General features: G+C 42.2%; 6 protein-coding genes and 1 pseudogene across 22 annotated transcripts; 2 read left to right on the top strand and 5 right to left on the bottom strand.

Moving 5' to 3' along the window:
• Window positions 1-13,064: 13,064 nt before the first annotated feature.
• Window positions 13,065-80,686, bottom strand: LOC139412298 (protein bicaudal C homolog 1-like). Of its 5 annotated transcripts, none has more exons than XM_071159148.1 (21): window positions 80,243-80,686; window positions 54,964-55,010; window positions 45,711-45,780; window positions 40,822-40,901; window positions 38,464-38,622; window positions 35,311-35,364; window positions 32,606-32,788; window positions 29,319-29,570; window positions 28,424-28,555; window positions 27,135-27,324; window positions 26,228-26,377; window positions 25,899-26,086; window positions 25,551-25,692; window positions 24,433-24,604; window positions 23,941-24,124; window positions 23,790-23,829; window positions 23,510-23,682; window positions 23,120-23,282; window positions 21,876-22,039; window positions 17,845-17,959; window positions 13,065-16,143 (listed from the first exon to the last, which is right to left on the bottom strand). In XM_071159148.1, exons 1-21 carry the CDS (start codon window positions 80,433-80,435, stop codon window positions 16,016-16,018), a joined length of 2,979 nt encoding a protein of 992 aa, XP_071015249.1. In that variant the 5' UTR covers window positions 80,436-80,686; the 3' UTR covers window positions 13,065-16,015. The 5 variants fall into 5 exon arrangements, with proteins under 5 accessions (XP_071015249.1, XP_071015257.1, XP_071015247.1 ...); XM_071159156.1 differs by having other exon boundaries at window positions 17,860-17,959; window positions 80,243-80,662; XM_071159146.1 differs by having other exon boundaries at window positions 38,464-38,625; window positions 80,243-80,626.
• A 3,846-nt stretch (window positions 80,687-84,532) lies between these two features.
• LOC139412288 (ubiquitin-conjugating enzyme E2 D4-like) lies at window positions 84,533-88,736 on the bottom strand. Its single transcript, XM_071159137.1, has 7 exons — window positions 88,585-88,736; window positions 87,420-87,483; window positions 87,208-87,239; window positions 86,775-86,852; window positions 86,552-86,657; window positions 86,242-86,335; window positions 84,533-85,976 (listed from the first exon to the last, which is right to left on the bottom strand). Exons 1-7 carry the CDS (start codon window positions 88,606-88,608, stop codon window positions 85,931-85,933), a joined length of 444 nt encoding a protein of 147 aa, XP_071015238.1. The 5' UTR covers window positions 88,609-88,736; the 3' UTR covers window positions 84,533-85,930.
• Window positions 88,737-92,857: 4,121 nt separating this feature from the next.
• On the top strand, window positions 92,858-151,582 carry LOC139412227 (regulator of G-protein signaling 7). Of its 10 annotated transcripts, none has more exons than XM_071159065.1 (19): window positions 92,858-92,943; window positions 93,932-94,041; window positions 126,203-126,299; window positions 131,323-131,373; window positions 139,106-139,212; window positions 139,710-139,761; window positions 140,227-140,291; window positions 141,252-141,328; window positions 141,565-141,646; window positions 143,500-143,574; window positions 143,681-143,779; window positions 143,954-144,015; window positions 144,411-144,521; window positions 144,750-144,875; window positions 146,074-146,260; window positions 146,442-146,531; window positions 147,240-147,293; window positions 150,415-150,451; window positions 150,884-151,582. In XM_071159065.1, the coding sequence occupies exons 2-18, from the start codon at window positions 93,970-93,972 to the stop codon at window positions 150,433-150,435; spliced, it is 1,428 nt and encodes a 475-aa protein (XP_071015166.1). In that variant the 5' UTR covers window positions 92,858-92,943; window positions 93,932-93,969; the 3' UTR covers window positions 150,436-150,451; window positions 150,884-151,582. The 10 variants fall into 10 exon arrangements, with proteins under 10 accessions (XP_071015166.1, XP_071015174.1, XP_071015158.1 ...); XM_071159125.1 differs by lacking the exons at window positions 92,858-92,943; window positions 93,932-94,041 and adding exons at window positions 113,611-113,697; window positions 138,350-138,409; XM_071159073.1 differs by lacking the exon at window positions 147,240-147,293.
• Window positions 151,583-153,308: 1,726 nt separating this feature from the next.
• Window positions 153,309-159,968, top strand: LOC139417540 (gremlin-2-like). Its single transcript, XM_071166788.1, has 2 exons — window positions 153,309-153,564; window positions 159,017-159,968. Exon 2 carries the CDS (start codon window positions 159,018-159,020, stop codon window positions 159,570-159,572), a length of 555 nt encoding a protein of 184 aa, XP_071022889.1. The 5' UTR covers window positions 153,309-153,564; window position 159,017; the 3' UTR covers window positions 159,573-159,968.
• A 398-nt stretch (window positions 159,969-160,366) lies between these two features.
• On the bottom strand, window positions 160,367-218,456 carry LOC139412201 (formin-2-like). Of its 4 annotated transcripts, none has more exons than XM_071159022.1 (18): window positions 218,326-218,456; window positions 214,711-216,731; window positions 211,760-211,932; window positions 209,006-209,122; window positions 206,629-207,425; window positions 205,319-205,463; window positions 194,516-194,603; window positions 187,883-187,944; window positions 184,475-184,566; window positions 184,250-184,379; window positions 183,732-183,884; window positions 183,297-183,356; window positions 182,645-182,765; window positions 180,914-181,006; window positions 174,582-174,633; window positions 164,881-165,030; window positions 161,818-161,899; window positions 160,367-161,410 (listed from the first exon to the last, which is right to left on the bottom strand). In XM_071159022.1, exons 2-18 carry the CDS (start codon window positions 216,698-216,700, stop codon window positions 161,384-161,386), a joined length of 4,332 nt encoding a protein of 1,443 aa, XP_071015123.1. In that variant the 5' UTR covers window positions 216,701-216,731; window positions 218,326-218,456; the 3' UTR covers window positions 160,367-161,383. The 4 variants fall into 4 exon arrangements, with proteins under 4 accessions (XP_071015123.1, XP_071015139.1, XP_071015131.1 ...); XM_071159038.1 differs by having other exon boundaries at window positions 183,738-183,884; XM_071159030.1 differs by lacking the exon at window positions 218,326-218,456 and having other exon boundaries at window positions 214,711-216,826.
• Window positions 218,457-219,828: 1,372 nt separating this feature from the next.
• Window positions 219,829-222,843, bottom strand: LOC139408527 (myosin heavy chain, fast skeletal muscle-like; annotated as a pseudogene).
• A 3,724-nt stretch (window positions 222,844-226,567) lies between these two features.
• LOC139417529 (muscarinic acetylcholine receptor M3-like) lies at window positions 226,568-228,459 on the bottom strand. The gene has a single exon (XM_071166786.1). The coding sequence runs from the start codon at window positions 228,457-228,459 to the stop codon at window positions 226,588-226,590; it is 1,872 nt and encodes a 623-aa protein (XP_071022887.1). The 3' UTR covers window positions 226,568-226,587.
• Between the last annotated feature and the right edge of the window lie 36,367 nt (window positions 228,460-264,826).

The raw sequence follows: 264,826 nt of genomic DNA, 5'->3' as shown, positions 1-264,826 counted from the left end.
TATCTTTTCAGCAGGCCCGGGCTGCTCTGTCTTCGTCTGCGCCGATACTGATAGGACTACTGAGTCACTCTGCTAAGAAGGCAGAGGAAGTAACTGCAGAGTATATGTAATTTATACACTTGAAAATAGGGAAGCCCTAAACCCCCCTACAGATACACGCAGGCATGCACACAAGGATGCGCGTGTGCTTGTAAACCCACACCGTGTGGAAACACAAAACAACGTCGCATGCCAATTCTTGCAGCATAATCAATGTCAACTGAGGATATATAACTGTTCATAATGTAGGTAACCATGTCTATTATCAATGTGTTTCTTAATTTTGGTCTAATATGAACACTTCTGGAGAGCTTTAAAGGACAAATAGTTTGCCCGCATATTAATGTGCATTCATTTTGAGGAGGATTACTTAGTGGGGTTATGGGCAGGCGAATTAAACATCCATAAACCCATAATCACCATGGCAGTACAAATGCAGCACACTCTGATGAGATTCTAACTGTATACCGCACTCTGATTCAGTAAGGCAAGTCCTCCCTTTTTAGTAGCGAGATTAACTGGTTTAAAACCGACCCAGCGCTAGAATGAATCCGTTGGAGTGCATTTGATTTCCATAGGCGGGTCCGTTTTTTTCACGGGACCTCCTATGTGTCGCGCGCTTGCGCTTTCACAATTTTTTAAATGGGTGTATTGGTAAAGACCATAAGCAGCGCGTGAGTTTGAAGTTTGGGGAAGCTTACAAGTGTTGGCCTGGGGGTAGGTTTATGACAGTCATAAATACCTCTTCCCTTTCCTCTCTCTACCCTACTGATGTTACATTTACAAACAGCTTGGTTAACATAGAGATTCTGGGAACATCAGAAAGTGGGGGGAAAGGAACTATATTCTGGTAATCCGACCAATTGAACATATGCTGTGGTACTTAATGAATATGATGTCAGTTCGGTTGTCATCTGAGACATTCTCATCAATGATAAGATGACAAACTCTACAGTGGAAAGTCTACACGTCAGAGTTATCGGAGTCACATGGAATTGTTGTTCAATTTAAATGTTTGAATATGAAATTATTCGTGATGGGATGAAATGGGATTTTAGCTTCTAAAATGTGAGAATTGGGTTTTTATAAGGTTAGTGCTCTGCTCAATCAGTGGTCCGCCCCTGTGAAGGGACATGGGCTATAAAACTTTTCAAACACGCCCTCCTCTCCCTCCCTATATAAAGTCTTGACGACAATATAACCTCCTGTTCCGAGGATGTGAGGACGACATTCCGATGTCAGAATGGTTCAGATAATAACTACAGAACGAAGCTAACATCAGCGTGAGCTTTGGTTGCGAATGGTATGAACTTTGAACTCTTATTCACTACAGAAGTCATACCTCCTAGCCGTTGAGTTAGCAACAGCAGCTGCAAACACAGGTTAGGAAGGAACAGACAGAGTATCCCATCTATCACACAACGACGTTACTACAACGTATCCAATTGACCACGAGAGACATTCTTCAAAGGACAAAGGACTCGGTTTGGCAACACAGCCTTCCATCTACCACCAACCTACCGAAGCGCAGCTCAGAGTAATTATTTATTGCATTTTCCTTTTCCAAATGGGCGGTAATTTAGAATGCATAAGATACTGTATTTACGATAGCACAGTGTCGCCCTTTGTTCCTCAGTCTTCCCGCTCTTTCACTCAAACCCAGCCCCTTTTCTTTTGTGTAACAAGCTGTCATATCTGTTCCTTCCGCTAGGGACGTTTTCATTTATGACGTAATTTGTAATCAAGTTATGACTAATTATGTGTATGTGTAATTTTGTGTGATTAGTTAGGCAATTAGTAAATAAATAATTAAACCCAATTTTGTATTGCTGATTCAACTTGTTAGCCAGGGTTCGTGAAGATAACCAAGAATTTACAACTTTCAGATGAGACTGAATTAAGGTGACGATTAATATTGACTGCTATTGATGTAAAATATTACTAGGTCTTTAAGAGTTTATTCGGAAGATAACAGCTCCATAAATATTATTTTGTGGTGCCCCGACTCTCTAGTTAATTACATTTACATGATTAGCTCAATCAGGTAATATTAATTACAGAGAAATTATTTTATAGAATAGCATGTCATATCACTTAATCCGGCATAGCCAAAGACACAACACAAGTTATCCTACCATTTATACCGATCTGCGTGCCATTTATGATTATTTTTATATGCAAATTTTCGTGGAACAGTTTCATTTCAATAATAACTTTGTTTCTCAAAATCATTGTCACATGGTTAATCATAAAATCTGAAGTAAAATTATACAGTCTAAAATGTCAAATTAAACTATGGCAAGGACACTAGCCTCTGCCATATGGACACATTGCTACGCTATGATCCATTAGCGGCTAAAGAAATTAGAGCATAGAACTCATGGATAGCTTATAGGCCAATGCCGCAGAAGGCCTATAACTTCCATCATCAACTAAGTCAAATATACTGAACAAAAATATAAATGTAAAGAGTTGGTCCTATGTTTCGTCAGCTGAAATAAAATATCCCAGAAATGTTCCATACTCACAAAAAGCTTAGTTTTCAAATGTTGTGTACAAGTTTGTTTGCATACCTGTTAGTGAGCATTTCTGCTTTGCCAAGATAATCCATCCACACTTGTTAGTGTGGCATATGAAGAAGCCGATCATACACAGGTTTACCTTGTGCTGGGGACAATAAAAGGCCACTCTAAAATGTGCAGTTTTGTCACACAACCGTTGTCACAGATGTCTCAAGTTGAGGGAGCTTGCAATTGGCATGCTGACTGTAGGAATGTCCACCAGAGCTGTTGTCAGAGAATGTAATGTTAATTTCTCAAACGTCATTTTAGAGAATTTGGCAGTATGTCCAACTGACCTCACAACCGCAGACCACGTGTAACCACATCAGCCCAGGACCTCCACATCCGGCTAATTCACCTGCGGGATTGTCTGAGACCAGCCACCCGGACAGCTGATGAAACTGAGGAGTTTAAAACTCATTCTGATTGACTGGGCCAGGCTCCCCAGTGGGTGGGCCTGGCTCCCAAGTGGGTGGGCCTATGGCATTTTCAATTGACTGATTTCCTAATATTAAACTTCTACAGATGCACAATCGAGAGCATCCTGTCGGGCTGTATCACCGCCTGGTACGGCAACTGCTCTGCCCACAACCGTAAGGCTCTCCAGAGGGTAGTGCGGTCTGCACAACGCATCACCGGGGGCAAACTACCTGCCCTCCAGGACACCTACACCACCCGATGTCACAGGAAGGCCATAAAGATCATCAAGGACAACAACCACCCGAGCCACTGCCTGTTCACCCCGCTATCATCCAGAAGGCGTGGTCAGTACAGGTGCATCAAAGCAGAGACCGAGAGACTGAAAAACAGCTTCTATCTCAAGGCCATCAGACTGTTAAACAGCCACCACTGCCTCCCGGGTGGCGCAGTGGTTAAGGGCGCTGTACTGCAGCGCCAGCTGTGCCATCAGAGTCCCTGGGTTCGCGCCCAGGCTCTGTCGTAACCGGCCGCGACCGGGAGGTCCGTGGGGCGACGCACAATTGGCCTAGCGTCGTCCGGGTTAGGGAGGGATTGGTCGGTAGGGATCTCCTTGTCTCATCGCGCACCAGCGACTCCTGTGGCGGGCCGGGCGCAGTGAGCGCTAGCCAAGGTTGCCAGGTGCACGGTGTAGCCTCCGACACATTGGTGCGGCTGGCTTCCGGGTTGGATGCGCGCTGTGTTAAGAAGCAGGCTGGTTGGGTTGTGTATCGGAGGATGCATGACATTCAGCCTTCGTCTCTCCCGAGCCCGTACAGGAGTTGTAGCAATGAGACAAGATAGTAGCTACTACAACAATTGGATACCACGAAATTGGGGAGAAAAAGGGGTAAAATTCCACTCACATTGAGTGGCTGCTGCCAACACACTGACTCAACTCCAGCCACTTTAATAATGGGAATTGATGGAAATTGATGGAAATTGATGTAAAATATATCACTAGCCACTTTAAACAATGCTTACAAATATTATTCATCTCATATGTATATACTGTACTCTATATCATCTACTGCATCTTTATGTAATGCATGTATCACTAGCCACTTTAAACTATGCCACTTTGTTTACATACCCTACATTACTCATCTCATATGTATATACTGTACTCGATACCATCTACTGCATATTGCCTATGCCGTTCTGTACCATCACTCTTACATATCTTTATGTACATATCCCTTTACACTTGTGTGTGTATAAGGTAGTAGATTTGGAATTGTTAGGTTAGATTACTCGTTGGTTATTACTGCATTGTCGGAACTAGAAGCACAAGCATTTGGCTACACTCGCATTAACATCTGCTAACCATGTGTATGTGACAAATACATTTGATTTGATAAGTGTAACTCAATAAAATCATTGAAATTGTTGCATGTTGCGTTTTATATTTTTGTTTCTAGGCCTAAAGCTGAGAGAAAATAACTGAAAATATCCTGATGAAAATTCTGCTTCTTTCTATCTGTCTTGACTTGAGCTGTTGCTGGGGGAGTTCAACATTGTATCAAATTATCACAGAAAGCTGCTTTATGACGTTTCCACTGGATGTAAGGGATCATCAGATCATGATATTTTGCTATTTCACACAGAGACTTGGTGATTATCACGGCCGGGAGTGTTGGAAAGATCTTTCAAATACTGAGAAGTTATCATTCGCAATAGATATTAAAAAACACTGTTGACTTGTGTGAGGCAAATAAGAAAATGGTGGTGTAGCCTACTTGGTGAGTTAAGACAATCAGAAATAAGACATTGACAAATGGGCACTTTCCTACATATGCATGCATTCTGGAGAGACGCACCACATCTTCCCCACACACCCCTCTCCTTCTTCTTGATGCAGCCTTTGATATTATTCTCAAGACAAATATTTGAGACGCTTTTCACTAACAGCCACAACTCAATCAGCTAGACCAGTGATTCCCAAGCTTTTTATAGTCCCATACCCCTTCAAACATTCAACCTCCAGCTGCGTACACCCTCTAGCACCAGGGTCAGCGCACTCTCAATTTGTTTTTGTTTTTGTTGCCATCATTGTAAGCCTGCCACACACACACTATACGATACATTTATTAAGCATATGAGTGAGTTTTTGTCACAACCCGGCTCGTGGGAAGTGACAAAGAGCTCTTATAGGACCAGGGCACAAATAATAATGTAATAATCAATCATTTTGCCCTTTATTTAACCATCTTACAAAAAAAACGTATTTGTTCATCAAAAATTGTGAATAACTCACCACAGGTTAATGAGAAGGATGTGTTTGAAAGGATGCACATAACTCTGCAATGTTGGGTTGTATTGGAGAGAGTCTCAGTCTTAAATAATTTTCCACCGACAGTCTGTGCCTGTATTTAGTTTTCATGCTAGTGAGGGCCGAGAATCCACTCTCGCATAGGTATGTGGTTGCAAAGGGCATCTCTGTCTTAACAGCTTGATTTTCCAAGGCAGGACACTGAGCGCAGCCCTATCCAGAAATCTGTCAGTGGCTTCTGATTAAATTAAATTTTCACAGAACAACTTGTTCAAATTTCGATGAGAATCTCTTGTTCAGATATCGTAAGTGGACTGGAGGCAGGACATGAAAGGGATAAGAATCCAGTTGTTTGTGTCATCCGTTTTGGGAAAGTACATGCGTAATTGCGCACCCAACTCACTCAGGTGCTTCGCTATATCACATTTGACATTGTCCGTAAGCTTGAGTTAATTTGCACACAAAAAATCATACAATGATGGAAAGACCTGTGTGTTGTTCTTGTCAACGTGCTTCTACACCTGCATTGCTTGCTGTTTGGGGTTTTAGGCTGGGTTCCTGTACAGCACTTTGTGACATCAGCTCATGTAAGAAGTGCTTTATTTATTATTATTATTTATTTACATTTGATTGATTAACACAGACAGAGAAGAGCTCCAACTTCTTAATCATAGCCTCAATTTTGTCCCGCACATTGAATATAGTTACGGAGAGTCCCTGTACTCCTAGATTCAGAGAGTCCCTGTAATCCTAAATTCAGAGTGTCTCTGTAACCCTAGATTCAGATCATTCAGGTGAGAAAAAACATCACCCAGACAGGCCAGTCTTGTGAGATCCTCGTCATTATGCAAGCGGTCAGACAAGTGAAAATTATGGTCAGTAAAGAAAACTATAAGCTCCTCTCTCGATTAAAAAATGAGGGGACACGAAAAACAGGTATAGGCCAATCAAAAAGGTTCTTTATTATAAACCAAAACTATTAACTTTAAACAAAGAAAAAGGAATGAGGTGTGAAAGTATCATAATGTAAAGTGTTTGTAAAGTGCAGGGATGTGTGAATCTGTGTGTGTGAATGACTGAGTGAAAACTATGCAAAACTACAAAGGAACAAACAAAACAGGATCATACCTGGAGGAGCAGAGAGAGAGAGACAAGAGTGATTAGTGAAACAGTTTAAATACTTTGAGCCCAGGTGACTCCAATCACTAACGACCCTCCTCTGCCTCCAGGAGGAACCGCCCCTGCACTGCAGAGGGGCCGTGAATGTTGAGTGTAGAAAGTAGTGCAGAAAATACACAAGAGTTCAAGGGTCTTGCTTTAACAAAGTTAACCATTTTCACTGTAGTGTCCAAAAGTCTTTCAAGCTGTCAGGCATTCCCTTGGCAGCAAGAGCCTCTCGGTGGATGCAGCTGTGTACACGTTACCAATCCACTATGTCTCCCTGTCATGGTTTTTGCACCATCAGGACAGATACCAACATGAGCAGCAGCTATGCTTGGCTACATACGGACCTTTAGTCGAATTCCCGCAAGAGAGTAACGGTTAATGTGATTGGATGTTCATTATTTGACCAGGATACCTGTATTTGACATCATGTTGTTATTTTGCTGAACACTAGATGGTTTAATTTTATTTTTGACAGTGAAACGGGGCTACTCAGGCGTGAAAAAAACCTAACGTAAATGTATAGCCCAGTTGGAAAATATCAATGGAATGTTTTATAAATGTGAAGAATATTATTTATTTAATTTTATTTGGCGTACCCCCGACGGCATTACGCATACCCCAGTCTGGGAATAACTGAGCTAGACCTATTGCCACGTGCTGTTTCTCTCGCTCGGATGCTTTAACTGAGATTGATGCGTCTTTCTGTTGGTGCGCATCTCGGTCAAATATATTATTTGGACTGGCAAGGAGGTACGGTAGGTTGGGCCAGGCCCCCTAACACCCGCCCATAACGCCGGCCCTGGCCAAAAATATATCTCATTCAAATTGAAGGTTTTATTGCTCTCTCTACAGCTATTTGTATGAGAAAATTTGCTTGGGCAATACTACTCTCAAACCAAGCTATTAATTCAAATATAACCAAATACATACAGTGTGTGTTATGACATGTGTAAACTGGCACGTCATATCAACTGGAGTCCTACTACACTCGCCTCTTGAGTGTGGTCTAGACAAGTAGTTTCTGTGTGTTTGTCCAGTGTCAGGCCAGTATTTGTGAGACAATTGGTAATGACCCCATGTTGTTTAATTGCAGTGCTTTAATTAACAGAGAAAACAGATTAAGACAGCATCTGTTTCAGATTTGTCTGTTTACATAACAATTCCATGTAATTAACTAACAGTTAAGTCATCTACAGCCAAACAGCCATTATAGCCTCTACTAGCTAAGTTAACTAACATGATTCTCTCGCTCTCACACTCATCTGCTTCTAGAGAGGAGGGAGATGAGGATGAGTGATTCTGCAGCCCTCCCTGCAGCCCCCTTCCCATGCTAACCCCTAGGGGAAGTCATCCTACGTTAGCATCAGATCCTTACGCGGGAGGGGTTTCCGCTGAGCCTTCTACACTGATCTGTGGCCACACCAGTCCGTCCATCTCCTCTCCCTCCCCCTTTCTCCTCATTGCAGAGGCTAAATGCACGCTTGCGTAACACGCTTGTGTGTTTGTGTGTCATATCTTCATACTGTATTGTCATATTGCTCACTCTGTGGCACTTAGATCAGAGCCCACGTGAGACCATGGTGACAGAGAGGAGAGAAACACAAGGGAAAAAAGGAGACTCGCCAAGCCATAGTGTGGCGGCAGGTAGCCTAGTGGTTAGAGCGTTGGGCCAGTAACCGAAAGGTTGATAGATCGAATCCCTGAGTTGCCTAGGTACAAATCTGTTGTTCTGTTAACCCACTGTTCCTAGGCTGTCATTGTAAATAAGAATTTGTTCTTAACTGACTTGCCTAGTCAAATAAAGGTTAAATAAAAATAGTAAAAAATATATGCTAGAGATTGAAGGCTATGTGTGTTGGCTTTAGGCAGCCTGACATGGTTGGTTTAAAGAGGGATTGGGGTGTTGGTATGTGTATCTAAACATGAATGTTTCTATGGACTGCTTTAGCTCCCATCACATCTTGGTCTCATCTGGACCAGAGAGCTAATCTGGTCCTTTCACACACTGTGGAGACTGGCAGGAGCCCAGCAACCGTACTCTAAGGGTGTAACACTTAACTGCCTCCCCTGGGGGTGAACACCGGACATGCAATTGTGTCACAGTCGTATTGTGCTGTGTTGTGACAGGGCCTAACGGTTTACCAACACAGTCCGTCCAAATGGTGGTAATGTGTGAGTGAAATGGAGCTTGTCATCGATTTGCAGTGAGCTCAGTCTGTGCTGTTGGATTAATGGCCAACTGCACAAAGTGAGTTGAGTGGTCATTCCATCCAAGTTAGAAGTGGACATCTAGTAATAAGCAGCTATAAATAAGCAGAGAAAGATAGATGCAAGGAAGATTCCCTGTGAATAAATGCTTTTATCACAATGAGTTGTCGTGACATTGTATTAGTTAATGTGACGACTGTTGTTCATCGAATGATTAAAGTTTCTAATTGCGTGATTAACTGAATCAAGCAATTATTAACTCATTAACCTGGGGCACCATGGGAAAACTAGTTTTTATTGAGTTTCTATTTCCCAAATTAACTCAAAGAATATCAGAATATCTATTTTACAACAGTCGCTAATTAACCAGTTACCTCTACAATCCCGTTCTGAACGTCGTATAGTCCGTGAATCTGCACGGACCCGAGTCTCACCAATGAGTTCATACCACACCAATCATAGTTGAATATTTATTCACTAAAAAGCTAAAATGATAAAAGATACACATAGACAAAACACATTATAGGCTATTGATTAGAACTTAGTATAACGGACCAACACACTGTGGCGCGTGTTATCCACGATGGGGATTTCAATAGAGAGAGAAAAAAGAAAGTACACAAGAGAAACATACATTTGGGTGAATGTGTCAGCTATGCTATTCTAACCCTAGCCTTGCCCCAAACTGCCGCTCTTATGGGTCAGAATATAATGATGTAATTACGTGGGGATGATCTCTGAGGATTCTCTGCGTAGGCCTTCAGCTGTTCGATGACGCACTACTCCGGCGCACCTCTCTGAGAGTCCTCCTGATGTCAGTGTCCTTTTTGGCTTAGGAGGCTGTTCCCTCACCCTTTGCTCTGGAAGGGGTCTTCTGAGGACAGAGAGCTCTGTAGCTCAGAGCTCAAGGAGCATAGGAATGAAACCCTTTAGATACCACGATTCGATGGGAGATGGAGGCTAGGTGGTTCGACTTGAATTCACCCGCTTAGACACAGCTACTCATCCGTAGCTTGGGTAGAAAATTATTTTTTTGTCCTCAAACTTGCGTTCTGGGTTTGTTGACTTTTTAGACCTTGCTGCAGCTGGGGTCACGTAATCCTCCTGTAAATTCTATACTCACAGGTTTTATACCCTTGGGTCAGAAGTGGGCGTAACCGCCTTTGGGCAATTCTCTGGGCGTACTAAGTTAATGAGGCAAGGTCTAGATTTTATTCAAATCCAATTTTAGACAACTAACTTAACATTTCATTTCCCCAAAACATTCTCTTTGATTTTGATATTTTCCATACAACGTACAATGTATAAACATCAAACATCTACTAGGAAAACTCTTCACATTATAATGTTTTCGTAATAAAGTCATCTATTGACCTTTAATAACAAAACAAAAATGACATACATTTTCATATTCCATCTATCGTCATGACCACCATTGTGGCTGACGGAAACCATTGTTCCAAAGTCCCTTTATTTCATGTTTAATGTTCTGAGGCTGGTTCTCCATAGTAACAAGACTAAGGAATTTGTCTGTGGCCTGAGGGGTCATAAAACCCCCCCACATCTTCAGACCCCTAGATCTCTCCCCCTGTGTTGGGGTTGAGAGATAATCTGTAGGGTTGTGGTCTCCTGTAACCTGACCTGATCAGGACAGTCATGACAGAGGGTATGAGTCATTCTCTACCTAGGATTGAATGTGGGAGTAAATTGAAATGACAGCATTTCAAACATGACTATGAATCATAAGGATGGTCTTGGTTTAAATTAAATGTAGACTAAATAAACGTGACCTTGTCTTAGACAAATGTTACCCAACTCCAGTCCACCAGTACCCCCCACTGCACACATTTTTGTTGTAGCCCTGGACAAACTCACCTGAGTCAACTCATTGAGGGCTTGATGATTAGTTGACAAGTTAAATCAGGTGTGCTTGTCCAGGGAAACACTGGCATAGACGCTGAAAGGGCGACTTTGTGAGCCAGAGCTGATTAGGACAGAATCAACGAGCACTGTTGCACAACATACAGTGATTTAACAGTGTTCAGAGCTCTGTGAAGCCAAGTGTGTTTGGGATCTTCTGACTAAACAATCTCATGGCCAAATCTGATTATCTGCTCTAAGAATTCTGGGAATTACATCAAAGGAAAAAGAGTACTGTAACTATAGTATCTAAATGCACTGCATAGCCTAGTATACAGATTACATTGTACTTGAAATGAACACCATCCAAATACCCATCTCCTTTCTGTCTTTCAGAGTAGTGGTCTGGTGTGGGTATGCTACTGTTCTTTAAATAGTAAGAGCCAGGGGATTCATGGAGCGCATAGTTAGATTGTAATTAAAAGAGCTATAAATCTTCATGGTTTCTTCTGTGATGCTAATGTAGGACTAGCAGAAGCAGCTTCTCTTTGGAACAGCATTTCAAATGGACATTTTCACACAAAGAAAATGTTATTGTTCTGCCTGCAGCAAGGCAATTACCTGAAGAGAGTGTGAGAGACTTTTAGTACAACAATGGAATAACTCCCGCAGTCCTGCAGTCCATTATGTAATACCGACTTCAGAGTTAGGATTAGATATTACATTTCATTCATGTGGCAGCTGTCCAAAATAACATATTACTGTTCTAAAAAAAAAAATCTCTCTCAAACGCAATATACTGTCGAGATCAGGGTGTAAGTCAATACCATTTCAATCAATGTATCCTCATAGATGTTGCATAGAACATGCAGAGCATTTCTACAAGTCAGACATTCTGATAGTGAAGCTACTAAAGGTGACAAAAGGTGAGGTGACAACACTGTCTGGAAAGCCTTCTGTCTGTAACCATCCTCAGTGACATTTTGCGAGGGAGAAAGTATTTTTGGATGGCATCTTTTTTTACACTTATTTTTAGATGCCATCACACCATCTTCATTGATGTCTAAATGGCAGCACTGTTTCCAGAACAGATAACTGTTTTCTCATGTTAATGACATTTCAAAGAATAACAATTCCAGGAGAAATTTCTTCCTCCTTACACATCCTCACAGAACAACCATTGGACATTAACTTTACATATAGATTTACATGAAAGGCAGTGATATATTGTTCAGCTTTCTCTCCCCAGCAGGGGATAATGATGCTTTATGAGATAACGAGGGGAATCATAGTCTACGTGCTATGCTTGTTCAGAAAACATTTCAATGAGGCCAGCTGTTTCTGCTGTGAATGGAGAAGGTCCATTTGCTTTGGATGAACGATTTCTACATCACAGAGCGCATACATCTGCTATGGGGAAAGTGGAGGGCAATGAATATGCCTCAGACTGTTTTACAGCCTCAAATTAAAATGAAATAATTCAATAGACTAAGCTAAATGAGATGTACCATAAATAGGACTACATCCAAGAATTTGAAATGCTCACACCAATAAAAGGTTGATTTCCTCTTAGAAGCAATTTTCTGTAAAAGCCTAATAAATTCAAGGAGCATGTTCTAATAATAGCCAGTAAGTAAAGCTGAATGATTCAAATAAATGTTTTTCTGTAATTTAGCTCAATACACCGGTAGGCCTTGTAGAGGAGTTTTGTTGCTGTAGTGCCCCCTGGAGGAGATAAACACATCTAAATATTCAGTCAATAACAGATGGGATTTACATGGTGTTTTTTTCCACCAGGTGCCCAAAGGGCTTTACATTACATGCAGCAGAATCTCCCTGCATCCACCACTAATGTGTAGCACCCACCTGGGTAATGCCATGGCAGCCATTTTGCTCCAGAGAGCTCCTCACACATCAGTTGGAGAAAGACAGATTGTCAAAGTGGTAAAGGGTAGGTATATAGCCAAAACACAATACAGCTGAGAATGTAGTTGTGACCTGACTGGAAGGGTGATGCATTCAGTAGAGAGTAGAACAGCGCACCCACCATTGACCCTAGGGCCACTTAATTACATGGGAATGGATTACATTTGCCAGCTGCTGCTACTCCCTCTCCCTCCTTTCTACAGTGAATCTGAGGAAAGAAAGAGAGAGAAGGGGGCGGAGCGTTACATTGGAGAGACAATACATTCCTTATTTAGTACGGTGGTGATACAGGCAGGATGGTTGGTATGGGTTAGTGTTTCCTAGTGCTCTGTCGATTCACTCTCTGGGATTAGATAGATCCTGCCTCGGGATTAGTGGACATGTCCGTTTTTATCACCAAATCGGACATACCAAGAGTTGGATTATATTCCAGATTATGAGTGGGCCTCACACAGGCTTTCCTCAGCTATGGTTACCATAGTATTGTATCAAATTCACTGTCTTCACACATTGAATATCATTCTTCACTATAACAGTCAAAATGTATGTGCTATGAACAAAAACAAAAGGAAACATTTTACTGCATACATTTATTTCCTTTGTAATAACTCCTCAAACACTTTTCTATCTGTACTATATTTACAGATTTTAACAACAGAGCTAAAACAATGTCCTGCTCAACAATCCTATCAACAAAAGGAAAATAGCTATGGCAAAAGGCAAAATCACTCCTTAAATTCTTTGTGGAATATTTTTGGAACTGTACCTCTCTCTCACAGGAAACTGGAGATATTCTGCTAAAAAACAAGCATGGCTGCACAGGATAGAAACGCAAAGCAATACATACATCAATTCCTTAGTGGTTTACATTCATTATAAATGTTGACCCATTTGATCTATCTCAGTACAAAGTAGACCCCTTCAAATGTATCCCTTTAGGAATAACAAGGACGAAACACAAACATGAAATAACGGTTCTGTAAAGGATGTGGGGAAAGGAGGTCGGCGGTAAACTGATTGCAAATGACTCCCTTCATTAAACTAGATAAAAGGCATCAATAATTCTCACTTTAACATTCACTTGACAGAAAACAATCTCTATTGCCCTCCAAACAGACAAATGACCAGAGGCTTTACAGAGGCGAAAACAAACACTGTCGTCTGCACTGTAGGTACATGGGTCGACATAACTGCACTGACATAAATCAATGCTGAACAGCTTCAATATAGTACCATTATAAAGGGTTAAACAAACCCCATATTTCTTTGTGGAGTAACAAATCCCTTTTTATATCCTGTCTCTTTTTAAAATGTCTAAGAAAATGAACCACTACACTACTGGTCGGAAATGACAACCTTGTCAGAATATGTTATATTATTACAACAACGGCATTGAGAATGGCTCAAATCAGTTAGGAAAGTGGTATAGTGTAAACACATGATAGAACAGAGGGCCAAGAGAGAAAGCATGCAAAACGAAAAACAAATGACTTCTCTCTGTGCGTGATTACAGAACGGTTGATGCTAAGAGTGATGTATGTTGCTGCTGTGCGAAACAACATTTAAGAACAATTTTGACATGCAAGTTGCTTTGAAATGTTCTCTCCATCTACTTCAACACTCTGAACCTAGAATCTAGTTTGAAGATTGAGTGGCCTCTAGACTCACACCTTGGGCTCTACATACAGGTCACTGCATTGTCAGTCAAATGCTGTACCATCTACCAACAAACGGTCTGCACATGAAGATGGTGAGTACTTCACACGAATACTCTGTATATGATAGAATGCAAAAAGACTCAACTTCCAGGCTTAATCTGGGGGTTCAATCGGAAGCAGTTATAGCAAATACACATTCCAGAGTCAGTCAACATTAACAAAAAGGTATGAGTATACTGTGCCATTATATGAACCCAAACATAACACAGCGCTCAGAGTGAGCCCATCCTTTGTTAAGCAGCACCACTGCACACATAATCCTGTTACTTCATCAAATATAGCTTTACAAGATTCCCAGATATCTGATTTCACAACCGATACTGACAATTGTATATTTCCACTATAGTTCATTTAATCTAGAATAAATGTTATGAAGACTTTAGACTCTTCCATGAGGACACAATCTTGGTAAATGTTGAGAAACGTGTCTAGGCTAGGGGCTGTCATATGAAACAAAGTTGAGTTTCCACCGACGGTGTGGTGTACCCCCCCCTAGGTGAGCAGTAGTGTCAGTCCTGTTCAGAAAAATTGCAATATTCTAATAGAAATGATTCCCTGCTGAGCAACTTACTGTAGAGAGAGAAGTAAAGGCATTATATACTGTAGTAGTGTGGAGGCATTCTACATTGAAGTAGGTTCTTGCTCTGTTCGCAGCTCTAAAGGCAGTCCAAGTGAATGGAAAGATAAAAGCACACCGTCTGGGAATAGTGACTGGTCTCCTGAATCAATAGAGGAACACGGTGGGATTCAACATAGAGTAGAGACCACAGAAAGGTTAACAGGAAACATAATGACAAGGACTAAGAAAACCATAGGAGGCCAACAAACAGAATCACTTCTGACAGATTGCGCTCTCTCTATCTGCTGCTGTCTCATGGCACAGCCTGACCGCTCCACAGATTATGGGGCAAAAGTAATTATCAAAGAGACTAATAATATACAAACTATAAACCATAGGAACTCATTCATGACTGTATAAAATAATGAAAATACAAAAAAAATACATGTACACTGATTATCATTAAAACCTCCCCCCCAAAAATGATGATAACAAAAAAAAAAATCATAATGCAAATACAAAATCAATATTGTCTAAATACATATGACCTTGACAGACTGCTGCCCAACTGCTGGTGGATACAACACTGACCTTCGTGGAATGTCCATCAATCAAAACACTGAGGGGTCAAAGGTCATTTCTCTAGGTTCTGTGTTTAGTTGATGATGTCACTTGGGCACTTTTACCTTTGAACTTTAACTTCATTCCCCCATCTCACTAAGTGCTTACATTTGGCTTGGTACAAATACATCTGTGCTTTGAGTTAATACAAAATGCATAGGTATTCCAATATGAGGAATCAGGCTTTCACAGGCAAAATTCTAGTATTGTTAAAGTGCATGTCATTGATACAACAGCATACTACGAATGCAGACGGTATCAATGTAATTATTTCGTACTAATCATTTGGCCTGTTCCCTTCAACAAAAAATGACAACTATTAGACATTACCTGTCCTTCATAACTAGTCAAATACCCTTCATGTGTAGATACTCCACAAAAACATTTTAGCACTATGTGGAGTGAACATTGGACTTTCTATACCGCTGAGATCTCTTTTTTGGCACTTCTGGTTAAACTATGGCTTTTTGTTATGCCCCCCCCAAAAATAATTTAACAGTCATTGTTAAGCATAAGATGGAGGGTGGACAACTGAGACCCAGAGAGGCTGGAGACTGGGCTACAGAAGCCCAGAGAAAGGCACTGAAGGCTGGGTCTCTGTCGTGTTAGGTTCTGGGGGAGTGGAGTTCTACCACCGGCCACTGACACTGGCCATGTCAGCGTGGAACTGACGAGACAGACGCCCGCTGGCGCCCCCTTCCAGGAAGGAGGACCTGATAGGAGGCTCAAACAGCTTCCTTCGGTTCTTGTTCAGTTCTGGAAAAGACAAAAGAACATAATACTGTATAATTGCAATTGTTTCAGATATGTTCAATAACATACTATGTTTATTCATCAAGAGTCCGACAAGTAATTTCAAACTGTAAACAAAATTGGAGGGAAAGTACATCTTTGAACGTCAACAAGACCTCTCTTTGTGACCCATTGGTTTGCCAGGCAGATCACCCATCTACTGAACACAATTATTTAAAAATGTGTCAATAAAATGGTTCAGCATCTTTAAGTGAGGAGAGAAGGGAGTGTGTTCCTGTTTTGGAGCAGAGATTAGAATTGATCTGTGCTTGGCAACGGAGTGCAGCAGTGGAACCAACTCTCGCCTTAAGCATTTCTCAAAACAGAACACAGACCTCCTCCCAAATTCAATGTGACCCCAACTGCATCAATAAGACAGACTACCTCCACCTCCCAAATTCAATGTGATCCATACTGCATCAATAAGACAGACTACCTCCATCTCCCAAATTCAATGTGATCCCTACTGCATCAATAAGACAGACTACCTCCATCTCCCAAATTCAATGTGATCCCTTCTGCATCAATAAGACAGACTACCTCCATCTCCCAAATTCAATGTGATCCCTTCTGCATCAATAAGACAGACTACCTCCATCTCCCAAAGTCAATGTGATCCCTTCTGCATCAATAAGACAGACCACCTCCATCTCCAAACCTCACTGTGACCCCCTACTGCATCAGTAAGACAGACCACCTCCATCTCCAAACCTCAATGTGACCCCCTACTGCATCAATAAGACAGACCACCTCCATCTCCAAACCTCACTGTGACCCCCTACTGCATCAATAAGACAGACCACCTCCATCTCCAAACCTCACTGTGACCCCCTACTGCATCAGTAAGACAGACTACCTCCCTCTACCAACCTCAACTTGACCCCCTACTGCATCAGTAAGACACACTACAAAAATGAGCAGCAAACTTTGATATAGATATGATCCCTTCTCTCTAATACAAAACCATGAAATTATCATACCTGCGATGGTACAAAACATGTTCTAAGTCCTATTCTACAGGAATACATAAATATTCATATATTCAATCAAAATGCCACTTCATTGAATCATGTTCACTCCTGGTGGAGGAAAATGATTACTCCTGTAGTTCAGCATTTATAAACAAGGATTAGTTCATGTCACAACAAACATGTGGGGCTTTCGTTGCCTTGGAACAGTATGAGAGGATCTGAGCTCCTCTCTGTCAGCCAAAAAGAAAAACACGATTTGCACCACTGACTACTGAAACCAATGGATGGCAGTAGAGATTGATTGCAATGAATGTTCAGCTATGGGGCCTGGCTATATTTGTACCACAGCCCATAAGCTCGCTGGCTGTCAGACTGGCTGCCACTCAGGCAAGTGGCAGAGCCAGACAATAGAGGCCTAATGAAAATAGAAGTCAATTTCACACTGCCGCCATCAGGAGAGGTTCTGGCACGGCCCGAAACCCCCCCCCCCTCGACACTTCTGACAGGAGCTATTATCACCACATACAGCCCAGCAGGACCAGCCTGATCACACACGTCATTGGAACTGGGTTCACACACACACACACACACACACACACACACACACACACACACACACACACACACACACACACACACACACACACACACACACACACACACACACACACACACACACACGTTTGTACATTACCATAGTCATTCACACCTGAGATGGCAAGCAGCATTTTCCTGCGTGCTCCAAATGTGGTGATACCCAGCTCTTTTAGGTCCTGGTCTGTCAGAGTGAGGAAGGTCTGGAGATCGATCTGAAAAGAGTGCATGTTCACAGTCAATATCTTTATTATGCCACTTCACACTATACACCAGGGTTCCCCAACTGGCGGTATTAGAAACATTTGGGATTTTATTTGGCCCACCCAAGATTTCTGAGCAAAGAAATAATACTAAAAACACCAGAAAATCATCCACTCAAGAATAAATCGAATTGATGATCCCTGCTATACACTATAATAAATATATATATTTTTTACAATAAAATCCCCCCATTGCAACATAAAATAACTAATGCCCATCCCATATCAAATATTTTCCATGTGCTCTAATATCAATAAAGCTATTAGTTGTATATAAATATAAGTCTAGTCACTAGCCCATGAAGTCCACTGCATAATATGTTGCTAAAAAGCTTAGCCTAGCTGCAATAGGCAGCAAAAAAGCTTAGCCTAGCTGCAATAGGCAGCAAAAACATTGAATAGCACCATAAAAAGGACGGATCCATCCATCAATTCTAGCCAAGGCTTAGGGTAGCATATGTCTACTATACTGTAGTCAGCCAAGCAGGGATGGATGAAGGCTCCTGCTCCTGTGTTAATGTGGTTAACCCATGCTGCATTTTACATTCACATTTTAGTCATTTAGCAGACGCTCTTATCCACAGCGACTCACAGTTAGTGCGTTAATCTTAAAATAGCTAGGTGGGTCAACAACATCACAGTCATAGTAAGTACATGTTTCCTCAATACAGTAACTATCAGCAAAGTCACAGCTAGTATTTTTTATTTAAAGTTGCGGTTTTAACCAATCAGCAATCAGGATTAGACCCACCTGTTAAGCAATAAGGCACGAAGGGGTGTGGTATATGGCCAATATACCACGGCCAAGGGCTGTTCTTAGGCATGATGCATCACGGAGGGCCTGGTTACAGCCCTTAGCCGTGGTATATTTACCAAATACCACAAACCCCAGAGGAGCCTTATTGCTAATATAAACTGGTTACCAATGTAATTAGAGCAGTAAAAATAAATGTTTTGTCATACCCGTGGTTTTCAGTCTGATTTACCATGTCTGTCAGCCAATCAGCATTTTCGAGCCCAGAATGCTGATTGGCTGACAGCGGTGGTATATCAGACTGTATACCACGGGTATGACAAAACACTTATTTGTACTGCTCTAATTACGGGCCTTATTGCTTAAATACACTAGGTATTATAAATGATTTGTGAAGGCTTCAGTTTTTGTTCATTCTAAGTGGGACATACAATTAACTAAATGACAAGTCATTAATGACCATTATGCTACTTCTCAACAACAACAAAAATTATATACAATTTAACCTATATGCAGTGGTGTAAAGTACTACTTAGTAGTTTTCTTGGGTATCTGTATTTGACTATTTATATTTTTGACAATTTTACTTTACTACATTCCCCCCCAAAATATACACTGCTCAAAAAAATAAAGGGAACACTAAAATAACACATCCTAGATTTGAATGAATGAAATATTCTTATTAAATAATTTTTTCCTTTACATAGTTGAATGTGCTGACAACAAAATCACACAAAAATTATCAATGGAAATCAAATTTATCATCAACCCATGGAGGTCTGGATTTGTAGTCACACTCAAAATTAAAGTGGAAAACCACACTACAGGCTGATCCAACTTTGATGTAATGTCCTTAAAACAAGTCAAAATGAGGCTCAGTAGTGTGTGTGGCCTCCACGTGCCTGTATGACCTCCCTATAACGCCTGGGCATGCTCCTGATGAGGTGGCGGATGATCTCCTGAGGGATCTCCTCCCAGACCTGGACTAAAGCATCCGCCAACTCCTGGACAGTCTGTCGTACAACGTGGCGTTGGTGGATGGAGCGAGACATGATGTCCCAGATGTGCTCAATTGGATTCAAGTCTGGGGAACGGGTGGGCCAGTCCATAGCATCAATGCCTTCCTCTTGCAGGAACTGCTGACACACTCCAGCCACATGAGGTCTAGCATTGTCTTGCATTAGGAGGAACCCAGGGCCAACCGCACCAGCATATGGTCAGTCAGGCTACCTCTGGCGAGCACATGGAGGGCTGTTAAAGAAATGCCACCCCACACCATGACTGACCCACCGCCAAACAAACCGGTCATGCTGGAGGATGTTGCAGGCAACATAACGTTCTCCACGGCATCTCCAGACTCTGTCACGTCTGTCACATGTGCTCAGTGTGAACCTGCTTTCATCTGGGCTCCAGTGGCGAATTTGCCAATCTTGGTGTTCTCTGGCAAATGCCAAACGTCCTGCACGGTGTTGGGCTGTAGGCACAACCCCCAGCTGTGGACGTCGGGCCCTCATACCACCCTCATGGAGTCTGTTTCTGACCGTTTGAGCAGACACATGCACATTTGTGGCCTGCTGGAGGTCATTTTGCAGGGCTCTGGCAGTGCTCCTCCTGCTCCTCCTTGCACAAAGGCGGAGGTAGCGGTCCTGCTGCTGGGTTGTTGCCCTCCTACGGCCTCCTCCACGTCTCCTGATGTACTAGCCTGTCTCCTGGTAGCGCCTCCATGCTCTGGACACTACGCTGACAGACACAGCAAACCTTCTTGCCACAGCTCGCATTGATGTGCCATCCTGGATGAGCTGCACTACCTGATCCACTTGTGTGGGTTGTAGACTCTGTCTCATGCTACCACTAGAGTGAAAGCACTGCCAGCATTCAAAAGTGACCAAAACATCAGCCAGGAAGCATAGGAACTGAGAAGTGGTCTGTGGTCACCACCTGCAGAACCACTCCTTTATTGGGGGTGTCTTGCTAATTGCCTATAATTTCCACCTGTTGTCTATTCCATTTGCACAACAGCATGTGAAATGTATTGTCAATCAGTGTTGCTTCCTAAGTGGACAGTTTGATTTCACAGAAGTGTGATTGACTTGGAGTTACATTGTGTTGTTTAAGTGTTCCCTTTATTTTTTTATTATTCCCTTTTATTTATTTATTTTTTGAGCAGTGTATGTACTTTTTACTGACACCCATACATTTTTCATAACACCCAAAAGCACTCATTACATTTTGAATGCTTAGCAGGACAGAAAATGGTCCAATTCACACACTTATCAAGAGAACATCCCTGGTCATCCCTACTGCCTCTGATCTGGTAAATCACTAAACACAAATGCTTTGTTTGTAAATTATGTCAGTGTTAGTGTGCCCCTGGTTATCCGTATATATATATTTTTAAATGGTACCGTCTGGTTCACTTAATATAAGGAATGTACTTTTAATACTTACATACGTTTTAGCAATTACATTTACTTTTGATACTTAAGTATATTTAAAACCAAATACTTTTACTCAAGTACTACTTTACTGGGTGACTTTCTCTTTTACTTGAGCCCTTTTCTATTAAGGTATCTATACTTTTACAAGTATGACATTTGGGCATTTTTTCCACCAATGGCTATGTCAAATCAAATCAGTCCAATTTCCTACCAGTGTGAAAACTTGAAAATAGCCTACTTCACGGTCAACAGTGACAGCGCTGATCGTATCAGACTTCTAACCATTGTTTGATGAAGTAGATTTGGTGAACAAACATGTCTAGCACTTTATCCACATAATTGCTATTATGTAACTTATCAGTTAAAGTTTTTAATTAGAATGAGGTTATAACGTTAGTTAATGAAATACACGTATAAAGGTCACCCAAAGTGCACTATACAATAATTATTTTATAAACGCATTGAGGCTACACCATTTCTAGCCTAGGCAGCTCGAGCACTCTGGGCTTCGTGGGCTACAACATTTCTATACATGCTTATGCTATTAGACAACTTTCAAAATCTATTTTATATTGTAATATGATGTTTCAAATAAGTGTATGTATATCTTAATGTTAGTTCACGAAAAGCATTTTATTTATTATACTTTTTTGCTACGGCGGCTATAGGCCAGTACCTCCTGTTGTTGGAACACGTCAGTGTATTTCCCCAGGCCCAGCTTGCTGAACAGCTCCGGCAGGTCCGACCCTTTGAGAGAGGACTGGAGACTGCACCCGTTGCTCCCGGTGACCGAGGAGATACAGTCCATGTAGTTACTGCTGCTCAGATAGTGCTCCGCAGCTGTCAGTCAGAAGCAGTCACAGGAAGATGAGACAAGTCAATGACGTTTAAAAAAAATAATAATACAAAATAAAAAAAACTTTTACCCCCTTTTCGTGGTATCCAATTGGTAGTTACAGTCTTGTCTCATTGCTGTACGGACTCGGGAGAGGCGAGAGGTCGAGAGCCATGCGTCTTCCGAAACACAACCCAACCAAGCCGCACTGTTTCTTCACACAATGCCAACATCCAGGTTAACACCAATGTGTCAGAGGAAACACCATACACCTGGCAACCGTGTCAGCGTGCATGCACCAGACCCGCCACAGGAGTCGCTAGAGCATGATGGGACCGGCCAAACCCTCCCCTAACCTGGATGACGCTGGGCCAATGGGTCTCCTGGTCGAGGCTGTCTGCGACAGAGCCTGGACTCGAACCAGGTTCTCTAGTGGCACAGCTAGCAACTGCGATGCAGTGCCTTAGACCACTACCCCACTCAGGAGCCCCAGACAGTCAATATTAAAGAAGATTTTAATAGACAGTTATCATTGTAAAAAAAAAAAATATTAATTCAACATAAAATAAACCCTTACGCATCTTGCTGCTGAAACGTTGTTGTGACTGAGACATTTGTATCTATTAAAGCAAAAGTATGCCATTTGATTGTCTTTAATGTGTGCAATACAAGCCAAGATACTGTAGAATAAATGTGTGCTTCTCTACAGCATTACCAGTAATGATTGGCTTTGATGATAACAAATCATTTGATACAAGGGTAAGAACATGAGTTGGAAATGAACAGGCGTATCTGGTCTCTTCAACTTTGCTAAGTGCAGGTGTGTAGGAGGAGGGAACACTTAAACACATCTACTCCCACACACTTATACACATTTTAATGAACAAGGCAATCTTCACACAGCATCTGCTGTTCAAGGTTAGACTTTGTTCCCTTTCTTTCTTACGTCATCATCATAACTTTCTCATCAACACTTTTGAGAGAGTTGACTGAGTGGGTGTGTTGATTTTCTTCCCTTTCTCTTTCTTCTCCTTTTGATTTAAAACAAAAAAAAAGTTCAGACAAATATCTGCTGGGTAGCTCACCAGATTTGTTCTGCTTCCTCTTGGGACTGCTAACAGACGCTGGGAATTCGGCGTGGTTGACAAGACCGTTCCCAACCCCGTTCCTGTCCCTCCAGTTGTCAGAATCACTGCCGTTGCCCACGCCCTCTCTGCTGCCGGAGCGGGACAGGGACAGGGGGGAGCCCTGGGGGAGAGAAGGGGGATATCAGATCCTACTGATAGATACATGGGCTGCAGTTATAAGCTCTCAGTAATGGTTCAATTCAGTTAACTTTTTTTGCTTTACAGATTTATCTTTTTTTATTTGTATTCATTATGATGTTTCATATTAGTCTTCACATAAGCTTTTATATCAGGTATGTTAGTAAAAACACATTCTCTTCAACAGTTGAGTGCTCCATTTGTGTTTACCTCATAGTCAGAGTTTACCTCGTAGGTGGTACTCATTGTGGGTTTGTAAGAAACGTGGTTGGCCCTGCGCAGCTCCTTGATGGTCTCCGCTGGCATGGACTTGGAAAAACCCAGACCACTCCACGTGTTAGTTGGGGTCCGTACCTCAGTCACAACAGGCTTCTTCAACATAGCTGGACACAAGACACAGATAAAACCTCTGTTACCAGAAAGGTCTGAAAAAAATTAACACAGTATCCCTTGAGACTAGACAGGAACTGCCCGAAAGATTGACACTTACCTTTGGTTGCTAACAACTTTTTCTGTTCATATTCAAGCGCCTGAAACGGAGAGGAAGGTCAGTGTCAGTTTTCCTACCTGTCAAATTCACTTGAGCCATCCGCTGATGTGTGAGCGCGTGTATGTGAGAGAGAGAAGTGGAGTTGGAATACCTCTAGTTGTACCTGCATGTTGGCAAAGGAGGAATGTGGAGCCAAGCGGATCCTGTCCCTTTCGTTCTGCTGTGCTGCCCTCTCTGCTGCCCTCTCTGCTGCCCGCTCACTGCCCGGAGCCCTCTTATCCGTCACAGGGCCGTCTGAAGCACTCGACTCTGGGTCTGACAGGAGGCAGTCTGAGCTGTGGGGGGGGGACAACAGAGAGCTACGATCATATTAGAAAAACAGCAAGGTACAAACCCCGTCACAACAGAGAAGCTTTCAGCACAGACAAGACATACAGGACAGTCTATTTACTATTCTTTTCTTACCAACCAAACAAACATATTTTATAAAGCCCTTTGTAGATCAGCAGTTGTCACAAAGTTCTTTAATTTTCTATTCTATGAATGTATGGGAGTCATACCCAGTGAACCGGAATGAGTTCCAGTCGTATTGTCGTACCCTTTAGGCATAGGAATGAAAGAGTGAGGACTTCTATAGTCTTACTGTAGCTCTGGACAGACATACTGGAGATGGGAGTTCTTGGTCCCCTGGAGGAGCTCCACCGCATGCCGTTTCCCTGACGTCTTACAGGAAGCCAGCATCTGTTTTAGCTCGTTCCCATTGGCTGAGTGAGATGGGCTTCTGGGCATGCCCACTTCCACAAAGGTGTCAGAGCCTGGCAGAGAGAAAGTAAAAGAGCATATGTGAAGAAACAGTAACGTGGGATATTATATTCCTTCCTTCGTGAGTTAATGAAGTTAGTCAATAGGCTATATATCTGACTGTATGTGCACTCTTGTGTACTCTTTACATTCTTGTATCATCCCTGTGCTTGACAACCAAGTTTTGGTTCTTCCAAAGCAACCTTTTCTTTCGAGTGCCTTGTTGCTCAGCTTTCCATTGTCTGTCATGTATACATTTCAGTACATTGTTTGCACCTGTAAGTCACTCTGCATGATGGCTTGAGCGTGACTAAATGTAGCTGCTAAAACGTACAGTTGGCCCCGGTGTTAATAAAAAACAGAAGCAGTCTAATGAAGGAGCTTTTCTCTTATTTTCCCACTCTTCCAGGCAGTAACCCGGCCTGCAGAATAGGATCTGTGTGTGTGAGAGTGTAGGCCTCCTCGATATGCTTTTATTCGGTTGTTTCTCCCTGGGCTTGATGGTTATGGGGAGCAGAGCCAGTTGGAACAGGATGCAGAACACAGGAGGAGGTCAGGGAGAGGAAACAGTTACTACTGTGACCAGCCAGGCTGGAGGCGGAGGCTGGGGAGCCCACTGAGCTCCAGTTCCAACAACACGGGAATGTGAGGAGCGTGAGAGCTAGGCTACACTCAAACCACACATGTTAGAGACGCAGGAAATTAGGGACATCAACCACTGGAATACCAGCCATCAATGTCACCCTGCTGCAACCTTAGAAAAGTTGTTTGAGAATAGGGACTGGACCGCATATTGATCTACGTATAAGAACAAGACAAATATATTGTGGTAAAAATTCACTTACAGGTAATAAGGCCAAATACCAAGGCTGTCTTTTGAGTATTATAAACCTTTTTGAAGTATAGCTACAAGAGTTACACATTTCCTTGTTGTCTGTAGGTGCGGTGTGTACGTGTTACCTTCGTCTTGGTTGGACTTGCTGGAGCGGGGTTCTGACTGGTTGTGTACGCTGGCCTCCTGAACTGAGTCACACTGGTTGGGGTTCAGAACTGTGTCTGCCAGAGATGCACTGGACATCCTTCCATAGACTGAGCCAGGGTGCTGCTCTCACACACACACACACACACACACACACACACACACACACACACACACACACACACACACACACACACACACACACACACACACACACACACACACACACACACACACACACAAGCCCTATAAAGAACACTCACTATAGGCAAGGTATACATACATTCAATGTAACAGTTAGTGAATATGTGTCTATAAAAATCCGCCACCTTTACATGTCCATTCATGGTACAGGGGCCTTTGGAGCAGTCAGGGACTCCGTTGGTCTGCTTGTCGATCGGGGCGAGGCCGGGGGGAGGGGAGGGAGTGTTTTGGGTGTACCCCTTGACCCCAGAGAGCAGGATACTGCTCAGAGTGGCCTGGGCTACAGGGTGCATCATCAACTGAGACGAGAAGCCTGGACACACACAAGGGAGGAAATTCCTTGGTGTTATCGTAACACTTTCATCATATCAATCCCTTCTAGCTATTTGTGATCAAGGTGAGACCTCAAGGTGTGAGACCGTGAGCGATTGTGCACCAGCCAACTGTAACTTACCTTGTGTGCTGGTGAGAGAGCTGGGCCACAGTGAGGGGGAGGGAGACGGGGGGTTCTGCAGGGGGCTCATGGAAGAGTTCAGACTGTTGAGGACAGAGTTTGGAGCCGGGGAGCTACTGAGGGAATGGGGCGCTGACGGCCCCAGGAGGCCTGGAGGAGAGAAATACACAGTATAAGACTGTGTCTCATTACAGTATCACTCTACAATTCATTTCTTCCCACACCAGTAATAGATATTATTACATACTACCACCATCACTCATCAAATCCTTTCATATCAGTGGTCAGGATTGAAATAAGAGAGAGACATTTGAGAGAACTGGGCCTTTGACAAATATAACTCAACACAGTCAATAACTTAATGCTAAACTATGCTACTTTCAACCCAAACATATCAAAGCAGACTGAAACAGGTTTGTGGGTTTGACAAACGGCTCATTTGACTCCAGAAATAAGGCTTGGATTTCTCTGGCAGGCTGAGCTGTAATCTGATGGAGAGGGATGTAGTAATTAACTACAGGCCGAGCTGTGGAGGCCCATATCTTTACCCATGGGCCTTTGGGTTCATACTGTACACCCCAGGAAGAGATGGCTTAAGCAGGACAATCATTCACACTGTCAATATGGTCAGTTTCCAGACATAAACCTCCTACACACAACAGTTTATCCCATGATACAGAACTCCTGATTCATTCTGTTGTAAAGGGGTTTGTCTCTTATTTATTATTGTAATTTTGTTTCCTTTCACAAGATAACAATAGAGTTGGATTACATATTACACTCAAGCCTCTTTTTCAATCCCTGATCTATAAACGTGTGTGGAAAAGGGCCTTGGGTTGACCTGGTTCATTTTCTTAAAGAACTCTCATAATGGTGTAAGAGGCTGATGTAAAGAGAACTCCATTACCCAGACTGCTCAGCCCCAGGCCAGCTGAGGCCAGGATGTCCAGGCCGACGGGACAGATGAGAGTGGGGGAGGGGCCGATGGTTGAGGGGGACAGGGCTGATGAAACTCCGTTGCTCTCCAGACCCAGCAGAAACTTCCGGGCCTCGTACATGTTCACTGCATTCCGCTCCACACTCTTTACGATCACAGACTGGGAAAGAGAGAGTGGAAGAAAGAGAGAGACGGAGAGACGGAGGAAAAAATAGAAAACGAAATGGCAGGTTGTTGTCAGCATGAAATGCACTTCAGCAACGTAATTAATTGTTTCTTTAATGGAATGAACAGTGGAATCAAAAAGGGATTAGTAAAATGTCAAAACATAATTTTTTATAAAGTGGTTCATTTCAATTCACGCGTGAGAAAGCTTAAGGGAGTTTGGAAAGGATATTCAACTTTCTCCAGTTCCAGCATTACCATTAAGAGTGCTTAGAAAACAGTGAGGAATAAAGAATGAACATGCACACAAATCATTTCTGTGGCCCTAAACTTGCCAAAGTTGGTCCTGCCAAATCGAGTCCAGTCACGATTTTTCTGTCTCCACACCCTCCTTTATGGAGTAGCCAAATAGCCAGAAGCAAAGCGGTGTTTGGAAGGCCGTTTGGATTAGTAGTGTCACCTCGTTAAAGAAGAGAGGTCTGGGTAGGGCTGCGTTTACACTGGCATCACACCACCGTTCCCCACTGGCCTGTCTGGGTTTGGGCATCATGCCGGGCACACTGAGGAAAGGGCACCTGGCGAAGGTGGTTAGGCTGGGGCCCAGCAAATTTGATCTGCCTACTATATTGTTTGGATTTATGACGCAAGGAGCTTTGTAGTTAGGTAGGGCTGGGAATTGCCAAGGACCTCACGATACGATATTATCACAATACTTAGGTGCCGATACAATATGTATTGTGATTCGTTACGGTGATTTGTTGTTCCAAACATATTGCTCACCATATGTCTGCTTCAGAAAGATGAGAGAGCCATGAGAAAATGAGTTTTGACCAGTCAGGGAAATAAAAGTGCTGAAAACATGTTGGCTCACTATTTAAAAAGAAGATGAGAACAAGCTATAAGATGAAAAATACCGGAGTCTTAGAGTCAAATATCAATATATTGTCCAAAAATATATTTTTCCAGCACTATAGTCAGGGCCAGGAGAAAAACCTTGGATCTTAGCTGTAAGCATTACCCTGGTAAAGTAGCTTCCTGGATTTGTGTTAAGGCCACTGTGTAACATACTAGATGTCCATGTTTTAGTGTGGTACCTTGCTGGGCTGCTTTGGTTTGGGCTTGATGCTGATGAAGACATCCAGCTGCTCCATCAGAGCGGTGATATACTGGGGCTCCACCTCGATGTCCTCTTTAATGTCAAACATCAGCACCAGCGGTAGACAGCCCTGTGGAACACACACATCATCATCATCATCATCACGTTCCATGAAACAGACCCTTGTTACAGAACTAACACTCATAGAATACAACAGGGACATTTTTTTCTGACCAGACATTTCAATTAAGAGAGAAGGCTCAGTTGAAAAACCACTACTTGAGAAATTCCAAAACAATTGACCAAAAAAGCCTGTTTTGCATGATCCCACCACAACCTCATTCCTACGTTATATTCATCTGAGCGATAGAGAGGCCTTCCCATTGTGTGTAATTAAACTAGTTGGGCCAAGCTGGTGGTGACAAGCCGGGGCCGGAGCTGTAATTTACAGTCCGATGGTCTAAACACGGCTCTCTGTGGGGGAGGCTCATCTCCTCGTCAAATGACTCGGTTCTCCCAAGGCAGACCAGAGGGGCCTCTTCTTGTGTGTCCCATGTCCAGACAAAAAAAGTTATGTTTACAAAAAGACAAAACTGCCACAGACAAAGGACATCAACACTAGCATAGCTGCCTTATATTATGATTCATGTTACATTAAGCAGGATGCCAAAATCTTTAAATGTAATGTCTTTGACATCTTGCTCAGCAAATGCTTTTACCCAAAGACAATTAAATGAATAACATTTTACCAAGACACCCACATAGCTGAAAGGGTCTTGGTCAGGGTCAGAACACAATAAAACTCTTATTCAACAGAAATCCATATGCAGGGTCATTCTCCAACAGAAACAAGGCAATTACTTAATCTATACAAACCAAGCATGGACACATACCATGAGGTACTGGCGCGCCACGCAGACAGACTCGATGATTCCCTGGATGTAAACAGTAGATTTCTTCTGGGGGCTGTTGGGGTCGGGGAAGTGGATCTGGGCTCCTGTCCTCTGGGTGATGTGCTTGATGTTGCTGCCGTTGCGGCCCATCATGAAGAGGTGGTGCTGGGGGGCGATGTCCAGGTGGGTACTGACTGAGATGGCACTGGCCAGGCTGCCCGCCAGGTGCTCCAGCAATATGGCAGTGCCTCTCTGGGATGAGATGAAAATCAATCAATAAATATATCAATACAATCAGTCAATCTGCAGAATCTAGCAATATTTAGATGAGTATTTTCTTACAGTGTGCAGACAATAGCAAAGGCTAGCTTTTTCAAACAGAAATTTGCATCCTGTCGCTCTAACTCCAAAAAGTTTTGGGACACTAAAGTCCATTTAGAATAAGAGCACCTCCTCCCAGCAGCCCACTGCACTGAGGCTAGGAAACACTGTCACCATCGATAAATCCACGATAATCGAGAATTTCAATAAGCATTTCTCTACGGCTGGCTATGCTTTCCTCCTGGCTACCCCAACCCCGGCCAACAGCTTCGCACCCCCTGCAGCTACTTGCCCAAGCCTCCCCAGCTTCTCCTACACCCAAATCCAGATAGCAGATGTTCTGAAAGAGCTGCAAAACCTGGACCTGTACAAATCAGCTGAGCTAGACAATCTGGACCCTCTCTAAAAGTATCCGCCGCCATTGTTGCAACCCCTTTTACCAGTCTGTTCAACCTCTCTTTGTATCGTCCAAGATCCCTAAAGATTGAAAAGCTGCCGCGGTCATCCCCCTCTTCAAAGGGGGTGGCACTAGACCCAAACTGTTATAGATCTATATCCATCCTGCCCTGCCTTTCTAAAGTATTCGAAAACCAAGTTAATAAACAGATCACTGACCATTTCGAATCCCACCGTACCTTCTCCGCTGTGCAATCCGGTTTTCGAGCTGGTCACGGGTGCACCTCAGCCACTCTCAGGGTACTAAACGATATCATAACCGCCATCAATAAAAGACAGTACTGTGCAGCTGATCTGGCCAAGGCTTTCACTCTGTCAATCACCACATTCTTATCGGCAGACTCAACAGCCTTGGTTTCTCAAATGACTGCCTCGCCTGGTTCACCAACTACTTCTCAGACAGAGTTCAGTGTGTCAAATCGGAGGGCCTGTTGTCCGGACCTCTGGCAGTCTTTATGGGGGTATCACAGGGTTAAATTCTCGGGCCGACTCTTTTCTCTGTATACATCAACGATGTCGCTCTTGCTGCGGGTGATTCCCTGATCCACCTCTACGCAGACGACACCATTCTGTATACATCTGGCCCTTCTTTGGACACTGTGTTAACTAACCTCCAAACGAGCTTCAATGCCATACAACTCTCCTTCAGTGGCCTCCAACTGCTCTTAAACGCCAAATACCTCCTAGGTGTCTTGCTAGACTGTAAACTCTCCTTCCAGACTCATATTAAACATGTCCAATCCAAAATTAAATCTAGAATCAGCTTCCTATTTCGCAACAATGCCTCCTTCACCCACGCCGCCAAACATACCCTCGTAAAACTGACTATCCTACCGATCCTCGACTTCAGCGATGTCATTTACAAAATAGCTTCCAATACTCTACTCAGCAAACTGGATGCAGTCTATCACAGTGCCATCCGTTTTGTCACCAAAGCCCCTTATACCACCCACCACTGTGACCTGTATGCTCTAGTCGGCTGGCCCTGGGTACATATTCGTCGCCAGACCCACTGGCTCCAGGTCATCTATAAGTCTATGCTAGGTAAAGCTTCACCTTATCTCAGCTCACTGGTCACGATAACACCCACCCGTAGCATGCGCTCCAGCAGGTATATCTCACTGGTCTTCCCAAAGCCAACACCTCTTTGGCCACCTTTCCTTACAGTTCTCTGCTGCCAATGACTGGAACGAATTGCAAAAATCTCTGAAGCTGGAGACTTATATTTCCCTCACTAACTTTAGACATCAGCTATCTGAGTAGCTAACCGATTGCTGCAGCTGTATATAGCCCATCTGTAAATAGCCCACCCAATCTACCTACCTCATCCCCATATTGTTTTTATTTACTTTTCTGCTCTTTTGCCAGTATTTCTACTTGCACATCACCATCTGCTCATCTATCACTCCCGTGTTAATTTGCTAAATTGTAATTACTTCGCTACTATGGCCTATTCATTGCCTTACCTCCTCATGCCATTTGCACACACTGTATAAAGACTTTATTTTTGTCCTATTGTGTTATTGACTGTACGCCTGTTTATTCCATTTGTAACTCTGTGTTGTTGTTTGTCGCACTGCTTTGCCTTATCTTGGCCAGGTCGCAGTTGTAAATGAGAACTTGTTCTCAACCAGCTTACCTGGTTAAATAAAGGTGAAATATATTTTTTTAAATGTCCAGGCACTCTGTTCAAATGAGCTAGCAAAGGTCAGCGACTGTGTGGACAGCACTCCCAACTAAAGTTACCGACTGGGGCAAGGGAAAACACAGTAAAAAAGGAGATTCATTTTGCACATCCAAATATGGCAAAAGTGCAGGAAGAAAAACCAATGAAGAGTGTTCACTCTCAGCTAGTGAACCAACAACATTTCAACCATAGTTTACACCACAGTAAACCACTGTTTTTCAATGCCACCTGGCAGCCAACAGAATGGTCTGATTCTAGGCCTCCGCAAACAATCATTGGATGAATTAGAAGGCCTTCCGATGGAACTCCAGCCTGAGGCCAGCACAGTAATCTACAGTGGCTTTGGCAGACCCCTTTTACAGAGCAAGGTCTCTCACTACATAGCATACATACTCCCCCCAAAACCCCAGCCCCAATCTGGCCAGCATCCCAAGTTAAACTGACCCCGTCCACTAACTCCCCTAGGCTGGGTTGTACTGATGGCCAGAGTGCGGGTGGGTCAGTGTTAGGTGGGGGGTGGGGGGTGTTGGGTTGAGTGGTGAGAAAGGCTCCAGAGCACCAGCCACAGCTCTGAGACCCAGGGGAGAAGGGGAGAGGAAGAGGGAGCTCCAGACAACTTATATTAGACATTTACTTGCTCATGGGCTAGAGAACAGTGCTTGGTTTTAAAGGCAACAGTACTGTAATTCCCACTAGGGAGCTGACCAAGCAACCCTCTGGTCACAGCAGTCCACTTCTCGAACCACTAGGCCCCAACCCCTGCTGTTCACTAAGTACTGTGGTATGTTGGTGGGTAGATGTGAGGGGTGTTGCTGGGCCTCACCTTGACGGCACTAGAGTTGTTCTGGGAGCCGCGGACCACTCCGGTGGTCCCATAGAGACGTGTGGGGGGCTTGAAGGAGACGGTGAGGTTGTATGTCTGGGAGATGTGCTGCACTGTGGGGGAGCCTGGGTCAGGCTGCACGATGGCTGGCAGCTCAAACGACAGAACCAGAGGGAGCAGCTCCTGAGAATGATAAAGATTAATAGACCAAGAGAAAGAGTGTGTGAGAGAAAGGGCGAGAGAGAGCGAAATACATGCAGTCAATGGTGTAAAGTAAATAAGTAAAAATACTACTTTTGTTGTTTTTTGGAGGGATCTGTAGTTTACTATTTATATTTTGGACAACTTTTACCCCACTACATTCCTAAAGAAAATATGCACTTTTTACTCCCATACATTTTCCCTGGCACCAAAAAGTACTAGTTTGGAATGCTCAGGTAGGACAGGGTTGGCATGTACACATCTACACAGACATTACATGTCCCACTTCAGCCGGGAGTGGCCAAACATGGCATAGAAATGTTTTAACTCAATAAAACCACTGACTGCTGTCTATCACAATGGGTTCAACTGTGCCAGTACTCAGTAGGGACCGGAGGCGTTAGGCCCTTCATCACACACATGCTACAGCAGACTTCCATTGGGAGCTGATTAAACATACAGTACAACACTGTAGTAGCAGATCATGTCTGCTCCTAGACAGTCTGTTCATACTCAGACTGTGAATGTTAAGGTAAAGTCACTAAATAATACATCAAGTCAAGCCATCACAGAGAACAGAGACTAAAAGTGGACTCCATCACTCAAATCACAGCAGTCATTCAAAAAGCCTAGATGGAGGCCAGGAGAATTTGCTGACAAGTTCATACATACACATAAGTCTACTCATGTATGTGCACACACACACACACACACACACACACACACACACACACACACACACACACACACACACACACACACACACACACACACACACACACACACACACACACACACACACACACACACACACACACACACACACACACGGCAGACTTATCCAAACACTCAGTCTTGGGCAGTGCGCCATAGCTTAGGCTGCCAGAGAAGGACAAACAGCATGAATTACTCCGACCAAAGAAATGCACCCATGATTAATCCCATATGTTTCTGGGCCTAGTTTTATATCATGTTGCAGGAGTTCCACTGTAAAGTCAGAGCCAATGAGTATGGAAACACAGAGTGGACAAACAGAACGGCCCAACCAGGCGCTCTGAATGAAGAACAGCTTAGATAGAACTACCATAAACTTTTTAAAACAGGTCTTCCAGGCAACTTTAAGCTTAATATGTATTCAATCTGGAGGTGTGAATGAGTCAAGCAGACAAAAGGACAGAAAGGAAGACATTGTTTAAAGACTGTATAACGACTACACAAAGACTAAATACAGACTAAAGCGTTCATTATACACAATCAAGTTTAAGGGTACAACTCAATCTGAGTCTTCCCTTTAAAACAGCCAGAAGACCAACGTTCCGGGACAAACAAGGGATGTTCCACATCTGCACTACAGGGAAGGGAAAACCCATCCAATCCATTCAATCATTGTTTTGGTCCCAGGCAGAGACAGATGAGGCCACCCAGGATCATGTACTGTTAACCAAAACAGCAGAGGCTGCTCCGGAACAAACAAACTATGAAAGGTCGTCTCTAAACCCTGCTGCTAGAGGATAGTGTATATCGAAGTGGCGACGATTCATTTATTTTCCTAAATTTTTTATGGCAGCCAACATCAGTACGAAGCAGAGTAGGGTTTTTATTTGGGTGAAGGGGTGGAGGGTTGTTGGATGTTTGGGTTAAAGGTAGCTGGGTAGGTGTTAATACCGTATGTGGGTTGGCTGTACAGATGTTGTCATATGGTTGGGCAGTATGAAAAGAATATGCCAAAGGGTACAGGTGTGAATAGTTGTACGGAGTGGCAGGGTACAGGTTTGGGTAGTAGCTGGGCTGCTGTTTGGGGCGAGGGGTGCTAAGTGATTGGGTGGACTGGTAGAGTATGGTTGCTAGGTGTTTGGCTTCGGGAGGCGAGGAGTCCTGCTTGGACTGACAGAAGCAGGCAGGATGTCAGAGGAAAGTGGTCTTTGATCCTCCCCACTCATCCGCTGGCTGCGTGTTCTTTGGAGGGTAGAACAGATCATGTGGCTATTACAGCTTATTTTATAAACCCCTTCCTACAACAAGGGTACCCTCAAATGCTACTTCCAAATTCCATTTGTTAACTTTTTTATCAAGGAAGTGCATGAACTGGGTTGCGCCCTGTTGTCTGTGAAAACACACTCTTTCGTGCACTCTCTCGCACTCAGCTTATTTGTCTTGGTCCACTCAAAGAGGGAGCACGTGCGTGCAAAGAATTGTGATGGCGGAGAAACAAGAGGAAGGTCTGGACCGCAGAGGCTCACACGAGTGGAATGGCCCTCCTTCCTCTGAGATGGATCAGGAGCTCTACCAAGCCAGACGCACTGTGTGCTGGGCTTGAACCGGTTGCTCTGTACCCTGTTCCACATGGTTTACGGCCAGAGCATTACCACAGAGTTCACAGGCTCCACAGCTAACACATGCAGTTAAAAGACAACTAAAGGATGACTATAGTGACACATGCTTACAATAACAGTTCTATAGCTCAGACCTCAGAGAGACCTCCATAGAAATGACATCCAACTTACTCTGATTTTGGATCGAGCTGCCTCTACCCCTCCTGGCTGGCCTGCAATGGACACCTGTTCAGATGGACAGACAGAAGTCATTGTTATAGTTTAGCTATTACCGTTACATCAAAACTGGAATCTAAAGCCGTGAAAAGAGAACCTTAGGCAAAATGTCCATTTAGTCCCGTCATTCTCATTTCCTTTACATTTTTGTCATTTAGCAGACGCTCTTATCAGGTGACTTACAGTTAGTCCATTCATCTTAAGATAGCTAGGTGGGACAACCACATATCACAGGCATTGAAAGTAATTTTTTCCTCAGTAATGTAGCTGTCAGTAGAGTCAGAGCTAGAAGGAGGGGGGAGGTCAAGTACAAGTGCTGGCTAGCTGTATAAAAAAAATCCCCCCCCCCCCCTCACAACCCGATCAGAATAACACCATAAAGAGGAAGGTGGTTTGGAGACTCTTACCATCTTTAAGAACCCAGACCCAGCCATTGCCTTTCATCACTTTACATCCTGACTGTGGGCCTGTGATTAAAATAATTATGACATAAATAAAATAAAAAAGATAAAAGCCTTTATTAGATATCCTGCCAGCGGATCGGTAATCTCTCTCCTCCTCTCTCCCTTTTCAAGCCCTTCATCGGTAACTCACCATAACGGCGCAAACCAGGCTTTGGCCGACAGAGCCATCACTCCGGACTAAATTTAATCAGCACTTCTGAACAAATTAAGCCCCAGTCTTTAAGACTAGCTGGTAACTAAAAAAAGAGAAAAATAATAAATGCCCATAGGAAAGAAATCAGAATAACTCGATCTACAGCAATACTTTAAGTGAACCACAAAAAAATATTAAACACACAAGATACTTAATGAGTGACAACAACAATATATGAAAGGTAACTTTATCCCATTCCTTAACAATATCAAAGCAGATGGAATAATCTTCCCATAAATCTTACAGGTAGAATAAACCAATGTTTTCAGACTTATTCTCAGTAATACCAATCACCCCACTGAAGACATTCTTTAAAAAAGTATACTCGGTCATAACAAACTTTATATGGGCAAATAAAAGTCACAGAATAAAAAGGAAAGTGTTCCATCTTCCCAAGTCAGAGGGTGGTTTTAACCTTCCAGACTTAGAATTGTATCAACTCGCCACCCAGAGCTTTAACTTGCGCCATATTGTTAAATGCACTAAAGAGGAACAATGGGGTACATATTGAAGATGCACATGCTGAATTTTTTAACGTCTATCTTCAAAGGATAAAGCTAAGAACATTAACAACCTCAATCCTTGGATAGCTTTTCAGAATTCTCTGATAAATTGGTCCACATGGAAAACTAAAGGCATAGAAACCGGAAATGACTTGGTAACAGGAAATACATTTATTAAAAAGCAATTTTTGACTGACCAATGTAGATATTTTCAAATACATTGCAACATAAAAGTTTAATATCACAACATTTATTTCGAAATCTTTTGTATATCCAAGCAATCTTGAGGGTATCCTATTTGAGTCAGAAAAGGATATTCATATGATAGGTAAGATATACAAAACCTTGCAGAGAGCCTATCCAACTGACAATCTGTTAGAAAACATAAACTATTGGAACAAAGACTTAAAAAGAGCTGATGTTGTTACAAGATGGAGGGAATGTTGTAACATATCTAACCAAATTACAGTTAACAAAAATGTATGCTTAATCCAGTATAAACTACTGTAAAAATTCACAATTTCTACAGCACAACGGCAGACTCACCTCTTAAGTGTAAAACTAACAATGATTCAATAATCCATGCCTTCTGGGAATGTTATAAAGTCCAAAAGTTATGGGCGGAGTTCGAAAGTTGGCCGTCAGAAGTATTACAATGTCAATATACTTATATACTGAATCTGTCTGTCTGCATATTTTTAAAGTCATGGCATATGAGGGGGCAGTGAGATACCCAAGGGGTTGGAAAATACTTTTCTCGAAAATCATCTTGAAAAAACGTTTGCTTAACTGGAAATCAACCAATCCTCCATCGTTAACAAAATGGAAAGGTCAAATGCGTTATTATCTAAATGTTGAAAGTGCTTGAGCGACGGAGAGAAACAAAATGGTGTAGTTTGAGGCAATGCGGGCGCTGAGGGAGTGAGGTGGTGGGTCTGGGCAAGTGTGATTTTGTTGATCTTTGTGAGCGTTTGTATGCTGTCGTTTGTATGTTTTGTATTGTTAAAAAAATGATAATCATACAACAACAAATACATTGGCAGCTTGCCTCCTCCAGAGGTGTATGCAAATCGTAATTACAGCTGGTTCCTACTGCTCGTCTATTCAATCCAGCCCAAACACACTCGCTTCCTATGTTGCAGCCAATCAAAACAGCAAATTACAACGGCTCTCTGCAACATGGCCACTGAATGCCACTCTAGCAACTAGCAAATGGGACATACTCAAAAACAGAACACGTCTCCTTCCTGAGCGGTATGACGGCTGCGTGGTCCCATGGTGTTTATACTTGTGTACTATTGTTTGTACAGATGAACGTGGTACCTTCAGGTATTTGGAAATTGCTCCCAAGGATGAACCAGACTTGTGGATTTCTTGGCTGATTTCTTTTGATTTCCCATGATGTCAAGCAAAGAGGCACAGCGTTTGAAGGTAGGCCTTGAAATACATCCCCAGGTACACCTCCAATTGACTCAAATTATGTCAATCAGAAGCTTATTAAAAGCTTATTACATAATTTTCTGGAATTTTCCAAGCTGTTTAAAAGGTACAGTCAACTTAGTGCATGTAAACTTCTGACCCACTGGAATGGTGATACTGTGAATTATAAGTGAAATATTCTGTCTGTAAACAATTGTTGGAAAATGACTTGTGTCATGTACAAAGTAGATGTCCTAACCGACTTGCCAAAACTATAGTTTGTTAACAAGAAATTTGTGGAGTGGTTGAAAAACAAGTTTTAATGACTCCAACCTAAGTGTATGTAAACTTCTGACTTCAACTGTTCCATGTGGTTAAAAAAAGTAAATACAGCCTGTGCAAACAGAGAAGCCATGACAGTCCCACGCAAATGTGGTTGGTGATGGCACAGCACATTAACTAGTATTCAGTCTATCAGATCCAGTATACATTGTTCATTGTACATATACGGTGGTATCGCTCTCTGTACCTGGTTGCTCTTCTCCGCCTGGTTGTTGCGGTTGGAGTCTGGGAAGTGGATGTGGCAGCCCGTGTCCTCCATCACCTTCTTGATGTTGTTGCCTCCCTTGCCGATGACGTGGGAGTGCTCTGTGTGGGACACGTCCATCTTAAGGGTTACCCTGTTACTCTGCTGGGGAAAGGAAGGAGGCGGAGACACTCTTCTTAAGCATGGCCTGCCAGACAATGTTCACTTAATAGTGAATGATGATAGAAATCTAACATGCGTAAATATTCAATTCTATACCAACATATGACTGTAATCCATGACAATATTGTGAATATTGACACAGCTTAAATATTGGGGCTCCCGAGTGGCACAGTGGTCTAAGGCAATGAATCTCAGTGCTTGAGGCATCACTACAGACACACTGGTTCGAATCCAGGCTGTATCACAACCGGACGTGATTGGGAGTCCCATAGGGCCGCGCACAATTGGCCCAGCGTCGTCCGGGTTTGACAGGTGTAGGCCATAATTGTAATTAATAATTTGTTCTTAACTGACTTGCCTAGTTAAATAAAGGTTAAATAAAAAATTACAAATATATTGACATAGCTTGAATGCTCCTCGGCTAATAAGCTAACGGGCCAGAACAAAACTAGACTATCAGCCTATAATAGTAGAATGACTTTGAAGACAAATATAATGCATCACTTCCACCCACACCCACGGCTCTGGTACAACACCACTGCCAGGCAGATGGGTCCACCACGAGAAGCTAATACCAGTCCCCAATGCTCCACTTAGAGGCATGAGGAATATAACCAATCACATCCAATTACATGGAGCTAAAGCAGATAAGCCTAAAAGTATGTTGTTTACAAATGTTGTTTAAAAAAAGTTTCACTTGACAAATCCATTGATATTAATGCCAGCTAATCATAGTTGTTTCATATTCAACTCATTGGGGTGCAATATGTAAGCCGATCATGTGGTGACCATGTGCTAGAGGTCTTCACGGGTCCTAAAAGTTGGACCTGTTCCGAAACGGACCTGGGGCTTTCTCACCCGGATCCTATACGCATACATTTATTTAAAAAATATAGAGACCCGTTCCGAACAGACCCAAGGACAAGTAGGCCCATTCCTTAAAGACCTGGTTGGATCCAGACCCGGTCCGATCCAAATGAAGGAAGCAGCAGAAAAGTCATTTAAGCTACTTTATTAACCAGAGCTGATACAGAGTGAGAGGAGGGAGGGAGAGGTGCCACTCTTATTTTATTTTTATTTAACCTTTATTTAACCAGGAAGGGCTCATTGAGATTAAAATCTATTTTTCAAGAGCACCCTGGCCAAGATAGGCAGCACCAAGTCATTACAAAAAAATTACAGACAGACAACATGAAAAACTACAAGTAATCTAGTAAAAACCATTGAATTCACAAGAGTATAAAAAAGCAAATTAAAAACATTGACAGGTCAGGGAATCAGGCTCAAAATCCTTCATCAGTGATTTAAAAACACAAATCGGGACAAGTTCTTCCAGTTTAAAATAATTTTGTAAGGTGTTCCAAAACGATGGCGCAGAGGACATAAAAGCCCCTTTTCCAAATTCAGTTCAGACATTTGGTTAGCAGGATCAAGTCCAGCGAACGAAGAGAGTACCCACCACCCAGCTCTAGCTGGCGGGGAGGGGCTGTACTGTAAGCGAGTGACACGGAGCAGAGAGGGAGAGACCGCAACCAACCAAGCTGACTCGCGCTATAGTAGACTAATAACTGCCATGGCTAGGTTATTTATCATCAAATATGATTACGTATTATCGGTCGACTGCATCAAACCAGAAGCTAGTTAAGCTAGCTAACGTTAGCTAGCTAGGCTAATTGAAGCTGCAGTGCATACGCTCTCTCATCCTACAGTTACAAATATTAACTCCACTTAGAATATTCTCCCTCCCTCCCTTCAGGACAAGTCAGTTAAAGTTACACATAACCGTGACTATCAGATCTGACCCAGACGCGATTTGTGAAGCCCTCTACCGTGTGCAGAGAAAATACTTTGGCGTGTTATGATAAAACTCGCCCACAGGGGGTGCTATGGTGTGCCCATTTTGGGATGAGGATGTTTCTTGCCATAGAGACAAGACTTGCACCATGCTAAGCCATTACACACTCAGGAAATTAAGCACTGGCCACCTTGGTGGCAAGTCATATTACAAGTCTGAGATTCTCAAATTGAAGAGGAAGCAAACCAAGGCTTTCTAGAGCATGAAATAAGACACTTATTGGATCCATCTGCGTCTACCATCCTCTAGTTGATCATTTAGGGAGGTCAGTGTTGGTGTTGCCATGACAACAAAACAAAAACCTTTCCATCATTCATACATACCTTTGTGTCGAGGACTGACATGATTCGGTCTTTGGCTTCCCTCACGTTGTCTCTCTTTCCACAAACCTTAATGTGCGGATCTGGAGAGAGAGAGAGAGGGGAGAGGTTCAGAGAGAGAACAAAAAGAAACAAAGAGAAAATGGTGGAGAGATCAAGATCAAGAAGAGACTATTTGAACACCTTTTCCCAAGCCTATGAGTTGATGGGATCCGTTGTGACATTAGATAAAGCACTACCGTAAATGCTCCTTTCAGATGTGATGACTCTCATTATAGGCTCTTACACAGCAATGTTGTATCACTATCAGTCAGACAGTACTGGATACAAAGACAGAATAATGACCCCTTAAATTAGCCCTGAGATAAAGGCAATCCCATGTGTTTCACTTCCTTCCTACAAACCTCATCCAGTCGATCAGTGCCAAAGGCGTAACACTGTTCCTCTGTCTGTCTGGTTAAATAAATTAAATCCTCCTCCAGTTGTCAAACACCAAGGTTGTGTCCTTTGAGTCAAGCTAAACTAAATACTACCTAAACGGCTACACATGTGTCTACTACATCACAACTGTTCAGTTCAAAAACTGCAGAGAAAATGTAAAATATCTGCACATCGTAATAGATTATCTGGGCAAATATGTCAATTATTTGAGTAAACTGCACTTGTAGAGACCCTCTCAGCTCTTGTACAGCAATTCACAACATAAATACACAGTGCTGCTAATGCTTATGGCTGTAGAGTCCACCTGGGCATGCAGCGAGCCAGCTCCTAGGAGCCCCCCCTTTCTTGACTGTACGGAGGGGCAGGATGTCAGTTAAGCGCCTTCCAGGAACCCCCCTCCCCACACACTCAACCCAAATAGCTCCGATTTACTTTGTATACTCCTACAGAAGAAAATATTTATGTTCAGAGTTTGTTTACAGACACTTTATAAAACCCATTGACATTGGTTGGGTTTAGAGATTTTAGAGGTAATGAGCAGGGAAATGCAGGTAAAACCGTATAATGTAGAACAGAAGAGTTCATCCAAATGTAAACTATTAATGAAACCATCATTCAAATAAACAGAACAGTCCGTTATTGTATCCTGTGCTGTATAGGCTGGACACCACATCAAAGCTCCAATTACACAACCAAACAGAAACTCTCCATAGAGTCACAAAACAAAAACTAAGAGGAAAGCACATGAACTGGCCCTGGGCCCTACTGAGGAGAGATCTGGGTTGGCTAGGCTCTGGAATGCTGCTGCAGGGAAGTGTTTAGGAGCCTCAGTGTTCCATTTTTTAAATGGGCCTGGGGAGGGATTGTGGGAGCAGTGGAAGGCCGTGTGGATCTCGTCAGTGCGACATGGGACCGCCGTGGCCTCAACACTGAAGCAAGATCACAGAAGAGTGAAAAGAAAAATGATGTGAGACAAAAAAACGAAACAAAAACAACCCAAATGCCTCAAGTCCACATTGGGTTACATCAAGATAGGAGTGGGCGCAGTCAGACAGAAAAACAAAGGAAAAACACAGCAGTATTAGAGGTGACTGACACAGCTTTGGTTCAAGGAAACGTTCCAAACACACAGCTGTGACAAGAGACTGAAGTCCACATCTACTTCCCCTGGTGGCATCTCACCAGCAGAGGGCGTGTTGGCCTTCCACTGGCCTAACCTGCACATCTGGTACTCATTAGTGGGGCAAAATGAGTTTTGCTATGTGTGACGTTGAACACCCACACATTTTTTAAGTGAGCGGTGTGTACTCATATGATTGACTGTGGAACACCTTAAGTGTTAATTTGGCACACAAAACACCTAGAAAAGCAAAAATATGGCAATACAGCTAAAAAGAAAAGTCTTGGTAGTTGACACTTGACAAAAAAATTAACAATTTGACCCCTCTGCTTACTGGCAAATACTTTTTTCCAACATGGGCTTACACCCTGAAGTATCACACATACGCTCAGAATTAAAGTAAATTTGGATCTAGGTACCTCTTTAAAAACATCTGCAAAATGACTGAAAGACGAAGAAAGATTGGTGAAAGAATGGCGGCTGAACAAACATAAAAAGTTGGAAGTCGAGTTCAGGTTATTGGTCTTGCTGCTGTCCCGATTTCCCGAAAAGCTAAACATTTTCCAAATGATTCCAGCGTGTAAAGAGTACCTGCCTTGACCGAATGCCATGAACTTGGACTACCTGCACAAAAGATAAATACAGTGCCTTCGGAAAGTATTCAGACCCCTTGAATTTTTACACATTTTGCTACGTTACAGCCTTATTCTAAAATTTATTAAATTGTTTTTTTCCCCCCTCAATCTACACACAATACCCATAATGACAAAGCAAAGAAGTTGAGAAATTCGTGCATTTTTTTTTACACATAAAAACTGAAATATTACATTTACATATGTATTCAGACTCTTTACTCAGTACTTTGTTGAAGCACCTTTGGCAGCGATTACAACATCAAGTCTTCTTGGGTATGATGCTACAAGCTTGGCACACCTGTATTTGGGGAGTTTCTCCCATTCTTCTCTGCAGATCCACTCTGTCACCTCTGTCAGGTTGGATGGGGAGCGTTGCTGCACAGCTATTTTCAGGTCTCTCCAGAGATGTTTGATCGGGTTCAAGTCCGAGCTCTGGCTGGACCACTCAAGGACATAAAGAGTCCCGAAGCCACTCCTGCGTTGTCTTGGCCGTGTACTGTTGTAAGGTGAACCTTCACCGCAGTCTGAGGTCCTGAGCACTCTGGAGCAAGTTTTCATCAAGGATCTCTCTGTACTTTGCTCTGTTCATCTTTGCCTCGATCCTGACTAGTCTCCCAGTCCCTGCCGCTGAAAAACATCCCCACAGCATGATGCTGCCACCACCACCATGCTTCACCGTAGGGATGGTGCCTGGTTTCCTCCAGACGTGACGCTTGGCATTCAGGCCAAATAATTCAATCTTGGTTTCAACAGACCAGAGAATCTTGTTTCTCATGGTCTGGGAGTCTTTAGGTGACTTTTGGCAAACTCCAAGCAGGCTGTTATGTGCTAGTGATAAAGACCAAAATGGGGTTCAAAAAAGCCTACCCATGAAGGAAGTCTTCCATTGTCATGCAAGGATGTATTTAATTAACTGATCGGTTACTATATTGCATATTCAGAACAGAAAGTGTATCGGTCAAATGGGAAACAACCAAGTATAAAATAATGTGAAAACCAAACAAACAGTTAAACAATAAAATGCTGTCAATTCAAAACATATCCTAAGATGGATAGTCAGAGCATTTCCTACTGGTCATACATATAAATGTGTAAGGACATTAGCCATTTATTCTCATGGTGACATGTTCTGGTAAAGTGTAATATGAGCCTGCCTGCATCTCAGAGATACTGTTCTGCTATGAATCACCTGACGGTATATTGATGACGGGCTGTTCTAGGGGCCGGACTCTGGTCTTATCACACTGGTGCAGGTGGTAGTGGTGCTGGAGGTGTTAAGGCCTGACACTTTGATGGAGAGGCTGAGGGGACCTGCACGGAGGCCTTGCAAACAACTCTCACATTTGCTCATGACTCACAGGCATTAAGAGGGCAGAGTAAAATACTACAAGCGTCGCTTTTCAGAGACAATGGCGACACATCATGATTACATAAAGTGAGACAAATAGTTTGAGTTTTAGCAACTCCCAATTTGTAAATGATTGACTTTCATAGACAGCTGGTGATGTAAATGGTCATTTAATGTTCCAAATAGCCAAGACATAAGAGAGTGGAGAAGCAGAATGGAAAGGGGATCCAACATTTTGTCTCTAGTAGTTGTGTTGATGGCTAACCTCAGATCAAACTCACAGGTGTAGGCTATCCAGTCATTCTGGGTAGATTACAGGGTTTGATTATAGTACCAAGAAGTACTCTCCCCCCTCTGGTTGTGAAGCACATATGATCACAAATACATGTGTTTTTCTTCCAAAGGCACAAAAATGCAGTGCATGCACTCATGAGATAACTGGAAGACATTAGTGGAAATTGTTCATGCCTCTTCTTGGTTTACGTAATACTAAAAGGCTGACACCCAACAAATCATAGGGCGGAAATTAAATGGACAAACTGGTCTCTCAATGGAAATTAGATTTGTGAATGAACTTGGGAGTATGGGTGGGGCACACTCTAAATCAACTGGGGGTAGAAGAGCTGTTAAAAAGTTTCCAGGAAGTTACATCAAGTTTTGGAATTTTACATTTGGCATGAAGACACACTGGCATTCCCTTGAGGACAACAAAGAGGGCAGGTCAAAACCAACCCTCCCCCGGACAAGCTTTAAATAGCTGTAGTGTTTTATTGGCAACAGAGCAGTGGAACAACAGAGCAGTGGAACAACAGAGCAGTGGAACAACAGAGCAGTGGAACAACAGAGCAGTGGAACAACAGAGCAGTGGACAGTGGAACAACAGAGCAGTGGACAGTGGAACAACAGAGCAGTGGAACAACAGAGCAGTGGACAGTGGAACAACAGAGCAGTGGAACAACAGAGCAGTGGAACAACTCAGCCATTACATGCACATAACTTCTAACTCAAGGGCCCTCAAACAAACTTACACATTGGTGTAAAGTCTGAAATGACTGACCAGAGAGAAGAGTAAGTGGTCAAAATATGAATATACTGCTGTGACCTTTTTCTTGATTAGAAAAATCAGAGGGAAAACAAGCAAGCATATGTTGTCCTTGCAAATAAACTGATTTATACTCTTCCTGTATAGACATAATCAGCATATATCTGTCACAAACAAACCTAAAGACTTACACCCGGAAATGAAAAAGCAACAGTGGAGTGAATTGTAGGGCAGTAAACAGGAGGGATGTTCATTTTTATATAATTACAGCTGATCTGTATCTGTAGAATCAAAACAAACATTCACCTTTTTTGGACTTGGCGCCGATCTTCAGTTTGGAAGGCCACGCTATCTGTGTTTTGGTTTCATCCATGACCTGAAATAGATATTGGTCATATTCAATTAAAGGAAAAAGAAAGTGTTATTACATATCTTAGTTCAATAGTACAGAAATGGAGATCAGCAAACAGATAATTGCGCCATAATTCTCCTTGAGTGCCTATACTGTAGTCTGTTTAGATGACCAATTTTACATGACAGATGTGTACCATGCAGTTATCATTGCTATATACACACACACACACATCTTAACACAGGTGCCATTTTAAACAATCTCGTGTGGGCAGATTTTGCGTGTAGACTGAAGAATCTGCAGGGACTGAATGCGATGCATGAGATAACTAGCATCATTACATTTTTGGGGGTTTTCTTCACTGGTTATTTGGACGCATCAGGATTGGACGAAGGGGGTGCTTCAACTGCTTCAACTCTTGTGCTTTGCGCATTTGTGTGTGTGTGGGGGGGGGGGGGGCTGAGAGTTTCCTTTTGAGAGGGTGGAGACTTCATTTTGCCGGAGCTCACAATTTCTAACATGTACGAACACAAAAAGTTAATCACGCAGCTGATCAAATTATGCAAGATTCTACTTCAGGGTTAAGAGAGATTATTTTCAACATAAGAGATCCAGCCTCACTTCAAATAAACAGTATTAAATGAGGACCACGTTCTAGTCAGCGTTGGCCAGAAACATTCACAATTCTGCTGTTTTAATGGCTGATTGAATGTGGCTTGAAGCTTGTCTAAACTTGGGACAATGCCTCACTGCCTTACACCTCCTCTTACCTCTTGCCGTGCTGACTTGAGAGCACCTACAAAGAGAGGTCTACCATCAACAATTTTCAAAAAAAGCCTTGCACTCTTAAGGAGAGAACGTGCGCGAAAGTCAAACTCAAAAAAGGAAAGTGGAGAAATGAACCAGAACGGTGGAGAAATGGTACGATCGAGCCAAAACGTGCCTTTTGATATAAAAACTTACTGAAACAAATGTTTCCCGGCGGTACTCAGTGACGAAAAAAAGCTGACATCTACATATTTTCTGAAGTGTTGTTGGTTTAGGAAAACGTGAAACGTGTCAGCTGCATTCTGTGAGAGCCTGTTGACTAGCCTACCCATTGTAACCAGGAACATTTGCACGAATGTGAAACAAAAAAGAACCCCCCAAAAAAGAAAGAGCAAAGTCCGAGAGGACAGTATGCTATTCTGAGGTACTACACTCCTCATCCACACGCTCATGAGGCCGCTCACCTTCGCCTAACTTCCTGAACATTGACTGGGGATCACACAGTTAAGCCCTGAGAAACACGAACCATCTGCATCGCCTTATGGAGACCTGCTGACTGGTGGTTCACATTAGAAATGAATATTTCTCAAAACCATTCATCTCCAAAACACAGAGATCTGTCCTTGTCCTCAAATTCCTTGTTTTTACAAAAGGTCCTGTCGTGATTGTTTGCTTTAACGCGTACCGGGGGCTCGTGTTTTTGGATGGAGAAGGAATGAACTGAGACTGGCTTGGACACATGAGCGCCTTATGACTGTTCCCTCATGCAGTATGAAGCTGATCCATGTTTTTCCTGGGCTTCAGTGGTTATGCAAGGACCTCACATGGAAACCCATGCAGAGAGGGACAACATGCTTACTGTAAATGTCCCTGTCTATGGTCAGGATTGTACAGTACTTACTCATTAGAGTAACTGCCACATTGCTGGATCTATGGTCCCTATTTATGTATTGAACTGCATTTCTAAGAAGAATACTAAAGAACAGCCTTCATTCTACAATTTCCTATCTTCATGCAGCACAGTATTCATAGGGGAAATGTCCAAATTCCTCCATATGTTTGGGAAGTGGGCCTGCATGGTATCCTCCAAACACCCTCCAAACTGACTGACAGATTTTCCAGCACCAGTCTCAAACACCAGTAGGGCAGTGCTAGTTGAACGTGTGCATTTTCACTCCGGTATTCCACACTGTTAAAGACCACTGATGGTTGAGCGGACGGCCCTTCAAGCCTCACTGAGTTTCTCAAACATACTATAATCACACAAATATGGAAAGTGAAGTGGAACATAAAGAATGGCTACATAATAACGAAGTAATTGCATGCCTCACAATATTACTTTGAGCTTGCAATAAGATTGACAAAAAAATATTGATCCTTGTTATTGCAGGGCCCCGTGTAAACATGCATAACAATATTGAATTTCAACCATTTCAAATGATCTGGTCAATTCAATTGCAAAGGTAAGAGTTATTGTAAATGTGAAAAAGTAGCCTATACAAAATACAACTCAATATCTGGTAGGAGTTGGGCTTAGTTATTCATTTCCAGTGTTAACAAATCACAGATGGACTGATGTATCCACATAGTTCTTCTATGTAGCATCACTGATTGTGGAGCCTATTCACAATACAAACGCTACAAACTTATGTTTTGGAAGAAAAAAAACCTACTATTTTTATGAAAAGTCTCAATTTAACCTGGTTGTTATGTCTCTGCCTTCTTCATTGAAACCAATAAAAACAAATCCACTACAGTATTGGCAGCCAAAAAAAAGGCTTCCACCATATATATCACATTCCTACAGTATAACAAATGTGTCTTGTTGAGTTGCATTTTTCCCTTTCTCACTAAATACCTTGGCTCATGTTACTGGTCTTGGGTATTATCTTCATCTAATAGCAGGAAAAGCCCCTGCCAAGCTGGAGTTCTCATGAAAGCTCTTGGCTGTGGCACTTCTAACCATTTTACAGGATAATACCAATAAAATAGAGATCCAGGAAGGTAGTCTTTTGGGTGAAGGGAAAATAAACATAATTTTGGATGTATTTCCTTCCTAACGAACAGAATAGAGCAGTTTGTTTTCTGAATTGGGACAGATACTAATTTACCAGATTCTAACATGCTAGGACTTTGTGGAAATAATGTTTTGCTTCCAACCATGAGGACGACATGGTATACAGTTGACCTCTAATAATCGTGGACTAATCGTGGAAAATCTAGCCCCAGGGATATTCAAATCCAAGATTTGCATCAGAGATTTATCTCCGTTTCTCTCCCACATTGTCTTCATCATGATACACAAGTTAGCATCTTATCGTACATTTTATATCAACCCCCCCATATACTTTTCTTCCATAAACACGTGCTCCCACTCAACTGTATAACTAAAACACATCTCTAGAACATTTTGTTCTTCAGGAATTTCGGCTCTGATCCCCTCCCCCATTTGGACCTTTCCCTCCCCAATTGTATCAGTCTCATGAGCCAATAAATGGGGTTTCTGCTTTTTGTCACCGAGGTATTCATCTTAATTCCACAAAATGATTGTCCCGGTGAAGAAACCCAACTCGTATTTTTACTCCATGTGGCACTTTTAAGTTCTTCAGCTACACCAGTACACATGTAATGCATTTCTACCAAAATATTGACATTGGCAAAACTACACACAATCCAGGAATGGCCAGGGAATGAGCTATGATCAGATACTCTATGATATAACATGATAAAATGGATACAGGAATTGTATAATGTCACATAGCAACATGCAAGGCAACACAATAGTTATGAGATGACCACTGCCCGTTGTTGCGTCTAATCAGGAAATGTATGCCTCAGAGTAAAGGCCTGGCATGTTTGGAAAGCCAGCTAATAATACAAAGCAGTGCAGAACCCTATGAAAGTGATGTCAAATGATTGAAATTGTGATGAACCAGACACCCTTGTGTTTATAGAGGTATATGCAATTATATAGTTTCCAAAGTCCAAACTTTACGGCCCATCCAATTTATTTCTCTCTATAGGGTCTTGTTCAGGAACTTTCTTCCTCTTCATAGTTGCTGTTCTTGGCAAGGCCATACAGATGGGAGTGATTTCAGACAGACCACACACCATTTTAAGGGTGGATGGCGTTTATTTTTATGAAGGCGCCAGCAAATACCTTTCAAATGGGTCAGATATTTGCACAAATTAGGTTAACTATACATTTAACGTTCCACTCTTTAGTCTTTCTACTACCACACCCTTTTCAAATAATGCATACATCTAGCGTTATGATCAGTTAACAAGTTATGATGATTGGATCTTGCAGGAGGTGCAGTTACATACTGTAACCCAAATCGAACAGGATGTCATTATGGCAATGTCATAAAAACAGCCACATGTGCTCGGTGCACGTGAGTTTATACATGTGTGTGTGTGTGGCACGATGGCAATCAACATGGATGGAGTGGACTTTCTTCCTGTATCGCATTGGTGCAGCTGTGGATTCCGATTGTGTGTGTATGTGTGTGTGTGTGTGTGTGTGTGTGTGTGTGTGTGTTAGAGTGAGACAGATAGGGTTTAGGAAGGTAAAGCGATGTGGGCGGGAATTGAGAGATCGCTTCTGTTGAAACAGGAGAACTGAGAGCAGAGGATCTTAGTTAGTGATCCATCCACGGTTTTCATCCAATGAGACTGATCGGATGAATTGAACGTGTGCCAACAATCCATGTGCTAACTCTCACAAGCTCCATTATTTTTGGGGAGAAGACATTTACCTTAAGGCACTCAACTAATATGTGCATAGTTTAAAAAATAATAAAAAATTAAGAGCTACTGCACAATATCTTCCACTGTTTCAAACCAGAGATTATACAAATACTCTCGTTAGAGTCATTGAGTTTCAGAGTGTTTGTACTTTAAGTATTTTTCAAAGTAAGTCATTTAACTTTTACTTGAGTTTTGAATGGAGCATTGTATTTCACTACCTTTTTAAAATCATTCGTTACAGAGTACAATTTTGGAGGCTATCCGTAATAGATGATTATGAGGGCATGGACAGATTGCTAGTCCTTTGGAGCCAGAAAAAAAAACTCATTGTTTAATCATTGCCCAATCAAATCCAAATTTCACACATTGTGCCAATACAGGGTCAATCAAATCAAGCTGTGCATACAAACTGAACGATGATGGGTCAAAAGATTTTCAAAAAGTCAGAAAGAACTTAGTTTAGTTTGAGACATATCGTGAAAGGGAGGAAACGTTTTCATTTAATCAGAAGCCACTGCCAGATTTCTGGATTGGGCTGCGCTCAGAGTATCCTGCCTTGGCTAATCACACTGTTAAAACACTGATGCCCTTTGCAACCACGTACCTGTGTAACCGGTGGCAGGGAGTGCGGCTCAACCCCTAAACCTTCAGTCCCGAAGCCCAGCGAGCCAGCGACGGTTCCACAAAAGGATGCTCAAGTGTGCGCTCATAAACCAGGGTCGCTACACTACTACCTTCATGCTAGACCTCACAGGACACAGTCTTGCAGGAGCGCGCTCACCGGTCAAGCACACGCTCTGTCGTGGATGTGAGGTCCGATCACTTCCGACACCAATATATAGTACTGAAACAGGCATGGAGTGCAGCTCGAACCCTCAACCTTCTGGCACCAAACCCAGCGCGCCAACTACTCTGCAACAAAAGCGCTTATAAAATCAGGGTCGCTGCAATACGTTACTGTTAGCCTAGTTGTCTAGCATGCTAACATTAGCAAACTATCCTTGCAGTTAAAGGTAGCTACATGGCTAACCACCATCTGATGATGATAGCCGTTATGGCTAGCACGTCGATATGACTATGTGTGGTGGTGGCTAGCTAGCCATGTAAGTTATCTGGGCTAGCTAACAACATTAGTCTAACATCCATAAGTGACGTAGCGAGCTAGCTAGTTAACGTTGGCTTGCTTGGTCATGACATTCAGTATTTAGAGAATCCTAGGATTTTTTTGCTATGTCCTGTAGCTATTTTGTCTGTGTAAATTAGAATACCGTTCATCTAAAAGCCAGAGACTCAGTAAGTCTAACTGTGCATAATATACCTGTGTGAGTGTACACAGTAGGTACAGCTAGACATGGACTCATCTCAACATTAGACAACTTTTTAGGTCTGAGAAAGTCACTCTAGTCACAGGAACTGGGAATAATAACAACAATGGAAAATCTGTTTGGTCTATTATAATGTCAGTGATATGATTAACTAAGTTGCCACATAAAGCAGAATTTGTTGAAATATTCTGTGTATTTGACACTATACAGATTTGGTCTATCTGAAGCATCATCTTGACACAATGACAGAAGTTGAGACAGAGCAACAGAGGCAGCATTCATCTGATGAAGAAGGTGCCGAGAAGGTCACAAGGTACAGAGGAGCTGGATGGGTACCTTGCATGTGTGTCAGACAAGATGAACATGCTTCATTCCTTTCCATACATAAAGTAGCTGTCCCTCAAACTGAACACAGGCCTGCCTGCCTCTGACGCTTGTGGGTGTCTTTTTAGCTGTGTTGGACTGCTCTTTATTGCAAAGCGAGCCCGGGTAAACTCGATTCACAAAATCAGGCCCTGATAAAACTGAACAGCAAGTTCAGAGAAACGTGACGGCGTTAGAACATAACGCCTGTGTTTTTGCTCAAGGAACACTACATCACCTAAATGTACTCTGTATGTAGCCTATATATAGTTAATCAATCAAATACAATATCTATAGCCCCCAACATCGATAGCCCCTTCTCTACTCCAGGGGGTTTTTCTCAAACATTTATATTTCCATGATGTTCTGTTATTACCTTCAGAGCTAATTTGACATCAAATCCTTTAGGTATGTCCAGTGTGTCCCAGCACTCCCCATTTGGCCTTTGTATGGGTGAGTGAGTGAATGGGGAAGTGAGTGAGTGAAGAGCGTAAATGGGTGATTATTTTGTTTATGTACTTTATTTTGTTCAAATATGAATAGTATTGAAAAATCCAGTTATTTTCTACACAGATTACACCTTGCTGCAACTCAAACAATAAAATGAACTTAGTACATTACTGGTACATTACTTTTCTCTTACTTTTTCAATGTTCCTAGCTCCAACAGTAACAGTACTTCTAGTGGAGTAGGATATTTCAGTTCTCTTTTCACTTGTTACAACATAAAAAGTGATTAGGTATCTACAGAGGAACGAACCAATTTATATGGCTATTGGATTGCTGCAATGGACACCTCACAAAGACATCACTGATTGCTTCACTGCAATGTGATGACTCATTTTCACCTTTTCTCCAATTTCTTCCTCACTCTATCTCTCTAGTTTCTACAAAAATGATCTAAATAGTTTCCTCTCACACTAGCTTAGCAGCACAAAACTACAGGGCTGCGTTGTACTCCTAAACAAATGAAGTAGAATCCTCCTGGCCTCAGATCACAGTGAATCAGTGCTCGTATATCAAGCTGCTGTTGTTTACAGAACCACAGGCGAGGGATAAGGAGGGAGGGACTGGCTCAGCACTGAAAGACATTTGACAAAAGCCTCCACTAAAGTTCTGTGGTCCATAGTCTACCATTCCAACTCTTCACGGTCCGAAATTAGATGGCCTAATAGCCTGTTGAACTGTTCAATGGTCCATGGTCTTTGAGTTAAAATGTCACCCGTCTTTCAGATAGGGAAATCAGTGGTCAGTAAAGATCCCATGGCACTTATCGCAAGAGTAGGGGTGTTAACCCCCGGTGTCCTGGCTAAATATCTAATCTGGCCCTCATACAGTCATGGCCCCCTAATCATCCCCAGTTTCCAATTGGCTCATTTATCCCCCTCTACCATGTAACTATTCCCCTGGTCATTGCTGTAAATGAGAATGTGTTCTCTGTCAACTTACCTGGTAAAATAAATATATTTTTTAAATGCAGTTCCACATTTTATTATAGCTAATCTTGGTTACCCAGAAGTAAAATTCTCACAGTCTGTCAATTCCTGTTTTACACACATAATCTGTCAATGAGAGATTATATAATAGCCTACACATAAAGCATGTTGTCCATCAGTCAAATACACCAAAGATCCATATAACAATACATTACAAATGATTTAATACAGTGATCTGAGTGGGAAACAATGCTTGGACCCAGCATGAGAGGTAGAGAGGGAGGGGGTCTGAGAGCTGGCCTGGACTGAACGGAAGACGAACAGACAGTGAGTAAGAGGGTGATCTACCACAGGCAAATCCCTGCAAGTGTTTAGTTTTTTTCTTTGCAAACTGCTTACCTCAAAAAGACAATGTGTGTGTGTGTGTGTGTAGTGGAGTGGTGAGAGAAAATCATTGTGTGTGACATATGAGGAACTTCATAAATGTGTGTGTGGTGCATGGGTGTGTTTGAGGAAGGAAAGGGTCAAGTTACACTTTACATTTTCATCAACTTCAAGGTAGTCCACACAAACCTCATACATTTTCTTTCAAATAAAGCGATCCAGATCTCTACAATGTTTATTTTACTGACATTAATTGGGTCTCTGTGGTTGTCATGCTATCGGAGGAAAATTACAGACCCATTTGAATGGAAATTCTTCAATAAAAACGTCACTGTCTGTGTTACTAGTCTTTTAACTTCTGACAGGCATCCATTGGAATGGAGAGTTGGCGTAGGGAGGATTGCATGTGAACTGTGAAGACAGGGCCGCGGCTTTGGAAAAGCATGATTGGCAAGCCAAGGCACCACCTACATTTATGTCAGATAAGTTTAATTGAATGAGCTTCATATTTACAGAGACAAAACATGTCTAGAATTTATGGTAAAAAAAATTATGGGATGACGCATGGTTTGCATTCTTGGTTTTGAAATGGCTGTAGGGACAGTTAAATTGCTTCCTGCTTTGACATTTAAATAAACTTGCCTCAAAACCAGACAAAGAATGCCAACTTAGTATGTTAATGGACTTTAATGAACTATGTGGAGGAAGTTCAAACACTTCAGGAAACAGCACTTTAGACAGGAGCAGTGCATTCAAACACTTTTCCATTTTCTTTCAGGCAATTACTTAGGTTCCTATGCAATAGCATAGAGCAGACTAGTACAAACTAAACTGAGTCTTGGAAAAATAGGAAAATATTTCATGCTAACAAAGTATGACAACAAAACAGATAAATGTGTATAGTGTATGAATGCGTATTGCATCCGTCTCTGTCTGTACATTCCCTAATTGTGGAGAGTGGTCCATTTTTGGTCTATCGAGCACATGCCTGACTAGTGCAATGTCCACAATAATATCAGGTACAATAGTTTCAACAAAAAGTAATACTAACTTATCTGAAAGTCTTTGTTCTGTTATCAGGACCCTATTAGGGGAACACCTGACACTTTCTCTAATTTCACCACCTGAAAGGAGTGTTCTCCTCTGGACATCCAAACACAATAATACAGACTCGAGACTTACCTTCTGAAAGAAGTCCTCACCACCATTGACTCTTCCCTCAGTTGCCGCTGTAGAGGAGAGGAAAAAGAAACAATTCATGAAACCACCAACTGTTAAATATACAGTAATGTATAACATTCACAGAGCCAAATCACGCTCGGGTTAACTAATGTTCTGAGAATGTGTGGATAACAGGACTAAATCCCCAAAAGTATCTCATTTTTGGATTTAGAAAGAAGTCAAATTCATTCTTGATAAACCTTCAAATTAGATACAGCTTCCTTCTAACAAATTGCTGAACTTTGTATAAAAGGTCTCAGTGCTATGCTACCATGATGGGAGATCCATCGTTTTGGGATATTCACACAAGTTGACAGACAATGTCTGTGGTGTCATAAGGGTGGCATTAGAAATGTTAGCCACAAGAGAAATGACTGACATATCTGGCGGAGCACACGCTTTTGTAGGGATATCCCTGAGTACAACAACTATTATTTTAAAAGACTTGCAATGAAAAAAATACTCAAGACCTCTGTAAAATATGGCACGGAACAGTTTCCCAACCACAGTGAATACAATACTTTGTTTATGATACAGATACATGTACACATCCATTTGTCTGGCCTGTGGCTTTTCTGTTGATGTAAAATACATAGTTATTCTCCTGAGGGCATTCATATGTTCATCCGTCATTTAAGGCAGTTGATGCAGAGCTGGTAATGATGCGTTTCTCTATTTTCTTGGTAGATTTACCACATTTTCAGAGAAACTGGGTCAGGAGCACCACAGCACTGGTGTACAGTGATACATATTGGCCTTGGTGTAATGACAAGAATGATGTTATGGTTAAGGGTAATTCCACAGTAAAAGAGTGACACAGACTGATTTTTCACTTCAAAATCTTTGTCAAGCAAACCAATGATTGCAAAGTTAAACAAACCATACAATTCTATGCACAAGGACTACTTTTAACAATTCACACTGAACATTTTACAAAACACATTTACTGGAAGAACAGTGCATATGCAAAATCTGGTAAAATAATTTTGGTAAAATCTCCCTCTTTTTTTACAAATAAAATTCTGAAAATAAAGTGGTGATCCTAACTGACCTAAGACAGGGAATTTTTACTAGGATTAAATGTCAGGAATTGTGAAAACTGAGTATTTGGCTAAGGTGTATGTAAACTTCCGACTTCAACACTATGTATGTACAGTGGGGAGAACAAGTATTTGATAACCTGCAAAATCGGCAGTGTTTCCTACTTACAAAGCATGTAGAGGTCTGTAATTTTATCATAGGTACACTTCAACTGTGAGAGACAGAATCTAAAACAAAAATCCAGAAAATCACATTGTATGATTTTTAAGTAATTCATTTGCATTTTATTGCATGACATAAGTATTTGATCACCTATCAACCAGTAAGAATTCCGGCTCTCACAGACCTATTAGTTTTTCTACGTTTGGCATTTGCCAGAGAACACCAAGATTGGCAAATTCGCCACTGGCGCCCTGTGCTCTTCACAGATGAAAGGAAGTTCACACTGAGCACGTGACAGACGTGACAGAGTCTGGAGACGCTGTGGAGACCGGTTGGGCGGTGGGTCAGTCATGGTGTGGGGTGGCATTTCTTTGGGGGGGCCGCACAGCCCTCCATGTGCTCGCCAGAGGTAGCCTGACTGCCATTAGGTACCGAGATGAGATTCTCAGACCCCTGAGACCATATGCTGGTGCGGTTGGCCCTGGGTTCCTCCTAATGCAAGACAATGCTAGACCTCATGTGGCTAGAGTGTGTCAGCAGTTCCTGCAAGAGGAAGGCATTGATGCTATGGACTGGCCCGCCCGTTCCCCAGACCTGAATCCAATTGAGCACATCTGGGACATCATGTCTCGCTCCATCCACCAACAGACTGTTGCACCACAGACTGTCCAGTAGTTGGTGGATGCTTTAGTCCAGATCTGGGAGGAGATCCCTCAGGAGACCATCTGCCACCTCACCAGGAGCATGCCCAGGCGTTGTAGGGAGGTCATACAGGCACGTGGAGGCCACACACACTACTGAGCCTCATTTTGACTTGTTTTAAGGACATTACATCAAAGTTGGATCTGCCTGTAGTGTGGTTTTCCACTTTAATTTTGAGTGTCACTCCAAATCCAGACCTCCATGGGTTGATACATTTGATTTCCATTGATCATTTTTGTGTGATTTTGTTGTCAGCACATTCAACTATGTAAAGAAAAAAGTATTTCATTAGAATATTTCATTCATTCAGATCTAGGATGTGTTATTTTAGTGTTCCTTTTATTTTTCTGAGCAGTATATCTATCTATTACACTTTTTTTTGTTTTGTTTGTAATTTTACCCCCTTTTTCTCCCCAATTTTGTGATATCCAATTGGTAGTTACGATTTTTTTCTCATCGCTGCAACTCCCAACAGGCTCAGGAAAGGCGAAGGTCAAGTCATGCGCCCTTCGAAACATAACCAGCCAAGCCGCACTGCTTTTTAACACCTGCTCGCTTAACCTGGAAGCAAGCCGCACCAATGTGTCGGAGGAAACACCGTTCAATTGACGACTGTAGTCAGCTTGCAGGCACCCGGCCTGCCACAAGGAGTCACTAGAGCATGATGAGCCAAGGAAAGCCCCCCGGCCACACCCTCCCCTAACCCAGACGACGCTAAGCCAATTGTGCGCTGCCCTATGGGACTCCCGGTCACAGCCGGCTGTGACACAGCCTGGGATCAAACCCTAATCTGTAGTGACGCCTCAACACTGACGTAGTGCCTTAGACCGCTGAGCCACACGGAAGGCCACACTATTTACATTTGACAAATGATTTACTTTTTACTCCATACATTTTCCTTGACACCCGAAATGTACTTGTTACATTTTGATTGCTTAGTAAGACAAGAAAATGGTACAATTCACACACTTCATGAGAACATCCCTGGTCATCCCTACTGCCTCTGATCTGGTGGACTCACTAAACACACATGCTTTGTTGGTAAATTATGTTGTCTGAATGTTGGAGTGTGCCCCTGGCTATCCGTAAAAAACTAAACAAGAAAATGGTGTGGTTTGGTTTGCGTAATATAAGGAATATTTTATTATTGATAAATGAGTATATTTTAGCAAATACATTTCAAACCAAATACTTTTACTCAAGAAGTATTTTACTGGGTGACTTTCACTTGAGTCATTTTCTAGGTATCTTTACTTTCACTCAAGCGTGACAATTGGGTACTTTTTCCCACCACTGCTGCTCGGCTATGGAAACCCTTTTCATGAAGCACCTGACAAACAGTTTTTGTGCTGACGTTGCTTCCAGAGGCAGTTTGGAACTCGGTAGCGAGTGTTGCAACCGAGGACAGATGATTTTTACGCGCAACGCGCTTCAGGCCTTGGGTGGTCCCGTTCTGTGAGCTTGTGTGGCCTACCACTTTGCGGCTGAGCCGTTGTTGCTCCTTGACGTTCACTTCATAATAACAGCACTTACAGCTGACCGGGGCAGCTCTAGTAGGGCAGAAATTTGACGAACTGACTTGTTGGAAAGGTGGCATCCTATGATGGTGCCACGTTGAAAGTCACTGAGCTCTTTAGTAAGGCCATTCTACTGCCAATGTTACCCCATGGAGATTGCATGGCTGTGTGCTCGATTTTATACACGTCAGCAACGGGTGTGGCTGAAATAGCCACATACTGTCCACATACTGTTGTATAGTATATCTGCTCCAAATTAAGATTCAAATATGTCTGCAGAAAGAATGGGAACTCAACTAAGGTGTCATGTCAAAAATCAATTTTGGTTACTGAACTATAGTAGGTGAAGTGGATTTACACCCAGTAACAGAATTGCGGTAACGGAATTTCATCATTGGTCCCTGATCTGTACTACACAGAAATGCATATTTATGGATATGAATCCATCATCGTGATGCATCCTGAATAGGTACACAAAAGGTAGAAATATGTAGTACATATTTGGGTATTATTATACACACTGGCTATTATTTTAATGAGTTCCACCACTAAACAAGACCAAATTTGGTTAGTCCCGACCAAATCTGAAACAGGCAGTCTACGGCCATGTTTCACAAGTTGAGATCAAAATACATCACAGTAGAGTACAGTACAGTAAAGTTCAGTACAGTATAGTCAAGTAGAGTAAAGCTCAGTACAAATGCAAAGTTTGGTAAGAGAATAACGGAACAAACAGCACAAACCATCATTCTGTTGCCTTGTGTTTTTGTAACGTTTCAGTGGAAACTATCATTTGCGCATAGAGTTGTATGGTTTGTTTAACTTCCCAATCATTGTTTTTTGTTTGACATACATTTTGAAGTGAAACATCTGAGTCTCAGTGTCACTCTGTTACTGTGGAATTGCCCTTAACCTAGCCCAATGTTCTGTTTAGTATTACCCCTGGAGAGCAATGCATTATCTATAGAATAATTACTGAAAAGGTCAACATTCAGAATGATTAACTGGCTAGAATTGGTCCATGGAAACACGCAGTATGTGTTCTTTGGAAAAAGACTGCAGGACAATGTCATATAGTATGTCACCATGATTTTGCTATTGAAATGAAAGTACTTTTGCTTTCTTGATATCAACACAAATGTAGTTAATGTTGTGGAGGGGTTGACAACATGACAGAATATCAATATATAATGATCCTGAGATTGATCCAGGTTGGTTCCCTACAACCTAGCCACAGTTTCATTAGACTTAAACCTTAATATGCAAACATGTGCAAAGGCACTTCCTTCATTCTCCAGTCAGGATCACAATGAGTTGCATAATGTGTGGTAAAATGCAATACTAGTGTCTTGACATGATTTGAAGGGAAAAATGGATTTTGCTTTCCTTTCTCAACATAACATGTCCTGGGTAAGCACAAATGTAAGCATTAGATAGGGAACAAATGACCCCAACTGGTGGTGTTTTTAATGTCCAGACTAACTGGCCCTTGGCAATGGAGTAATGCCTACAGAAAGTAAGTTTCACACATCCTTGTACTTACTCCCCCGCAAACACGTCTGTAAATGTTTCACAAGAGAGCCTGCTTCACTCAGAAGAATGTGACCCATAAATTTCACATTAAATACTATTTCTACACTCACAGTCCCCGACTAGTCTGAAATTGGAAAACAAATTAGATTACTTACAGGGACCATAATTTAAAAAGAGAATACCAAAAGGTTAATGATGTTTGATGTTTCCACAGAAGTAGGAGCAGGTTGGGGCCAGGGGTCAGGAATCAGGACACCCTGTGGGAGTTACTGGTCATTGTGGATGAGGAATGTGGTGAATCAAACTGTTGAGAGGCGGGAGTATTTCTATTGGAAGCCCAAGGGATGAGGTGGATGAAACAACCTAGTTGGGCCACACGAGGAGATTGGATGATACTGGGCTAGCATGTGTGACTTTGGGAAAGATTAAGCCTCTGGTAGTGGGTGGGTAACAGTACAGAATGATAGCTTTCAGTTGGTTGATTTCTATACTGTCAAAACAATATACACTTTACCAAAATACTAACATTGTCTTAGCTCTGTAGGTTGTTATGGGACAATGGAGACATGCACAGCAGCAGGTGTACTTTAGCCTAGCACTTTGAGATTTAACCTACAGCTCTTCATGACATACAGAAACGAGAAAGAAATAAAGCACACAAAAACACTGTTCTGTCATGTTCTCAATGAGACATTTTGTTAATCAAATCTCAATGTCTACAACATTTTATTTTTTATTCAAGTGGTACAATCAGAATTTACAACAGGGGTCAAAACCCAGGCCCTGGTAGAAGGAAAGCCACTACCTCAGTGACAGTAACTATATTATCATCAAGTTTTCAGACGACACAACAGTAGCAGGCCTGATTACCAACAATGACGAGACAGCCTCTACAGGGAGGAGGTGAGGGCCACGGTGGAGTGGTGTCAGGAAAATAACCTAACGTCAACAAAACTAAGGAGCTGATCGTGGACTTCAGGAAACAGCAGAGGGAGCACGCCCCTATCCACATCAACGGGACCACAGTGGAGAAGGTAGAAATCTTCAAGTTCCTCTGCGTACACATCACTGACGATCTGAAATGGTCCACCCACACAGACAGTGTGGTGAAGAAGGTGCAACAGTGCCTCTTCAACCTCAGGATGCTGAATAAATTTGGCTTGGCCCCTGAGACCCTCACAAACAGATGCACAATTGATGCACAATTGAGTATCAATGCCTGGTACGGCAACTGCACCGCCCGCAACCACAGGGCTCTCCAGAGGGTGGTGCGGTCTGCCCAAAGCATCACCGGGGGTACACTGCCTGCCCTCCAGGACACCTACAGCACCCGATGTCACAGGAAAGCCAAAAAGATTATCAACCACCCGAGCCACGGCCTGTTCACCCCACTATCATCCAAAAGGCGAGGTCAGTACAGGTGCATCAAAGCTGGGAGAGAGACTGAAAAATAGCTTCAATCTCAAGGCCATTAGACTGTTAAATAGCCATCACCACCCGGTGACTCAACCCTGTACTTTATAGAGGCCGCTGCCCTATATACATAGGCATGGAATCACTGGCCACTTTAATAATGGAACACTAGTCACTTTAATAATGTTTACATACTGCTTTACTCATCTCATATGTATACACTATTCTATTCTACTGTATTTTAGTCAATGCCACTGACATTGCTCATCCTAATATTTATACATTTCTTAATTCCATTGTTTTACTTTTAGTTTTGTGTGTATTGTTGTGAATTGTTAGATACTACTGCACTGTTGGAGCTATGAACACAAGCATTTCGCTACACCCACAATAACATCTGCATGTGACCAATAACATTTGATTTGAAACGATGCAAAAACTGCTAAACAGTGTGCAGCAACACTGTTTTCTGAAGATGCTGGCAGGCAAAGATGAACAGATGAAGATGCTTTGACATAAAAGGCCTACCAATCATACAAGTGGGTATGTGTTGCACTTCATCAACTCATTCTCAGTGGATGAATACAAACCAAAGTGTTTTCCTAATAATAACAACATTAACACATGTACTGTATATGGAACGCAAAACAGCATTTCCAGCTAGAGGAACTGAAATGAATCTCTTGGTGGAGTATTTATTTATTTTTTATTTAACTAGGCAAGTCAGTTAAGAAGAAATTCTAATTTACAATGAAGGCCTAGGAACAGTGGGTTAACTGCCTTGTTCAGGGGCAGAAAGACAGATTTTTTACATTTTTCAGTTTGAGGATTCGATATAGCAACCTTTCGGTTACTGGCCCAACACTCTAACCACTAGGCTACCTGCCGCCCCAGTATGAGTGGAGACAGTGGTGTACAGATGTAGGATCTTAATCTTAATTTGACCACCCTGTCGCAGAATAACTTTTCTGCAATGCAGGAAATGTAAAACATGTAGTATATCTGCGGTTTAAAAAGGCTTCTGAAGTTAATCATTTCAGACCTGATCTTCCCCAACAAAAATGTCCATTAATTATAATCCCCATTCCCTGTTGCTGCAGGATTATTTTCCTGCTTTAGCAAACATCTGTAGAAGAGGACATGAGGGCTATGCAAGGAGTGAAAAACATCCTGTCAGCAGATGCATGGCATGAAGACATGCCGTGGGAGAACCAGGCGAGTGACGGGTGGGCGCCCCACGAACCTCTGGGGTTTGTTATGGGGGTGGAGAACATCAGTACTTCAGCTGAGTCTTACATGTCAGAGCTGCCTAAATCAGTTGCTTTAGATTGGCGTTGGCCGTCTTGACGACCTTGGATATGCTGATCTGTTATGGCATACTTGTGACAGCATAAAGTAATATTTTATCATTATATGCCAGCGCGTTACATAATAACAGAACATCTCATGAGTTTCATATTGACATTGGCACCACTATGTACTGCAGCAGGCAAGAAAGGAGGAGGAATCTATGGGTTTCAACATTGAGACCTCGGAGAACAAATGGGATGTTGCAAACAATATGTCTGGGGTGTTTGTGAAATATGGAACAAAATATGAAGTCAATTTATGAGTAGTAATCTATGTTGCCATTTCCCAAAAACCATCAAATAGGATCTAATGAATCAAACCCACACACCCATTAGTTCAAAACTTAGATACTATATACACTTCACCTAATCTTAACCAAGGCATCCATCCTGTCACTATAAAACAGCTCCTGGAAGCAGTATGGAGGATGCAGCCTGGACAGATGCATTAGCCTGGTACGAGACAAGATGGCGCCGATAGAGATGGCAGCTTCGCTTCTAGTCCTTAGGAAACTGTGCAGTATTTAGTTTTTTTTATGTATTATTTCTTACATTGTTAGCCCAGAAAACCTTAAGTGTTATTACATACAGCCGGGAAGAACTATCGGATATCAGAGAGACGTCAACTTAACAGCACAACCAGCACTACGACCAGGAATAATTTTCCAAAGCGGATCCGTTGTCTGCATCTCCCAGGAAATTTGAACTGATTCCAGAAGCCGACCAAAAAAACAACATCGCCGGACGAGAGGGTGCCGGAGCGGTCTTCTAGTGAAGCTTCGGATGCGCGCACAACACCCATCGCTTCCAAATATATTACTCGCTAATGTTCGATCCCTAGTTAACAAAATCTTCGAAATCAGGGCAAGGGTTGCTTTCCAAAGAGATATCTGGGATTATAACATACTCCGTTTCACGGAGACATGGCTAGCTTGGGACATGCTGTCGGGAGTCAGTACAGCCAATGGGATTTTTAGTGCATCGCGCCAATAGGAATAAACATCTCTCCGGTAAGGAGAAGGGCGGGGATTTATGTTTCATGATTAACGACTCATGGTGTAATTGTAACAACATACAGGAACTCAAGTCATTTTGTTCACCTGACCTAGAATTCCCCACAATCAAATGCCGACCGTATTATCTCCCAAGAGAACTCTCCTTGGTTATTGTCACAGCCGCGTATATCCCCCCGCAAGCGGACACCAAGACGGCCATCAAGGAACTTCACTGGACTTCATGCAAACTGAAAACCATATATCCTGAGGATGCATTTATTGTAGCTGGGGATTTAAATTAGCCAAAACTAATTTAAGAACAAGGCTACCTAAATTCTATCAGCATATTGATTGCAGTACACGAGGAAGTAACAAGCTCAACCATTGCTACTCTAACTTCCGTGATGCATACAAGGTCCTACCCCACCCCCCTTTTGGCAAATCTGACCATGACTCCATCTTGTTGCTCCCCTCCTATAGGCAGAAACTAAAACAGGAAGCGCCAGTGCTTAGGTCTATCCAACGCAGGTCTGACCAATCGGATTCCACGCTTCAAGATTGCTTCGATCACGTGGACTGGGATATGTTCCGGGTAGCCTCAGAGAACAACATTGACGTATATACTGACTCGGTGAGCAAGTTCATAAAGAAGTGTATAAGAGATGTTGTACCCACTGTGACTATTAAAACCTTCCCTGACCAGAAACAGTGGATTGATGGCAGCATACGCGATGGCAGGAAATCACGTACCACCGCATTTAATCATGGCAAGGCAACTGGGAATATGGCTGAATACAAACAGTGTAGTTATTCCCTCCATAAGGAAATCAAACAAGCAAAGTATCAGTATAGAGACAAAGTGGAGTTGCAATTCAACAGCTCAAACACAAGACATACAGTATGTGACAGGGTCTACAGACAATCACGGATTACAAAAAGAAAACCAGCCCCGTCGCAGACATCAACGTTTTGCTTCCAGACAAACTAAACAATGTCTTCGTGCGCTTTGAGGATAATACAGTGCCACCGACACGGCCCGCTACCAAAGACTGTGGGCTCTCCTTCTCTGTGGCCGAAGTGAGTAAAATATTTAAGTGTGTTAACCCTCGCAAAGCTGCCGGCCCAGATGGCATCCCTAGCCACATCCTCAGAACATGCACAGACCAGCTGGCTGGTGTATTACGGACATATTCAATCAATCCCTATCCCAGTCTGCTGTCCCCACGTGCTTCAAGATGGCCACCATTGTTCCTGTTCCCAAGAAAACTAAGGTACTGAAAGTAACTGAAATAAATGACTATCGCCCCATAGCACTCACTTCCGTCATCATGAAGTGCTTTGAGAGACTAGTCAAGGATCATATCACCTCCACCCTACCTGTCACCCTACACCCACTTCAATTTGCTTACCGCCCCAATAGGTCCACAGACAATGCAATCGCCATCACACTGCCCCATCCCATCTGGACAAGAGGAATACCTATGTAAGAATGCTGTTCATCGACTATAACTCATCATTCAACACCATAGTACCCTCCAAACTCATCATTAAGCTCGAGTCCCTGGGTCTTGACTATAGGTCGACCGATTAATCGGAATGGCCGATTAATTAGGGCCGATTTCAAGTTTTCATAATCGGAAATCTCTTTTTGGGCGCTGATTTTGCCGATTTTTTAAAATTCAAATTTGTTTTATTTATTACCTTTATTTAACTAGACAAGTCAGTTAAGAACACATTCTTACTTTCAATGATGGCCTAGGAACGGTGTGTTAACTGCCTTGTTCAGGGGCAGAACGACTGATTTTCACCTTGTCAGCTCGGGATCCAATCTTGCAACCCGTACAGTTAACTAGTCCAACGCTCTAACCACCTGCCTCTCATTGAACTCCACGAGGAGCCTGCCTGTTACGTGAATGCAGTAGAAGCCAAGGTAAGTTGCTAGCTAGCATTAAACTTATAAAAAAACAATCTATCAATCATAATCACTAGTTATAACTACACATGGTTGATGATATTACTAGTTTATCTAGCGTGTCCTGCATTGCATATCAATGCAATGCTGGGGGATGATTTAACAAAAGTGCATTTGCGAAAAAAGCACAATCGTTGGACGACTGTACCTAACCATAAACACCAATGCCTTTCTTAAAATAGATACACAGAAGTATATATTTTTAAATCTGCATATTTAGCTAAAAGAAATCCAGGTTAGCAGGCAATATTAACCAGGTGAAATTGTGTAATTTCTCTTGCGTTCATTGCAGAGTCAGGGTATATGCAACAGTTTGGGCAGCCTGGCTCATTGCTAACTAATTTGCCAGAATCTTACGTATGACACATGACATAACATTGAAGGTTGTGCAATGTAACAACAATATTTAGACTTAGGGATGCCACCCGTTAGATAAAATACAGAACGGTGCCGCAGCTTTTGTGGAGCGATGGGTAACGCTGCTTCGAGTGTGGCTGTTGTCGATGTGTTCCTGGTTCGAGCCCAGATAGGGGCGAGGAGAGGGACGGAAGCTATACTGTTACACTGGCAATACTAAATAAAGTGCCTATAAGAACATCCAATAGTAAAGGTATATGAAATACAAATGGTATAGAGAGAAATAGTCCTATAAATACTATATTAACTACAACCTAAAACCTCTTACCTTGGAATATTGAAGTCTCATGTTAAAAGGAACCACCAACTTTCATATGTTCTCATGTTCTGAGCAAGGAACTCAAACATTAGCTTTTTTACATGGCACATATTGCACTTTTACTTCTCCAACACTTTGTTTTTGCATTATTTAAACCAAATTGAACATGTTTCATTATTTACTTGAGGCTAAATGGATTTTTATTGATGCATTATATTAAGTTAAAATAAGTGTTCATTCAGTATTGTTGTAATTGTCATTATTACAAATAAATAAAATCAAAAAATCAGCCGATTAAATCGGTATCGGCATTGAAAAATCATAATCGGTCAACCTCTAGTCTTGACCCTGCCCTGTGCAACTGGGTCCTGGTCTTCCTGACGGGCCACCCCCAGGTCGTGAAGGTAGGAAGCAACATCTCCACTCCGCTGATCCTCAACACTGTGGCCCCACAAGGATGCGTTCTCAACCCTCTCCTGTACTTCCTGTTCACCCACGACTGCGTAGCCATGCACGCCTCGAACACAATCATCAAGTTTGCAGACGATGCAACTGTGGTAGGCTTGATTACCAACAACGACGAGACAGCCTACAGGGAGGAGGTGAGGGCCCTCCTGTGGTGTCAGGAAAATACCCTCTCACCCAATGTCAGCAAAACAAAAGAGATGATCGTGGACTTGAGGAAACAGCAAAGGGAGCACCCCCCTATCCACATCGACGGGACAGCAGTGGAGAAGGTGGAAAGTTAAGTTCCTTGGTGTACCTATCAAAGACAAACTGAAATGGTCCACGCACACGGACAGTGTGGTGAAGAAGGTGCAACTGCGCCTCTTCAAACTCAGGAGGCTGCAAAAATGTGTCTTGTCACCGAAAACCCTCACTAACTTTTACAGGTGCAGAATCGAGAGCATCCTGTTGGCTGTATCACCGCCTGGTACGGCAACTGCACCGCCCACAACTGCAGGGCTCTCCAGAGGGTGGTCTACACAAGGCATCACCAGGGGCAAACTACCTGCCCTCCAGGACACCTACAACACCCAATGTCACAGGAAGGCAAAAAAGATCATCAAGGACAATAACCACCCGAGCCACTGCCTGTTCACCCCACTTCCATCCAGAAGGCGAGGTCAGTACAGGTGCATCAAAGCTGGGACAGAGAGGTAGAAGCTGTTTTTCAATCTCAAGGCCATCAGATTGTGGCACAGAGAGGCGGCTGCCTACCTACAGACTTGATATCATTGGCCACTTCAATAAATGGAACACCTGTCACTTTAATAATGGCACTTTAAGAATGTTTTCATATCTCGCATTACTTATCTCATTTGTATATACTGCACTATCTATTCTATACCTGTTAGATACTGCTGCACTGTCGGATCTAGAAGCATAAGCATTTCGCTACATTCGCAATAACATCTGCTAACCATGTGTATGTGATCAATAAAATGTGATTTGATTATGTGTACAGTGCGAGAGATGATTACATTCCTCTTACCCTCCAAAACAAGTAAATAGTGTTGGAGCTGTAGAATGATGGCCTCATTCGACATATAATGAAATCAAAAACAAATTATCCTCTGTAGCGCCATACGGTCAGATGCCGAGCAGTTGCCATACCAGGCGGTGATGCAACCAATCAGGATCCTCTTAATGGTGCAGCTGTAGAATTTTGAGGATCTGGGGACCCTTGCCAAATCTTTTCAGTCTCCTGAGGGGTAAAAGGTGCTGTCGTGCCCTCTTCACAACTGTCTTGGTATGTTTGGACCATGATAGTTCGTTAGTGATGTGGACACCAAGGACCTTGAAATTCTCAACCCGCTCCACTTCAGCCACATCAACGTTAATGGGGGCCAGTTTGGCCCTCCTTTTCCTATAGTCCACGATCAGCTCCTTTGTCCTGCTCACATTGAGGGAGAGGTTGATGTCCTGGCACCTCACTGCCAGGTGTCTGACCTCCTCCCTGTAGGCTGTCTCATCGTCCATCGGCCTACCACAGTCATGTTCTCTGCAAACTTAATGATGGTGTTGGAGTCGTGCGTGGCCACGCAGTAGTGGGTGAACAGGGAGTACAGAAGGGAACTGAGCACGCAACCCAGAGGGGCGCCTCTGTTGAGGGTCAGCGTGGTGGATGTGCTGTTGCCTACCCTCACCACCTGGGAGTCCAGGATCCAGTTGCAGAGGGAGGTGTTCAGTCCCAGGGTCCTTAGTGCCCTCCAAGCTCATCACTATGGTGTTGAACGTTGAGCTGTAGTCAATGAACAGCATTCTTATGTAGGTGTTCCTTTTGTCCAGGTGGGAAAAGGCATTGTGGACTGCAATAGAAATGGTGTCATCTGTAGATCTGTTGGGGTGGTATGCAAATTGGAATGGGTCCAGGATTTCTGGGATGATGGTGTTGATGTGAGCCATGACCAGCCTTTCCAAGCATTTCATGGCAACAGATGTGAGTGCTATGGGGCAGTAGTCATTTAGGAAGGTTACATTGGCATTCTTGGGCACAGGGACTATGTAGGTATTGCAGACTGGGTCAGGGAGAGGTTGAAAATATCAGTGAAGTCACTTGCCAGCTGGTTAGAGCATGCTCTGATTACCTGTCCTGGTAATCCGTTTGGCCCTGCGGCCTTGTGAATGTTAAAGAAGTTAAAGGTCTTACTCATATCGACTATGGAGAAAGTTATCACACAGTCGTCCAGAACAGCTGGTGCTCTCATGCATAGTTCAGTGTTGCTTGTCTCGAAGTGAGCATAGAAGGCATTTCGCTTGTCTGGTTGGCTTAAGTCACTGGGCAGCTCACGGCTTGGTTTCCCTTTGTAATCAGTGATAGTTTGCAAGCCCTGCCAATACGGATGAGAGTCAGAGCCAATGTAGTAGGATTCAATCTTAGTCCCATATTGATGCTTTGCCTGTTTAATGGTTTGTCCGAGGGTGGAGTGGGATTTCTTATAAGCGTCCGGATTAGTGTCCTGCTCCTTGAAAGCGGAAGCTTTAGCCTTTAGCTCATCGCGGATGTTGTCTGCAATCCATGGCTAGTGGTTGGGATATGTACTGTGCGTACAGTCACTGTGGGTATGACGTCGTTGATGCACTTATTAATAAAGCCAGTGTGGTATACTCCTCAATGCCATTGGATGAATCCCGGAACATATTCCAGTCTGTGCTAGCGAAAAAGTTCTATAGCTTAGCATACGCTTCATCGGACCACTTCCTGTGATAAATAGACAGCTACGAAGAATATAGATGAAAACTCTCTCGTTAGATAGTGTGGTCTACAACTTATGATGAAGTATTCTAACTCAGGTGGGCAAAACCTCAAGACTTCCTTAATATTAGAGATCACACTGCAGAACAGAGGGTAAAGGCCAATTATCGACTCAGCGACAGTCTTGCCAGGCATCTGGCTCTACGACCTCTGCAACGGCGTCTCCTCTGCATGCGAATGACCAAGATTTGGGCCTGGTCCGGGATGAGCAGTATATCCTTCGCGTACGACTTATTAAAGAAAATAAAATCCTTGTCCAGTTCGAGGTGAGTAATCGCTCTTCTGATGTCTAGAACCTTATTATGTACAAAAAAAGTTTAAAACAGCGCAAACAAATCTAAGGATGATGGTTGGAGTTTTTTGGAGCATGAAAAGTGAGGAAAACCCAAAGGCACCATCTAAATCTCTAAATCACAATGCCTGGCGAGACAAATCCTGGTGGGGCAGCAGTAACAGAGTGACTTAAGCACAGAGCTCTTAGGACATTGGGGTGTAGACTCTAGAGCAAGGCTTTGGTACTCACAGTTTGTTTATGGACATTAGAACTAAAGCAGAACACATAAAACTATCTTTGCTCTGACACAAACAGGAAAATATACTCTGACCAGTAATCACTGGTTTAAAACGAGAAAAGAGAAGGACCGTTGTAAATTAATACAAGATAAATGCTTATGGTGGTTAAATTACCAACAGACAATATATCACAGAGACAAGGAAATCACTGTCAGCATATAAAGACCGAGGTGGAACTGCCTAAAGCTGTAGCCAAATTGTTTTTGTTTTGAACCGCTGTCCAAATTTCAGGTTTCCAAAATGTCTGTCCAAACACTCTTGCATGTACTTGTGAAAGTTAGCTGGCTTTAAGTCCTTAGACCAGCTGTGTGAAATAGCCCCTTAGGACAGGTCTGAATGAACTACTACCACTCCCAGATAGAATGGAGTGGAATATAGCGAGAGCAGGATGTTCTTACCATGTTTCTCCACCCACCAGATGCTCTCAAGCAGAACACTATGAGCGTCAGCACCTCTCAGCTGATTCAACATGGAAATGACAGTACACACGGGGGAGTCTTTAAAAAACACACACACACACCATCTGCATGCATGCCCAAACCGCGCACGCACCACTTGAGTTATTGCTTAAGACAAGTTTGGTGAAATCATTCACCATTTAGAACTGTGCTGCACGCAATACTTCGCCTCTTGAATCTTGCCATCCCCATCAATCTCTCTGAGAAATGGTATGACAGTGGGCGGCATTAAGATTGATCTAGCTCTATAAGAGAGGACCACTGGAATGTTTAGACGATAAACAGAAGGATGTGTTTAACACTAACGATTTCTGCCAAAAACATTATTTTTTCATTGACAAGCCTGTTTAAATAAATCAACTCTAAATGAGCAGGATGAAAGCTGTGATGTTTCCATCCAGTATATCACCTTTCAACAGACAAGTTGCTGGCAGCACTTGAGAAAACAGATACGGACAGAGCACTATTGAGTCTTCCTCTATGTGGTCCTCTGGCAAACCATCACACAGGTTAGTATCCATTAACTAAACTTCAGTTCCTGAGTAGCTCTCGACTCCCGCACTATCCACACAATCGTATCTAAATCAGTAAGGACGGAAGGACCCAGGAAGTAGTAGCTACAGCCAGACAAGTTGTCAACAACCTCCGGTCACTGCTGCTGGCCAAATGTTGGAGAGACTCAGAGAAAAACCATTACATCCATGGCCATGCCAATTTCTTTTAAGCCCTCCATATTTGTTATTTCGTCTGCTTTTGTGGGACCTCTTAAATTCGTAATCACTTATGCACTTTGTAAGAAAGGTAACAGCTGTTAGAAAGGCAACAGCTCAAACAACCCTTATTCTTGTGTTCCTGTCCAGAACACAGGCTGCTGTCGTCTCCGAATGACTTCTTTCACAGGAGAAGAAGGCATGTGCAGTTGCCAGGCAACTGTGAAATAATAAATGAATAAACAAACTCCCAGATGTGTAATGTTGCAGTGGAGTTGACAGACTGCCAGTACTGGGCCTGTATTCACAAAGCGCCTCAGGGTAGGAATGCTAATCTAGGATCTGTCCATACCATCTTACTCATTATGATCTAAAAGGCAAAACTGATCCTAGAACAGTACTCCTACTCTGAGATGATTTGTGGATACGGCCCTAGAAAATAAAATATGATACAGAAAGCTTACACAACTCACAATCCATAAACACTAGACAGTTTAAGACATACCACATAAACAGTTAAGTATAAAACACACTTAACAAATTGGTCCTTTTTCTAACTAAAAATACAAGTCAAATAACAAACAAATAGGAGACCCAGACAAACTCATTTACAACCACTGAGTCAATCTGTTGGTTTAATTGCTAAGTAGAGGCATTAGAATGAGGTGCAGGAATGATGCTTTATCACATTGCGGGCGACTACCCATCTCCCCCCATTGGTGAATTGGGGGTGAGTTGTTGCAAACTTGCCAGAAACATTTCACAACCTAAGCATTCCCCTTGTACCTGGTATGTGGCGTAAGCACCTACTCCAGAGGGGCTGGAGAAGTCGGTTTTACTAAAACAGACGGAGACATAGTACCCTAAACACAGCTAATAGCCGACAGTAGATTTCATATACCAAATTCACTCACATAAATAACCAGCTTTCATTACACGTTTTTTTCGTTTGTTATCTGAATGTGTGGGAATTCATTCCTTAATGACTTTGACGAACGGCATCCGCAGTCCACACAGACACATCCAAATCAACAAAGTAACTCAATTAGGGCCTTTTTGAAATGACCACCGTCCAGCCCTCTCCATCAAACTAAACATAACGTTTCTGTTCCCTTTCTTTCCTTTTTCCTTGATCCCATTGAAGAATATTATAGCAACAGCTAGGACCAGGTCCACCAACCGAGAGCACTCTCTCCAATCAGGGCATGTGGAGAAAAAGCAGATTGTACTAAATGTTGAATGAAGTGAAAGAACAACTAACCACGAAGCGAGGTCCTTTTAAGATAAACACAGCACTCAAAGTGGAGAGAGTGGTAGTTCAAAAAAAGTACAATTATAGCAGCCGCAAACCAGCCAGAATGTAAATCTGCACTTTAAGGCTGCAGAAGAAAAAGAGCTCTAGGTGAAGTAAAAAAATATTATTTAAAAATAAAAAAAAGTATTAATTTCACAGTTTCAGAAGCAGAGAAATGGGTCAGAGAGCTCGAGTCAAGTCGGACCGTTGAAACATGATTCCAGGTTTTATTTTCGAGTAATGACATGCAGGTTTTTCCACAAGAAAAGACCTCAATTATATTAGAGCTCCTGAACACTTCATCATGCTTGGGATAAAAGAATTCAATGTGTAAGCAAAGTTCAATATAATTGTTAAATTGTATCAGCATGTTTCAGAAAAGGTTGGAAGAGAGGGGAGCTACAGTATACAGAGAGAGGAGCTACAGTATACAGAGAGGGGAGCTACAGTATACAGAGAGAGGAGCTACAGTATACAGAGAGGGGAGCTACAGTATACAGAGAGGGAAGCTACAGTATACAGAGAGGGGAGCTACAGTATACAGAGAGGGGAGCTACAGTATACAGAGAGGAGAGCTACAGGATACAGAAAGGAGAGCTACAGGATACAGAAAGGATAGCTACATGATACAGAAAGGAGAGCTACAGGATACAGAAAGGAGATCTAGAGGATACAGAAAGGAGAGCTAGAGGATACAGAAAGGAGAGCTAGAGGATACAGAAAGGAGAGCTACAGGATACAGAAAGGAGAGCTACAGTATACAGAAAGGAGAGCTACAGTATACAGAAAGGAGAGCTACAGTATACAGAAAGGAGAGCTACAGTATACAGAAAGGAGAGCTACAGTATACAGAAAGGAGAGCTACAGTATACAGAGAGGAGAGCTAGAGGATACAGAGGAGAGCTAGAGGATACAGAGAGGAGAACTACAGTATACAGAGAGGAGAGCTACAGTATACAGCGAGGAGAGCTAGAGGATACAGAGAGGGGAGCTACAGTATACAGAGAGGAGAGCTACAGTATACAGAGAGGAGAGCTACAGTATACAGAGAGGAGAGCTACAGTATACAGAGAGGAGAGCTACAGTATACAGAGAGGAGAGATAGAGGATACAGAGAGGAGAGCTACAGTATACAGAGAGGAGAGCTACAGTATACAGAGAGGAGAGATAGAGGATACAGAGAGAGGAGCTACAGTATACAAAAGGCACAAACCCTTTATCACATACTGTTTTGGCATAATGTCTGCTTGCCATGATGTTGAGGAGCAGAGTATAGAGTGATGTTAAAGCTCCAATTGAAAAAAACATTTGAGTAACATTATACCGAAGTATATTCAGGTTTACACCACATACTTGACATACTTTGAGCTCCCCCATGATGAGTCCCTGTAATGTCCTCAGTAAACACCACTTAAAACAGCCCATTAGTTTAATAGTATGACTATGGACTGTGGATATGAACCCTTTCATGGTCTAACAGTATGTGGTTCTGGAGGTTGAAACAGTCCTGTGTTCTCCTACAGTAGAGAGTGGTGGCTGCAGCACATTCCCCCACACAACACTCACTTCCTGTCTGAAGCTCTTACTCAGCACCCAGGAGGAAGACGAGGATGGGGGCCTATACCCATACACTATTTCAGGACAGAATGTGGACGTGCCGCAGAGAGAAGACCCTTTTTCTGCTTTTCGACCCAGTTTGTGCTTCTTTCCATACAGGATGAGTTTTACATTGCCTTCAATGTACTCAGTTCCATCCCTACTGGGGGACAGAGTGTATAATGTTGGAAGGCATAGCCTACTTGGTGACATTGTACGGTTAGCAAATGCCGTTTGTTTAGGATGCATGAGAATACTGAAGTAAACCTGTAGGCTACAAGGTAGCAGCAAATCTGCACGTTTACCCTTTGTTTTCGAGGAGCGCTTTTACTCCTCAAGGCCAAGATACAGCTACCCAATAATTGTCAGGTAGAGGTTTAGTGGAGGGAAACAAAATTTTACAATGAAGAAAATTATTAATTTAATTACGGGAGGGGGGGGGGGGTGTAATTAGTCAGCTAACATATGGTCTGTATACTGTAGGCCACCAGAAGTCTATACAAAGATTTCACTTAACTTCAAATTAACAATAAAATGTTGTTAGGAAAAAGGTAACCCCAATAAACAAAGGCCAATTGAGTCTCCAAAACACATGCCAAATACACATGTTTACCTTGCTTGTAACTATGGAAACTACACATACATGGACATATTCACACACATTTGATTTGGAATATATGACTAAGAGGAAATGTTTTCCCACACTTTAGTTAATAAAAATAATAATTTTAATGAGATTGGTAGTTTATGTGACCAGAGAACCATAAAGAAGTTTACACTTCATTCAAGTTTTCCTCCTGCACCAACAACACACAAGAACTTGAGGTATGCAGACAGTTACTGAGATATTTTTTGCAAACATTTACAGACTTAAAATCATTAACTGACTTAAAACTGGTTATCCATTGACTGCCAATTCAAGACATTTCAATTTGACCATGTCATTTAATTTAGAAGTAGGGCACCAAAACAAATTGTGATAATCTGCAACGGAGGCAATGCACGGGGGGGCTTGTATTACCATTTCTATTCAGCTCATTATTTCCATATTGCTCCAGAAAGGAACTGTGCTAAACAAAGTGAGTGTTAGTGGATATAGCCTTCTAATGTGGTGATGAACGGTGGAGACATCATGATGTTTCTAATGTACAACAACCCTTTTCTCCTCCAACTTCAAATCTTACACACTTTCTTCAGCTCAAAGCCTCAAAAACAAACGGCAGGGGAAACAGACAAAACAGAGGACACTGTAAAAGCCATTGTATCCTCAGCCCCACTTACAGTACACGTCATAGGAGATAATGTGTCTGATAGTAAAAACAGACCTTTGACCGATAGAACAGATCTGTGTGAGTGTTGGCGAATATTGACATAAAGTTGAAGATGGAAGTTTACATACAGTACACCTTAGCCAAATACATTTAAACTCAGTTTTCACAATTCCTGACATTTAATCCTAGTAAAAAATCCCTGTCTTAGGTCAGTTAGAATCACCACTTTATTTTAAGAATGTGAAATGTCAGAATAATAGTAGAGAGAGTGATTTATTTCTGCTTTCATTTCTTTCATCACATTCCCAGTGGGTCAGAAGTTTACATACACTCAATTAGTATTTGGTAGAATTGCCTTTAAATTGTTTAACTTGGGTCAAACGTTTTGGGTAGCCTTCCACAAGCTTCCCACAATAAGTTGGGTGAATTTTGGCCCATTCCTCCTGACAGAGCTGGTGTAACTGAGTCAGGTTTGTAGGCCTACTTGCTCACAAATGCTTTTTCAGTTATGCCCACAAATGTTCTATAGGATTGAGGTCAGGGCTTTGTGATGGCCACTCCAATACCTTGACTTTGTTGTCCTGAAGCCATTTTCCCACAACTTTGAAAGTATGCTTGGGGTCATTGTCCATTTGAAGACCCATTTGTGACCAAGCTTTAACTTCCTGACTGATGTCTTGAGATGTTGCTTCAATATATCCACATCATTTTACACCCTCATGATGCCATCTATTCTGTGAAGTGCACCAGTCCCTCCTGCAGCAAAGCAGGACTCATTTTACTGTGGATACAGATACTTTTGTACCCGTTTCCTCCAGCATCTTCACAAGGTCCTTTGCTGTTGTTCTGGGATTGATTTGCACTTTTTGCAGAAAAGTACATTCATCTCTAGGAGACAGAACGCATCTCCTTCCTGAGTGGTATGACGGCTGCGTGGTCCCATGGTATTTATACTTGAACGGGGTACCTTCAGGCGTTGGGAATTGCTCCCAAGGATGAAACAGACTTGTGGAGGTCTACAAAAAGGTCTTGGCTGTTTTCTTTTGATTTTCCCATGATGTCAAGTGAAGAGACACTGAGATTGAAGGTAGGCCTTGAAATACATCCACAGGTACACCTCCAATTGACTCAAATTATGTCAATTAGCCTATCAGAAGCTTCTAAAGCCATGACATCATTTTCTGTTATTTTCCAAGCTGTTTAAAAGGCACAGTCAACTTAGTGTATGTAAACTTCTGACCCACTGGAATGGTGATACTGTGAATTATAAGTGAAATATTCTGTCTGTAAACAATTGTTGGAAAATGACTTGTGTCATGCACAAAGTAGATGTCCTAACCGACTTGCCAAAACTATAGTTTGTTAACAAGAAATTTGTGGAGTGGTTGAAAAACGAGTTTTAATGACTCCAACCTAAGTGTATGTAAACTTCCGACTTCAACTGTGCATGGGAAAGAGATGCTCATCTGTCATACTGTATATTTCAACACCATCCGGATACTGGCTTAATGGATTTTATAGGGAGGCTTGGAAAGAAGTCACACTTCAATGCAAGCCAAGAGGAGGCCTACATTTGGCTATTCAGATAGGACTCATTACTTCACTAAATAAAAGCTTACACACATTCCTAACAGGTGTTTTTTCACTCTAAATGAAGTCTTCCAAAACTTTTCCTCAATAGTGGAAGTTGAGATGGGAGGAAATGTTATTTGAAGCACCTTTTAACATTAGCAAGGCTTTATGCAGGACCTTTCCCTTTTGCATAATGCAGGTTACACAAGTTTCCAAGCATTGGAGGCCAGAGATACAGTCACAGCTGATAAAACCTGGAGTGAAAATATACTGAAGTTCCCACACAATGATTTAACTATAGGCCAAACTCTGGGCTGTGTCCACTTCAGGACACCGAGTCCCACATCAACAAAGTCCTCTCCTCCAATGAAAACAGATTTTACAGCGCTGACGGTAACACGCAATGACCAATCAAAGCATCCTAAACAGGCTTGGAGTTAAATATACGGTATATTGGTTAATTATGCATTAAAAAAAACAACTACACAAGGATGCTCTTACTACTGATGAAGACTGAATGTCTTAAAAAAATGTCTGCAAGCCCTATGGGATAGAGTATGTCCTTCAACTCTTCCAGAATAGAGAAAGTAGATTTTTTTTTAAAAGTCTAATGCTGTTTCATGGTTGAGGTTGCACGATCACTCACTCTGAACCACTGGGAGAATCTTCCAATTGGCTTATTCATCCCCCCTCCGCTCCCTTGTAACTATTCGCCAGGTCATTGCTGTAACTGAGAATGTGTTCTCAGGCAACCTACCTGGTAAAATAAGGGTTCAATTAAATTGAATCTCAATTGGATTTCCTTAATTCCGCATGTCATATACTCCCTCCTCTCCTCACATCCTTTTGAAAAAGGTAAAAGGTAAATCGAGGAGGTGAGGAAAGGTAATGTGGAAATAAATGCGCTTGTATGAAATTGGACTATCCTTCTCCACTAGAATGTCATTAGGCTAATGACGTTTAAAGAACTGGAATCTCCAAGTACCTGTGTAAAGTGGTATAGAATGTTGAGCTAGTTGAGCTAGACATTTTATAGATAAAATGATAAACGTACCCTTTTATTAAATGTGTGCATGCATTTCTCATCTGAGAAAACAACAGTTGTTTCAAAGGGGGTGTGGGGGATTTCAAAACTCTTCCATGGTAGGATAGACCTGAGCATCTTCCCCCAGAAGAGGCAATTGAGGGAGAGGAGCAAACTCCTCTGTTCCTCTATTAACACTCTCCTTCATGGCCACCACTTATAAGTTTACCGGGTCACGGAGGACTCAAGGAGAGAACAGACTTTTGCCCAATTGAGAAAGGCCAACGACTGACCACAGACGAAACAAATAGTAATATTCACTTCATGCCACTGGCTGAATGTTAACATGGAGAAATCCTGCCATGATCATAGAAACTACTAGAAAACAACATGTTAAAGAGATGGTCACTGCCACACACGCGCAGGCACACACACACAGTATGTGCAGAAGACTTCAGTTTAGGGACAGCCTCTGGTTAAGTTGTTTTCCTGGAAAAGGAAGGGATGACATGGAGCTTTAAGGACTGTAGAGTAGCACAGCAGCAACGGGGCCACAACCATGAGGAGCTGGAAGTGTGGGTGAAAGACAGACAGAAAACCTATAACAGTTTTTTTCTTCAACTTCAACTACAGAGCAGGTTTGATAAATGTGCGCCAATTAAACAGGCATTTTTATAATAATGTCCACCCACACAGATCTGGATTATCTTGGGCATACACAGAGGAGAAGTTCGGAACAACATTCATTGGAGGTTAACTTATTATAATCAAAAGAGTACTGTAATGAAAGGAAAGATTATCAAGGGAGAGTAGATCAATCAGTAGCCCACTGAGTAGATATCCAACAGGATGAGAAAGAAGCGTCAAGAGAGACGAAGACATGGGTTGTCTCGTGTCAAGCTGAATAGGAAACCCATTGTTTTGCATGATATCTCAGCTTCCATGGGTTGTTTTCATTGGGTTCATTATCTCCTGTTGTTAATGTTCCCTGTATGGCCTTGTTGGGCTGTTTCTCCAGCTGATGGCAACTCGCGGTCTTCCTGTGGGATTGATAGAGTCTTCAGTTACATAACGCTGGTTTCTTCTTCTACAAGATGCGTTTTGCAATAACTGATGAGAATCTCACCCTTTACATTCCAAGGGACTTATGTCAGTCGTTTAACTATTCACAGACATGACGGTGACAGAGATTGTGCTGGAGTAGCTACGAATGGGAATACAACTTTATCACCATCTGGAAAACAGTGGATGCAAATAGGCTTCGTATCTCAGACAGATCATTGACTCTAGGTTTGTACAGTACTGCGCATAAAGACTACATGAGATATTGACAAAATAGTATTCTTAAACACTTTTAATTAGGTTAAATAACCATAAACAACGTGGGCTTTTGCATCGTTATAGGTTACCAATGACCAGGAAATATTTTCAGGATAGTTTGGTTTCATCGATAGAAGTGTTTTCAGAAATTGAGGTATTAGAACGTAAAACTTCAGCGATGACCATAACACGTGCTCATAGCGACTCCTATTGGTCGAGTCGTGTTCATGCTTCTCAACTGCTGACCATGGCACAAACATTATAGATGCAGGTGAGGTGACCGAGACTTCAGTCAGAATTGAATGACTAGTTTTGAATAAACAATTGTACCGTGTCTAACGTTTGTTTTAATTAATGTAATATTGAGGCAACTTTCTATAGAAGACTATGCCCATTCTAGAAAAATACATGCCATTGATTACATCTCAATACCAACCGAGCAGAGGGAACCACAATGTGTCATTTGCTTTCGGTGATCAAAAGAAACTACAAAGAAATGTTTCAAATTATGGCCACAATCCTTGGAACCGGACAGTCTCCGAAGACATCAAAAACAAGTAAACGAGCGACAAAGTAACATCAGGCCTACACATTCCCGGACAAGGCAGACACAAAATATAGACAAATAATGATAATGGCAAAAAAACTGCAAATACTATATGAAGGGGGAATTTTTTTTTTTGGAAGCATACAGTTGGCATAGTTCCCATTTCCATAACAAAGGAATGTTTTAAAATGTAGTCAAAGTTTTAAAATGTAGCAACACAGAGCACCATATGCCTGTGTTTTTTCTTTAGGCCTACCTAATAACATGATTTCCAGTTTCTTGCGGTCCACTCGAAATCTCTCCTCCGTCCACTCCGGGTCTGGTAAGGCATGGGGTCCGCTCAAGTCATCCTCGGAGCCGGCGACCGGGGAGTCGGTACTGCGCTCGCTGTTCGAGCCCTGGTCGGACTGTTGCAAGTATCCGCTCAAAGAGTCGCACTGAGCAGCCATTGCGCTGCGCAGAAACGTTTCCAGTGGCCACTGCGTTTCGAACTAATTGTAAACTACCAAGTTGTGGATTGTAAAAGCTACTTCCCTACATTTATCACTTCGAGATTGTGTTCAGACTCATTGTTGCGCAGTGACTTATTCCTCGACCATTTCCTCGAGCCCCCTCTGATGTCCTCATAGAGTACCGCTCTAAAAATAGTCTGGTCTACAGTTTATTTTCTGAGTCTAGAGCACAAGTAAAAGTTTCACGTGTCAGGCACAACTCGAAGACGTGGGACTCCTCCCAAATGTAGTTTATTGCATTCCTTCCCATCATTTGTCCAAATGAACCCTTTTCAGATCATCACTATTGACTATAATGTATGAAAAGCATAGGCAGTGGTGGAAAAAGTACCCAATTGTCATACTTGAGTAAAGGTAATGTTCCCTGATAGGAAATTACTCAAGTAAAAGTGAAAGTCAACAAGTAAAATAATACTTGAGTAAAATTCTAAAGTATTTGGTTTTAAATATACTTCATATTTCTTATATTAACCAAACGGCACAATTTTCTTGTTTTTTTTATTCATGGGTATCCAGGGTCCCACCAACAAATAGTTTTTTTCGCTCATCAATCTACACACAATACCCCATAATGACAAAGCAAAAAAAATAATCCACATTTATTAAAAATTTAAAACGGTCATGTCACATTTACATACACTACCGGTCAAAAGTTTTAGAACACCTACTCATTCAAGGGTTTTTCTTTTCTTTTTACTATTTTCTACATTGTAGAATAAAAGTGAAGACATCACAACTATGAAATAACACATATGGAATCATGTAGTAACCAAAAAAGTGTTAAACAAATACAAAATTATTTTATATTTGAAATTCTTCAAATAGCCTTGATGACAGCTTTGGACACTCTTGGCATTCTCTCAACCAGCTTCACCTGGAATGCTTTTCCAACAGTCTTGAAGGAGTTCCCACATATGCTGGCTGCTTTTCCTTCACTCTGCGGTCCGACTCATCCAAAACCATCTCAATTGGGTTGAGGTCGGGGGATTGTAGAGGTCAGGTCACCTCATGCAGCACTCCATCATTATCCTTCTTGGTAAAATAGCTTTTACACAGCCTAGAGGTGTGTTGGGTCATTGTCCTGTTGAAAAACAAATGATAGTCCCACTAAGCCCAAGCCAGATGGGATGGCGTATTGCTGCAGAATGCTGTGGTAGCCATGCTAGTTAAGTGTGCCTTGAATTCTAAATAAATCACAGACAGTGTCACCAGAAAAGCACCCCCACGCCATAACACCTCCTCCTCCATGCTTTACGGTGGGAAATACACATGCAGAGATAGTCCGTTCACCAACACCTCGTCTCACAAAGACATGGTGGTTGGAACCAAAAATCTCCAATTTGGACTCCTGACCAAAGGACAAATTTCAACCAGTCTAATGTCCATTGCTCGTGTTTCTTGGCCCAAGCTAGTCTCTTCTTATTGTCGTGGTTTCTTTGCAGCAATTCGACCATGAGGGCCTGATTCACACAGTCTCCTCTGAACAGTTGATGTTGAGATGTGTCTGTTACTTGAACTCTGTGAAGCATTGATTTGGGCTGCAATTTCTGAGGCTGGTAAATCTAATGAATGTATCCTCTGCAGCAGAGGTAACTCTGGGTCTTCCATTCCTCTGGCAGTCCTCATGAGAGCCAATTTCATCATAGCACTTGATGGTTTTTGCAATTGCATTTGAAGAAACGTTCAAAGTTCTTGACATTTTCTGTATTGACTGACCTTCATGTCTTAAAGCAATGATGGACTGTCATTTCTCTTTGCTTATTTGAGCTGTTCTTGTCATAATATGGGCTTGGTCTTTTACCAAATAGAGCTATATTCTGTATACCACCCTACCTTGTCACAACACAACTGATTGGCTCAAATGCATTAAGAAGGAAAGAAATTCCACAATTTAACTTTTAAGAAGGCACACCTGTTAATTGAAAGGCATTCCAGGTGACTACCTCATGAAGCTGGTTGAGAGAATGCCAAGTTTGCAACACTGTCAAGGCAAAAGGTGGCTACTTTGAAGAATCTCAAATATAATATATGTTTTGATTTGTTTAACACTTTTTTGGTTACTACATGATTCCATATGTGTTATTTCATAGTTTTGATGTATTCACAATTATCCTACATTGTAGAAAATAGTAAAAATAAAGAAAAACCCTTGAATGAGTAGGTGTGTCCAAACTTTTGACCGGTACTGACCCTTTACTCAGTATTTAGTTGAAGCACCTTTGGCAGCAATTACAGCCTCAATTCTTCTTGGGTATGATGCTACAAGCTTTGCACACCTGTATTTGGGGAGTTTCTCCCATTTTTCTCTGCAGATCTTCTCAAGCTTTGTCAGGTTGGCTGGGGAACGTTGCTGCACAGCTATTTTCAGGTCTCTCCAGAAATGTTTGATCGGTCCAGGCTCTGGCTCGGCCACTCAAGGACATTCAAATCAAATCAAATTGTATTTGTCACATGTGCCAGTGAAATGCATACTTACAAGCTCTTAACCAACAATGCTTTAAGAAGTTAAGAAAAATGTGTTAAGTAAAAATAAATAGAAAATAAAAGTAAGAAATAATTAAACAGCAGCAGCAAAATAGCATTAGCGAGGCTATATAAAGGGGTTACCAGTACAGAGTCAATGTGCGGCGGCACTAGTTAGTCGAGGTAATTGAGGTAATATGTACATGTAGGTAGAGTTAATGTGACCATGCATAGATAATAAACAGAGAGTAGCAGCAGTGTAAAAGAGAACTCTGGGTAGCCCTTTAATTAGCTTTTCATGAGTCTCATGGTTTGGGGTTAGAAGCTGTTAAGAAGCCTTTTGGACCTAGACTTGGTGCTCCAGTACCGCATGACATGCAGTAGCAGAGAAAACAGTCTACGATTAGGGTGGCTGGAGTCTTTGACAATTTTTCAGACTTGTCCCGAAGCCACTCCTGCGTTGTCTTGGCTGTGTGTTTAGGGTCATTGTCCTGTTGGAAGGTGAACCTTCACCCCAGTCTGAGGACCTGAGTGCTCTGGAGCAGGTTTTCATCAAGGATTGCAATGTACTTTGCTCTTTCAACTTTCCCTCGATCCTGACTAGTCTGTAAAACATCCCCACAGCATGCTGTTGCCACTACCACCACGATTCACTGTAGGGATGGTGCCAGGTTTCCTCCAAACGTAACACTTGGCATTCAGGCTAAAGAGTTCAATCTTGGTTTCATCAGACCAGAGAATCTTGTTTCTCCTGGTTTGAGTCCTTTAGGTGCCTTTTGGCAAACTCCAAGTGGGCTGTCATGTGCCTTATACAGAGGAGTGCCTTCGGGTCTGGCCACTCTCCCTTAAAGGCCTGATTGGTGGAGTGCTGCACAGATGGTTGTCCTTCTGGAAGGTTCTCCCAGTCTCCACAGAGGAACTCTGGAGCTCTGTCAGAGTGACCATTGGGTTCTTGGTCACCTCCCTGACCAAGGCCCTTCTCCCGATTGCTCATTTTGGCCAGGCAGCCAGCTCTAGGGAGAGTTTTGATGGTTCCAACCTTCTTCCATTTAAGAATGATGGAAGCCACCGTGTTCTTGGGAACCTTACATTTTTTGGTACCCTTCCCCATTGATGTGCCTCGGCACAATCCTGTCTCGGAGCTCTACGGACAATTCCTTCCTGGCTTGGTTTTTGCTCTGACATGCACTGTCAACTGTGGAACCTTATATAGACAGGTGCATGCCGTTCCAAATCATGTCCAATCAGTTGAATTTACCACAGGTGGACTCCAATCACGTTGTAGAAACATCTCAAGGATGATCAATGGAAACAGGATGCTCCCGAGATCAATTTCAAGTCTCATAGCAAAAGGTCTGAATACTTATGTAAATAAGGTATCATTCCTTTAGTTTTAATACATTTGCAAACATTTCTATAAGCCTGTTTTCAATTTGTCATTATGGGGTATTGGGTGTAGATTGAGGAAAATACATAATTTAATCAATTTTAGAATTAGGCTGTAATTTAACAAAATGTGTAAAAAGTCAAGGGGTCTGAATACTTTCCAAATGCACTGTAGGTAGGTTTATTTTATTAATTTGACTAGGTTTAATACATTTACTTAAGTTCATTACTATGTGTATTTTATTTAGGACTCAATTCCATGTCACTCTATGGCACCGATGAGATACAGTAAATTAACCGTAATGTAAGAGAATGGCCAGAGGAAGCATTTGAGTTCTAAGAAACATTGAGGAAGCAATTCACATCCTGAAGAAACAATACAGTAACAACAAAACTACACAATGGCCCAACACCACCCCACAAGAACCACTTCTGTAAGAGTTGATACACTGAGATAAAATGGAGAATTTCAGTTTAGACAGTTGAGTTGCCTCCGTGAAATTGAAACATTTATTCAATATGCTTCATCTCATTTATATGTAGGGCTACAGCGCTATTCCACAGCATACATACAAGGAGACTGAACAAATATTATGCATCTCTTATCATTAGGCTTTACTTCAGATGTTGAAGTTCATAGGGTCAACTTTCATGGATACAGCTTTGGTCAAAATTGAATTTTAGTAGGATAATTAATGTAGAAAGTTACTTCACGTAGCAGGTGTGGAGAATTACTTTGGTAAGGAAAAGGATTACATTTAGCCAAAATACCAACCCCCCCCCCAAAAAAAAATCTGCTTTTGACGTCAATTTGACAAAAGCCCTATTCCATCTAGACATCCCATCTGAAAAGTCAGAACGCACTGTCATAATTAAACCTGATAGTAGCTGAAATTTATATATATATTTTTTTTTAAATGCTATTAACTGTGGAGTTATAGATTTGGGAAAACCAAGGTAACTGTGTAATCCATTTGCGTAACCTGCCAGATTATAGCCCTAATTCGAATTTGCATTCAACTGAGCTGTGTTCCTGTGTAGTAATTGAGAAGTGGTAAATGCTGTCATCTAGTGGTGAAATACAAAATGACATGGGAAGAATTTCTGAATTCTACTGCCCTATTCAAAAGAAATCATAGCCCAAACCTCCAGGCACTTGTGCAGATCTAAAATAAATAGGTCTCCCTAGAATAACAATAAAGACAGCATCTATTTTTTTTGTTTAACTTTTTAATGCAAAATAATAAAAATAGATTCAGTATAGCTTTATACTACACAATAAAAATCTCTAAAAGGAGAAAAAAACTAAGATGGAGGGGGTGGAGTCATAATTGGTCTGTTTTTTGTATGGGTCATCTCAGAAATAACTCAATAATAAGTTATATAACATTGGGAACGTCAAACAAAAGGAAAATAATGACTTCATAGCATAAAAGCAGTTAATTTGGGGATAGAAAGTGCTTCCCATATACAACACTTCTTCTTGAACCAGTGTGGATGAGGGGTGGCAACAGTACGGTTTTCAGAAGTGTCCATGAAGTTAATTTGCTTAAACCTCTTTCGTTGTCTCAAACTTCAGTCCTTTACATTGCATACTTTTGAGTCCAATCTCTTGCTAATCTGTTGTACCTGTAAAAACAAAATAAAATGTAAACCAGGTTTAACAAAGACTTATTGAGCCATTTACAGCCAAATCTTACATTCAGCCAGTCTGTTTTAAGCAGCCATATCATTATACAGTAGATATAGTATTCTTGGAGTGTGTACTTTCAGAAGAGATGTTTATTCTATAATTGACTACATGCTGTACACATGAAAGGAATGTCATGTTCATATATTTTTCCTGCTAAAAGAAGAATGGTGTGCATGTGTGTGAGAGAGCGTGTAAACTTACTTTTCTTTGTCCTGCTTGTAGATGTGTGCTATGTCTGGGACTAGGGGGTCATCTGGGTTTGGGTCACATAGCAAAGAGCATATGGACAATAAAACTGGAAGAACAAAAAGGCAGGGATAACCAGGATGAGTTTATTTCGCAATTACACCAGCAATAATAGTCATTATCAATATTGTCAAGCTTAACAGTTGGAGAACAAATCAGACAAACATTTGAGATGCATTTTTCAACTAACTTCCATGAGGGTACAAAAGATACACAGAAAAACAAGTTGGTTTACAAACCACACATGTAAGCCAGTTTGTCTTACCTTTTGAAACTGTAAGTGCTGGGGACCACTGTGACCTCAGGATGTCCAGACAGATGCTACCATTACTGTTTATGTTTGGGTGATAGATTTTCGTTGTGAAGGCTACCTATGGAAAGAAAATACATGGAGAAAAAGAAAGTCAGGCATACATACTGCATGTGGTTTAGGGTACTCGACACCTAGGGGAATATTGTGTAACAGGAGCTGAAGAGGTGTTTCTAACCTTTGGTGGTTTGAAGGGATAGTCTGTTGGGAAGTGGATGGTGAGGAAGAACACTCCTCCCTGATATGGGCTGTCAGTCTAAAAGAGGGGTGAAAGGTTCCTTGTTAAAACAGTGCTGTGAACCGTAAAGTGACACCCAATACTCCATAGAATGTTAAAGCCCACAGTCAGCCTCCCTTTACTTGTCATTGTTTACAGTAACAGAAGTGTGATGGGGGTTTACTGGAGGTGACACACATCCAAGCAACTCCGTTATAGTAGGCCATATAGTAAGACAAGGAGACTAACACGTGTTCCTTTGGTGCAAGTAGGTTGAGCTTATAACAATGGGACCAAAGCAGAATAAATAGCTTCCATCAGAAATCAACACAATATTGACACACTGTTGTCTACTAAAGATTTAGAAACAATGAGAATCTAGAAAAGGGCTTACAGGTCCCATGATTGTGGCTTGCCAATGAAACACTGTAAAAGAAAGAAGAGACATTAGATCACATCAAATCATATAATTATTGACAATAATAAAATACAAAATGGCACCAAAAGGAATTAATCGACTGAGGTCAATACCCCTTCATTTCCATATGCATCAAATTGTATTTCTGCATTAATTAAGGTGGCCACATAAGCTGTAGTGAAACATACAGTCCTCTCCAACTGGTCCAGCTGAGCATTGAGCAGGAGGGTCCCTTTGCAAGTCATGTAGCTCCTGTAAAATAAAATAAAATGTAGCACAATGAATTATCCACAGGGGGAAAATGCCATACATATAGTGCATTGTCTACCCAACAATGTTAGCTGCTTTGACAAGTCACAGTCTTGTGGTCTATATGGCTTTATACGAATTCAAGTAGCTAGCTAGGTGACATGTTGTGCTGTATGTTTTACATGGTGTAATGTTTATTGACAGCTGCTGCTTTCTTGGCCAGATCTCCCTTGCAAAAGAGACGCCGTGTCTCAATGTTTTTTTTCCTGGTTAAATAAGTAAACAACAAGGTACCTAGTTAGCTACATATATAACTAGGAATTGACCCCCATATATCCATAATTTAGCTACTGCTGAATTTCATGAATTATATAAAGGCGCATTAACGTTAATGTTCTGTTGAAATATACACTGAAAGTAAAACAAGTAAAGATAGCTACAATAGCCCACTCGTGGTGATGAGGATTCCAGAAGCGTTTTTATTCAAGGACAGACAGGAATAACCAGAACATCAACATAACTAGCTTACAAGTTCGAGTAGCTAACAGACCAGTTGGTTAGCTAATTTACGAGTATCTAACTAGCTACTGTAACTAGCTAGTTATGGCGTTGATACAATTCACTTACCTAGCTAACGTTACACCGATAACTAGTTAACTTAGTTAGCTAACGTTATTGATTGACTGATGATTATGCTGGTAGGCCAATAGCCAACAGGTGTAATTAACGTTACTAATATTAGCGAGCTTTGATTTGCCAGCCTGACAAGGTAAAACATTAACAGTTAGCTAACGTTTTATTGTCATTATTGCTGCGATGAAAATGTTGTATTTCGTTGGTGCGGAACAACGGACAAGTTAAACCATTGTTGACAAAGTAGCCAATGGTTTAGGTAGCTAGCGATAGTTACATAGCTACGCAGCTAACGTCCAAAGCTAAAATGAGCTAGCTATAGTATGCTATCGTGGAATTTTGTGACAAAGCTAACGTCCAACGCTAAAATGAGCTAACTAGCTATAGTATGCTATCGTGGAATTTTGTGACAGGACATCGACCAACCGTTTATGAACATGACGACGTTATACAATTAATAGACACACTCACCTTCTGTATTCTTTTCAAAGCCATGTCAGCCCTCCTGAGTTAGGTGTATGGTGTTAACAGTGAAAGCTGTCAGTTGTATGCCTGTATCTCTGCCCAGCTCACCAAAATTTGTTTCTAGAAATTTGCGATTTCTTTTGTTTCCGCTTTTTGTTGGTTTTGACTAGAGAGGATACGGCTTTTGTCAGATTTGACTTTTCGTAACAGGTTAGGAGACCATGTTACGCAGCAGGTTTGGGGAATTAACGTATGCGGTTATGATAATTACATCAAGGTTACGAAATTGGTTAGCTAAAATCCCCCAAATGTTTACTTTTGACGTTCATTTGATAAAATCTGTATCCCTTCTAACCATGACCCTTTTGGCGAGGACTCAAACTACTGTGCATTCTGGGGATTTGAGTTTTTACGTTGAACATCGGCCTGTTAAAGTGACAGTACACTCAAAGATTACGATAATAAATGGTTTATCTGTGGCACATTGCTAATATCTCGTGGACAGATGCACGTAACATAAATTAAAAGGATAGCTACCAAAATGACATTGGTTTCCTTACCCTGTAACCAGTCTATGGACAAGGCATGACCAAATATTTTTATAACTAAATCAAGATAGACCACAGCCTGTCATTTCAAATGAGAATAAATTAGCCTACTGTGTAATGTGTGCTTGTGCAATAACTCAATTTGCCTTTCCACGCCTTTTAAACAACTCAATTGGAAATTTGAACAAAGGGTAAAGTCTACAAAACGTAATCCACTGTTCGTAACAGATTATAGTTTTGGGAGCAGAAAACTGTTTTGAGATCAAAGGTTTCATCAATGAGAAAATTTGCAGAATGTCGGCCAAAATCCATTTTGTTCCATCTTCTCCCACTGTCTGCCACTGGTCTTCCTCTCACTACCATATTTTGTAGTGAGTTGAAAAGCCAAGCGGACGCTTCACATTTATACATTCAGTGAAATATCTGTCTCATTGTTCTGTGGTATGACAGCAATCTATGCTTTAGTTTAGTTTTGCTGGGACTGTTTCCAAATGCTAACGTTTTGTTCAAATCATCTACAAGTGACTTTGTTGACTTTTGCTTCACAATCAATTTGAAATACTTTCGGATGATTTGGACATGACGTGAACAATGCTAATATCGAATACCAAATAGCCAATCATATTTATTTATGCACCATCAACCTACTGGGGTGATGCTTTTCCACACAACTAGAAACAATAATATTGTCATAGATTTTTCCTAACTGAGCTAGCCTACTACATTAGATCTCTGCATTTGTAAGCATCAATCAAATAAGGCATGTTTAGTATTCTAAAACTATGTGTGGTTGTTGTCTAGCAGTAATTTTGATATTGTTGCACTAGTTTGGGCAGTGTTCTGTCTTGAACCACCAGATGGCTCTAATGTTCTTGACTGCGTGACCACTGAACTGTGGATCATCCTCTAAAAAACATAGACATCTTAAATAAAAGTACATAAGTGCGTAAGGGGTGGGGGGCGTCTAAACTGACAGATGGAATTGTTTAAGATGGTCATATGGATCATCTAACTATTTGATTTGTAATTTTAAGACCCCTTTAGGTATAGAAAAAATACATATAAGAAAATGATTTGATAAATTATTGAATTTGGCCTTTACTACTATAGCCCACAGAAATGCACTTAATAACACAATTATAAATTGCAAAAAAATACAAAAAAAGTATAACTCATAAGAAACAAGGTTTTGAAGTGTTTGTCCTATATCTAGGAAATATAAGAAAGCTCAGGATATATATATATATATATATATATATATATATATATATATATATATATATATATATATATATATATATATATATATATTATAGATATATATATATATATATTATAGATATATATATGTATATATTTTTTGAGACATATTTAACCCCTTTTTTTGTTGGCACAAAACTACCTCCATATGTCCATAATGTTTTTAAACCAGTACCTTCAGACAAGTCCCGTGACACATATTCGTTTGTAGCTCAAACGGACTTCAGACGAGTCCCGTGGGGCTTATGGAAGTCATGAATCAAAATAGAGAAGACCATCGTGTTCGTGAGAGTCTCATCTTTCTGTAGAGTGCCATGTTAGTTACGGACATTTTCCTGAGAAGACCGATTTTCAGGTGTCTCCTGGTCTGACAAACAGTGCTGTAGCTTTGCAACTTTCCACTGCAGATAGGGAAGACCGCATAGGTGGATGCGCTGGATTGAGATGCAGCCCATGCAAAAAAAATTAAATCTCTATCTCAGACTGGCAAATGTTATTATGTTACATAGATTGAAGCACGGGTACATCAATATTAATAAGAGGAAGGTAATCCAAAACTAACTGAAAGTAATCAGATTATGTTACTGAGTTTGGGTAATCCAAATGTTACTTTACAGATTACAATTTTGGACAGGAACTGTAACTTGTTACATTTATAAAGTAACCTACCGAACCTAGGTCTTGGTGTAGCACATGTGGATGTGTGAAACTCACTCCTCATTCTGAAGTGCCACCAAATAGCTAACGTTTTGATGTCGCCGACTGGTAAGACGCTTTGTGAAGGCGTTCACGTGTGCTAGCAAGGCAGAGGTCCTGGGTTCGAGCCTCCGTGTGAGCCTCGTCAGGAGGATGTGGTACTTGCTAAGCAAGTAGCGTGATGTCTGTTACATTGACACGTGGGGAAGAAGAAGGCAGGGCATATGACACATATTATACTTGCAGGGTTTTCTCACGGGATGGGCTCCAGTTCTTAGAAGGGACCTAAGGGGCCCTTAGTTGACCCGGCCTGACTTTCTAGTGAATTCTACTGATAAGGTGTTCAATATAGGGAGATCCCCGGTGACATCCAGTCAATACTGCATAGAGACAGTGCTTGACTTGGACAGGAGCTCACCGGAACTGAGTACAGGCACCTCAAATAGATATGGAATTATGGGAGAGGGAGAAAGGGTTATAGAAAACTATTCTGCTTGATGAAAGGAGAAGCCCCTTGATATGATTGTAGACAAACTGTTGGTGGTAGATTGCCAGGTCTAGGTATTCTGTGTTAACTGCATGTATTAAAATTAACATTTATAGTAACTTGCTATCCTGAGAGGACATGTACCATAAACATTTCTATTGAAAAGTAGTAGTGGATTTATGCACGCCAACGAATGTATCATATGGATTGAGAGTCTTCAGGGACCAAGACTCGGTGCCACAAAAAAAACAGCGTATCAGATACTTCTGTTTTTTCAAAATAAATTATGAGCATAAATGTTCAGCCTTTGAAAAAATGTGTTCAAATATTAAAACTGATTCGATGTAAGGTGAGGTTGAGGAGAAATATGAAAGTGAGATGGAAGAACCGGATTTGGGTTGGGATGAGAGTGACACATGAGTCTTGAAGCTCATTTCTTTGCAAATCCTTTGCGCTCTGACAGTGGTGTGCCACCCAGCCAATGATGCTGCATCAAATGAGGTTGTTAATCATTTCTGGATATTCAAGACTGAGTATAATGCATTATTTTACCACAGCAGCAAACAGGACTTGAAAACAAAAAAGAGTTTGGACACAGTGTCACCTAAACCTGAAAGATATGCATACTGTGCATGCATAATGAAGTGAAGGAAGATGTTTTGTACGCTACAGATGAGAATATCATTATTAGCTTTATGACATTGGCCATCCAATTAATGGCCTAAATGCTAATCAGATATCTCTAGGCTATGTCAATATGATTAATATTCTAGCAAGGTAGGCTAAAAAAGACAAATTATAATGACTATTGAATATGCAAAATGTCACAGTGTGTAACAGAAATATGAGCAATACATAAAGATTACACAGATACATTTATTTATAGGTTTTGGTGGATACTCATTACACCATTACATGTAATTGACTAAATGTGTATTCCCAATTCATCATCATCATTATCATCATTATCATCCTCAGTAGTATGCCTGTTTCTCTGCTCAGCTCACCAAAATGTGTTTAAAGAAATGTGTGACCACCATTACTGTTTTATAACAACAACACAGTGCTATTTCAATCTGACGGTCCCCTGTAAATGTGCCAGATAGGGGTTTGGATTCCTTGCACGTGATTGGTCATGGATCGATGCACGTTCACGTTATTCTGTGGGTGCCGCGCGCCCGTGCTTTCAGCATCATTTTGGAGAAGAGGGAAGCGGTAACAACCAAGTCTGCATCGAATGCCTGTCTCTAACAATTGCCAATGAATTATCTTCGAATTCCTATGTCTGCCAGTTGACATAGCCTAACCTATCACACGCACTACACACCAGTTCTGCAAAGAAACAGGATATTCGCAGGCTGTGCGTTTTTTCAGGTAAATCATCAAAGAACGATTGCTTATTTACATATTTTCCTTTTATTCACGATAGATCGAGACAAGTGATCAAGGGAGCGGGGCTTTTTGCTGTAGCTGTCCATGGTACTGAAATTATAGGAGTCTTGGCTTGATGGAGACACTTCATTGGCTATTAGCTATGTGATAATGGGAGCTAAGGGAAGACTATGATATTTACATATGCTATGTATTTTGGAATAATCCTTGAAAGGATGCGGTGGGTGTCGTTTGGGGCGAAGATTAGATACGGAACCTCGGATGCACACAAAATTGCCCTCGATCATTTCTCACCGTTTGTAATGAAAGGGTATTTTGTAGACTTTGTATACACGTTTTGTATTTCAAAGGCAATAAATTACATGTATTTTACACATTGTTCTTTACTTCCCCTTTGAGAAACAACCCGAGCCTATTTCGTTAAGTCCCCTACATCCACTGTTTTTGATTTAGAGCTTGCCTGCACGTTTTCTTGCCACCGTGCTGCCTTTTCGCATCTCAGGAGCTATTGAATTCTCCAATGTCAATAAGCACGATAGCAAGGCGGAAATCTATAAGGCCTTTGTGTAAGCTTTCATTAAATCTCGATATTGTGCATATGTTAATCGGGTCGAATAGTGAAGGAATGTATATAATGGTAAAATATGAAATGATGAGGAGGAGGAGGAGAATGATGGTGATGATTATAATAATGATGATCACATCACTGTAATTACTGCTATTTGTACTGAAATTAACCAGCCAAAACATTTAGTTAATACATCAATTAGTTGATGATATTAACATTTCTACCATGTTAGCCTATGATTGGAAATAGACTCACTTACATCTAATAGGTTATTTTTATGCACTCAAAGGATTCTTCTATTTTGTATGTAGCTTAAAGGTAAGGGACATTTTGTTCCTGTAGGATTCCTCTTTAATGTTTCCATGCCATAATGTTCTCCACTGTCCTATCTCTCTGCTTCAGCACCTGAGCATTACTGAGGCTGTTCACCCTACTGGATCATGGCACAGACCAACAGTGTGGGGAGCAATGGAGTAGCCGATGAATCACCCAACATGATTGTATACAGAAAGGTAAGGTGTGCAGAACAGTGTTCAAACTGGGTGAAAACCCATTCTACCTCAGTGCACATGTTTTGTGCACTTCAGTAGCGATAAGACACCGTGTAGGCTGATACAAACCCAATGCTAAAGGACACACATGTACAACTAGAAGGCTTTGACTCTACTGAAATCCATGTCCTTGATTTGGTTTTGTAGCGACAGCTAGTTACAGGTATGTGGCATCGAAATGAGTGTATGACGGGGGTGTCACCATGTGCACTGATGCACATGACTGTACATAAATGCAAACATGCATATAGACACTTGTACTTGCATGCAAACACACTCAGGTTACATGGTCTGGTTTGTTCCAGAGGCTCTGGTTGTGTATGTATGACATTCAGCCATTTTAACCAGTTGAGTTATACATTTTGGAGCAAAAGGAAGGAAAATGCATTAGAATGTCTAGTATGTTGTCAATGCAGTATTTCTTTAGATTCAGCTGTGAAATCTATCTAGTCCATCAGTGCAACTCCCCACTGAGAAAGAGAAATGTATTGATGATCTGTAGGGATATCTTATTAATATAATCTTACCTCAAGCTTCAAAATAGCTTGAAAAAATATAATGAAAAGTAGGGAGAACAACGAGAACTTTTTTCTGTGTATTTTACTCAGTGAATGTGCATGTGCATGTGATTTAGCATGATTTTTCATAGCTGCAGAGTATAGTGGGGATTTGGATTCAGCTCATTATTTTGTTTTGTTTTATATGGAAGAGAGTATGTATTTGTTTATTTGCTTTGTTTTGTATGGAATAGAGTATTTATTTGTTTATTTGTTTTGTTTTATATGGAAGAGAGTATTTATTTGTTTATTTGTTTTGTTTTATATGGAAGAGAGTATGTATTTGTTTATTTGTTTTGTTTTATATGGAAGAGAGTATTTATTTGTTTATTTGTTTTGTTTTATATGGAAGAGAGTATGTATTTGTTTATTTGTTTTGTTTTATATGGAAGAGAGTATGTATTTGTTTATTTGTTTTGTTTTATATGGAAGAGAGTATTTATTTGTTTATTTGGCTCCCCATTGGCTTTTGCTGAAGTAGCAGCTACTCTTCTTGCGATCCACAAAAAAACACAAAACATGACAAGTAATGAAACACTGATACACTGATAGACAATGACAGTCACACACATTTACAATACAACCATATACAAACAATACAACAACAGCAAAATACGTGTTAGAGTGTGTATGTTTGTGTGTGTGTTTGTGTGTGTCCCCTCACAGTTCCCGCTGTTCCATGTGATGTTGTTTAATCCTGTTTTTAAAATGTTGCTGTTTGCGTGAATAATTAGAAATTGAAGGGATCATGGCTCTGTATAATACTGTGCAGTGCCATTAATTAGTTTTGGACTTAGGGACTTTGAAATGACCCCTGGTGGCATGTCTTGTGGGGTATGTGTGGGTGTCTGAGCTGAATGTTATTTGATTATGCAGACAATTTGTAATTCTCATCACATTAATATTTCTCATAAAAACTTGAAGAGTAGCAGTTAATCTCTTGTCAACCCTCAACCAAGAAAGACTGGCATGCATGTTATTGATGTTATTTGCAATGGACCAAAAGCCAACTTACTAATTGCACAGTAAAAAGACTTGTGTTTACTGTTTTCTGTTAATATTATTTGCCAGGTTAATGGCAGAACATAAGTGAAGAGGCAGTAGCTGGGGTTTTGTTTTTCTACATTATTCTCTGACACATCTTTTTAGCAGAGAGGTCAGATTACTTACATTGCTCTGTACATTCATTGCTGAGGTTAAATGTGAAAAATTAGGTCTCAATTCAATGTGAAACATATTATGGTACACTGTAGCTCTTTGTCCCTGGTCAAATGAAATCACAGTGTTTTTAGGGAACTGTAAGAATTTACTTCTACTACCAGGTACTCTCCATAGGTAGTTGCTTTCAGAGTGTGTGTAGGCAGTTGGAAACAAAATTAGGTGTAAAAATGACAGAGATGGGCTCAATTGAATTCTAAGGAATTCTGTAGGTAAACATATGACAGATTTTGTGTGAGGACTCAGAGGAAACATGATTCCCTACTATTTCAATCAACTCTCCGGTACACATATCATTACAACTTGAAGCTGATCCTTAGAGACAGCCTAACAGTCACAAACCTCTGGGTCTGTGAATTCAATCACATGTGCGAGCTGTTTGTATGTTACCACATAATCAGAGGAGGAAAGCCTCTGTCTCACATTGTCAAATCCATCAATAAAGTGATCATTTTCCCATCACAGACCCTTGTGGTCTGTTCTCTATCGGGGTTTCTTCTTCATTTCATTTCCTTCACCCATCAGTGGATTTTCACATTTCCTCTGCAACAGCTCTTGTTTTCTATTACAAAGCAAGAAGAATGTGGGGAAACTATTCCATGTATTGTCTTTCATAGCTGTGGGATGTTGTGCTATATTTACAGTCCTTGTAGAGAGATTTGGTGGAAGTTTCTCCTTTCATGCTGTAGCTACATGTGAAAAACAAAGGTACAGTACTTAATGTCCTCCTTATACTGCAGCCTCCTACTCCACTGGAAGAGAATGGCATTCAAAGTTTGACTATTTGAAAACGGGCAAACGGTAAGAGTGAGAGGGTTGGGTGGGTATATTTGGATGGATTTGTTATTCCTAATTTGGTTGGGAGGGGAATTGTGTTACTTATTCGATTAAATAAAGGAAGCGGTTTGGAGAAACAGTAACAAAGACTCCCGGACCTATTGATTTGTGGTCTTTTTGGCAACTCAATTACAGATATGATGTTGCTTCCTTCCTTTCGCTATTGATCTCTTGAACTTTCATTTTTGTCATGGTAAAAAATTGTTCTGGTAATGGAAATAAATTAGCACCAGTGTATGTAAAATACATTTCTAAGCAACCTCCTTTCACATGGCTGAGATATCATTCATAATGTATTACCAGATCTATTTCTCAGCTGTTCTATGACTGTGATCTTCACTGATCTCATCTACTCTTCCATTCGGTCACTTCTTGACTGCATGTGGCCGCTGAACTGCTGGATGACCCACTTACACTTCTGAACAAGATGGTCAATGCAGAGACTTTTCTAAGTGGCCTAATGGCACAGACACACTGGTAGCGTTAGTTGGCCGAGAGTACTTAGCACATGGTTTCCCAAACTAGGGGTCGGCTGATTTGAAAACGGGGCAGCAAGAGAAATTTGAGCTTGGTTCATAGAACCGGGGTTACGTCAGTAACCTCCAGTAGCTGCTAGACATGGTTGTAATAAACAGAGCGGTTTCTGTCTTCTTCCTACAAATGTGGCTCTATCTTTTGAGTGTTTTAAGCTACAAAATATTATGACCCCTTCACTGAAAGATCCTCAGGAACACGTATGAACATACTTTTCCCCTCTAGTTTGCCCACAAGCCGTTAGAACCGAGTGGACAAGAGCAGGCACTAAATCAGACTTCTTGTCACGACTTCCGCCGAAGTCGGCTCCTCTCCTTGTTCGGGCGGCGTTCGGCGGTCGACGTCACCGGTCTACTAGCCATCGCCGCTCCACTTGTCATTGTTCCATTTGTTTTGTCTTGTTTTCACGCACACCTGGTTTACATTCCCTAATCACACTACTTATATGTTCCCTCTGTTTCCCCCATGTCTTTGTGTGGAATTGTTTTGTTACATGTTTCATGTTACGCGCCAGGCTGGTTTTCCCCCAGGTACCGTGTTGAACCCGAGTGTGTTTAATTGTTTAACTCCTGCATTATTTTGACTGTTGTCGCGCTTTGCACTTTTGCCATTTTGGCTGGAGGTTTTTGACGCAGTTGCGTCCGTCTGTTGTTACTTCTGCCAATTAAAGTGTGTGCCTGATCACAACTCTCCGCTCTCCTGCACCTGACTTCTTACCAGTAGCGCACAACCTGACACTTCTACACAGAAGGTCATACAACATTATTGCCTGATGACCTACCGGCGGGGTGTTCGCTATTACACTGGAAGGTAAAAATGTCCTAGTTGGCCTGCATACTCACCAGACATGTCACCCATTGATCATGTTCGGGTTGCTCTGGGGCGACATGTGAGACAGCGTGTTCCAGTTCCCGCTAATATCCAGCAATTTTGCACAGCCATTGAAGAAGAGTGGGTCAACATTCCACAGGACACTATCAACAGCCTGATCAACTCTATGTGAAGGAGATGTGTCCCGCTGCAAGAGGCAAATGGTGGTCACACCAGATACTGACTGGTTTTCTGATCCACACCCCTACTTTTTTTTAAAGGTATTTGTGAATTTAAATTGACTGATTTCCTTATATGAACAGTAACTCAGTACAATCTTAGAAATTGTTGCATGTTGCATTTATATTTTTGTTCAGTATAACAGTAGGATGATATCATACCAAAAACATTCAGAGAATGTTTTTAATCAAATCTATTTATCAAAAATGTTTCAGATGAAAATCCTTTGAATATTCTCCTGACGTTCACTAAAATGTTGTTCACAACCTCTGTAACAACCACCACAGAACCTTCTCCAAAAGTTTGTATATTTGTGTAAAACATTTGCCTGATGTTGCAAGAACGTTCCTATAACACATTTAATCTGTTCTTTAATGGTTCCCAAAACACCATAACTGTCCAGTTGTGTGGATTATTCTACAATGTTTCTTTTAGTGTGCAAAAACATTCGCCTGATGTTACAAAAACACTCACAGAAAACATTTAGTCTGTTCTTTAATGGTTTCCAGAATGTTTCAAAAGGTTGTGGTAACATTGTGGGGACATGACAAGTTCCCAAAACGCAAAAACTGTCCAGTTGTGCTGACATTCAGATAATGTTTGTTTCGTATTCTTTTGATGTTACAAGAATGTTGACAAAGCAGCCTTTCTGAGTTCTTTAAAGGTTCCCAGAACATGTAATTAGGTTGTGGGAACAGTGTGGGTACATTACAAAACACAAAATATGCTCAGTTGTGATGACATTCACACAACGTTTAAGTTAGGTTGCACATACATTCCCTTAATGTTGTAAGAATGAAATAAGTATTTTTTTTATGATCTTCATAGCATATTTGTTTTAGGTTTCATATTCCATTGATGTTCACACAATATACAGCTTACCTTGACATGGAGGTCCTGAGAACATTTCAAGAACATTTAGAAAATGTTAGATTTAAGTTTGACCTAATCTTACCACAACATTCTCAGCATGCAAATTAAAGCATAAGAAATCAGATTGGAATACAGCCCCGTTTTGTTTCTCTCCAGATTTCATGGCAATTTGCATTTGAGGACTGTATTGTAGGTGATATAGAGACACATGGCATTCTCATTTTATTCATAGGACATTTGAACAGAATTGAATTATGCAAGCACATCCACATTTTTTACACTTCATATGTTGACACTTCATATGTTGACAATCTGCACATGTGAGTTTTAAACTTGCAAACCCCACATGTGATTAAGAAAGAAAATCATAAAATACAGTGTTACAAGTGCACATCATATGAAGAGGATGGGAACATTTTAATAACTGTTCTGTGTCCTGATTGACCATATTTGACAAAAAAATTTAATAACAAGGCCACAGCTTTTGTCATGGTGTCCATGTGGTTGCCGTTCCGGCCTTTATTATGAGCTGTCCTCCCCTCAGCAGCCTCCTGTAGTCCCTACAATGTAAGCACCAGACTGTTCCCACAACCTAATGAAACATTCTGAGAACCTTTAAAAAACAGACAAAATGTGTTCTGGGAACATTCTTGTAACATCAGTTGAGTGTTTTTTGCACCCTAAAATAAACATTTTGTAATAATCTGCACAACTGTACAGTTTTGGCGTTTATGGAACATATATTTTGTGATGTTCCCACCAGACTCTTCCCACAACCTAATGAAACATTCTGGGAACCTATAAAGAATAGATTAAATGTGTTCTAGAACCATTCTTGCAACATTAGACAAATGTTTTATACAAACATTCTATAATCATCACCCCGACTGGACAGTTTGTGTTATGAGAACAATGTTCTGGGAACTGTTACGTTCCCCAGCAAGGAAACTAGAAATTGTTGCTCAAACAGAAAGGGGAACTAACAAAGAGTCACTGACAACAACCAAAACAAAACAGGTGGGTTTTTAGGAGGGGGTGGGGGGTGGGGGTGGACATGGGGGTGTCCACTGAAAGCTGCATAGCAACAACAGCTGGGACCTAAAATACACCCACCATGAGCACCCACTAAATTTGCCCACTAAGAGGCAAACAAAAGATAAACCCACACCAAACCTAAAGACAATAAGCAAACCAAAAAGGTGGAGCAAAACCAAATCAGGGAAATCAATGTTTTTTATAAATCAAGTAGGGTGTGCCTTTAAAGGTGTTAACCCTCCACATCTATCAAGACAACTGGAGCACTGGGCCAGCCACTCTTAAATAGCACCTTGGCCAGTACAAGTTAAACACCTTCCCACTAATGAGACGGCAACCAGCACAGGTGTAACACATACTGACTAACAAGGTGAATTATGTCTGAGTGTTAGAGTTGCCCCTAGCTGTCAAAAAAGTAATAAAAAATACAATTGTGCCATCTGGTTTGCTAAATATAAGGAATTTGATGTATAGAATTTACTTTTACTTTGTACTTTTACCCAAGTCTGACAATGTAGTACTTTTTCCACCACTGTATTTAAGTACATTTAAAATCGGGTACTTTTGGACTTTTACTCAAGTAGTATTTTTCTGGGTTACTTTCACTTTTACTCTAGTCATTTTATATTAAGGTATCTTTACTTTTACTCAAGGTATGACAATTTAGTACTTTTTCCACCGCTGCCTGTAACAGAACCTTCACAGAACAATTTTCTTTATTCATTAGATAATCCATTTCTGGCACAATGTTATCACAGTCATGCCATTTCTAAGTTGTTTGAAGTCCCTTTTTCAAAATCAATTGTAGGTCATCAAATTAATTTCCTGTAAAGATTTTCATGAGATATTGGTCTCTGCTCACTATTTTAAGGCATCCAATAAATATACACTTTCTGTAATCTGGCCAAGGAGAGTTTTACTGCTGATAGTGGATGGAGGTTTTACAGGGACTCCATTGGGAATAACACTCCATATCCTCTCTCAGCTCTTGTCGTTTACTTCTAATGAAAATGGATGGAAGAGGGGTAGAGGTGTTGACCTGATTACTGTGGAGCTGTGTGCCGCTTTTCCTCCAAGCATATTAATAGCATGCGCTGTGATTACCTGATTTATTCACAACACTCCTGGCTGACACTTAAGTTAGAGCATTTCACTGGGTTAAAGCAAACGATCAAATACGAATAGAAGATACAGTATGCAGTATCTCCTTTACGATGCACATACTTCAATTTGTGGTGTTTTCAGGCACAACCCAATCATTGCCTACTCCCTGTAATGTACTCTTTCCAGTCACATACAGTATAAAGCATCTGTCAATATCGCGGTTGTGAGTGTGGTTCTCTGAGTTTGGTCACGTGCTATGATGAATAATGCTCTGCTGCGTTCTGTATGTGGGACAAAAGCAGCCCCGGTGAGGCGCTCATAGTCACACAGAGGATAGAACAACATCCTCCTCCAGTAGGTGTGTGTGTGTGTGTGTGTGTGTGTGTGTGTGTGTGTGTGTGTGTGTGTGTGTGTGTGTGTGTGTGCGTGCGTGCGTGCGTGCGTGCGTGCGTGTGCGTGCGTGCGGGCGTGCATGTGCCTACTCTAGATGCTTATAGATGCTTAGATTGATCTGAAACATCACAGTGCTTTCATTGAATACAACGGGTGCCTGTCACCAAAATGGCTTTGGAAAGGATGAACAACAGATGAAAGGTTGGGGCTCTTTCATAACATTTGAAACACCTTTGATATTATTGGTCATGCATATCCATTATTTTAACCTGTATGTCAATTATTTGAGTACCCACTTAATCACTTTATAAGCCCGTCCATGCCAGGATTTTAGGTAAGCTTTTATAGCTCTATATAATGGCTGGGGAAACCTCCGGATCTTTAGTTACCAGGTTTTAAAACTTTGTGTATTTATGTCTCAATATTTGTTCAATTGTCTCTCTCAAATGGTTCCCAAGGTCTGCTTCAGCTGTGCGAGTGACTGTTTGGGGGTGTGAGTGACTGTTTGACGGTGTGAATGACTGTTTGAGGGTGTGAGTGACTGAGGGTGTGACTGTTTGAGGGTGTGAGAGACTGTTTGAGGGTGTGAGTGACTGTGTTTCTTTTGATTTGCATTTCTTCTGTCTCTTTAGCCAGAAGCTCGAATCTGCAGATAATGTTTTTTCAAGAGGCCTGATCTTGTGTTGTGTGTATGGCAATTCAGGCTTTTGTTTTTCATGTCTTGGCAGCCAGTGAGTGGAATGGTGAGTTCTTCTCTCCACTCTCTAGAGTACGTGTATGACCATTAAACACACAGCTGAGCAAATGTTATTGTATGATTCCATTATTGTTATTCTTACTTAATATTGGTCTCATTTATATTATTGTGCTTACAAACCATATACAGCATGTGTGAATTAATTGTACTATTGATTATTGATTTGTTGATTGATGAGAGCATACTGTGGTGAACACGCAGGGCATTATGTAGGAACAAGCCTATAGTTTTGCCTCTGCCATGGTAACACAGCTGTGTAAAACGAATCCTGTCTACAGATATTACAGTGAATCATCAGCTGGGTATCAGGTCTATTCAGACCCTTGCAATTGTACGGAGTGAAGAGCTGTGAAGTGCCAAGCTCCCCCAAGCAGCATTCAAATTCACTCAGTGAGAGGCTCATTAATTGGCAGATCCGAGGAATCTTTGTGTGAAGCCCTTTGTGTGCTATGTAGGCCAGCGGAAATGACTACTGCCCACATGAAAAAATGCTATAGTATACTATGGTTAAATACTATAGTATTCACTGTATTGTTTTTGTGGACTTAACTGTAGTAATCAATGTACTGTTTTTGCGGACTAAAGTCTGCATAAACACTTCAGTGAATACTGTACTATTAATTGTAGTGTTGCGGACATGACTGTACTATACTGTATTATTTATAGTTTACTATAGTATAAATACTGTGGTAAAAAAACTAGTATATACAGTTGAAATCGGAAGTTTACATACTCTTAGGTTGGAGTCATTAAAACTTGTTTTTCAACCACTCCACAAATTTCTTATTAACAAACTATAGTTTTGGCAAGTCGGTTAGGACATCTACTTTGTGCATGACACAAGTAATTTTTCCAACAATTATTTTCAGACAGATTATTTCACTTAATTATGTCATGGCTTTAGAAGCTTCTGATAGGCTAATTGACATAATTTGAGTCAATTGGAGGTGTACCTGTGGATGTATTTCAATGCCTACCTTCAATCTCAGTGACTCTTTGCTTGACATCATATGAAAATCAAAAGAAATCAGTGAAGAACTCCACTTTTGTAGACCTCCTCAAGTCTGGTTCATCCTTGCGAGCAATTTCCAAACACCTGAAGGTACCACGTTCATCGGTAAAAACAATAGTACGCAAGTATAAACACCATGGGACCACGCAGCCGTCATACAGCTGAGGATGAAGATGCATTCTGTCTCCTAGAGATGAACGTACTTTGGTGCGAAAAGTGCAAATCAATCCCAGAACAACAGCAAAGGACCTTGAGAAGCTGCTGGAGGAAACAGGTACAAAAGTATCTATATCCACAGTAAAATGAGTCCTATATCGACATAACCTGAAAGGCCGCTCAGGAAAGAAGAAGCCACTGCTCCAAATCCGCCATAAAAAAGCCAAAGCCAGGTTTGCAACTGCACATGGGGACAAAGATCGTACTTTTTGGAGAAATGTCCTCTGGTCTGATGAGACAAAAATTTAACTGTTTGGCCATAATGACCATTGTTATGTTTGGAGGAAAAAGGGGAGGCTTGCAAGCCAAAGAACACCATCCCAACCGTGAAGCTCGGGGGTGGTAGCATCATGTTGTGGGGGTGCATTGCTGCAGGAGGGACTGGTGCACTTCACAGAATAGATGGCATCATGAGGGTGGAAAATGATGTGGATATGTTGAAGCAACATCTCAAGACAAGTTAAAGCTTGGTCGCAAATGGGTCTTCCAAATGGACAATGACCCCAAGCATACTTCCAAAGTTGTGGCAAAATGGCTTATGGACAACAAAGTCAAGATATTGGAGTGGCCATCACAAAGCCCTGACCTGAATCCCATAGAACATTTGTGGGCAGAACTGAAAAAGCATTTGCGAGCAAGGAGGCCTACAAACCTGACTCAGTTACACCAAAATGCACCCAACTTATTGTGGGAGTCTTGTGAAAGGCTATCCAAAACATTTGACCAAAGATAAACATTTTAAAGGCAATGCTACCAAATACTAATTGAGTGTATGTAAAATTTTAACGCACTGGGAAATAAAAGCCGAAATAAATCATTCTTTCAACTATTATTCTGACATTCCACATTCTTAAAATAAAGTGGGGATCCTAACTGACCTAAGACAGGGAATGTTTACTAGGATTAAATGTCAGGAATTGTGAAAAACTGAGTTTAAATGTATTTGGTTAAGGTGTATGTAAACTCCCATCTTCAACTGTACTATATTAATTACTCTAGTGTTTTTGCGGACATCACTGTAGTATTTATTACCGCGTTTTTGTTTTATTATATTTTTCACATAGCAGTGGAGGCTTTGGCCTTGAGGAAGCTTACTGGACAAAATACTAAAAGAGCAAATTTTCTATAACCTGTAGGTAGATAGGACTGAGGTCTGAATGGATATTTCAGAGCTTCTGCTCTTTTCTATAACCTGTAGGGAACACAATATATGATCTATTGTATACTGTAGTGTTTTCGCGGTTTTTAGTATACTGTAGTATTTATTATAGTATTTTACAGTATACTACACCATTCTATAGTAAGTACTACACATGATTGAGGTATACTACAGCGTCTAGTATAGTATTCAACAGTATTAATTATTAAGTAAGCAGTATTTTAGTTTATCAAAGTAGTTGGCTTTTGTAGTAGTATTTTATAGTAAACTGTGGTATGTTTTCATGTGGGTGTATATGAAAACATACAACCTCTAGTTCAAAAGGGATGAAAATATATTTCACAAGGAAATAGTGATTTTGATGTTGGATTGCTGGATTGCGTAGGCATTTCTGTCTTGGTGTTTTTCCACTATTGCATATAAGGCTAGGACTCATACAGATGTAAGATCTTAATTTGATCACCCTGTTGCAAGAGAACGTTCCTGCAATGTCTGGCCTTCCTGTGTGTCTCAGGTTGTCATGTACTGTCATGTTGTGTCTTGTCTCTGTCCTTTCCCTTCACCCTGTCTCCCTCTGCTGGTCGTTGTTAGGTTACCTTTTCTCCCCCGCTTTCCCCCAGCTGTTCCTTGTCTCCTCTGACTACCCATTCACCCCGTTTCCCACCTGTTCCCTTTTTCCCTCTGATTAGGTCCCTATATCTCTCTCTGTTTCTGTTCCTGTCCTTGTCGGATTCTTGTTTGTTGTGTTTCATGCCTGAGCCAGACTATCGTCATGTTTGCTGTAACCTTGTCCTGTCCTGTCGGAATCTGCCGGTCTATCTGAGCCTACCTATGTTTGGTTATTAAAGAAGCTCTGTTTAAGTTAGTTCGCTTTTGGGTCCTCATTCACTCACCATAACAGAAGAATCCGACCAAGAATGGACCCAGCGACTTTGGATCCTCTCCACTCAGCCGTCGGGATCCAGGGAGCGATGCTAGGCAGACACGAGCAGGAAGTGTCTGCTGCTCGACATGCCGTTGAGACCCTGGCCACCCAAGTCTCCAACCTCACAGAACAGGTTCACCATCTCCGCCTCGATCCACCGGCCACTTCCAGGGCTTTCGAATCTCCGGAGCCCAGAATCAATAACCCGCCGTGTTACTCTGGGGAGCCCACTGAATGCCGCTCGTTCCTCACCCAGTGTGATATTGTGTTTTCTCTCCAGCCCAACACTTACTCCAGGAGCACTGCTCGTGTCGCCTACGTCATATCTCTCCTTATTGGACGGGCTCGTGAGTGGGGCACGGCAATCTGGGAGGCAAGGGCTGAGTGTACTAACCAGTATCAGGACTTTAAGGAGGAGATGATACAGGTTTTTGATCGATCTGTTTTTGGGGAGGAGGCTTCCAGGGCCCTGTCTTCCCTATGTCAAGGCAATCGATCCATAACAGACTACTCTATTGAGTTTCGCACTCTTGCTGTCTCCAGTGGCTGGAACGAGCCGGCCTTGCTCGCTCGTCTTCTGGAGGGTTTCCGCGCAGAGGTAAAGGATGAGATTCTCTCCCGGGAGGTTCCTTCCAGCGTGGATTCCTTGATTGAACTCGCTATTCGCATTGAGCGACGGGTTGATCTTCGTCACCGAGCTCGTGGAAAGGAGCTCGCGCTCTCCGTCGCCTCCCTCTCCGCATCACTACCATCTTCCTCTGCCGGCTCGGGTGCTGAGCCCATGCAGCTGGGAGGTATCCGCATCTCGACTAAGGAGAGGGAACGGAGAATCACCAACCGCCTCTGTCTCTATTGCGGTTCCGCTGGTCATTTTGTCACTTCATGTCCAGTAAAAGGCCAGAGCTCGTCAGTAAGCGGAGGGCTACTGGTGAGCGCTACTACTCCTGTCTCTCCTTCAAGATCCTGCACTACCTTGTCGGTCCATCTACGCTGGACCGGTTCGTCAGCTTCCTGCAGTGCCTTAATAGACTCTGGGGCGGAGGGCTGTTTTATGGACGAGACCTGGGCTCGGGAACATGACATTCCTCTCAGACAGTTAAAGCAGCCCACGGCCTTGTTCGCCCTGGATGGTAGTCCTCTCCCCAGGATTCAGCGTGAGACGCTACCTTTAACCCTCACTGTTTCTGGTAATCATAGTGAAACCATTTCTTTTTTAATTTTTCGTTCACCTTTTACACCTGTTGTTTTGGGCCATCCCTGGCTAGTTTGTCATAATCCTTCCATTAATTGGTCTAGTAATTCTATCCTCTCCTGGAACGTCTCTTGTCATGTGAAATGTTTAATGTCTGCTATCCCTCCTGTTTCCTCTGTCTCTTCTTCACAGGAGGAGCCTGGTGATTTGACAGGGGTGCCGGAGGAATATCACGATCTGCGCACGGTGTTCAGTCGGTCCAGGGCCACCTCTCTTCCTCCACACCGGTCGTATGATTGTAGTATTGATCTCCTTCCGGGAACCACCCCCCCCCCGGGGTAGACTATACTCTCTGTCGGCTCCCGAACGTAAGGCTCTCGAAGATTATTTGTCTGTAGCTCTTGACGCCGGTACCATAGTCCCCTCCTCCTCTCCCGCCGGAGCGGGGTTTTTTTTTGTCAAGAAGAGGGACGGGTCTCTGCGCCCCTGCATAGATTATCGAGGGCTGAATGACATAACAGTGAAGAATCGTTATCCGCTTCCTCTTATGTCTTCAGCCTTCGAGATCCTGCAGGGAGCCAGGTTTTTCACTAAGTTGGACCTTCGTAACGCTTACCATCTCGTGCGCATCAGGGAGGGGGACGAGTGGAAGACGGCGTTTAACACTCCGTTAGGGCACTTTGAATACCGGGTTCTTCCTTTCGGCCTCGCTAACGCTCCAGCTGTCTTTCAGGCATTAGTCAATGATGTCCTGAGAGACATGCTGAACATCTTTGTTTTCGTTTACCTTGACGATATCCTGATTTTTTCACCGTCACTCCAGATTCATGTTCAGCACGTTCGACGTGTCCTCCAGCGCCTTTTAGAGAATTGTCTTTTTGTGAAGGCTGAGAAGTGCACTTTTCATGCCTCCTCCGTCACATTTCTCGGTTCTGTTATTTCCGCTGAAGGCATTAAGATGGATCCCGCTAAGGTCCAAGCTGTCATTGATTGGCCCGTCCCTAAGTCACGCGTCGAGCTGCAGCGCTTTCTCGGCTTCGCGAACTTCTATCGTCGTTTCATCCGTAATTTCGGTCAGGTGGCAGCTCCTCTCACAGCCCTTACTTCTGTCAAGACGTGCTTTAAGTGGTCCGTTTCCGCCCAGGGAGCTTTTGATCTCCTCAAGAATCGTTTTACATCCGCTCCTATCCTTGTTACACCTGACGTCTCTAGACAGTTCGTTGTCGAGGTTGACGCGTCAGAGGTGGGCGTGGGAGCCATCCTTTCTCAGCGCTCCCTCTCTGACGACAAGGTCCACCCATGCGCGTATTTTTCTCATCGCCTGTCGCCGTCGGAACGTAACTATGATGTGGGTAACCGCGAACTGCTCGCCATCCGGTTAGCCCTAGGCGAATGGCGACAGTGGTTGGAGGGGGCGACCGTTCCTTTTGTCGTTTGGACTGACCATAGGAACCTTGAGTACATCCGTTCTGCCAAACGACTTAATGCGCGTCAGGCGCGTTGGGCGCTGTTTTTCGCTCGTTTCGAGTTCGTGATTTCTTATCGTCCGGGCTCTAAGAACACCAAGCCTGATGCTTTGTCTCGTCTCTTCAGTTCTTCAGTAGCCTCCACTGACCCCGAGGGGATTCTCCCTGAGGGGCGTGTTGTCGGGTTGACTGTCTGGGGAATTGAGAGGCAGGTAAAACAAGCGCTCACTCACACTCCGTCGCCGCGCGCTTGTCCTAGGAACCTTCTTTTCGTTCCCGTTCCTACTCGTCTGGCCGTTCTTCAGTGGGCTCACTCTGCCAAGTTAGCCGGCCACCCTGGCGTTCGGGGTACGCTTGCTTCCATTCGCCAGCGTTTTTGGTGGCCCACCCGGGAGCATGACACGCGTCGTTTCGTGGCTGCTTGTTCGGTCTGCGCGCAGACTAAGTCCGGTAACTCTCCTCCTGCCGGCCGTCTCAGGCCGCTTCCTATTCCCTCTCGACCGTGGTCTCACATCGCCTTAGATTTTGTCACCGGACTGCCTTCGTCAGCGGGGAAGACTGTTATTCTTACGGTTGTCGATAGGTTCTCTAAGGCGGCTCATTTCATTCCCCTTGCTAAGCTTCCTTCTGCTAAAGAGACGGCACAAATCATCATCGAGAATGTTTTCAGAATTCATGGCCTTTCGTCAGACGTCGTTTCGGACAGAGGTCCGCAATTCACGTCTCAATTTTGGAGGGAGTTTTGCCGTTTGATTGGGGCTTCCGTCAGTCTCTCTTCCGGCTTTCACCCCCAGTCTAACGGTCAAGCAGAACGGGCCAATCAGACTATTGGTCGCATCTTACGCAGTCTTTCTTTTCGTAACCCTGCGTCTTGGTCAGAACAGCTCCCCTGGGCAGAATACGCCCACAACTCGCTTCCTTCGTCTGCGACCGGGCTATCTCCTTTTCAGAGTAGCCTCGGGTACCAGCCTCCGCTGTTCTCATCTCAGTTCGCCGAGTCCAGCGTCCCCTCCGCTCAGGCTTTTGTCCAACGTTGCGAGCGCACCTGGAAGAGGGTCAGGTCTGCACTTTGCCGTTATAGGACGCAGACTGTGAGGGCTGCTAATAAGCGTAGAATTAAGAGTCCTAGATATTGTCGCGGTCAGAGAGTTTGGCTCTCCACTCAGAACCTTCCCCTTAAGACGGCTTCTCGCAAGTTGACCCCGCGGTTCATTGGTCCGTTCCGTATTTCTCGGGTCATTAATCCTGTCGCAGTTCGACTTCTTCTTCCGCGATACCTTCGTCGCGTCCACCCGGTCTTCCATGTCTCCTGCATCAAGCCCGTCCTTCGCGCCCCCGCTCGTCTTCCCCCCCCCCCCCCCCCATCCTTGTCGAGGGCGCACCCATCTACAGGGTCCGTAGAATTTTGGACATGCGTCCTCGGGGCCGTGGTCACCAGTACCTCGTAGATTGGGAGGGGTACGGTCCTGAGGAGAGGAGTTGGGTTCCCTCTCGGGACGTGCTGGACCGTGCGCTGATCGAGGATTTCCTCCGTTGCCGCCAGGTTTCCTCCTCGAGTGCGCCAGGAGGCGCTCGGTGAGTGGGGGGGTACTGTCATGTACTGTCATGTTGTGTCTTGTCTCTGTCCTTTCCCTTCACCCTGTCTCCCTCTGCTGGTCGTTGTTAGGTTACCTTTTCTCCCCCGCTTTCCCCCAGCTGTTCCTTGTCTCCTCTGACTACCCATTCACCCCGTTTCCCACCTGTTCCCTTTTTCCCTCTGATTAGGTCCCTATATCTCTCTCTGTTTCTGTTCCTGTCCTTGTCGGATTCTTGTTTGTTGTGTTTCATGCCTGAGCCAGACTATCGTCATGTTTGCTGTAACCTTGTCCTGTCCTGTCGGAATCTGCCGGTCTATCTGAGCCTACCTATGTTTGGTTATTAAAGAAGCTCTGTTTAAGTTAGTTCGCTTTTGGGTCCTCATTCACTCACCATAACACAGGTCGACTCTGTGTCTTCCTGTTGGACGTGTCTGACAGGCGTCTCCATCCTCTTGTTAAGCCTCTACAGAGGCCCCAGACTTTACAAAGCCTATACAGATGTAGGATCTTATTTGGATCTTATTTGATCAACCCTTTGCTGGAGAACTTTCTAAACATCAAAGTGTATTTAAGGTTTAAAAAAGCTTTTTTCCACTTTGAAATTTCAGACTTGATTTTCCCTTATGAAAAATGTATCAACCCCTACAAAAATGTCCATTAATTATAATCCACATAATAGTTCACATATCCTGTTGCTGGAGGATTATTTTTATGCTGTGGCAAACTGGCTCTAATGAAGATGCTATGTCTGTATGACATCAATCCTAGAAATGATATCTCCTGCTGTCTATGAAAATGGAACAGCCTGAGTTTGTCTTTATAGTCTATGCCAAATGTTACTCCAAAAGTAGGACATTACAGACCACTATCAGTAGATTATGAAAGTATTGGTAAAATATGTATCATTATTCCTTGGCAGACTGTTGCATATTACTGATGCACCAAATACAGAATGGCCTGTACATCTAGATTACTTCCCTTGCTGGCATGGTATGGCAGTGGGAGTGTCCACACATTTGGCCATCTCTCCTCCCTCTCTTGTGAAAAGCCTAACTGTTGTTGGCTAGCACTATAATCATACTAAACTGTATTTTCTTCTGTATTATACAAGGGGCTGAGGACGTCTAGGTATTAAAGGGATAGCTGACTCAGGGTCTCGTAGGCCTTGTCTGTCTGTCTGTCTGATTCATTTAATTACAACTCTCCATCTAATGGCAGATTAGCAGGGTCTGGCCACACCACTGATGAGCTTAATGAGCTCAGAGATGGTCAGCTCTTAATGACTGCAGGGAGAAAAACTGACGGATTGGCTTAACTGTGTCTCTCTGCTTTCCCCTTAGATCTCAGATGTGTCGGTGTGTCCATCCTGCTTCTTCTCTCTCGCAATGTTCTTCCTTTTATTTATTTCACTCGCTCTCCTCTGTTTGCTACCACCTCATCTCTTCTCTCTCCTTTCTCTCCTTTTTCTCTCCCTCTCTCTCTCTCTCTCCCTCTCTACTCTCTCTCTTCCACTCTCTCTTTCACTCTCTCTCTACCCCCCCAACCCAGTATGGAGTCCTACCAGCAAACCATCCCTCTCTCTCTCTCCTTTGAAGTCCAGAGAGAGAGAGAAACAAAGAGGGAGTGAGACAGAGAAAGAGAGCGAAAGAGAGAACGAGAGAGAGAATGTATTGAGGTGCTGCGTAGCATAATTATTTTTCCTCCCATATGAAATGTTGATTCACCCATGATTCACAGCTTTTTTGGTAGGAACACTCTAAATAAGCATGTTATGTTGCAGTCACATCAAAACTCTCTGTTATTTGAGGGGATTGTCTTGATTCTGTTCTATGATGATGTATTTTTGGAATAAGTCAGTCCTCCAACCAAACAAGGTTTGTAATAACTAACAGTCACATTAAAATAAATACTGTATTGCATCATGCCTATGACAATTACATTACTAATTACCATACATATTTCAGTGCTTATTTGTGACCTCAATATGGAGTCACATTAGTCATAGACCAGCGGTCACAGCTCATCGAGTTGTCTCCACCTGCAACCCAGCTCACTGCTTCATGCCATTAGTTCAGCTTGGCAGTCATAGCCCTAGCTCACCTCACCAGTCTCCATCTTGGCTCTCTGTGCCTCTGCGTTGTCTCTGTTCACCCATAGAATGTCTTGCTGTAATAGTATTTGTGTGTTTTTCTGTCCGTACATGTGCCAGGATTTTTATATTAATAATGATGACAATACTAGTATTACAAAAGCCAACTACTTTACTACTACTACAAAAGCCAACTACTTTGATAAACTTGTACTTATATTGGGATTTTCATTCTCCAGTCTATGTATTCATTTGATAAATTCATCTTCCAGCTCTGTTAAAAATGAACCCTTATAATTGGTATCAAAATTACTTTTCTTACTTACATTAATTTAACATGGTGCAATTAATTAAAGCCTCCCTAGTTAAATTAATTGGTAGTGTGCAACTCTGTCCAAATCCCTAGAAATTCTCCTGAAGCTATGAAAGAGACTACATTCAGGATGGTTAAACAGTTGCAGAAATGCTCCAGGATGTTTTCAAGACGTACCCGCCATAGGAAAACGCAAGTCATTCTTCTTGTCATTATTTTTCTCACAGAGTGTTTCAGTCTCCCTGCTTTGGTTATCTACTAATTGGAATGTGACATTCCTGTGGACAATACCAGTGTCTGGAAAAGTTGTGCTTTTTCACTCTTCCCCACTCTCCACTGGGATTACTGATGGTTGCATTCCCATGACAACCAGCACTCAGTCAAACGCTATTATCTCCAACACTTCAACAGGGTGTCCAACAGATCTCTGGCTAACTGAGGGTGTGAGGAATGTGTCAGGGTTTGTGTGTGTGTGTACAGTATGTATGTATGTGTGTGTGTGTGCTTGCCTGCGCCCAGAAGTGCATGCAATGATTTCCCAGTTTCCCACATAAACACTTAAAAATAACAACCAAGCTGTAACCAAGCTGATGAACAACCAATTAAACAGTTCTCCAAGATAGAGGAGAAGAGAAAGACAGAACCCTGTCAGCAATCCTTCAGTTTGAGACAAGGGGCCGCGTCTTACTGAGCTGCCTTGTACAATGCCATATAAATCAGATGTACAATCCTCTGTCTGGGCTTCCTGTGTGTCTCAGGTCGACTTTGTGTCCTCCTGTTAGACGTGGCTAACAGGCTTCTCCATCTTCTTGTTAAGCCTCTACAGATGCCCCAGACTTTACAAAGCCTATACAGATGTAGGATCTTAATTTGATCACCCTGTTCCAGGAGAACTTTCTAAACATCAAAGTATATTTGAGTTTTAAAAAGGCTTGATTTTCCCTTACGAAAAAGGTATCAACCTCAAATCAAATCCATTAGAAACAATAAAAACATCAAAATAAAAGTGAAGGCCAATGTAAATGTTTGTCGAGCTTCCAGACAGTTACTGACAGAACCCTACCAGGTTAACAAAAAAGTTAATTAATTATAATACACATAATTCACATTTCCTGTTGGTGCAGAATTATTTTTCTGCTGTAGCAAACTGGCTCAAATTAAGATCCTACATCTCTATTTCCCCCTGTGCCAGAGATAACCGGTAGATCATGTATTATCCTCTCAGTACAGTGCCAGCGGGAGCTGATGGAAGCATGCAAACCTTGCAGAGTAAAAACAAGGTTGATTCTTAAGCAGTGCATTAGGAGATGGTAAGCTATTTTTTGTGCCTTACTATACAAATGTAGGATCTTAATTTGAGGATCTTAATTAAGATACGGCATTTGTAGATTGATTTGGATTCTTTCAGCTATCTTGCTTCTCCTTTGTCCTTTCATGAGTGTGTCGAATTAATAACTGGAAAGATGTTATTGATGCAACCTGCTCTCCAACAGACCATCACAAGCCCTCTAGCAAGTATGTGAATGTTCAGTATAGATGTATCAATAGTGTGTATCAAAACGCTTATGATCTCGATACAATTTTAGCATTACTTTGCCTGTCAGTCTAAGGTTATTGGCTGTGTGTCTGTCCCATCTGACTCTCAGTCCCTCTCTGCTCAAGAGACAGGGATGTGGCCCGGAATGCCCGTTAGGATCCAGCTGCTTCCAACTCATTGGTATTTGCGAGACAGAGCGTTCCCGAGCGTCTGTTGCACGTGCAAAGGAGGGGCTTGGCTGGGCTAGATATGCTCTTCTCTCTCTCTCTCTCTCTCTCTCTCTCTCTCTCTCTCTCTCTCTCATGTTATCAGGACCTAAAAATAGAAGCCATCCCCCCTCTCCCTCCACTCCCAATGCATCTGTGTTTTCCTCCACAACCTCCCTCCTTCTCCTTCCTTGTCTTTTTTTGTCCACAGATGAGACTCTTCACATGTTGAGAACTTTGGTCTATAAGGTTCTATCTGCATTCATGTCAAAAATGAGTTATTGACCTAGCCTTGTTCTGTTCAATGTTCTCTACCGATATACCCCAATTCATGTTGTTAAGTTCAAAAGAATACAAGATAAAAAATTGCTGACACCATTCAAATCAATGAGAACGTTAAAGCCAATTATCTCAGAATCATCTTTTTGTAGATAGAACCTTATCCCAAGCTCTAGATGTGAACCCTGACTATTTAGACTGTAGTTACATACAGTACTTGCCCCAATTTGGGTGGAGCCATACTTATTAAAACTTACTGCTGTGGTACATTTCCTTGTTTCACATGATCAGTAACTGTTAAAATGCATCCATCTCTGAATCTTTAAACTGGGTTAAAGTTTGATGAACTCCCCCCGCTGTGTCATAGCTAATCAGCAGATGCTAACCCCCAGGATGCACCGTGGTTGGTGTATATGGACGTAATGCCCCGTGCTGCGACATCACATCATTATAAAACTGGATTTGATGAATAGATTGCGCTCTCATAGAATACAAGAGAGAGGAACGCATACAGTAGTATCAATATTAGAAAATACATTTACAGGCCAGGCTTAACTGTATGTATTTGTTTTGTGAATACCCTCATAAACATGGTCATAGGCATGTCATGTAGTTATGTTCTCTGGTTTCTTTCTCATCAGTATCTCCTGTGGCTGAATTGTCATCAGTGCAGCTCAGCCAGCTCAGTTAGACACTGCAGAAAATTATTATGCATCTTTTATTTTTTACTTTATTTATTAATTTTCAGCGGGCTGTTTGAGTGATGAAACCACAGTAGGTGGGCAGCGTTATACGCTCTCAGTGGAATTTGTTCCAGCACACGACCAACCTTGGCTTAGTCATTTCGCCCACCGTCCGCCCACTGAGAGACACAGCGAGAGAGAGAGAGGCCTTGCCCCAGGATCTCTATCCCACTATCAGCCAGAGAGACAGCCGTCCAAACAGCAGAAACAACAACAGAGAGCCTAGACTCAACATTAGAAACCATAGACCCATCAACAGACACCTTAGAGACAGCAAAGGAATAGAAACAGAAAGAACAACATACAGATACAACAGAGACAGCATTGGACATACTGGTATAAACAGTGGTTGTAAAGGCAGACTTAGCAATAGAAACAGTTATAATGGATCAATGGCTGCAAAGCCAGCATTAGAAACATCAAAATGGATTATTGGGAGAGTAACTGAAACAGCAGTATCAGGGTCGTTCCACCAAATGAGGGCCTTTTGCATCCCTTTGATATTTTAAGTAGAAATTAAGAGTTTATTTCCAAAACGCTATATATCCATTTTCAGAAATGTTGCTAAATGAGCTTTTATTGTTTCAAGAACTTATGAAAGAGATTGGTATGTTTTTTTCAGTATCTAACAATGGCATCGGGTGGTTCAGTGACAGACATGTATTTGTTTGAAATCTATCACTTGATGGTTTCATTTCAGAGAGACAAATAATGATAATTGTTTGCAAAATGCTATATATCCACTAAATAACTACATTTTTCATAAAGAACTGTTCAAATGATACATTTGTGACATTAATATTTAAAAACATGTTTTAAAAAATGAATCAATAGAGTAATATGAGATCTGTACTGTATGTAAAACATTTACATTTGACATTTTAGTCATTTACAGTTAGTGCATTGATCTTAAGATAGCTAGGACATACAACCACATATCACAGTCAAATATACAGGATACGAACATTTCATTCCAGCTAAACAATGGAAATATGCCTCCCGAGTGGTGCAGTGGTCTAAGGCATCTCAGTGCTAGCTGTGCCACTAGTGAACCTGGTTCAGGGTCCAGACTCTGTCGCAGCCAGGCCGCGACCGGGAGACCCATGGGGTGACGTACAATTGGCCCAGCGTTGTCCGGGTTAGTGGAGGTTTTGGCCAGCAGGAAAGTTCCTTTCCAATCGCGCACTAGCGACTCCTGTGGCGGGCCGGGTGCAATGCATGCTGGCTCTATCGCCAGGTTTATGGTGCTTTCTCCGACACATTGGTGCAGCTGGCATCCGGGTTAAGTGGGTGTTGTGTCAAGAAGCAGTGCTGGATTGGGTTTCAGTGGACGCACGGTTCTCAACCTTCGCCTCTCCCGAGTCCATACGGGAGTTGCAGCGATGGGACAGGACTGTAACACATCAAATCAAATACATGTTTATTTGTCACGTACACATGGTTAGCAGATGTTAATGCGAGTGTAGCGAAATGCTTGTGCTTCCAGTCCAGCAATGCAGTATTATCTAACAAGTAGTCTAAAAATTCCCAACGACTAACAATGTAAGGGGATGGAATAAGAATATGTACATATAAATACTGTATATGGATGCGTGATGGCAGTGCGGCATAGTCAAGATGCAATAGATGGTTTAAAATACAGTATATACATATGAGATGAGTAATGTAGGATATGTAAACATTATTAAAGTGGCATTATTTATAGTGACTAGTGATACCATTATTTAATCCATTTATTAAAGTGGCCAGTGATTTGAGTCTGTATGTTGGCAGCAGCCTCTCTATGTTAGTGATGGCTATATAACAGTATGATGGCCTTGAGGTAGAAGCTATTTTTCAGTCTCTCGGTTCCAGCTTTGATGCACCTGTACTTACCTCGCCTTCTGGATGATAGCGTGGTGAACAGGCAGTGGCTCGGTTGGTTGTTGTCCTTGATGATCTTTTTGGCCTTCCTGTGGCATCGGGTGCTGTAGGTGTCCTGGAGGGCAGGTACTTTGCCCCCGATGATGTGTTGTGCAGACCGCACTACCCTCTAGAGAGCCTTGCAGTTGAGGGCGGTGCAGTTGCCATACCACGTGGTGATACAGCCCGACAGGATACTCTTGATTTTGTATCTGTAGAAGTTTTTGAGGACCTTCTTCCCCACGCTGTCTGTGTGGGTGGACCATTTCAGTTTGCCCTTGATGTGTACGCTGAGGAACTTAGAACTTTCCACCTTCTCCACTACACTCCCGTCGATGTGGATAGGGGGGTGTTCCCTCTGCTGTTTCCTGAAGTACACAATTATCTCCTTTGTTTTGCTGACGTTGAGTGAGAGGTTATTTTCCTCGCACCACACTCCGAGGGCCCTCACCTCCTCCCTGTAGGCTGTCTCATCGTTGTTGGTAATCAAGCCTACCACTGTATTGTCGTCTGCAAACTTGATGATTAAGTTGGAAGCGTGCATGGCCATGCAGTCATGGGTGAACAGGGAGTACATGAGAGGGCTGAGAATGCATCCTTGTAGGGCCCCAGTGTTGAGGATCAGCAAATTGAGGATACTGCGAAATTGGGGAGAAAAAGGGGTATAATTAAAAAATATATATATACAAAAAAAAAGTAAAAATAATAAATAAAAATGACAAATAATGAAAAAAATCTATGGAAATTTAGCAAAAAAACACATTTTAATACAGAACTAAAATAGATTAATAAAAAAATCTGAAAACAGTAATATTCTACACACACACACATGAAGGTACCCATCCATAAGCAATCATTTCTGGTGAAAAAACACAAATGTGACAAATTGGTGGATGTAGCGTTTTTGGAAATTAACTCTTCAAATTATGCACCAATAAGCCTGTTATATTCAATGAAGTGCCCTTTAAAGGAAATATTCACCCATTTTGAATGTTGTATTGTATTTGTGCATCCCTGAGCGATGTTCTGTCGAATCCCGGGGTCATTTCATGTTTTCATGTCTATCTGAGATCTTTCCATTCACACAGGCAGAAAAACAGGGAGGTGTATTATAATGGTGGTGGTGGGGGGGGGGGGGGGGAAGAGAAAAACCAGCAAAGAAATGAGAAAGCGACCTGGCATAAAACTCCTGCCAGGAATATCTCGCCTGTTAATCAGACAAAATGTCAAACGAGGATAAATGCTGCCGTTTTTCCAGGCAGCAGGCCTACCTCACATCCATGATTCACAGCTCAGCTTCCAATACAGGGATAGGGAATGGCAGGATTCTCCCTGGGGAGGGGTGAGGGGGAGAGAGAATTCAACAATCCCCTGTAGGTATACTGACATTTGGCTTATTCCCTCTGGACTCCAGCTTCGATCAACCACATCCTGTGAGCCTGGTACAGTAGCCCCAGGGAGTCACAATCCTCTCTCTCTCTCTTGCTCTCTCTCTGTGTCTTCTCTCTCTCTCTTTCTCTCTCTCTCTCTCTCTCTCTCTCTCTCTCTCTCTCTCTCTCTCTCTCTCTCTCTCTCTCCCTCTCCCTGAAAGCTCACACGTAGGAGAAATGGGGGCAGCATGTTCCAAACGCTTGCCTTTGATGAAAATTCACTGGTTTGAAAATTCAAAGGGATGGGTGATTGACTGTAGAATAGTATAGGCCTTTGTATATTTTTTTATTTGTATTTATTAGGATCCCTATTAGCTGCTGTCAAGGCACTCTTCCTGGGGTACAAACAGGATTAAAACAATTATATCACAACAAAAACACAACAGCCCACATCATCAATAAAACAATACATCATACACTACTTCATTATATTATTACTCTCTTATTACAAACGTACAATATAAAATGTATAATACTACAATACAACAACATTACAATGTGTGCGTGTGCAAAATCAGATTTTACTGCTAGCTTGAGTTCCATGTAGTCATGGCTCTATGTAGTACTGTGCAATTCCGAGAGTCTGTTCTAGACTTGGGGACTGTGAAGAAACCCATGGTGGCATGGCTTGTGGGGTATGTATGAGCATCTGAGCTGAAAATAATTATTCTGAGCAGAATAGGAACGTTGGTGTCTCCGTCGGCAACCATCTGGAACACAATCTAAATTGAATACAGAGTGAGAACGCTATCATCAAAACCCTCTTAGAAATCACACCTGTATATTATTAACTGTGAACTGGGGTAGAACGTTCAGACATGTCGCTCTTTCGCTCATTGTCTGTCCACTTCAGGATGTTGTGGAAGTTCATGTTGTCAATTCAAATGGCACTTTTTAGGGGCCAGAGGGGAAACGCTGTGTCGAATGAGGGAGAGTTACAAAAGGAGACAAAAGAAGAGTTGAATTGCTGTGCCCACTGGGTTAGATGAATTGCTGTGCCCACTGGGTTAGAATGTACTATTCATTTTATGGTCCATTACAGTGTCTTCAAAGGGAAAATGCAATGACAATGACGTTATGATAATGATATCGTTTACTGATGTGGGCAAATGTTGCTTGTTCTTCCTCATGTTTGTTGTGGCATAACTCTTCTACAAATGGATAGTTCCCTGAATTGGTGTGACAAAACAGAAGCCTCTGGAAGTGAGCCTCTCATTTGCATGGCTAAGCGTCTCTTATCCGGGCACCATTTGTACTCAGGCATCTGCTCTTCATGTTCTCTAGCCCCGTCCTGCTGTGAGCCAGAATGCAGCCTCTTCAGCATGACTGTGCTCCAGGTTTACTAGTACCTACGAAAGGGAGGAAGAGAGAGAACCAAATACTGCCAGTCATGTGTATGACTGTATTTACAGTTCCAGTTACAAAACCAAACTCCCTTCTCCTCCCAGTTTTCCCGGTACAGGGGCTCTCCTTCACAGGACCTAAGTATCCTCCCACTCCCTCTCCGTCTCCTGTTAACGACTGGCAAACTGTGATGTCGTTGCAGTACTACGTCTTCCGATGTTGCCTTAGTAACAAAGAGACATAGACAGAGAGTGGTACTTAAAATTCACGTCATTCTTGCACTAACCTTGTCTCTAGGAGGTCAATAACTTCTCCCTCCTGTCCTGAAGGTAATGGCCATTTCAATGTCTGTCTGCCATGTGTTAATATTCCACTGTGCCAGTTTATGGGGGAGGGGGATTGGGGGGTGGGGGAGGGTGGGTGGGGGAGGGTTTCTTGGAGAGGCAGTAGTGTATTTTTGGCACTTGGCATCATTGCTTTTCTATCTTTATTAGCTGCAGAGGCAGAGCAATATCAATATCTGTGTAACCAGAACCTTCACTCAGAATACCCAGTTTAGATGATGAAACAGTAGGCTATGGCAATGCAGAGCGAATATTTTATGATGACAGCTTCATGTGTAAATGTAATGATGTTAAATCTGAAGATGTCCATTATAGCATTGGGACATTATAACATGTCATATATTTCTATTCACTTCATTTTTTGAAAAGTTGGCATTATGGAATATGCTGAATGAAGCTCATCGGTCGATTGATAGACATACAGAATATTATTGTGACACATGCAGGGTATGCAAATATGATGATCAAAGTAGTTGATTGGTTTTCTATTTTTCAATCATTTATCATTTGTGTTTTTTGATGATGCCTCTCTCTCAAACAGTAAGCTCATATCACTATGTTTGACGGTTCTCTGCGAGAAGGATGAGTTTTAAGCCTGATATGTTTGCAGGTTAATTATCCTGTTGAAATGAGGTGAAAATGGTTACTGAAATGTGGGGGATTGAATCTAGAAAGGTATCTTATGAATAAAGACCATTTTAATATCTTAGGTCAGCACACCTTTATAACATTGGCTATTAAATTAATTATTTATTTCTTCATATAATTTACACTATATGAGCTTGAATGTAAAAAAATGTATTAACAAGGGCAAACAGTCTTGGATGGATTTAGCTGATAAAGCCACCAAGTCAGAGAATTGATCTATTCACATTTGACTCTATTCTCTAGATCTGTTCATATATGGCATGTACATTTGAATGAGGATCTCAAAAAAGCCTATGTTCTGTTTTTGCCTAAGGCATGAGGAGAACATTGTGTTTTTGGAATGAGTCCATATTATGCAAACGCATCACACTGTTCAACACTGTGTTTCTTATTTGCTTGTCGACATAACTGTGTTTTCACTCAAAATGCCACAAATCATGCCCGAGGACTGTGAGCAATTCTCTGTGTAGTGGATGATTTAAAAATGGAACGGGAAGAGGAAGTGTCCATGACCAATTCTCACTCAAATCTGCATTAAATCTGCCTGTATACTCCATAATGTGTGGTGTATTTATTGTGCTGTATGTGTGACATGCAACAGTGTTGCCTTTCTAGAACACTGTGATAGAAGTGTGTAGGGTAACTATAACTGTGTAAAAATCTACACTTGTGTCCTCCTCAGATAACACTAGCTGGATAATTCCATTCCCCTCAGGATAAGCAGTTCTTAAAGCCCCATAATACACTAAATGCACAGCTTTCATTCAAAATCTGCAATCATGGTGCTGCCGGATAAAACGTAAATGTTTACAAGATAACACAAACCTGCCACAATAGGCCATTGTCGTTAAATGGGCAATTCATGAAGCTTCTGTAAAGCCCTACACGAGCAGCAGGCCCACTGTAAGGAAATGAAAAGCTCCTCCATTATTCTCCTCCATGATGGATGAGTGTCCCACTTCCATGCTGGTGATGCTGTAAAAGAAACCCACTCTTTCCTTTCTCTCTCTTTTCCTGGTAGCGAGCAGTTCAAGTGAGTAGATGTATGAAGCAGAGTAAAAAGTTTAGTGCTTCATTAAAAAGTGAATGTTTGTTCTTTTGTCTCAAATGCTCATTGGCGCTCCCTGAAAATTCTGAGACACATTATACACTACAGATGTAGGATCTTCATTTGAGCCAGTTTGCTACAACAGGAAAATGATACTGTAACAACAGGACATGTAAATTATTATGTGGATGATAATTAAGGGGAATTTTTGTGTAGTGGATGAATACATTTTTCATTAGGGCAAATCAAGTCTGAAATGTCAAAGTGGAAATGACAAACTTTTTAAAACTCAAATACAACAAGTTTGCATTTCTAAGCAACAAAAGAGTGATCAAATTAAGATTCCACATCTGTAGTTGGAATAGCAAAGTGGTAGCCTTTATTATATTTAGAGCTTTTGTTAGTCATTCCATATTTACATACTTGTGTTCAGAAAACAGGCAATTCGCTTTAGAAAGGCAGCAAGGTGTAGTTCTAGGCATTCAGTACAAGAGAGAAACACTCTTCTTCATGATATGTACTCAGAAAAAAAAATTCAGTGGGAGGGAGAGACAGTGTGAAGTATCGATCATCACTCTGTTATCCTGCCGATTAGCTCAGTGAATCATGTAACTAAGTTCTAAAAAGGTGTCAGGATGTTTCATTTCTCAATGTGCCTGCTGTCATTTAGCTACTGTATGGATAATCTATTGGCATTGTGAATACTGGTAGCAGCTGTCTTTTACCTAAGGATCTCTGTTGTCATAGTGACAGTGCTTTGTTAGAGACTTGCTCAGAATGATCTGATGAGAGCTGTTCAGCAAGGCGTTCGATCCAATGTCTGTCTGTCTGGCAGCAGTTGCACCCGTTGAGGAGGGAGGACATACACGTTAGATAGGCATCTCTGTTACCCCATACTCTTTATACTCTATACCTGTGTTCTTTCAGTCCATTACAAAGCCAATTACTCAATAGGTTTTGGCTTCAGGGTACTTGAAATATGGCAAGCACTTTTTGTAAGATTCTCCATTTTCTCAAAAGAGTTGTGACATGCATGTCTTGGTTGCCCTGGTGAATTGATTTTAATAAGGACTTGTGCGTTTACATATCTATATTTGATGCAGTTGTATGTACTATTCTTGATTACAGAGGTGTCTGCTCTACTCTGTTCCATATTCTATTTCAGTTGAGACGTTGGTACATCCTAGGTTGCTGTGCTACTGTGTCCAGCAATTGCAATTATGTGTTATTGTCATCAAATACTTAGGACAACAAAACAGTCCATTGTGACTTCAAATGAAATCATCGCCTTCAGTGGAGGCGGTAAAACATTTAAAAAGTGCAGATAGCTAGTTTATCCTACTGTAACACCCTGCTCAAACAGAGGGGATGCTATGTTAGCTAGCTGGCTAGGACTATCCAACACAACACTGGAACTCTTCCAAGTCAAGGTTAGCTTTTGGTATTACTAATTTATTGCCACCGGGGCCCGCTGGTGTTACTGCTTACTGACTGTACACTAACGCTACTGCATGATTGTAGCGGTTTTACTACTGCGTTAGTTCCATTAGCTATGCTGACTATGACGTTACTTTAGCTAATATGGGGACAACAATGTAGGCTGTGTGTAGCGGTTTGGCTTGGAAAGTTTTTTTCGCCTGGTCACATACAGCTGAGGTGTTCTGCATTGAAGTCCACAAGTGAAGGGAAGAGGTGAGTGGAGGAGAGCGCATAACGTAGATGCGAGAAGGAATACAACGTGGCTGTTATGAGAGTGAACTCTGTCTATGCATGATCAGGGGTGTATTCATTCCGCCGATTCTGTTGAAAAAGTTATCTTAAACGGAAGCAAATGGAACAAAACGGGTATACATTTGTCCGGTAGAAACTCTTGTTCGCAACTGTTAGACTAATGATTACACCCTATATCAGCTAGATGCAGGCAAGAGTGTGCAAGGCGGTATTGAATGTCACTGTCTGTCACCTCAAATTTGTCTCTCGACCAGTGTGCACCTGCGTTGTAAACTTTCATTCATAGGCTAGGTTGTAGCAACCTCATGATGGGTATAGAGAAAATTAGAGTATCATGTTGTAGCCTAAACCTATCGCTGTTACACTGAACTGGGTGAATGGAATATGAATAAAAGTCATCCAATATGCTGTAATAGAATTAAGGCCGTCCTCCCTCATCTTAAACTGCACTGACTGCCATTGGACGTATCTGAAGATTGAACACCATTTCTCAGTAAGTACCTCTATTTTAGACTATTGTACAAAGATCCAGTGCTTAGGTAATGGTAACTGAGACTAACATGGCAGTTTCAGGTACTCAGCCACAGCATTTTTGCAAATGACCACTGTAAGAATAACATTATGGTAATGTTGCTGTGAAGAGAGGCCTTCAGGGGGTGCCTGCCATCTATATCTAGAAGGGGGGCTGAATATGACAGAGTGGAGGTATGCATATTTATTGTTATGTGTTTACCCTTTATTCTATTGGTCAGTAGATAAATCAGTATCATAATCCATATTTCATAAATTGACAGTTTTTTGTATCAGGAATCAAGGTAAGACCCAGGTGCAGACCGTGTCGAAGTAACAATGTTTATTACAGCAACAGGGGCAAAGGTACAGGAAAGCAGGTAGGCTCAGGGTCAGGTCAGGCAGAGGTCAGTAATCCAGAGGTGGGGCAAAGGTACAGGACGGCAGGCAGGCTCATGGTCAGGGGCAGGCAGAGTGGTCAGGCGGGCGGGTACAGGGTCAGGAGAGGCAGGGGTCAAAAACCAGGAAGACGAGAAAAGAAAGACTGGGGAAAAGCAGGCGCTGAATACAAAAACGCTGGTTGACTTCACAAACAAGACGACCTGGCAACAGACAAACAGAGAACACATGTATAAATACACAGGGGATAATGGGGAAGATGGGCAACACCTGGAGGGGGGTGGAAGCAATCACAAAGACAGGTGAAACAGATCAGGTTGTGACATATATGCATACTTTCATCATTACACCTTGATCCATTATTCTTAAGTATGTGTATGAATAGGAGATGTAATGTTATTATGTTGTGCTATCATTTGTTCTGTCTTTGTTCCCTCTCTCTCCTCCCTCATCACAGGTGACGAGCAGTACCTGTGACCAGTGGGAATGGTTTATAGTAGAGTGCTATGGAGTGGGGCTGCAGGTCTCCTGGGTTCTGGGCCTGGGAGAACATGAGTGAAGGTGTCTCTGCAAGGAGGCCTTCTTATTGTGTTTGTTATTTTCAGTCTGAGGGCCATGTATTTGTAATAAATATCCCACAAATGTTGCATCAGACAATGTGGTCCTGCGATTCTTTTCATAGATACAGTCTATGAAAATCCCTTCCAGAGGACAGCTGCTAGAAGAAAATATTTACGGAGTGTAGTTGTCAAGATACTGTACAGACTGAGGGGGAAAGTTGACGAGGCACAGGGCAGCCAGTCAAATTAACCAAATGCAATCAACGAGGGTTGAAAATGAGCTTTTCTAATCAACACTAACCAACAAACCCTAATGTTTACCAATTAGTTATCCTATATGATACAGTATATGGAAAGTACATTGAAGTCTATAGAGTAGAAATAGAACAGCAGGCATTGCATTGTGTCTGTGTGTGTGTGTGTGTTTACGTGTGTGTATATGTGTGTGTGTGTGTCACATTGTTACATTGTATTTATTTATGCCAGAGGGCTACTTTGGGATATCTTTTGGCATCCATCCGTGAAGGCTGACGAATCCGGGCCACGCTTCACTTCACTCTGTCCTGTCTGTTTCTGGAAATAGGGCCTTCCGCCAGGGCAGCTGAGCCATAGCAATGCTCCAATCCTGGAGAGTTGCGATGCAGATCTGCCTTTCTGTGGCATGTCTGTTTTTATCCAGGTTGTCATGTCACATTTCTTTTAGGTTTTAGCTTGAAGGTGTGATTCAGTCATCACAATGTCCTTTTATATTTATCTGATGTCTTTTTTGTGACATCTTGTTTTGTCCAGTTTTTTTAAGACGCATAGGATTGGGAAATATTAGGCAGACACTTTGCTATTAGGGTTGATAAACTAAATTATCACTAATCCAGTAACATAAACTGACATTGATATGAGAAGTGTCTGGTTGAATCAACGTTGTTTCCATGTAATTTCAACAAAGGGACGTTTAACCAACGTGGAATAGACCTTGAATTGCCGTCTGTGCCCAGTGGGTCTGCTGCAAATATACGTCCCAGAGCTGTGTCACAGAGGCCATTCACAACAGCAGCCTTTTCCGGCCACTTTCCCCAGTCTCCTGACAATATTTCCACTGATCGTTTCTAACATTATGTCTTCTCTCTTTTCTTCCAGATGGAGGACGTAATAGCCCGCATGCAGGATGAGAAGAATGGAATTCCTATCCGCACTGTGAAAAGTTTTTTATCCAAGATTCCAAGTGTTTTTTCAGGTAAACATCTTACCTAAAGCTTGTGTTGTAATATATTGTAAACGGTGAAATGGTAATGCCAGCTATTGAAGTCTTCTGGCTTCTGACTGACTTGGAGAGCTTTCCGTGGTTGTGAAACCCATACACCTAAACCAGAGATGAAACAGAATACCAAAATTAATCATAATGTTGCAGGGAGCTGTGCAGAGTTCTGAAAAGAGAACCTAGAGTTGAGAAACGACACTCAAAACTGAACACAATGGAAACTTGAAGGCTAGATAGCCTTGTAAATGTGTCTTGTTCTCTTTAATACCTTATGCAAAAGTGGAGCATGCGTATTCCTTTTGCAGGATAGCAAACAACAGATATGAGTTGCCATTATTCAGGAAGTCACTAGTCACCTTCCCTAGAATATGTATACAAGCAGAACAGTTGATGTAATGTGAGTGGTGGTCCTGGAACAGTAAAGTACTCTGGAGCCAAGATGAAGTCCATAGAAAGACTAAATGAACAGCACAGCCACAGGATGAATGGAGGAACTGTTTTGTTCAGTCTTATTCAGTGCTGCTCAGCATTCAATTAAAATGAAATGCCCCCTATTTAGTAGTAGCTGCAGTACAATAGTTTGTTAATTGAGTCACGTATACACTCCCCTCCATATTTATTTAGAGAGTGAAGCTACATATTTTAAATACAACTCTACACTAAGCGTTCGGAATGTAAGATAAAATGTTTGTATGAAGCGACAATACAGAATGTCACCTTTTATTTAGGGTATTTTCATACATACATGCATACATGCATACATACATACATACATACATACATACATACATACATACAGTACATATGCATCATACATACAGTGCATTCGGAAAGTATTCAGACCCCTTGACTTGTCCCACATTTTGTTACGCTATAGCCTTATTCTAAAATTGATCAAATATGTATATTTTCTCATCAATCTACACACAACACCCCATAATGACAAAGCGAAAACAGGTTTTTAGAAATTTTGGCAAATATATTAAAAACAGAAAACAGAAATACCTTATTTACATAAGTATTCAGACCCGTTGCTATGAGACTTGCAATTGAGCTAAGGTGCACCTGTTTCCATTGATCATCCTTGAGATGTTTCTAAAACTTGACTGAAGTCCACTTGTAGTGAATTCAATTGAATGGACATGATTTGGAAAGGCACCCACCTGTCTATATAAGGTCCCAGTGTTGACAGTGCATGTCAGAGCAAAAACCAAGCCATGAGGTCGAAGAAATTGCCCGTAGAGCTCAGAGACAGGATTGTGTCGAGGCACAGATCTGGGGAAGGGTACCCAAACATGTCTGCAGCATTGAATATCCCAAAGAACACAGTGGCCTGCATCATTCTTAAATGGAAGAAGTTTGGAACCACCAAGACTCTTCCTAGAGCTTGGAACTGAGCAATTGGGGGAGAAGGGCCTTGGTCAGGTAGGTGACCAATTGTGATGGTTACTCTGAAAGAGCTCCAGAGTTCCTCTGTGGAGATGGGAGAAACTTCCAGAAGGACAACCATCTCTGCAACGCTCCACCAATCAGGCCTTTATGGTAGTGGCCAGACGGAAGCAACTCCACAGAAAAAAGCAAATGCCAGCCCGCTTGGAGTTTGCCAAAAGGCCCCTAAAGTGTCTCAGACCATGAGGATTAAGATTCTCTGACTGATAACATCAAGATTGAACCCTTTGGCCTGAATGCCAAGCGTCACCTCTGGAGGAAACCTGGCACCATCCCTACAGTGAAGCATGGTGGTGGCAGCATCATGCTGTGGGGATGTTTTTCAGCGGCAGGGACTGGGAGACTAGTCAGGATCAATGGAAAGATGAACAAAGCAAAGTACAGAGACATCCTTTATGAAAACCTGCTCCAGAGCACTCAGGACCTCAGACTAGGGCCAAGGTTCACCTTCCAACAGAATAACGACCCTAAGCACACAGCCAAGACATTGCAGGAATGACTTCAGGAAAAGTCTCTGAATGTCTTTGGCCCAGCCAGAGCCTGGACATGAACCAGATTGAACATTTCTGGAGAGACCTGAAAATAGCTGTGCAGTGACATTCCCCATCCAACCTGACAGAGCTTGAGAGGATCTGCAGAGAAGAATGGGAAAAACTCCTCAAATACAGGTGTGCCAAGCTTGTAGCACCAAGAAAACGCAATGCTGTAATCGCTGCCAAAGGTGCTTCAACAAAGTACTGAGTAAAGGGTCTGAATACTTATGTAAATGTGATATTTCTTTTATGATTTAAAAAAATAAATTTGCAAAAATGTATAAAAAACTGTTTTTGTTTAGTCGTTATGGGTTATTGTGTGTATATTGACGAGGATAAAAAAAACAATTTAATCAATTTTAGAATAAGGCTGTAACGTAACAAAATGTGGTAAAGGTTAATGGGTCTAAATACTTCCCCGAAGGCATACATGCTGTCATAATATTACACTATTTTCAGAATAGCCTTGTAGCAGATTACCTCACACATCTCACAATTTTAACCTCCTAGAAAGTGAGTAATTGCTGAAGGTGTGAATTTTACTGGGTGTATTAATGATGGTAATCCATGATCAATCTTATCTGGATATGCTAATGCTAATTGGCTGTTATTTTACAGTTTTCTGTAAATGCTATCAATTTTCAAAACAGTGTACTCAAGACACCGAACTTTGTGGCCTTTTGCAAAACAGTAAATGCATTTGATAAACACATTCATCAAATGAACACAACAGATGCTCTTTTGATGAAAAAAAGATTAACACAAACATTTCTCTTGAGTCTAACCTGACAAAACAGAAAGTAACCCTGTCTTAAAATAAATCCCAGTTGATCAATACATTTTATTTGCAGTCGATGATCACAATTGGACATACAACAATTAAAATGTACAGAATTATGGGCAAATACTCTCCTTTTATGCATAATTCACCCAACAATTTCATACACATCAAATCAAATATAATTCATGTTCAAAAAAGAATTGGAAAGTAAGCACATAGTGTACAGGATCCAATTCTCATCACAACACGTTTGTGTATTCAATACATAGGCTGGTCTACTCATAGGTTTTTTGACTTTCCATCAGCAAGCAGAAACACAGCGTTAATTCAAACAGTGCTTCCCAAACTGTGGGCCGTGGCAGGGTTAGGTGGCAGGGTTAAATTATTTGTGCATTACAACACAAAAAATGTACATATACACATTTGTAAACATAAACAACAAAAAAGCTAATATAAAGTATGTAGAAAAGATACTGGACCTATATATTTTTTAAATAATAAGAGAATTGCTGAAATAGTAGTGGGCCGGATTCAAACCCATGCTGCGGCATTATATGTGGTCTAGTGGCAGCAGCTAAGACTACAAGACCAACATAGGTCACAATATTTTCTCTTCTGATGAAAACAACGTGTTGATATTCTTCGAGCAAACACTTTACAGGGAATTTTGTATTCATTGATGACAATTGTATTTGAAGTTGTGCAAAAGTGGGTCTAAGAAATGCAATCCAGGTACAACACCAAGAAAAGGATCAGACATTCCGAAGATGGATTTAAGCGTTTGATCATTATTGTTCTGCTTTGCGTTAGTTTATCCACAGTTTTTAATCCACCTATTTTTCTGAAGTTGTGGTAAGACGTGGCGAGTCCTCAGGAGCTCATCTCAGAGACAGGGGAAGAAAGAGACAGGTGTGGAGAGTCACTCCATCTCTTGGTGACCCCGCTGATCCCTTTTCTTCACTTAATACATTCTGTCCATCTCTTACACCACACCTAGAGAGGAGAGATGGAGAGAGAGACACAGTGATAATAACTTTTCTATCTAAGCCATGTGAAAACCAGTGGTTGAGCTGGGGTGTGAAGATGGCTTGAGGCCAGATGTTGCACTCAATATTGTGGGCTGTTAAGATTATTTACTTGTAAGATCATTTTTATTTACGTGCACTAATGATGGCTTTAAATCCATTCTAAATATACTAGCCATGTTGTCCTTAGCATTAGTTAGACAGGTTCTGCCATGACTGTTCCAGCCACTATCAGGGGTGTAATTTGTATGAATGAGAACAGAGGTAGGTGGTTTCTAATGGTAATAAAAGCATAGTGTGTTGGACTGCCAATTACCCACCCACATGCTAGGAATTTGCATGTAATTAATGGGCCGACTCTGGTGTATTAAAGGGGCAATCTGGAGTTCAAACAATAACAAAAACAAACATAACACCTGTCACGTTCTGACCTTCTTTTGTTATGTCTTTGTTTTAGTATGGTCAGGGCGTGAGTTGGGTGGGTTGTCTATGTTTGTTTTTCTATGAGTTGGTATTTCTGTGTTTGGCCTGGTATGGTTCTCAATCAGAGGCAGCTGTCAATCGTTGTCCCTGATTGAGAACCATACTTAGGCAGCCTGTTTTCACCCTTGATTTGTGGGTGATTATTTTCTGTGTGCTCCACACGGAACTGTTGCGGTTTTTGTTATTTCACGGTGTTATTTTGTATTTTTCTGTGTTCTATTAAAAGAATCATGAACACTTACCACGCTGCGCATTGGTCCTCCGATCCTTCCTACTACTCCTTGTCAGAGGAGGAAGAAGACCGTTACAACACCAATGTTTTGCAAACAAATGAGGGAGGGGGCTGGAGAAATGTAACCACTCTTAAATCCATAGATACAGCTTTGGATGCAAGGACTGACCGTCAATACTATCCAAATTATATTTTTAACTATGTTGTGAGAGTATGCAATGTTTATTTAAAATAACATTGTTTACAAACAATGGAGCAAAACAAGCTTATATTTTGGGTTGTGATGGGGTATGACAGTTGAACTAAGCTTATGAGGCATTTATACGTTATATTCTTCAAGAATTAATGGGTACATATCATTGATCTATAAGTCCACAAATAGATGTAGCAATCCCATTTTGCCCCTTTAATAATGACTATAGTTTACATCACTGGGCTAAAAGGTGCTGTATACAGTATGCTTTGGGGTATTTATGTATGTGGTTTTCCATTCCAGGTTCTGACATTGTACAGTGGATGATCAAAAACCTGAATATTGAAGATCAAGGTAATGCATGCTTATTAGTGTCCTATTATGTGACACTAGATATGTGAAACAGTGAATCATTCACCGTTAAACTATCGTTCAAACGTTTGGGGTCACTTAGAAATGTCCTTGTTTTTGAAAGAAAAGCAACTTTTTTTGTCCATTAAAATAACATCAAATTGATCAGAAACACAGTGTAGACATTGTTAATGTTGTAAATGACTATTGTAGCTGGAAACGGCTGATTTTTAATAGAATATCTACATAGGCGTACAGAGGCCCATTATCAGCAACCATCACTCCTGTGTTCCAATGGCACGTTGTGTTAGCTAATCCAAGTTTATCATTTTAAAAGGCTAATTGATCATTAGAAAACCCTTTTGAAATGATGTTAGCACAGCTTAAACTGTTGTGCTGATTAAAGAAACAATTAAACTGGCATTCTTTAGACTAGTTGAGTATTTTGAGCATCAGCATTTGTGGGTTCAATTACAGGCTTGAAATGGCCAGAAACAAAGTACTTTCTTCTGAAACTCATCAGTCTATTCTTGTTCTGAGAAATGAAGGCTGTTCCATGCGAGAAATTGCCAAGAAACTGAAGATCTCTTGTACAACGCTGTGTACTACTTCTTTCACAGAACAACACAAACTGTCCCTAACCAGAATAGAAAGAGGAGTGGGAGGCCCCGGTGCACAACTGCGCAAGAGGACAAGTAGATTAGAGTGTCTAGTTTGAGAAACAGATGCCTCACAAGTCCTCAACTGGCAGCATCATTAAATAGTACCCTCAAAACACCAGTCTCCACATCAACTGTGAAGAGGCGACTCCGGGATGCTGGCCTTCTATGCAGAGTTGCAAAGAAAAAGCCGTATCTCAGACTGGCCAATAAAAAAATATATATTAAGATGGGCAAAAGAACACAGACACTGGACAGAGGAACTCTGCCTAGAAGGCCAGCATCCCGGAGTCGCCTCTTCACTGTTGACGTTGAGACTGGTGTTTTGCGGGTACTATTTAATGAAGCTGCCAGTTGAGGACTTGTGAGGCGTCTGTTTCTCAAACTAGACTCTCTAATCTACTTGTCCTCTTGCGCAGTTGTGCACCGGGGCATCCCACTCTTCTTTCTATTCTGGTTTGAGCCAGTTTGCGCTGTTCTGAGAAGAGAGTAGTACACAGCGTTGTACGAGATCTTCAGTTTCTTGGCAATTTCTCGCATGGAATAGCTTTCATTTCTCAAAACAAGAATAGACTGACGAGTTTCAGAAAGTTATTTGTTTCTGGCCATTTTGAGCCTGTAATCGAACCCACAAATATGCTCCAGATACTCAACTAGTCTAAAGAAGGCCAGTTTTATTGCTTCTTTAATCAGAACAACAGTTTTCAGCTGTGCTAACATAATTTCAAAAGTGTTTTCTAATGATAAATTAGCCTTTTAAAATGATAAACTTGGATTAGCTAACACAACATTGCCATTGGAACACAGGAGTGATGGTTGCTGATAATGGGCTTATGTACGCCTATGTAGATATTCTATAAAAAAAACTGCCGTTTCCAGCTACAGTTGTCCTTTACAACATTAACAATGTCTACAATGTATTTCTGATCAATTTTATATTATTTTAATGGACAGAAAATGTGCTTTTCTTTCAAAAACAAGGACATTTCTAAGTGATCCCAAACTTTTGAAATGTAGTGTATGTGACATATCAAAGACCTTGGGACTATAAGGTTCTATATGTGCAAATCATAGTCCTGAGATACTGAAAATCTAAGTTTTCACATCCCAGATCTCAGAATTGTTCTGTAGTGAATTATTCTCTCATAACCCATTAAAGTACTCAAATTGAAGATTTCTGACAGTGTTGTTTTTTTGCTTAAGTGCCGTTATTTCTGGCTAGACTAGCCTACCATACTTAGAGGGAGATGGCAAAGACGTATTCTGATTGGTCCGTCTATATTTGTTCAGGCTTGTGATTGGATCACAGATAGATAGAACCTAATAGCACCAAGTTAAAAATAAAATCACTTAAAATGTACTTCATAGACATATGAAGAACCATCTAAAGATCAATTACAGTGGGGCAAAAAAGTATTTAGTCAGCCACCAATTGTGCAAGTTCTCCCACTTAAAAAGATGAGAGAGGCCTGTAATTTTCATCATAGGTACACTTCAACTATGACAGACAAAATGATAAAAAAACATTCCAGAAAATCACATTGTAGGATTTTTAATGAATTTATTTGCAAATTATGGTGGAAAATAAGTATTTGGTCAATAACAAAAGTTTCTCTCAATAATTTGTTATATACCCTTTGTTGGCAATGACAGAGGTCAAACGTTTTCACAAGGTTTTCACACACTGTTGTTGGTATTTTGGCCCATTCCTCCATGCAGATCTCCTCTAGAGCAGTGATGTTTTGGGGCTGTTGCTGGGCAACACGGACTTTCAACTCCCTCCAAAGATTTTCTATGGGGTTGAGATCTGGAGACTGGCTAGGCCACTCCAGGACCTTGAAATGCTTCTTACGAAGCCACTCCTTCATTGCCCGGGCGGTGTGTTTGGGATCATTGTCATGCTGAAAGACCCAGCCACGTTTCATCTTCAATGCCCTTGCTGATGATAGGCTTTGTTACTTTGGTCCCAGCTCTCTGCAGGTCATTCACTAGGTCCCTCCGTGTGGTTCTGGGATTTTTGCTCACCATTCTTGTGATCATTTTGACCCCACGGGTTGAGATCTTGCGTGGAGCCCCAGATCGAGGGAGATTATCAGTGGTCTTGTTGTCACGTTCTGACCATCGTTCGTGTGTGTTTTCCTTGTTTTAGTGTTGGTCAGGACGTGAGCTGGGTGGGCATTCTATGTTGGATGTCTTGTTTGTCTATTTCTATGTCTGGCCTGATATGGTTCTCAATCAGAGGCAGGTGTTAGTCATTGTCTCTGATTGGGAACCATATTTAGGTAGCCTGGGTTTCACTGTGTATTTGTGGGTGATTGTCCTTGTTCCTGTCTCTGTGTTTTGCACCAGATAGGACTGTTTTAGGTTTTCGCACGTTTGTTGTTTTGTTAGTTTATTCGTGTACAGTTTCTTTATTAAAGTACAATGAATAACAACCACGCTGCATTTTGGTCCGCCTCTACTTCACAACAGGAAAACCGTTACAGAATCACCCACCACAACAGGACCAAGCGGCGTGGTGACAGGCAGCATCAGCAGTAGCAGCGCATGGAGGACTGGACATGGGAGGATGAGTTGGACGGTAAAGGACCCTGGGCACAGCCTGGAGAATATCGCCGCCCCAAAGAAGAACTGGAGGCGGCGAAAGCGGAGATGCGCTGGTATGAGGAGGCAGCACGGCGAAGCGGATGGAAGCCCGAGAGTCAGCCCCAAAAATGTCTTGGCGGGGCACTCACAGGGAGTATGGCTACGCCAGGTAGGAGACCTGCGCAAACTTCCTGTGCTTACCGGGGGGCTAGAGAGACCGGGCAGGCACCGTGTTATGCTGTGGTGCGCACGGTGTCTCCAGTGCGGGTGCATAGTCCGGTGCGGTACATTCCAGCTCCGCGTATCGGCCGGCCGGGCTAGAGTGAGCATCGAGCCAAGTGCCATGAAGCCGGCTCTACGCATCTGGTCTCCAGTGCGTCTCCTTGGGCCGGCTTACATGGCACCAGCTTTGCGCTCGGTGTCTTCGGTTCACCTGCACAGCCCAGTGCGGGCTATTCCACCTCACCGCACTGGCAGGGCGACCGGGAGCATTCAACCAGGTAAGGTTGGGTAGGCTCGGTGCTCAAGAGCTCCAGTGCGCCTGCACGGTCCGGTCTATCCAGTACCACCTCCATGCATCAGCCCTCCGGTGGCAGCTCCCCGCACCAGGCTTCCTGTGCGTGTTCCTCGGCCCAGTACCACCAGTGCCAGCACCACGCATCAGGCCTAGAGTGCGCCTCGCCTGTCCAGCGCTGCCAGAGCCTTCCTCCTCTCCAGCGCTGCCGGAGTCTCCCGCCTGTTTAGCGCTGCCAGAGCCTTCCGCCTCTACAGCGCTGCCGGAGTCTCCAGTCTGCATAGAGCTGCCAGTCTGCAAGGAGCTGCCAGTCTGCAAGGAGCTGCCAGTCTGCAAGGAGCTGCCAGTCTGCAAGGAGCTGCCAGTCTGCAAGGAGCCGCCAGAGCTGCCATTCTGCAGGATGCCGCCAGAGCTGCCAGTCTGCAAGGAGCCGCCAGAGCCGCCAGTCAGTATGGAGCAGCCAGAGCCGCCAGTCAGCATGGAGCAGCCAGAGCAGCCAGTCAGCATGGAGCAGCCAGAGCCGCCAGTCAGCATGGAGCAGCCAGAGTCGACCAGTCAGCATGGAGCAGCCAGTCAGCATGGAGCAGCCAGAGCAGCCAGTCAGCATGGAGCAGCCAGAGCAGCCAGTCAGCATGGAGCAGCCAGAGCTGCCAGTCAGCATGGAGCAGCCAGAGCTGCCAGTCAGCATGGAGCAGCCAGAGCTGCCAGTCAGCCAGGATCTTCCAGATCCGCCAGTCAGCCTGGATCCGCTATTCAGCCAGGATCTTCCAGATCCGCCAGTCAGCCAGGATCCGCCAGTCAGCCGGGATCTGCCAGAACTGCCAGTCAGCCGGGATCTGCCAGAGCCAACTACCTGCCTGGGCTTCCTCTCAGTGCTGAGCTTCCTCTCAGTGCTGAGCTTCCTCTCAGTCCCGAGCTACCCCTCAGTCCCGAGCTACCCCTCAGTCCCGAGCTACCCCTCAGTCCCGAGCTTCCCCTCAGTCCCGAGCTTCCCCTCAGTCCCGAGCTTCCCCTCAGTCCCGAGCTTCCCCTCAGTACCGAGCTTCCCCTCAGTCCCGAGCTACCCCTCAGTCCAGTGGGGCCCTTGGTGAGGACTACTAGGCCAAGGTCGGCGGCGAGGGTCGCCTATCTAGGGACGCTAAGGAGGTGGACTAAGACTATTATGGAATGGGGTCCACGTCCAGTGCCAGAGCCGCCACCGCGGACAGATGCCCACCCACACCCTGCCCTATAGGTTTAGGTTGTGCGTTCGGAGTCCGCACCTTGGAGGGGGGGTACTGTCACGTTCTGACCATCGTTCGTGTGTGTTTTCCTTGTTTTAGTGTTGGTCAGGACGTGAGCTGGGTGGGCATTCTATGTTGGATGTCTTGTTTGTCTATTTCTATGTCTGGCCTGATATGGTTCTCAATCAGAGGCAGGTGTTAGTCATTGTCTCTGATTGGGAACCATATTTAGGTAGCCTGGGTTTCACTGTGTGTTTGTGGGTGATTGTCCTTGTTCCTGTCTCTGTGTTTTGCACCAGATAGGACTGTTTTAGGTTTTCGCACGTTTGTTGTTTTGTTAGTTTATTCGTGTACAGTTTCTTTATTAAAGTACAATGAATAACAACCACGCTGCATTTTGGTCCGCCTCTACTTCACAACAGGAAAACCGTTACACTTGTATGGCTTCCATTTCCTAATAATTGCTCCCACAGTTGATTTCTTCAAACCAAGCTGCTTACCTATTGCAGATTCTGTCTTCCCAGCCTGGTGCAGGTCTACAATTTTGTTTCTGGTGTCCTTTGACAGCTCTTTGGTCTTGGGCATAGTGTAGTTTGGAGTGTGACTGTTTGAGGTTGTGGACAGGTGTCTTTTATACTGATAACAAGTTCAAACAGGTGCCATTAATACAGGTAACGAGTGGAGGACAGAGGAGCCTCTTAAAGAAGAAGTTACAGGTCTGTGAGAGCCAGAAATCTTGCTTGTTTGTAGGTGACCAAATACTTATTTTCCACCATAATTTGCAAATAAATTCATTAAAAATCCTACAATGTGATTTTCTGGATTTTTTCTCATTTTGTCTGTCATAGTTGAAGTGTACCTATGATGAAAATTACAGACCTCTCTCATCTTTTTAAGTGGGAGAACTTGCACAATTGGGAGCTGTCTAAATACTTTTTTGCCCCACTGTATATGTGACTAACACATTTTTGACAAAAACATTATAGTCCCAAGGTCTCTATTCCACCCTTATTCTGGAGAAGTTCCTTTCATGTTGTATCAATTTAACATGTCAATGGCTAATTAGAATCATTGTAACATAGTGGCGAACTTCGTTTCTCTAAAACCTCAGTGTACAGTAGCAGGCTTTTCTAAAGCAATATAGATTTTTAAGACATGTATATACTGTAACCTAGTAGATGCTGCCACTTTAGGTCAGGTCACTCAGAGGGAAGCTTTTCAATGGCGGACAAAGGGAGGCAATAGGCATAACCCCTATCACTGATTTAGAGGAGAGCTCGTGTGTGTGTACATTCTGGTGCATGTGTTGGTATGGATGGGTCGATTCCCCCGCATTAGTGACACATTTATCACTTTCTAACACAAAGCTGACTCAATAGTACTTCATAAACCACGCATGGACTCTGGAGCACTGGAGAACTCTCAAAAGGACTGTAGCCAGGGTGAAATACCTGCTCCTAAGCCTCAGCAGGAAACAGGTTCAGACTGAAAAGGGTAGAGCTCTGAGTGAAACCTTTTGATTGCTTGACTTCAAGGGTTTTGATTGAGGAATCTCACTTTACTGTGTCGTCACTGACAAGGTCTTACAAGAGCAGGAAATTGCACTGAAACACAGTTTCAGCCTGAGAGAATCTTGTTGGAGGCCGCAATGGTCCTGTGAGGAAAGTTTACCTTTGGTTACAAATGTTATAGAACACAAATGGACGGTACCAATACACCCATAGCCACATACTAGTGCAGAAATGACCTCAAATTAATTATAATCTCCAGTCTGCAGGGTATTTAGGAGGAAGTGTACATTTGAATGGCTCAGCCATTTTAAAGACTATTACAGGGCATACGAGTAGAGTCAGGGATCATAAAGTCAGACAGTTGTACTTTAGCTAGGGAATAACAATTTGAGGATACTCTTCCCAAGCCAGACACTAATTTCTATTCCAGTTTAAGAAATAATATTTTTTATTTTCCTGTTTCATCCTTTTCCCTCTTGAGTTTAGGATATGAATCCGATTAGCCTACGGAGCAGCTGTATACTTCTGGGTATACCACAATTTGTGGTAATAAATGCATGATTTAGGGCTATGTGCTAAGAATCCAGAAAGTTGTTAAAAGTAAAGAAATATAAACATTGAGTAGACTTAAGTTATTTTGGGTGGGTGAGTGGATTTGTCTTTAAACCTGTTTGATATCCACAGTGTGTGAAGCTCTAACCAGACATTAATTTAGATGAATGTGCAAATCCACTCTCAGAATACTTGAATATATGCAATCTGTGTGTAGTCTTCTGTAGGGAAGCTATCTGGCTCTTTCTGTAATTGCTATATCTCTACAGTATGTTGCTGTTTCGCTTCAAAACATTGCATCTAACATGCAGACTAACAATCTCACACAAGCACAAAATGCATAAACACACACAAATCCACATGCAAACACGCAAATACACTTGAAGGGCACTCACATTTATCAGTAAACGTGTCTTTAAACATGAATGAGTGATAATTTATTGATGCATAGCTGGGTCTTACATACATTCTAGATACAGAGAAATAGTGATAAAAATAGAATGGGTTTAATTTTACATTAGGAGAGGTGACAAGGGTATGGCATATGAGGAATACATCCCCATCGGTACTATACTGACCTCATTTACCATACCCCGGTGAAGGGGGGGAAGTGAGGTGTGTCAAAGGGGACAGTGGGAATATTAGGGGTGTTGTGGTGGAAAATTATAGGATTTTATTTGTGTTGTCCAGTGGAGGCCCTTCACCTGGGGACCCTGATGGCTGCCCACGGCTACTTCTTCCCCATATCAGACCATGTACTCACACTGAAAGACGATGGCACTTTCTACAGGTTTCAGGTACAGTGAATTCATAGGCTGCATAGCTCTTATGTGTACTATAATGTACTCCTACTGTCTACCGTATCTGATCCAATCCATATCAGACCACACATGGAGGACTAGGATTCATATGTCTTTATTGAGTGCTTATCCACAGGGACTTATGGGCTTTATACTTTACACCTAATCCAGTTATATTGCTGGATGTTTTACTGAGGCAACTAAAGTGCCTCGCTCTAGAGAAATAACAGGGATTTTAGTCAGGTGTCTCTGTTTTTAGATCAAGGTGTCTCTGTTCTTAGATCAGTTCTTAGATCCAGGTGTCTCAGTTCTTAGATCAGTTATTAGATTAAGGTGTCTCAGTTCTTAGATCAATTAGATCAAGGTGTCTCAGTTCTTAGATCAGTTATTAAATCCAGGTGTCTCAGTTCTTAGATCAGTTCTTAGATCAAGGTGTCTCAGTTCTTTAGCTGCCTTGTCCCTCACTATTTCCTCCTCACAATTGTTGTACCCAGACCCCCTACTTCTGGCCGTCAAACTGCTGGGAACCAGAGAATACAGACTATGGTAAGTGTGTCTTAGCAGTAGTGAATAGTTTTACACAATGGAAGGCTGTACAGAGCACTGAATGTAACCATCAACATGATAATATCAAAATGTATTTTATTTGTGTAGCATCTGACATGCAGTACATTGTGGCCCAAATGGCTCTGCAGAAGAAAACAGAACCATCAATGGTGGTTTGTTCATTTCAATGTGTGAATATATGTATTTGTATGTAAGTTGCCACAACCCCTCTAGCCATATAGATAGCCGTTTGCATCCTCAACGCAGCGATGGATGTTGTTAAGACCATTTTACATGCCACATGGTACTCTGGTTATGGAATGACATCAATGTTGTGGCCTAGACTGCAGCTGATGCAGAAAGGGTTTGGCAAGTAAAAATGTTATCTGTAAAACAGCATCTGGTCAACAGTAGTTTTCTCTGTTTTCTGATTGATTTGTTCTTCCTCTGTGTTCTGTGCCCCAGCCGTTTACCTCTGCAAAAGAACAATGCAAAACAAAGCTCGTCTGGAGCTGGCAGACTACGAGGCGGTAGGTCTTCTCTCTTCATTGTCATTGTCTCTGTAGTGTGTTAGCACTAGCACTAGCACTAGCATTGATATCAGCCTGTATCTTCATCTCTTTAGTATGTTAGCACTAGCATCTGTAACTTGCCTAGTTTAGTGTTAAGGATGCTATTGCTAATATACTAAAGAGATGAAGATAAATGCTGATATCAATGTTAAGGATGCTAGTGCTAACATACTAAAGAGATGAAGATACAGGCTGATATCAATGTTAAGGATGCTAGTGCTAACATACTAAAGAGATGAAGATACAGGCTGATATCAATATTTTTTATTTTTTTATTTAACTTTTATTTAAGTAGGCAAGTAAATATGTTAGCACTAGCATCCTTAGCATTGATATCAGCCTGTATTTTCATATCTTTAGTATGTTAGCACTAGTATCCTTAACACTGATATCAGCCTGTATCTTCATATCTTTAGTATGTTAGCACTAGTATCCTTAACACTGATATCAGCCTGTATCTTCATATCTTTAGTATGTTAGCACTAGTATCCTTAACACTGATATCAGCCTGTATCTTCATATCTTTAGTATGTTAGCACTAGCATCCTTAACACTGATATCAGCCTGTATCTTCATATATTTAGTATGTTAGCACTAGCATCCTTAACACTGATATCAGCCTGTATCTTCATCTCTTTAGTATGTTAGCACTAGCATCCTTAACACTGATATCAGCCTGTATCTTCATCTCTTTAGTATGTTAGCACTAGCATCCTTAACGCTGATATCAGCCTGTATCTTCATCTCTTTAGTATGTTAGCACTAGCATCCTTAACACTGATATGAGCCTGTATCTTCAAAGTGAAAACCTTTTGTTCTGTTGCTATTATTGTGTTATTATATCATGTCATGAGATAAGACAAATCATTATTTGGCTAGATTTACTATTTAGATTTTTTATGGTTATTGTTGTTTCAGGAGAGCTTAGCGAGGCTACAGAGAGCATTTGCCAGAAAATGGGAGTTCATATTTATGCAAGCAGAAGCACAAGCAAAGTAAGTTTCCAAATGAAACAAATCTACTATGTGTTGATGAGTGTTAAGTTGAACACCACACTCCTACTCATTATAACGGATGTGCCATCATCTCTTAACTACCATTTCTCAGCAGTTTCCTAATAACACCACATTTTAGGCAGGGGAAGTGTCAAAGAAAAAACATGAATATTACATATGGTTTTGTGAAAAGACCTAAAAAGTAATTGCTTGTACTGTGTATCCTTTGTCCTCAGAGTTGACAAGAAAAGAGATAAGATTGAGAGGAAAATTCTCGATAGTCAAGAAAGAGCGTTTTGGGATGTGCACAGACCAGTGGTGAGTTTATTGAGCTTTTAAAATCTCATGCTACAAGAGTTACACTATCTCCATAACATAAAACCTAGCTACAAGGTTTGGCCAAATTTTCCACTGGAGAATACAGCTAACTGGAGCCTAACATGCTGACCAAACCGGAAATTTCATTAGGCACACCTGTCCCCTGTTCCCGCTGATTAGTACTTGTATAAGTGTGCCCTTTGGTTTCCATTGGGCTGTCGATTATTGTTACAATGTCCGTTGGTGCATGTGAGTACGTGTGCTGTGTATTTTGGCTTTCGTGCCATTGTGGATTGTGCCGATGATCCTCACTCTTTTGTTTGTTCACCCACACCAGAAGCGATCAGGCCATCAAAACAAACTCTAAACCAATTATAATAATTTGGGGACATGTCAAAAAGCATGAAACATTTATGGCAATTTAGCTAACTAGCTTGCCGTTGCTAGCTAATTTATCCTGGTGTATAAACATTGGGTTGTTATTTTACCTGAAATGCACAAGGTCCACTACTCTGACAATTAATCCACAGATAAAACAGTAAACAAAATTAATTTCTCATCATCTCTCCTCCTTCCTTCAGGCTTCTTTTTCTTCTTTGGACTTTATATGACGGTTGGCAACCAATTTTATGGTGCATTACTACAACCGACTTCAGTGCGGACCTCAGTTAATCTTTCAATCACCCACGTGGGTATATGCTCCTAAAAACCAATGAGGAGATGGGAGAGGCCGGACTTGCAGCGCGTTGATCATCACAAATAGAACCAATTTCTATTTTAGCGCCTGGCCATGCAGACGCTCGCTGACGCGACGTGAGCGGTGTGGTCAGCATGTAAGGGATTGATTCAATCTGTATCACTTAACATTTCAATCGCGCTATTGCGTTGCAGTTAAGTTAATTTCCGATTGAGTGGACATATGTAGCATTTACCGCGATTGCAGTCTCCACGAACGCAGAACATTGCCTTTAAATTTCAATCGCACTATAGCGCTGAACTTCCGCAATACGGATTGAATCAAGCCCCTAACTTAGTATTTCTGTTTGTGGATATTGTTGTGTATTGTCATGCATCCCATGCTTAGAAATATCCATTGTCAAAAACTACATTGATCTTATCTTAGAAATTCAAAATACATGTCATGGATTTTCTTTTTATTAGATGTTTTTTGTAAATGTTAAAGAACTTAACCTGTGCTTTCTTCAGTCTACAACGTAATTTATTTCTCTATTCAATGTGAATAATGTTTAATATGAATAATGTGAGGGGTTTGATAATCGTAATTTTTTTGCCTGGTAAAGGCAGAGCTTTTTGTCTTTCCTCTTTGCCTGCCATAATATCAAAATGTTATTATTGAGGTACCGTCAATTCAAACAAAATGATGTATTCACCTGCAGCTCTCCAGTGGTCTTTATGACCTCATCATCCATTCAGACACACTTCCTTCTTAGTAATATCTTCCACTAGGGAATGGAGCCGCTTCCCTGGAAAAATCCAGCTCCATGAGCTTAATTGGAAAATAACAGGATCAATTCATGCATGCTTGGAACATTATAATCAGGTTCCTTTCTGATTTCACAGCAGCCTCGTCAAACCAATTAGCCACCGTGGTCCTGGAGGATACCTTAATTGTGCCCCTTGTTTGATCATGCAGGACGTACAGACAATATGTTTTACATTAATATTTTACTAGATCATGTTTGACTGAGCGTGTCGCAAAGTGCAATAGAAGAAGCTGTTTTTCTGGGTTCCCTAAACAGTCCTACCTGAGCTGCTAGTGAATCAATAGGAAGAAGCAGAGAATGCTCCCTGAAGGGCTTGTTTTTCTTCTGTTAATTTCTGTTGATCTCCAGCCCGGATGTGTAAACACAACAGAAGTCGACATAAAGAAGTCCTCCAGAATGAAAAATCCCCAAAAGACAAGAAAGGTGACTTTTTCTAGAAATCCATTAATTCTGAATAACAGGTCAACTGAAACACTGTTATTTTAAAATATTTGATTTTGGGTGGGTTCTGATTGTCTCTCTGTCTCAGTCAGTATATGGGCCTCAGAATGATGTGCGAACCCACAGCCCCACCCACACCCCTGCCCCAGAGGCCAAGCCAGCCACAGAGGAGCAGCTACAGGACCAGGTAATGTAGAAGCTGCTGGACTTCCAGGGTAGTTTCTCTTGCATTGCAAAATGTATGTTTGGAAGGAAACTGTTCTTTCCAAATTTACATTTAAGATGGCAACACTGTCACTGTCTTGTCAGTTCGACCAGTTTCCAGAAATTCACAAAATATTGTTTCCCCATGTTGTTCCAGATCAATTATTGGGGAGGGCAATTAGACAGACATCGACTGAAAATGTCCAAAGTGGCTGAGAGGTGAGCGAAGTTCTCCGTCTCTTCATTCTCCCCCCCATTAATCCCTTCATGAACTCTCTAAAACTTAATGTAGCCAGTAATTAAGAGCTTAGACAACCTTGAAAAGTGTTTAGCCCAAACAATACCTGCTGTGTATCATCAGCACTAAGACTAATTGTCATTTCTTGTGCTGTTATGTAACACTAAACAGAGTTTCCCATTCTCAGCTGCCTGGGTTACACACTATTGTGTTAAAGCAAAGATACTGCATCACTTCCTGCTATCTTCAAGGTCAAATACTGTGTAGCATTGATGTTAGTCATATCCTGAGTTCCCCAGGGCGCACGATACATTGTCACATTTTCTGCAGACTCTACCTGCCTGAACTGAAGAGTAAGGTGTCTTTCTTTCTTCAGTTTGTTGGCCTATACAGAGCAGTATGTGGAATATGACCCCTTCATCACGTCGACCGACCCCTCCAACCCCTGGATCTCAGATGACACCGCAGTATGGGAGCTGGAGGCTAGGTGTGTATTTTTCTCTGTGGTTATTCTGTGTTGATTTACACTGGTACAAGTAGTAAGTGATACCAGTAAATTATTTGTGAGTTGCTCTGGATCAGACCATCTCCTGAGGGATGTCAGGTAGTAATCAAAGTATTTGTAGCTGTGTAGTGTGGACTGTGTACTGTTAACTGTTCACTGAGGTTTTCCCTCTGTACACTGTGATGTCTGACTGCGTGTGTCTCTCCCTAGTAAGGAGCCAGGTCAGCAGAGGGTGAAGAGGTGGGCGTTCGGCATCAACGAGGTTCTCAAGGATCAGGTGGGGAGGGAGCAGTTCCTCAAGTTCCTGGAGTCTGAGTTCAGCTCAGAGAACCTGAGGTAGGGAATCAGTACACACACACACACACACACACACACACACACACACACACACACACACACACACACACACACACACACACACGCACACACATTTAACGCACATACACCCCACTATGCACACTCTCACTTCTTTTCTCTCCCACACAATCATAACCTATCCTTGCACTTCATTCACGCTTCCTGTACTTCCTCGTCTGGTACTTGTCTGAACTGTTTTGCCCAGAGCTAATCTTCAGGTCAATCTGGTAATGTAACTAAGTGAGTGTTGTTATTATCTAACAAAGTCAGAGGTGGAATTTAACACCTAATTGGTCACATTAATTACCCTAAAATTAGATGTGATGTTATCACCATTAGAGGACATAACTGAGCACTGAATTTATATTTCAGACAAATATTTTCAGACAGAATCTTTGCAGTACATATCCAGAAATTCCATAAGAAACCATGTTGGACATGCACAAGCATTCAAATGTACAATATGTTGCTTGTCCTATATTAGCCTAAATAGTGATAGAGAAAGACAAAAAATAGAAGGGTTCAAGCGATCATGTTTATAGTTAAAGGGAAAATCCACTCAAAATTATATTTTGGTATTTTGTAATTAGTCCACTGTTGATACAGTCCCAAAATGTTTTGCATGTCTATCAAGGCACAAGGCGAGACCCAGATGCAGACACAGGAGGCAGACGGTTGGAGTCTTACAATGCTTATTAATCCAAAAAGGGGTAGGCAAGAGAATTGTCGTGTACAGGCAAAAGGTCAAAACCAGGAAGACTAGTCCAATAGGTACCGAAGGGCAGGCAGATTCAAGGTCAGGGCAGGCAGGATGATCAGGCAGGCGGGAAAGTAGTCCAGAGTCAGGCAGTGGTCAAAACCAGGAAGACAAGCAAAAGAGAAAAGAAAAGGAGTACGGGGAAAAACACGCTGGTTGACTTAACTAAACATACAAGATGAACTGGCACAGAGAGACAGGAAACACAGGGATAAATACACTGGGGAAAATAAGCGACACCTGGAGGGGGTGGAGACAATCACAAAACAGGTGAAACAGATCAGGGCATGACAATGTCAGCAGTCAAGTTTTCAAGATACTGGACTTTCAAGAAGCAAAGTGTCACCGACCTCATCATGATGATGATGATGATGCCAAATACAACTGTGTTATTCCCTGCCCCCATGTTGTGTCTTGCAGGTTCTGGCTAGCGGTCCAGGAGGTAAAGAAGAGGCCCATCCGGGAGGTCCCGACCCGGGTTCAGGAGATCTGGCAGGAGTTCCTGGCCTCTGGAGCTCCCAGTGCCATCAATGTTGACTCAAAGAGCTATGACAAGACCACCCAGAACGTCAAGGACCCTGGACGCTATGCCTTTGAGGACGCACAGGTAACACTGTAGTAATATGTTAGTGAACTGTAGGGTAATTATAGGAAGGTTACTGACTTATGCCGGTCGTGTGTTTGGGATATCAGCTGGATAAGCTACTGTACTGTTGAGTACATTTGTCTCCACAGACAGTTACAACGTGACCATCACTGTGGTTGAACCATTTCCTTGTGGTTGACAGGATCACATCTTCAAGCTGATGAAGAGTGACTCCTACAGCCGCTTCATCCGTTCCAGTGCCTATCAGGAGCTGCTACAGGCCAAGAAAAAGGTAAGGTCTTCAAAGAATAAACATGGCTGTGTACACTGCTGTTCTCTGACCTGCCCTGCCTAGGACCTGGAACAATGACATTGGTGCCTCCAGCAGTGAAGGAATAACTATTGTAGCAGCATTTTCACATGCAAAGAAAATGCCTCATAAGGTGTCTGACCTGTAACGATGGTTGTGATAATGGGGTAATTAAGCAATAAGGCCTGAGGGAGTGTGGTATATGTCCAATATACCACGGCTAAGGGCTGTTCTTATGCACGACACAAAGCGGAGTGCCTGGATACACTCCTTTGCCGTGGTACATTGGCCATATACCACAAACCCTCGAGGTGCCTTATTGCTATTATAAACTGGTTACTAACGTAATTAGAGCAGTTAAAGTAAATGTTTTGTCTTACCCTTGGTATACGGTCTGATATACCAGGGCTGTCAGCCAATCAGCATTCAGGGATCGAACCATCCAGTTTATAATTAAAATGATAGTTCATTCATGATTTTCTATGATTTGGCTTATGTTTTGTGTTATGTCACATATCACTGTATAATTCTCATCATAATCACATCAGCATATCCTTATCTTTGCTATTATTTTTCAAAGGGCCTCTCCTCACAGTTCAGTTTGTTTCCCATTACTTCACTTTTTGGTTTCAGCTCTGTCCTTCTTTTCTGGCTTTCCCTTTCTTTTTCGTCTTTTTTGTTGTTGTTAAGTATGGAGGCATTCAGGACCGCAGAACTTCATTTGAGAAATTCACTCGAAATGTGGTAAGAGGACATGGATTTTTCTGGTTGACCAACGGGCCTGTTCAGATAAAGCGTATCCACTGCTTTATCACTCTCTCCTTCCCTCCCTCACCTCCCCTGGACACGGGCATGGTGGCGTTTCATGACCATCTTTTTCAGGGCCTTGTCAACATGTACTGTGCCTCTCCTTTCCTTCCCTTTTGACTTGTATGTTGCAGTTGTAGCACCAAGTAAGCTTTTCTAAGAGTTTTGTTAAAGGAATTATTGTGTTTCATTTGAGAAATTAGCCTATACAGTGTCTTCAGAAAGTATTCATACCCCTTGAATTGTTGCAAACAGAATGCATGTTTTTGAATATTTTTTTCTGTTCTGTCAATTAGGTAAGTATTGTAGATAACTACAATGTTGCTGATCCATCCTCAGTTTTCTCCTATCGCAGCCATTAAACTCTGTAACTGTTTTAAAGTCACCATTGGTGAAATCCCTGAGTAGTTTCCTTTCTCTCCGGCAACTGAGTTAGGAAGGACGCCTGTATCTTTACAGTGACTGGGTGTCTTGAGACACCATTAATAACTTCACCATGCTCAAAGGGATATTCAATGTCTGTTTTTTTTTTTTTTTTTTTACCTATCTACCAATAGGTGCCCTTTTCCGAGAGGCATTGAAAAACCTCCCAGGTCTTTGTGGTTGAATCTGTGTTTGAATTTCACTGCTCGACTGAGGCACCTTACAGATAATTGTATGTGTAGGGAACAGAGATGAGGTAGTCATTCAAAAATCATGTTAAACACTATTACTGCACACAGAGTGAGTCAAAGCAACTTATTATGTGACTTGTTAAGGACATTTTTACTCCAGAATTTATTTAGGCTTGCCAAATGCTGTAACACAACTAAATGTGGAAAAAGTAAATGGGTGTGAATACTTTATGAACGGCACTGTATGCTTCATGATTAACTGATTAATCAGACGTTAATTAATAAAAAACAGATTTATTCAACAATGGTAGTTAGACATTCATCATTCCATTTCAAGACTTAGATGCAATAGGAGCATAAGTATATCTGGATATAACCTATACATATTGGTTTATTATTCTTGTGAAATCATGTTTTTGTGTAGTTTGATACACAATGTTGCATTTGTTAACTCCTCTGAAATGTAAGGCTGGATTTAATCCGTATAGCAGAAGATCCGCGTTAAAATCTAAAGGTAATTTCCTTGAGCCCACATACAGTTGAAGTCGGAAGTTTACATACACCTCAAATACATTTAAACTCAGTTTTTCACAATTCCTGATATTTAATCCTTGTACAAATTCCCTGTTTTAGGTCAGTTAGGCTCACCACTTGATTTTAAGAATGTGAAATGTCAGAATAATAGTAGTAGAGAGAATTATTTATTTCAGCTTTTATTTCGTTCATCACATTCCCAGTGGGTCAGAAGTTTACATCCACTCAATTAGTATTTGGTAGCATTACCTTTAAATGGTTTAACTTGAGTCGGGTAGCCTTCCACAAGCTTCCCACAATAAATTGGGTGAATTTTGACCCATTACTCCTGATAGAACTGGCGTAACTGAGTCAGGTTTGTAGGCCTCCTTGCTCGCACACGCTTTTTCAGTTCTGCCCACAAATTTTCTATAGGATTAAGGTCAGGGCTTTGTGATGGCCACTCCAATACCTTGACTTTGTTGTCCTTAAGCCATTTTGCCACAACTTTGGAAGTATGCTTGGGTTCATTGTCCATTTGGAAGACCTATTTGCGACCAAGCTTTAACTTCCTGACTGAGGTCTTGAGATGTTGCTTCAATATATTCACATCATTTCCCACCCTCATGATGCCATCTATTTTGTGAAGTGCACCAGTCCCTCCTGCAGCAATGCACCCCCACAACATGATGCTACCACCCCCGTGCTTCACGGTTGGGATGGTGTTCCTCGGCTTGCAACCCTCCCCCTTTTTTCTCCAAACATAACGATGGTCATTATGGCCAAACAGTTCTATTTTGTTTCATCAGACGAGAGGACATTTATCCAAAAAGTACGATATTTGTCCCCATGTGCAGTTGCAAACCTGGCTTTGGCTTTTATATAGCGGTTTTGGAGCAGTGGCATCTTCCTTGCTGAGCGGCCTTTCATGTTATCTCAATATAGGACTAGTTTTACTCTGAATAAAGAGACTTTTGTACCTGTTTCCTCTGCGTCTTCACAAGGTCCTTTGTTGTTGTTCAGGGATTGATTTGTACTTTTCGCACCAAAGTACGCTCATCTCTAGGAGACAGAAGGCGTCTCCTTCCTGAGCGGTATGACGACTGCGTGGGCTCATGGTGTTCATACTTGCGTACTATTGTCTGTACAGATGAACGTGGTACCTTCAGGCATTTGGAAATTGCTCCCAAGGATGAACCAGACTTGTGGAGGTCTGCAATGTATTTTTTCTGAGGTCTTGGCTGATTTATTTAGATTTTCCATGATGTCAAGCAATGATGTCCATGATCATGATGTCCATGATGTCAAGCAAAGAGTTTGAAGGTAGGCCTTGAAATACATCCACAGGTACAGGTTTCCAATTGACTCAAATTATGTCAATTAGCCTATCATAAGCTTCTAAAGCCTTGACATCATTTTCTGGAATTGTCCAAGCTGTTTAAAGTCACAGTCAACTTAGTGTATGTAAACTTCTGACCTACTGGAATTGTGATACAGTGAATTATAAGTGAAATAATCTGTCTGTAAACAATTGTTGGGAAAATTACTTGTGTCATGTACAAAGTAGATGTCCTAACCGACTTGCCAAAACTATAGTTTGTTAACAAGACATTTGTGGAGTGGTTGAAAAACGAGTTTTAATGACTCCAACCTAAGTGTATGTTAACTTCCGACTTCAGCTGTATGCAGCGTTTACTGTGAACGCAGTCTCCGCGAACATGGGAACATTGCCTTTACATTTTTGTCAAGCTATAACGTGGATCTTTTGTGATGCTTCTGCAATGCAGATTGAATCCAGCCTTTAGAGGAGTCAGCTGAGCTGTTAGAGGACAGAGGCATGTGACCTCTCCTGCATGTCTCACATTTTGGTCCCTGAAACCAACCTGCCAAAATGTCCTACCTCATTCTGTGTTCTCTCCTTGTCCCCACAGAAAAGTAAGAACTTGTTTTGAAGGATTTTACATCCAGGTAATAATTCCAAAACTCAGTGCAGAGTGTTACAGTAAATTGCATGTGGTTGCTCATCTCACCTTACTTTCATCCTCTCTGTGTTCTCCCTCACATTTTTGCATGGAGACAGCTCTTTTGACAGCTCTTGATGTAAACTGTATTCAATGAATGAACTTTACTCAGATGAAGGAACCTACAGCATGTCTGACATACGGTATAACACAATAACACAATATGATGCAAAATCATGTTGTACACTTGATGCCCATAGGATGTCAGTATAATCCAGACATTACACACTTTCATATTCCGACCAGGTAGAACTCTCACTCTGCACAGACATTTCCACACGCTAGATTACAGGAGGATATTAGAGTGGATCTTAAATTACAGTAGACAATTGATCTTATTCTCCTTCTTTATCTTTCTCCATCCCTCTTCTTCTCCCAGGGGAAATCCCTTACATCAAAGAGGCTGACCAACCTTGTGCCATCATGCTAAAATACAGCCACTCTGCAATATAGAGGACCATTTCTACGTCATTTCTACGTCATTTCTACATCATCGCCGTCTGCTTTCCACTGAGACGATGAGCAGGGCAGTACATCAGATGTTGCATGTCCAAGGAGAAGGCTTGTTATTTCTTTTACTTGATCTAAATCTACTATTGGCGAGGACATTCATTTTGGGGCAGGTAGGCATTTTAGGACAGACATTGAGACCGGATAATGCCTTTACAGAAAGTCAGTGTCCAGTTACTTCCACCATATCTGATGGACACGCGTGCTCCTCTCCAGCTGAGCTAATGATGTCAGAAATTTAAAAAATTAAGAAACGACAGCTTAACAGTAAAATCTAATAAAAAAATATTATTACTATACAGTTCACGATCTGTAATCACACCTACTTTTGTCACGCTAAGGGAAGTGTTGTGCAGTATGCATATATATAAATGATTATGTTTATTTTGCATTGCTTTTATTGCACTACAGTAATTGGCACAGTTTTCATTACATGTGTAAAGTCTCATTCAAGCTGCTGTCTGTTGTCTTCTGTAGAACGCACTTCTTTGTTACTCTCTCCTGCATTTATTTTTATACCATATTTAAAGACACTTAAAAATGTATTAAAGTTGTCCCTTTATCTGTTTTTACTGTCCTGGTAATGAATCAATACATTTTGTAATGACTAGCAAGGAGTAGATGAACATACTGATCTGGAGTCATTGTTATGATTATTCTCACTGATCTGTCTGCTAAGGGCACAGACTGTCATCTGCAGTTTAGGTGTTGCCACTAGATGGTGGTAGATTTAACAGAGCATAACATACAGTAGTTTTGGGTATCCGTTAGATTAGAACTGGTCTTCGCTTATTAAGACTATAATTTAAGGGAATAAGTTGTACATTTGCAAAAAAAGAATGCTTTGTTTGCTGATTTTGTTCAAATGTGTTATTTGTTAGCAATTTAGACATTTTATTATACTGTACAAAATATGCTACCACAAAAAGTAAGGGCTCTATTCAATCCGTATCGAGAAAGTTCAGCGTTAGTGTGATTGACATTTAAAGGCAATTTTCCCGCTTTAGCGGAGACTGCATTCACCGTAAACGCTGCGTATGTCTGCTCAATCAGAAATTACCTTTACATTTCTAGAGCCCTGTGGGCTCGATTCAATCAGTAGCGCTGAAGATCTGCTTTATAGCGCAATTGAAATTGAAAGGTCATTTCCGGTTGAGCCGACATATGCAGCATTTACCGTGAATGCAATTTCCGCGAAAGGCAGGAACATTGCCTATGTCGCACTATATCGCACCAGAGCATGGGTGTTCTGCCCTACGAAGTGAATTGAGCCCTAAGGCTTAATGGCTAATATCACTAACAGAGTTTTACAAAACATAACCTTGTCAGTTCAGGTCAGTCAGTATATTAAAGCCATGAGAAACCATGACTTAAGATATTAGTCATAGTATGGACAAAGACTGAGGCTTGAATTCAGCTGCTATAGTTTCCTGCTATTCTCTACTGGTAGGATCAGATGGTAATTGTTTAGACAGTGAAGTTTTTTTTGCGGATGTTTCAGATCTTTGACGGTGAATGACAGCCAGTGTTTTTTGTCTCAGTTCCAGTTCCCAGTACATCATTGTCTTTCTTCTTTATACCTAAACCAAAATAATGGGAATGGCAATTTCAAAGGGTTCTGTTGACATGTGAGTAGGCAGGAGTAAGAATGATTTATGGATTATGTGATTTCACACACCCATGTTTGGGAAAAAGGAACAATGTGTTGTGGTCTTATGAGAGTCTCAGAGAGAGCTGAGATGGATGTGTCAGATAAAAGTTTCCTTGAACCGGTCTTTGTTTCTTTGGTGGTGTGTGTTGAAGGCTTTCAGTGGTACTGGAACACCTAATCATTGAACCCACCTCATGGCCAAGGGAGAAGAAAGGTGGATAGGTGGAAAGAGAGAGTGAGAGAGAGATATTAGTATGAAAGTGAAGGAGAGACAGGGAAAGTGAGGGAGGAAATTGCGTGAAGGGGGCGATAGTGGGAGAGCAAGATGGATTTGGGGTTTCAGAGTACGAGAGGGAGTGATAGAGGGAAGAGGGAATGAGCAAGACTGACAGGGGATTCCAAGAGTGGAGAGTCAGCAGTGAGTATGTTTGTGGAAACAGGAGGGAGGATAAGTATGCAGAGAAACAGAGAGGGTATGGGAGAGAGGTGAGGCTTGGATTGATTCATGTTGTGGTCAGAGCCAATAGAAAGCCCCCATCTATGTCTAGGGGGAAGCAGAAGTGCGACTCCAAACCCAGCTGGAAACACACAGTCACGGAACTAGAATACTGAGACACAGAAACCCAATGGCATAGAAAGACAGATTACAAAGAGAGGAGAAAAATATATATACATATTTTGAGATAAATATGGATTATTAATAAACTCAAAGATACAGACTCCGTGGAGAGAAACAGGACCACAGACCTTGGGACACTCAGCTGAAAGTCCACCTCGGGTACCCCTGCTGTTCCAATGGAAACCAACACCAGGATTCCCTCTACAGGACCAGTAAGGGTGGACAGCTACCCCTAACTGAGACAGGATCACCCCACTGTCCTGGGACACTGTGGCAAGAGGTACAGTCACTGTCTTCCTCCTTCTGTTCATACAGTAGTCTTGGTGGCTGGTCAGTTATTCAGGCTGGAGAGCAACAGATATAGAGGGTGAGATGTTTATGGAAGTGAGATGTTTATGGAAGTGAGTGCTTTCAGTGAGTTAATGGGTGTGTGGGTGATTGTTGATTTGGCTAATGAATGAAAGACTATTAGTGATACATTATTTGGCGTGTGTAGGTGTGGGAGAAGCTATAGCATTAAGGTAAGACTGTAACTTTGTGTCACAGTGTAAATCCATCAGTGTGTAAGAGAGACTGTAGCCTTGTTTATACCTGGTGCTAACATGGGTCATTTGTCCTGATCTTGTCTAAATTCTGATTGTGCCCACGTTTCCAGAAATGTGTCTACACACGGTATTAAAATGTGTCTGTTATCCGTCCACTGTGTCTGCATTGTGACCAGATTTCCTGGTCCCTTCCTTTACGCACATTTCACAGATATTCTTTCAAAATAATATGTATTTATTTATTGTAAGATACATATTGATGTAGTCAGTCAATTGTGCCACCTGTCAATGCTTTCAGAGAGCGGAATAATAAGGATTTAAATGGTTTCTCTGTCCAGATCTGTCGATACTTGTAAGATATCCAGACACCATGCATGTCTGACTACCTCTGGAGGTGGACAGGATGATCTGATCACAAATCAGATCACAATGTGTCTTTTGATTGTCTACACCTGTCTAATAATGAGGGCACTATCAGAATGTGGAAAATATCAGGAATAATCATGCAAGTTAGAAGCAGGTATTAACGGGACTTGTGAATATGTGAGAGACAGATAAATTACATGTATGGGTGAGAGTTTGCGTGTGTAAGCGTTGTGTGAGTAGTGAGCTTGGCTTCTGATCCGATTCACCGCTCCGGTGACGGCTCCACCTTGGACCTGATAGCTCTGATTCCAAAGAGGATTTAGGCAGGACACATCTTTGTCCTAATATAAACCCTTTGATATAAACCCTTCCCCACACTCTATTATTTCCAGTTTAATCCAAAGAGCTTTTTGTTAATTAATATTAGATTTAAATTTCCAAACTCTGTATGTTTGTAATATTGGAACAATGCATTTAGCATGCTATTCACCTGCTATTCGTTCAGGGTGGAAATCTAAGAAATGAAGGTGTGTCTACAGATTAACCATGTTTATATTTCCTTCCTTCATAATTCCACTGCATTTACAAGCAAAGGAAACCATGAATAACGTTGAGCGAACCTGCCAGTTCCACGTGGAAAAAGCATTTAATTTGCGATTGAAATAACAACATTCTCGTTGCACTGGAATTTATAAGTGTTTAAGAGCTATTGTTAAGAGCTAAATGAGTATGAGTACACCCAAGCTGTAGGTTTCTTTTAGACCTGAATCTGCCGAGTTGATTTTTTGAATTTCTCATTTTTATTATACAATTTGTATCATATTAAATATTAGCCATTATCGGGAGCCACCATCAGTAATACCCACATACATTTATAGCTGTCACTTTAGTGTTCGTTTTCTTCAATTTGTAGTTTACATTTTGCATCCTTCCATTCCGTTGACTTGTCTTTTCTCTGTCATGTCCAAGTTGTTCCTGAGGGTCGCTACTAGTGCATAATGTTAGGATGACGTTGTGCAGTAATATGGAACATGTAGCCTGTTTGAATCATTATGGAACTCAGACCACACCTACTGTAGCAGGTTCAACCTGGAGCCTGACACACAGTTCACAACGACTGGACAGTTGATATACAGTTCCATGGTTAGTGAGGATTAAGGTAGATTTATAGGATTATTGTTCAACCCCTATTGGGGGATCAGGTGCTTTCGGAAGATGGGCAGGGACTCTGCTGTCCTATCTTAACCGGGAAGCTAGTTCCACCATTGAGGTACCAGGACAGATAATAGCTTGGACTGGGCTGAGCAGGAGCTGCCCTCCCGTAGGGTTGGGAGGGCCAAGAGTCCAGAGGTGGCAGAAATACTGTGTACCTAATTAAATATACACAGTATTTAAAGGAATGGCTTACGATAAATGTAATGAAAACCCTATTGAATGAAAACTCCTAGAGAAAATGTGTTGGCAAGCACTTGGGAGTGTTTTCAGCGGTTGAATTGCATTTATCCAGCGCGCGCAAGGGAACAACGCCTGCAAAACCTGTTACTCAACTTCATAAGGTAATACCAGCTGGTGAGAAGTGGGTAGGAAAGGCGTGCGTAAGAAAGGCGTAATTTCCTAAATTAGAATCGGGTCCTATATGAGCCATGTTACAATTCCCACCATGTGAGTTAACCCTATTGGTGCGATGTGTAGGGAGTTAGTCTTTCAGGCCAGCAAGCCGGGTTTACTTCCCTGCCTGGTCATTCTCTACAATATGTTGCTCTCACTCTGTGTGTCTACTATTAAGTGCGGGGTAAATATCTCTACTAATACCAAGGGGGATGGAGAGCAAAGTGCCTCTCCTAACTGCTGGAGACTTGGAGACCAGTAGAGCATCTCTCAGCTGGCAGTAATTATGAAAATGGATTGTGGTGACAAATGGCTGTCCAAACAGCTCAGGGGCATGTTGGCGTTGAACACATTCAACCCAAGCTCCTCAAAATGCACATTTTCACAGTTAATGAGCCAGAAGAGGCCAGTTTGGGGAAATGCAAGCCACACATGGAGATAATGACGTCCAATGTAATTGCCTTCATGTAAAAACACAGAGTTTTGTTTTCTGTGTGTGAGCTTTGGCCTGTTGAATTGAATACAATAATTGACGTCAGTTATCCTGTTCTTGTCATTGCTAACACTTTATCTCAGGGCCCATGTGGAAGGTACTGCTTTGAGCTTATTGACTGAATAATTAGCAGATTGCATTATTGAAGAACCCTTGACCTAAAATGGTTGATCTGCTACGATAGAGGCGCTGGTACTTTGGTGCAGATGGAAAGTTCATCCAAGTGTAGCCGCCCACTGCGGTCAGTAAAGCTCAAGTTGCCATTGGCAATTCTTACTCTGGGAGATGGCTATCCCAGTTCTGTTTTTGGAGTCCATTATTTGTAGACCTGAGGTCTGAGACGGTTCATTCAAGCGTATAGAGCCTGGTATTTGTGGTTGTGATATAACATGCAGTGGCCCTGTAAGTGGACAGATAGCATGGTCCAGTTCAGCTCTGTCTCACCGATAATACAAAAACCACAGTCTCCCTCCGGCTCAGACTCCATGATGATTGGTGAGAGAGAGAGTCAGGGGGGTGGATGAGGGGGGCTGCAAGCAGTAAAGTCAGGGCTAAAGAGTTTGTTTTGTTTTCCAACAGTCTCTCTGTACACTATCATTATCCCCCCACTTCCCCACCCAACCTCCAAACCGCAATTTGTCTTGCTGTGAGATTGATGACGATAGCTGGCAGGGTCGTCTGTATCATACTTAGGCAAAGTTTGGAAGTGGAGAAGGACTGAAGCACTGACTGTATAACATATCTGTCATATGCTGTGTACACAGTCAGGATATCCCTCCAACCCCTAGGGCCTTTAAACTCACCAGACCTGGGCTAGTCTTCTTAACTAATGAAGAGGAAATAGAGAGGAAAAACTTTGCAGGAAGCCCACTGTGTTGGATTGAGTTCATCCATTCTGATCAGTAGTCACTGGATGTTTTTAGGGACAAAAGCATTTGTTTAACTGGTGAGTAGATCATTGAATGATGGAGGAGGGTCATGACATTGAGATGCAGTGGGGACAGAAGGAAACATCATCATTACATTTGACACTGTGTGGTCAAGTGTGTGTGTGTGTGTGTGTGTAAGAGATGTGTCCTTATGATAGAGTTGAGCCAGACTTAGTCGTGCGTAACTTGAACTTTCACAGAAATCTCCTACTGACATCAATGCATGAATTATGTAAACATTCTTATCACACATCAGTTGCTCTGGAAGACACTGAAGAGGTGAAGTTTAACTCCCCCTTGTCCTTCTCATGACCACCATCATCCACCATCCATTCAGTCCTCTTCTCTAAACCCTCCACCATCCTCATAGTTCCTGGGTATACCAGTACCTAGCCCTCCACCATCCTCATGGTTCCTGGGTATACCAGTACCTAGCCCTCCACCATTCTCATGGTTCCTGGGTATACCAGTACCTAGCCCTCCACCATCCTCATGGTTCCTGGGTATACCAGTACCTAGCCCTCCACCATCCTCATGGTTCCTGGCTCGACTGTTCTATTCTTCATTACCTTCTGGTCATAGACACAGCTGCCCAATAGATTACTGTGAACATTGGGACAGTTTCATTGAGACAGAGAGGTTAACAGGGCAGAGCGCCATGACCCAGGGTCAAGAGCAGAAACTAAACAGAGACAGAAACCTAAAGTAGATCATGATAAAGTCATTGTCCCACGTCCAATTGTGTTGTCCCACGTCCAGGAAATGGAGAAGGGATGCACAATTTGCACAGCAAAGAAGTCTTTCAGGGAATTGGAGCAGCCAATGGCTTTGGAGGGCTTTTGGTCCGCATTCAGAATTCTTACTTTATACTGTATATGCAATTCAAGAACAACATCTGTTGCAAAGATTTTTGAGTGACTGACAAATTGTACTGGCATTAATACAGATACATACCAGTAATTTTCTTTCCCAACAAATGTATTCAACTTAAATCATACTTCCTTTTTCCAGTAAAAATCAGAAAGACAAATTCTAAATAACTTTTTTTTGGATTACATTGTGAATTGTATGTGTGTGTGAGCGTTTAGGCATGTGTTTATGTGTGTTTATGGAGAGTTTCATCTCTGTCTCACATCTGCCAGTCGGCAGTGTGGAGAGAGACACAGACAGAGCAGTTTATAGTGCTCATAGGGCTTAGGGCTTGGTCACAGAGTGGGAATGGAGACCCACAGGGTACTCTTCTCCTCCCCTAATAACATTCAGATGGGCCTGCTAATGCATGTTTACATATCTGCGGCATAGTTCATGACTAGAGTAAGCAAAGCCCTAATTATTTTACCCGGCGACGAGACCAATAAAATCAACTTCCTTTTCTCGTTATGGGTGTTTAAGGGTTTCCTTTGATGGCAAGACATGTTTATTTTTGGAAGAGTTCTGTAGCTGAGAAGAAAGCAAATATAAGTATTGACACAGACGTTGACAAGATGATCGATTGATTAACTCAATGATGCCTTAAAGGGCAGAGTGAAGAGGAGGGGGAAGTGCAATATGACATGTGAACATTCACACACAAACATAGGCTAAACACCAAAGCATACACACACAGACGGAATGCTGTTACACTGGAATAACTTCAGGATTGAGACATACCCAGTAGATTGAGACATACCCAGTAGACTCAACCTCGCTTAAACCAATACATTCTAGTCACAGTATAGTCACTGTTTATGTGCAAGGCTCAATCTTAGTTTTGTAGCACTGAAACTAACCTTTCTGTCTAATTTTCCCCAGAATGTTTTGGAGAATCACTCTCCCGGTCCTACTGGCTGGGGTGCTCTGCGTTGCCACAGACACCAGGAAGCCCCGCCCCCAGGGCTCCATCCCCTCACTTTTCAAGACCAAAGGCAACCTGTCGGAGCGTCAGCGCCTGTTGCCGCGGAAACCCGAAGTCCTTTCGTCAAGTCGGGAGGCCCTGGTGGTCACGGAGCGCCGGTACCTCCGACGTGACTGGTGCAAGACACAACCCCTCCGCCAGACAGTGATTGAGGAGGGCTGTCGGAGTCGTACGGTGGTCAACCGCTTCTGCTATGGCCAGTGTAACTCCTTCTACATCCCCCGCCACATGAGCCCTAGCTCAAATCGAGGACTGGGGTCCGGCCAGAAGAACCACAACAAGGCCCAAGAGCCCTTCCAGTCCTGTTCCTTCTGCAGGCCGCACCGCATCACCCAGCTCACTGTGCAGCTGGACTGTCCAGGGCTGCAACCAGCCTTCCGCCATCGCAAGGTGCAGCGTGTCAAACAGTGTCGCTGTATGTCGGTGGATGTGAGTGGTAACGGAAAACTGTGAGGAATTCTTTGGAACCAGACCATGACAGTCACCATGGACACTAATGTGACTGTGAAAGTGAACGTTAACATGAACATGAATACCGTAGACATGACAGGGGACAAGCTAGTAGTACCTCTCCCCTATATTGGACTATGCTGCATTATCACTTTGTACACAGGTCTACTGGTCACACAAAATGAACCCTACAGGTACTGGTAGTACAGAGTGGCCCATCTATTAGCCCTTTGACTATATGGACAGCTATGGTAAAAACTACAAATTGCAGACATAAATGGATGCATTGCACAACACCAACGGAAGCACAGACATGTTTCAGTTCAACACAGTCAGTCATATTAAACAACTGGGTCCTTGGACATTTGGAACATATAAAACCATAAGCACAGCACCAAGTTCTAGACTGAAAGTGGAGCTCTTAAGCTTGCTGTGGACTGGGCTTACCTGGGGGAACTGTCCAGGCAATAGGGCTTCAGACTGAGAAAAAAGAACCTAGTCTGTCTAAGTATCTGCCTGTGGATTTAAGAGCCACCTGTGAAATAATTTACACAAATATCAAGCTAGCCAGTAAAGAAATTATATTACTATTTTATGTATAACTGTTGTACTATAAATATATATGTATATGTCAAAGGATAAGTAGCTATAAATATATATAAAAATCTATTTCATGTGAAACATCTGTGTGGTCTGAATGCAAACAATGTTGTGGCAATAAAGGATATAGTTGACTAATGATGTTTGAGAAGAATAGGCTCAACAACTATTCAGATAAAGACTTTCAGGATGATTCATCTTCAATAAATAGTATTTTATCAGGAACAAAGGCGTTATTGCAAATGGGGACACAGTCACCAACAGCTCTACAAGGCTCATACAGAACATAGAACAGGAAAACAATTCAAACATACAAATCATACAGGATATGTCACATACAGATTGCATATCATTTTACATGTAATGTGGATAAGGTTATTTTTTTAAGTTGTAATATTATTTCAATATGTAGCTATGGTTCCATAATAAAAAAACAATAGAGGATGATGTGAAATCCTCATGACCTACTAAATACCTTGGTTCTAAATACCTTAGCAGCTAAACTCAAGTCATGGTTAAGTTCATGATTTATTGCATAAACTACAACTGTACATCACGTATCATCCTTCTATGAAACTACAGTGTATGATAAACTGATTATTGTCACAATGCAAGTTTTCACTAAGCAGGTCTGGTTTCCATACAGGTTGTAATGTAGATTAATTGAATTGGCTCATTTGTCATTAACTAGCTCAGTGTGCTATAAAGGCACTTGACTTGCTGTCTGGTAAGCAAATATATATACAAGCTCACTGTTGTTCTCCTTTTTATACTGGAAGGCAGTGCAGGGATGGATAGAAATGGCTTATTGAAACATGATTGTCTTAACTGGTGTCTTCTATCAAATGCTACAGGGGATAGGCTGGATACCAGAACATGTGTGTCGCACTGTAAAACGATGCATGTCTCATTAAAATGGCATCTGTCCAAAAATAATTAACTGTTTAATTAATTATACAATACTTACTTTGGACTTGGGAGAAATCTCTCATTGACAGATAGCGCCAAAGCATGGTACAGGGTTTATATCAAACTTTCCAACAAGTATGTTGGGCATACTTACATGTATAACCATTTGGATGACAGAAATAAACTATTAAAAAAAGAAAAGAACATAACATATTTTTAAATACAATAGCTAAAAAGAAATATCAGATTGTGTTGATCTCACTTGTGCAAACTTTTCCTGGGTAAGACTTCTCCAGTCCATTGGCTCAGATCTTCTGACCGAGTTTGGCTTTCTGTGGAATAAAACAGATGGAAGTGAGTTTCAGACATTACAATGGGGCACATAAATGAATTCACCCCCGCATTTTGACACTAAAATAAAGTGGTAACGGGGGTGGAGGGGGGATTTCTACAGAGATTTTAAAAACTAGGAGTGAGAAGGGGGAAAATACAGTTGTAGGATCTTAATTTGATCACTCCTTTGTTGTTGAGAATTTTCCATGCAGATGAGCTTTGTGATTTACATAAATCGACTATTCATTAAAATCCTATTGCTGCATGATTATTTTCTGTGACAGTAAAGGTCAAATTAAGTTCCTACATCTGTATTTTATGGGGAATAAAGAGACAGAAGATATACAGAAAGTGGTTAGGAGAAAATGGTTTAGGAAGAAGGAAAAGAGACTTAAAGAGAACTCACTATTCCAGAGGACTGTTTGGGTTTGACGCTGTACGAGACCTTCTCTCTGGCTTGTTTGAAAACCTCCTCTGCCGTTTTCAGTCTGAAAAGACACCACTAGTTTCAGCCATGCATTTGTAATATACACACGCTTGCATTTGAAATGTACCTTCTCCTAGAAATGGAGATAAGGTATGTTTGCAGTAGTAAAAGGTCAGGCAACTCAGCAGTGAGGTTTTCCAGGCAAGGTTTGGGTCTCTGCTGTTTATACAGGAGAAAGTTATGGGTGACCAGTTCCAATGTTTTAAGAAGCCCATTTCTGATCCACTGTAATGATAGAGATAGGTTTAAACCATTCAGTGGCCTGACTCTCAACACTGCACACTGTAAAAAAAACAAAAAAACACATTCTAGACAGTACATTCACGTGTGTGCGTGTTTGTCCAAATTTGGTATGCCTTTGTAGTAAGTCAGGTTGGGGGGGGGGGCTCTACATTTCCCAATTGTCTAGATGGTGGTAGGCCAAATAGGTAATGATTACAACTTTGTTTTAATCATTTCCCGCAAATTAACAAAACACAAGACATTACTTTTTATTTTTACAAGTACATATCACAATGTAATCTACATCCAGCAGAACGAAACAATTAGCATTTGTTGACTTTTCAAATGTTATCTCCAAAACCATCAAACCACTGGAAGCTAACAGAATCGCTCATGTGTTCTTTTCATTATTGGGGTTATGAAACCGATCTGGGTCGTTTCAACTCTTCTCTTTCTTATCTTGTCTATGAATTTGAATGACTCTGATAGGATCTAATAGTGAACATGTGATGCATGCTATTGAAAACTCATGTTTGGGGATCATTCATTCCAACACTGAAGATTCAACACTCATCTATGGCAACTTCTGACTTTCTGCTTGATATTTACCTCACAGGGTAGGTTCAATAGAAATATGAGTATATCTATATGAATCAAAATGTAAGTTTGTCTGATACATTTCCCTTCTACGAGATTATTACATAATGTACTGCATTCTGGGATTAATGGTGTTTGGTTGCTTCAGCATCCTTGGTTGTTACAACACACAGCATTCTCTATTGTTTCAAGGAGAGTCGAAGAGCTCAAGGTGCACGACATTTGACCTCCGTCAAGGTGCTTTATTCTTCACATTAAGCCGACAGATGGCTTCACATGGCTTGTCAAGGTAATGTGCTTGGTGTGCTTGAAGGTGAATGTGAAACAGTAGGTTCCTTGTGTTCCAGGGAGATATACAGTGCCTTCGGGAAAAGTATTCAGACCTTTTCTAAAATTGATTAAATCGTTTTTTGTCATTAATCTACACACAATACCCCATAATGTCAAAGCAAAAATAGGTTTTTAGAAATGTTTGCTAATTTATTAAAAGTGAAAACCTGAAATATGACATAAGTTATACGTTTTCAGACCCTTTACTCAGTACTTTGTTGAAGCGCATTTGGCAGCGATTATAGAATCGAGTCTTCTTGGGTATGATGCTACAAGCTTGGCACACCTGTATTTGGGGAGTTCTCCCACTATTCTCTGCAGATCCTCTCAAGCTCTGTCAGGTTGGACGGGGAGCGTTGCTTCACAGCTATTCTCAGGTTTCTCCTCAGATGTTCGATCGGGTTCAAGCCTATCCTCTGGTTGGACCACTCAAGGACATTCAGAAACTTGTTGAGAAGTCACTCCTGAATTGTCTTGTCTGTGTGCTTGGGGTCGTTGTCCTTTTGGAATGTGAACCTTCGCCCCAGTCTGAGGTCCTGAGCGCTTTGGAGCAGGTTTTCATCAAGGATCTCTCTGTACTTTTCTATGTTCATATTTCCCTCGATCTTGACTAGTCTCCCTGTCCCTGCCGCTGAAAAACATCCCCACAGCATGATGCTGCCACCACCATGCTTCACCGTAGGGATGGTGCTAGGTTTCCTCGAGACGTGACGCTTGGCATTCAGGCCAAAGAGTTCAATCTTGGTTTCATCAAACCAGAGAATCTTGTCATCTCATAGTCTAAGAGTCTTTAGGTGCCTTTTGGCAAACTCCAAGCGGGCTGTTATGTGCCTTTTACTGAGGAGTGGCTTCCATCTGGCCACTCTACCATAAAGGCCTGATTGGTGGAGTGCTGCAGAGATGGTTGTCCTTCAGGAAGGTTCTCCCCTCTCCAAAGAGAAACTCTAGAGCTCTGTCAGAATAACCATTGGGTTCTTGATCATCTCCCTGACCAAAGCCCTTCTCCCCGATTTATGAGTATGACCGGGCGGCCAGCTCTAGGAAGAGCCTTGGTGGTTCCAAACGTCTTACATTTAAGAATGATGGAGGCCGCTGTGTTCTTGGTGACCTTCAATGCTGCAGACTTGCCCCCATCCAACCTGACAGAGCTTGAGAGAATCTGCAGAGAATAATGGAAGAAACTCCTGAAATACAGGTGTGCTAAGCTTGTAGCATTCATAATAAATACAATACAAATACACAATCCTGTCTCGGCGCTCTATGGACAATTCCATTGACCTCATGGCTTGGTTTTTGCTCTGACATGCACTGTCAACTGTGGGACCTTATATAGACAGGTCGGTCTCTTTCCAAATCATGTCCAATCAATTGAATTTACCACAGGTGGACTCCCATCAAGTTGTAGAAACATCTCAATGGAAACAGGATGCACCTGAGCTCAATTTCGAGTCTAATAGCAAAGGGTAAATATATATATATATATTTTAATAAATGTGCAAACATTTCTAAAAGCCAGTTTTTACTTTGTCATTATGGTGTATTGTGTGTAGATTGCTCTTTTTTTCTAATCCATTTTAGAATAAGGCTGTAACGTAATAAAATGTGGAAAAAGTCAAAGCTCTGAATACTTTCCGAAGGCACTATAGTAGTAAAAGTAGACATGTAGATTTGACATGTACCGTACAGTCGACCTGTGGTAGGTCTGTAGAAGTTCAGAACATATATTGTACAACCCTCCCCAAAGTAAGACCCAGCAAAGAGTGGCATTCATTGAATAGGATGGACTCAACACACATAAAAGAACTGCAAAACACAGCTTGCACCAATCCTTACCGTTCCTGTAACCTCAGTTTGTTTTCCTTCTTCCAAAGATCTTTGAAATCAGTGGAGAACTCATGCCACACAGAAAACAGCGTGTTGGGAGAGACTTCCTTCTCGCCCGCCTTGGCCTTGACTGAAAAGAACATGCTCAGCTCCAAAAAACTGAGGATAGAGAGAACAAAAACATTAGATCAAACCCAAAATACACAAATTACAATAGTAGATTACAGAAACAATAAGTTATTGTGAAACCTGCAGGCTTATAATAAATATGTGAAATGTGAAAGTTAATCTTGGAAAAATAAGAGCATTTCAGAAAAACACTTGATATGGAAGTATGCTAAGTAAAGGTGACTGGGCATTTCAGAACACAAAGAAATACTAGAATGTATTAGCTGGCACAATCACATTCTTTCCTAACTCAATAACATAAAGTGATATTATCCCTCTACACATAACATTCCAAATGAATAGGTTATAAACCCTTTAAAGGGAATGAATCTCACTGTGCTCAAGTCTCAGAGACAAACACATAAAGGGAGAGAGAGACAAACACATAAATAAATGGAGAGCAAGAGAGAGAGACAAACACATAAAGGGAGAGAGAGACAAACACATAAAGGGAGAGAGAGACAAACACATAAATAAATGGAGAGCGAGAGAGAGAGACAAACACATAAAGGGAGAGAGAGACAAACACATAAATAAATGGAGAGCGAGAGAGAGAGACAAACACATAAAGAAAGGAAGAGAGAGCGAGAGAGACAAATATATAACACAAAGAAAAGGAGAGAGACAGAGAGAGACAACACAAAGAAAGGGAGAGAGAAAGACAAACACAAAGAAAGGGAGAGAGAGAGACAAACACAAAAAAGGGAGAGAGAGAGACAAATACATAAAGAAAGGGAGAGAGAGAGACAAACACATAAAGAAAGGGAGAGAGAGAGAGACAAACACATAAATAAAGGGAGAGAAAGAGACAAACACATAAAGAAAGGGAGAGAGAGACAAACACAAAGAAAGGGAGAGAGAGACAAACACAAAGAAAGGGAGAGAGAGAGACAAACACATAAAGAAAGGGAGAGAGAGACAAACACATAAAGGGAGAGAGAGAGAGACAAACACATAAAGGGAGAGAGAGAGACAAACACATAAAGGGAGAGAGAGAGACAAACACACAAAGGGTTGAGAGAGAGACAAACACAAAGGGAGAGAGAGACAAACATATAAAGAAAGGTAGAGATAGACAAACACAAAGGTAGAGAGAGAGAGACAAACACATAAAGGGAGAGAGAGAGAGACAAACACATAAAGGGAGAGAGAGAGAGACAAACACATAAAGGGAGAGAGAGAGGAAAACACAAAGAAAGGGAGAGAGAGAGGAAAACACAAAGAAAGGGAGAGAGAGAGGAAAACACATAAAGAAAGGGAGAGAAAGACAAACACATAAAGGGAGAGAGAGAGACAAACACAAAGAAAGGGAGAGAGAGAGAGACAAACACATAAAGAAAGGGAGAGAGAGACAAACACAAAGGGAGAGAGAGAGAGACAAACACACAAAGGGAGAGAGAGAGACAAACACAAAGAAAGGGAGAGACAGAGACAAACACAAAGAAAGGGAGAGAGAGACAAACACATAAAGGGAGAGAGAGACAAACACAAAGAAAGGGAGAGAGAGAGAGACAAACACATAAAGGCAGAGAGAGAGAGACAAACACAAAGAAAGGGAGAGAAAGACAAACACATAAAGGGAGAGAGAGAGACAAACACAAAGAAAGGGAGAGAGAGAGACAAACACATAAAGAAATGGAGAGAGAGACAAACACAAAGGGAGAGAGAGAGAGACAAACACACAAAGGGAGAGAGAGACAAACACAAAGGGAGAGAGAGAGAGACAAACACAAAGAAAAGGAGAGAAAGACAAACACATAAAGGGAGAGAGAGAGACAAACACAAAGAAAGGGAGAGAGAGAGACAAACACATAAAGAAATGGAGAGAGAGACAAACACAAAGGGAGAGAGAGAGACAAACACACAAAGGGAGAGAGAGAGACAAACACAAAGAAAGGGAGAGAGAGACAAACAAAGAAAGGGAGAGAGAGACAAACACATAAAGGGAGAGAGAGACAAACACATAAAGGGAGAGAGAGAGAGACAAACACACAAAGGAAGAGAGAGACAAACACACAAAGGGAGAGAGAGACAAACACACAAAGCGAGAGAGAGACAAACACACAAAGGGAGAGAGAGACAAACACAAAGAAAGGGAGAGAGAGAGACAAACACATAAAGAAAGGGAGAGAGAGACAAACACATAAAGGGAGAGAGAGAGAGACAAACACATAAAGGGAGAGAGACAAACACATAAAGGGAGAGAGAGAGACAAACACATAAAGGGTTGAGAGAGAGACAAACACAAAGGGAGAGAGAGACAAACATATAAAGAAAGGTAGAGAGAGACAAACACAAAGGTAGAGAGAGAGAGACAAACACATCAAGGGAGAGACAGACAAACACATAAAGGGAGAGAGAGACAAACACATAAAGGGAGAGAGAGAGAGACAAACACAAATAAAGGGAGAGAGAGAGAGGAAAACACAAAGAAAGGGAGAGAGAGAGGAAAACACATAAAGAAAGGGAGAGAAAGACAAACACATAAAGGGAGAGAGAGAGACAAACACAAAGAAAGGGAGAGAGAGAGACAAACACATAAAGAAAGGGAGAGAGAGACAAACACAAAGGGAGAGAGAGAGAGACAAACACAAAGGGAGAGAGAGAGAGACAAACACAAAGAAAGGGAGAGAGAGAGACAAACACAAAGAAAAGGAGAGAAAGACAAACACATAAAGGGAGAGAGAGAGACAAACACACAAAGGGAGAGAGAGACAAACACACAAAGGGAGAGAGAGACAAACACACAAAGGGAGAGAGAGACAAACACAAAGAAAGGGAGAGAGAGAGACAAACACAAAGAAAAGGAGAGAAAGACAAACACATAACGGGAGAGAGAGAGACAAACACAAAGGGAGAGAGAGAGACAAACACATAAAGAAATGGAGAGAGAGACAAACACAAAGGGAGAGAGGGAGACAAACACAAAGGGAGAGAGAGAGACAAACACAAAGAAAGGGAGAGAGAGAGACAAACACAAAGAAAGGGAGAGAGAGACAAACAAAGAAAGGGAGAGAGAGACAAACACATAAAGGGAGAGAGAGACAAACACAAAGAAAGGGAGAGAGAGACAAACACACAAAGGGAGAGAGAGACAAACACATAAAGGGAGAGAGAGACAAACACATAAAGCGAGAGAGAGAGACAAACACAAAGAAAGGGGGAGAGAGAGACAAACACATAAAGAAATGGAGAGAGAGACAAACACATAAAGGGAGAGAGAGAGACAAATACAAAGAAAGGGAGAGAGAGAGACAAACACATAAAGAAATGGAGAGAGAGACAAACACAAAGAGAGAGAGAGAGACAAACACACAAAGGGAGAGAGAGAGACAAACACAAAGAAAGGGAGAGAGAGACAAACAAAGAAAGGGAGAGAGAGACAAACACATAAAGGGAGAGAGAGACAAACACATAAAGGGAGAGAGAGAGAGACAAACACACAAAGGAAGAGAGAGACAAACACACAAAGGGAGAGAGAGACAAACACACAAAGCGAGAGAGAGACAAACACACAAAGGGAGAGAGAGACAAACACAAAGAAAGGGAGAGAGAGAGACAAACACATAAAGAAAGGGAGAGAGAGACAAACACATAAAGGGAGAGAGAGAGAGACAAACACATAAAGGGAGAGAGACAAACACATAAAGGGAGAGAGAGAGACAAACACATAAAGGGTTGAGAGAGAGACAAACACAAAGGGAGAGAGAGACAAACATATAAAGAAAGGTAGAGAGAGACAAACACAAAGGTAGAGAGAGAGAGACAAACACATCAAGGGAGAGACAGACAAACACATAAAGGGAGAGAGAGACAAACACATAAAGGGAGAGAGAGAGAGACAAACACAAATAAAGGGAGAGAGAGAGAGGAAAACACAAAGAAAGGGAGAGAGAGAGGAAAACACATAAAGAAAGGGAGAGAAAGACAAACACATAAAGGGAGAGAGAGAGACAAACACAAAGAAAGGGAGAGAGAGAGACAAACACATAAAGAAAGGGAGAGAGAGACAAACACAAAGGGAGAGAGAGAGAGACAAACACAAAGGGAGAGAGAGAGAGACAAACACAAAGAAAGGGAGAGAGAGAGACAAACACAAAGAAAAGGAGAGAAAGACAAACACATAAAGGGAGAGAGAGAGACAAACACACAAAGGGAGAGAGAGACAAACACACAAAGGGAGAGAGAGACAAACACACAAAGGGAGAGAGAGACAAACACAAAGAAAGGGAGAGAGAGAGACAAACACAAAGAAAAGGAGAGAAAGACAAACACATAACGGGAGAGAGAGAGACAAACACAAAGGGAGAGAGAGAGACAAACACATAAAGAAATGGAGAGAGAGACAAACACAAAGGGAGAGAGGGAGACAAACACAAAGGGAGAGAGAGAGACAAACACAAAGAAAGGGAGAGAGAGAGACAAACACAAAGAAAGGGAGAGAGAGACAAACAAAGAAAGGGAGAGAGAGACAAACACATAAAGGGAGAGAGAGACAAACACAAAGAAAGGGAGAGAGAGACAAACACACAAAGGGAGAGAGAGACAAACACATAAAGGGAGAGAGAGACAAACACATAAAGCGAGAGAGAGAGACAAACACAAAGAAAGGGGGAGAGAGAGACAAACACATAAAGAAATGGAGAGAGAGACAAACACATAAAGGGAGAGAGAGAGACAAATACAAAGAAAGGGAGAGAGAGAGACAAACACATAAAGAAATGGAGAGAGAGACAAACACAAAGAGAGAGAGAGAGACAAACACACAAAGGGAGAGAGAGAGACAAACACAAAGAAAGGGAGAGAGAGAGACAAACACAAAGAAAGGGAGAGAGAGACAAACAAAGAAAGGGAGAGAGAGACAAACACATAAAGGGAGAGAGAGACAAACACAAAGAAAGGGAGAGAGAGACAAACACACAAAGGGAGAGAGAGACAAACACACAAAGGGAGAGAGAGACAAACACACAAAGGGAGAGAGAGACAAACACACAAAGGGAGAGAGAGACAAACACACAAAGGGAGAGAGAGACAAACACACAAAGGGGGAGAGAGACACACACAAAGGGAGAGAGAGACAAACACACAAAGGGAGAGAGAGACAAACACACAAAGGGAGAGAGAGAGACAAACACAAAGAAAGGGAGAGAGAGAGACAAACACATAAAGAAATGGAGAGAGAGACAAACACATAAAGGGAGAGAGAGACAAACACAAAGAAAGGGAGAGAGAGAGACAAACACAAAGAAATGGAGAGAGAGACAAACACAAAGGGAGAGAGAGAGACAAACACACAAAGGGAGAGAGAGACAAACACACAAAGGGGGAGAGAGACAAACACACAAAGGGAGAGAGAGACAAACACACAAAGGGAGAGAGAGAGACAAACACAAAGAAAGGGAGAGAGAGACAAACAAAGAAAGGGAGAGAGAGACAAACACATAAAGGGAGAGAGAGACAAACACACAAAGGGAGAGAGAGACAAACACACAAAGGGAGAGAGAGACAAACACACAAAGGGAGAGAGAGACAAACACACAAAGGGAGAGAGAGACAAACACACAAAGGGAGAGAGAGAGACGGACACAAAGAAAGAGAGAGAGAGAGACAAACACAAAGAAAGGGAGAGAGAGAGACAAACACATAAAGGGAGAGAGAGAGAGACAAACACAAAGAAAGGGAGAGAGAGACAAACACAAAGAAAGGGAGAGAGAGACAAACACACAAAGGGAGAGAGAGACAAACAAAGGAAGGGAGAGAGAGAGACAAACACAAAGAAAGGGAGAGAGAGAGACAAACACACAAAGAAAGGGAGAGAGAGAGACAAACACAAAGGGAGAGAGAGAGAGACAAACAGAAAGAAAGGGAGAGAGAGACAAACACAAAGAAAGGGAGAGAGAGAGACAAACACAAAGAAAGGGAGAGAGAGACAAACAAAGAAAGGGAGAGAGAGACAAACACATAAAGGGAGAGAGAGACAAACACATAAAGGGAGAGAGAGAGAGACAAACACACAAAGGGAGAGAGAGACAAACACACAAAGGGAGAGAGAGACAAACACACAAAGCGAGAGAGAGACAAACATACAAAGGGAGAGAGAGACAAACACAAAGAAAGGGAGAGAGAGAGAGACAAACACATAAAGAAAGGGAGAGAGAGACAAACACATAAAGGGAGAGAGAGAGAGACAAACACATAAAGGGAGAGAGACAAACACATAAAGGGAGAGAGAGAGACAAACACATAAAGGGTTGAGAGAGAGACAAACACAAAGGGAGAGAGAGACAAACATATAAAGAAAGGTAGAGAGAGACAAACACAAAGGTAGAGAGAGAGAGACAAACACATCAAGGGAGAGAGAGACAAACACATAAAGGGAGAGAGAGACAAACACATAAAGGGAGAGAGAGAGAGACAAACACATAAAGGGAGAGAGAGAGAGACAAACACATAAAGGGAGAGAGAGAGAGACAAACACAAAGAAAGGGAGAGAGAGAGGAAAACACAAAGAAAGGGAGAGAGAGAGGAAAACACATAAAGAAAGGGAGAGAAAGACAAACACATAAAGGGAGAGAGAGAGACAAACACAAAGAAAGGGAGAGAGAGAGACAAACACATAAAGAAAGGGAGAGAGAGACAAACACAAAGGGAGAGAGAGAGAGACAAACACAAAGGGAGAGAGAGAGAGACAAACACAAAGAAAGGGAGAGAGAGAGACAAACACAAAGAAAAGGAGAGAAAGACAAACACATAAAGGGAGAGAGAGAGACAAACACATAAAGGGAGAGAGAGACAAACACACAAAGGGAGAGAGAGACAAACACACAAAGGGAGAGAGAGACAAACACAAAGAAAGGGAGAGAGAGAGACAAACACAAAGAAAAGGAGAGAAAGACAAACACATAACGGGAGAGAGAGAGACAAACACAAAGGGAGAGAGAGAGACAAACACATAAAGAAATGGAGAGAGAGACAAACACAAAGGGAGAGAGGGAGACAAACACAAAGGGAGAGAGAGAGACAAACACAAAGAAAGGGAGAGAGAGAGACAAACACAAAGAAAGGGAGAGAGAGACAAACAAAGAAAGGGAGAGAGAGACAAACACATAAAGGGAGAGAGAGACAAACACAAAGAAAGGGAGAGAGAGACAAACACACAAAGGGAGAGAGAGACAAACACATAAAGGGAGAGAGAGACAAACACATAAAGGGAGAGAGAGAGACAAACACAAAGAAAGGGGGAGAGAGAGACAAACACATAAAGAAATGGAGAGAGAGACAAACACATAAAGGGATAGAGAGAGACAAATACAAAGAAAGGGAGAGAGAGAGACAAACACATAAAGAAATGGAGAGAGAGACAAACACAAAGAGAGAGAGAGAGACAAACACACAAAGGGAGAGAGAGAGACAAACACAAAGAAAGGGAGAGAGAGAGACAAACACAAAGAAAGGAGAGAGAGACAAACAAAGAAAGGGAGAGAGAGACAAACACATAAAGGGAGAGAGAGACAAACACAAAGAAAGGGAGAGAGAGACAAACACACAAAGGGAGAGAGAGACAAACACACAAAGGGAGAGAGAGACAAACACACAAAGGGAGAGAGAGACAAACACACAAAGGGAGAGAGAGACAAACACACAAAGGGAGAGAGAGACAAACACACAAAGGGGGAGAGAGACACACACAAAGGGAGAGAGAGACAAACACACAAAGGGAGAGAGAGACAAACACACAAAGGGAGAGAGAGAGACAAACACAAAGAAAGGGAGAGAGAGAGACAAACACATAAAGAAATGGAGAGAGAGACAAACACATAAAGGGAGAGAGAGACAAACACATAAAGGGAGAGAGAGACAAACACAAAGAAAGGGAGAGAGAGAGACAAACACAAAGAAATGGAGAGAGAGACAAACACAAAGGGAGAGAGAGAGACAAACACACAAAGGGAGAGAGAGAGACAAACACAAAGAAAGGGAGAGAGACAAACACAAAGAAAGGGAGAGAGAGACAAACAAAGAAAGGGAGAGAGAGACAAACACATAAAGGGAGAGAGAGACAAACACAAAGAAAGGGAGAGAGAGACAAACACACAAAGGGAGAGAGACAAACACACAAAGGGAGAGAGAGACAAACACACAAAGGGAGAGAGAGACAAACACACAAAGGGGGAGAGAGACAAACACACAAAGGGAGAGAGAGACAAACACACAAAGGGAGAGAGAGAGACAAACACAAAGAAAGGGAGAGAGAGACAAACAAAGAAAGGGAGAGAGAGACAAACACATAAAGGGAGAGAGAGACAAACACACAAAGGGAGAGAGAGACAAACACACAAAGGGAGAGAGAGACAAACACACAAAGGGAGAGAGAGACAAACACACAAAGGGAGAGAGAGACAAACACACAAAGGGAGAGAGAGAGACGGACACAAAGAAAGAGAGAGAGAGAGACAAACACAAAGAAAGGGAGAGAGAGAGACAAACACAAAGGGAGAGAGAGAGAGACAAACACAAAGAAAGGGAGAGAGAGACAAACACAAAGAAAGGGAGAGAGAGACAAACACACAAAGGGAGAGAGAGACAAACAAAGGAAGGGAGAGAGAGAGACAAACACAAAGAAAGGGAGAGAGAGAGACAAACACACAAAGAAAGGGAGAGAGAGAGACAAACACAAAGGGAGAGAGAGAGAGACAAACAGAAAGAAAGGGAGAGAGAGACAAACACAAAGAAAGGGAGAGAGAGACAAACACATAAAGGGAGAGAGAGAGACAAACACAAAGAAAGGGAGAGAGAGAGAGACAAACACAAAGGGAGACAGAGAGAGACAAACACAAAGAAAGGGAGAGAGAGAGACAAACACATAAAGAAAGGGAGAGAGAGACAAACACATAAAGGGAGAGAGAGAGAGACAAACACATAAAGAAAGGGAGAGAGAGAGACAAACACATAAAGGGAGAGAGAGAGAGACAAACACATAAAGAAAGGGAGCGAGAGAGACAAACACATAAAGAAGGGAGAGAGAGACAAACACAAAGGGAGAGAGAGAGCGAAAAACACAAAGAAAGGGAGAGAGAGCGAAAAACACATAAAGAAAGCGAGAGAGAGAGAGACAACCACTTAAAGAAAGGGAGAAAGAGAGAGACAAACAGGAGAGAAAGATAAATAGAGAAAGAGAGAGCACACGTGAAAGTGACAAATGCCCTGGTTTTGTGCTTGATCAATACCCGGGAGTTTGGAGGGAACACATTCCTGCCTAGTGTTAACAGAAGCCTGGAGCCAACGCTGTCTACTCTGTCTCTGCTTGGATAAACAACCCAGACACTGGATGTCTTCAGTCTATCACAGGAGCCGCAGTAAAGGCCATCTATAGGTAGAGGTACATGTTCCATGTAGCCTGGGGATCTAAACATTGATGAAGGACAGTAAAGAGTGAACTTAGCTGATAATTTTGTAAGCTGTACTTACAAAATGATCATTGTCACAATGTTATCATACTGAAGCTCTAACAGCTGAAAAAATATAATCAGGTGTATTCTTACATCTTATGAGTGTTCTCTAGTTGTGTTTCTTGTGCCTCCAGATCAGTTTTTGCTGTGAGAGAAAAAATAGTCAGAATATAGGCATAATAAGCCACTCAACAGGACAACATCATACAGTAGGCAAAGTTCAGCAGTAATGGATCATTATAGAAACATGTGGCACTCCATCCCATGAGCTACTGTAGTTACCAGTTCAGTTACTAAGGACAACATGAAGATACAATGCGGTGATGATAACAATGTGGCGGGTTACACATAAACCATAAACAAGGTTTAATTATTAGTATTGATAAATACGCTACAAAAGTATGTGGACACCCCTTCAAATGAGTGGATTCTGCTATTTCAGTCACACCCATTGCTGACAGGTGTATAAAATTGAGCACACAGCCATGCAATCTCCATAGACAAACATTGGCAGTAGAATGACCTGTACTGAAGAGCTCAGTGACTTTCAACGTGGCACCGTCATAGGATGCCACCTTTCCAACAAGTCAGTTTGTTAAATTTCTGCCCTTCTAGAGCCGCCGGTCAACTGTAAGTGCTGTTATTGTAAAGTGGAAACGTCTAGGAGCAACAACGTCTCAGCCGCGAAGTGGTAGGCCACACAAGCTCACAGAACGGAATTGCCAAATGCTGAACCGTGTAGTGCATAAACATTGTCTGTCCTCAGGTGCAACACTCACTACTGAGTTCTAAACTGCCTCTGGAAGCAACATCACCACAAGAACCGTTCATTGGAAGCTTCATGAAATGGGTTTCCATAGCCAAGCAGCCACACACAAGCCTAAGATCACCATGAGCAATGCAAAGCGTCGGCTGGAGTGGTGTAACGCTCGCCGCCATTGGACTCTGGAGCAGTGGAAGCAGTTCTCTGGAGTGATAAATTACGCTTCACCATCTGGCAGTCCGATGGATGAATCTGAGTTTGGCGGATGCCAGGAGAACGCTACCTACCCCAATGCATAGTACCAACTGTAAAGTTTGGTGGAGGAGGAATAATGGTCTGGGGCTGTTTGTATGCTTAGTTCCCGTGAAGGGAAATCTTAACGCTACAGCATACAATGACTTTCTAGACGATTCTGTGCTTCCAACTTTGTTGCAATAGTTTGGGATAAGCCCTTTCCTGTTTCAGCATGACAATGCCCCCGTGCACGAAGCGAGATCCATACATAAATGTTTTGTCGGTGTAGAAGAACTTGACTGGCCTGCACAGAGCTCTGACCTCAACCCCATCGAACACCTTTGGGATGAATTGGAACACCAACTGCGAGCCAGGCCTAATTTCCCAACTTCAGTGCCCGACCTCACTAATGCTCTTGTGGCTGAATGGAAGCAATGTTCAAGCATCTAGTGGAAATCCTTCCCAGAAGAGTGGAGGTTGTTATAGCAGTTATAGCAACTCCATATTAATGCCCATGATTTTGGAAAGAGATGTTTGATGTCCATATACTTTTGTCCATTCTAGTGTAGCTTATACAATTTCTCATATAGGCAGAATGACTGGGTTTCCCCTGTATAGACAGTTTACACAGGATTTCACACATCAACATTAATAACACTTGCTGTCATTTTCAGGGTTAGTTCATGTAATTGATGTGTTGAACTGACTGCGGTGGCACCACTGACAAATGAACACCATGGTTTTGAAGGCAAGTGTTCTTTGTGTACATTTAGTATTAATGAGTTCAGGGAATTATTGTGAAATATCTTCAAACTCAGAGGAATTCTAGAAGATATCCTTAGCCTTAGGAGGATTTTTTCATAATTCTCTCTCTAATTCTCTTTTCCACCATGTATAAACAAAGATGTTGATTCGACGTACAATTGTAAGGTAACCAGCTGCAATAGGATAGTGAGTTTGGAAAAAAAATTATGTGCAAACTCACAATCCTATCGCAGCTGCTTGCCTTACAAATGTACAACGAATCAACATCTTATAAAAAAAAATGTATGTACAGCGCAGTTCATTTTCATTGAGATATTGAGGAAGTCTGTGATACTGTAACCAAGGTGTTCTGGTGAACCAGTCTTTGTCTGAGACCTGACTTGCATTAGCTCCCTGAGAAAATGCCTATAGGCCAACGTTTTAGCTGAGTGGGCTAACACAGTCTTGTAGTATGCAGACGAGGATGTCAAAGCGAAGGTGAACTGTACCGTAGGTGGTTTGGTGAACCACGCTTGCTTTTGGACTGACAACAGTCTTGTGGCATGCATGCGACCCAGGTTCAAACCTAGCCAATCTCATCTGCGTGTTTCTCCAGCTATATTGCTCTCACACACAATCCTATATGGTAGATAGATACCATATAAGACATGTTGTTAGTAGCCTTCAAGGGCAGCTTCCAAATCCATAGCAACCTAAAACCTATAGCCTCTTCATAGCCTTCCAAGACATCCACTAAAGTAGACGGGTAGGAATCTTTCTTGGCATGGATCTTCGGCCTGTCTTTATCGAGGGAACATCAAATCACTGCGTGTAATTGAAGCCAGAGCGACATCTAAGAAATCTTGACATGTCCAATGGGACGATCACTTTTGTCCACGGCTCCCTGTACTAAATCATTCTAATACTGATCCTCTCTTCTACATCTGCTTCCTATTGCTCATCAATAACCAATCAGAAATCTGAACAGGATGGACGTCATCAGATCAATGCAACAGAATAACAATCAGCAAAGAAGTATGGAATCCATTTTAAATCCATCCAAAATGTCATACAAACATACATGGATTGTATGTGGTGAGTTAATACAGGCCTTCTATACACATGTACACTACCGTTCAAAAGTTTGGGGTCATTTAGAAATGTCCTTCCTCTGTCCAATGTCTGTGTTCTTTTGCCCATCTTAATATTTTATTTTTATTGGCCAGTCTGAGATATGGCTTTTTCTTTACAACTCTGCCTAGAAGGCCTGCATCCCGGAGTCACCTCTTCACTGTTGACGTTGAGACTGGTGTTTTGCGGGTACTGCTTAATGAAGCTGCCAGTTGAGGACTTGTGAGGCATCTGTTTCTCAAACTAGACTCTCGAATCTACTTGTCCTCTTGCTCAGTTGTGCACCGGGGCCTCCCACTCCTCTTTCTATTCTGGTTAGGGCCAGTTTGTGCTGTTCCGAGAAGGGACTAGTACACAGCGTTGAACGAGATCTTCAGTTTTTTGGCAATTTCTCGCATGGAATAGCTTTCATTTCTCAGAACAAGAATAGACTGACCAGTTTCAGAAGAAAGTTATTTGTTTCTGGCCATTTTGAGCCTGTAATCGAACCCACAAATATGCTCCAGATACTCAACTAGTGTAAAGAAGGTAAGTTTAATTGTTTCTTTAATCAGAACAACAGTTTTCAGCTGTGCTAACATAATTTCAAAAGGGTTTTCTGATGATCAATTAGCCTTTTAAAATGATAAATTTGGATTCGCTAACACAACATGCAATTGGAACACAGGAGTGATAGTTGCTGATAATGGGCCTCTGTACGCCTATGTAGATATTCCATTAAAAATCAGCCGTTTCCAGCTACAATAGTAATTTACAACAATGTCTACACTGTATTTCTGATCAATTTGATGTTATTTTAATGGACTTAAAAATGAGCTTTACTTTCAAAAAGAAGGACATTTCTAAGTGACCCCAAACTTTTAAACGGTAGCGTAAGTACCTGTCTAGAGGTTTAAAAATAGATTCTGGACAACACCGAATAAATCTTATCTGACATGGTATGAGTAGGCAACCCTTGTAACCAAGGCAGTAATCAGTCCCCTAAAGAGAGCACGCAGACAATATTAGTAATCTTAATATTTCCATCAGAAACAGATAATCACATGGCCAATGTTCTGTTCGGAGGCACAGAGACTCCATCAAAGGCATCGCATGCATGAGAATCTGTGAAACAAGCGGGGAAAATCGAGCTAGACCAAACAGTGCCGTTCCTACGAGTCCCCTTTCACTGTTATTCTGTGGTTAGTTTCATGGTCAGAAAATAAACAAGAGTGGTGGAAACTGTGGAGCCAGAAACTGTTTAACTCCAGGGTCTGAAATGATAGAAATAACACAAATAAGACATTGCTGTTGTTGCTTTTTTTTGCCGCAGTGGAGGCAACCAGCGAATTTAGTCTGGAGCCTTCCAAGTCACATGTCAGTGTTACGCCGAACATTCCTCTCTCTGAGGACAACCTCGTCATTTGCATCAAAGGGAAAACCCAATATTTATTTCAGAGAGACGCTTTCATCCAGGCTTCCTTTAAAGTTGGACTCAAGGACAGTGAGCAACATAGCAGAAGAGCATGTGTTATAGATTACCAACTCTCATTTGAATACAACATCACTTGAGAAGGGGCCAGTGAGCTCAGAATTACAAGAAGAATGGGAACAGTTAGCTAGAAATAGCCTGCTATGTAAAACTGCCTAGAATGATATCCTACATGTTTTAATAGACATGAAAACCAAACCTAATTTTCTCTGTTATGATGAGCATAGTTCCATTCTTTTAAACATATTTTCTACGCTTTACCTCAGTGTTAAGTAAGTTAAAAGGACTGAGATACAGGGGTAAAGGTACTCTTTTACAGGAGGTTGTTGAAAGGGTCTGGGAGGGAGGGTGATAACAAACACACTGTGGTCAAATTAAAACAAACATGGTTGATCACAAAGGGAAGGCGCTAGGTGGATTCATCATCAGCGCTCGTTCCACTGCTAATTCATCATCCCTGTTTTAACTGTTCCCAGGGTAAACAGCTTCCTCCAAGTGTTTATTTGATTTCCTGGTATGACAGAGGGAGGAATGGAGAGAACGCGAGAGTAAACGAGTGAGGTTGAGAGAGGAGGCTCTTCCAGAGGCCATAAAGTAAAAAGAGAAAGAAAAGAGGTGAAGAATGAACAGGAGGAGGAAGACAAGGACAAACCAGATTGCTATTACAGCTACACTATCTAACCTGTCAGGGTCCAATCCTGCCTATAGCCCTCATTATGTGTTCATGTTTGGCCTGGATGTACGTCTGCTCTTGAAATGTCTTTCAGACAGAGGTCAAAGGCTCAGCTAACAGGTGCTGCTGCAGCTCATCATAACAGGGACAAAGTTGAAACAATAGCCTTGAGTTATTCAATGCAGTCGGGTGTAAGCAAAGGTCTCCATGGAAACTGCGTTGATTCAAATAAAAATCTAATCAAACTGTATTTGTCACGTACACAGTTTATATCAGGTATAAAATGTGCAGTGAAATGCTAGCTCCCTCAACATTGCAGTACAATAATAAAGTTATAAGAAGGTAATATACATTGCAATAACCTGATATGTATACAATTTACAGCATAGATTATGAGTGTGCTATGCCAATTATGAATGTATTTACAATATAAAGTGAGAAGTGACTTGGTCGTTCAGTTGAATAAATAGTATATAATAGAACAGCAGCATTGAATGTGTGTGTGTGTGTGTGTGTGTGTGTGTGTGTGTGTGTGTGTGTGTGTGTGTGTGTGTGTGTGTGTGTGTGTGTGTCTGTGTGTGTGTGTGTGTCTGTGTGTGCGTGTGTGTCTGTGTGTCTGTGTGTGCGTGTCTGTGTGTGCGTGCGTGCGTGTGCTTGTGTGTGTCTGTGTGTGTGCTTGTATGTGTGTGAGTGTGTGTGTGTATATGTCTATGTCTATGTGCTTGTGTGTGTATGTGTGTGTGTGTGTGTCTGTGTGTGCGTGCGTGTGCTTATGTGTGTCTGTGTGTGTGTGTATATGTCTATGTCTATATGCTTGTGTGTGTATGTGTATGTGTGTGTGTGTGTTTGTGTGTGTGCGCATGTGCTTGTGTGCTTGTGTGTAAGGGTTTGATGTGCGGAGTCAGTGCAAATAGTCACAAGGTGCAGGTCTGAGCAGGTAGAATGATGTTTTCTGCACATCTTTCTTCCAAACACTGTACATTAACCAGAAGAGCAACTGAGACATTAGTCTTGGCAGGACAGATGCAGTGCAGTCTAACCAAAGGTTAGCATGATGATCAACTGCCCATCTCTACACTCTATTCTCTAACACAGATCCAAGATGGCTTCCTTATGTCAGGTATTCTGACACTGAACATAACCCAGTGAAATATCTGAGGCATTAGCCTTCATCTTTGGGGTAGCTACACTTTAGTTGCACCAAGGATAAGGGGTATCAATGATCCGTCTCGAAGCTTGACTCTCACTACTTGAAGAACCAAAATGGCTTCCTTTGTCATTGATCAATGGTCCATTTGTCTCAGCCACAACCCAAAATGGCCTCAGTGATGGTTGAGTCATTTGTCAAGTAACCACAACTGGGGCACCTTCACCTCTTGCCTGTCTGTACTCTGTGTTCGCAAACTCACCTTGGCTCAGAAACCCCTCCATCTTCTCTTTAAAGGGTTGCAGGTGCTCTTCAGAAGAGACCTGACAGACCTTCTCTGTCTCGGCCGAGCATGCTGGAGTGGAGGAGGACAAAGAAGGAAGAAAAAGAACGAGACAGCTTGTAAAGACTATTTTTGACATTGCAGTATTACACTCTACCTGTTTGTGTAATTGGGGCTAATTACTGTACATAATGTGTATAACTGATGTGGATTGGGCAAAGGCAAACTAACCAGTAATGATGCATTCCCATTCACCCTAATACTTTTCTCCAAACAATGAGTGATACCCATGGAACCTGCAGACCCCTTAAACGTCCCTTGGCGCACCCCAGAGTCACGGTCCATCAGCGCTCATGATGAATCCAAAACTTGCCTGCCAGAGTTCTCAGAGTTAATTGGTTGACCATATGGCCCCCTCTGTGGAGCTAGCTGTTGTCCTGAGGGCCATCCAAGCCCACTGCTGTGGGATGCCTACTAATTAACCTAATCCCCAGGCAACTGTCATCGAAGCCCACATCTGTTGCAACACTCAGCTGTTCCCTCTAAAGTAAAGAGAACCTACAGTATGTGATGAAACATTTATGTACACCATCATGGTACTCTGCCATTGGGAATGAGGACGTGAGTCAGTCTCCCAGTGAACCTTGGAAACCTGATAATCGGAAGCTTCACAAGATTGATTGCAGTGCAGTAAAAAACAATAGGAGCCTTGGTTTAACAGTAAGATACATGAAACATGATAGAGAAGAGAGGAGATTTGGGTGATTATTCTTGATTGACACATATAAAATAGATGCACTCTGTTAGCGTTAATGTTTCCCCACCTGTAGATCCCTATAATGTGCTGTAAGTGTTGAATGAGTCAGGACTGACTAATGAATATAATAAGTATTTCCCCATTCAGTCATTCATTCGGTCGCACAGGGATTTTGTTTTCAACCAATGAGCTTGGCTTTAAGTGTGTAATCTGATTTCCACACTTCATCAGGGCTTTTTGTTGGGAAAAGACTTGACAGACTTCAGCCTTAGTCAGTAATTCCCTGTAAACCTCTAAAACATTTTTGTAAGTGCTACCTGGACTTGTATTTTATGCGAAGTGACCTAGTATTTAGGTTGAACTATTATGAAAAGGATACACATACTATATTCTGTTCTTGCTCAACTGGATGACTGTCAAACAGTATTGCTACCCACCCAGTACACTGATAGTTTTGAAGGTTTTAATTATGGGACCTTCAGATCTTATGGTTTGTAATGTGAGTATGCAGGGGGTAGCATAAATAAGGCGGCCTCTCCAGGTCCTTGACCCACTCTGAGGGGCCTGAGCTGGGGCACACAGGTAGGAGAAGCCCCTTGAACCTGGCTTGTTTGGCTCTCTGTGTTGTGATTCTACAGGAGTCTGCTCCTGACTCTCCATCTGGTTTGGTGGTCTGTACGACAAACAGATGCTATCTGTTGGCCCTGTTCTGTGATCAAAACATCACTATGGCTGGGCACACTTGGAATAATTTCCCCATGATAGAGATACAGGGATGCATTTCACCTGAGTTATACTTTCATAAATCCTACACAATGGGTCATAAACATGATGTGACACCTGTCATAATCAACATTGACTCAGGTTTACTACCTGGTGTTGGTGACATACAGTCCAAGGTTTGTCAGTGGAGCTCCAAATGGAGATAATATATTTGTGGGATCCAGTCTCACCTTTGAGGTCTTTCCTTAGCTTGCGTAGATCTCTCTGAAAGTCCTCAAACTTCATCTGAGAGGCCTGGAAGAGATCCTGGGGTTCAGGGAGAGGGTAGACACAGGTCTCTCTACCTGCGTCCTGACAACATACAGACACACAGTCAAAGTCAATCATCATCAAAGACCAGAACAACCCTCTCCAGCATACATCTCAGTTAACATTGGGCTGGATGTCTCGACCATTCTTATCAGTAGTCCAAACATTCCCAGTAAGATAAGGTTGCAATGGTGGTAGTGGTTATAGTTGTCAGCTAGAGAGGAGCCATTGTAATCAAAGAATACGTTTATCCTGTCAATCAGTGTTACCAGGGAGCCATTAGGAGCCCAGAACAGTGTCGTGTAGGTTGATTTTGGCAACATACTCTCGCCTGAGTTCATCTCATCTGGCTAACCTAATTATTTACAATAGGCCCCCTTTGGATCCTGTGCCAGCTAACGTGCTACAGGTCGAGCTGAACTGAGAAAAGGAAAGGAAAATAAATAATTTGATTAAAAAAATAAGCCACGCTATCCTCTGGCGAGAGAGAAGATGAAAAGGGCTCTGGAAAGATATCCCAGCAAATCAGAGTAAATCAGAAAGTGATTCAAATAAACAGGAACTAGAACATACCTCATCAAAGTGCCTTAGATAGTAAGCAACGATGAATGACAAAAGACTCTGAGAGTTATCCTGAAAGAGAGACAGTTGAAAAGATCCAAATAAATAAACTGTAAATCCTTTTTGTCATTAATCTAATCATTTTAGAGCAGAATGTTCTAATTTGTATGGAGAAAACATCTAAAGAGGACTTAGAAGCAATGCATCAAACACAAGTGAAACCTCTGCTGGGGAGAGTGTCATAACTTAACGCTGGTAACTTGTCTTATATTCTTTATGGGCACCTCTCTGGGATTCCAATACTGAAAACACTGACCACTATGTTCTTGCAGGACAGCACTGGCGGTACACCAAACATCTAACAAGCAGTCAGTCAGTCACTCATTTGGGGACAAAGACATTCCCTAAGCACCGTAATAAGGCAGTTACGGTCAGAGCTTAACATACACTCACACTGCTCTTGACGTCCTTGAGTTTGGGCAGGATGTCCAGAGTGAAGCCGTCAGCCTGCCCGCGCGATCGGTTCCCTCCGTTCATGAAGTTCCCAAAAGCTAAGACAAGACCTAGCACCTGCATCACACACTGACCTCTCTGCAGAGTCTGATACGCAGCATGGGGAAAGACAGAGACAAGGAGTTGAGGAAGGGGTGGAGAAGGGACGAGAAGGAGAAAGGGAAATATATAAGAGAGAGGTAGAGAAGCGGAAAGCAAAGTGATAAGAAGAAGAACAAAGAAAAGAGGATAGAGAAACAGAAGATCGAGGGGGGAAATAGACAAACTGAAGAAGAGCAAGAGATAGTTCAGTTCAGTGCATCTGGTCTCTAGGAGGCATACTGTATATTATCCCTCGCCAGAGATTCTGGCTTTCATTCCTTATGTACTGAACACTCTCGATGCATGGCTGTGCATTACATTGTCCGCTAACACCACAGGCTGTTTTTAGACAGAATGTAGAGGAGACTCACCGTACACACTCTCTGAAGGATTTCAACTTTCCGGAGGATGGAGGAGATACATTCATCAAAGGTTGATTGAAAGAGGATACAAAACACCCTTCCTGAGAAATTGGGGATTTGGGACAGCTGGAAGAGAAACCTTAGGGAAGAGGAAAGTACAAGAACAAGATGATAGGGATAAAAGGCAGACACCATTTTGAAATTGTGATTTTCTTGGCCTACATTTGCTCTCACTGTTCAGGCTTGTCCAATGGCTTTGCGTCGTCTTTATCTTTGGATGACTTGATGTGCTTCTCAATCTTCTCCATCTCATCTTGCTGGGCTCTCTGAAATAGGTAAAGAGAGTGATATTGGGTAACAGTAAGTGAAACACAAAAGTGTACCTTGTGCTTGAGATATACCGTACATGCACACATACCCTGTTCTTAAACATAGAAGGGAACTGAATGTGGCCAAATACAGCCTTTGTAGATACTTTATGAACACTGGTTTTGATTTATAAGATATTTGCACATTCTCCGACACAAAACCACAGTTTAGTACAAGGTGATCGAACAAAAATAAACCAGTCCAGAGATGGCGTATCATTTAACAAAAGCAAGAAGACAATAGAGGTTGACACACCTGATGCAAAATGGCAAAGCCATAAAACGGCCGACACAGAGAAATGTAAACTCTTTAAGTCTCTCATGACTTCAGGCTTGTCTGAGGAAGCAGGTTAGGGGAGCTGACGTTGACTCCAGTCTGGCCCAGGAATAACTCAGCAGCAGCAGATCAAACACAGGGCAAATTAGTATTCAACACACTCTGCCTTGGGTCTGCCAGGGTAAGCTCTGGTTCTGGTTAACGATATGTTTTAAAGTGTAAATACATTTAACATGAAACAGGTCCTTTTTTAACTTCTGGGTGTACCAACGTGAGGAGTAATTTGTGGACAAGACGATATGATGGTGAGATCTATGAATTGGTACATTTCTCTTTGGCTGTGATAGTATGGGAGAAAGTTGCATGCAACATTCCAGAGAAAGGCAACTGCTGTGTGACTAATCCTTTATTTCTGGTCAACTGTTTTTCTCAACCTCCCATGTATGGCACTAAACTTCAAGTCAAGATTGTTTTCTGATGACCGAGAACATAGCCTGAGGTGCTATTATCGTATTGACCCATGTCACTGTCACCAATCCTGTGTTAATCATACAAGGTGACAGTGTTGTTATAATGTTCCTCAACCCCGGCAGTCTCAGCCTCTGAGTAGATGTCATGAGCGCAAGTGTTGGGGTTTGTCATGCTGATGCTTATCACGTGCACAGTAATGTGGTGTTGGGAGGGGTTGCCTGAACTTCTAAGTGTCGTGTCAGATGATTATGACTCCTGATATTTGTGGGGAGGGGTACCTCACAGTGACCTCTTCCTTCCTGTGGGATTGTCTTTTGAGAGCAGTAGTGGTTATATTTTCAGAGCCCACAGACAGGGTGACTCCACGTCTTACTGTGAAGTGAGGAGTGACCTTCTCCATGGCTCTGTGTATGTGAGTGTGTTCTAGAACTGTGAGGGTGTAACCATTAGAACCCCTTATTCCGAAGTCAGGGTGGCTACACTGCCAACTGTGGTTAGGGGTTGGAGACTGGGAGACAGGATGGAGTTGCAATACAAAAGAGAAACAATATGGCTCCTCAATTTGACTCCTGGGTTGAGCAGACCCTCTGTTATTAAGGTCGATGTCCACGCCCCCTGTATGGGCTAATAGCAGTAAGGCCAATTAAAAATGTTCATCAAATAATTTTAGAATATATTTTTGGGATTCTTCAAGGGGTCTTAAAATTCTAAATCAAATAGCAAAATGATCCTTGGTATGACCTTGTTAAAACAATTCCATATAGCTTAGTAGTACTTCCCCCCCAACTCCGGTTTAGACAGAACTTAGACTCTTATGGGTTATGACACATTTCCTCAAAACTACACCATGTCTTAAGCCACAGTCATTTTCAATATTATTAATGTGGCTCTAGAAGTCAAAGGACGGGCCTCTTGTGTTGCCCAGCCAAAAGCTTCTCAGGAATGTCATAGTATCTTAAACCTGTATCAAGGTTGAAATTGAAAAAACATGTTCCTTTTCATGCTTCTCTCTTTGTTGACATAACGATCCAAATGTTCAGCTAAAAGAGACAGGTTAAACCACAGGAGGTTAGGGGAACTTTAATTGGGGAGGACGAGCTCGTGGTAATCAGTGGAACGGTATCAAATACATCAAATACATGGTTTCCATGTGTTTGATGCCATTCCATTGGCTCCGTTCCAGCCATTATTATGAGCCATCCACTGGCCGGTTAACGTCTTGCAGGGCTAATGATGTGGCTATTGTAATTAAATAACAACACACTTTATTACATTATCCCATTGTACTTTAATAAAACAGTGCCTATTATACCAGTGTAGAGAAATACATTAAAATCCAATAGAGATAATATGTATGATTATATGATAATGCATGTCTTACAAGAGAGGAGCCAACTTCTTTAAATGACAATAGATGTTTACTAGAGAAAAGTCTATCCCCTTCCAGCATACATACAGTACACAGGGCTGACTCTGTGGCCAAACACCACACATACCAATAGGGATTGTGGCTTCCATGTTTGTTTTTGTATTTAAAGCACATTTCCTTTAGTTGGCCTTTCAAGTGGACCAGATGGAACATGAACTCCAGATACAGAGGCATGTTCAGAGCAGACGCTGTGGAACTGACATCCACAGCAAAATCATTCAACTATTCTGGAAACACTATAAAGACTTAGGTAATGACTAAAGATTCAAAGACTGTTTATGAAAAGCCCGCCTTCCCACATGTTTCAAGGAAGGTGCACATAATTGATGGGAATTGTAGTTTTTGTTTAGTAGTCAAAATATAACAAAATGAATAACTGTTGACTGATTTACAACTAGTTGCTAATACTGTGGCTTGACTACATTAGTACTGTAGCTTTCTGTAACTATATGACATGAAACTTAAACAACGATGGTTTCGTTGGAAACCACTACATTTGGAGTCGAAAAGCTCAAAATCTAGTTGATATTGTTGTTCAATAACCTCTACATGGAACTTGTGTGAGTTGGTGAATCTTACATGACTTGTGGTAATGTAGACACGTTTGCCTGTCCATTGATTAACCTTTCATATTCCACATGCCCTATGTTTCTCAACATTTTTGATACCAGGGACCGGCAAGCCATGGTCCCTCCTCTGTCAGGGACCGGCAAGCCATGGTCCCTCCTCTGTCAGGGACCGGCAAGCCATGGTCCCTCCTCTGTCAGGGACCGGCAAGCCATGGTCCCTCCTCTGTCAGGGACCGGCAAGCCATGGTCCCTCCTCTGTCAGGGACCGGCAAGCCATGGTCCCTCCTCTGTCAGGGACCGGCAAGTTATGTTTTTTCACTGTAGTGCTGACTAAATTAGTGTCAGTTAACCAGCTCAGGGACCAGCAGCCAGCAAAATCCTAAGGACCGCCACAGGTCCACGGACCGGAGGTTGAGAAACACTGCCCAAAACAAGTTTGTTTTTTCCTTCAGTGACAGTTCGTGTCATCAAACGTTTACCAATGAAAAAGCGTAGTGTATAATCATTAATATAATTCAAACAACTTACATTGTCATACAGGGATTGCAAGGTCTCAAGGTCCACCACAGTGTTGTCCATGTTCAGAATGGCTTGAAAGGAAGGGAAAGAATAGGTAGCATTTAATGATAATATCTGCCGAGTTCCTATTTGATAAAAGATTCTGGTCCCATCTTACAAAGAAATCTTAACCAGTCATGACAAGAACAACAACAGCATGTGTTCAGCCTTGGCAGATCTGCCAATACACTCATACAGTACATTTAGCCCCCCGACTGAGTTATCATTAATTTCGGACTAAAAGATAACTAATGTCAAGATATCTAGACTGATTACAGTCCCATTTCCCTACTAAATTAATTTGATCCATGAGAAATATGAGAAACAGATTTTGGCCTGTTGCTGGTAAGCGCACAGTGACTTCAATACATGCATAATCAATCTACAGTACAAAATACCATCTATCTTCTGAGCTCGTGCTACTAGGTGACCTAAACTGGGACATGCTTAACACCCCGGCTATCCTACAATCCAAGCTTGATGCCCTCAATCTCACACAAATTATCAATGAACCTACCAGGTACAACTCCAAATCCGTAAACACGGGCACCCTCATAGATGTCATCCTAACTAACTCGCCCTCCAAATACACCTCTGCTGTTTTCAATCAATATCTCAGCGATCACTGCCTCATTGCCTGTATCCGTAATGGGTCTGCGACCAAACGATCACCCCTCACCACTGTCAAACGCTCCCTAAAACACTTCTGCGAGCAGGCCTTTCTAATCGACCTGGCTGGGATATCCTGGAATGACATTGACCTCATCCTGTCAGTAGATGATGCCTGGCTATTCTTTAAAGTGTCTTCCTCACCATCTTAAATAAGCATGCCCCATTCAAAAAATGTAGAACTAGGAATAGATATAGTCCTTGGTTCACTCCAGACCTTTCTGCCCTTGACCAGCACAAAAACATCCTGTGGCGTTCTGCATTAGCATCGAATAGCCCCCGTGATATGCAACTTTTCTGGGAAGATAGGAACAGATATACACAGGAAGTTAGGAAAGCTAAGGCTAGCTTTTTCAAACAGAATTTTGCATCCTGTAGTACTAACTCAAAAAAGTTCTGGGACACTGTAAAGTCCATGGAGAATAAGAGCACCTCCTCCAAGCTGCCCACTGCACTGAGGCTAGGAAACACTGTCACCACCGATAAATCCACTATAATTGAGAATTTCAATAAGCATTTCTCTACGGCTGGCCATGCTTTCCACCTGGCTACCCCTAACCCGGTCAACTGCCCGGCACCCTCCACAGCAATCCGCCAAAGCCCCCACCATTTCTCCTTCACCCAAATCCAGATAGCTGATGTTCTGAAAGAGCTGCAAAATCTGGACCCCTACAAATCAGCCGGGCTAGACAATCTGGACCCTCTCTTTCTAAAATGATCCGCCGAAATTGTTGCAACCCCTATTACTAACCTATACAACCTCTCTTTCGTATCATCTGAGATTCCCATAGATTAGAAAGCTGCCGCGGTCATCCCCCTCTTCAAAGGGGGTGACACTCTAGACCCAAACTGCTACAGACCTATATCTATCCTACCCTGTCTTTCTAAGGTCTTCGAAAGCCAAGTCAACAAACAGATTACCGACCATTTTGAATCCCACCGTATCTTCGCCGCTATGCAATCTGGTTTCAGAGCTGGTCATGGGTGCACCTCAGCCAGGCTTAAGGTTCTAAACGGTTCTAAATCATAACCGCCATTGATAAGAGACATTACTGTGCAGCCGTATTCTACAACCTGGCCAAGGCTTTTGACTCTATCAAACCACATTCTTATCGACAGGCTTGGTTTCTCAAATGATTGCCTCGCCTTGTTTACCAACTACTTCTCAGACAGAGTTCAGTGTGTCAAATCGGAGGGCCTGTTGTCCAGACCTCTGGCAGTCTCTATGGGGGTGCCACAGGGTTCAATCCTTGGGCTGACTCTCTTCTCTGTATACATCAATGATGTTGCTCTTGCTGCTGGTGATTCTCTGATACACCTCTACGCAGACGACACCGTTCTGTATACTTCTGGCCCATCTTTGGACACTGTGTTAACTAACCTCCAGATGAGCTTCAATGCCATTACAACTCTCCTTCCGTGGCCTCCAACTGCTCTTAAACGCAAATAAAACGAAATGCATGCTATTCAACCGATCACTGCCCACATCTGCTCGCCCATCCAGCATCACTACTCTGGACGGCTCTGACAACTACAAATACCTAGGTGTCTGGTTAGACTGTAAACTCTCCTTCCAGACTCACATTAAGCATCTCCAATCCAAAATTAAATCTAGAATCGTCTTCCTATATCGCAACAAAGCATCTTTCACTCATGCTGCCAAACATACCCTCGTAAAACTGACCATCCTACCGATCCTCGACTTTGGTGATGTCATCTATAAAATAACCTCCAACACTCTACTCAATAAACTGGATGCAGTCTATCACAGTGCCATCCGTTTTGTCACCAAAGCCCCATACACTACCCACCATTGCGACCTGTACGCTCTCGTTGGTTGGCCCTCGCTTCATACTCATCGCCAAACCCACTGGCTACAGGTTATCTACAAGTCTCTGCTAGGTAAAGCCCAGCCTTATCTCAGCTCACTGGTCACCATAGCAGCACCCACTCGTAGCACGCGCTCCAGCAGGTATATCTCACTGGTCACTCCCAAAGCCAATTCCTCCTTTTGTCGTCTTTCCTTCCAGTTCTCTTTATCTTGCTCCTTTGCACCCCAGTATCTCTACATGCACATTCATCTTCTGCACATCTACTATTCCAGTGTTTAATTGCTATATTGTAATTACTTCGCCACCATGGCCTATTTATTGTCTTAACTCCCTCATCTTACCTCATTTGCACTCACTGTATATAGACTTTTTGTTTTCTTTTGTTCTACTGTATTATTGACTGTATGTTTTGTTTATTCCATGTGTAACTCTGTGTTGTTGTATGTGTCGAATTGCTATGCTTTATCTTGGCCAGGTCGCAGTTGCAAATGAGAACTTGTTCTCAACTAGCTTACCTGGTTAAATAAAGGTGAAAAAAAATAATCTACATTACACTTGGTTTCTAGGTTGTTGGTACAAGGGCTGTTCTTGCTGGCCATCTGATGAGCTGGTGACACATCTCACACACTGCAGTACAGACTGCTTTCTCACACCACAGGTACTACTGGAACTGAGTATCCAAGTTGTCATCCCTCCCCTTTAACACTGGTAGTCATAAACTAAAACATGAATATGGGTTCTTGAAAAATCTGTCAAGTTAAAAAGCGCTGTGTTTGAATTTCAGTGTATGATGTCACCTTTTTGTCTCAACGCAAGGACCTCGCACCTGTGAGTGTAATCCTTTGAAAGTAAATGTTAAAGATAAACAGAGCCTGGGGCTAGCTAGTTTAACCTGACGTGTTGAGGTATGCATTGAGCACAGAGAGACCACATACGTATATCATCTGATCTATGTTGAAGTACTGTCACAAAGCTCATCTAAAAAGGAAAAGGATATAATAAACATGACATATTCAGGCTCTCCTGCAGTACGTCTGATTACAAAAGGTTAATGAACTTGCATGACACATGCATTCCTAGCTGAAACTTTTGCACACAATCTCCTATTTAATAGAAGCCGAATGTAACCCTCCCTGGAATATAAGTGTAGATAAATCAGTTGAATGAGTGTTCTATGAAAACCTTTGTAGTTACTATTCACCACCTTGGTATTTTTGCCGACCTGTCTATCAGTGAACTAGTGTTTCGTAATTTTTTTGTTGTTGTTGTACTTTTTACCCCTTAATCTCCACAATTTCATGAGAATTTATTTATTTATTTTTTATTTTTTAAATTTTTACCCCTTTTTCTCCCCAATTTCGTGGTATCCAATTGTTGTAGTAGCTACTATCTTGTCTCATCGCTACAACTCCCGTACGGGCTCGGGAGAGACGAAGGTTGAAAGTCATGCGTCCTCCGATACACAACCCAACCAGCCGCACTGCTTCTTAACACAGCGCGCATCCAACCCGGAAGCCAGCCGCACCAATGTGTCGCAGGCTACACCTGGCAACCTTGGCACACTGCACCCGGCCCGCCACAGGAGTCACTGGTGCGCGATGAGACAAGGACATCCCTACCGAGCAAGCCCTCCCTAACCCGGACGACGCTAGGCCAATTGTGCGTCGCCCCACGGACCTCCCGGTCGCGGCCGGTTACGACAGAGCCTGGGCGCGAACCCAGGGACTCTGATGGCACAGCTGGCGCTGCAGTACAGCGCCCTTAACCACTGCGCCACCCGGGAGGCCTAGTTGCGATTTTGTCCCATCGCTGCAAGTCCATATGGACTCAGGAAAGGCGAAGGTCGAGAGCCATGCGTCCTCCGAAACACAACCCGCCAAGCCGCACTGCTTCTTGACACACTGCTCGCTTAACTCGGAAGCCAGCTGCACCAATGTGTCAGAGGAAACACCGTACAGCTGGTGACCGAAGTCAGCATGCATGCGCCCGCCACAAGGAGTCGCAAGAGTGCGATGGGGCAAGGACATCCCAGTCAGCCAAAACCTCCCCTAACCCGAATGACGCTGGGCCAATTGTGCGCCGCCTCATGGGTCTCCCGGTCGCGGCCGGCTGCGACACAGCCTGGGATCGAACCAGGGTCTGTAGTGACGCCTCTAGCACTGCGATGCAGTGCCTTAGAACACTGCGCCACTCGGGAGGCCCGTGTTTCATTACTTGTCATGTTTTGTGTTTTTGTGGATCCCAGGAAGAATAGCTGCTGCCTTTGCAATAGCTAATGGGGATCTGAAAACAAGTAAACACAGCATCAACCCAATTGTGATCTTCTTCCAATCATTCATATTGCTGGCCTTGATCTGCAGGAAATCATTGGGGATTTGGAAATTGCTGTGTAAAGGCCTTTTGGTTTTCTGTACTGTGGTCAGTCTGGCCAAACAAGCAAAACTGTCAGATCTTTATTTTATTTTGTTATCCCATGTCTGTCAACGGAAAATTGCTGTGAGAGAAAATGAACAATCCTCAAACAGCTTTCTTCTTCTATAATATGAATCCCTCTATCTCTTCTTCAATCCCCAAGTGACTCCATCACATACTCCATTTCGATTTCTCTCACACCCTACCCTCTGTCTGCCAGTTTCTCTCTCTCTCTTTATTTAGCTTTCACCCTAAACCCTTTCACACTCTCTTTCCCTCCACAGTCACCACAGGGACAGCCTCTCCCTTCCTCTGCCTGCTCTCCCTCTCGCTGCCTGCTCTCTCACTCTCACTCATTTGGTTTAAGTTACTGACTCAAACAGGGTTGAGTATCTGACAGAGAGGAAAAGCCTGTATCATCTCTCCCGTCCATGACCAAACCCAGCAGCAACTTCCAGCATCCTCCATACCGCAATGAGCCAGGTTCCAACCCTGGCACCTAGCACGATGACTAGCCCTATAAAAGCCTACAGGAAGCCCACATCGCACGGAGGTGTCTTATGAAAGTGTCAGCCAAATAGAAGACTAATTCTAAACTGGGTGGTTCGAGCCCTGAATGCTGATTGGCTGACAGCCGTTGTATATTAGATCGTATACCACAGGTATAACAAAACATTTGTTTTTACTGCTCTAATTATGTTGGTAACTAGTTTATAATAGCAATAAGGCACCTGGAGGTTTGTGGTATATGGCCAATATACTACGGCTAAGGGCTGTGTCCAGGCACTTCGCGATGCGTCGTGGATAAGAACAGCCCTTAGCCGTGGTATATTGGCCATATACCACACCCACTCGTGCCTTATTGCTTAAATAACCACCAATGGTGAGCTATCACGACTCTCTATAAAACAATGCCACAGTCATAAAAAAGAAGATCAAAACTATGATTCAGAAAATGTCTCTTTCTCCCTTGTCTCTTTAGATGTGGGGTTTAGAGAACATATTACAATCCCAAACAGTGTAACATTATGTGGATGGTTCCCAGATCATTCTGAACATGTGAAGCACTGTATTTCTCTTTCCCTATCTCATCACCCCATGATATACTGTACCCTCTAATTAACACTAATGCTGTATGCTGAAAGAAAGTCCTAACACTGGCGACTGATGAGTATGGCCCACCTCCTCCCGTTGAGATAAGCCTATGAAGAGAACTTATAGGATAGACAGACCCTCCCCAGCGTACATCTTTTAAGGCGTGTTTAGACACACGGATGAGGGATGAATGGCGAGGCAATCAGAGGACTATAACAGGAGGAGATTCCATTCTCAGTTAAGTCTGGAGTAGTTCCCCTTTAAAAAGGCAATTTAGACCAGGACACAGACTGACAATAGATTAGAGAACGAGAGAAAGCGGGATAAAAGAGAATATAGTAAACCAAATGAAAGATGGAAACACACAGAGAGAAAGAGAATACCACATCCTTCCTACTTGAAAGTCTAGTGATAACTCAATAATGAGGCATCTCACTTGAGGCAATAACACACATGAATTATGACTAGATCCATCAGAAGTCTAGCGAGTTCAATGCTTTGTCCGAACGAACTTGAATTTAGGTAACTACAGAGCGGGCGTAGCCGGTTGCAATAACATCATTATGCTGTGTTGAGGTGGAACATCACCACTCACCATTCTGAATGTCCTTCATGTCCAAGTGGATGCTGGACATGAGGATCCCCACATTCTGAGATCGCTTGGTGTTCAAAAGCTTCACCACCTGAGAGAGAGAGAGAGCGAGAGAGCGAGAGTGAGAGAGAGAGAGAGCGAGAGAGAGAGAGAAAGAGCGAGAGAGAGAGAGAGCGAGAGGGAGAGAGCGAGAGTGAGAGCGAGAGCGAGAGAGAGCGAGAGGGAGAGAGAGAGAGAGAGAGAGAGAGAGAGAGAGAGAGAGAGAGCGAGAGTGAGAGCGAGAGAGCGAGAGAGAGAGAACAGAGAACTTTTGAATTTAGTATTTATTACTCTTCCTGGGGTCCAAACAGAAATACATGAATACATCATAGTAAAACAACAGACTACATCATAAATACAACAATACATCAAGACATTGTCCATTAAAAGTAACAATGCTCAGATATTACACATTTACATTATAAAATGTACAATATTACAATGTGTGGGTGTGTGTAGTGTGTGTGTTAGAGTGTGTGTGTGTGTTAGAGTGTGTCTCTTCACAGTCTGTGATGTTCCATGAGGTACTGTTTTATCTGGGGTTTTTTTATCTGATTTTACTGCTAGCTTGAGTTGAGGTGGAAGAGAGATCCCTGTAGTTGTGGCTCTATATAAAATAAGTCCAAAAGAGGCCAGAACTGAGGCTCAATGTCCCGTTATCATTTCCTTTTATGGGAAGAGCACTGTTGCCAATTCACCCACAAACATTATGCAAATAATAAACCGGATTAAAGTGATTGAACATTTCCCCTTCTTGTTCAGTTCTCCACATCCATCATATTTTCAATGGGAGGATCCAGAATGCGTAGATCTTAGATCTCGACTTATCACTTCAACCCGTTACAGTGATAATAGAGTTCATATGGAGATCAGTAGGGAAGGCCCACTAAGTGTACAGTAGTGTACGTCCACTGTGTTCTTTTCTCTGTAATTGTTTGTTTATCAAATGAAGTTTTTCACAAACCACAAAATGCATTAAAGGCCTGTGCGTATCAATGGCGAGACTTCACTATTTAAAAGTAAAATGTCACAACAACAATGTGAGAATAGATTGGCACATCACAAATACAGTACCAGTCAAAGGTTTGGACACACCTACTCATTCAAGGGTTTTTCTTTATTTTTACTATTTTCTACATTTTAGAATAAAAGTGAAGACATCAAAACTATGAAATAACACCATTTGTCTTGATGACAGCTTTGCACACTCTTGGCATTCTCTTAACCAGCTTCACCTGGAATGCTTTTCCAACAGTCTTGAAGGAGTTCCCACATATGCTGAGCACTTGTTTTCTGCTCTTCCCTCACTCCGTGGTCCAACTCATCCCAAACCATCTCAATTGGGTTGAGGTCGGGTGATTGTGGAAGCCAGGTCATCTGATGCAACACTCTATCACTCTCCTTCTTGGTCAAATAGCCCTTACACAGCCTGGAGGTGTATTGGGTCATTGAATTGCTGAAAAACAAATGATAGTCCCACTAAGCGCAAACCAGATGTGATGGTGTATTGCTGCAGAATGCAGTGGTGGCCATGCTGGTTAAGTGTGCCTTGAACTCTAAATAAATCACAGACAGTGTCACCAGCAAAGCACCCCCACGCCATCACACCTCCTCCTCCATGCTTCATGGTGGGAACCACACATGAGCAGATCATCCATTCACGTTCTCTGGTTCTTGTTTGGAACCAAAAATCTCATATTTGGACTCATCGGACCAGATTTCCACCGGTCTAATGTCCATTGCTCATGTTTCTTGGCACAAGCAAGTCTCCTCTTATTATTGATGTCCTTTAGTAGTGGTTTCTTGCAGCAATTCGACCATGAAGGCCTGATTCACACAGTCTCCTCTGAACAGTTGATGTTGACATGTGTCTGTTAATTGAACTCTGTGAAGCATTTATTTAGGTTGCAATTTCTGAGGCTGGTAACTCTAATTAATTTATCCTCTGCAGCAGAGGTAACTCTGGGACTTCCTTTGTTGTGGCGGTACTCATAAGAGCTAGTTTCATCATAGCGCTTGATGGTTTTTGCGACTGCACTTGAAGAAAGTGCAGTTTCAAAGTTCTTGAAAGTTTCTAGATTGACTGATCTTCCTGTTTTTAAAGTAATGATGGACTGTTGTTTCTCTTTGCTTATTTGAGCTGTTCTTGCCATAATATGGACTTGTCATTTACCAAATAGGGCTGTCTTCTGTATACCACCCCTACCTTGTCACAAGACAACTGATTGGCTCAAACGCATTAAGAAGGAAATACATTCAACAAATTAACATTTAAGAAGGCACACCTGTTACTTGAAATGCACTCCATGAAGCTGGTTGAGAGAATGCCAAGAATGTGCGAAGCTGTCGTCAAGGCAAAGGATGGCTACTTGGAAGAATCTCAAATATAGTTTTTATTTGTTTAATCCTTTTTTGGTTACTACATGAATCCATATGTATTATTTCATAGTTTTGATGTATTCACAATTATTCTACATTGTAGAAAATAGTAAAAATAAAGAAAAACCCTTGAATGAGTACTGTAGGTGTGTCCAAACCTTTGACTGGTACTGTATATTAAAGATGTTTTTCTGTCAATATCAAATCATTTCTGGGTAACAATTAACACTTTATTTGGATAGTCCAGAAAGTTGGTCTGTAGATGCTCTAAAGATGGTCATACTATCAACAACTATTGATCTTGTTATAAGCAACTGCATGCTAAGGTTACAGTTAGGGTTAGAATAAGGGTTAGGTTAAGGGTTAAGGTTGGGGTTAGAATAAGGGTTAGGGTAAGGGTTAAGGTTAGGGTTAGAATAAGGGTTAGGGTAAGGGTTAAGGTTAGGGTTAGGATAAGGGTTAAGGTTAGGGCTAGGGTTAGTAGATAGTTTAAATATTACTGATAGTCTGTACAGAGTCTGTAGAGCATCTATTGATGGACTATCCAATTAAAGTGTTACCCAATGTACCTTACTGTGATTGTTTTCAATTAAAATGGTCAAAAACGAACAAAAATATCTTCTTAACAAAGAGCAATTTCTCAAGGAAGAATTTTGCTGGGACTGTCTGTGAGTGGTCTGAGTGGGGAGGGAAAAACGCAAAACTAGCTGTAATCGGCAGAGAGGCTTGGACCTCTCTTTCTTATTCAGGCAGTCTTTTCAAATAGCTTTTACAATAAAAGGGCATTATCACCCATTTCTAAATTTCACACTAGGCTGTTATGGAAATGTATTTTCATATAACACAGGAAATCCCATTTTTGAGTGCACTGGGCCTTTAAAACCTGTTGTGACTAGGGGGCACTATTTTCATTTTTGGAAAAATAACGTACCCAAAGTAAACGGGATATTTTGTTAGGACAAGATGCTAGAATATGCATATAATTGACAGCGTAGGATAGAAAACACTCTAAAGTTTCCAAAACTGTAAAAATATTGTCTGTGAGTAAAACAGAACTGATATTGCAGGCGAAAGCCTGAGAAAAATCCAATCAGGAAATGCCTCGTGTTTTGAAAGCTTTGCATTACAATGCGACCCTATTGAGCAGTGAATGGGCTATCAACCAGATTACTTTTTCTACGTATTCCCCAAGGTGTCTACAGCATTGTGACGTAGTTTTACGCATTTATGTTGAAGAATACCCGTAAGTGGCTACATTGTGTAAGTGGTCACCTGATGGCTCTCAGAGTGACTCTCGCATAAAATACAGAGGTAGCCAGTTTTCCAATCTACTGAAAAACCAATTGTCCCGGTGGATATATTATCGAATAGATATTTGAAAAACACCTTGAAGATTGATTATAAACAACGTTTGTCATGTTTCTGTCGATAATATGGAGCTAATTTGGAATATTTGTCTGCGTTTTCGTGACCGTAATTTCCGGACGATTTCTCAGCCAAACGTGAAGAACAAACGGAGCTATTTCGCCTACGAAAATAATATTTTGGGAAAAAAATGAACATTGGCTATCTAACTGGGAGTCTCGTGAGTGAAAACATCCGAAGCTCATCAAAGGTAAACAATTTAATTTGATTGCTTTTCTGATTTCCGTGACCAAGTTACCTGCTGCTAGCTGGACAAAATGCTATGCTAGGCTATCGATAAACTTACACAAATGCTTGTCTAGCTTTGGCTGTAAAGCATATTTTGAAAATCTGAGATGACAGGATGATTAACAAAAGGCTAAGCTGTGTCTCAGTATATTTCACTTGTGATTTTCATGAATAGGAATATTTTCTAGTAATATTCATGTCCATTGCGTTATGCTAATTAGTGTCAGTCGATGATTACGCTCCCGGATCCGGGATGGGGAGTCACTAGAGGTTTTGAATGACCTGCTTTAGATTGTGGAGTCTCTAAATATCGGTTCTTGAACAGATGAAAAATCTTAATTTGAGCAAGTTTGCTAAAGCAGGAAAATAATCCTGCAAGCAACAGGACATTTAAATTATTATGCGGATTATAATTAATGGACATTTTTCTAGGGGTTGATATCAAGTCTGAAATTTCAAAGTGTAAATGACAAATTCAGAAGCCTTTTTAAACCTCAAACACACTACAGGTTTCACATTTTCTGCATTGCAAGGAAGTTCTCCTGCAGCAAGGCCATCAAATTAAGATCCCACATCTGTACAAGAAATATCCATCATCATCACTATCTTTTACTATATGCCACTATATTGTGGCAAGTAAATCATACCTACATTTACAACTGCTGATCAAGTTGAAATACAGGGCCTTGCAAAAGTATTCACCCCCCTTGGCTTTTTTCCTATTTCGTTGTATTACAACCTGTAATTTAAATGGATTTTTATTTGCATTTCATGTAATGGACATACACAAAATAGTCCAAATTGGTGAAGTGAAATTAAAAAAATAACTTGTTTCAATTATTATTATTTTTTTTAAACTCCGGAAAAGTGGTGAGTGCATATGTATTCACCCCCTTTGCAATGAAGCCCCTAAATGAGATCTGGTGCAACCAATTACCTTCAGAAGTCACATAATTAATTAAATAAAGTCCACCTGTGTGCAATCTAAGTGTCACATGATCTCAGTATAGAGTGGGGCAAAAAAGTATTTAGTCAGCCACCAATTGTGCAAGTTCTCCCACTTAAAAAGATGAGAGAGGCCTGTAATTTTCATCATAGGTACAGAAACTATGACAGACAAAATGAGAAAAAAAATCCAGAAAATCACATTGTAGGATTTTTAATGAATTTATTAGCAAATTATGGTGGAAAATAAGTATTTGGTCACCTACAAACAAGCATGAGTTCTGGCTCTCACAGACCTGTAACTTCTTCTTTAAGAGGCTCCTCTGTCCTCCATTTGTTACCTGTATTAATGGAACCTGTTTGAACTTGTTATCAGTATAAAAGACACCTGTCCACAACCTCAAACAGTCACACTCCAAACTCCACTATGGCCAAGACCAAAGAGATGTCAAAGGACACCAGAAACAAAATTGTAGACCTGCACCAGGCTGGGAAGACTGAATCTGCAATAGGTAAGCAGCTTGGTTTGAAGAAATCATCTGTGGGAGCAATTATTAGGAAATGGAAGACATACAAGACCACTGATAATCTCCCTCGATCTGGGGCTCCACGCAAGATCTCACCCCGTGGGGTCAAAATGATCACAAGAACAGTGAGCAAAAATCCCAGAACCACACGGGGGGACCTAGTGAATGACCTGCAGAGAGCTGGGACCAAAGTAACAAAGCCTACCATCAGTAACACACTACGCCGCCAGGGACTCAAATCCTGCATTGCCAGACGTGTCCCCCTGCTTAAACCAGTACATGTCCAGGCCCATCTGAAGTGTTCTAGAGAGCATTTGGATGATCCAGAAGAAGATTGGGAGAATGTCATATGGTCAGATGAAACTAAAATATAACTTTTTGGTAAAAACTGTGATTTTCTGGATTTTTTTTCTAATTTTGTCTGTCATAGTTGAAGTGTACCTATGATGAAAATTACAGGCCTCTCTCATCTTTTTAAGTGGGAGAACTGTTCTGAAAGACCCCAGAGTCTGCAACACCACTAAGCAAGGGGCACCACCAAGCAAGCGGCACTATGAAGACCAAGGAGCTCTCCAAACAGGTCAGGGACAAAGTTGTGGAGAAATACAGCTCAGGGTTGGGTGATAATAAAATATCCCATGGAGCACCCATTAAATCCATTATTAAAAATGGAAAGAATATGGCACCACAACAAACCTGCCAAGAGAGGGCCACCCACCAAAACTCACAGACCAGGCAAGGGGGGCATTAATCAGATGGGCAACAAAGAGACAAAAGATAAGCTGCAAAGCTCCACAGCGGAGATTGGAGTATCTGTCCATAGGACCACTTTAAGCTGTGCACTCCACATTGAGAATCTGTGGTATGACTTAAAGATTGCTGTACACCAGCGGAACCCATCCAACTTGAAGGAGCTGGAGCAGTTTTGCCTTGAAGAATTGCCAAAAAATCCCAAATCCTTGGCAAGATGTGCCAAGCTTATAGAGACATACCCCAAGAGACTTGCAGCTGTAATTGCTGCAAAAGGTGTCTCTACAAAGTATTGACTTTGGGAGGTGAATAGTTATGCACGCTCTAGTTTTCACTTTTTTTCTCTTATTTCTTGTTTGTTTCATAATAAAACATATTTTGCATCTTCAAAGTGGTAGGCATGTTGTGTAAATCAAATAATACAAACCCCCCAAAAATCTATTTTAATTCCAGGTTGTAAGGCAACAAAATAGGAAATATGCCAAGGGGGGTGAATACTTTCGCAAGCCACTGTATATGGATAAACCAACAGCCAACAGCCTTGGTGAAACCATGGAATGTATCATGTACGGTTCACAGTAGAGTAGACCAGTGGAGGCTGCTGAAGGGAAGACGGCTCATAATAATGGCCAGAACGGAGAAAATGGAATGGCATCAAACCATGTGTTTGATGTATTTGATACCATTCCACTGATTCTGCTCCAGTCATTACCACAAGCCTGTCCTCCCCAATTAAGGTGCCACCAGCCTCCTGTAGAGTAGCCACTCCAGGTGACCACAGTCAGACTGAGAAAGCAGAGTGGCTTCTGGGTAATAAAGTGGTGTGGGGAGGGTAGCTAGTAAACCCCAGACTCAAACAGACCAATTTCATGTGCTCCAGATCACACAAACCACAACATAGAACATGGACACAGTTACATCACTGCCCTCCTCCCTCCAACACACTGTAGACGTCATAGAATGTCATTTTCAATGATAAAAGTAGTAATATATCAGTTGGCCAAGCTCCTATTGCAGGTGCATAATGGTGGTATTACACTGCAGTATAATATTGTCTGATGTGTTCATAGTGATGATCATTCTACCACATTGGATATCCTTTTTGAAGATCATTCTACCACATTTGATTTCCTTTTGACAGGATCTACAGAATAACTATTCTCCTGCAGTATATCATAACTAGTTTATCATAAACTGTTTATTAATGTACAGTTCATTATCCATTCAAAATGTTTTCCTGATGGGAACATGGTTTCAATGAAAATATTACATACAAACCATGTGCAGAAATTGAATCCTAGGTTTTAAAAGATCTTTAATTCCCGTCAATCACCGTTTGATGTTTTATTTGTGTCTCCTCCCTGTCATGAGTCAATCATTCCAGTAATACTGTGTTTTCAATGTTGGCCTACACATATTTCTACGAAACCCACAAAGCCCTGCATCACATGCCAGAAATAAACCCTGAGGGAAAATTTGTTCTTCATTAGACCATAAAAGAGAATAAATTATCACAAAACAACATTTGTTGATGTGGAAAAAGTACTCAGAGGCAGAAGAGAAACGCAGACGTCTGTTAATGTAACTAAAACTAAAGGCCTGAGTACAGTATTCTTTCTCTACAGTTTCCCATTTAACATTGAATATAACAAAGTGGGCTAGTACAATGTGAAGTAGCCAGTCCACTGAAGACACAAATCCAGTCATAACAAAGACAGAAGGTGTGAGAGGGAAGAAAGATGATAGATGATGATAACAAGGTATATCCAAATATCTAACACTTTCGACATAACGCATAAAAAATGCTTTGCAAACACTATTCCATTATTACTTTAAAAAATGTATTATTCATATCCAAGTGATGAATGAATGTTGTATGGTCGGTAGGTTGATTGAATCCAGACATAATGAGGTCTGACTGAGAGTGAGTATAAAAAGTGACTCAGCCTAGCTTTCTGCTCTTCATCAATCATCAAGTCTGTCTGTACTGAATACACAGAGGAAGTCCCTCTCACACAAGAGGGAAGAGCACACGAAAGGCTCTGTCCCAATACTCTACTAAACCCTATTTTTTATCCTAATTTCCCCTGTGACCACTTAGAGCGGAAGTGCTTGGCTAGCTAGTTCTCCACCATGGTACTTAAATCCATCAGATCAGTGGCTGTGACAGAAAAGTACAGTAAAAAGTTTGAAAGGGAAGCTATGCTAGACTATTGGATCTGAGCCACGGAGCAGCGGTCTCAGGGGAGGAATCACAGGACAGACGAGGCTGCCACAGTGTCTCCCAGTCATCAGTGTGGGTTTGCGAACCACACGCCACACACTGGCTCAGAGTTTCGCTGGGCCTGTAATCCAGGGGCAGCCAGACCTCACACCACATAATCAGTCTCTGGCTACATCACTTCCTCATGTCATTTACAGGCAGGGGATTAATGTGACAGAGAGAAGTGCAGGAAGAGACAGAGATGAGACCAAAGAGCATCACAGGGAGGAAGAGACAGGGATGGGACCAAAGAGCATCACGGGGAGGAAGAGAAAGAGATGGGACCAAAGAGCGCCAAGGGCAGGAAGAGAAAGAGATGGGACCAAAGAGCGTCAAGGGCAGGAAGAGAAAGAGATGGGACCAAAGAGCGTCAAGGGCAGGAAGAGAAAGAGATGGGACCAAAGAGAGTCAAGGGCAGGAAGAGAAAGAGATGGGACCAACGAGCATCATGGGGAGGAAGAGACAGAGATGGAACCAAAGAGAGTCAAGGGCAGGAAGAGACAGGGATGGAACCAAAGAGAGTCAAGGGCAGGAAGAGACAGGGATGGGACCAAAGAGCGTCAAGGGCAGGAAGAGAAAGAGATGGGACCAAAGAGCGTCAAGGGCAGGAAGAGAAAGAGATGGGACCAAAGAACGTCAAGGGCAGGAAGAGACAGGGATGGAACCAAAGAGCGTCAAGGGCAGGAAGAGAAAGAGATGGGACCAAAGAGCGCCAAGGGCAGGAAGAGAAAGAGATGGGACCAAAGAGCGTCAAGGGCAGGAAGAGAAAGAGATGGGACCAAAGAGCGTCAAGGGCAGGAAGAGAAAGAGATGGGACCAAAGAACGTCAAGGGCAGGAAGAGAAAGAGATGGGACCAAAGAACGTCAAGGGCAGGAAGAGACAGGGATGGGACCAAAGAGAGTCAAGGGCAGGAAGAGACAGGGAGAAGTGCAGGAAGAGACAGAGATGGAACCAAAGAGAGTCAAGGGCAGGAAGAGACAGGGATGGGACCAAAGAGCGTCAAGGGCAGGAAGAGAAAGAGATGGGACCAAAGAGCGCCAAGGGCAGGAAGAGAAAGAGATGGGACCAAAGAGCGTCAAGGGCAGGAAGAGAAAGAGATGGGACCAAAGAACGTCAAGGGCAGGAAGAGAAAGAGATGGGACCAAAGAGCGTCAAGGGCAAGAAGAGAAAGAGATGGGACCAAAGAGCGTCAAGGGCAGGAAGAGAAAGAGATGGGACCAAAGAGAGTCAAGGGCAGGAAGAGACAGGGATGGGACCAAAGAGAGTCAAGGGCAGGAAGAGACAGGGAGAAGTGCAGGAAGAGAAAGAGATGGAACCAAAGAGAGTCAAGGGCAGGAAGAGACAGGGATGGGACCAAAGAGCGTCAAGGGCAGGAAGAGAAAGAGATGGGACCAAAGAGCGTCAAGGGCAAGAAGAGAAAGAGATGGGACCAAAGAGCGTCAAGGGCAGGAAGAGAAAGAGATGGGACCAAAGAGAGTCAAGGGCAGGAAGAGAAAGAGATGGGACCAAAGAACGTCAAGGGCAGGAAGAGAAAGAGATGGGACCAAAGAACGTCAAGGGCAGGAAGAGACAGGGATGGGACCAAAGAGAGTCAAGGGCAGGAAGAGACAGGGAGAAGTGCAGGAAGAGACAGGGATGGGACCAAAGAGCGTCAAGGGCAGGAAGAGAAAGAGATGGGACCAAAGAGCGTCAAGGGCAAGAAGAGAAAGAGATGGGACCAAAGAGCGTCAAGGGCAGGAAGAGAAAGAGATGGGACCAAAGAGAGTCAAGGGCAGGAAGAGAAAGAGATGGGACCAAAGAACGTCAAGGGCAGGAAGAGAAAGAGATGGGACCAAAGAACGTCAAGGGCAGGAAGAGACAGGGATGGGACCAAAGAGAGTCAAGGGCAGGAAGAGACAGGGAGAAGTGCAGGAAGAGACAGAGATGGAACCAAAGAGAGTCAAGGGCAGGAAGAGACAGGGATGGGACCAAAGAGCGTCAAGGGCAGGAAGAGAAAGAGATGGGACCAAAGAGCGTCAAGGGCAAGAAGAGAAAGAGATGGGACCAAAGAGCGTCAAGGGCAGGAAGAGAAAGAGATGGGACCAAAGAGCGTCAAGGGCAGGAAGAGAAAGAGATGGGACCAAAGAGCGTCAAGGGCAGGAAGAGAAAGAGATGGGACCAAAGAGCGTCAAGGGGAGGAAGAGACAGAGATGGCGCCAAAGAGAGGCAAGGGCAGACAGGCAGACACAAGCTCATACAATGTACAGTACCTGTTTGGCCTTGGACTTGGTGATGGTGTCTGATATTGGCTTTTTTTTCTCCTTCACAGCACTTTTGGAAAACAAGTTGACAAACTCATCAAAATCCACTGACGGTTCCTCGATCTTCTCCCAAACCAGAGAACCACTCGCATCCCTCAGGTAGAAGAGAGAAAGATCTGCATTACATCACTTTCATTTCATCTTTATCCTGGTGATGTATACCTCAAACCTACAACTGAAAATGTATGGCATGTTATGCTTTACCGAGCCCCAGAAAGCAGGAAGACCAGCACTATAGCACCTCTTCAGACAACTGTACAGTACATTACATTTCCAATAACTATAAATAAAAACACCACTATGCATCATGCCCACTGATTATCATAAGATGGACTTATTTACACTTCACAGTACAATTTGAAGGCTATTATAAGACTAATTTACGTGTGTGGAGTCTGACCAAGTGCATCAGTACCAAACCGCCAATGTTAGGGAGAAATGAACATACATGTAGTTTAACTAGAAATGTATCTTCATTTTGCAGTAGCTTGGTGGTAGTTGAACTAAATTCAAATCTAGGTAGTGTTTTCAGTAGTTAATAACGTTTTGGCCATGTAGTGGTGTAGTTAACTACTGAAACTACACACTACTTTTATTGCAAAAAGAAAATAAAATATTTGTGAAGTAGGGAAGAATTTCCTTTGTTTTTCGGCATCAGACCTGCGTAAATCACAGTTGAAACATAGTTTTTGTGTTTAATAGGCTAAATGACACATTCTGTTAACACCTGACCCCAGAGTGATCTGTTTTTGCAATTTGTAGTCTATGACATTTCACATTTAGATATGACAATTTTTCACGAAGTAGCTTGGATGTAATGAACTACTTTTTCGAATGAGTTTTAGTTCAGGAAACTATATTTTTCTTAAGGTAGCTTTAGTGTAGCTTAACTTCTTCCAGTGTTGGTAGTTTGGGAAACTATGATTTCAGAGAAGCTTCCCCAACACTGCAAAGCACATCTCAACATCTGTTTCAACTCAAACAACATCTCACCAAACTCTTTCCCCACATCTTTCTCAGATTTTAGACTGGGCTACCATCTGTGTAGCATTGGTTTACAAGGCTGATCTTTATCTTCAGTAGAAAACCCATTCTATAGCCTCCATGAATGTCAATGATCTATCTCTATCTTTTGCATACGTTCTCTTTCATGCGTTATGTTTATGGATATCTCATATACTGTAGTTAAACAGGAAGCTTTGGATAAACATACTGTATATGTATGAACAGTCATTGGACTAAAGTGGACTAGTAATTACTTTTTAGCATGCAGCTGGATCCTGGTCCAGTAGAGAGGCTTCATGGGCTTGGGGGGCTCAATGGGTGCCTTCTGAGGGCCAGCCTCCTGGGCCATGGGGGCCATGAATCCACCGGGAGGGGGAGGAGGGCCAAATCCTGGGGGAGGTGGAGGTCCACCGCCGGGGGGTGGGGGCGGAGGAGGGGGGCCAATACCTGGTGGCGGGGGTGGAGGTGGAGGTCCAAAGCCTGGCAGGGGAGGGGGTGGAGGTGGGGGACAGGATCCACCCATACCTGGTAAAGGAGGAGGAGGGGGTGGAGGAGGAGGACCAGCCCCACCAGGGAGAGGGGGTGGGGGTGGTGGGGGCCCTCCAGAGAGCTGAGGTAGAGGAGGAAGGGGAGGAGGAGGAGGGGGTATACCTGGGGTGGGAGAAGGTGGGGGCTGGGTACCACTCTGCTGCTGCTGTTGGCAGGTACAGACAAACTCAGGTTTGTGGAGGGAGGAGGAGGAGATTGCTGGGAGAGAGGCTGAGGAGGGGATTGACCCTCCCCTGAAAGGCACTTCAAATCTAAAGGCCTCCTCCAAAGGGGATGTCTGTACGGAAACCTCAATCCTCTTCTTTCCTGCGAGGCTGATACCCCCCAAGGCCACAGTATTGTCCCCATCTCCACTCTTCTTCGAGTCGATCTCCATCTCAAGAGATGCATGCTGGATTTCCAGTGCTGCCATCTTTATCCTCAAGTCATTAATGGTCTTCTCCAGCCCTGGAATATCACTGCCATTGTCTTCTTGTGACAGATTCCCGGACTTTGACGAAATCTGTCACGAAAAAAGGATTTCAGACCACCTTTCAAGCAGAAGCAATAAAATACAGAACGTTGTGCATTTGAATATTACATAAAGGGATGTTTGAAGCCCTTTTTGATGGATGTAAACAGTCAAGCCATTAACACTTTCCAAGGAATGTGCTTTTTAAGTTGACTATTTATTATACCTTTATTTTATCAGGGAGTCATACCGAGACCATTACCCACATCCAAATACAACATGCAAGCAGAAAGAAAAAAACTGTCATAAAAAACTAACACATTCATCAACTTTCCGAATTGCCCTAGAGGTACCAGAACATCACATTTAAGAACATTTTGAAAACTGTTGCACAAATAAAGTGCAACAAAACTAAAAGCTGATTTACCTAACGCAGTAGAGACCAAAGTAATGTCCAGAGTTAGCCATCCCTGAGAGCGGGTGTGGTAACTCGTATGTCTAAAGTTTAGTAAAGATGTTAGGTACCGTGGGACTTTTTGTAAAAGGGCTTAATAAATGAAAACATAGCGATGTATCAACCTACAGTATGTGACATCAAAGAGGGCCAACCAACTTTCTGGTAGGTAATGCAGTGATGAGTGCTAAAACTGTCTCCCTTAATAAAGCACAGTGGGCTATGATCAACTGTATCTAATGGCTTTAATGAAGTGGCAGCTGGGTTCATATTGATGATGTCACCATAGTCTAGGACTGACAGGAACATTGACTAAATAATCTGCTTTCTACTATTTAACGAGAGGTAGGACTTATTTCTATAGAAGAAGCCCATTTTACAAAAAAATACATGCTTACAAAAAGCTATATTTTGAACAATTCCTCAGACTTCAAACCTAGTAGATGCCACAACCTGAGTGAATAAGGGTAAACAAACACCCACAACTGAGGGTGTTTGGTTCGAGGGTTATAGGTCAGGGTAAAGTGAGGGTCAGGGTCATGGTCAGGGTCAGGTCAGGGAAGACCACATGTCTAGACTCCAGGCTTCCAGCACCTGGGTAGTTAGAACATTGATGGGGAGACTTCAAAGACTTGACCCACGAGATGATCAAAGTCTCCATGATCTTCAAAGAGGCCATGTGTAGAGTGCAGAGCCCAGAGTTAGATGCACATCACAACACCCATGTCTATGCATACTACAGTTCGTGTTGACTTTACAGTTTGAGTCTTTCTGAGTGACGTTCAGGAGACCATTACAAAGTTAGGAGCTTGACAGGATATGAAGTTAACCTGCTTCTGACAATGACCTATGAAAGTTATCGTAAGAATTCAAGCCAAGCCTGACCTCTGTTGGAAGAGCAGGAGTAATATCCTCATGCGCTGTCATTGTACAAAATATACAAAATATAACCACAAGAGGACAGTATTGTAACAAAACATGTCTGGGCATTCATTCACTTCCAGTTGTAATAGCAAACAGAAGATTACAAAGATCTGTTGTCCTCCTGAGGCACACAGTCATCGGTTGAAGTTGACGCAACATTTTCAATGTCACACTATTTGAATAAATGTTCTCCTCTGGATCTCATCTGCTTGGTGTGGAACACTACATAAAACACACAGTGCTGAAAACATACCTGAGCTGGTTGTGGAGGGGGCCACAGGTCCTGGATGCGGCCTGGGGTACGGCCTTCATGGGGTTCCCAGAGGTGGGAGGGCAGGCCGAAGGTGGCCCACGTATACAGCTGGTCCTCCTGGGGGAGGGAAAACAAACGATGATCATGTTAGTATGTATTTTTACAGAATTTTATTCACATGATATATTAACACCATGTAATAACCAGGCGAATATAACTGGGACATTAGACCTACATCATTTTCAGTTAATTTTATTTTTTTTGCACTGCCCTGTTTTGGCATTTACTTATACACACAAATAAAGGCCAAAACGGGGAAGTGCAAAAAAAAGGCAGACAGCTATTTAACATACAGACAGAGAAACAGGAACTCCCTTCATATTTAATCACATTTTACTCCAAGGAATAAATCAATAAAGCAACCTATGTAAAGCCCTCTGTTGATTCAGAGGACATCAACCAACATTGGCTAAACAGAGAGGGCTTTCACTGTACTAATCGAACCAATAAAAATCTACTTTTCCTAAGTGATCTAAGGTACAGTGTTTGCTAAGCACAAGACTCCCTATTGTACAGTGGAACATGTAGAACATTGCGAGAAGCTACAAGAAAGCCAATCTCATTCATCTGAGATATAAACTCAGCTTGTTACCGTGTATATTCCATTAGTTCAGCTTAATGCATGAGACCTTATTACTTATCAACTGAGCACATTTTCTTCCTGGGAAATGGCTGTGAATGATTCCATTGCAGCAAGCAGTTTCAGCACGGCACGGTAATATGATATTGAATACATGCAATTGGGCAATTCTAAGGGCCCAATTTAGTCTGAATCTAAATATATTGTAAATCAATCGGATAATTTACAGACCTCTACATAATAGCTATCCATCTATGTAAGAATATCAAGCCATTCCAACACTGTGCATGTCAAGTGTGTGTGTTTGTGTGTACTGTATGCATGTGTATGAGTGGGTGTCTACACTTTACGTAGCACATATTCATTCTGTTCCAGTCTGTGAGCTTGCCTGGGGCGTTGTTTTCTCTGTGAAGTCAATGCCAGAACAAAACCTTAACCAGAACTCCAGTTTGAACTGGAGACAGAATCACAACTACAGTACAGACAGAGACAAAAACATGGTCAGAACCTGTCATAGCCCCCTACTCTATCACATCAACAATATTTTCCCCATAGAGACAATGCTGATTCATTATAGTGGCACTATAGTGAGTGATTAGATCTCAGGGAATCAAAAAAGGCTGTCTACTTTTACAGGGGAGAGGACAGTGAGGACAGAGAGAGAGAGGGAGGGAGGAAGAGAGAGAGACAGGAATGAGAGTGGAGTTGAAAGAGTGTGAGAGAGAGATAGGAATGAGAGTGGAGTTGAAAGAGAGAGAAAGAGTGTGAGAGAGAGATAGGAATGAGTGAAGATGAAAGAGAGACAGAGTGAGAGAGAGAGAGAGAGAGAGAGGAATGAGAGTGAAGATGAAAGAGAGATAGAGTGAGAGAGAGAGAGGAATGAGAGTGAATATGAAAGAGTAGCATTACAAAAATGGAAGAGAGGAAAATAAAACAGGGCAAGAGATTGAGTGAGAGAGAGAAAAAAGGGTGAGGGAGGACAGCGGGTGAGGGAGGAGAGCAGGTGAGGGAGGAGAGCAGCGTTGCCAATAGACACGGTTAGAGGTTGACTCTGGTCAAGCTGAATAATGCAGGGTTGCGGGTCCAACCCCAGGTAGAGACAGTGAAAGTGGATGACATGCGCGAACCAACCCAGCCACAGTGAGCCTTCTCAAGAGCAGCCTGAGCCCTGGGCACGTGGGGCTCTTATGCAACGCAGTCAGCAGATGGTCTACGCAAGCAGATGTATGTGTGTCACAGAGTGACTGTTTGTAAGGCATGCGTGTGTGTGTGCATACTGTATTTATATGTGATTTTGTGTGCATGTTATGACTGAGTGTTTGTGACAGTGTGTTTATGTGTGTGAGTGTATCTAAGGGGGGAGGTGCACAGCGCAGCCAGAGACAAACGCTCATCTGTTCAGACACAAATCTGCTTTGGTGGCTGAGCAAAAGAAAAGCAGCTCTGATCACATGGCACATCAAGAAAGGAAACATGACAACCCATTGCCTCACAACACAATGTTCAGTTCCTATGGAGATACTGCAACAGGAAGCCCCCCCCCCTCCCCCGCTACACATACACACACACACTCACACACACACACACACACGATTGCATGTACACACGCAATATAATTTTTTTCTAGTTATGAAAAATTACTAAGCCGTGAAATCTATATTTAAATCCTCAGACTAAGAACCTTACAGCTGAGTGGATTCAGCTGCAAGGGGCATGTGATAAAAATGTCACTGACAGCGCGCTCAACGAACTTTACTTGGAAAATTATAACCACACAAACATGAGATTACGTCCGAGTGAAGCGTTACTGGGAAAAGGATTTAAACATTTATGAAATCAGTTTCATATGTTTAGGCTGACCATGAGAACTGTTGTCAACATGAGGAAACGCTCAAATATAAAAACATCCAGATATGGAGATAGAGTATAGGGAGGGAGATGGTGGATATTTGATACATAATCCAGAATACATTTGTTTGAATAAATTTGTTCATAATAAACTATCATCCAGTGAGTGATACTAGCCAGTTCAGGCGATCAGCCTTTGATCAGTGTGATATTTGTTGAAACGGCAGCAGTGAAACAATGTAAGTAAGTAAAGGGTTGGTTCTCACATTAAAGGTGACTGTGGCTGGAGTGACAATGTCTTCATGCTGCTCTCTGAAACAGTCACTGAGGGGCTGCAGCAGCCCCAGGCCCAACATACGACAACACAACCTCTCCGCCTCCTCCTCCGTCACTCCCTTCCCCTGCTGCTGCAGACATAGACGCTCCAACAGGGTGTGTCCTAGGGAAGAGAAGAGAGAGAGAGAGAGAGAGAGAGAGAGAGAGAGAGAGAGAGAGAGAGGGGGGAGGGGAGGGGGGATGGGAGGGGGAGAGACAGCAACAGAGACATAGAGACAGAGACAGTGACAGAGAGAGAAAGAAAGGAAAGAAAGAAAGAGAGAGAGAGAGTGAGAGAGACAGCGACAGAGACAGACAGTGACAGATAGAGAGAAAGAGAAAGAAAGAAAGAAAGAAAGAAAGAAAGAAAGAAAGAAAGAAAGAGACATTCATAAAATAGATCTGGGGAAGACACACCGTTATGAAGAAACAGATACTGCAGAGGATATTGATGCGACAGCCAAGGGATTTTTGTAATTGATTGAGATACACACAGATGTAAAATGAAGAGAGAAACATTTAACGTTCAAAGATCTACAGATAGAGAGTGAGATGGTAGATCACAGATTCAGACAAGATAATTAACACCTACATCTACATGTGCAAGCAGCTTCAATAATTGACTCATACGAGTGCAAGCAGTTTCGATAATTGGCACTTACAAGTGCAAGCAGTTTCAAACTTCTAATCTACATCATTATAGAAAATGCTGGAGCAAAAGCGTATATGGCTTATATCAGTTATCACTAAGTAACTAACGTATCACTGTATAATGTTTGTTTTTATAAACTGGGTGGTTCGAGCCCTGAATGTATCTTGGGGGTTTGTTGTATATGGCCAATAGACCACGGCTATGGGCTGTATCCAGGCATTCTGCTCTGTGTTGTGGCTAAGAAGAGCCCTTAACCATGGTATATTGGCCATATATCCCACCCCCTTATGTTGCAAACACAATTAGAACAGTAAAAATACATGTTTTGTCATACTCGTGGTACATGGTCTCATATGCCACAGCTTTCAGCCAATCAGCATTCAGGGCTTGAACCACCCAGTTTTTAAAAACAAACATTATACATTGATACGTTAGCTAGATGTAGTACTGCAAAACAGTATTGTGTTACTACTATTATTTTATAAATACTGTGTTTTCAACTTCTCTGTGCAAAATCTATTGGTCCTGAGGTGGCCAAAAGAGGGCACCTTCTTAGAAATCCCATGATGGAAGATGCTTTCTGCAAATGCCATGGCTTAACCTTCACATTAACAGCTGGCATTTAAACAGTACTCTAGGCTACCATCAAAATAACGATATTTATCAGAACCATCCTGGTCATTGAGTCATAGGAGGTGGGGAGGAATAATCCTACCACATTGCTCAGCTGTGTATGTTACGAAAGGGATGGCCTAGACAGAGCACGGGAAGGCCTGGTTTTCTAATCCAGAGAGGTCACAAGTCATGGCAATGTGACCAGAGGAGCTTTGGTGGGGAGACGTAGGCCTACTCCTCTACTGATCCATGTTCTACTGGCAGGAGATTCAATTAAAACAGTCAAACTAATCATCTATATGCGTGTTATGACTTGAATTAGCTAGAACACGTGAGCCAACTGCAAATAATGCCAAAGGTCAATTACTTAGGACTAATAGCAAAGAAATCTAAATTAACGCCGCACGACGCTGCAAAGTAGTTTTTTTCAACGTTGTGATACAAAACTTCTTCTTGTCCTTGCAATGGATGTTTTTTAGATTATGATCAGGTAAGGATAGTTCAAAGCTATTTTAGGCTTATCTAAGCAGTGTGATTAAAGAACATGAAGAAATCAAAATGTTTGTTAAAATGCGACGTTGCTCTCTGTTCAATAGCCAACCCTCTTTTAGATACACAGACAGTATGATGATGAGCAACCTTATCCAAAGAAACTGTATTTTTGTTTCCTTTAAAGTGTGACAAAGATGAACACAAACAACAACAGCACCAGCAAAGAATCTCCTTCCCCTCAGTGTAAAGGCTAGTGACCCCTGTCCCTATTGATATTCTCTAAAACAGATCCATGTCACATGACTGAGTGCTCCAATAGCTGAGGCAAACCAGGGCCAGACTGGATAACAAGATGGTCTGGTTGATAAAATGATAAACTGATAATCAAGTTTGACAGCTCAATCCTGGGTAAGACAGCAACCTACCACTGTATCAAGGAATGATCTGAATATCTAGCTACAGTTCAGCTGTGCAAATGTGAAGAGGTTCAATCAAATTTGATTTACCACAGACTTTACCGTGAAATGCTTACTTATGAGCCCTTTCCCAACAATGCAGAGTTAAAAAGTAATACAAACATTCTGTGAGTGTGGGTGTGTGTGTGTGTGGGTGTGTGTAGCCCTCTCAGACAGTTAGGCAAAGAACGGCATTGCCATGAGTGAGTGATCATTTTCACAATCAGCACTGCTGCGGGAGCAGAGAGCTGAAACAGCTGAGCCCCAGACCATCAGCCTTATGTAGTCTAATAATTCTGAGGAGGATATCCATGTCAACATATTGCTCCATAAGGTACAGCACAGTATGTTCTTACAGGGGTTGATATTCAAATTCAACATAACAGTATTATTACAGAAATACATTTATATCTATTGGTCCTATATTTATAAATATACAATGGTTATTGTAATTTTACATGATGATAATTATCATTACACACTCACATTACACACATTATCATTACACACTCACATAATCCCTGTTTGGCAAAAAGGCTCAAAGCCCAAAATGATGGCTTACTACAACCAGCCTTCCATGGATTCCCAGCCATAATAGGCCTAAATTATTATCTAACCAACATATTTACCCCATTTATGCCAATGTTACCCTGTAACTCATTTAGCACCTCTATGCTCAGTCACTTACCAGAGAAGACATCTTGATTTGGCCCTGTGGTGGTGTTCTGGACACCTGAGAGGCGTAGTCTGGTGCCTAGGGTCAGACTAGCCCCTGGGATGCCTCTCTCTGACCTCCCATGCTTCTGGAGGTCAGGGTCAGCGGCATCCTCATGCCTAGCTCTGAGGCCTTCCAGATCCTTGGTCCAGTCTGCAGAATGACTGAGAGGCCCGGCGATACTGCAGGACCTTTGCCTGGTGGTCCTCCACAGCTGGGCCTTGTGGCCCCCATACCCTGCCCCAGAGCCTGGCCCCATCCTACGGGGGATAAGGGGGCTTTGGCTGGGGGAGCCTATGGGGGATGTCAACTGCCTGGTGGTGGTCTTCACGTAGGAAGGGTGGATGGGAGGATAGGGCTTGACAGTGGAGGTAGTGGAGGACGTCCTTCTGGAAAGGGCTCTTTTAGAACTGTCAGCCGTCAGCAGAGAGACAGAATAGCTACTCTTCCTCCTACTCATAGTCCGGAAGTCTCTCCCCCTGTCCCCCTCCTCCCTCTCCACAGTCAGGTCCATGCTACTGACACTTCTGGGTGACCCTGAGGTCGTTCCCAACCTGATGCACCTGACCCCCTCGATGGTGCTACCCCCCTCATCAAAGCTCTGGCTCTGAGTCAGCTGGGAGGTCACCACCGGACTCTCCAGGTCGTCCTGGGGCTCCTCGGCGCTCTCATAGGATGTGGTGGTGGCGGTGGTGTCTGGGAAGCTGTAGGTGCTGGTGGTTTTGGGCAGGGGGCTTCCACTGCTCCTCTCGGTGTCGAAGGCAGCCGAGGAGGGGCCACTGTCACTTGGTGAACCTAAATCTGACTCCTCCCCAGATGCAGCACCTCCCTCTGCCTCTGACTGTCCAAGCTCAGCACTTTGGTCTAGTCCTACAGTATCAGTAACAACAGGTGTCTCATCCACCTGTCCCTTGTCCAGGTCTGGCCCCTGAGTGCAGGCTACCTCTTGTGGGTCAGTGGGGTCAGGGGCTAGGGGTTCAACATCACCATCGGAGATGGGGGAGGTGACCCCCTCAGCCAAAGGGACAGTGACCCTATCCAGGACCCCGTCAGAGGCCCCATGCTGCTCCCTAATAGCCTGCTGGATGTCCGACAGCAGATCTTCATGATCAGCCGCAGCAGAGTGGAAGCTGTAGAGGTCCCCGTCTGATCCTGAACTAATCCTCTGGCCCTCGTCCTCCGGCCCCGATGTTGTCAAGTGGCCTTGTTCTGGCTCACCATCCGACATCATTCCCAGCTCATCTGCCGAGAGGCTGCTGTTGACCCCACCAGTCTCCTCCAGCTGGGATCCCTTGCTGTCCAGGATATCCTCCTTGGACAACCCCTTCGCCTTCGACAGACTCTTCCTGAGCCGCATACTGGAAAACACAGAGCTTTTGGATTCCGATTTGGATTTCTTCTTGCCGGCATCTCCCCCTTTGGATTTCTTGCCTTTATTAGAGCACTCCGGTTCTCTGTCCTCGGCTCCCCCATCACAGGGGGTGTCTCCCCCAACCACCTTCCTCTGCTTGGCCTCCTGGTTCCCCATGTTCCTAAACAGGCGGACCCCCTTGGCGATCAGGCCATGCTGCTGGGGCTGTTTCTCATGGGTTGCTGAACTGGTTCTCCGGGAGCTCAGCACTAATCCCTGCCTGCTCGTCGGTGTCAGGAGCAGCTGTGAGGATGCTGCTGCTGAGAGGAGGCTGACAGACTCACTGTCTCCCTCCCCCTCCCTGCTCCTATCTGCTCGCTCTGCTTTGTTGCATAACGGGCTGCTGGATGAGCGACCCAGTCGAGCATGCTCAATGCGAGGCTCCTCCCCGTCCAGAGAAGGCGGAAGCGGATGGTGAGTATGATGTTGTTGTTGTTGCTGTCTGCGGAGCAGGTTAGTCACACTACTCTTCCTCCTGTCTTTAAACGCTGTGGTGAAGAAGCTCTCCTTCAGGAAAGGTACCTGGGTCTCTACAGTCTGAATGGTCTGCATCCTGACTGCAGGAGGGTACAAGCTGGACAGTCTAAATTAACAACAGAGAGAGTGGAAGTATTCAGTAGCCATTCAGTCAGTTTATATTGAAACATCATTCTTTACAGTAAGATCAGAGGCACTTTGTTTTCAATGGAACCTATAGGGAAGACTGAAAAAAAAATTCCAGGCAAAATTCCTATTCAAATCACGTTTTGTCATGTAATACAGTTAAACCCTAATCTATGCTTTCAAAGTGTCTGCTAATGCCATTATCATTAATCCATCATCTGGAGGAAAAATATAATATAATAATAGCTCTCTGGTTTGTGCTACAACAGCATTATAAACATTTCATATCCATTGTGGTGTTTACCCGTTATAAACCTAGTATTTAACACTGCCTTGTTTTTTCTCATGTTTTATTCTCCTGGGTATTCCCTGTACTGTTACAAATATGTCAGCAGTTGTTTGCGTATGAATAGCTCTGTGTTTAGTCTGTGTTTTAGTACACTGAACAAAAATATAAACACAACATGTAAAGTGTTGGTCCCATGTTTCATGAGGTGAATTTTTTTTCCCCAGAAATGTTCCATAGGCACAAAAAGCTAATTTCCTTCAAAGTTTGTACACAAATTTCCCTGTTAGTGAGTATTTCTCCTTTGCCAAAATAATCCATCCACCTGACAGGTGTGGTATATCAAGAAGTGATTAAACAGCATGATCATTACACAGGTGTGCCTTGTGCTGGGGACAAAAGACCTCTAAAATGTGCAGTTTTGTCACACAACACAATGCGACAAATGTCTCTCATGTTTTGAGGGCCGTGCAGGAATGTCGCTGAGTGCAGGAATGTTGTAGCCAGATAATTGAATGTTAATTTCTCGACCATAAACTGCCTCCAACGTAGTTTTAGAGAATTTGGCAGAATGTCCAACCGGCCTCATGTCCAAAATGTCCAACCGGGGGGGAATTGTTGCAACAATCTAAGAAATTGTTGCATGTTGCGTTTATATTTTTATTCAGTATATTACTATGACCCTGAACTAACACATCTTCCACAGTGACATCTTCAGTACTGTACAGTAGGTCCATGTAGCTAAATATTTATTTCAGGGTATTCTGTTGATTCTTATCATTTAGACATTGTAATCAATACATCTAATTCAAACAGTGATTACTAGTTGAACATTGGGTGTGGCTCATTGGTAGATCATTTCTGGAGAATGCTTGGCAAGAAAATGGCCACCACGGTACATCTATCAATGATCAGCATTTGAACTCAGATGTGCAATGCATATATGTTTACCTGAGAATAATACTTTTCAACTTTAATTATTTTAAAAAATGTATGCAACTTCACTACTTTAAGATTCACTTTCTTGATGATTAATATGAATTATTATCTGTGTAGTAATAAAACAGAACGACTAGATTAGGCCTACCGTACACTGTGATACAGTATAGTCCAACCAATTAAATACTTGCCCAGTAAACTGTTTAAGCAATTTATCACTAACAACTGTCTGCACAAAGACGGAAGGCTACTGTTTATCTTCCAACATAGAACAAAATACATTATCACATTGGGCCAAAAGGAAAATCTGCTAAACGGTTTACATGAATAAGATACAAGTTATACATACCTTCAGTTCAATATATATAATAGCAGTCACTCTACACCCACAGGAGAGAAGAGAAAGTCCTTTCCTGAGCGTTTTTTCTCCAGTTTTGAGTGGAACACAATCAAGTGTTTGTAATCTCCACTGGGCTGCTCCTCTTCCTCGGTCACATGAAGAAGTGGTACTTATCATCACATGTCCTGATCCTGGTCATACTCAACCTCGCTCTGCTCCTCCTTCACAACACACAACAACATCCTGCTGTTACTAGGAACACAGCCTGCTGACAGGCAAACTATTTCATTATGATATGATTAGCACTAATGCTAATGCCTAACACATTTTCCAATACAAACCATGTGGTCGTACCACAGTAATGCACTGAATGTATACATATAATTGTATTATAAAGGGCCCCCACAAAAAAATGAAATGCAGCGGACATACAGTCAGTCAGCCGGTATCATATTTTAGTATAGTTTAGATGACTCTGTATCCAATATCTCTTGATGTTTTAATTGGGGTGAAACGTGTAATATACATGTACTTATTTGTCATATAATTGCAAGGTGAGGTCAGAAAGCTGGAGTCTTTTAATCTGTACATTGGAAGTATTTCAGAGTGTTTGCTCTCTGGAACGTAATGAATAAAAACGTTTAACTTGTACAGAGAATATAATATAGAATATAATAATATATGCCATTTAGCAGCTGCTTTTATCCAAGGCGACTTACAGTCATGCATGCCATGCATGGGTGGTCCTGGGAATCGAAACCACTCTTCTGGCATTACAAGCAGCATGCTCCACTAACTACAGAGGACCACTTTCATGAGTGATGAGATCTCTTGTTTATAATTATACAATTACTAATTGATGGACAATTTGCGATCTTCATTGTTCAGATAATTTTGGATGTTTTGCTCAACCCTAAATGTAATAGTTCAACTCCAGTATACTCAGTTAGTTGAGAGGTGTGATTTAGTTTCAAGCTCTGGGTATAGTACTGTGTCATGTGTAATAAATCCACACAGTCACCAAGGAGACTAGTGTGGCCACACATGTTTAATGTTGGCTCTGAATAAAAAACATCTTCTTTTTATTAAACAAACAAAATTAGATAGTCTTGTTTATTCAGCTCCAGCTGCCTGTGACAAGAGAAAAGAAGGGATCAACATCATCCTTTTCATCCATAATCCACACATGAACACTTGAAATAATACAATGGATGTGATAAGGTACTCGGTTGTAAGCCTCTGTGCTCAGCTTTGCTTTAAATTTCGTTTATAAATTTAGTAGGAGTTGTCTTATATTCTTTAACATTAGAAACTGCATCAATATTCTCTAAGTATAGGTTTCTCAGAGACCTCTAAGTCATTATGCTCCAATAAAGTTATTAGGTCAATATCGACCTGTATACACTGAACCATCAAGTGGTGAGGATGATGAGGATATATTTGGACATGTGTGTTGGGTCTGCGTCTGAAATAGCACCACATTCCCTATGGGTCCTGGTCAAAGGGAGTGCACTATACAGGGTATAGGGTGCCATTTCCAATGCAGCCTAGGTGTAACAGCAGATCTGTAATGTGTTCGTGTCCGGCATAGCGGCCCTTGGCCGTGAGCTTGTTGACCTGGGTCTCAGTAATGTCACAACGCTCCTCTACCTCATCCAGCTTATGCTGCACCTTCCTGAACTTAGACATGTGGGAGTTGGATGGTTCCTCCTTGGAGGGGGAGAAAGTGAGAGGGAGAGAGGATACAATAACAGGTAAGGAGGGAGAAAACCAGATAATAACAATGTAATGATTCTCCTTATAAAGTGAGTATTTGACTGCAAGTCTACTGTGACTCACTGCTTCCTCAGCCTGCCTCCTGTAGGTCTTCACTTTCAACTGCAACTTGTCCACCAGGTCCTGCAGTCTGCTGACGATTTTCTTATCTTTCTCAGTCTGTGTGAGATAATAGTCAACGCTCACAAGTCATGTGTGTGTGTTTGTGTGAGTGTGTGTGTGTGTGAGAGTGTGTGCAGGTGTTTCTCTTACCTTGTAGGTGAGCTCCTTGACTCTGCGCTCATACTTGCAGACTCTCTTGACAGCATCCACACCTCCTCTCTGCTTGGTCTCCACCTCAGTCTCAAGATCACCCACCTGTAGCACAGGGGACATGGACACAATGTTTGAGAAGGTGTAATCAATACTCAATGAAATTATATATACTGGCTTTTATACTTGGCATCATAACCATCATTATCACCAAGATATTATTTGGTATCTGTACCGGCCAGAGAAATGCTATATTCTTCGATATAATGTGCTACAATTGAACATAAAACTCTGAATTGGACAATCAGATTGTATAGTGTGTCATCATACCTACATTCTCTAGAAGGGAGTCCTCTCAGATGTTTGCCTGGGGTTGTAGACTACCATACAAGCCACATTATGAGGATTCACATCAGTGATATGCTTCTTGGTCTTCTCCTCTGCATTCCTGGCCTCCTGAATGATGTCGTCCACCTCGCCTTGCACTGTCACCAGGTCAGTCTGCAACTTCTTCTTGGTGTTCAGAAGTCTGGTGTACTGGAGGAATAATAATTTATGATGAGTTGAACCTCAAGATAATCTCAAGAGAACATAATGTACGAGTCACATGATGGGAGTGGCAGGGTAGCATAGTGGTTAGAGCGTTGGACTAGTAACCTGAAGGTTGCAAGTTCAAACCCTGAGCTGACAAGGTACAAATCTGTCGTTCTGCCCCTGAACAGGCAGTTAACCCACTGTTCCTAGGCCGTCATTGAAAATAAGAATTTTTCTTAACTGACTTGCCTAGTTAAATAAAGGTAAAATAAAAAATAAAATAAAATGATGGGAACTGGAAATGGCTTTTCACTCGTGTTAGCTGGGAGTGCAGAGCTCCCACACGCTTGTTGGCGTCTACCAGCTTGTGCTCGCCCACTTTGAGGCCTCTCTCTGTCTGCTCCAGAACAACTCCTCAATCTCAGCCACCATCAGAGAGTTCCTGTGGTCAACCATGGCGGGCTGCTCCTTCATGTCTTCAGCGGCATGCTGGGACAACGACATATAGGGACCACAGTGCATTCTAGAAAACTCACAGAACTCAAGGAAGACCCTCGAGCAACTGGCCAAACCATAATTTGTGGACTTACACTGTATGCTACTCGCAGAATAAATGATTTAAGTCAAGAAAGTCATTATTTGCTACTGATCAAGACAATTCCCTCACTATTTTTCAGTTTTTTTTAACCTGATGTCATGGCTTTTGAACCTTGAGCTGTCAATAGACATTCCTGTTTCTGGGCCTTGGTGGTCTTCCTGTTGGAGTGCCTCAGCTGGATATCTATCTTGTTCAGGTCTCCCTCCATCTTCTTCTTCACTCTCATGGCGTCGTTTCTGCTGTGAACCTCAGAGTCCAGAGTGCTCTGCATGGACTCTGCCAACCTCTGGCTCTTTCGCTTTATCTTCTCCATCTCCTCGTCCTTCTCCGCCAACTTCCTGTCCACCTCTTTACCTTCTCCATCTCCTCGTCCTTCTCCGCCAGCTTCCTGTCCACCTCACTCTTTATCTTCTCCATCTCCTCGTTCTTCTCCGCCAGCTTCCTGTCCACCTCTTTACCTTCTCCATCTCCTCGTCCTTCTCCGCCAGCTTCCTGTCCACCTCACTCTTTATCTTCTCCATCTCCTCGTCCTTCTCCGCCAGCTTCCTGTCCACCTCTCTTTTGATGTGGTTCAGCTCCAGCTGCAGGATATCAGACTCCTCATACTCTAGTTTACCCTGAATGGACAAAGCAAAGTAGTTGTTTAAATGTGTTTATACAGCATTTTCAACCTGTAACAGTTTAATGTGTTTATACTTATGGAACAGCAGTGGGCTCTACCTCAGCCTCTTCCAGAGCGGTCTGGATCTCACTTCTCTGTCTACACAGTTTTATTTGCTTTCTCCGGCTCACGGATGCTCTTGCCAGTCTCTCCGATCTGTTCAGTCAAGTCAGCGATCTCCTCTGCACACACAAACACAACATTGGTTTATAATAAGGAGATTTTCAGGGGACATACATGGTTGATACACAGTATTGTTGTAGTTTGCTCTTGTTGCAGATTCTTTTTTTTTCTCCCTTTTCAGGGTCTCCAGCTGATCCTCCTCATAGGAGTTCTTCATCTTGAAGAGCTCAGTGTTGAGAGATCAAGAATCCTTCTGAGCTCCTTCCAGCTCAGCTTGGCACTCCTCAAAATGTTGCTTCCACTCTGCCAGGATCTTATCAAAGTTTCTCTACTTCTTGTCCAGGTTGGCGGACTAGGCGTTGGCCCTCTGCACATCAATCATGAGGTCCTCCACCTCTCCCTGCAGCCTCTGCTTGGTCTTCCCCAGAGAGGCCCACTTTGAGTTCACTGCCTCAACAGTTTCCTCAGCCTCCTGCAGACGATTATGGTGGTTGAGTGCGCTGCGGCGGAAGCGTTCACAAAAGATTTGCGCTACGGAGGAGCATGCATGGTTGCCATGAAGACCAATGAAGAATTTCAACATAACAAAATGCAATGCAAGGATGTTCAGAAGCAAAACACATTATGCATACTTATTAAACTACATCTAAGTGTTTGTTGAGTGTTAGGCCTATTGAAAGTGTTACATTTTGACAACGTGGAAAGTGTTCCTGTCTGAAAGTGAATATGTTAGCTGCTTCTCCCACTAACGTGCTGATGCATATTGTTACTGGAGATACTATTGATGACAATCTACAGTGTATTAACTGGTATGCTCCTACTAATCTGCTAAGACATTAAGAGATACTTGTTCCCGAAAAAAATCCATCATCATCTGTTTAAAGTGGTCCTTATACTGTAAATTGTACAGTAGGCCTACGGTGCTGCACTGCATTGGCGTCTTCTTCATTATTGTGTGATTGCAAATTTCACTTAGATACTGGAGGAATACAATGATTTCATAAACATTCAAATGAAAATGTTTTTGAGCTGTAAATATGATACACACCATATCTGTCAATAAAAATATTTGTTGTTTATTCACTTATAACATGGGTACGATTAGCATACTTGAAATGTAACAAAAAACAATAAAAGTTATAGTTTGCTATTAATTTGATCTTACTTCAGGTATTGTAGTTCACATCCCAAACAAACACCTCACTTTATCAGGAGTATAGTAACACTGTATCACATATTGAAAGTAGAAGAAATATCCGTTGGCAGTTCAGACACTGAATAATTTCTCTCCTTTTGCATCTTTATCTGGCTTACATACCCCACTGGGTAAGACTTTATAATAATGTTCCTGTCTGAACATTATTATAAAGTGTTACCCCACACGGTAGCATTCTGCCATTCTTCTCAATATCACATAGTCATCACTCAACATGCCTGTGGTACATGTATGTTATTTGCTTTCACTATCCATTTACAAACCTAAGTGTAATACATACACTTAAACAGCAAAATCCATACACAAAAAGAAGCCGGGTTGTTAATATTTTCTTTTTAGAACGGTATTCATCCGGTTCAGGGCTGAAGCATGGTGCATCACATAGTATGACAATACATTTTAAAATGGAGCTATTCCATTGTTTTAGCACTGGGTATTATTAAAAACATGTAGACAAATCCCCTTAAATCACACTGTTTGCACGGTCAAATAACTTGATGGAAATCACTGGCTTTGTGACGTAAGATGAAAAGAGCACCACTTTTCAGCTCCATATGCCATATGTAGCAGGCCTAAGCTAGTCTAACCATCCATATGCCATATGTAGCAGGCCTAAACTGGTCTAACCATCCATATGCCATATGTAGCAGGGCTAAGCTAGTCTAACCATCCATATGCCACATGTAGCAGGTCTAAGCTGGTCTAACCATCCATATGCCATATGTAGCAGGGCTAAGCTAGTCTAACCATCCATATGCCATATGTAGCAGGGCTAAGCTAGTCTAACCATCCATATGTAGCATGCCTAAGCTAGTCTAACCATCCATATGCCATATGTAGCAGGGCTAAGCTAGTCTAACCATCCATATGCCATATGTAGCAGAGCTAAGCTAGTCTAGCCATCCATATGCCATATGTAGCAGGGCTAAGCTAGTCTAACCATCCAAATGCCATATGTAGCAGGCCTAAGCTAGTCTAACCATCCATATGCCATATGTAGCAGGGCTAAGCTAGTCTAACCATCCATATGCCATATGTAGCAGGGCTAAGCTAGTCTAACCATCCATATGCCATATGTAGCAGGGCTAAGCTAGTCTAACTATCCATATGCCATATGTAGCAGGGCTAAGCTAGTCTAACCATCCATGTGCCATATGTAGCAAGGCTAAGCTAGTCTAACCATCCATATGCCATATGTAGCAGGGCTAAACTAGTCTAACCATCCATATGCCATATGTAGCAGGCCGAAACTAGTCTAACCATCCATATGCCATATGTAGCAGGCCTAAACTAGTCTAACCATCCATATGCCATATGTAGCAAGGCCAAACTAGTCTAACCTCCATATGCCATATGTAGCATGGCTAAACTGGTCTAACCATTTTCTTTTAAGTTTCTCACCTATTCTCAGCTATGGGATAATCTCTGTTGGATTTCCTAGATTCCTCTCTTCTGTCCTCTCCTCACCTCCTTTAGAAAAAGCTCATAGAGAATTGAGGCGAGGAGGCAAGATGAGAATGTGGAAACATGACGCAGATATAAAATGAAATGAGACTCTCCTCTCTAATGCATCATCATGCAAATTATGTTTACAGAGGTGGAATCCCAAAATACCAGTGTAAAGTGTTAAACATGTAGCGAGTTGAACTAGACATTTTATAGATGAAAGGATAAGTAACATATCCTTTTTAAAATGTGTGCATGCTTTTCTCCTCTGAGAAAACAACTGCTCTTTAAAAGGGTGTGTGGCAGATTTCAAAACTCTTCCGTGTAAGGATGCAGCTGAGCATCCTCTGAATTGAAACTCTCCTACCATTTTTCGGTTTCCGTGTCACCGAGGAGAGGAGGGCGGAGGACTGGAGGACAGACTTTGATCCAAAACTGAATCTCCCACTGTCTTATGGACCCACAACAGCATTTCCCTGATGGAAGTAAGCTGGAAGTTGCTAGAGTGTAGAATTCTATTCATCCAGCAGATGCTGCTCTGGCACTGCTAAATCCTCTAGGAGCTAGAGACTTCATCTAGAGACCACAGACCAATCTTTTACTTAGGGAATTACATTTGGACAGCCAGTGAGAAGAAATGGAGAAACCTTTTCAAATATTATTTCAAATATAATCAAAACATTACAATACATAATGACCAATCTCTTTAGCGTACAATTAATCATTAGGTATCAAGTTAGAAATATCATATTACCATTACTCAAAAACCTCGGGTACATTAACAACAATTGAATAAATTGATGCACTTACTGTCTCCAGCATGTAAACCACAACTCACATTGAACACAATACCAGCTCACTGAGGTACTCAGAAATATTTTCAGACTGGCTCACAATCTATAGACGAAAATCTATAGACCAATTTATTACACAAAAATAACCATCAACTTTGAAACACCGGTTGTCACAAATAGGACACCGTTTTGTTTTAAATTCTCTCATTTTATAAGACACGAGAAAGCTATAACCAAGTTGAAGGCAATGTACAGAAGTCAGAGTAAAAAAGAACAAAAACATCTAGCTCAGCCAAAAGGGAGCTCAAAATCAATACGATGCAGTCTATTGACGCACAATGTTTTGGACTTGGCTTTCAATGCGATATAACAGATGTACAGTTTACTTAGAAAATCCCAACTGCTCTGTACGATACAGCTCTACCACTGAGAAGAAAATGGTAAGAAATGGAAAACCCCAAATCCATAACACATATTATATCATATTATCTCCCTAGGTATCAATTGCACTTTGAATTGTCCCCTCATTGCATTTTAAGCCCTTGTTCTATTGGTTTTCACTGTCAGTCCTTTCAGCTGCACTTCTCTGAAATGCTGACAACTGGAACAATCTAGAGGAAGCTTTCACCACGGGAGCTCTCTTGAAGAAACAGAGGAATATGTCACTGTGGTGGTCGTGGCTCCACAGAGAACATCAGACACCACAGCAACAATATGGCCGCCTCCCTGGGAATCTCTGTGCAGTTAAAAACCACAGACAGAACCTTTAGGATGCCTCATCCATCCACTGTCCTGTTAGATCCCAAACTCATCATCATTAACATCATTATCATCATCATCATCACCAGATGCCCACTGGGTCTATATCCCGCTACGTTGAGTCTTTAGGAATTCTCCTGTGGAACACTACGGACTGCCGTTCCTGGAACTGCTGCTTCCTCCGCCGCTTTCGCTGGTCCCAGCGACAGAGCAGTATCATCTTGAAGGTGGTGCGGAAGGTCTTGTTGCACAGAGCGTAGCACATGGGGTTGACGGTGCTGTTGACGTAGCACAGCCAGTAGCCCAGCGCCCACAGAGCCTCGGGGATGCAGCCATTACAGAAGGTGTTGACTAGCACCATGATGTTGTAGGGTGTCCATGTGATGATGAAGGCAAACAGGATGGCGCTGAGGGTCTGTGCCGCCTTCTTCTCCTTAACCAGAGACATGCGCTTGCGCTTGGTGATCTGCGTCCTTGCCCTGGAGGCGAATCTCTTGGCTAGAGCTGCGTCTTTGAAGGAGATGGGCGCCGAGGGTGATTTGGTGGTGGTGGCAGAGGAGCCAGAGAGCGGCCCCACTCTGGTGGCCTGGAGGGCAGGCATGGACTGGACTTTGGATATCCGGGAGGGGAAGCGTTGGTGGTAGCTGCTGTTGTCTGTGTTGGCCCCATCAGGGGTGGTAGTAGTGGTGGTGGTAGAGAGGCCATCCCGGCTGTCCTCCTCCCCCCTTAGGGGGTCCTCTTCTGAGGCTAGGTCCAGGTCCTCGCAGGAGGTGAGGTGGGAGTTGACGGCTGCCTTCATGCCCGGCAGGTTGAGGACTATGGAGAAGATGGCGTGGTCCTGAGGCATCATCCCTCTACCGTTTCCCTCCTCATCTTCAGATGAGCCTGAGTGGTCCACTGACAGCCTGGCATTGTTGTTGTTCCAGCTGTCGCTGCTGCTGTGGTCAGCGTCCCCTTCCCCAGGCCGGGTGCTGCCAGGCCTCCAGGAGCGCATCATGGGCCAGCAGTGGAAGCGTGCGGCCAGCGCCCGGCCAGGGCTCTTTCTCTGGGAGGACTGGGTCAGCTCGTAGCTGCTGCAGCTCCTGGCACTACCAGCCTGGTGGTGGACGAAGTGAGCCCTCTCCCCTCCCCTGCCTCGGCTCCCTGAGCCCTGCAGGCCAGCCAGCTCCTGCGCGCGGTTCTGTGTCTCCCTGTAGATACGCCAGTAGAGCACACTCATAATAGTGACAGGCAGGTAGAAGGCAGCCATGGCCGTGCAGAATGTAATGATGGGCTCTGAGAGGAACTGGATGTAGCACTTATCATGGGGCACTGTGCGCTCCCCCACAAAGTACTGCCAGAACAGGATGGCTGGGGCCCAAAGGACCAGGGACACGAACCAGGCCAGGCCAATCATCAGGACAGCCCGCCGTGTGGTCCGCTTGGCGCGGTAGGTGAGGGGCCGGGTGATGGAGAAGTAACGGTCAAAGCTGATGACCAGCAGGTTCATGACGGATGCGTTACTGGCCACATAGTCAATAGCCAGCCACAGGTCACAGGCCCAGTTGCCCAGGGCCCACTGGCCCATGATGATGTAGGTGGTGTAAAGGTTCATGGAGATGACCCCGATGATGAGGTCAGCCACGGCCAAGCTGAGCAGGAAGTAGTTGTTGACAGTCTTGAGCTGGCGGTTGACCTTGAAGGATACCACCACCAGGATGTTGCCAATGATGGTGACCAGGGACAGGAGGCCAGTGAGGAAGACAATGAGGACCACCTGCCACACTGTGTGACCCCCCAGAGGGTCGTAGGTCAGAGAGGTCACCGTCTCATTGAGCGAGCCTGTGAAGTTGAAGAGGCCACTGAGGAAGGAGTCCTTGTTATCCGGGCTGGTTAGCTCTGGCCAGGGGTCCCTGTGGAGAGTGTTGGTGTCTGGGTAGATGATGCCCATTCCTGGGGAGCTGATGGTCAGGTAGAGGCCAGGGTCTGTGCTGTTGGAGCTCATCATGAAGTCCTGGCATATTCTGGGGAGAACACAGAGAGAGATAGATTACTACAATATACTGAGAACAGCACAATATACAGCAGGTGAGGCTAACATAACAGTTTTTCACATTTACTGTAGGTGGACTGGCTGTTAAAGAGATTACTCACTTTTCTAGACAAACGAGATTGTTTGTAAACAATTTCTAGTCATACGTTTTGTGTTCAACCTTTGCAATTTTTTCCCCAGTTACGCTACACAAGCAATTTAGCTTTTGAAGATTAAAGTCACGTGAAGTTTTTTGTAGGAGTGTCCATTACAAAAACAGTCCTCTGATCTTGCAAATTGCCAGAACAGTAGCGCAGCACAACATGCCATCATGTGATACATCCACAGCCTCAATCTGATTGCAAGGAGCATCTTTAAAAACACAATTACAGTAACGCTGTAAACAACACCAAGGCTTGGACACATCTCCTGTCAGACTGCTGGTGTGACTTAGCATACAGGTGGTAGCCTTTATTTCAATTCAGCTCCTGTGTCTCAGTAAAATACATCACAGTCCTTTCCGACCACCATTCATGGCCTGTCTGTTAATCTCACTGATAGGATAGAGAACAGAACATTACAGGCTCTCTCGCCCAAGGACAGCCACGGCCAGTGAGTGTTAGAAGAGGTACCTCCCCTGCCCAGAATAACACAAATATGTGCACACAAATACACACACCAACGCGCACGCATAATACAGATAAACACTACAGAATTATAGAGGGAAATATTGAAACTCTATTTCAAGAGATAGGAAAAGATGATTCTAACTTGACCTTTACAGGGATAATGAAGAAAGAAAAACAATTTTAAGTCAACTCAAATTTTATTTGTCACATGCACCGAACACAACAGGTGTAGACAAATGTAAGTAAATGTAAGTAAATGCGTACTTACAAGTCCTTAACAAACAATGCAGTTTAAAGAAAGGTTGGCTGGAGTCTTTGACAATTTTTAGGGTCTTCCTCTGACACCGCCTGGTATAGAGGTCCTGGATGGCAGGAAGTTTGGCCCCAGTGATGTACTGGGCCGTATGCACTACCCTCTGTAGTGTCTTGCGGTCGGATGCAGAGCAGTTGCCATACCAGGCAGTGATGCAACCAGTCAGGATGCTCTCGATGGTGCAGCTATAGAATCTTTTGAGGATCTAAGGACAAAATCTTGAAACAAATCTTTTCACTCTCCTGAGGGGGAATAGGTTTAGTCATGACCTCTTCACGACTGTCTTGGTGTGCTTGGACCATGTTAGTTTGTTGGTGATGTGGACACCAAGGAACTTGAGGCTCTCAACCTGCTCCACTACAGCCTCGTCGATGAGAATGGAGGCATGATCGGTCCTCCTTTCCTGTAGTCCACAATCATATCCTTAGTCTTGATCACGTTGAGGGAGAGGTTGTTGTCCTGGCACCACGCGGCCAGGTCTCTGACCTTCTCCTTATAGGCTGTCTCGTCGTTGTTGGTTATCAGGCCCACTGTTTTGTCATAGGCAAACTTAATGATGGTGTTGGAGTCGTGCCTGGCTGTGCAGTCATGAGTGAACAGGGAGTACAAGAAGGGATTGAGCACACACCACTAAGGGGCCTCCATGTTAAGGATCAGCATGGCGGATGTGTTGTTACCTACCCTAACCACCCGAGGGCGGCCCGTCAGGAAGTCCAGGATCCAGATGCAGTGGGAATTGTTGAGTCCCAGGGTCCTTAGCTTATTGATGAGCTTTGAGGGCACTATGGTGTTAAACGCTGAGCTGTAGTCAATGATTAGCGTTCTCACATAGGTGTTGCTTTTGTCCAGGTGTGAAAGGGCAGTATGGAATGCAATAGAGATTGCATCATCTGTGGATCTGTTGGGGCGGTATGCAAATTGGAGTAGGTCTAAGGTTTCTGGGATAATGGTGTTGTTGTGGGCCATGACAAGCCTTTCAAAGCACTTCATGTCTACAGACGTGAGTGCTACGGGTCAGTAGTAATTTAGCAAGTTACCTTAGTGTTCTTGGGCACAGGGTCTATGGTGGTCTGCTCGAAACATGTTGGTATTAGACTCAGACAGGGAGATGTTGAAAATGTCAGTGAAGACACTTGCCAGTTGGTCAGCGCATGCTCAGAGTACACGTCCTGGTAATCCATCTGGCCCTGTGGCCTTGTGAATGTTGACCTGTTTAAAGGTCTTACTCACATTGGCTGCGGAAAGCGTGATCACACAGTCTTCCGGAACAGCTGGTGCTCTCATGCATGTTTCGCTTCTTGAAAGCGGCAGCTCTACCCTTTAGCTCCGTGAGCATGTTGCCTGTAATCCATGGCTTCTGGTTGGTGTATGTACGTACAGTCACTGTGGGGACAACGTCATCGATGCGCTTATTGATGAAGCCAGTGACTAATGTGGTATACTCCTCAATGCCATCAGAAGAATCCCGGAACATATTCCAGTCTCTGTTAGCAAAACAGTCCTGCAGTTTAGCATCTGCTTCATCTGACCACTTTTTTATTGAGTCACTGGTGCTTCCTTCTTTAATTTTTGCTTGTAAGCAAGAATCAGGAGAATAGACTTATAGACAGATTTGCCAAATGGAGGGCGAGGGAGAGCTCTCTGTGTGTGGAGTGAAGGTGGTCTAGTTTTTTCCCCTTTTTTCCCATTTAACATGCTGATAGAGATGATGTAAAAACGGATTTAAGTTTCCCTGCATTAAAGTTCTCGGCCACTAGGAGCGCCGCCTCTGGATGAGCGTTTTCCTGTTTGCTTATGGCCGTATACAGCTAATTAGTGTAGTCTTAGTGCCAGCATCGGTCTGTGGGGGTATGTACGCAAAAATACAGATGAAAACTCTCTAGGTAGATAGTGTGGTTATAGCTTATCATGAGATACTCTACCTCAGGCGAGCAAAACCTTGAGACTTCCTTAGATATCGTGCACCAGCTGTTGTTTACAAATATACATAGACCGCCACCCCTTGTCTTACCAGAGGCCGCTGTTCTATCCTGCCGATGCAGTGTGTAACCCGCCAGCTGTATGTTATTCATGTCGTCGTTCAGCCACAACTCGGTAAAATATTCATTTTTAATGTCCCGTTGGTAGGATTTACATGCTTTTAGCTCGTCCAATTTATTTTCCAGCGATTGTACGTTGGCCAGTAGTTTGGATGGTAAGGGCAGATTAACCACTCGTTGACGGATCCTCACAAGGCACCTCGATCTCTTTCCACGATATCTTTTCCGTCTCTTTCTCCTGCGAACGATAGAGATGAGGGCATGTTCGGGCGTCCGACTCATTAAAGAGAAATTCTTCGTCCAGTTCAAGGTGAGAAATCACTGTTCTGATTTCCAGAAGCTATTTTCGGTCATTAGAGACGGTAGCAGCAACATTATATACAAAATATGTTACAAAAAATGCAAAAAAACAAACAAAATAGCATGGTAGGTTAAGAGCCCATGAAACGGCAGCCATTCTCTCCGGCGCCATCTTACTATATTTAGAGTCAAAGGGAGCCTCCAGCCTCCAAACTAAAGTTGACTACAACAAACGTTTTGCCTGCTGTCATTTTTGGAAAGAAAGTGAGCTGAGACAAGGGGGCTGGAGGGGAGAGAGGAGAAGAGCAGAGAAGAGGCTAACAACGCCACAGAACACAACGCCAAGGACTGAATCCGAGTGAGAATGAAGTTATAAGCTAGCTAGAGCACTCTGCACTCCATCACATTATGTGCTCACACTCACACAACAATGTCTACATCTGGATCTCTTGGGCAAACCAAGTACGGGCTTGAAGAGGGGAAAACGGATGGAGGGAGCATTCCCACTCCTAGTTCTTTGGCTCTGAATCTCCCCGTCTCGCTGTCTGAAAGCTCAGAGAGCGGTTTGTTTTCCCCAGGATGTTTGCTAATTAGTTATTGGATTCTGCTGCTGTGATGGCCCACTGGATATGAAACCATTGAGGAGAGTTCTTCCTTTGGCAGGCAGACAACCTGATGAATGCAATTTCATTAAGAAATGGTCCAATTATATTTTCTGGGAGAGTGATGGAAATAGTTCACATGTTTAAATATAAACTATTCTCATGCCATACTAAAATGGTACCCATTACAATTCTAAATTTCAGTTTGAGTTTGTTGAATTCTATATATAACCTTATCTGACGTTTCTGTTGAAGGCTTTGTTGGCCTCAGCTGCTACCCTGGGCCAGACTAGGTGTGGGACACCAGAGTTGACCTGGCACCAGTGGACACACCTGCCACCCTCAGCCACATCCCCCTAGAGCACCTCTTTTGATGCCTCACACCTGTGCCCTGACAGTACCCCCACCGCCCCACAATGCACTGCTGCTTTACCCCACGTGCCCCAAGCTGCACTCAGCCATCAAGGGAAAGAAGAGTAACATGTTCAGAAACATACCATACCTACCCCCCACTCTTACACCCACACACTCACGTCACACACACTCTCTCATTCACACACACACCAAGTTCCTCCTCTTTATGATAAAAAACAAAGAAAGCCTTCACAACACACAGAATTCTTTATGAACTAAATTCCACTGAATATAAAGGTGTCACTAATGAGGGCTAAACATCTTTAAATTGGCAAAATACCTGAAAGAGAAAATGCGTCTCTGTAAGGATTACTGATTGAACATAAGGAAATGTGCTTTCATCGTCAACTTCTCATTAAAGAGAGAGAGAGAGAGAAAGAGAGAGGATTATGACTCCCTGGGGCTACTGTACCAGGCCCACAGGATGTGGTTATTCTAAGTCCAGAGGGAATAAGCCAAAATGCCAGAATACCAGGTTACTCCTACTTTAACCTGACACGTGACAACCACCACACCAAAGAATTACCCCATGGGGTCAGAGATACAGGACCTCACATTCCAAAATTTGAATAAAGTGCAATTCAACACAGGGACACTCAATAACAGTGATGAGAAACACTGTTGTCTTTCTGTCACACAACAAATCTTTACTCAACAAAATGGCTGGGGAGAGGAGAATACATTATTTTCCACTGAAATGTACTTTATCGAGCATTTGGCAGACAAGCACTAGAGGCAAACGATTACCTTGTTTTCTGTCATGGTCAGTTAGAATTCTGCTATATCTCAGCTGTGGTGAAGTGCTCAAGCAGGATGGATATTTTTACTCCTTAAAGACTCATTAAAGGGGCAATATGCAGTTCTGCACACCCCACCACTGTTTTTGGTGAATAGCTGAGGGATGGGACTGGAGAAATGTAACCACTGTCAAATTCATAGACAGAGCTATGGATACAAGATCTGACAATCCATGAGATCAAAATGATAGTTTTACAATTTACGCTATACAGTGTGGAGTAAAACAAGCTTATGTTTTGGGGTTCTGTTGGAGAACAACAGTTGAACTAAGCTCATGAGGCATTTGTAAGTTATATTTAAGCAATAAGGCCCGAGGAGGTGTGGTATATGGCCAATATACTATGGCCAAGGGCTGTGCTTAGGCACGATGTAAAGCTGAGTGTCTGGACACAGCCCTTAGCCATGGTATATTGGCCATATACCAGAAACCCCAGAGGTGCCTTATTGCTATTATAAACTGGTTACCAATGTAATTAGAGCAGTTCAAATAAATGTTTTGTCATATTCGTGGTATACGGTCTGATATACCATGGCTGTCAACCAATCAGCATTCAGGGCTCAAACCACAAAGTTTATAATCTTCAATAATCAATGGGTATTATTTAAAAGTCCAAAATTGATGTACCAATTGGAGATTGCCCCTTTAAATACATAGGCCTAGCTTCGAGCTGCTTTATAAAAACTCCAGGTCTCCAGGTCTTTTTGGAGACATAGGGGATCGATACTCGTTTCCCCCATCCTTACACGACCTGTTCTTTGACATTTTGAAGCATTTATCACTGCATGGTGAGACACATCAATCCCATACTGTATGTCAAAAGCCAGGAATCCATCTTGACGGCCGAATGGACAAATCTGGACCATTTCATCAACACAGTAAAAGAAACCTGCAGAAACATGAAACAAATAAAAGAGATATGATAATGACTAAATCACTTTGGGGGGATTCACCTTGCAGCACCAATGCATAACACCTGTGTGCCCCTTTTCTAGCTGTTCCCATACTTCCAGTCAGTAGCCAACAACTATCCATTTAAAAGCGCATCTTGGCAGAAATACATATATATATATATATATATATATATATATATAATAAAAATGCATCATATTTTTTGCTAAATGAATATAAGGGAAACACTGTTACAGTGTGCTGCAGAGAGAAATTATGGCACCATTTCAAACCATGAACCGGACATACAATTGCACTAAAGTACATAGCAGTTTATTTAATAAACCTTGATTGAAATTGCCTTGAATTTCAACCATGACTATGCCATGCCCACATATGCACATACAATACCAATTACTGGATGGTCTAGAAAGTGTGAGCCATGATAATGCAAAACTGAGTGGGCAGTGTGAATCCTGCCAGTGTGAATAAGCACTAATGGTGATCTGAGAAAATGTGCACTGGATTATGTTTATAAAATCCCTTCAGTCCCAATGAATGAACTACCAATGAATTCTGGAGCACATAATAGATATTTACCAGCATGGCATTGATCATGGGAGCTTGGCTTTACACAGAACCAATGGCCAGACTGATACACACCCAAACTGGAGCATGTAGAATTACAAGACAAACGTAATTGTTTTTTCCTGCCAAAATGAATAGTAAATTCAGTCAGTGGGATATATTCGAGGGTGAAACGAGATCTTGCGAGCAGATTGTGGTCACTGTGTCTGCTGTGGAGTCATCGAACCTGTTTTATTGAACAATAAGTCTGATCCTGTCTAACAAACACAATACCATGGAATGACCCACATTTCTTATAAATTGGATGTTTCAATTCTTATGAGGCAATGCTTTGACTTCAATGACTGAATAGACATTATTTATCTTTATATCCAATACTGTCTAGTATACTGAAATTGCGATTTGTGCATAGAACATATTCGTTCTTGGAACAGTCAACACATTCACTGAGATTAGCTGTTCAATTTGCTGATTAACAATATATTCAAAACATACTGTATACAAAGGTATTTGAGTTCGTAAGACTAAACACACTTTTTCCCAAAATACGATAGGATGACTTCATCTGTGCTGTTTCTTGTGATAATCCCAAGCAGAATAAGTTTATTTTAGGAGAATCCAGTCTACAGTTCCAGTTTAGCATCAGGGCAGGTCTTTAAGGAAACACCAACATAAAGTCTTAATAGGGTGTTGGGCCACAACGAGAAGACAGAACAGCTTCAATACACCTTGGCATAGATTCTACAAGCGTCTGTAACTGGAGAAATTCCATAATTGGGTGTTTTGTTCATGATGGTGGAAAACGCTGTCTTAGGCGCCGCTCCGGAATCTCCCATAAGTGTTCAGTTGGGTTGAGATCTGGTGACTGAGACACACACACACACACACACACACACACACACACACACACACACACACACACACACACACTTTAAACTCCCTTTGAGACCCCTCTTTCAAAGTCACTGAGATCTCTTCTTCTAGCCATAGGTGCCAACATTTCATACATGACCCTAAACATGGGATGCTAATTGCTTAAATAACTCAGAAACCATACCTGTGCGGAAGTACCTGCTTTCAATATACTTTGTATCCCTCATTGACTTAAATGTTCCCATTATTTTGGCAGTTACCTGTACCCTTGCAGGTCCTTGATACCAAGAAACAGTCCACTATAAAGTCTGGCTAACTTTGTTTGTGCTCTTTTATTATGATAGGCAGTAAGGAAAGGACTTTTTATTGTGGCATCTTTAGTAGAGACTCAAAGTACTACAACAATGTCTCCCCCTGGAATGCTTACATTGGAATCATTACTTATAAACAGGAACATTTGAGTCGACTAGAGCTCAATGAGAAGAAAAAACGAAAAGGATGTTGTCCCGTTTCTAGCAGCTGCCAAAGGATCATGGGATTTTCACAGTTCCTGACAGCCTCCCTAAAGAGTCTGGTGGAATCCACAAAGCCTCCCGCGCCAGGCTCAGTCAGGGATCTATCAAACACAAGGCTAGGACCTTCACTCTGACAGTACAGCACACACAGTCTTCTAGACCAGACCTTAAAGGGATCATAATTTATCTACTACCACAGAGTCAGATTAACTCGTGGATATCATTTTTATGTCTCTGTATCCAAAATGAAGGAAGTTAGAGGTAGTTTTGCGAGCCATAGGTCTATGGGTATCTAGTTGGTCTAAGGGCCTGTAGCATGTTAGCCGATAACCATATACTTCCAGTCATTGCGCTAACGATAGTTAGCAATTGCGCTAGTGCTAGTTAGCAACTTCCTTCAAACTGCACACAGAGACAAAAATTGTATCCACGAGTTAATCTGACTCGGGGAAGATAAAGGTCCTCATTGTCCAAATCGCGAAGTATCCCTTTAAGCTTGCTATCTACGTATGGAGGGGAGGAAAAAACAACTATTAATTATATCAATCAATATTATGTCCCTATAAGAAAACCCTTTGAAGAACCCTTGATGGTTCCAGGTAGAACCTTTTGGTTCCAAGTTGAACATTTATGGGTTCCATGTAGAACCCATTCCACAGAGGGTTCTACATGGAACCCAAAAAGGTTCTATCTGGAACCAAAAAGAGTTCTCCTATGGGGACAACCGAATAACCCTTTTGAGTGTAAAGTATAGTATGGTCTATCTAGATTATAGCCTACCTCTTGATGCGTGTTCTAACTCATTTCTGAAATGCTCTCTGTGCACTATCAATTACTAAAGATAATAATTTGTTAAGATATTATCTCAAAGTGTACAGTCATACCCCTCTCACAATAAAGCGTGAGATTCTATACACATTTAAATTCCAACGATACACTATCACGATCCATCCTTAAAAGGCAGTGGGGCCAGTCGCCTATTGAACAGGCACTCGAAGGAGGGAAAAAAACACACTCCCTCCAATGTAAACACCCCTTAGCACAGGGAAAGGTTTCTTTAAATATGAGCTTGGAATTTGCTCGAGAAACTCACGAGTGATCACCTCCTTGAACAGAGAGTGTAACTCATCTCAACAACACCTTGTTGTGTTTATGTGCAAAGAGAGGTATGGATCCCTCTTTAGGGGCTAGGACAGCCACCCCTTTTCTCTGTGACGGGATGGACACCATGTCTACAAGCGCTTTCCTGTATACTTTATCTCTCTCCCCCATCTCTCCCTAAACACGCACCATTGTTCACCCTCGCTCAAACACAGCAGAGGACACAGAGAGAGTCCTGGCAAAAATAATTAATCTATCATAGCTCGATTGACCAGAGGGAGTAGTCCGTGGCAACTTGGCTGGATACAATACAACTATTTCTAAAGGTTTTAAGGCTCATACAGAATGTTAAGAGATGGCTATTGGACTACAATAGTTGTTGTTTTTAGGACTTACTGTATGGGGATCTATTTTAGGCTGAAGCTAAAGGTAGACTCAGCGAGATGACGTTGCAACAAACATCACGTAGATATTTAGATGAGTGCGACGCAACACTTTTCCCTCACACAGTCACACGGAGTATCTGCGCATGTGCACGGGTGCGCTTCACGTTGCCACAATGTGGTAGATAAGGGATCAAAACAGCAGAGAAGTTTAGCCTCGTCTTCGGGATATTTTAGACCCGCCAAAAGCTGGCCTTCACGGTAAGGAAGTTGGTTATGACATATATTTTGCCAGAGGAGGTGCACAGTAGCCTAATTCATCAGTATCCTATCACCAATGTTTTATAAAAAAATATATATCACCTTTGGGAGCAGCAAAACTGTTTACATACATTTTCTCCAGATTCTATGAAAAGTTTGGACTCATTATGTGCGATTCCCATGAAAATAAAGACGCCGGGGAACGTAGGAAGCTAGTTTAGAAACACTTACTTATTTGTTATATAAGACTGATTATTGTTTTTATTTGACCACTTTCCTCTGTCAGCCGTGGAGCTAAATCCGTTACTGATATTTGCCTGTTTGTTTGTTTTTGTTTACAATTATTCACAAAATAGGACAAATATAAGCAACCCCCAAATATGAATAAATATTATTATTAATATTATTGTAAGTGGCAAAGTCCCTATACAGGCCATATCAGCAGCTAAAAGGTAGGCTAATCTTATTTGGTAGACAATGTCCATGGCTTGGACATGCAATGCAATTTGAAATGCGAATTCAATGTGTAGGATAATATTTCCATGTTGAAGCCAAATACTTTTTTTATACCAAAAAAATGGATAAAGTTTTTTTTATAACTTGGCCTATTATAGGGTTAATGTATAGTATTTAATAAACTATCTTCAACGGTATGGACAAACCAGATTTAGTGGGTTTTGACACTCTTATGTAGGTGTCATACCGAGGAAATAAAATATCACAATATGTCACAACGTGTCTAAATAAGTGTCATAACAGTGTTATGACAATGTTATGACAGGTTATGATGAGTTATGTCAGCTGTTATGACAGGGTTATGCTTAAAATAAGTGTGAACCTAAACTTTAAAGTCGTAAAATGTAACTAAGATACATTTTCTCATCTACACACACACGGCTGCAGTTGGCCAGGGTGTATCCTGTTGTATCATCTCAGTCACTGCTTCCTCCTGAACAGCCAAATATAGCCCTATATGATTACCTTCTGTAAAGGTGCCTGCTGGTCACATCTGTCTACCCATGAATCAATCTCTTATTTTCAGTTGACCTTTTCATAATGAGCATGGCCCCAATTTTGTCACCATGCCACACAAAAAGTATGCTTCTAGTAGTGATGGGGGAAAAAAAATCTATATCGTATTGTATCGTTTTGACAAAATTGCAATATTATTTTTGCGCTAGTTGGCTGTACCTGCACCAAAACTCCAGTATTTTCCTTTATAGCTTGTTCTCCATCTTCTTTTTAAATAGGGAGCAAATTTGTTTCAACACTTTTATTTCCATGACTGATCAAAACTCATTTTCTCATGGGTCTCTCTTGTCCCTCTGCAGCAGACATATGGTGAGCAATATGTTTGGAACATCGAATCGCAATAAAATCACAGTATCGAATCAAAATACATATGTATCTATATGTATCTATATGTATTTTGATTCGATACTGTGATTTTATTGCGATTCGATGTTCCAAACATATTGTGAGAATCGCAATACATATCGCATCGGCCCCTAAGTATCGTGATAGTATCGTATCGTGAGGTCCCAGCTTATAATAGTTTATACCCTCCACCTGCACACACACAAGCATGCATGCAGTGTACCAGAAGGTCTGTCGCATTCCAATCCTATTCACACATGCCAAGTATACAAAGGAACCACTTGGGACCACTTTGGAAGAGTACTAACTCTGAGGTACAATTATGTCCAGAAGTAACAGACTATGTACTCAGTAAGGCCTCATAGTAGAACAAAACAGGTGAAAGTCATCTCTGTATTGGCAGAGACTTGGCTTGCAGGATCCCTGCATTTTACTGTGAATCACAGAGCGAGACAGCTTAGTGTCCTTGAATTACTTGCTTCTCTCTTACTTTGAGTACATAGTCAACACTGCTGCTTTCACTTTTGTTTGTTTGTTTGTTTACCTCTTACAATATTCATATGTGCTCTTTAGATGTTTTGATACGGGTGTGATCTTATTTATAGTAGCTGCTCTTTAATTTAATGTTCAAAACAAATAAAGTATGAATGCATGCAGTGACACCATGAGCTCACACAGAAGTCACAGATTGCTAAGAGGCTTTGAAGGAAACAGCATAAGAGGCTATACATTACAAAATCACTAAAAACAAAGGATTAGAAGCCAAATAGAAAGGTCTATGGGGGAGAGAGAACATTTCTTATAGATTACCACCCAGGGTAAAGACTTATTTCAAAATTCTATTTCATGCCTTTCTCCAAACCTACAAGTTGTTTTATCACTTACAACTAACTGTATGTTTCATTGGGTGCTCACAAGCTAATGGGCCTTGAATGCCAATGGGGACAGGCGAGTGATAGATTAACCATGCTTACCGATTGCTACCCTGCCAGAGCTGCCAGACACAGTGTTGCGTATTCTGTCTGTCACTGTTCCCGACAGCGATAGGGGAATAGCCAGTAGAGAGTCTCTTGTTAGTTAGCATCAGGAACAAGGCCTGAGCTCATTTTCCATTTAGCGACTCTCATTACTAGCGTACAGAACAATAAGAGTTTGTTGGTGCCTTGGCGTGCGGGGAGTATAAGTGGTGGAATAGAGACCGTACGGTCCTGCTATGAAGACATTACGAGGATGGAGAGTAATGACTCCTCTTGACTGTTGTCACAGCATGGCGCCATGATGAGAGGGAAAAGTCTTCATCTCTACTGGGTCAGTGGTACTGCTAATATACAATATGAGTAGTAGCCTAATACATAGCCACATAGTGTGAGGAGAACCACACAGCAGACCAGAACCCAGAGACATGTTCTGTAAGTGTTAAATCTATGTATTTTCATCTTGGTGCTTATAGTAACGTAGTGTCTGGTCAGAGGTACTGTACGTAAAATGAGGTGGCTCTCACGCCATCTATAAAAACATACAGTTTAGCCAGGAAGCCCGCAGGTTGAGCTTGTAGTCATAACTTTTTAACACCCTTTATTTATTTAACACTGTGTCATATGCGTTACACTCACCACTGTGACAATTTTCTAAGGGTTAAATACCATTTCAGAATTGCTGTAGGCTACAACACCACAACCACATAGCCAGTGGCCCGCCAGACCCCTCATACTGTACCCAATGTGTATTTTTCCCTTCACGGTAGTTGATCCAAAAGCGTAAAAGTTGGTCTCCAACCCTAGTAAAATAAATGACTTGTATGCCCCCAGCAGTCTGGCACAGGTTGAAGGTTCTCTGGAAGTCTGCCCTAAACCGCTTCCCTCTTTATCAACAGCACCGTTTTCTCCTTAAGAGCCCCTCTTGAGTCAATGTTTTCAGACGTCACAACCGATCAAGGTGGCCCTTAAACTTATTTAAACAGCCTTCAGAGTGAGTGTATTACTCAATGACGAGATCAGTAGGTAAACATGGTAGACTGTAAATGCTCAGGCGGTTTGGCAATCCCTGCAGCACCAAGGAGTCGAGAGCAGTAGCCATTTGGTACCCCCTCCCAAAATAAAAATACAAGTCTGATTATGACTTATCTTTTACTTCTCCGTGTTTATCTCTGTCTCATACATTATGTACTGATAAGTGTCTGGAGAGTGTGGGAGAAACACTAAATCCCCTTGCGGGAAGACCAAAGCCATTATACGGTTATTCTCTGCTTCCCCACCCATGTCCCAGAGTGACCTCCGCCTGGAATGAAAGTTCCTTGCACCAATTCGTCATCCATGACCACACTGATATGATCTCCTAGTGGACACGCAGACTGTGAAATATGAGTGTTTAAGATGAGCTCTACTCCACAGTATTTGTATTGGGTTCATTTATTCCAAATGCTTGTTTTGTGAAGTGTTTGTACAGATACTGGACACGCCCAAGAACCAACACTATGATGAACTGAGGGCAACAACAGTCCTTTGTATATCTTCTAATCTAGCTCCAATGTCAACAGGGGCGTGGAAAGCTCCAAGATTTTAGTGTATCAAGTGTGACGAATAATTTCTCACACAAACAGGAGGACACGAAGCATGATGATGGCATATCAAGTCTTGCATGGAGGTCGTAATTGGTATAAACACAGCAACTTAAAATAAGCAACAAACAATAACATTTTGGTAATGAGGCCGACAATTACTCAGAGTCCCTATAATTAGACTTTAGCTTTGATGAAACTCGTCATACCAAATCAAAGACAGAAGTGTTTCAACACAACAATCGTCAAGATAAGAGTTAAATTGGTGTTGTGGCAAATTGATTCAACCTCCAGGATCTTTGATCAGATTACCAAGGCAGCAGATTGCTTCCAGTTATTTGGGATATCTTCAGAGAAAATAAGGTTACCTAGGAAAATAACACTACTTTGCTGCTTGAATAACATCAATCAATAAACACAAGATTTAATTGTGATCATTTTGTAGACAAAAAAAAAACATTATAATTGCACACTTCATGTGTTTTGGATTTTCTTTATCTATCATAATTCCTATAATTCATCACCACCCACACGCACTGTTTCTTTAAATTATTTCTAAAGTCACTGATAATAAGTTATACTTCTCTCCTCAGGTCTATCCCAAAGGCACATAAAAACATCTGAGTCAAAACAAGTCAATTAGTTTCCCCTGCTTTGGACCAAACTGCTGGGGTGGCAAACAAAGCGAGGGCGAGTGGTCTCTCAGAGAAACCAAATACACAGGAAAACGTCATTCCTTTCTTCCTGAACTCTTTAGTACGCAGATCACTTCAAATATCAGTCTAGGTATTTGTTTAAATGGGCAAACAATTCAGCAATTATTGCAGTTAAAAAAATAACAATGATGCCTTTTTACCTGAGGGCATTTAAATTATTAGAAAATACTGGAATTTCTATGTAGCACATTATCATAACTAGGTTAAATGACATCAGTGCTTTCAAATAATGTCCCCATTCACCTTCATGAATACTGCCCTTGTACCTTCTGTTTCTTACCCAACTGACATCAAAGTGCTAAAGCTAAACATCTGGGTGGACAGAGGTAGAAGTCACATTTAATCCAGCATCACCAGCGAGTCCGGGAAACACACTTGACAAATAAAATCTGTATTACCATGGAACTGACATATATCAATGAGCAGCCAGCATGTGTTTTTCTTGATGTGTGCACAGCGGCGACAGTGCTAGCGCGATTACATTATTCTAAACAGAGCTCAAGGTATTTAGTTAATCAGTAACCCCTTTACAGTGGCCATTGAAACACTCAGCTGATCTAAGAAGAGACATGGCTATTCACTTGACCTTAGGTGTTTTATGTACTTAGAATTTATTTTAAACCCACATCCGGGATCTGTCAGAAAAGTACATAAATGTCCCCTCCCCTGTTTGCATAGTTTATGTGATATATTTCAATGATTTGTTGTGACTGCCACTCTGAATGAGGTAAATGTTAATTAGCTGTGAGTTGTTTAGCTAGAAATATGACCAGGCCAATGGTGACAATGGTGTGGTAGCAAGTTCCACAATGCATATCACAATCATCATCTCGCTGAGTTTAGAAAAGGAACATTTATGAAAAACCTCAAGGTCGTCAACTTGTCACAACAATCTCCCTTCAATTTTAAGCATTATAGTAAAAAAAGCAGGTGAGATGCTTGTTTTTGTCCTCTCTTCTCTGGAGTTAAAATTAGACAATAGCTGTAGGCTTTCTGAGTTTTGAAGTTCTGAGTTGTAAAGTTCCTTCACCGTATGTCAAATCAACCTTTACATTTCAGAGAGAATCTGACGCACTTCCATTGCACCTGTCCCAGAACTAACTGGGAGGAACCTGTGTTTCCTTTCAAGTCCGTTGTGGATGAGGAGCAGGTTCATCGGAAAGGTCCTGTCAATCATGACAGGGTCCTCTGTAAAAACCACCAATCTGTATCGATCTGTCAGGTTAACAATCCAGTGCTGATTCTAGTGAGTGAATACCGAGCAAACATCAGACATTACTTCTCTGAGTTTTTCCTTCGTCTTTCTCTTTTCATTTCCTGGGAGGGACTAGATGCAATACCCAATTAATCCCAGGAGAGATAAAACCATAAATACTTCAGTCATTGTGTTTTTTATGTAATGCCCACAATGTACTCTAATAGACACCATCTCCAAGGGTCCGCAAGGGCCACCATAATGGCTCATGGAAGGAGATGTTACATTCAAGTGGATTCCATTTCAAAGTTACCAGTCATACACGTTTCATACCCAACTGCCCTATTCTATTAGGGCTGTCCAATAACCACCCTAAATGATGGAAATGACTATGTAAAACAATCTGTTTTAGATTCTTGATCTTTGTCCCCTTGAGAAATATGATTCTCGTTTGGACTGCTCGGAGACATAACTTTCTGCGGACACAGGATCTGCTAGGTGATCATGAAAAATGTCCAAGGTCATAACTAGGACTGCATAATATGCACCTCCTTTTTTTGAAATACTGAAAGCACAACATAAATGTATCAAGAATCACCCAATTCACTTCAACAGCTGCTCAAAATCAACAGCATAGGGTAAATCAAGTCAAATTAAGAATGCATATGTTTTATCACCATATCCCCTAGCTAGGCAGATCATGTCTGGTGTGTCTACTGAGGCCAGCTTTATGAAGGTGACCTTACCCTCCATGTTCTTTACACTTAATAGCTTTCAGACTCATTGCTCATCCCTCAGACGGAACCTGATATTTATAACAGCCAGACAGTCAGGAAGAGTGACAGCGTGACACCAAGGTTGTCCTCTGTACTATAAAAAGCCCAGAGAAACAGCAGTTGGGGAATGTAAACTAAACACCCTCCCCAAATGATAAACCCTGCTACGTCCAGATACATTGTATATACAAAGCTGTGAGAGAACACTACTATCCCTCTTTATCGGTCTTGTCCTGACGGGTTGTTTAAGGAGTGAGGTAAGGAGGACAGTCATAATATTGGAGTACTGAGGAGCCAATGGACAACAAATAAAGAATGTGGTACAGTGAGGGGACAGATTGAACTGGGCATAACGTACAGCTGTGGTACAGAGAGGGGACAGATTGAACTGGGCATAACCTACAGCTGTGGTATAGTGAGGGGACAGTTTGAATTGGGCATAACCTACAGCTGTGGCACAGAGAGGGGACAAATTGAACTGGGCATAACCAACAACTGTGGTATAGTGAGGGGACAGATTGAACTGGGCATAGCCTACAGCTGTAGTACAGAGAGGGGACAGATTGACCTGGGCATAACCTACAGCTGTGGCACAGAGAGGGGACAGATTGAACTGGGCATAACCTACAACTGTGGTACAGAGAGGGGACAGTTTGAACTGGGCATAACCTACAGCTGTGGTACAGAGAGGGGACAGATTAAACTGGGCAGCTGTGGTACAGAGAGGGGACTGATTGAACTGGGCATAACCTACAGCTGTGGTACAGTGAGGGGACAGATTGAACTGGGCGTAACCTACAGCTGTGGTACAGAGAGAGGACAGATTGAACTGGGCCGAATCAATCTGGGGGACAGAGAGGGGACAGATTGAACTGGGCATAACCTACAGCTGTGGTACAGAGAGGGGACAGTTTGAACTGGGCATAACCTACAGCTGTGGTACAGTGAGGGGACAGTTTGAACTGGGCAGCTGTGGTACAGAGAGGGGACAGATTGAACTGGGCATAACCTACAGCTGTGGTACAGTGAGGGGACAGTTCGAACTAGGCATAACCTACAGCTGGATCAGAGGCCTGATTAAAGTAATCACTGGTCAGTCACATCTAATCAATGCTACTTTACACAGCCAGCCCTTCTTTCCCCTAACAGACAGCATGCGACCCGAATCAGTCTCCACAGTAATATCAGAGAGATTTGAAACCTATATTCAGTGTCTTTGTTTAATATCAAAGGAAAGGGGAAACTTATAAAGAGAGAAACAGAGAGAGATTCTAAGGGAGCAAGGGACAGAATAAGACAGTGAGAGAGGGTGAGACAGAGAGAGATAGCGAGAAGACCACTTAGGAAGTTAAAATAGTTTGCTGCTGTTTTTTTCAATGGCAGTGTTCTTGTCTATTCATAGCAGCAAATGAATAATTCAGCCTTAACTTCCTTTATAAATGTACCCTAAGGTGCGACAACTAGAATAGGATGGGGAAGAAAATATAGCAAAAATGTATTTCGAAAGGTTGCTCACGCCCTTGACTTTGCTTCCTGCTACTGTACACTGCAATCATTGGGGGTTACAGTGAGTCATTTGAAAGGAATTAAAACCTTTCAAATTATAATTCCATCCTAAAACAAAATGACATAGAGTACAGCACTATTCCATCCTGCTTTTTGATGGTCAGTAGTAAACACAACTTTCATCTCGGCTCATCAACTCACTGAATTTTTACTGCAACACTCGCTGTGCCAGACAACATACTGATCAGCTGAGTTTTTGCAATGGCAGCAAAAATAAATATACACCATGGGAAAACAACCCAAAACAGAAAGTTAGCATTAAATTAATCCCACTGGGAAAATCAATCCTCACTCAGTCCAAAACATTACATTCCACTAGAGGAATGCAATATAGATGCAGCGAGTGCTGCGCTTATACATTCTAATTTAAATTAATGAGCATCATCCTCATCCAGCTCAGTAAAGCACAGCAGATAAATCAGATGCTCATTCATTCTTCTTCGATTCTTCTACAGCTTCCAATACCTATTGATGAGTCAGGCTCACCCACCTATGGGCTATAAGTTACTATACTTTTAAAAAATGTTTTATTAATTTAACCTCTAGGCAAGTCAGTTAAGAACAAATTCTTATTTACAATGACGGCCTACCCCGGCCAAACCTGGATGACGCTGGGCCAATTGTGTGCCGCCCTACGGGACTCCCAATCACGGCCGGATGTGATGCAGCCTGGATTTGAACCATGGACTACAGTGACGGCTCTTGCACTGAGATGCAGTGCCTTAGACTGCTGCACCACTCGTGAGCACAAAATGGCTTAAATGGCCTTTGTGCATCATAAACTGTAATCATCAAGAAGTTCTGGCCGTGTTGGGGGTCTTCCCCCCTTGTGAGGTCACAGTTATGTCTCATGTGTAAATCTTAAGGCCAAGGTAACAGTAATGTGAAATGCCCTTGCTATGCTTGGCACAGCACTGCACACACAGATTGGGCTTCAGTGAACACTACTTGATGGACGAGCATTCAGGCTTTGGGGACTTGAGGGATCATTTTGTTACCCCACACTATTTTGTGCCAATCACAGCATAAGCTATATGAAAAATGTACACAGTCAACTCTTCATGCAGCCAGGACCTGGCTAACAGAGGAGATGATAACATGCAGAGATGCAGTTTGTCTGAAAATAAAAATACAATGTCAGGCCCTACTTATAGGTTCCCCACTACTTGCTTTGTATTGTTTTTAATAGGTGAATGTGGCTTAAACAGCCCAAGGGAGAATATCTTGAGTCACTGACAACTGTACACCTGGTATCAAACGTTAGATTAATCATCAAACAAAATCTAATGTCACTCATCAAGCATTCAGCAGTGTCAATAATAACTTCAATAGGTCCAAGTGTTGTAATTGTGTTACTTGGGCTTGTTCAAAAACATATTGTTCCTTGTTTCTGAGAGTGGCATTTTGTCCTGGTTTCACAAAGACTCATAACTCTGTAATAATAGATGCAATTTGTCCTTTTATCCATTCAGAAAATCCTTTCAGAAAAAGAGAGAGCATGAAGCACCAGTTAAAAGAGATTTTTCCTTTCATTGATCTTACTTAACTGTCCTCCTGTGAACTGTGCTTCACGTGCAATAAAAGCAATTTACTGAGCTGACAAGTTTTCTTAAAATTGACCCTTTCACCTTTATTGTCATTCATGCTATTACAGCCTTGGACATTCTAAAACACCCATTAGTCTGTCTATGTTCACTTGCAATCAATTTCAAATTACGACCCTGTCAGAGAAGCAATATTGTGACATGAAGTTTATATGTTATGCTCCAATCATGTAAGTATCTAGAGAGAAAGAGAGGAGAGGAAACTCAACCACCAGGCAGTCCATTAAAATGACTTTTATAAAACAATCAATATCAACAAGTCAGTATGGTTGAACACTTGGTTGAAATAATGCAGAACAATCCATATCTAAAGCTCCAGCGCAATCTGAAATTGAACCATAAACATCCTGAAGGAGTTGGATCTCAATTCTACTCAATTCTGGATCAAATGTATAGCTGCCCTCTCAATGCTCACTCGATATGACCTCATTATATTGTGAAATTGACTTATTCTCTTTGCAATCCAATAAGTCACCCTCCACGCATGTCTCTCGTTTGTGAGGTTCTGACTGCTTTGAGGTCTGTGAAAAAATAGTGCTCATGCTGTTTGCTTAGATTTCACATGGACTTTGAACTTAGCTGAGGCCCACATATCTGGACATTTCTGCATGACCTTCTGTTTTTTAATTATCATGATGACTGGTCAAAATATTCTCTAAACTGATCAGAAGCAAAATTAGGCTTTCATTTGGAAAAGGGGGATACGTAGTCTATTGTACAACTGAATGCATTCAACTGAAATGTGTCTTCCGCATTTAACGCAACCCCTCTGAATCAGAGAGGTGCGGAAGGCTGCCTTAATCGATATCCACGGCACCCGGGGAACAGTGGGTTAATTGCCTTGCTCGGGGGCAGAATAACAGATTTTTACCTTGTCAGCTCGGGGATTGGATCCAGCAACCTTTCGGTTCCCTCCAAGATACCTGCATATGACACAACATTGATGCAATATCCTGAAGAGGGCACATTAGACCAAAAATAACAACTGGGAAAAAGATTAAATTAGCCAAATTGCATGAGGCAGAGTGTCTCCTCCTAACATTCAGGAGGCAGATCTTAATTACACAGGCCTCATTACAGTTAACCACTGGGCACAGACGTCAGATCAACGTCTACCTTTGATATACATTTGGTTTAGTTGTCAACTAACCTGAATCCAACATGAAATCTACAAAACACGTAACCATGTCATTGGATTTAGGTAAAGAAGAAATGCCTATATGTTGATTATATTTTGAAAATTAATTCAGTTTTCCACGTTGATTCATCATCACATAGATTTGTTGTTGTTGAAATGACATGGAAACAATATAACAATGGAGCCAGAGGAGAACGCTGACGTTTTACGTGTCCCCAATCGATTGTGTTTTTTGATTGTTTATTTGCGTTGTTTGTAACTTATTTTTAAACGTATTTTGTACATAATGTTTCCGCTACCATGTCTTATGACCGGAAAAAACTTCTAGATATCAGGACAGCGATTACTCATCCCCTCCATTCTGCTATAAAACATGCAATCTTTGGAGAATATTAATTTGATGACCAACACGGAAGATTAAACTACCAATGGGACATGCAAAACTGTAATATCGTATGCTTCACGGAGTCGTGGCTGAACGACGACACTTTCAACTTTGGACACTTTCAACATATGCTGTACCGGCAGGTTACCTCAGCGGCGTCTGTTAAGACAAGTTGCGGCGGACAATGTATTTTTGTAAATAACAGCTGGTGCACTATATCTAAGGAAGTCTCGAGCTATTACTCGCCTGAGGTAGAGTATCTCATGATAAGCTGTAGACCACACTATCTACCTAAAGTTTTCATAGGTATTTTCGTAGCTTTTTACATACCACCACAGACTCAAGCTGGAACTAACATTGCATTGAATGAGCTCTATTCCGCCATTAGCAAACAAGAAAACGCTCACCCAGAGGCGGTGCTCCTAGTAGCCAGGCACATTAATGCAGGGAAACTTAAATCCGTTTTATCAAATTTCTATCAGCATGTTACATGTTCAACCAGAGGGAAAACAAATCTGGACCACCTTTACTCCACACACAGAGATGCATACAAAGCTCTCCCTCGCCCTCCATTTGGCAAATCTGACCATAATTCTATCCTCCTGATTCCTGCTTACAAGCTAAAATTTAAGCAGGAAGCAGCAGTGACTCAGTCAATAAAAAATGTGGTCAGATGAAGTAGATTGTCAAGCTGGTATAAAGGATTTGGAGACAGGCGCGGGAATACATCATCTGGGTTGTTAATACACCTAAAACAAACATGTATACAAAACACTGGGATGTGCTCAAACAAAAAAGCGAGGGTAAACCTTGTTGAACGACATGGGACGAGACCGTAATAGACAACGCATAGGTACTCACACAACCAACGGACATGGGGACAATAATCGACAGCCCTATGGTGCGGCAGGTAGCCTAGCGGTTAGAGCATTGGACTAGCAACCAAAAGGTTGCAAGATTAAATCCTCTGAGCTGACAAGGTAAAAATCTGGCGTTCTGCCCCTGAACAAGGCAGTTAACCCACTGTTCATAGGCCATCATTGAAAATAAGAATTTGTTCTTAACTGACTTGCCTAGTTAAATAAAGGTAAATCTTTTTTTATAATAATGGGGAAACTAAGGGCACATTTATACAAACACAATCAGTGAGGAATTAGAACCAGGTGCGTGTAATGACACCGTTCAGTGCAGCCTACAGTGCCGGTGACGTTGACCTCTGGAACTGGTGAACAGAATGAGCAGCAGTACGTGACACAGATGCCATGACACAATTTATAAGCTACAAGACTGTTTTGCTAGCATAGACTGGAATATGTTCCCGGACTCCTCCGATGTCATTGAGGAGTACACCACATCAGTCATTGGCTTCATCACATGCAATAAAAGCAATTTACTGAGCTGATAAGTTTTCTTATAATTTACCCTTTTATTGTCATTCATGCTATTACAGCCTTGGACATTCTAAAACACCCATTAGTCTGTCTATGTTCACCTGCAATCAATTTAAAATTATGACCCTGTCAGATAAGCAATATTGTGACATGAAGTTTATATGTTATGCTCCAATCACGTAAGTATGGCATTGAGGAGTACACCACATCAGTCATTGGCTTCATCAATAAGTGCATCGATGACGCCGTCCCCACAGTGCCTGTACATACATACCCCAACCAGAAGCCATGGATTATAGGCAACATCCGCACCGAGCTAAAGGCTAGTGCTGCCGCTTTCAAGGAGCGGGACGCTAACCCGGAAGCTTAGAAGAAATCCCACTATGCCCTCCGACAAACCATCAAACAGGCAAAGCATCAATACAGGACTAAGATCAAATCGTACACCGGCTCTGACACTTGTCAGATGTTGGAGGCTTTCAGACTACAAAGGGAAGCACAGCCGAGAGCTGCCCAGTTACACGAGCCAACCAGACGAGCTAAACTACTTCTATGCTCGCTTCGAGGCAAATAACACTGAAACATGCATGTGAACCGCAGTTTCATGAAGACTGTGTGATCACGCTCTCTGTAACCGATGTGAGTAAGACCTTTAAACAGGTCAACATTCACAAGGTCGCAGGGCCAGATGGATTGCCAGGACGTATATACTGCGAGCATGCACTGACCAACTGGCAAGTGTCTTCACTGACATTTTCAACCTCTCCCTGTCCGAGTCTGTAATACCAACATGTTTTAAACAGACCACCATAGTGCCTGTGCCCAAGAACACTAAGGTAACCTGCCTAAATTACTACTGACCTGTAGCACTCACGTCTGCAGCCATGAAGTGCTATGAAAGGCTGGTCATGGCTCACATCACACCATTATCCCAGTAACCCTAGACCCACTCCAATTTGCATACCGCCCCAACAGATCCACAGATGATGCAATCGCTATTACACTCCACACTGCCCGTTCCCACCTGGACAATGGGAACACCTATGTGAGAATGCTATTCATTGACTACAGCTCAGCGTTCAACACAATAGTGCCCTCAAAGCTCATCAATAAGCTAAGGACCCTGGGACTCAACACTTCCCCCTGCAACTGGATCCTGGACTTCCTGACGTGGTAAGGGTAGGTAACAACACATCTGCCACGCTGATCCTCAACCTAGGGGACCCTCAGGGGTGTGTGATCAGTCCCCTCCTGTACTCTCTGTTCACTCATGACTGTCCGGCCAGGCACGACTCAAACACCATTATTGAGTTTGCCGATGACACAACAATGGTAGTCCTGATCACCGACAACGACGAGACAGCCTATAGGGAGGAGGTCAGAGACCTGGCCGTGTGGTGCCAGGACAACAAACTCTCCCTCAACGTGATCAAGACAAAGGAGATGATTGTGGGCTACAGGAAAAGGAGGACACAGAGCACACCATTCTCATCCACGGGGCTGCAGTGGAGCAGGTTGAGAGCTTCAAGTTCCTTGGTGTCCACATCACTGTCACGTTCTGACCTTAGTTATTTTGTTATGTCTTTGTTTTAGTATGGTCAGGGTGTGTTTTTCTATGAGTTGGTATTTCTGTGTTTGGCCTGGTATGGTTCTCAATCAGAGGCAGCTGTCAATCGTTGTCCCTGATTGAGAACCATACTTAGGCAGCCTGTTTTCACCCTTGATTTGTGGGTTATTATTTTCTGTGTCTGTGTGTTCCACATCTGTGTGTTCCACACGGAACTGTTTTGTTTTTTGTTATTTCACGTTGTTATTTTGTATTTTTCTGTGTTCTATTAAAAGTATCATGAACACTTACCACGCTGCGCATTGGTCCTCCGATCCTTCCTACTACTCCTCATCAGAGGAGGAAGAAGACCGTTACAATCACCAACAAATTATCAAGGTCCAAGCACACCAAGACAGTCATGAAGAGGGCACGGCAAAACCTGTTCCCCCTCAGGAGACTGAAAAGATTTGGCATGGGTCCACAAATCCTCAAAAGGTTCTATAGCTGCACCATCGAGAACATCCTGACTGGATGCATCACTGCCTGGTATGGCAACTGCTCGGCCTCCGACCGCAAGGCACTACAGCGGGTAGTGCAAACGACCCAGTACGTCACTGGGGCCAAGCTTCCTGCTATCCAGGACCTCTATACCAGGCGGTGTCAGAGGAAGGCCCTAAAAATTGTCAAAGACTCCAGCCACCCTAGTCATTGACTGTTAGCTCTGCTACCGCACGGCTAGCGGTACCAGAGCGCTAAGTCTAGGTCCAAGAGGCTTCTAAACAGCTTCTACCCCCAAGCCATAAGACTCCTGAACATCTAATCAAATGGCTACCCAGACTTTTTGCATTACCCCCCCCCCCCCCTTACACCGCTGCTACTCTCTGTTGTTATCATCTATGCATAATCACTTTAATAACTCTGCCTACATGTACATATTACCTCAACTAACCAGTGGCCCCGCAAATTGACTCTGTACCGGTACCCCCCTGTATATAGTCTCGCTATTGTTATTTTACTGCTGCTCTTTAATTACTTGTTACTTTTATTTCTTATTCTTATCTGTATTTTATAAAACTACATTGTTGGTTAGCGGCTTGTAGGTAAGCATTTCACTGTAAGGCTGTTGTATTCGGCGCATGTGACTAATACATTTAGATTTGATTTGAATTAAGATTTGATTTGATTCAACCAGTTTTTGCATAGTGGGTAAAATCCTTAGTTTCTACATCCATTTTTGGTCATTTAAATGAATGATATACTCTACCAATCAAAAGTTTGGGGTCACTCAGAAATGTCCTTGTTTTCCATGAAAACATACATGAAATGAGTTGCAAAATGAATAGGAAATATAGTCCAGACGTTGACAAGGTTATAAATAATGATTTTTAATTGAAATAATAATTGTGTCCTTCAAACTTTTCTTTCGTCAAAGAATCCTTCATTTGCAGCAATTACAACCTTGCAGAGCTTTGGCATTCTAGTTGTCAATTTGTTGAGGTACTCTGAAGAGATTTCACCCTATGCTTCCTGAAGCACCTCACAAAAGTTGGTTTGGCTTGATGGGCACTTCTTACATACCATACGGTCAAGCTGCTCCCACAACAGCACAATAGGGTTGAGATCCGGTGACTGTGGTGGCCACTCCATTATAGACAGAATACCAGCTCAGCTGATTGCTTCTTCCCTAAATAGTTAATGCATTGTTTGGAGCTATGCTTTGCGTCATTGTCCTGTTGTAGGAGGAAATTGGCTCCAATTAAGCACCGTCCACATGGTATGGCATGGCGTTGCAAAATTGAGTGATAGCCTTCCTTCTTCAAGATCCCTTTAACCCTGTACAAATCTCCCACTTTACCACCACCAAAGCACCACCAGTCCATCACATTGCCTCCACCATTTTTGACATATGGCGTCAAGCACTCCTCCAGGATCTTTTCAAATGTTCTTCTTTTGTGATACGAACACCTACAACGTAGATTTGTCTGCCCATAACTCTTTTTCCCAATCTTCCTCAGTCCAGTGTGTTCTTTTGCCCATCTTAATCTTTTATTTTTATTGGCCAGTCTGAGATATGGCTTTTCTTTGCAACTCTACCTAGAAGGCGCATCTTCACTGTTGACGTTTAGACTGGTGTTTTGCGGGTACTATTTAGTGAATTTGCCAGTTGAGGACTTGTGAGGCGTCTGTTTCTCAAACTAGACACTCTAATGTACTTGTCCTCTTGCTCAGTTGTGCACCGGGGCCTCCCACTCCTCGTTCTATTCTGGTTATGTGAAGGGAGTAGTAGACAGCGTTGTACGAGATCTTCAGTTTCTGGGCAATTTCTCACATGGAATAGCCTTCATTTTTCAGAACAAGAATAGACTGACGAGTTTCAAAAGAAAGTTATTTGTTTCTGGGCATTTTGAGCCTGTAATCGAACCCACAAATGCTGATACTCCAGATACTCAACTAGTCTAAAGAAGGCCAGTATTATTGCTCCTTAAATCAGCACAACAGTTCTCAGCAGTGCTAACATAAATGCAAAAGGGTTTTCTGATGATTAGCCTTTTAGAATGATAATCTTGGATTAGCTAACACAATGTGCCATTGGAACAGTGATGGTTGCTGATAATGGGCCACAGTTCGCCTATGTATATATTCCATTAAAAATCAGCCGTTTCCAGCTACAATAGTCATTTACAACATTAACACTGTCTACACTGTATTTCTGATCAATTTGATGTTATTTTAATGGACAAAACATTTGCTTTTCTTTTAAAAACAAGGACATTTCTAAGTGACCCCAAACTTTTGAACGGTAGTGTACATTTATGTGCCCAAAAGAGTGGAGGCTGTTATAGCAGGCTGTTATAGCAGCAAAGGGGGGCCCAACCCCATATTAATGCCCATGATTTTGGAATGAGATGTTCGACGAGCAGATGTCCATATACCTTTGATCATGTAGTGTAATTTCTAGAGTGTTAATAAATAATTTCTACCTTGGAGCTTGTGTGATGGATAGCGAGACTGTTTTTGGAGAAATGCAATACTGTACTGCAGTTAAATACTTAAGGCCTCTTTGCACTTAAGGAGCTAAAGTTGATCATCATGCATCACATAAATGATGACATGGATGGAACATTACTGTGACACAAAACCATAGAAGAAATGTCCTAAGATATCTTCAACAGCTTGGCATTGCACTTTTGTTGTGCTGCTACTAAGAATGGTCCTATACACAGCCGACCTACATTATTGATGAGTCAGTGCTGTGAATCTCAATGGGTTAAACAGAAGTGTCAGTCATTGAAAAGATGTGGAAGCATACCAATCTCATGCCATATGACAGTTACAAAATCCAGATCATCACTTTCACTCAGTCATGCGTTCTCTAAACCTCCCAGAGGACCAAAGTTCCATTTTCTCCAAACAGACTTTTCAAAGGGAATTTGAAGGCACAGGGCAACTTTGTACTGAAGCCTGATACTAATTTAGCAATAGGCATACAGTAGAAAAAAGTCTAGATAGAACATGACTTGCCTTGTGTTATATAAGTCGATAGGTGAGGTTGGAAATAGGGAATGAGTCCAAACACAGATCAAGTAAAGCATGTGTGAGAGAGAGAGAGAGAGAGAGAGAGAGAGAGAGAGAGAGAGAGAGAGAGAGAGAGAGAGAGAGAGAGAGAGAGAGAGAGAGAGAAGAAAATAGAGTCAATAGTTTGAGGGGAGTCGTGTTAGAAAAAGAGAGAGATAAGAAGTAAAGGGGGTACAACACTGCACAGTCAAAGTGTAGAAATGAAAAGTGGTGTAGGATAGAGAGGGGGAGAAACCCAGGGAATGCAGCCTGGGTGCTGGTTAAATCCTGGTTAAATTGGCTGTGACTGCCTGGCATCCTGCTCTGCTTTACCATCATTTCTCTCAATTATCTCATTACAGGTAGTTCCAGCTGACTGAATGCACTGTCCTCCTCAGTCGAAAATGATGCTAACATATGACTCCAGTGAGCAATATAAATGATAAGTTAAAGTGTTGATTTATGTTTTCTGTATCAATTTTCACCCATTCGACTTAGAGGTGCTATTTCCTTTCTGCATTGTAAGTGACTTTACAATAAGGAATGGCTGGTATGTTTTAAGGGCTGTGTACTGTATGAGGTGCTGTGTATAAAGATGTGGACTGTACTGTCTCTGCGACTTCTAGAGTTCCTGGGAAGTTTGCAAAGGAAGTAACCGGAGTGTGTGTTTTGCTGGAGACACTGTCAGTGATTTATTTTGAATTTCAATTCAAGGCACACTTAACCAGCCTGGCTACCACAGCATTCTGCAGAAATACGCCATCCCATCTGGTTTGCGCTTAGTGGAACTATCATTTGTTTTTCAACAGGACAAAAACACACATCCAGGCTGTGCAAAGGCTATTTAACCTAAAATGAGAGCGATGGAGTGCTGCATTAAATGACCTGGTTTCCACAATCAATTCGCTTCCTCAACCCAATTGAGATGGTTTGGGATGACTTGGACCGCAGAGTGAAGGAAAAGCAGCCAACAAGTGCTCAGCATATGTGGGAACTCCTTCAAGACGGTTGGAAAAGCATTCCAGGTGAAGCTGGTTGAGAGAATGCCAAGAGCGCGCAAAGCTGTCATCAAGGCAAAGGGTGGCTACTTTGAAGAATCTCAAATATAAAATATATTTTGATTTGCTTAACACTTTTTTGGTTACTACATGGTTAGTACATGTGTTATTTCATAGTTTTGATGTCTTCACTATAAAATAGTAAAAATAAATAAAAAACCTTTGAATGAGTAGGTGTGTCCAAACATTTAACTGGTAGACATAGGTAGAGATAGGTAGACATATGAGACATAGGTAGACATAGGTAGACATAAGTAGACATAGGTAGGCATAAGTAGACATAAGAAGACATGTCTTGCTCCCAGACAGACTAAATCACTTTTTTGCTCGCTTTGACACGGCCCGCTACCAAAACCTACGTGCTCTCCTTCACTGCAGCCGACGTGAGTAAAACATTTAAACGTGTTAACCCTCGCAAGGCTGCAGGCCCAGACGACATCCCCAGCCGCGTCCTCAGAGCATGCGCAGACCAGCTGGCTGGTGTGTTTACGGACATATTCAATAAATCCTTATACCAGTCTGCTGTTCCCACATACTTCAAGAGGGCCACCATTGTTCCTGTTCCCAAGAAAGCTAAGGTAACTGAGCTAAACGACTACCGCCCCATAGCACTCACTTCCGTTTTCATGAAGTGCTTCGAGAGACTAGTCAAGGACCATATCACCTCCACCCTACCTGACACCCTAGACCCACTCCAATTTGGTTACCGCCCCAATACGTCCACAGACGACGCAATCGCAACCACACTGCACACGGCCCTAACCCATCTGGACACGAGGAATACCTATGTGAGAATGCTGTTCATCGACTACAGCTCAGCATTTAACACCATAGTACCCTCCAAACTCGTCATCAAGCTCGAGACCCTTTGTCTCGAACCCGCCCTGTGCAACTGGGTACTGGACTTCCTGACGGGCCACCCCCAGGTAGTGAGGGTAGGTAACAACATCTCCATCCCGCTGATCCTCAACACTGGGGCCCCACAAGGGTGCGTTCTGAGCCCTCTCCTGTACTCCCTGTTCACCCACGACTGCGTGGCCATGCATGCCTCCGACAATCATCAAGTTTGAGGACGACACAACAGTGGTAGGCTTGATTACCAACAATGACGAGACGGCCTACAGGGAGAAGGTGAGGGCCTTCGGAGTGTGGTGTCAGGAAAATAACCTCACACTCAACGTCAACAAAACAAAGGAGATGATTGTGGACTTCAGGAAACAGCAGAGGGAGCACTCCCCTATCCTCATCGACGGGACAGTAGTGGAGAATTGGTCCACCCACACAGACAGCGTTGTGAAGAAGGCGCAGCAGTGCCTCTTCAACCTCAGGAGGCTGAAGAAATTAGTCTTGTCACCAAAAGCACTCACAAACTTCTATTTTCCACCATAATTTGCTAATAAATTCATTAAAAATCCTACAATGTGATTTTCTGGATTTTTTTGTCTGTCATAGTTGAAGTGTACCTATGATGAAAATTACAGGCCTCTCTCCTCTTTTTATGTGGGAGAACTTGCACAATTGGTGGCTGACTAAATACTTTTTTGCCCCACTGTATATACTGTACTCGTTTAAACTGCTGCATCTTGCTGCATCTACTGCATATTGCCATCTCTATGTAATACATGTATCACTAGCCACTTTTAACTATGCCACTGTATGTTTATATACCTTACATTACTCATCTCATATGTGTATACTGCACTCTATACCATCTACTGCATCTTGCCTATGCCATTCTGTACCATCACTCATTCATATATCTTTATGTACATCTTCTTTATCCCTTTACACTTGTAAGGTGTAAGGTAGTAAGGTAGTAGGTAGTAGTTGTGGAATTGTTAGGTTAGATTACTTGTTGGTTATTACTGCATTGTCAGAACTAGAAGCACAAGCATTTCGCTACACTCGCATTAACATCTGCTAACCACGTGTATGTGACAAATAAAATTTGATTTGATTTGACATAGGTAAACATAGGTAGACATAAGCAGACAAAGGTAAACATAGGTAGACATAATTATACATAGGTAGACATAGGTAGACATCGGTAGACATAGGTAGACATAAGTAGACATAGGTAGACATAAGTAGACATACAGTGCCTTGCGAAAGTATTCGGCCCCCTTGAACTTTGCGACCTTTTGCCACATTTCAGACTTCAAACATAAAGATATAAAACTGTATTTTTTTTGTGAAGAATCAACAACAAGTGGGACACAATCATGAAGTGGAACGACATTTATTGGATATTTCAAACTTTTTTAACAAATCAAAAACTGAAAAATTGGGCGTGCAAAATTATTCAGCCCCTTTACTTTCAGTGCAGCAAACTCTCTCCAGAAGTTCAGTGATGATCTCTGAATGATCCAATGTTGACCTAAATGACTAATGATGATAAATACAATCCACCTATGTGTAATCAAGTCTCCGTATAAATGCACCTGCACTGTGATAGTCTCAGAGGTCCGTTAAAAGCGCAGAGAGCATCATGAAGAACAAGGAACACACCAGGCAGGTCCGAGATACTGTTGTGAAGAAGTTTAGCGCCGGATTTGGATACAAAAATATTTCCCAAGCTTTAAACATCCCAAGGAGCACTGTGCAAGCGATAATATTGAAATGGAAGGAGTATCAGACCACTGCAAATCTACCAAGACCTGGCCGTCCCTCTAAACTTTCAGCTCATACAAGGAGAAGACTGATCAGAGATGCAGCCAAGAGGCCCATGATCACTCTGGATGAACTGCAGAGATCTACAGCTGAGGTGGGAGGCTCTGTCCATAGGACAACAATCAGTCGTATATTGCACAAATCTGGCCTTTATGGAAGAATGGCAAGAAGAAAGCCATTTCTTAAAGATATCCATAAAAAGTGTTGTTTAAAGTTTGCCACAAGCCACCTGGGAGACACACCAAACATGTGGAAGAAGGTGCTCTGGTCAGATGAAACCAAAATTGAACTTTTTGGCAACAATGCAAAACGTTATGTTTGGCGTAAAAGCAACACAGCTCATCACCCTGAACACACCATCCCCACTGTCAAACATGGTGGTGGCAGCATCATGGTTTGGGCCTGCTTTTCTTCAGCAGGGACAGGGAAGATGGTTAAAATTGATGGGAAGATGGATGGAGCCAAATACAGGACCATTCTGGAAGAAAACCTGATGGAGTCTGCAAAAGACCTGAGACTGGGACGGAGATTTGTCTTCCAACAAGACAATGATCCAAAACATAAAGCAAAATCTACAATGGAATGGTTCAAAAATAAACATATCCAGGTGTTAGAATGGCCAAGTCAAAGTCCAGACCTGAATCCAATCGAGAATCTGTGGAAAGAACTGAAAACTGCTGTTCACAAATGCTCTCCATCCAACCTCACTGAGCTCGAGCTGTTTTGCAAGGAGGAATGGGAAAAAAATTCAGTCAGTCTCTCGATGTGCAAAACTGATAGAGACATACCCCAAGCGACTTACAGCTAGCTGTAATCGCAGCAAAAGGTGGCGCTACAAAGTATTAACTTAAGGGGGCTGAATAATTTTGCACGCCCAATTTTTCCGTTTTGGATTTGTTAAAAAAGTTTGAAATATCCAATAAATGTCGTTCCACTTCATGATTGTGTCCCACTTGTTGTTAATTCTTCACAAAAAAATACAGTTTTATATCTTTATGTTTGAAGCCTGAAATGTGGCAAAAGGTCGCAAAGTTCAAGGGGGCCGAATACTTTCGCAAGGCACTGTAGATAGACATGGGTAGGTAGACCTTCACTGTTATTTGAAATTCCTCAAAACAAGAGGACACAGTCCAGCACTCATCGGTGTAAATAATAGCCCAACATTGTGTAAAAGTTATCCATTTAGCTCATTGTTTTGGACTTGCCTTTCAGTTGTAATTACTACAGCAATCTACCAGAAGATTCATGCCAATAACAATGACAACAACACTACTGTTCTAGTCATGCTGGGGTTGCACAGGGCTTCCATATGATTAAGCAGTGTGACTGTCTTAGAATAACTAAGTAACAACCATTGCGAGCAGCAGTCACACCTCCTTGACACTGTGACACTATTAATCTCTCTGGACATACGTACATAACATAAATGTAGCAGCATCTGTCAACGGACTGTGGAATGTGATGACTAACAAGGAACTTAGCTCTGGTATGCAGATTTTCTTTTCATTGATCATTTGGACAAATCACAATTTCACAGGTGCTCAAATCTTTTGAATTTTGGAAGGGGAGGGGACATTTGGCCCATATACTTTCCTGAAACTTGCAGAAAGTTTCCGTTTAGGAGGTGGTGGTCAGTGCGTTTAAGATGAGGGAGGATAATATTTGTTTCTATGAGCATGGCCTTATTTCCATTACAGTATATTGGATGAATCTCATTCATATTCCATTCACTCAGTTCAATGTAACATTGATAGGTTTAGGCTACTACATGTTACAAACATTTACCATATAACCAACATGAGGTTGCTACAACATAGCGTATGAATGAACGTTTACAAAGTTGGTGTACACAGGTCAAGAGACATTTGAGTGATCAAGGTGACAGACATTGAAACATTCTATCTTTACTAACAACATGAGTAAAGCCAGTGTCTATGTATGCAGATGACTCAACACAATACATGTCAGCTACTACTGAAATTACTGCAACACTTTTAATTTTACTAGGCAAGTCAGTTAAGAACCAATTCCTATTTACAATGACGGCCTACCGGGGAACAGTGGGTTAACTGCCTTGTTCAGGAGCAGAACGACCTTATCAGCTCGTTGGTTCGAGTGGTTAGTTTCATAGTGGGTGGCAAGGAATAAGTTAGTCCTAAATATTTATAAAACTAAAAGCATAGCATTTGGGACAAATCACTCACTAAACCCTGAACCTCAACTAAATCTTGTAATAAATAATGTGGAAATTGAGCAAGTTGAGGTGTCTAAACTGCTTGGAGTAACCCTGGATTGTAAACTGTCATGGTCAAAACATATTGACACAACAGTAGCTAGATGGGGAGAAGTATGTCCATAATAAAGTGCTGCTCTACCTTCTTAACAGCACTATCAACAAGGCAGGTCCGGATGTGTGAGTAGGCTCTCTCTCTCTCTCCCTTAATTTTTGAAGAAAACAATTTGTTCAAAACTGTTAAACTATTGTCTTTCTCTCTCTTTGAGTAAACTACTCACCACAAAAAGCTTATTTCTCTCAAATGTTGTGCACAAATTTCATTACAGCCCTGTCAGTGAGCATTTATCCTTTGCTAAGACAATCCATATACCTGACTGGTGTGGCATATCAAGAAGCTGATTAAACAGCATGATCATTACACCTTTCGCTGGGGACAATTAAAGGCCACTGTAAAATGTGCATTTTTGTCACACAACACAATGCCACAGATGTCTCAGGTTTTGAGGGAGCGTGCAATTGGAATGCTGACTGCAGGAATGTCCTCCAGAGCTGTTGCCAGAGAATATAATGTTAATTTCTCTACCATAAGCCACCTCCAACATCGTTTAAGAGAATTTGGCTGTTCGTCCAACCGGCCTCACAACCACAGACCGCATGTAACCATGCCAGCCTAGGACCTCCACATCTGGCTTCTTCACCTGCAGGATCGTCTGAGACCAGCCACCCGAGCAAGTGATGGAACTCAGAAGTATTTCTGTCAGTAATAAAGCCCTTTTGTGGGGAAAAACACATTCTGATTGGTAGGTCCTGGCTCCCAGTGGGTGGGCCTATGCCCTCCCAGGCCCCTGCCCAGTCATGTGAAATCCATAGATTAGGGCCTATTGAATTTATTTAAATTGACTGATTTGCTAATATGAACTTTAACAGTATAGATGCATTCTCTAATCCTTTGATTGGGTGGACATGTAAGTTCATGCTGCAAGAGTTCTGATAGGTAGGAGGATGTCCTCTGGAAGTTGTCATAATTACTGTGTAAATCTATGGAGGGGGTGAGAACCACGAGCCTCCTAGGTTTTGTTTTGAAGTCAATGTACTCAGAGGAGGACGGAAACTAGCTGTCCTCCGGCTACACGATGGTGCTGCTCTACAGAGTGCTGTTGAGCCTACTGTCGACCTTCATTGCAAAATAATGTTGTAATCAATGATTTAGTGACGTCATTATATTTAGTAGTTTTTTCAAAAAATTATAACTTTTTAAATGTTTCACTATTAATTGTTTTTATTCACTGAGGAGGATCGTCTCCCCTTTCTCCTTTGAGGAGCCTCCACTGGTGGAGACTTTGCAAGTCGCATTAGTATCTTTCTCTTTACATCTTGTCTGAGAGCTTAATCTAGCATCTGACGCAATTACGCATAATTTTTGTTCTGGTTTTCCGAGAAACTATGTTTCTCTGAAATATTGTGAATGATCCCAAGTTCAGTGGCTATCATTGTGACTCTGTGACAGTTTCAACACACATAATATTCTAGAAATGTGAGACCATTACAAAGAATGTAGATAAAATAGACTCAATAGTCTCATTTAAATTACAGACAACACACCATTTCTGGGGACCAGACTTAAATAATTATATTACCTTTGAAAGCCATTTTATTAAAGCGAAAATCTATAAAGGTAGCTAATACTCTCAAAAGAGATCATCCTAATCTCTAAAACAGCAAATGACAAATGTAGGAAAAAAACTGTGATATCACAGTGCCAAATACCTCTGATTTTCTACAATGTTCAGAGATGGAAACAACAACAATGGATTTACTGTGTTATTGGTTACCATGGCCCTTCTCCATGTTGTTTCATGAGTAAATCAGGGTGAACTGAACATGGATTTAAGCTGTTGATGAGAGCCTCAGATAGTGTTTCATGTAAGGGTGAAATACGTCTCAAACTGTGGGAGGTGAGGCAACAGTAAGCAATTTATCACCGATCTCCTCGCCTATTGAAATACGGTCGTGTTCGACATTTACTGTTGTGGACCTTAAATTACCCATGCAACCCTAGGGAAGTCAGATTCCTGACCTGGAGATGCTTTCTAAGGACACATTTTACGGCTGTTCAGCTGCTCCACTTTTCCACATCCTCAACGTGAATTTAATGATTAGGCCTATTGCACGTGACACGTGTGGTTTGGGAACAAACAAATGATTGGCTATTTTTGGCCCAGGCTGGTATTATGGCTTAGTTAGCACGTAATGTACTATATGGGATCAAATAATGTACAAGCAGCACCTATAACTAATATGGGGTGTAGGCCTGGCTACCCGCTGTGCTACAGGACCCTACAACTATGCATATTGAGCAGTCTGCTTCCAAACCAGGAAGTCTGACAAACAGCATCTACGCTTCCTTTGCCTCTCTGCTCTATCCTGCATGGCGTAAAAAAACAGCACGTTGTTGTTTCTTCTTCAGAGATGCTGACACAGGAGTTTTTCAAACTCCTCATTCACCCAGAGAGAGAGTGCGAGAGAGAGGTTCTGTCCTTGAGCTGTTCTTGTCTGTTAAGGTTCTGTATTATGTCATGTTTCATGTTGTGTGCGTACCCCAGGAAGAGTAGCCACTGCTATCGCAACAGCTAATAGGGATCCTAAAATACCAAATCCTAAAATACCAAATAAAATACCAAATACCAACGAGAAAGAGAGAGCGAGAGAGAGAGCGGCAGGGATACTGGGTAAGTATTTAACTTAAAGGGTTGTTTTATTCATTATGATTAGCAAACCAGTAACACTATCAGTGTAGCGGCCACATCTCTTCACTTGGCACTGTGTAACTTTACCAACACCAACACGCTATTTTGGTGTAGC

Source organism: Oncorhynchus clarkii, chromosome 1, assembly GCF_045791955.1.
Source record: "Oncorhynchus clarkii lewisi isolate Uvic-CL-2024 chromosome 1, UVic_Ocla_1.0, whole genome shotgun sequence".
NCBI classification, from domain to species: domain Eukaryota; kingdom Metazoa; phylum Chordata; class Actinopteri; order Salmoniformes; family Salmonidae; genus Oncorhynchus; species Oncorhynchus clarkii.
The sequence above is the reverse complement of the archived record's forward strand: the minus strand, read 5'-3'. Positions and strand labels throughout refer to the sequence as shown.

Coding starts and splice junctions, on each gene's coding strand:
- LOC139412298 (XM_071159146.1), bottom strand. CDS start 80,435: ATGGCTGCTCAGTGCGACTCTTTGAGCGGATACTTGCAACAGTCCGAC. Junction 29,571..32,605: donor ACAACTCTAGTGCCGTCAAG/GTGAGGCCCAGC, acceptor ATCTCATCCCAG/AGAGGCACTGCCATATTGCT. Junction 27,325..28,423: donor AACCAAAGCAGCCCAGCAAG/GTACCACACTAA, acceptor TCTCTTTCCCAG/TCTGTGATCGTAAAGAGTGT.
- LOC139412288 (XM_071159137.1), bottom strand. CDS start 88,608: ATGGCTTTGAAAAGAATACAGAAG. Junction 86,853..87,207: donor AAGCCACAATCATGGGACCT/GTAAGCCCTTTT, acceptor CCCCTCTTTTAG/ACTGACAGCCCATATCAGGG. Junction 86,336..86,551: donor AGCACTTACAGTTTCAAAAG/GTAAGACAAACT, acceptor TTGTTCTTCCAG/TTTTATTGTCCATATGCTCT.
- LOC139412227 (XM_071159057.1), top strand. CDS start 93,970: ATGGCACAGACCAACAGTGTGGGGAGCAATGGAGTAGCCGATGAATCA. Junction 144,876..146,073: donor TTCAGCTCAGAGAACCTGAG/GTAGGGAATCAG, acceptor TGTGTCTTGCAG/GTTCTGGCTAGCGGTCCAGG. Junction 146,532..147,239: donor TGCTACAGGCCAAGAAAAAG/GTAAGGTCTTCA, acceptor GTTGTTGTTAAG/TATGGAGGCATTCAGGACCG.
- LOC139417540 (XM_071166788.1), top strand. CDS start 159,018: ATGTTTTGGAGAATCACTCTCCCGGTCCTACTGGCTGGGGTGCTCTGC.
- LOC139412201 (XM_071159022.1), bottom strand. CDS start 216,700: ATGCAGACCATTCAGACTGTAGAGACCCAGGTACCTTTCCTGAAGGAG. Junction 174,634..180,913: donor GGAGGGGTTTCTGAGCCAAG/GTGAGTTTGCGA, acceptor TTTCTCTCACAG/CAAAAACTGATCTGGAGGCA. Junction 161,411..161,817: donor CCAAACAGTCCTCTGGAATA/GTGAGTTCTCTT, acceptor TTTATTCCACAG/AAAGCCAAACTCGGTCAGAA.
- LOC139417529 (XM_071166786.1), bottom strand. CDS start 228,459: ATGAGCTCCAACAGCACAGACCCTGGCCTCTACCTGACCATCAGCTCC.